General features: G+C 36.2%; 4 protein-coding genes across 9 annotated transcripts; 2 read left to right on the top strand and 2 right to left on the bottom strand.

Annotated features, from left to right (window-relative positions):
- Nucleotides 1-16,212: 16,212 nt before the first annotated feature.
- On the bottom strand, nucleotides 16,213-91,573 carry LOC133524279 (dual oxidase). 2 transcript variants are annotated; one of them, XM_061860186.1, is made up of 29 exons: nucleotides 91,381-91,573; nucleotides 85,490-85,592; nucleotides 46,897-46,968; nucleotides 38,616-38,777; nucleotides 37,816-38,003; nucleotides 33,404-33,487; nucleotides 32,804-32,918; nucleotides 32,354-32,520; nucleotides 31,707-31,943; nucleotides 31,173-31,369; nucleotides 30,674-30,807; nucleotides 30,291-30,405; nucleotides 29,671-29,872; nucleotides 28,656-28,809; nucleotides 28,293-28,462; nucleotides 27,757-27,912; nucleotides 27,136-27,282; nucleotides 26,921-27,052; nucleotides 26,337-26,540; nucleotides 24,455-24,642; nucleotides 24,094-24,361; nucleotides 23,558-23,786; nucleotides 22,896-23,113; nucleotides 22,622-22,736; nucleotides 20,899-21,082; nucleotides 19,392-19,551; nucleotides 18,614-18,769; nucleotides 18,161-18,289; nucleotides 16,213-17,296 (listed from the first exon to the last, which is right to left on the bottom strand). In XM_061860186.1, the coding sequence occupies exons 2-29, from the start codon at nucleotides 85,572-85,574 to the stop codon at nucleotides 17,168-17,170; spliced, it is 4,497 nt and encodes a 1,498-aa protein (XP_061716170.1). In that variant the 5' UTR covers nucleotides 85,575-85,592; nucleotides 91,381-91,573; the 3' UTR covers nucleotides 16,213-17,167. The 2 variants fall into 2 exon arrangements, with proteins under 2 accessions (XP_061716170.1, XP_061716171.1); XM_061860187.1 differs by lacking the exons at nucleotides 38,616-38,777; nucleotides 46,897-46,968; nucleotides 85,490-85,592; nucleotides 91,381-91,573 and having other exon boundaries at nucleotides 33,414-33,487; nucleotides 37,816-37,859.
- Nucleotides 38,949-99,010, top strand: LOC133524282 (transcription factor 15-like). 4 transcript variants are annotated; one of them, XM_061860197.1, is made up of 4 exons: nucleotides 38,949-39,700; nucleotides 96,112-96,245; nucleotides 98,212-98,303; nucleotides 98,392-99,010. In XM_061860197.1, exons 1-4 carry the CDS (start codon nucleotides 39,690-39,692, stop codon nucleotides 98,434-98,436), a joined length of 282 nt encoding a protein of 93 aa, XP_061716181.1. In that variant the 5' UTR covers nucleotides 38,949-39,689; the 3' UTR covers nucleotides 98,437-99,010. The 4 variants fall into 4 exon arrangements, with proteins under 4 accessions (XP_061716181.1, XP_061716180.1, XP_061716179.1 ...); XM_061860196.1 differs by lacking the exon at nucleotides 38,949-39,700 and adding an exon at nucleotides 73,337-73,800 and having other exon boundaries at nucleotides 96,115-96,245; XM_061860195.1 differs by lacking the exon at nucleotides 38,949-39,700 and adding an exon at nucleotides 91,737-94,522 and having other exon boundaries at nucleotides 96,115-96,245.
- LOC133524280 (integrin alpha-PS1) lies at nucleotides 98,997-218,715 on the bottom strand. Of its 2 annotated transcripts, XM_061860188.1 has the most exons (17): nucleotides 217,300-218,715; nucleotides 116,508-116,635; nucleotides 115,604-115,627; nucleotides 113,855-113,972; nucleotides 113,312-113,425; nucleotides 112,059-112,270; nucleotides 110,466-110,691; nucleotides 109,509-109,905; nucleotides 109,013-109,390; nucleotides 108,399-108,594; nucleotides 107,834-107,985; nucleotides 107,295-107,545; nucleotides 104,385-104,487; nucleotides 103,573-103,708; nucleotides 103,041-103,333; nucleotides 102,502-102,726; nucleotides 98,997-102,245 (listed from the first exon to the last, which is right to left on the bottom strand). In XM_061860188.1, the coding sequence occupies exons 1-17, from the start codon at nucleotides 217,473-217,475 to the stop codon at nucleotides 102,009-102,011; spliced, it is 3,366 nt and encodes a 1,121-aa protein (XP_061716172.1). In that variant the 5' UTR covers nucleotides 217,476-218,715; the 3' UTR covers nucleotides 98,997-102,008. The 2 variants fall into 2 exon arrangements, with proteins under 2 accessions (XP_061716172.1, XP_061716174.1); XM_061860190.1 differs by lacking the exon at nucleotides 115,604-115,627.
- LOC133524534 (KRAB-A domain-containing protein 2-like) lies at nucleotides 140,564-149,216 on the top strand. The gene is made up of 4 exons (XM_061860619.1): nucleotides 140,564-141,545; nucleotides 141,987-142,112; nucleotides 142,961-143,700; nucleotides 149,106-149,216. The coding sequence occupies exons 1-4, from the start codon at nucleotides 140,585-140,587 to the stop codon at nucleotides 149,214-149,216; spliced, it is 1,938 nt and encodes a 645-aa protein (XP_061716603.1). The 5' UTR covers nucleotides 140,564-140,584.
- Nucleotides 218,716-219,335: the final 620 nt, after the last annotated feature.

Here is a 219,335-nt window from a genome sequence, read left to right as displayed (position 1 = left end):
GACCATTCAAAATCACATTTTGATCTATAATTTCAGAAACTAGAAGAAAGTACTACGCTCATTTTTTATTCGTTAATAAGGGTTGATAACGATTTTTATTAAGTCAGTATACTAGTGATGAATAAACTGTGGTCGAGAAGGCCCAGCTTTCTTATCTACGTCCAATAGTTCACGGGCTGCGCGACCAGGGCCTTATTCCGGAACGCCTAAGCCGAAAATTAAGATTAGATTGAAATTCTTCAATTTTGATTGAAATTGATTGGTGCGAATTACCTACTAATTTCCAATTTCGTAAAGCATGAAATTATATCAGTAATGCATCTTAAATTAAACGCAAGTTTGTTGGCGACACCTGTCGGCGTGCCTGTGAAACTTTGCTCCGGCATCGAGCGCAGGTGCAAAGGCAGCGTTTCCGGCCTCAACCTGCTAGTACCTGCTGACTTCCTTCAAGCTACGAGGCAGCTACCTGGGCGGGGCGGTTTGGTGTATAAAAACCATTGAGCACGTGGCTGCGCGGGCAGTTCTGTTCCTGACGCCTCCGAGTGAAGTACTATTCACGGTTAAATTCGGTATCATTTTGGTTTGATTTATGGCTTGACGTACGTATCCCTGATTGTTTAAACAAATAGGTATCATATGTTTTTCATATTAAAATATGTAAATATCTTAGAATGTGTGTAAATTCCGTTTGTTAAATAATGTGTATATTCCCACCTAATGATTTCGTGTAATTACTCAATAAATATAATAAAGTTTATGTTCTGTGTTCTCATGTTTATTTTATTCTAGATAACAGTAGAAAAGATCACATCAGAAGTGCCGGCAGAATGAGGAAACATAAGAAAACTCGTTCGCCTTCGCCCTCATCGTCCTCATCATCATCAAGGACGCCGTCTCCGCCTCGCCGGAAAAAGAAGAAGGTACCGAAATCAGACGATGGCGAATTTGTGAGTACATCCAGTGCGATTTCACTCAATAGTATGATACCTGAATTTGACCCTATTAAGGACAATGTCGACGCGTGGTTAAATATAATCGAATCATATACTCATACGTTTGCATGGAGCGATAGAATGACGCGTTATCAGGCTCTTAATAAACTAAGAGGTTCGGCGAAAATTTGGTACGACTCGTTGTTGCGAACTAGTTTTGAGTGGACAAATTGGAATTGGCATACGTGGCGTAGTAAAATCTGGACAACATTTCAAATTAAACGAAACATGTTTGAATGTTTAAAAGAAATAATTGAGCGTAAACCTAACGAAGAGCAATCCCTTTATGAGTTTTTCTTCGAGCAAAAGGGCAAGATTGACAGGCTGTCGTTGAATTTTACGGAACACGATATTATATCAATAATTTTAGGCAATATGCGTGATAGCACTATAAGTAGTTCAATAGAGGCGGCTAATTTCAATACATGCGAGAGTCTAGCTAGTTTTTTGCACAGTCGTAAATATAGAAGCAAACCGGTCTCAAAACAAACGATACCCGGACATAATAAACAAATTGATATGCGAAATAAATCAGTTTCACCGCATTTGAGTATAGGGCAAACGGCTTCGTCTTCTGTAGACCAAACTTCCGATTCTGTGAAGACCGGACAGCCTCAAAATCGCATCAAATGTTTTTGTTGTGGTGGAGCGCATAAAAGAAATCAATGCGAGGTTAAATGTGAATTTTGTGGTAAAAAAGGTCACACGGAATCAGTTTGCTTTAGTAAAAAGAATCAGAAGGTTGCAAAGCAGGAGACAAAGTTTATTGGAAGTGCCGAATCAAATACTAAATTTTTCAAAAAGGTGACAATCAATAAGAAATTCGAGCATGAAGCTTTTATTGATCCTGGCAGTAGTTGTAGCCTGATTAGTCAAACATTGGTTAATAAATATGCATTGACGACCACCGTATTGGATCCACCAATAACATTGCACGGATTTTCAAAAGATATTAGTAAGACAGTGTACAAGTCTATGAAAGTCTCCTTAAAATTAGATAGCCTTGATTTAGAGAACATAAATATGTACGTTATGGACGATTTGTCTGACTGTGATATTTTAATAGGTCGCAATGTTACTGAACGTCCAGATATTATGTATTCACGTATTGGAAATGTATTGACATACAGTTATCAAAAATCTTTTGATAATTTTTGCAATGTGATAAGTGAGACCCAAATCGATTCTGATTCACATCATAATAAGTTAGTGCAATTATTCCATAAGTATAGTGAATGTGTCGCGAATAGTATCAAAGATTTAGGTCAAGTTGACAACCACGAGATGGTGATCGAATTGAATGACACCAAACCTATTCAATATAGGCCATATCGGAGTTCACATGGCAATAGAAAAATTATTCGCGAAATGGTTGACGAATTACTAGAAAGTGGCATAATTCGAGAAAGTAATTCCGCCTATGCTAGCCCCGTGTTATTAGTGGACAAGAAAAATGGCGAAAAAAGGTTATGTGTTGACTACAGGGCCCTGAATAAAATAACGGTTAAAAATAAATATCCTATGCCACGAATAGAAGACCTTATTGACCGGTTACAAGGTTGTAAATATTTTACTAGTCTAGATCTCAAAAGTGGTTACTATCAAATCAAAATGAGTGCAGATTCGATTCAAAAAAGTGCTTTTATAACCGAGGACGGCCATTATGAATTTTTAAAACTCCCATTCGGGCTCTGCAATGGGCCGTCGTGCTTCCAACAAATGATGAACAAAGTATTGGTGAATTTGCGTTTCGGTAAAATAATTATTTATTTGGATGATGTCTTGCTAATAAGTGAAACCCCAGAAGAGAATTTGGCTTTGCTAGAATCAGTCCTAAAAATATTTAAAGAGCATAATTTAAAATTAAATTTAAAAAAATGTCATTTCCTAAAAACTGAAATCGATTTTTTGGGATATAAAGTACAGTACAATACTATAAAACCTAGTGAAAAGAAAGCGGCGGCTGTTAAAGACTTCCCTCAACCAAAAACTGTTCATCAATTACGTCAATTTCTAGGGCTAATTAGTTATTTTCGCAAATTTATAAAAAATTGTGCCCTGTTATCTAGTCCTCTCACAAAATTGTTGAAAAAAGATAGTATTTGGTCCTGGGAAAGTAGTCAACAACAAGCTTTTAAAACGTTGAAAAGTGCACTATTGTCTCAAAATATACTGACTATTTATGATCCGAATAAAGAATGTATACTTTACACGGACGCTAGCAGAGACGGAATTGCAGGCATTTTAATGCAAGTAACTGAAGAAGGAGAGAAACCGGTGCATTATTATAGTCGTCAAACGTCTAGCGATGAAAAGAAGTATCATTCGTTCGAATTAGAATTATTGGCTATTATTGCGTCTTTACAAAAATTTCGACTTTATTTATTAGGCTCCCCTTTCAAAATTATCACCGATTGCAACGCTGTACGTTTTGCAATGACTAAGAAAGAGATTGTGCCACGGATTGCACGATGGGTACTTTCTACTCAAGAATTTAGTTTCGATATATTACATAGAGATGGTAACAGAATGCAACATGTAGATGCGCTCAGCCGCAACCCCGTGCAATCTGGGGAACAATCTGAGTCGGAACTAATTATGTCAATTACTGAAGCCGATTGGTTGTTAACTGTACAATTGCAAGATCCCGAAATAGTCAGAATAAAGAAAATTCTTGAATCAGGAGAGGCCGATATAAATAAAAATGTTTTCAGTAATTACGAGCTTTTGGGTGGTAAAGTGTACAAACGAACTGGTCAAGGTCGTCGTTGGGTCGTGCCTAAGCAGTGTATTTGGCAGATTATCAAATGTAACCACGACGACCTTGGTCATTTTGCCGTAGATAAAACTGTAGAACGCATTAAGGATAAATATTGGTTCCATAAAATTCGACGCACGGTAAAAAAATACATTAGCAATTGCCTAAATTGTATATACAATAAAAATAAAACGGGTCCAAAAGAAGGTCAACTGCATCCTTTACCAAAGTACGCTAGACCATATCACACATTGCATTTGGATCATGTAGGACCTTTCGTAAAAACTACAGAAAATAATAAATATTTATTAATTATGGTAGATTCGTTCACTAAGTTTGTCTTTATATTTGCTGTGCCTAACACTGACAGTGCTAATGCTATTAATGAATTGGATAATCTTTCGAAAATCTTTGGTTACCCAAAACGGCTAATCACAGATGCAGGGTCTTGTTTTACGTCATATAGTTTTAAACAATATTGTAGTAGCAAGAATATAAGATTACATACGATAGCCACTGGTATGCCACGTTCCAATGGCCAAGCGGAACGCTTTGTTAAGACAATTTTAGAATCAATGAGAGCCATGGGTGCCGATTTGTCCGATGATAATTGGGACAAATGTGTAAAACCTTTGCAACTAGGCTTAAATAGTACTGTACAAAAAACTACAAAAGCCGTGCCTAGCGAAATTTTTTTCGGTTACCGTTTACGTACGGATGCAGACACTTTAGCACCTAATAGCGATAACGAGTCTGACATAGATGTTACTAAATTACGCAAATTAGTGGACGAAAATATCAAATTGAGCTCCATGCAACAAAAAGAAAGATTCGATAAAACACGCAAAAAGGCACGACAATACCAAGAAGGTGATTTAGTCCTTACTAAAATACAAAGCCAATCTAATGATGGTCATAGTACGAAGTTGTTACCAATTTTTAAAGGACCATTCCAAGTGGTCAAGGTCTTAGGAAAAGACAGGTATCAGGTGGAGGATGTACGAGGCGCTGAACGTAGTAATAAGCGATACACTGGAACAGCGGCAGCAGAAAACATGAAACCCTGGATACACATTGATGACTGGGATACAGCAAATGAGTAGCAGTGTTGGCGAGGTAAATATTTTATTCTTTATGTAATTGCAGCTACACATGTCCTTTCCTTATTGCGAGCCCTGGTAAAATGCATTTGGTTAATATACAGTAACTTAGTATGCAGATAAATATATACTTTACCAATATTAAGTCTCAATAAGCGTTAATTTATCAGAATATGCTAATATATAAAATAAAAAAATGTTTTGTTCCTAGGGATATGACTAATTTAATATTAAGTTATGATAACTTACTATTAAATTGGTAAAGTTACACTAAAGGAAGTGTGCAAGGTTTGATAATATAATGAGCCGGTAAACACCTAAGTTGCGAGAGTGGACACGAGCACAAGTAGTTCATATAAAGGAACATGCTGCTAGAAAGACACTATAATGTGACTGGTGTGGTGATTATAAATTAAACCAGCGCCTTCCTATTGGTGTGATAAGCAGCGGTATTTGCTATCAAAACTATAGTTTTATTTTTTTTATAGCATTTTACCGGACTCGTGTAGTGCCCGAGGCGGGCACAACCGTCACATGGCCGTGTTGGCGACACCTGTCGGCGTGCCTGTGAAACTTTGCTCCGGCATCGAGCGCAGGTGCAAAGGCAGCGTTTCCGGCCTCAACCTGCTAGTACCTGCTGACTTCCTTCAAGCTACGAGGCAGCTACCTGGGCGGGGCGGTTTGGTGTATAAAAACCATTGAGCACGTGGCTGCGCGGGCAGTTCTGTTCCTGACGCCTCCGAGTGAAGTACTATTCACGGTTAAATTCGGTATCATTTTGGTTTGATTTATGGCTTGACGTACGTATCCCTGATTGTTTAAACAAATAGGTATCATATGTTTTTCATATTAAAATATGTAAATATCTTAGAATGTGTGTAAATTCCGTTTGTTAAATAATGTGTATATTCCCACCTAATGATTTCGTGTAATTACTCAATATATATAATAAAGTTTATGTTCTGTGTTCTCATGTTTATTTTATTCTAGATAACAGTAGAAAAGATCACAAGTTGATATTCTACCCAAAAAAACTGATTTCGATGTTCCATTCCCAATTGTGTCCTCCAAAGTTACATGTATATAATGTCATACTGACACCTGGCACTCTGAGTCATTTTGATGCTCCTTCGAAAAGACTCAAAGTCGCCCAGGCGGAGACCGAACTGCTGGAAGCTTCCTTGACCAATCGACCTATCAGCTTAACAATCCAGCGATAAATTTTATGATTTTATTTTCTGTTTTAGATTGGTGTACTTATATTTTAGTTTCGAGTAAGCTTAATATTTTTTGATTAAAACATCATGTGGGTAATTTCTGTTTGATTATATTAGATTGACATTATATTTTTTGCGCTGAATTCAGTCTTAGTATACTACTATTATGCGTCGCAAGTGTCAAGACGAACGCCTTGCAATTTTTCACAACGCACGCGCACGACTCGCAATGTTTGAGGGTTTCGTTTGTTACGTAATTGGGGAGTGATTTGACACTCTTGTGCGTTACTGATCTGTTAGTTTGCGCTATTTATCTAGTGGCTCGTTGTGTCAAAATTTAAATATCTTGATCATATTTTAAACGTATGTTAGAAAAAAGTGTTTCAAATACCTATTTAAAAGTATACTAGTATAGTATTCATTTAAAATACTTAAAGTGCTTCAGGTACTACCGGTACGTACAGTCAACATCAAAAGTAGGGAATGAAACAACGCACCAAAAGTATCTGATATTCCGGATAAATTTTCTAAATGTAGGAAAATCTCTAAAATTCACGTCCTAAAGTATATATTTTACAGTCTAAATTGTTCTGCATATAGAATCATCACTTTTTGTTACTTTTAGCTGTTACAGAATGGTAGATACTTTTGAAGCGGTGTTTGATCCGCTACTTTTGATGCTGACTGTACCTGTGTACCTTTATTCAGTTTTTGTCAGTAGTAGTAAACCATTATGTTGCTAATTTTTCGCAGGTACAAAGATTTTAACAGACATATTCAAAGACTGAAATGTCTTACTCGTATAAACATGTAAAGAAAATCGTGATACCTAACTATTTTCTTAATGTTAACCTGAACGCGTCTAGCTGTTTTAGCCATAGAGTTTACCAGCTGTCATGAATGTCAGTTATGGCATTGACATTCATGATTCAAAATATGAAAAGATTGTTCATTACTATAAAATAGATGTGATCGATTTCGTGTAAAAGAAATAACAAAACCCTGAAATAGAGGCTTTAAATGTTGTTTTTTTTTTGTCTTTACAGGTAAATTACTTTGTACTAACAAATATTGTAGTAAATTAGATGTTATAAGTTCAATTTAAAAATAAATCTTTTGTCTTTACAGAGAAACGCAATTTCGCCTTTGTTTTATTCACAACAGTGAATTATTATTATAAACATTTCTGAAATTCGCCTTGTTTCAGAGTTAATACCAATTAAAAAATACATCTTTTATTGTTGGGTCAATGTGACAATTAACACTATACTAGAATTTATAAAAAAAAAATTGTATTTTGTAAAATGTTTTATGTACACATTGTACATTTAAAAAAAAACAATATTTTTTTGCGAGATAGCCCTTCTTTTGCCCTCATAAATGCGGGTTTCTCGTGAGCACCGTGTATCCCTAGTTGTAACAAGGTGTTTGATGTGTGATGTCTACATATCAGCAATAAGCAGCATTTTTTTCTTTGCTACATGCGAAAGAAAAATTAACGGAGTATTTTCATTAGCACACCTTTTGTTCCCTACACGAGAAATTACGTTACGTTACTTGTTTTTTCTTGAATGATAAAGTCATCATTTTCTTAGCGATGCCCTTGATTTTTGTCACGACTAATGAGAGCCTGGGGTCCACTCAGCCTGAATTGGATGGCATTTTTTGATAGTAATTGACAGTCAGTGACAAAGAAAACACGTATAGTAAATATAGATAAAGATTGGTCCGGAAAAATAATATCAGCTAACATGTGTACAAGATTATTAAAACAACAGTTTGATGAATCTTTACTGCGACCATAAAAGATATTAAAATCATGACGTCACGTTAAGAATAAAATAATTGTTTCGATCTACACTAAAATCTTACAAATTGATCTTATTAACGAGTTTCTGCTAGAAGACGTGATACAATTTGCAATTCGGCAGTTTTAGATTTAATTACTAAATAAAAAATACCGAGGATATTTTGCAATGTTTTTGATCAGGTATATTTTTAATATTATTTAATGGTGATCAAGACTCGGTAATTTGATTTTACTCATGCACCTATTTTGCTATTTATGTATATCGAAAAGCTAGATAGTGATTATTATTTTAAATTGGTCGGATTGTGAATTCTTTTTTCCACAACACTTTTTATAAGGAAGTAGGAGCAGGTGTTACCAGTTGAAGTTAACTTCCCTGCGCGCGCGCAATGAGGAAGGAAATGGCCGCCCTCCCATAACACGTTCCGTGATAATGATAGCTATTATAATGGGAATTCACATTTTTAGTTATAACTTTTTTAAATGGGAATACTTTATTCACAATCATAAGTACCTTTTTTTTAGCTATCAAGGAAAATATTAATAAATATATAATATTATAAATCAAATTAAAATTATTAAATATTTATTATTCAGTCATCACTTAATTGTACTCGTAAACCCACATGAGGAAACAACTTGAAATTTGTATCAAATTACTTTTCCACTCTTGTGGATAAACCGCAACTTTCTCACCAGTTCTTGAAGACTAAAGAAGGATCTTATGACCTGATGTGGTGAAAATTAATTTTACAGTACATATGGGGCTACTTTATAGCACTAGTGCGAGAAGTAGCATATTACGTTACTGTGTCGAACATTTAAAGGGCCATATGTACTGTAAAACGTTGTACGATACATGTGCGAATAGGTAATTCGCAACTCGTGTCGATTTAAAACACTCCCTTCGGTCGTGTTTTAATTTATCGCCACTCGTTTCGAATTTCCTATTTTTCGCACTTGTGTCGTAATGTACTATAAAGTTAGTATGACTGCCTGACAACAGTTTAAATTCGAATAATACAACCATCCTGAAGACATATAGGTATTCCCTGTCGTTAATATCGACAATCCCCTAATTCTGAATAGAATGTATCCAATAATTTAAATTATAATAAATATTGCACCAGTCCAGCAGTAAGCTATAATTATGAGCCATCTGCAAGAGTATTATGAGCCATCTGAAAGAGTATTGATATAGCCGTTCGCAGCACGTAATTTGATTCTACTAACGAGAGCTTCGAAGAGTTTATGCCTATAACCGCGAAAATCGAAGTTCGTCAATTGCGGGCATTTTTTTTCTGTCACTCTTATTTCGTCTTACTGAGAGTAAAAGAGAAAGATCCCCGCAATTTGTGAATTTTGGTTTTCGCGATAGGCCCTAAAGTATCTAGAGGCCGAAACTAATTAAAAAAATTATTAAAGTTTTGAACTGGTTTTGATACGACGACGTTCTGGTGATTCGCATCTTACGCACGTTTTTCACATCATGTCGCATGCTCGAAAAGCGTGAGCAATTTTCAAGGTTTATAAGATCAAAACCGTAACAAATTGTTAAGTTTGAATCGGGTTCCTAGTGTTACCAAAAAGCGCCGAGTGTGATGTACATATATAATCAATCCTTTAGGTATTCACCCTTAACCCATTCGGCGCTAATCACGACACGTTGTCGTTTTACCTCGCTACGATTGTAGCTCAGCGGTGAATGTGTTAAACATTATAAAAAAGAAAAACTTTTCAGACAATTTTTACAAGAAAACTTTTTTGTAACTTTCCATCACATGAATGCACAAATGCTTACACTATCGTGACATAAGCCACTAAAAATTATGTGTGACAGAAAATTGTTTTCGTATATCTACGTAGCTAAATAATGAATAATGTGCAAACCTTATATAATGCGAGTGAAGGAAACAGAGCGGGGCTAAAACAAAGTCATGGATCGTTGATTTGCTCGCTCAAGACTGCTAATTGGCCAAATATCAACTATTAACTTCCTAAATATTCTTTGTACCTATAATATAGGAACTAAAATCAACCTTATGTTATCATAATAAGATTTATTTTTCATATTATTGAAAAAGTTCAATATGAGGTTAGCAAAGTAAATGCATATTATCACATCTTGTGTAAAAACTTGCGCTTGGGAATGAATTTTCACACGTTTATTCGCTTCAGGAAATTAATTCGTCATGCGGTTAAGAAATCTGACGGTGAAATATAATAGGATTTAGTTGATAACTTCAATGAATTAACTGATTTATTTGTAATGGCGTTGCGTGGAGTAGTAAATATCCACTTTTAACAAAAATATAATTAAAGCCCAGTAAGTGTTACTCTTATTGAGCGTAAGCGCGAGCGAGATGGATGTGCGTGCCAGCGAGCGCGCATATTATGTATATTGATTTTTTTTTACGTTTATATAAAAAAAAGTAATCGATAAGTTCCGTCAATCATGGTATTGCCGATTTTTAGAAGCAATTTTCATATTTTTACCTATGTTCGTGTTTTTTTTTATATCGAGCGAAAGTCAAAAAATCGATATAGTCCCTCGAGCAAGACCCCAAGATTGCTGATAAAAATGGCAGCCGTATTGTGATCTGAAAAAAAGCGCTACGATTTTATTCAAAAACTCCGCTCTGAACCTACTGCACCTTATGCAACTAAATATCAATTAATAGTGAACACAACGCGACTATATTTTACTTAACTCGTTAGAGGTATTAGCTCGCGGGATCAATTATTTATTTATTGCGTAGTTTTTTAATCATATACATTATTGCAATGACAATGAGTTATTTCTTACTTTAGATATGTATTTGTTGTATACATCATACGAGTATTTATACTTAGCTCGTACCATATCATTATGAGTAAGTATTAGGTACGTAATTAAACTATGGTGCGTAGATTCTCGTGTAATGAGTTGAAATTCTGCTTAGAATCTTAATAGTCATTGTTGGAAATTTAAGCTCGGCATTGCGTTGCATTGTTAATTATAAGTTAACAAGGAACGCTATTGGGCTCTTTTTACGATAGCTCGTTAAATTGCCATTTTCAGTTATGAAAGTGTGTCAAGTAAGTAGGTACGCTGAAAATAAAATTGCATTGCCTAACACCGAAATAGCAATATAACTAATGCTATAATAAGTAACAGCAGCTCTAATACTTTTTAACATTACACCTCAATCGATGGCGCCAAATATGGAGCTATAACTTTTCTATTGTGGATTTTGTAGAAACTGCGACTGCGACCTTAGGTTATGTAAAGTCTGACTTCACAAATGCCGCCGCGACAGCCATGATGCTCATGCTAGATGCACGTGCTTTTCCTCGAAATATAGAGGTGCAATAGTGCGTTGACTCGATGTGTCAAGAGACGCAGTAATGAGGGTCATTAGACAATCTTGTCATAATGTATGGGTACAGTGGGACGAAGAAATGATTTATTACGCTGGTTTTCTGTAACCGGTTTTGAGATATCCTTCATTGTGGTGCAATTTTTCATTAATTTGTGCATTATTAAATTATATCTATTTGGTTATTAAACTATATTAGGGTGCAAAACATTTCAAAGGAATAGATTAATAGATATAGAATAGATATACAAAAAATAAAACCCGGATATATGAATGAACAATTCGAAGGCGAACAGTTTGGGTTTGATAAAATAATTAAATATAAATGGATTCTAATTTTATGGCGATTAGTTAATTTTCTTAGTAATATATTTTAGGGAAACACAACAATGATATTGGAAATTTTGTGTTTAACACACTGTGTGTTTAGACAGTGTCCGAATTGGTTTGTTTTTAAAAACTCCTTAAGTAACACTTTGCTGGCAGTAGGTATTGAAAAATCTTAGTGTTTCTGTTTTGTAAGTTCAACTGTTATGTTTGTGCTAATATTATTTACATATATATGTATGTTTGTGTTTTAGTTATGATTGTAATGTGTTAGTACATGTACTTAACTGTATCCAATATAGTTCTATAATAACCACATGATTTTGCACCGCCTTCAACTTATCTGATTTGCTTAAAGGTTGTCTGGTACAAAATGCCTTATGACATTAAGTCCGCCTTTTGTAAAATGTGTTTTCTTTGTGCTATAAAGATTAAATAAATAAATAAATAAATAAATGTACTGATAAATAATAAATCTGAAATGTCATTGAATGGACGTGTAGAACATTAATTAATTTAAATGTACCTACTTGTAAATGATGCAATTGCAAGGTAGGTAATGGTTTAAATACTTGCCTAATAAAAATAAACATTAAGCATTATACCCGTATATTTATTTTTTGTTGCGAAGCCCCTATACGAATACATGCGACATTAAGCACGATAATGTGCAAAAATATTTACAATACGCATACGTGGCCTAGTTGCTCAGGCCATTAAATATTTCTATAGAAAGACGTTAAATCCGTACGAATATGCACAAACGAAGAACTTAAGTAAATGTTTGGTTGACAGTCATTAGTTTCGGCGTGTCAGCACCAACCTACACACAGACGCACACACTCAATGACCGATAATTTATTTTATTATTTATTTACATAACTGTTTTCTATTTAAGTATTGATTTAAAATACATGTAATGCATAAATAAGAAATCGGGCAAGAGCATGTCGGGCCATGTTCAGTGTAGAGTTCCGTAGTTACCATTCTGTCAGAGCTAAACGGGGGCTATTAGTAGGTATCGTGTATTACAAGCATAAGAACGCAGCGCTTTATACGTCTTTCCACTAAGAAGAGACGATTTTATGCAATAACTCAAAAATGGAACTATTTAAACTTTTACAAAAAAAAATCATTAAATGGAACCATGGTTTTTTTCTTTCGGGGAGATTTTTTACGAAAATATTCTTTTTAGTTATCAAAATGGTTGTTAAGACCCCTATTTGTTTTAAAAGACCTATCCAACGATACCCCAAACCATTGGGTTAAAGCAAAAAAATTCAATCGTAGGTACCCTAATTTTTTTTGTTTTTATTTTACCGTTCTGTCATCATGCATGATTTACGTATCCATGCTAAATTGCAGCTTTCTAGCACTAACGATCACGGCGCAAAGTCGCGGCGGACAGGCTGACAGACGGACATGGCGAAATGATAGTTGACTACGGAACCCTAAAAAGCTACAAAGTTCGCTATCGTTACACTATTCAAAGTGTTTGTATGTAATGCAGAGTCATAGTCAACAATATATCGGCAATTAATATTATGAAGTTTCAAATAGTATTATAAGTAAATTGGGTACATATAATGTATGTATGAATGCACGGATGATTTAAATTATCAAATAATGGGATCGTGCGTCCGCTTCTACAAACTAAAAAAAGAAAAACTAACGTTGATTGTTTAATGAACTAGAATGAAAAACCTCGAGACTAAAAGGAATTACAAACCTTAAAATTTATAAAGTAATGATTACTTAGAAAAGTTGAATTATTTCCATATTTTGATGGGCATCGAAAGGATGCGAATTACTGGCATGTTGCAACATCCCGTTTCAGTTAAAATGCGGGCAGCAATAGGTGCAATATAATGCATCTGGCTGGCGCTTTGGCCTTAATTGCAAGAAGTGATTTGACTTCCACACGGCCATGGAGACTGACGCGCTATTAACACATTATACGAATAATAGAGATTGTAAGACGTTAAGGACACGAGTTGTAGAAGTAGAAGGTGCCCGTCATTATTGTAAATGGGTGCAACGGACGATGGTAATGTGTTTTGAAAAGCTCTTACCCTTTATGCTCACGGTCTATACAGTACAGTCAGAATCAATAAGTAGTAGCGGATGAAACAACGCGCCAAAAGTATCTGATATTCCACATATAGATTAATCTCTAAAATGTATGTTCAAAAGTATATCTTTTGCCGTCTTAATAGTTCTACACATAGAACCATCACATTTTGTTAAGCTGTTACAGAACTGTTGACACCTTGTTTGAACCGCTACTTTTGATGCTGACTGTACCTACTTATTGTGAGTTCGATGAAATCTAAAGCATATTCAATAGGAATGAAGTTGATTTCAATTCAATTTCTAAAAAATGAAGTTGATTTCAATTCAATTTCTAAAAAATGAAGTTAACTGTAATAATCTATAATACATATAGTTTCATATTTTGGATTTTTCATTTATATTGTATTAGTACTTATCGCTGGGCTTTAGGATGTTGCCTGTATCGAAGGAACCGAATGCTTCTGGTGAGTTGTACTTGCGTTGCAGTCGTTGCAACATTGATGTTGTGATTAGAACGTTCGATCCGTCACTTATTTATCAAGGAGATTGACAGTGGCATAGCCCTCATCAACACTGCAGCTATAACGCCGCAATATTTTATGCAGTTGCCAACCGAATGTCACCTTAGTAGTAGGCTGTCGGTAAAATGAAACGTACCTAACATTTCATTTAACCGATAGCCATTTTACATTAGAAATTGAAAGGAACAGGATAGGTTTAAGGATCCCAAGCAAGCTCGGTTCTCCATACAAACGTAGTTACGCTCTGACTTGAAAACGACTGGCTAGAATTGCTCTGAAACTTTTTACTTACGATAGGATAAGGTATATTTAAGGCTGTAATTAGTTTATGTAACCTCAGATACCATAGTTAAAAAGCGGCCAAGTGCGAGTCAGACTCGCCCATGAAGGGTTCCGTACCATTTATGACGTATTAAAAAAAACTACTTACTACTCTTACTAGATCTCGTTCAAACCAATTTTCGGTGGAAGTTTGTGGAAGTCACATTTTACCACTTTGGAAGTGTCTCTCGCGCAAACTATTCAGTTTAGAAAAAAATGTTATTAGAAACCTCAATATCATTTTTAAAGACCTATCCATAGATACCCCACACGTATGGGTTTGATGAAAAAAGATTTCTTGAGTTTCAGTTCTAAGTATGGGGAACCCCCAAAATTTATTGTTTTTTTTTCTATTTTTGTGTAAAAATCCTAATGCGGTTCATAGAATACATAGTTTCGGAAAAAAGTGGCGGTGACATAATCGGACAGACAGACGAACATGACGAATCTATAAGGGTTCCGTTTTTTGCCATTTGGCTACGGAACCCTAAAAAGTACAGTGAATTTAAGATTTTCATATAAAACTTGTTATTGCTCTATTTCGTTTGTTTAGTCAGGTGGAGCAATATAAACTAATTGAGCCCTAGATACTCGTATACCTCATGTCTCTCATGACATTACAATCCAACACGTAGTTTTAAAATGAGAACGATACTCCATTTGTATGGGAAGCTGAACTTCGGCCGAGCTTGCCGGAGACTCATAAGTCAATTAGAAATATACATATTTTAATTACCCAGTAAGTTATGTGGAAAGGCTTCTTGTAGGTATTTGAAAGGTGAGAGTATAAATAATTAACTTCGGCCACGCTGCCCTTGCCCAATGCATTGTAAATTATTTGATAATTATGTCTTGTTTGTAAAACATAATGGCAGCGTGTCTTGTGCGGCAAGGCTGTTGTTTGCCTTTTACTTCGAATCAAGACTCAGCTCAAATGCAGACCATAAATAATTTTCAAGAGCATACGTCTAGCCACGAGATAATTGTCCTACTTTTTAACTGCTGGTACCTACTCACCTAATATATTAAAAGATAATCAGGTCAATTCGACCGTACACTAACATTAGAATGATATTTGAATGGTGACATTTAGGTATCGCGCGACTCGCTCGCGCCAATACATATACTTACATAAGTACGGATAAGTACGAGTGAAATGCACAATAGCTGAATAACATCATTTATGTAGATGTCATTCTGATGTCAGTGTGCGTTCGAATTGGCGTAAATGTTATTTTATTACGTCAAATGTTATGGACTAAGAACCGGAAAATGGTTCATGATCAATAAAGTAACGAATCTTGACATTCAGTTTGCTATACTATTCTTATTACTAGATACAGGCGTCTGGCAGCTGTTTATCGATGGAGATCAGAATTTAAGCCCAGCAAAGCTTTTCATTTGGGAAAAAGGAATGCTAAAGAAAAGGTCCGAGGTTATCTCATTTATCAACAATAAATAACCTTTCGCATCACCGGCCACCTATTTCCCCATACATAAACATGTGGCAATGTTATATGAGAAAAAATACACAATTTCCCTTAATACTACATCAAGCACAAAATCCTAAAACTTGCATCCATTAAGTGGCAGGGATCGAGACGATGTCGGATCCAGTAATAAAGACAGTACAACCAATTGTCAGGTTTCGTTGCTTTTTAATCTTCCTTTCCTGAATTTCTAGAACACCAATTCTTCAATCAATTAATGTCTGGATGATGATGATGATGATGATCTTTCCGGCCGATTTCGACCATGGCGACCACTTCGACTCCTAGTTAGCTCGGCGCTCATGCGCCCGAAGATGGCTGACATAGCCGATCTTTGAGGTGAACCCCCGCGCACATTGAGGGCACGTGAGGACACCAGCTAGGTAGTGGTAGTGAATGGACGCAGGCTGGCGCGTTTTCAGCTCGTCGCGTTTAGCGTCGAGGTCAGCTTTACGTTGCTCCTCGAAATCGCGCACATTGCCCTGCACCAGCCTGCGCCACTCAGGACGATGATGCAATGTCTGGATACTAATTAGGTAGAGGAATTATTTGAAGAACATCAGATTTCTTAGAAGGGACTCAACTGATAAAACACTTTTACGAGAAACAGTATTTTTATTAAATAATATTTACAATTTAACGAACATAACATAAAATTTAAAATATACTAGCCGATCATTTTATTTACTTATATTTTACATTATTTACATATCATAGCTTCTTTCTTCGAGTATTTATTTAAGGTCGTACATATTTAGATAGATAGCTGATAAATGAATGAATATATAATATATTATTTTATCTAAATTTTTAAGCTAGGGCTGGTTTTGTACATGTTATAATGCGGGATTTGTTGCTGTTTTTGTACTAAATCATTTGTTTACAAAATTCTAAAGTCAATGGTGAAATAAGTCGGAAAATGGTTTAAGCGTATAATGAAATAAATAAATTAATTTGTGAATTACCACTAGATAGTACATTAACACATAACGAGACATCAAAGGGATTTTATAACACGCATAACGAGTACAGTGGCAAATCTGGGCTCTTGGTAAGTGTGTAAAGTTGTCACAATAATGCTCCGCGTAAGAAGATAAACGGCTGAGATAGTTACCCGGTATCTGATTGCTTTACTATACTGAATACTGTCATGGCACTATACTCGTTAAGTGTATTGGTAGCTTATCGCGTCGGCTAGGCTAGCCGAAGTTCTCGAAGTGGTGTATGAAGTATGGCAGCCGACGCGTCCTGTTGACTTGCTCACAAGCAGACATCACAGATTTGGTGAGCGGCCGCGGCCCGCACGAAAACACTCCAATCTTTGACACCTGCGTGCAATAATCAATAATTAATAATTATGCATACTACTTAATTACGGTTGTTGATGCATAAAAATGCCATTGTATAGAAATATTTTAATTTTTGGTTGGCTGCTTTTATTAACTAAGGCGGCTAGAAGACTAATAAAAAAAAAAAACAGAATTAGGTGTAGGTGTAATCGCAATAGGTAATAAAGTCCGTTTGGAAAGAAAAGAGTCGTGGAATGTATTGGGCTCCATACATTCCACGACTTTTTTCTTTCCGCCCAGTCTCTAAACGTGTATCTAGTTTAATAATAAATATAGCAATCAATAGTAAATATAACAATAAAATATGTAAGATTACAGGTCTCAATTTATATGGATGGATGTTCTCAAAATCATTTGAATAAAATAATGTAACGTCAACATCATCTTCATAAATGACTTAATAATAATGTGGGGCTAGTCACCTACCTTCTCTATTTTACACCGCTCGTATATTTTATGATAGTCAAACATAGGTGAAAGTAGCAATGGGATTTTACCACGGTTATTATAATTTACGTCAGATGATACGTCAGCCTCCGTATAATTTGCGTTACAATTACAAGTCAATTTGTCGAAGAGCTGTGTTTGCGTAACAGCTACGGAGGCAGGGCAGTCTGTTCCATCTGATCTTACTTAGAGTCGGATTCGATGTTAACATTATAATATCACTTTGATTTTTAGTAGTGTGTATTCCGCTCGTGTTGACAAATTGAGGTGAGAGGGACACACCAAGTTTGAAATAAAATTGGTATGAAATTTGAAAATGTCAATATGTGTCATCTGTTCATTCTGTGTACTGCCAAGAGTATCCGACTAGAAGAGGTGTAGCGATGGGATACTCACGTAGCTGTGTTTTTTCTGGACGAACTTCAGGAAGGAGGACATGTCGGGCCGGCCGAAGTGATTTACTGCCTTCAACCCCGTAAACATGGAGGTGCGTGAAAGACGCTGGAAGTGGTTTTCGCAAATATACTGCAACAAAAAAGAACATAGTTTAGAAACATATCTGATTAAGTTTTCACAACGATATTAACCACATCATTATGCGATATATCTTCGCCTGTGCTGATAGTTTTAAGGTATCAACCATGCTTAACAATGGAAAAAATTGGTGGAGGTTTCCGGTTCAGAATATCTCCTCAAGTATTTTACGATGTATAGTTCGTGTCCTCCACGATGACGAGCAGATTTGTCAAATCTAACAGATTTGTCAAGTGAAGGCAAGCGTCTTCGTGAATGACATGATCTATACGGGACTATATGCATGTACTTATAAATGGTGATGTCAACACTCACCAGCATGGTAGTCCGAAGGTCGAACTTGTGGAAGAACTGCGTGATGAAGATGTGTATCTCGAGCACGTTGGTGACGTCCTTGCGCTCCACGTCGCGCAGCACGTCGATGAACCACTCGAAGTGTTTGTGCGACGGACAGATCCACAGGAAGTACACCTGGTATGGAATATTAGTTTATGATACCTGCCATTATGAAAGTGTAAAAAAAATCGCAAAATATATATCAATGACAATATTCTGTGCATGTTCTTTTTTCAAATAAAATATCGGTACCAAATATGTAAAATACCTATGATATCTGTAAAATAAAGAGCCGGTAGCAAAGAATCACCAAATATAATCAAAGCTATATTTGTCTACCGTTCTTCATCAACTCTCATCTACTCAAAGGTTAACTGGAAGAAATCCCTTATAGGGATAATTTCGCCATATTTATGTTTTATGTTTTGTACAATTAAGAGTTTATACATACATACATACATGATATAACTGGGATATAGTATAGAAGTAAAGGTTTTTTTTTTTCGATCGCGTTTAAGATGCGGTTCCATTTTTATCATTTGTCACTATGCTCGTCACTTTCGCACTTACGTACCTACTTGTTAGAACGTGACGGGCATGGTGACAAATGATAAAGAGCCGACCATCTTAGCCCTACTGATCACTACCGTTTTTAAAAATAAAATTCTATCGTGCAAATTGAATATTGTTATCAAAAATATAAGTACCACCAAATATTACTTACATCAGTCATTAATCAAACTTTTTTTAACCATACCTTTTTACACGCAACTCCGGAGTACCGATTGGTAGAGGTTCCAAAAACGAGATCGTTGAGGATGGATGCGTACGGCGTAACACCAATGCCGCCGCCCACCATTACCGCCACCTCGAACTTATACCAGTCCTGGTTTCCACCGCCGAATGGGCCTTGGATTCTATACAATTAAACAAAAAATACTTCGAGATTCGTTCAATGGTAATCAAAGAGCTTTAGTATCGGATTGGATACGTTTCGTATCAAACAGCATTTCAATACACTAGTAAGGCGCTTAGTACACTGGGTCCGACGTGCGAGCGGGATGTCGCTATAATACGCGCGTAGCGTTGTCTCGCTCAAATCAAACATCGGAGCGACGTGCGTACATACTCGTATTGCATCGCCTCCAGGGTCCCTGTGTCTATGTCTGTTTGTTTCACATCAGCTCTTCATGAACTTATTAAATTCTTACAGAAAACGCTTATTAACCTTTAATCGCTTAGAATTTTTGCATCAAGTGTGCCCGTACCGCCGCCGGTACGAAATTGCACGAAGTTTTATCTTATTTATGGATATTGTAATGTCTTACTATATGTATCAGACTATGGTGGTTTAAAGGTTAAATAGTTACTAGAGTCAGAAACACCGCCACGGCTAGAGACAGAAACAGATGGAGAAAGATCATAAGAAAGTGGTACAAAAGGGAGGTCACGACCCTCAGTGTTGAGGAATACGACGCAAGGAGGAATAGGTACTAGAGTACCCATAGCCTGCGAACCAGCTCCAGTACAAGAGCACACTTAGAGTGCCCAGTTTTCCTCCTGCCCCCTCGCGTGCGGCATACACTATCATGTTTCTTTAGTCCGAAATGACTTAACCATTGAACTAAAATTTCATCTACACTTCAAAGCAATGAAAACGGGTTACTTTGAATTGATATTGTTTACCTATAAAGTGACCCATATTAATTGCTCTTACGTGTGGTCCGTGACGGCGACATTAGATGCAAAGACACCCATACCCATAATCATGTACACTCACTTGGGCAATGTTTTGCCAACATATTTGTGAAATATTATCATATTTACGAGGTCGCTAGTTGGTGACCTCTAATGAGTTCCATTTTGTGCGTCACGAGTTTGTTGAGAAAGTTTCCAGTTACATAATATTCTAATTATAAGACCGGAACTTATGTTCTAAACAATTGTAGAAATAGATCAAGCCTTCATAGTCATATATGGTCAATGACAGAATATAAAAACATTCCATTAAATACTTTCATTATAAAATGAATATATTTATATATTTTGTACCTTGTCATACCTTTGTGTTTAAACCTGGGTTCGGATCCCGGTAAGGGTTTTTTTTGTGTATTCATCACAAGAGTAATGGAAGTCTTCTATGTATTTAAGTATGTATTTATCTATTTCAGTACAAGTTTTGCTTAATTTGGGGGTAGGTCCATCTGTGTAAGAATGTCTCCAAAATATATACCTATTTCTTAATAATGCATGAAATATGTTACCTTATCTGCGGATGATCTTCAGGGTTATAATTGCAAGGGTCGAAGTAGTTTCTCAACTTCCATGTCCACGGCCCCTGTGCTTTGATATGGCAGGAGAGGAAGTTCTCGTGCGGCGCCGACGTCAGCGTGAACGAGTGGAACTCTTCCTCTTTGAACGCTGTGCATGCTAGGCGGACCCATTGACCTATTATAAAGTAATCCATTTTATGCCTGTGCAATATATTTGACTACTATGGTCGCGCTTATCGAATAATGTCAGTGTCTGACGCTCTCAATCGTGCGGCATTAAATAGTAACAGTTGCTTTCTCACTTTCAACGGCGTACCTACATCATACGTTCATTGGACTCACAATGGGGAGATTAGTCTAAACGGTTCCATAAACACATACTTACGATGTCCATTTGAGCTATTTAAGTACGGAATATTTACATTTAAAAACATCTTTGACACATATCGCCATCGTATCGTAATTGCTAATGTTATGTACAAATACGGGAGCGTTGAACATCAAACCGCTATACTATTATTAGTTGTGTGGAGCGGTTTGATGTTTAACGCTCACAACACAACAACACACACACACACACGCACGCACGCACGCACGCAAGCACGCACGCAAGCACGCACGCACGCACGCACGCACGCACGCACGCACGCACGCACGCACGCACGCACGCACGCGTATTATACGCGCAAATAGGTCATATTTAACCAGTGACTAATAGATTGAACCTAACTTTTATCTAAGTACATAAAATTGCTAAGTACATACAGTTATTGGCGATAAATTATGTATAAGTATGTTGCTTTGTGCGCGGGGAGCACCTCCCACATACCGCACCGCAGCATTTAGGAGTTGCCATCATACAAAACTAAACTGGCCATATTTTTCGCCATTTCGGAGTTTTTCCATAGCTGCCATGCCAAATTTCGGGACCAATTAGGACCAACTTGAAGATCGGCCGTCATTTTGAATCCGCGATTTTGAACTTCCACCGTAAAGCCATAATTTTTTAAGCAGCTCCTTGAGTTATGCTACAGATTGGGATTACCTAACGGACACCAGTATCTCGTTCCTTAACGATGTGGATGTGGACAGTAAATGTCTCATAATGCGGTGTCTATTAAATATGACTTACATATATTCTTAACTTAACACTAATAAGTCTTAGCCATGTTTGGAAATGTTTACGAAGACTCTTTTTCATCATAACATTGCTCTTTGACATGTAGAATAGGTATTCATAACCAGATCAATTATTTTGCTTAATACTTTAACCGTCATTGCGTGTTTACCTATAGAACTGAATCTTGGGAACATCATGTATCACATCACAAATGTATAGTGGATCTGAGTAGTTTCACTCAGATATTCATCTAGTAGATTAGTGATATGATATGTGACTACCTATTGATTTTATTTTTATCTCTTCTCAAAATGAGCGCTTATCGAACAGTGTTACAAAACAAGTACGCAGGTAGATTGTGTATGAAAGCGCAAGCACAGCATGATTAAGATATGCACAAGTAGTTATAACTGTTTAGTGTCTAAGATCTTCTTTCTTTCTTTATTACTAATGTGGTGCTGTTTGTAGATGGTTTTGCAATAAACATTTTTCTATGCTATTCTAACAATCCGTGACAATTATTATACATTTTATTTAAAATGTATACATAAGTAACGTATAACTGTGATTACACACAATCATATTTTTTTTTACCTGATAGATACTTCAGATTAGGAGGTCGGTAAAATTTGATTTTGATGACATCTGAGGGCAGCATTTCTGTTTCTTGGACGTCTAATGCCAAATATTTTGTTCGAAGTGACACTACCTGGCAACGAAAAAAAAGCAGAGATGAAATGAAGTTCACTTGCAGTGATGTCATCAAACTTGGTTTATACGATAAAAGAAAACATATCGATACTAACGCGTAGTGTTACTTAACTTCTGAAACGGTTCATAAAGCTCAGATCCTTGTACCATAGCTTACCTTATCCAATGTATATATAACAGCGGGTCCAAGGAAGAATATCCAGAAACGCGGAGCTCCAGTGAGCCGCGCGAGACCATGGACCAGACACAGCGCGTACAGCGCGACATGCAGCGAATGCGCGCGCCAGAACCACGGGTATGCGCGCTTGCGGATCGTCGGGTGCGCGAACACGAAGATTATGCACATTATCACGAATAACAGCACTCCAGAAATGCCTGTTAATGAATTCATTCAATTACTAAAGCAACATGCAGTACCTACCTAGTAAAAATTTGAATATCTAAACTATCTTTAGTCACTTCAACTTCTGTACCTATCATAATCGTAATTAAATAAACTACATGGCTAAATTGCTTACTCGTAGCTTTCCCCTTAATTTCTACGAGTATCAATTTATTAGATTTTTTTCTTAGCCTTGCAAACTCATTTCACCGCATTCTGAGAAATAAGACAAAACTTCGTATAAGTTCGTGCCGGCGGCGACTCGAGCACGCTCGATGAAAAATTATAAGCGGTTAAAAGGTTAATCAATTACAGCCTAATTTTCAGAAAAAAAAGTCGGACCAAGTTAAGGGCATGATGGGAAGCGGTGGTCCATACTAAAGCAATCGGAAAGAAATAATCAAAAAAACACTTTTTTTTATTCTTCAGTTCTATACCTGTTACTGTTTGGAACACCCAGTAAGTGATCCCCGGTCTAAAGTCAGATGTGAAGTGAACCTCCTTGGTGAGGCAGCGCAGGTTCTCAACAGGCTGCGTGGACACGTGGTAGAAGTTCACCATGTGCCCCGCAGTGTGCAGCAGTGAGAAAAACAAGGCCGTGCACGCCACAATTTTGTGGAACTGGATGCTGGAGTCCAGAGGGATGTATTGTTGGATACTGAATTCCTAGGTGAATTAAAATGCCTAATTATATTTTATCGGATCAAAATAGATTTGATTAGTTATTGAGTTTAATTTAACTTTAGATTACATTAAATTAAATTCTGAAGATACTCCAAAAGAAGGAAATAAAAAGAGTTACGTAATAAAAACAAAGGAGCGTCAGCTTCGGCGGGACATGCTGACTTTTTGGTGGTGGTGTTTTTTCCGAAGTTATCTAATGCATTATTTGGTACATAGAGTGTATTTAACAAAAATATTTTCATAAATTTCGTGGTAAACTGAATATAGCTATCATAAACACACAAAATACCTTTAGTTTGGTTAACAAATTCCTGGACATTGTCAGTAGTAGCAAACTGTAGCAGAATGACAGGGAGGCAGCTGATCCTCTTGTTATTGCTATTCCGACGCCCATAATGTGCCTCAGATCCAGATGTTCTGACATGAAGGAATAGTGCGCGAAGCGTTCTACGAATAGTCCTATTGTTACGACGTAGAAGATAAATAGGTAAAAGATATTCTGTCGATTCTCTTCTAAGAATGTTGTTAGGTAATCCCATTTCAGAAGTAACCAGTGTCTAAAAAAAATCGCACATATGTAGAAAATAAATATATTATTAGAGAAGTTACTAAGTATAATACTCATCCTTATACTAGTATATTATTTTTACCTGGATTGTTCCATTGAGGGTTCAATATGGAAGCTAGTCATCCTAGCTACGTTTGTAGACGTATCCAAGAAATTTTGTTTAGCGCCTTTGCAATCTAACCCGATGGCTACAAACTCCCCCTTGTACTCTTTCATCAGCACTTTGAAGTCCGAATACGTAAGGTGGTCTTTATGTTGAAGGCCGGCATTCTATAACAAACGATGACATTATTAAACGGCTGTGGTTTACGAGAGCGTTCAATTCTATACAATTATATACCTAGTTTACTTAATTGAATGTGTTAAAACTACCTACCTACCTATTAAAACATTCGGTTTAAGCATGCATGTCAATTCAATGGATATGCAAAGTTTCTGACTGCAATTTTCCTTAAATTAAGTGCCTCATAACTTAAGGGCCATAGCCAATTTAACAATAGTACAATGTGCAACGAGGGGGGCAAGTGAAATTATGTAAAAATATTTTAAACGGCTTTTAAATTAATCAAATTAAATAATTTTAAACATAAACAAAAATATTAAATTATAAATCTCAGTATTTTAAAAATAAAACTCATTTATGCTACTTGGTTTGTATGTATAAGTGACATAATTTAAATAAAAAGCCCCTAGGGAGCCCCGCGGGAACAAAATAGCCCTTTGTACTTCAGTACACCTGCATAAAATAAGAGCATTTTCGAGCAAGTGTGATGAAAATGAGTTTTTCAAGTACCTACTTCGTGAAGTGAAGTTTATGAACTTACACATAAAGGATACCCAAATTGAACATTTAATAGCACTTTCAGTCCATTAGATGGTTGTTTGTCAATTAATTTGTATAAGTCAAGAATAACTTATTTTTTAACTATGACTGCGTACAGATCATTTCTTTTGATAACCACCAACATCCTTTGGTGCCTACTGGGATAGAAAACCGGTTTTACAATAAGGTTTCATTTAACTCGTGATGTAAGTATGTTTGTACGGGACAAATCTTGCAAGTTAAATTTGACCACCCACTTCCCGACTTTCAATGAAGCTGAATATTTGCATACATATGTAAGTCCGGTAACAATGCAATATTATGATACCATCGAGCTGATCTGATGATGGAGACAGGAGGTGGCCGTAGGAACTCTGTGATAAGTAACGCAACCTAATTGTGTTTGTGTAATATTACAGTTACAGTCAGCGATAAAAGCTTGTACCAAAAATGTTTTTTTTTGACAAAATCTTTTTGAAAATACCAAATAACTACCAAACTAGAAGTATTTTCTGGTTTAGCAACAATAAGCAATATGCCTCGTATTAGCGAAGTGTTGCTGTGTTGTTAAAGTATCAAGTGCTTCTGGTTTAAGCCTGTTTTCTAAGTGACTCAAATGAAGTTAATTGCAAATGAACAAGAAACAGTTGACTATTAAAATGTTTTGTGTTACTTTTTTTTGCCTTTTAAAGCGATTATTTTCAAAAGTATTCGCTTAATGATATTTTTTAGAAATATTAAAGTTGTTTTTAAATTTTTATCAAATAATGTGCCACGCAATGAATATTACCTCCTTTTTTAAAGCTTTTAGTTACATGTATGGATTAACCCCTTAAAAATGTATTTTGAAAACTTCTAACTAAGTAGCGGCTCACGAAATACCTACACCTAAATTCAAAATTTCAGTAAAATATAGATTATAGTTTTCCAGCAACATGGCTGTGATATACGGATAGACGGACGGATGGACGGAAGGAACGGACAAAACTATAAGGGTTCCTACTTTTGCTATTTTCGCTACAGAACCTTGAAACGGGCTTGTCATTCAGCAAACGTGAATTAAAAAACCTAAAATAAAATGGTGTTCGTATTTTTTGTAGCCTGCAGGCAAAATATTTTATTGCACATGCCAGATACTAACAGAGAACATGCCATCGATGAGCTCAGTGACGTGCTCGTCCCTCAAGGACGTGGTGCGCGCGATCTCGACGAGCGACCGCAACATTTCGCTGAGCTCTTCTTTGTCGATGACTCCGTTCCGGTCGTTGTCACACATGTCAAAGATGATCCGCAGCTTGTCGTCTGTCGCACCTCGTGAGAAAAGCACTACCGTGTCTAAAAATTCCTGTCAAAAAATACGACAATTGTAAAGGTGTTCTAAGTCAGTCAAGGTTTAACTCTTATATATAGTTAAGTCAAAGCTTGGTCTTTTACTATATTGATTGCTTTTTTATCGTCTACGTGCCATGCGTGACTCTCAAGGCGGGATTCCACCAGTGTGCGGCACCTGCTTGTGCCGTGCCGTCCAGTGCCGCACACTGGTGGAATCCCGCCTTCACACTAACATAATTTTTAGAAATTGATGATGGACTGTAGGGTCCGAATTTACGATCATGGAAAAGTTGAACGTATATTTAGGTATGTCCAACTGAGACAGTCTTTATAAGACTAAACAGGATACACATAAATATTACACAGAGGGGTATATACCTATAGCACAAGTACCTGGAATGATATTCGGCCATCGCCATCTTTGTCCACAATGTTAAACATTTTCTTGACAAAAACATCATCTGCTTTCATACCAAGCGCACTTGCAAATTCAGACTTCGATAGTGACGTCCTCATCACAATAGACTGAAAAGAAAATTGGTATTGTAAAGTTTTCCTATATGTTCTATTGTTTATTTATAACTTTGTTTAAACAATTAATTGAATACCTCAGGGTCAGCGTCTTCGTTTTTCCTTCGCTTTTCTCCGGGTGCAAGACCGAAGGTAATGGCGTATGCTTCTCTGAAGAAATGCTCCAGTTTGCGTTGTCTGCGTTCACGTGTTTCTGCTGTCGCTAATATTTGTTCACGGTGCCCCTATAAAATAGTATGAATGATAAACTTTGACTGTGTTTACTTTTAAAGAATAAACATAAAAAAGACTGAAGAGTGAAGGAAGCGAAAGAGGTATGTCAGGATCGTAGCAAGTGGAAATCCGTGGTCTCTGCCTACCCCTTCGGGAAATAGGCGTGATTATATGTATGTATGTATGTATGTATAAAAAAGACTTTCTTTTCATAAATAGTAGTGCGAGTCTGACGTGAATGACGATGTTGTACCTATTTCTCGTCCCTGTATGCGACGATATAAATGTGAGAAAAGCGCCGTAACGTCTTCTGCTACGCGAGGAAGGTGTACTACATATATTGCAGCTCGACAGGGCCGAGTCCAACTCTGATATTGGCGTCATGCCCACGCGGCATTCAAATCAGCACGAGCAGCAATTTATGGCTCACTGATCATAGTACGTGTAGTTAGTTTCAATTTTCTATAACTGGGAAGGGAGTGTACCTGGTTGAGGTTAAGTGCCTTCTTGTGCTGTGCAAGGAAGGTGTCGAGCTTGACGAGGAATTTGCGGCGTGCCGCGGCTGAGTCCATTTCCAACACAAGGTCGTGTTCCCGCGGTGCTCGTATCAGTACCAGTGGCCGCTTGCTGTTGCGCGTGTCCTGAAAAACAATTGTGGCACGAGTGAGCTTTGTCATCTTTCTTAATAAGAATTACAAAGATTTACGAACTTAGTAAGAAAGTAAGAATTTTTAACACCACCTTCATCCTCATAATCGATACCACATATGACCCGATGCGGAAAAGGGGACTTTAAACACAACTTTTAAGCTTCTCACTGATGCAGGTTTCATCACAACGTTTCCAAAAGGAAATCATACCTTGCGGTAAAAGAAAAGCCACTTGCTTTTCTTACAAACATCAACTTTTATGTTTTTTTTTTACATTAGCCCCGTTAATTGGTCATGCATGAGCCGGGGTTGGATCTCGTGACCTCCGATTTGGAACCCTCACGCATTATTATTCAGCTTGCAGCACAAACCTGACTTTCTAGCACCGTGAGTTGCTCGGTGTGGTGGAGTGGCACGGTGCGCAGCTTGTCACCCTTCCTGTCCGTGACGTGCAGCGCGGCCTCCGGCCCGAGTCGCAGTTTCACCACCCGCTTGTGTGACGCATGCACCCATTCGCGGCAAACCATCTTATCAACTGAACCTAAAAGTAAAATGATTGATTGAATTACAACTGTTCTTTAAATTGTTAAAAATGTCATCACTTCAAAGACCTTGTGAAAACGATGTGAATGAGATGAGCTGAGTATCCTTCTTTACCCAGTTTAAAAAAATAATTTTGATTACCAAGACTTTTTTAAAAACGGGGTGTATTATTTTACTTTTATTTTACGTACCTTTCTGCTGCGCATTCATGATTTGCTCCTGCCGTATTTTAAGCTTGCGCCGTCGGCTGTTCTGTAACTTCACCACGCCATATCCTGCGCCCGCGCACAATATCGGCACGAACACCAGCGCCAGGCACGTGTAGATGTACGCAAACTCGTTTCCCTGTGGATAACAAGAGTAAGGTTAGGGTTGAAACTATTAAAAATAACAAACATTCGCCCTAGAGTTGAATCTCGATAGCTCGAATCTCAATAAGGCGAAATCCTCGTTAACACGAAATAAAATGCTATTGACTTTCCTTCAAAACCCAAAATCTCTCTATAACTCGAAATATTAAACCTCATTAACACGAAGTAACTAAAGTTTCCCTTCACGACTATTCAGTACAATTATTACCTCTATAGCTCGAAATATGAAATTGGACCCCTACAACTTGAAAATATAGGCGTTTTATTTTACCACCTCTATACCAAGTTATTTACTAACGAACCTCTGTAATTCGAAAAAGACAATAAGACTGTAGGTACTTTATGCGTTTGTATAATTAGCTCTCTAACACGAATTTTTCATGCGTTTAAGTCTCTTTAAGAAGAACCTATAAGAACCTCCCTAAGTCGATGACCTCTATAAGGCAAAACCTCGTTAACGTGAAGTTTTGGGCTTTTCGCTTGAGATTCGTGCTTTAGAGGTTCCACTGTATATTCCGGAATCCGGACCCGAGTTCATTGGTATAATTGGTTAAATAAAAACAAATTTTACCAGTTACTCTACTATTATGTTTCTTTATACCACATCGGTGGTAGACAATCATACGGCTCGTTTGATGGTACGCGGTCACCGTAGTCTATTGATTAACGCCTGCAACTCTAGGGATGTGTTGATAGGGGCGCGTAATCTGTATGTTCCATGGAAGGAAACATGCACTCTGTAATTCTATAAAACCATGAAGGCGTAAATTTGAAAGTATAGTTTTACTGCAAATAAGTTAAGTTGGTGGTAAGTATTTTCGTAGTGAGTAAATACCTCGAAATAATCGTAGCCTCTGAGGTACTTGCAGGGCGCGAGTTTTGACGCATTGAGTTGGTAAGGCTGCGGGCACGGATCACCAGCGTTCCAGTGAAACACGTCTCGTTGGATGTCATGCGGCCCCACCGCGGTGCTGTTCACTATGATGTCCCATAGGGTGATATGTCGGAGCTCGTCTATCTCGTCTTGTGTGAATATTCTGGGACATAAGGTATAGTTAAAAAAAACGCACTGACTTATTCGATTGCACTTTAGATTAGATTCTTTTTCTTTGCGTAATTTATTACGTGTTACTTTTTCCGTGGTATATCCTAGTTTATACATAAACTAAATTTATTTTCTTTCATGTCATAATTTCAGTCAGAAAAAGTAAAATAACCTACTTATTGATTGACTAAAATCAGACGTACAGGCCAATTCCAACGTACACTGATAAGATCAGATCAGAATAATATTTGAATAATGTTATTTAGTTATCGTGCCTCTCGCCCGCGCCAATAAATGTACGCAGCAGTAGGAGCAAAATGCACGATAACTGAATTACATCAGTTAGAGTCATTCTAATATCAGTGTACGTCCGAATTTGCCTGTTAGTCAACTCTAAAATTGAAGCTTACCCATTTTGATCGTTTTCGAACCAGAATCTGTCGGCGTCTCGAATTCTTGTGAATTGATCGATGATTATTGCTCTGAATAATTCACCAGGATGTCCAGATGACTCTAACATTCCTCCTGTGAGAATAAGCATAATTGCATGGATTAGCGTATACTCTTTTTGAAGAGATCTCTTAAAGCAATAATATCTTCGTAGTTACTAATGATCTGCATTTTGCTAGTGTGTCACTTTCACGAATGAATAAGTCACTTTACACCACATACTAATTATACAGTAGGTCGTAAGCTCGTACGTACACACATTTTCCATCATTGTACGGTTTTTGTGCCTGTACGGGTTTTGTGGGTTGCGTCAAGAGATTTCTGCAACTGGATTGTACATTACCTATATAGACGTCAATGTTATCAAGGCGACCTTCGTAAACTTGAATCAGTCGCTGGAGGAGTTCAGGGTTTTGTTCAAATAACTCGGGGTTAATCTCATTGAACGTCTTCACTTTCTTCAAACCAAAGTATTCCCTGCAAACAGAAACAATAATACGTATAACAGGTACACTTGTTCTTTTTTTATTTTTATATTCATAAAAAAGTGGATATGCTTAAATAAGGAATAAGGATATGCTTAGGTTGCGAACTTAGAGACCTGTCGAAGTTTCCCCAAAGCTCTATGAGGGACATGGTTGACAATTCACATGTCATATTCCGTTAATTTCGGGCACTTCTTGGTAATGTTAGTTACGGGATATAATTAAACTGGCTGCTTGTTTTTTTTTCCATTGTGGCTTATAAAACAGACTAAGATATCTTTTAACAGCTTGTGACAAGTCAATGTAGTCCAAGAGAGTGTTGACCCTGATATCGTGATGATTTATTATTGACTGTACCTGGCGGTATTGTAGTCCGGAAGCCCGTTGTCCCGGCCTCGCATGATGTTGAGCGCGCCGAGATCACGTCGCGAGAACTCCATAGGCCCGAACAAGTTGTCGCGAACATCTGAGCAGAGCAGTGCATCTTCACGTTCCGACAACTGCGACGCCATGCCCATCAGCACTTCTTCTATTGGAACTTGCGACATTACGTCCTGAAAACATAACAAGTTATTTTTATAACAATAAGTCTATATCGGTACTAAAATTTATCTAGCAATAATTATTATGTTATATACCTACTTATTTTGCTAATGATTATATTTGAAAGTTTGTGACAAACGAACTGCCACTCATTCGTTTTCTGCTGTGTCCGTTTAAGAGTATAATTTTATCTAACGATGTCATCCCACCAAGTCGGGCGTCGCTCGAAAGCGTCATATTCTCCTGGAGGATGGCTTCTGCGGCAGTTCCTGATACGGAATAGGAAAGTCGGTAAGACCAGCACGTGATCATAATGGAATACCTACTTGCCAAATATTTTGGACTTACGTTGCCATCCCACCAAGTCTGGCACAGTCTGATAGCGTCATGGCCTCCTGGAGCTCGGCTATATCGGCAGTTTCTATCGCGAAGCAGGATGGCTGGCGGGACCAGTGTGTGACCAAAACGAAAGGCCGCCGTAGCGAACGCGTGTGACACGCCCGGAGCCACCTCGGCCCGGTATCCCTTGTATGGTGGAATTGGGACGCCGAGGAAAGCTGGCACGTATTCGTACAGGATAATGGTCTGAAAAATAATATTTTATTTATTAACTGAAACGTTACAATTACGGGGTTATTATATTAGGCAATTATAAATAAATAATTAGATTTAAGCGAATATGTATATACCAACGTTCATGTTATGACAAAATGTAGTCATTGCGATAAGGAATTATACGGCTTTACATACTCATCGATAGCCTGTGGCTGATAAAGCTCGGCAAAAACCAACTCAATCGGAGAAAGGCGAGAGATTTAGAGCAACACAAGAAGGGAGCAGTATATGTACACAATGCAGCGATGCCAATTCTCCTAGCCCGCTGGAAGAGCTGCTCGTCGTCGCTCCAGGCGGGGTGCTGGCGGTAGACGCGCGCTGCGCCCAAGTTGTGCCAACAAAGGAGCAGAATCCTGAATGTCGTCATGGTGATTATTTACCTGTAAACTGGCGATGACAATTCTTCTGGCCCGCTGGAAGAGCTGCTCGTCGCTCCAGTCAGGGTGCTGGCGGTGGACGCGCGCGGCGACCACGTTGTGCCAGCGTAGGAGTAGAATGCCAAACGTTACCATGGCTGGGTTTTGATTTGTTCGAGGATCTCCTAGTACTGGAATATTAAAACAACTCGTAGTAATCCTTTGAATTTAGATTTAGAAGGTAACAAAAGTAGATATCGTGATCTAATATTTAATGATTAATTTATGTTTTGATACCATGGACGCGTTGTTGCAGTTAAACGGCGAATGTAATTCTTGAAGTATTTTTTTTTTGCGCTAATAATTTGTATCCCAATGCGACCCTACAATTGGCCGAAATGCTGCCAACTTAATTCTTATTACCAATTTGGATTGTCACGAATGTTGACCGGTTTTTAATAATATTGGACTTACGAAATAGCCTTTCGGGGCTCAACATTCGCATGTAGTGTGGAACTGGATTGTTGAAGAGCGGCACTCTTTTTGTATTACGTAAAGGCATTCCTCCATCGCTGGCTAAGCTTCCATTCTGTAAATGAAAAAGTAGTTTAGCATAAACGTTTTTGTCCTTTTGCATTCGTAAGGTAAAAGTACTAGTGCTCGACGCTGCACTAGTCACCGACATGGGCACTTTATGTCATAGAAATATAGGTTAAATTTGAACAACGAAGATTTTTCTGTATTCGAACTTAATCTTTGTCACTTTGACATAAAGTGCCCATGTCGAGTACAAGTACAGCAGTACTTCTACCTTACTTGCCTTCCACTCAGAATGCACGATTTTCGCCTAAATGATTAAAATTTTAAAATAGCAATTTTGATGCAAAGGTATGTCGTAAAAAAGGGGAAATAAGTACTTGACCCAAGAAAAAATTATATTTCCAGAACAAAGATTAGGAAGCCGAATGTGACGAAGGCAAAGTAAGTAAACAATAACATAAACTAATAAAAAAACATGTGGTTTTAGGTATGTGTATGAGTACGTAAAGACGCAGGCGTGGCTGCTGGTGGCACCTGAAATGACCTCATTGCATTCACCCACGCCTCGCTCGTGCTGTACACGAAACTGCCGTCGATCCACGACGTTATTTGGTTTATCTGAAACAAAACCCATTGAATCAGTTACAAATGATCGTTAACAAATTAGTCAAAGCTTAGATGCCGGTCATGTATGTTTATATAAAAAGGGAAAAGGAAAACCTCAGCAACCTGAATGACAAATGTTCACAGGAAAATGAAAGAGCCGGTATCTCAAATACAGGGTGCAGTGAAATTAATATTGTCATGACATTATTGAGAAATCTGATTACTCGTCAGTGAAAACGTAATACGTGTTCATAATACAGCAAAAAATATCTAATCTTTGTAAAGTTTGTAAAATTCTATAGATAATTTAAAATGAATGTTAACAATATGTGCCGCTATAGATGAACTGCAGTGTGCAATCGAAACTGACCGTAGAATGTGAACCTCTGCAGTGGTTACATGGCAGACTTTAGTTACGCTTCGTCCGTCTTTCTAGCAGTCTTTGGAGTAACCTATTAAAATATATTTTCACCACACCAGCCGGTAAAGGCACTCTTGATTGTTCAAAAACGAATGAGAAAGTTGAATTGTATCCACATGTGTGGCAAAGAAATCACGTGCAAATTTTTTTTTAAATTTATTTAGAACACAAACAGTCACATATACAAATGGATTTGAAGTACAATGTAGACCACTTAACATACTTAAGAATCATAGACCTGGAGGTTCATTATTTTGAGTTGTTTCCTTTGTTGGCTGGTAAAATTGACTTTTAAATGGTGATTTTGAATAATAAATATTTAATAACGTTCATTTGGATTTGATATGGTTTGGTTTTGTTAGATATGGTTTCACAAAAATTTTGTGTTACACTCGGTGGCAAAATTTGTTTAGTCCTCGTGCCTTAAAACACTCGCAACGCTCAAGGTTCCACTTTTCGAACTCCGAGCTACGCTTGTGGTTCAATTTTGGAATCTTTCTTTTATATCAATATTAGCACAAGATTAGAACATGTACAAGTGTGAATTGAATGCTAACATATGAAAAAACATGTAAGAGATACAAATATCACCACGTAATCATCACAAGGTAAAGAGTGTTAAGATGCCATGAATAAATCATTCGCAATTTATTGCTATATCAAGCCTAGATCTTGCGCAAACTGTAATTACCACAGGTGTAAGGAGATGAGCGGATCTGGGTTAGACTTGATCATTATTGAAGACCTATAAAACAAACAAACAAAACTCACTAGCTAAATTGTTATTATTCCTAGAAACCTCGTATCTCAATACTGCTTCGATACTGGAATGCGAGTTCTGTTTATAGTAGGTATTTGTTACTCGTACTTACAACATTTTGTTGTTGTTGGAGCTATAGGACGATGATTTGACTCCTACGTGTTCACCAATCTAGTCGTTAATAGTTAATTTAATTGCCTAAAGGCTGCAATACGACTTATATCGAGCTTGTGGGTAGTATGAATGAGACCTGCGGTGGTAGCATGGTTGCATTTTTATCGCCTGTAACTATGTCTGTCACTTACGCACTTACATACTTGTTAGAACGTGACTGGCATGATAACAGGCGATAAAAACGCGACCGTACTACCCCTGCTGGATTTAAAAAGTATATCTACCATGATTAAACAGGTCAAAAAATAAATATATTGTAAAACAGTCTGTGTGAACGATCAGCAGATGAGTTGGTTGCTTTTATCTGCAGCTGATTAAGTAAAGATTAATCATCTTATTATTATTATAATGTTGTCATTATATACATATTTATATGCTTACAAGTTAGCACATAGCTATTCAAATAAATTGGTACCCATGACCAAATGTTACACATATTCTAAACTAACGACCCGCACCGGCTACGCACGGATTTACACAAAATCTTAAAAAATACTTACAAAAACCGCATGAAAATCCGTTACGTAGTTTTTGAGTTTATCGCGAACATATAGATACAGATAGACACGGCCAAAGTACCCCACTTTGTTTTATATCTTTTTTAGAGGAGGCAAACGAGCAGACGGATCACCTGATGGTAAGCGATTAAATATATAAATATCGTGTAGTGTAGCATCACTATAGGTATTTTCTGTAAATATTTATCGCCAAAGACCTTAGTAAGTGTGTATGATTGTTATCTGGTGCATTTGCAAGTTAAAGTGCTAATAACAATCCAATGTTTAAAAAACGAAGTGTATTCTAACAGCGTCTAATTTAGAAGATAACGGATTATGGCTTTACGGCACGCTCTAATAACCAGCTGGAAGGGCGAAGAGCTTCTACGCTACGCATATGTTTTAAGGTTATTTTTCTCTTTGCTAACTAAGGGCCTGTTTCACAATGTCCAAGTATAGTAATAGATGGAAATTAACGGCCAGATAAAACTACCTTAGGTTAAAAAGGAGTTTATCTACCAGTTAAGCTTATTTCAAGATTGTAAAACGCCAACGATGACTTTATTCGTCAGATAAGTGGCAAGTAGCTGAAGTAGCTTATTCGGGACTTTACTTGCACATTGTGAAACAGGCTCTAAAGCTTAAAAAAATAACAAAGGTACAGAAGTGAAACTAAATAGTATATAACAGAAGGTCATATCGTGAAAATTTATATAATAATGGAAACTGGTTTTTAAAAACAAGTGGTCTGGTGAAAAAAAAAATAATCAGAAAATTTACATTACAATTACTTTAAGGGCACATCACATACACATTATTTTTGTCGGTAAGCTGAAAAAATAACAGGCCAAGATTCCGCCGCCAGCCGCAAGCGTTGCGATGCGATACCGACAATGGACGGCGATTACCGCAGAATGCTAATTATCCGTGTCATGACTGGTTGCTGACACCTCCGCGGTGCTTCAACTAATTTACGGCGTGTTCGTATGATTTTTTATAAAGATAAGTGGCGTTGGGTTTACAATCCAGATAAAGTTTTTCAGAAAAATGTAGGCATTTCGATATTGTCCGTTAAACTTTGCATTTGACAGTGGCTTTTTTATCATTATTTTTTGTTCATTGTGGTAACGTATATGTTTAAACAGGTTTGAATAAAGGTGTGGAAGCGTGCTAGGCCCATAACCTGTAGGCGTTTGGGCGTAAAGGAAACTATGATAGAAGAGTAATGAAGATATGTATTGTCGGTGAAAATCACTGAATGCATTTTTTTGGTATTTACATAGATGGGAAGTCGAATTGAGTATCAGCATCAGAGCGAAAACAAAAGTTATTCATAGTATTCAAACCTTTCCTTCCACGCGCGTTTAATGCGGCAACCTATCAAATAAGATTCTTGCGTTTACGAAGTACCTATCTGTATTTTTTTTTATATTTTATGGTACATACAATACGGTTCCATGGCTATAACTTGTAGCTAATTAGGTATCAGCTCAACTTAGCCCTTTCTTAGCATCGTAAAGGAAATATTTTAGTAGCATCGATTACTTAGATTATTTTCACACGTAGTTACAGTGACGGTAAAGCTACAGTGTAGTGACGTAACATTTTAAATGTATAATGTTATCGTTTCGAACAAGTAATATCATATTGATAAAACACGAGTTTTGTGGAAGGATTGACATTTTACATTTAACAGATTTAATCGAAACGTATTTAGATATTTTCTAGTAAGACAAAAAGCGATTGCGTTTGATGGACGAATTCCAATAATAAACGTGGTTTATGCAAAAGGTTACGTTAACAATTAACCCCATGCACCCCGCGGGTTGGTCGCTTCAGAAACTCAGAAAGTAGTCTTGGCTTGAGAGATAACTCTTTTATGCAAGTTATTAGCTGTAACCTTTCTCTTCCGTGTTCTTTACCCATCATAATAATGACAATTAAATGTCAGTAAAATTGACTTCTCATACCGGATGACTAAATTAACTGCACGAAAGTTTTGAGTTCATCTTGTACACATGTTTATGCAAATACCAGTATGATGAAAATAAAAACACCATATATGTAATATTTAATTAAAGAAATGTTTAAGATAATGAGTTTATTCATTGACTATACAAACAGTATATTTTCTTTAAAAAGTTTCTTTTGTAATAATTTAACCTAATAATTATATTTATATTGGTAAGAACAAAAAGTTGTATATAGTAGGCATAAATCCATATTATTAGTACAGGACATTAATACACATATTGATAAATATTTATCAGAATTATTACTTTTGGGTTTAATTACGATTTCATCAAGGATGATTTAATAATGATGATTTTTAGTCAAATCGCCCTACAGATACAGCCTAACACAGCCGATCTTTGCCCTCTTTAAATTTCACAGAATGCTCATGAATCCGCCTGAAAGCCAAACATAAGAAGAACGATTCGAGAGAGGGATATCCTACCTACTCAAAGTTATTGTAAGCGAAACTTACTTGTTCTCTAGGACTATTAGGGCTCTGCCCCGTATTCCGGTCGTAAGCGGCACGCAAGAAGGGCATATGTTTGACGCCTTCACAGTCGGGGTCGTACATGTGGTCGCACTTGTCCACGGGGATACGGTGATGCTCGATGGGACATCCTGACTCCGATGCCATCACGATCTCTCCTGTCACGACCTGACCTGTACAATTTTTTTATTACTGTTAGAGCATTAAGTAGGAGGAATTGTAAGGGAGCACTGATATATTCCAATGCCCTGTGACCGTTTCACGGCACGGTGCATACCCTCCCACTTTCGTAGTTTTAAGTTCCCTTATTCTTCGTGTGCGATTGTATATTTATATAACAGCTGGTATGTATGCTCCGCAAATGGTACGAAATTTGCAATAAAAACCTTATTATAATTCTGGTTTAGATACATACATACCTAATATACATTCAAGTTTGCCACCTGCGGCGTTGAATTCTAAATTGAGCAGCAATCAATTAGAGCTCCCGCGATGAATTCCATACTGTCTAAAAACCTACTTGTAATGTATAAGTATCTCGTGACAAAATGTATCTTGACTTATATAACAATTAAAAGGCGGCTAAGAATCAACGCACATGAAATATTTTTACGAGGGAATACAAGTAGTCGCAATTCGAGCTTTGGCATCAATATAGACACAAAATCGTATATGTATATTGAATACAGCGCCTTATCTTATGCCGTCCTTTACGTACTGTAGATAAGATTCGTGGTACTTTAATTGTGGGCAAATAACTATACATATTCAAGAGGACTCTTTACCAAAAAATGCGAGTAATGCAGTTCGGTTGGCCGCTGAAGGTAGGCCATCCTGCCCGCGCATGAAGATCTTGGAGAGCGTGCGGGCGCCGGGCCGGTCGGCGCCCGCCATCATGTACACTCCATCAGCGTACGACGCTGGCGTCTTGCGGATGAGTCGGCTATCTGAGAACAAAACAAAGGAATTGAAAAAGGTATTTGAATTTACTTTAGGACTAGCAGGGGACCTAAACATTAGAGATTGTAACGGGTTAAAGTGACTGCATAGAATACATTTAGGTTCCCAACTTTTTCATGAAAATAGAACGTCTCATTGCGGCCGTGGTAAGGTTTCGAAGTTGCACTTATACGATTCGCATGAGTCGATGAACTTGGAAAATTATACAAATAACGCCCACGAGTTCTAATCCTGGGTAAAGAAATCAGCATTCTAATATTTAAAAAAATGTTATTGGTTCATGGGAGGTATTTATATGCACCGATAAGTGATATCAAAATGGGACCAAATTAACATGAGTGAATTAGAATCGACCTCCTAATAATAAATGGTTCTTTCGTTTTAGTTGAGTTCGAATTCAGTACGGAAAAATCAAATTCTTCGTATCAGTAATGAATGTACCTTATCGACTGCAAAATATCGTAATAGGAGGCATATTGTGTTACAACAGTCTGAAATAGTACATTACGGCTCGTGGCAAGATATCTCGGTACTCGTGAAGTAATGACATTTCCGCACGTGTATCTAACGACGTTTTTAATACAGTTGCGATACAATAAGAAAAATATCAAGTACTTTTTAATGCATGTTCTATCAGACAGAAACAATTGTAAATATAAAATATTATACTATTATTTTATTACCTAAGTATCGTTATTTACGATTATTTGTGTATCGTATATTTAAATTGTATGAAAACAATATCGTATGTTGCCTTTGAAAACTTAAAACATTCCTGCAGTAAGAAAAAAACGCCTCTGCTTTGACAGGCGTTTCGGCAGCTATTCCGTTCCATTCAGACAACTTATCTATTAAGAACGGTTTTTCAATATTCAATATAAAAAAATAAACGTGTTATAATGATGAAAAGGTAAGTAATAAAATATGCTTATATTTATTATTTTTACATTAACAATAGGTTTTTATGTTAATTACGACGTTTAAAGGAAACTAACATAAAACATTAACACTCATCAATAAGTAGTCATGAATTGGAACAAGTGGAAAAATAAAAAAACACTCGTTCGCGAAATCCGCACTTTTCGCACGCTAAACAGCTACGTAAAGTAACACTTTTTGAGCAACTGTATTAAAAAAAATCTCTGTTTGTAGTGCTTATTCCAAGGAAGGATGATTTAAAAATAATATATTATTAGCCAAATTGCCGCAATAACTTGCGTCCCATTCACGGGTATGGTGTAATAATCCACCAATGAAGATATCAGCAATTCTGAACGTCAAGAAGGTAAAAATTGAGCTGAATTATATTAATTATTGTGGTAAATCAAGTTTGAATAAATATGATGTGTATATAAATTGGTATAACTGTAATGATATTGAAGGACGACAAAATTACAAGTCCAAAAACCTGAATATACACTTCGTTGTAACTGGAGCAGAATTGCGAAAGAAGAGAAAATTCCAATCGCCAAACAAGGCAATAATCATTTTGTTATATTCGCTTAACATGTTCATGTCACGTCAAGATTTAAAGTAGTAATTATGAATAAGTCCATGCCAATCTATATTATTACACCTTGAAATGCCTTATGACTATTTATTTACTCGTTATTGCTCACATACGCACAATCATTCTACTGCCTTCTAGTTTTATATTCCTTTAAAATAGTCTCAACTAAGTATTAAGTCAATAGTAAATGCTATATTCTCGGATGAGATGCTATTCTTATAATCCAGGGAATATACCAGGTTCGGTAACAAAAAAACATTCATAGCAATTTACAAATGATTCCACTAACGGTATGTTTATGTTATCTCTTGTAACTCTGTTGTCTATATATCACTTACTGATTACTCGGTATTTTATGGAGGGTCTACCAAGGCACGGCGCGCCGCAAGCGAGTTATGCTTTGCCAATAATTCAGAACCCTCTCACCGGCCGCCTCGCCTGTTTCCCATTTGGCACGGTTATTAGTCACGAAAATACATATAATATTATGGATCCACATCATATTTCACGAAGTATTTGTAAAAAAGTAACAAAAATGCGTTTGTAACACTTACAAAACGCAATGTAGTAAAAATATTATATTAATATTATTCAAAAAAAAAGAAATTATAAAAAATGTGTTCGCTCTCCGATATAACCTGTCCAAACTGGGTCTCATTTCTGCTGACGAGCCTTGAAATACGAGAAGTGCAATAAAAATTCGTTCAGTTGGGATAACATAATATATATAAACGAAATAAATGAAATGAAATATAAAAGATTGATTGGACACGTCTTCCTACTTATATTTCTTGTTAAGACATGAAATAATTTGTATATGTTTCAATTACATTTTACTTACCTACAAGTAAATCACGTCAATCTGCGTTCGTCTTTCCTCACCGCTAACGAGTCGATATGTCTTTATATATTGCCCAGCAAAGATCGGAAAGAATTAAATACGACATGGTAAGTAATTAAATCTGTCTGGTTTAAAAAGAATGTAACTATGAGGGTTTTCCACGAGACACCAAAATGTACCTAAGAGTATTTTAGCACAATAATGTCGACCGACTGTGAATGATTTATAGTTATGGCTGTAGAGCTAATAATTCACAAACGCGTGATTCCATGTCGCAATTTCCAGCCACTAGCATGAGCATCGAATTAGAACCGAGGAGCCTTGCAAGTTTCGGCTCGCAGGTAATGTCTACCTTCATGGATCTCTTCCAAATTATCTGACGATTGAATAGCAGAAATTGCTCACGGCACGAGTAATCACACGGTTCATGTGTGTTTTTGTACGCTGTTAATATATCACACGGCTATTATATTAATGTTTGTCTAATGACGGATTCAATTTGAGGTCGTTGCATCAGTGTGAGGCAATTCGTGCCCTTCTGCGTGGTCATACGAAATGGCACGGGCCGTATATGCTTGTAGATCTCGCATGACCTTTGTTTGAAGCTGATTAGGTTTAGTGTGGCACGTGGCCTACATCGTTGTTAATATGTATAATTGTTACGAAATATTTTGGTGTGGGCGGTCATGGGTTATTTTCCGTCATGTAGCTTAAATACTATCTCTATCGTATGAAAATATCGATACGAAAAAAGCCAAAAATATGAATACACGACTTTCTGGCCCATTTATTAAGGTTGTGTATACATATCTTTGGCACATTTTTTTGTACCGATATTTTCAGACGTGACTGTACATAGAATGGAATAAGATTACGTTTTATCATGCGCCATAATCATATGCAGTTTATCTTTTATCATCCAATTTCATTAAGGTGTAGCGACTTCATGTCCTGCTCCGAACGCAGCTCGCTGAGCACTGAGCGGCTCGTGCGTCCATTGTTATTGGATTGTTATTTTTTATTGGACTAAAATAATGACAAGATAATGGGAACTTCCTTTTCCAAGTAAATGGGAAAAAGGTCAGTAAGGAAGAAGAAGAAGAAAGCGAACTAAAATAAATCTTCCTAAATAGTGAAAAGATTAGAGGTACGAGTAGAAATAATTAATATATTCAAATGGTCCCGGGGTCAAATCCTGGTAAGGGCATTTATTCGTGTGATGAACATGCATATTTGTTCCTGAGTCATGGGTGTTTTGTATGTATTTAAGTATTTATAAATATTTATATATTATATATATCGTTGTCTAAGTACCCTCAACACAAGCCTTATTGAGCTTACTGTAGGACTTAGTCAATTTGTGTAATAATGTCCTATAATATTTATTTATTTATTATTATGCTGATATATGTTGTGGCCGCATTCTCATGTTATGACACATGGTCAAGGCAGTATGTCAAATTATCTCTCAATTTATTGCAGTCACGATATACGAAAATAAAACAATATCAATTATTTAACAAAACTTCAAGCAAGTCGTGGCCCTATGATGATCTATAGCTATTAACAGTCTCGCGTTCGATTTTTCTTTAGTCGCCTGCGGCGCGGCGTGTTGAGTACCTGCACGGATAACTTAGGCACTCAGCACACGGAGTGTAAGCGTACGAGACGCGTAAGCGTATCGTAATACGCGCGTAGAACGAAAGCGCTACGAGCACGAAGAAGTTCAAACAAAACCGCACACGAAGCGTCGTTGTAGCGTAGCGCAATATGAGATTTTTGTCGTCATTACGACTACGACAGGCGTAGCGTAACACAGGCGTAAAAAACAAAACTTCTGACATAATCATAAAGAATCTTCTTCATCTGATGAGAAAGTAAGATAGTCGATACATCCGCCGAAGAAATCTGACGTGAGTGACGCTATGATTTCAAAAATTTCAACAAATGAGATTTCACTTATAAAACGGTTACGCTTGCGCGTCACTTGGTGCCCAGTGTAAATATATTCAATAGCGTGACGTGACGTGCGCGTTTGCGTCTCATTTTGTATGGGATTTTGAGTTTCCAAAACGTCCCGCTTGGCGCGCTGTTTCTAAATTCCAAACAAAATGAGAGTACTAGAGGTTCAGAACTCTACGCGTCTCGTACTTGTAACGTTTTTTACCATACGCTTATATGTTTCTGCTCCGTGTGCTGAGGGCCTTATCCTCCCAAATAAAGTGTGTACCTACATAAGACGAAACCGCTTATGACTTGCGTTGCCGCGCTCAAGTCGCTCAACTACATACTGAAAGTCGTGCTTAAGACATGGAGTCGCGCACGACAACGCAAGTCATGTGTGGTCATAAGTGGTCAGGGGACCTAGCCAAGATACCAATCGTTTGCGCTAATGTCTTTCTATCGCACTAATATGAACGAGTGATAGAGAGACATTAGCGTTTTGTTCGCTACGGCGCAAACGATTGGCATCTTTGCTACCCCTGGCCACACCGGATGTGTATGCAACACGTTTCCCTCTGCATATCCGTTTGTTGTGCACTGGCTTTTACCTCTCGCATACTATAAACTAGTGGTTCTGTGAGCTGTAGACCTCGCGAGTCGCGATATTATTGAGAAGTTTCAACAATGTAAAAACAAAAAAATACTTACTTCGTTGAGGCATTATCAATGCGTACTCAAAATGGTCTTAAGTGCCCAGACCCTAATCGCACTTAAGTCCTTTATGCTACTTTCTACCATTTTAAACATTATCCAAAAGCTAAATGGCAGAAAAAATATATATAACAACTGAACCTGATGCTCACGAGAATCGGTTAAGAATTCCGACTAGTAAAATATTCGGACATGCGAAAGCAGAGTCAAAACAGAGATTCCCGCTAACGCTTCAGTCAACTAAATAATTGAGTATGTCGTGTATTGAACTATTGACTTACTTACATTAAAATTACAAATATTACCAATCTAGGGGCACTACAATACTATTGCAATATAAAATGTACAGGAAGCAACCGAATGGCGGATTTTTGTTAAGGCTTTGCAATGCTTAATATCACGTGGGCGATATCACAAACATGGGTATCGAGATATCAAAAGATTAAGCCATGCAAACACTTGACAAATTAATAAGCGTTTATTTGAGCTTGTTATCTGATGTTAGATCGGCACGAGACCGGTGGAGCAATAGCGAGGGTAATTTGATACAAAAGGTTGCAATCAGGACTGCATTTGACTTTTGTAAAAAAAATAGTTGAATAATACAAGACTGTGTGCAAGGTCGTTCTTGTAAATTATAAAATTAAATACTTAGGTCGAGAAAAAGTAGGTCCAGTGAATATAAACGCGTTGAGATCTTTTCTATCGGAGTTTACATTGTGACCAAACCAATACTGTAACTATAATAGAATCAATCTTTGGTTATGAGTGTGTTCAAAAGTCGCATTCAGTAGGTATGCAACTATTTACGCATACGAGCATATAAGCAGTCAATTCTAGTTGTATTGGGTCATTGTATGTTTATTAATAAAGTAATGAACAGGCTTTTTCATCGGTTTTGTGTTAACTCGCTTTTTTATGGAGTTCTTAACGTGGTAGCTCTCGTCGAGGAATTCCAAAATTTCGATTTCAAGCCAATTGAGGACACGTGCACATAAGTTCGGTAAGCAGTGGAGATTCTATATCATCAAGGCTTCATTGGTGGTCGTTACGTGCGAAACGATGGTTCGTTTTTATATGATTCGTCTTTTTTAACATTATTTATTATCATGATTCATGAACATATGATATCATAAAACTTTATGGATTTAAATATTTTAAATGGCTCGATGAGAACAATGTACACTTTTTTAGCAAAGGTACGAATGCCATTTAATCCACCATTGTCTTTATGGTTGGCCCGTAAAAAACATTAAAAAAACGATATGTATATTCGTTTAAGATTCGATGAGGTTTATGTTGTTAATAGATTCATATTTTTGAGATTAATGAAAAAAAACAACATGACTAGTAATATGTTTAAAATAATAACTATCATCGTGAAATATAACTATTTAAAGGGATTCATTCAACCTGAACCAAACTCTATGGAAAACAAAAAAGTGACCATATGACGGAATTCGTGCAGACAACGGGAGTTGGGTTGTACATAAAAGTGAAACATTATCATCTTAAAATGGGTTTCAGAGGATAAACCTTTTACAGAATTATTTTATTAAAATGTTTAGGCGTTAGACCGGAAAAACGCTAGACTGAAGAATAATGTTTCTATTGCTAAAAATACTGTAAAAAGTCTTTTGAAAGTATTTCACAATACTTAACTACATGGTATAACTAAATGAGAATAATCAGCCGCGCCGGCGTCTTAAACGAGTTGGAAGGTATTGCTATATCGTTTAGCCACAATTCGGTGAAATTCCCATTCCAATAGCACATGATCGTTTTTGGTTTAATAAAATAATTTATCTTCGCTCTACTTTAAGATAATGCCTTAATAATTTATCGCAATACTTGTAGTATGATATTTAATACTATATTAAGGTTAGGTAAGTTTTGTTGAGACTCCCGATCTGTATTGATAACAAACAATATAATATCTGATATCGGGTAACGACTTCAGTAGGTATACAGAATAAACACTTGACTACATCTACGTATGCATATGATATCTTTGATCGTGTATTTCGGTATTAAAAGCACGAATTGTCTGTCTTATATTTGTAATATATCATATTTGAAACAATATCTGATAACCAAGCCTTAACTGTCATTAGCGTTACAAGTTCTATTGATGTATTAATGTTTAAGAGAGATTAAAGCAAGGTTATGTCGATAAATCAAGTCGGTAAGCCCAATCAGACTTGATTAGTTCAAATCAAACAATGACAGCTGACAGTTGAAGTTTGAGAGTCGATGTCGTAATATGATAGCTGTAACATTACGTCGTTTAATTTTTTACATATGAATAAAAACGTGTGAGTTTTTTTATTTAACAAAACTTTATTGATTATTGGTTTAGTAGTTTGCTACGCCTACCTGTAGTTGAGATATTTTGAACCTATTCGTTTCAATATCTATACTAGGTGTCTATTTTTCAATCTTTATTTGACCTGCTTACGCAGGTATAACAATGAATGACTTGACAATAATCCATTATGTATGAAAAAAAATAACTGATTTGAATTGAAACAATACAATTAGGTACTATATTCAAATGCAAACATTGTCAATGATTTGTGGTTTCTTGTCACGCGAAAAAAATGACTTGTTGTTCGCGTGCAATACAGTTTTATGTGAAGAGTTATTTCAACTATAAATATATCAATGTTGTCATGTGGAAGTACATCAAAATGAAACATCTCTTTATTAAATATTTATTAAATATTGGCGAAAAGATGAACTTAAAAGACATATTGAGCCTCCAAAGTAAATGGAACAAGGGCAAACGAATAATAATGATGGTTGGTTCACTCATATGATTAAATTATTTGGTTTTATAAAGTAATTAAGTAATTAATTAATTTTGTAAATACAGTAATAGCCAACCATATACACTGTAAACTTTTTTAAAGTGTTCCCGATATTTCAGCACTGTTCCAAGACTTAACTTAATTGACTTGCTACAAGTTTTAATTTTGGTCTACCCATACACCACAGGTATTTTCCCTCTGTCTCGTTCGCTTTTTGTATAGTATGATAGCTATGCCGTTCGCATATAAATAATAAAAGTGTGTATGTGATTTTCTACAGGTGCACTTACCGACTGAACCCCATTCAGGGTATGCTCTGTTGTTGTACCAGCCATCGTAGCGTTGTTTCTCAAAGTAAACCTCTGAAAAGAAAGATTTTTTTAAAATTAATAACAAATTGAAGTGGTAATGTAACATTTACAATTATGTAAACCAAATGTCTCAAATTAAAAAGGATTTTATTTCCAGAGGTTGCATAGTTGATATGCGGCCTGATTCGATCTTTAAGATACGGCAAATATTAGGGCTAGATACGATACGCCAAATGACGATTCTTCAAACAAAAACATCACTTTTGCCACTGACATACTGACCTAATATTTAACGCCTCTTAAAATTCGAATCAGGCCGATAGTATACTTATGTAAAACTTGCTATGATTAACACAATAATCATAAAGCAATGTCACTATTTGAGAACCTTAACGGTGACAGTGGTGACACTGCTAAATGGTCAAATGGAAATTTATTGCTTCGGCTATGAATCTCTAATATGCAAACAGTAAATGTATTACATTGTAAAGGTTTAAGATCAAAATAATCTTATATGTATATATTCATTTATTCACATAAGTAAGACGCAGCTAATTGGTATTTGAAATAAGCCAATTTCAGAGTAGTAATTAAATAGGTATGATACCTTTACTGCACAAGTTGTCAGTGCGTTTAATACATTTTGCCGCTGCTAATTGGCCAACGTACTTACAAGTTCCTTGATTATCATTGACCATAGCATTCAACTATGTATACATACGAGTATGATCTCTTAAATTGTAGCACTTAAGGGTAATCAGATGCCATACTTATACTGGTTGTTATGGTCGAATACTCGCCTACTATATAATACCAATGACAATCGCAGACAAGTCATGCAAGCGTCGTGGGTCGTGTTTTTGCGGATGGCTGTTCCAGATTTGTGCGATCCGATCGAGGCCTTGCTCTGTCCGCTCTAACCGAGATGCATCGCTAATAAGCCGCTTGTTACGCACTCGAGAATTCAGGTATGCATATGACTAACAATAAAAATGCTGTGGCATGTATGTGACTGAGAGGTGAAATCAAACACAAGTGCTTACTCGCGAGCGTCTGTATTGTAACTACCTCAATGTACATCGTCAACTTATGTATATCTATATCTTACACTACTACACACACCTCATCTGGGGGGTTGTTGAGAAAAAAAAATTGATGTAAATTAATTTTTTTTTATATAAAACTATGTATACACTATCAAACATTTTGTTTTATTTAAAGAAATCTAAACATATCGATAGTACAACAAAACACAATTATGAAATATGTTTACAAAAAGTCAAACTATTAATGTTAACACAACATGACAAAAAAAAAAGAGCAGTGACACATGAGTCACTGGTTAAAAATCTTAGTCCTATTTTTATGAACAAGATCGATCTTACCATCTATCTCTAACTTAACATTTACTCCATCGTCCTCAATCACTTTAAAAGGTCCTTTAAAAAGATTATCAATTTTTTTTCCAGTTTCTGACTTAATCAAAACTAGATCATCTTTTTTATAAGTCACTGAGTTAGATAACTTATCATAATATTGTTTTCGTAATTCCTTAGATTTTAACAAATTTTCCTTGGCATCCTTATGAGCTATTTGTAGTCTGTATTTTAATTCTAGAGCATAATTATTGGGATTATACATTGGTTGTACAGTTTTAATCAGATTACTAGGGATTTGACATTTCTTTCCGAAAACCAATTCAAATGGGGTATACTTTGTAATTGAATGTACTGTTGTATTGTATGCAAAGCACCAGAACGGTAGCCAATCGCTCCATGTGTCCGGGTGACCATCGCACTGAATTCTCATAAAAGCGGCTAAATGTTTGTGCATATTTTCCAAAGCACCTATCGATTGGTGGTGATAAGCGGTCGAATTAATCTTATTTATTTTTAGTAACTTACAAACTTCTTCCATAGTGGATGACATAAACTCGGTACCTCGGTCCGTTGATATCATACCTGGAATACCGTATCTTAATATAAAATTACTAACAAGAGTTTTTGCTACGCTAATCGCATCCTTGCGTTGCAATGGGTAAGCTTCAATGTATTTCGTTAGCTCGCATTGCAACGTTAGGATGTACTTATTACCTTCCGTATCGGTGTCTAGCGGTCCAAGCAAGTCGAGGTATATTTTCTCGAATGCTGACGACGCTGTTGTCGTGATAACCATAGGTTGTCGTATATTTTTAGAGTACTTTGTTACTTGACATTTACTGCATTTTTTCACGAAGTCTCTGACGTCACTCTCTAAAGTTGACCAATAATATTTAGACTTGATGTTACTAACCATTCGGCGAACGCCGGCATGTCCGCTGGTTGGTAGTAAATGATAGTCGTTAATGATAACTCGTCTCTCGTCTTTGTCATCTATTCGGATTATATTTCCTAGGATTTTTATTCGCGGTCCGGACCAGTCTTTCATCGTTTTTATTTCATTTAACAATGTTTTTATAAATAACGCGTTTTTATCATTTTTTATCATACATAACTCGTCTATATTTATATTTCTACAGAAATCACTCAACATATTCACAAATACGGCTCGCGTGAAATGAGACATATAGTTAAGGTTTATGTAGAGACGTTTTTTATCCCTTGCGTACGCGAAACAATCTTTTTCTCTAGTTATTAACTTATTTTTTCTTAATTTTCTTAACTCGTGTTCTGATTCAAACAACATTTCTATTGAGTCATTAGGTTTTCTTAATATTTCCGCAATTCTCGGCTGATCAGACCTTGAATTCTCGGGTATACTAAGATCTCCTACACTCTCGTCACACAACTCCTCCTCTTGCCTCAACTTTTTACTCTGTTTCCTTGTCAAAACTGTAACTTGTTCGCTCATACTTTTTAATTCGTCGGACGAAATTGAAATTCTACTTAACGCGTCTGCCACTACGTTCGAACTTCCTTTTATATATACTATTTTATAGTCATATTCCTCTAATTGCAATCTAAATTTAATTAATCTACTTGACGGATGCTGCATGCATGCTGAAAAGGTATAAGAGTGGTCTGTGGTCCGTCATTATTGTGAACTGTTTTCCAAATAAATAAGGTCTAAAATAGCGTACACTCCAGACGATTGCTTAAAGCTCCTTTTGAATGACAGGGTAATTTAACTCGGCTTTATTCAAGGGTCTACTAGCATAAGCTATAGGTCTCTGATCTTTGTTACATAGTACCGAACCGATTGACCTTGAGGATGCATCTGTTTTCAAAATGTACTCATTTTCTGATGAAAAATCTGGGTATTGTAAGATAGGGGGAGTAATGAGTTTCTCTTTTAATTTATTAAACGAATTTTGGCATTCCTCTGTCCATTGAAATGGTATATTTTTCCTACATAATTTGTTCAATGGTAATGTTATTTCTGCGAAATTTGGAATAAATTTCCTATAGTAGTTGCAAAAGGCTACGAATCTCCTAACTTCATCACTGTTTGTTGGTGTTGGGTAATTCTCTAAAACTTTAGTTTTTTGCGGATCTGGTAACACGCCTTCCGCTGATACTACATGCCCTAAATAAAGTAGTTGTTTTTTCAGAAAATCACATTTTTGTGGGTTTACTCTCAAGTTGACCTTACGTAATCTTTCTAATACGTCGATTAAGTTTCTATTGTGTTGGTCCATGTTTCTGCCGAAAACAACTAGATCGTCCATGTAAATAAAACACTTTTCATATGAAAGTCCTGACATTGCTATTGACATTACCCGGGAAAATGCACTGGCACTGATTTTGAGGCCGATTGGGAGCCTTTTCATACGGAATTGACCTTGACCTGATGAAAACGAAGTTATATTCCTACTGTCTTCGTCCAATGCTGTTTGATAATAAGACTGCTGTAAATCAAGATGGCTAAAATATATTGCACCTGACAGAGAATCTAAAATATCGGTAATATTTGGCAGTGGAAATTTATCGTCCTGGATAACATTGTTTACTTTTCGGTAGTCGATGACTAAACGCCATTTCTTTGTATTGTTGTCAGACTTTTTCGGTACTAATAGTATCGGACTATTCCAATCGCTTTTAGATTCTTCAATTATATCGTCTTTAATCATTTGATCGACTTGCCTATTAACCTCCGATTTCATTGACGCTGGCAACCTATACGGTTTCGTATATATGGGTTTCGTGTCCGGTTTCACAGTGATACTTTGGGTCGATACATTCGTAGTTCCTAATTTATCCCCGTCTAAATAAAAAACATCGGCGTATTTGGCACATATTGACTCTATAAGTTTTCTGTCTTCGTCATTTAAATGATTTAACTTCAAAGACGACAATAACCTTTTAACCCTTTCTACTCCGTTGTCGCATTTTTGAAAGTTGCAAATGTTATAATCACTCAAATTATCTAAAGTAGGTTCAAAAATAGGTAATTTTATGTTTTCGTCACTTGTATTTAAAATTCGCACTGGTATTCTACTTTGCTTAACTCTACTTATACTTCCCGCCAAAAATACATTTTCGGCCAATTTTTCGGAGTTTATAACGTAATCCTTTCCTAAATCGAATGATTTTACTTTAATTAAATGTATAGACTCACTTCTCGCTGGCAAAGATAAACAAGTTTCGTTTTCATTACTTCTTTGTATTCGTAACACACACCTTTGATTTCCATAATGCAAAGTAAGCTCGTCCTTTGTTAAGTCTATGATCGCATTATAAGTTCGCATGAAGTCTAAACCAAGTACTCCGTCCGCATGACACGGCATATCCTGATCTTGCAAAACGTGAAACCTATGCCTAATCTGTATCGTATTTCCGTCATGTAAAGTCACGTCCGCCACTTGTTTACTAGTAATACTGCCACCTACTCCTGATATAATAGTACCCTTCTCATATATCTGCGATTCTGTGGGAACGTTACTTTGTTGTAAAATTGATATACTTGCGCCATTGTCAATCATAAGAATAAGATTTTTTCCACCTACAGTAAAATTTACATAGTCTAATCCGTCACATATAGTTAAAACTTTATGCTCGAAAAAACTGAACTCTGTCTGTCTCGTTACTTGTCGAACTGTGGGGGGTCTGCGGCTCGTGTGTATATGTATACACGTTTCCGCGGTGTCCACGACTCCTGCGAGTACTGGGATGTCCCCTAAAATTCGTACGTTGTCCACGGCCCCTGTGAAAATTATTACTAGGTACAGTACCTCTATTAGTGGGATAGCGTGGTATCCATGGGCTGTGGTAGGCTCTGGCTCGATTGGGTTGGTAGCTGGTGGGCCCGCGCCCACGCCAGCCGTAGCGCTGTGGCTGCTGGAAACCTCTTCTGTAGCCGTAGTTCATGTTCATGACTACTGGCTCGGGCTGGGGTCGCGCCAGCTCCTCGTCTTGGGCAGCTCTGACAGCTTCTTTTAATTCTGTGTATTCTCGGGCTGCTAAAATGGTACTAAGACGGCGGTTCCTCAAACCGTCCGTGAATTTCTTTATAGCTAAGGACTCGTTGATTGGTCTAAGGACATCGCGCGCCTCGGGCTTCCCGTCGGCTTGCGCTATCGTTAGGCCAATGAACAACTCCTCGATCTTATCACCATATTGAGTAATAGACATATCGCGCTGTGTTATGTTATTTAATTGTTCAAGTAAAGAGACTGCGGATTTCTTCGGCAACAAATATTTTTGTAGATCAGTCACTAAATCGACAACAGTTTCATAACTCGATTTAAGTTTTAGTTGCGCAATTTTATTAATTCTCGTTTTAAGGACAAATGAAATTAGTATTTTTTTCTCGCAACTTTCGTTCAATATACTGTCTAGCATTTCAATACCGGAGATCATTTTTTCCACGGTCTCCTCCTTGCCGTCCAAAATAGGTATTAAGCTGTTCGCTTCTTTTATTTCGAATTTTTTCTCCATTTTAATTGGTTTTTCGGTTACACACTCTAAGACTTTATATTGTAAAATTTTACTATAAGCTTTATCTATTTTTTCACATAATAATTCTAAAATATATCACTCCTCGGGCTCAGACGGATCATCTAAATTAACAGAAGTGATTAAAGATCGGTAGTCCTCATATATCAACTGTGCATTGTCAATTTTTTCCTGACCTTGTTTTAGTTGCCTTCTAGCCTCGCCTAATTTTCGAAGGTATATGCGTATATTTTCTAACTTATTATATATAGTCTGTAATTCTAAATTCATACCCTTAACATTTCCGACGCTTTTCACTCCCGACACTTTCACTTCACACACACACTATACGTAGAACGCCGCGCTTTCATCCACCGCTTATGCGCCTTCCTCCTCGTCGTCCTTGGCCGGAACTGACTTCCTCATGGACAGCCTAGCTTGCAATCGTGCCCAAACTTCTCTCCTGACTTCTTTGTGTATGTATTTTTGCTGTGCCTTCTTGAAAAACTTGTACAGGACGCAGCAACCGATGAGGGCGAGTACGACGAAAAGAACGCTTATAAGGATGTTATTGACCTTTGTGTGATGCTCGCTCGTGCCCGTCGCATCATTCGATCCAACCGCATTCTGGGTGATCACAACCTCTTTCTCCTCCTGTTTGCTGTATCCTTGCCCCATCACGCCTGAGTTACTGTATTTTTTCTACACGAAAATTGTCCGTAATCGTATGAATAGTCTGCAGTACTGTCGCTTACGCAGCCCATATTGTAATAATCACGCTAACACTGAGGCGGCGAAAACGCTGACACTAACATCGTGCGGCCCGGCGGAGCCCGCGCTCGAGGTCACGGTCGCCATGTGGCATGTATGTGACTGAGAGGTGAAATCAAACACAAGTGCTTACTCGCGAGCGTCTGTATTGTAACTACCTCAATGTACATCGTCAACTTATGTATATCTATATCTTACACTACTACACACACCTCAATGCCATCGAGCTCCGTATAAAGGTTATACAGACTGTAACCTATGTTGCTCCGAGTAATCGGCGATAAAAAAATTGCGGGTGTGGAGTTGCGGCTTCTTCCACACTCATTCTGTTTAGACTATTTTTTTCTTAATTATTATGACATAACCAAAGATTTCTTCTATATAGGCATTTGTCGAACGAGTGAGCGGAGCGAAGCGAAGTTCTTAAATGCATCTTAGAACGCAACTTGCTAGGGGCACATCCCGGCATTTCGAAGTTTTTTTATAATAAATATTCGCTGTATTGGGTACGGTCTTGGTTGCTCAGATGGCAGAGCACTGTAGATACTAGCGATCCAGTGATCGTGGGTTTAAGTCCCACAATTACATACATACAATTTTCTTAACTATTAGATGTACAAGCTTAGAAATTGAAAAATTCACTGTCTTGAGCTTGTACACCTAATAGTTAAGAAAATTGTATCTTATCTTAACATCTAGTATTAAAACTCGACTTGTAACGTTCCTATTGTTTTTCCTTCCATATAATTTAAATATTTAATACATATTTTACTGTACTTAAGTACGCCATAAATCATTTTTATCGTGACAAATTTTCAATTATAGAATTGTGAATAAATGTATGTAATTACTTGAAAAACGATGTCCTATAGTTGTGCGCGGCTATCATTTACATCAGGATATTGCATTCCGGACACCGTTGTGTTATTCCTAGTATCAAATTTCTTATGAGCTTTAAGAAACAACCGGGTCTGAATGCCTTATAAAAAAATTATATATACCTATGTTTGTATTTACCTGCCATTTAAAAACCGAAACATAATATACAACGTTTATTTTAAAATAGTTGAAAAACTTCATTGTGTATGCCTTTTTGTGTTTTTAGATGAACTGAAGATCACAAGCATAACATTTATATGGTACCCATACTTGCGCGTTATAGTATCTGCGCAGGTTAGAACTGTCGTAACTTTTATACGGGTGCGTAACGGTCCATATAACAACTTTTGATATATTTTTAGTCGATATAACGATTAAGTGACATAATGCACTTTTGCTATAACAATACATGGTATATTCTTAGAGAGTCTAACTATCGTCAAGTATAATGAACTTGTAATATAACAACTTCTAATCTAACATTAACAGCGTATAACGTATGTAATATAATTATGTTCGACATAACGCCCAGTTGGCATAATGTAGTACTGGTATAATTTGTAATATTTACTACTATTATAACAACCTACGTATTCGAACTTAAGGCAGGTCTCAGTTAGGTACGACGCTGAGCGAAGCGAGGAGGAGTGTTAGGCAGAACTACGACCCCACAGCGCGCGAGCCGAGCGAGCGAAGCGAGCGTGCCGCGGTAGCGGCCGGCGAAGCGCCAGAACCGACTTTTTTATTACTTTACTTTTTTTAGGAACTCAACTTATTTTTATGCATTTGTATACATTATACCATAAATACTTATAACAAATTAGCAGAGAAAGTACATTGACCTCATTTTGCAATCTATCCAGGACCATAATCAACAGTTTAAAAAAGTTCAACAACACATAACAACTCATCTACACCATCCATCTTCATATCTTAACATTCATTACCACCATCACCTTTCATAACAACACAACATCATCCCAGTGTCACATAATTAATTCATTAGAGATATAAAACATCACACAGACCTTACGGATCCAGCCGCCCGTACACTTCGCGGGGACTGGACCCAAAATTTTAAACGCATAATAAAAAAAAAAAAAAAAAACTTATAACAAATATTCATTATATCCAGTAAACGTTATTTCGAATAGCTTTTATATCGATTAAACATTATACCCCATGAAAATAGTTATTTTGTTGTTATATCAAAAGTTCACTATACTGCTTAAGTGATTATACACAATTATATCAAAAATTGTTATACCTTTTGAAAATATATCAATAATTGTTATACGGATCAAATGATATTCCGTACATAAGTACCGAAAAACTCATTGGTACGAGCCAGGATTTGAACCCGCGACCTCCGGATTAAAAGTCGGACGTCAAACCTACTAGGCCACCACCGCTTTACACAACGGGTTGCTTTATTAAAAAAAAAAAACTAGTCGTAATTGCCATACGGTAACAAATTTATAGTAGTTACTGAGAATAACCCACGCGTTGGTATAAGTAGCAATTTAGTCAAATTTAATATAACGTCATGATTTTTTGCCTAAGGAAATTCCGAAAAAGTAATGTTACTCGTACTACAACAAATTAAGTGAGAAGGCTGTTGATGTAAACACCTACCTATGTTACTTAGTTAGTCCTTATAAGTCACTTATAATCGGTCATAATACTCATAATCGTCTACTGATTTATAAATTTAGATTGAGAAATAATGTACAATCTGGACAAATTAATCATCATCAAATAATTTCAAGAACTTTGTAAAATAAAGTTTTAATTGAAAAGTTTAATATGAACTATTTATGATATACCTTTGGTACTATTTATAATTGCAATACATTTTCAAATGTTAAAGATATCCATAATTTTATGTCTTTCATTAATGTATGTATGTATTCATGTCACTTTATTGCACATAAACAAGTTTACACAAAATAGACATAACAAAGTAAAATATGTAAGTATATGTACAAAAGCGAACTTATCCCTAATGGAGATCTCTTCCAACTAACCTTTGTAAAAATAAGTTAGGAACAAACACTAAAAGGTGAAAGACAAACTAAATATGAACTTATTACAAATTTTGGACACACAAAGTAGGGCAATAATTTAAAAAAAAACTGGTATTGAACCATAATTAATTCCATGAAGATTAAGATGTATTTACCGTATAATTGAATCGATAGTTTTTCCACGAGATCTGTCAGTAAGACCGCGGCAATAAAATATATTAGAGTTTTCTTGATGAAGTGTCTGTCATTATATATCAATCAATGCCAATTAAATTCTTGACCTAAATACTCTGATAAGTAACTTAATAAATAAGGGCAATGATACAATGACTTGAAGTAAATTGATTTAAACCAACACGATTTTCGTTCATAATTTTAAAACGAATACGGGACTTAATCGCGTAAACTTACGTTTATTATATTGCCTGACGTTTCGAAGGTGACATTACATTACGCTCGTGGTCACAGGCAGACTGGCGAGGAATTGTATCAACATCTTTTTGGGTTCTGCGAACTACCCGCACTTGATCTTGATTATTCACTAGTACGCTAGGGTTGTCACTTTACCTACACACACAACACTCACGACATCCGATGGTATGCGTTGGAAAGTTTTTTCAGCCTTACATTTGCTAATCACTGGATTCCACGAAGACGAAATTCCCTGTCCCTCATTTTGATTGAAATTTCTGTGTTTTATTTATAAAGTTGAAGCTTTAAGAGGAATTCCTAGTTGCGATTTTTCCATACAAACGCTCTCGACTGATTCCTCCCTGGATTTTTAACCTAGAGCAGTGATTTTTTCAAATAAGATCAATATCATCAATATCTGTGCCGCTATGTTTTGCTTTTTTGGATTATTTTATTTTGAAGAAAGATACAGCGCCTCGAAAATCGCAAAAACGGCTCAATTGAATTGGCTGTAAAAAAAGGCACAGTATACAAATATGACAAAAAATATCCAAAAAATCAAAACATAGCGGCATAGATTATTTCTTCCTCTTGCAATTTCCAAAATTTCATAATGATTAGTTGCGTTTTGGAGGAGGAAACAGTCGAGAGCGATACCTCGATTTTTGAGTTTTTTGCGAGTGTATTTCGGTCCGAGCTGCAGTTGTCCTTATCGCACGAATTGGAGGCGGAGACAGTTTCTAAATATACGTACACAGAAGGAATAGTGATGGGCATAACATCCTTATTAGGGATTGCAGAACCGGTACTGTTTTAAAGAACCGGGATTTCCCGGTACTTTCGGAACTGGTCTAATTATTTCATTATTTTAAATAAAACGACAGCATTTTGCGATTTGACCACCTTTCGTATTATAATTTAATAATCACATTTTCTTCTATTACGTAGTAGGCATTTTTTTTTAGAAATATAGTATTTTACATTGCTCACACTTGTGCGTCACAAGTAAAAGATAACTACTTTGATGTTTGCCACTAGATAGCAAATTTAATGAAATTACATTGACGAGGGGATTTATATATAAGTATCGCAGTCGTATTGTATAATCCGCCGTATTACATTACGGCTAGCCGATATCAAAATAAGGGACATTTTGAAATGCGGCGGTTCAACGATTAAGGTATGTTGGGTAAATACCGGATGCGGGTAAAGAACGTAGGACATTCATTTCCCCCTAATTTGGCTTTATTTTTTAATGTTGGCAACATTGTGTAAGACGCCATTTCATTGCGCCTCGACTGTCAGTGTCCCCGCGTCGCTCATGGAGTCGGGCTTGTGCTATGTGCAATCACAGAGAGCAAGGTAAATTTCGCGAATTCTTCCTTCTATCCGATGTTCGCTCTGTAATTTATTTTGCGTATTGTGATGAAACTGTGTTTGTTTTTGTAATTGTGTTAACAGACCTAGCACTGCTGTAGACCGATATCCGATCTTGACCCTTCCAGGTAAAGATCGGACCAGAAACAATCAGATCTTTACCTATTTAAAAAACAGGAGTGATTATCAAACTTTAAATTTTCTTCTATTTACCTACTGACCTTAATTATCACATTTATTGTTTTCTTGATCACACTTTTGTACCATTATTATTATCCAGTACCACTACCAGCGTGACGGTTACTGACAATGTAATTTTTTTAATTTCCGCAACCCAAAGGTTGCCTTTTAGCGATAAGACCGCATTTTGTTTACCTGTGCTTATATGTATGTTTTCTTTTGTATTGTTTTCATTTATTGAGCTGTGCAATAAAGAGTATTTATATTGTATAGGGATGATGATACATGTTGAAATTTATAACAAAATCGAGTAAAATAGATAGCAAATGAGCAATTTTTCGCAATAAAGTACCTACACATACGGATGCATATGTAGATGTGTACGCATACATACATTGCTAGTTTCGGATAAAAAATAGAGTTAGGGCTTCGAAATTAGTTTCCTTAAAATGCTTCAAGAGGGCTATTTTTTCCTATATATTTACTTTACTCTTTACATACGATCCTTACATTTTATCAAAAAAAAAAGATTGTATATCAATCAATATATACATAATTGCAAAATTAAACCAACAAAATCGCAATTTTAATTATTTTCCATACTTCAAGATGGGCTCTCAGTGACCTTGACCTCTTTAAAGAACTACTTAGTCTTTTTGATTTCTAAGTTTGATTCTTTTTTTTTTGGCGACCTTCATTAAAAATGACTGGGCACGATTATTTTTTATTTTGATTTTTGTCCCTCCTACTTAAGTACTTCATATCTTCCAGTACATTCCATTCAATAAACAATACATTTACACTTTCCCTAAACCGGTACAGTTCACGAAATCTTAAATTGTCAAAACTACGCAACGTATCTATTATTTTAGTGGTTTTTTTTATTACTTCGGGTAAACCTTACAATAAGAGGTTTCTTAGCACATTGTTTACTTATCAAATTGCCTTATGACATAGGTATCAAAGTTTGAGAGCCACAATTTTGCCAAGTTTTGTATCAGGGTTAAGATCGGATACAAAAGGGTAGACACCGGACCTATTTCTTTGTGATACCTTATTCTCTTTCCATTAGAAGCAAGTTTTTTTCACCATCCAATGTTCTCCCTTGATGGCAAAACACTCGTTAGCCTAATAAAAAGTATGTCTCATCTTTACACAGGTACAAAACTAAAACCGTTCTATATTGAAGATTACCAAAATTTAGGTCGAATCTACGGTTATTATTTAACGATTCGCTACGTACTTCAAGAATCTGTCACGTGTTCAGATCTCGAAAAAACATTTTTTCACGAGTTCTCTCAATTGGTCCCAAAATTGTCCGGCATTATCCCAACATACTTTACCCAGATTGTCATTGCGATACGTTCTTCAATAAGGCGGCCCAAGTTTAGCCCCATCGTACTACAAGTTAAATAGATTGTAGTTTAACCATAGGTATATTTATACCTACTTACAAAATTTCACAACACACCATGATCACTCCCAACTTACTGATACGGATAGGTACAGTCAAGTGTAAAAATATGGGTGTACACATCTTACTCAAAAATATGTCCCATAGCATCTTATTCCAGTGTAATAAGAGCGTAGTACCATATTTATGAGACGATTCTTTCGATACATATTTTTGCACTTGACTGTACGACGACAACCGAAGCTGAGACATCATTCTTTTTTGCAGTTTTTACCTATATGGTAATTAATATCAAGCAATCAATCAATCATTTATTATTTCGTCATCATAGGTGTAAAATACATTTAGTACAGGTGATAGGGTGTTTAGTATTAGGGTGTAATAGATACAGTATAATATAAAAATGAAAAACAATATTACGTGGTAACAACAAAAACAACTTGCGTCGGGCAGCGCAGAATAAATTCCGTCTGGCTCGCGGACGATGTCGACGGAACGGCGCGCAATGAGCGAGCGCATGAGTCTCGCGTCTGTGTGCGCGCACTCACACTTAGATAGCTCCGGCTCCCGCCCACCGCAGCGCGACAGAAACATAGCTTCAAAAATTCGAGATTTGAAAAGTTGCTCAGCTAGGAATTGCTCTTAAGGGAATATCGTCTTATTGGGAACCGATAATAAGTACCCGTTTGGTTGAAAATGCCACAAATTGTTTGTCTTGAATGTCATTGTCAACGTGTCATTTGATCGTGAAGTGGTCAGTTAAGTGTTAGGTAAAAGAGGTTCTAGAATTCGCATGAAAAAATCACGACAGATCACGTTGGGGAAGGGGACCCCCCCTAATAAGATAAGGAGACCTCACGTGTATTTTTCATAGTGAACGAAAGTAAGAAAATATATCAACCACATACTTTTTATCGGTTTCGTTAAACATTAATCTTCACTTGGCACTTCAAAATAGCGAGTATAAACAGGATTTACTCTATGAACTCTTTCTAAAAATGTTGCTCACTATCTTTGAATAACTTGAAATGCAACACAGTCTCTGAGCATCGATACTAATGTTGTTAATTTCAAGGTTGCATTCCTGAGCTTAAATTAATTTAATTTCTCAAAGACTATAGGTATTCTAATTAACTCAATTTTGAAGGTAATCAATAATATTTATCTGATAAGGGCCTTATAAGGGTGTGTACACTTGCCCTAGGACCTATTTGCATATTGATTATTATTTAGTACGACTTCATACATACATTTGCTACTAAACGCAAGTAAAACAGACTATGTTCGAAATGACAATGATATGTTATAGTTTTCAATTGTTTGGTTGAGTTAAATATAGTGACTGTGTTACAAAAACAATGTGCAGTATTTGACTATTTTGTATAAAAAAACCTTTTTTACGAAAGTTAATTATGTCATTGTGTTGCCTAAAATGTATTTAGCAATACGCCTAAGTTAACGGAATTCATAAAAATACGGTGTATATGTCGTTTAATGCAGTTGTAGGTAAATTTTGTAAGGTACTGAGGGTCTAATTATAAGGAATATATACCCTCATCTGTTATTTATTTGTGATAAGAGATAAATGATAGATAATAATCACTTTGACACATTACCTAGTTAAGTTGCGTATTAAGAGTTTTTTTTTTTTACTTTTTTTGTTCTTTAATCTCATAATAGCGTAGCTAGAGAAAGAACAAGACAAGTTGACAGTAATTTTGATAGTCCAGACAGTGCCAGTGTTATTTTAAACGTCAAACATCTATACCTAAAGGTATGCTACCTAAAGGTTGTCTGGAAGAGATCGCTTTTTAGCGATAAGACCGCCTGTTGTTACCTGGTTCTATTTTCCTTTAAAATTCATTTGTAGTTTTACATGTATGTAAAATGTATAATTGTTGGTGCAATAAAGAATATTTACTTACTTACTTACTACTATGCCGTTTACTTCACTCTTGCACAATCTGGGCTATGAAAATTGCGGCCAACTTAGCTTGGTCTAACTCTATTAAAACTTCTTAATTAATAATAGGTAGATAATATCATTGGTCTTACGTGATGCGTTAATCTTAGATAAATGATTTCTCTATTTGTAACTGCATGTCATATTGACAGACAGCCACAATCCCTTGCAGTTCTTTGTAAGTAATAGACTATTACTAGTATACAATATAGACTATAACAAAGAACTGCAACGTCTCGATATCGAGACGGTCGTTAAAAAACATTCAACCCTTGTGGAAAAGCAACGTCAGTACGACAAAATAACGGGGTTTACCTATAACATATATGTTTATAATTATAACAAACGTGTCAATGACGTGTGAACCAATTTCCATTCTAATGTAAACTTTACAGTGGGCAATAAAATAGTGCACATATTGCACATTTTTTGCACATTGTAACACGAGCGTAGTAGCAGCTGTGGCTAACATAGCGAGTGTGGGAAAACATGGACTAATAAATAAAGTTCTTAGTTTATTTGCTAAGTACAGATAAACAATTATAATCAGTACATTGACTTTATACAAAAGTAGTAGTAGTAAAACACTTTATTGTACAAAAAGAATCATAAAATAGGAAAAAACACATATCATTTGTACAAAGGCGAGCTTATCCCTTTCAGGGATCTCTTCCAGATAACCTTTGAGCAATTGAGGAAGAGTTGGAGAATGGTAGACAGCAAAACTGTACTAAACGGCATATAAAGAAAATATAAGTTACTGCGTTACTCAATCAATCAATCAGCGAAACCTCATCGATGAGAAAAGTTATTAAAGCATTACCGAAATCTAGCAACCACGAGTGACGTCAGTAAAATAAATGTATTTATTCAAATATCACAGCAAACTGATGAAACCACGTGAAAAATTAAATGATTCACTTACATTTTAAAAATTACTTACAAACTTATATCCGTATATTAAATATTAATATAATAAATTGTACACACGCTATACATATATACGCACTTTTACTTCGGAGTCTTATAAATGATACGGTTGGTGGTATTGGTACTGCATCAAGGTACATTTATTGTGCAGAAGTTTAGGTACGCTACAATGTCTGAGGCAAGTTATAAAAATTCATGACACACGTATTGAATTCAATAAAGATTATATCTTTTTGTATTGATACGATTTTTTGTAATTAAGTATGTATTGTAGAAGTCCATTGATTTAAAGCTCAGTAAATGGGGTTTATCATACAAACCACTGCATCCAGTTAATATTTCTTTTATTACATCGATACACCGTATTAACTAAGATCAAATCGTACATAATATCGGTCGACGGCATTCCGCCAAAATCTGACAGTTCTCTATATAAAACTAAAATGACCATAAACACAACAACCAAAAAGTATAAAGCCCGGTGCATACTACACGTTATTATCAGTATAAGGCCACATACAGGATATTAACTATTGTGATGCTTACAGCTTCGGCCATCCTTTTTTTTTAAAGTGAGCCCTCTCACTAAAAGTAATTATAAACATTAATAACAACAGCAATATATCGTAACACCTTTATCGATATCAAAGATAAACATTCACAACAACAGTATTTGTAAACTTCTACACAGTACACTTCTTATGCACAGTATGGGCTCACATGAATCAATCATAGCCAATAATAACCTTTAGCCTTATTGAGAAATAAATCTTAACGCTTAACATGCTTGAATCTGAGATCATGTAAACAGTCATTGAATACAACCAACACCTGGTAGCATTAACAGCCTTCTTTAGATAGTCTTTCAATATATGAACTAACTTACAATCATGGTCTGCTCTAGGCAGTCTGCCAAAGTATAAACCAACCTCAACGATCACAGTCTGCCCTCAAGGCCTGATCTAAACAATTTGGCAAAGTATAATACATGATCATAAACAATCACAGTCTGCACTCAAGGCCTGATCTAAACAATTTGGCAAAGTATAATACATGATCATAAACAATCACAGTCTGCACTCAAGGCCTGATCTAAACAATTTGGCAAAGTATAATACATGATCATAAACAATCACAGTCTGCACTCAAGGCCTGATCTAAACAATTTGGCAAAGTATAATACATGATCATAAACAATCACAGTCTGCACTCAAGGCCTGATCTAAACAATTTAGCAAAGTATAATACATGATCGTAAACAATCACAGTCTGCACTCAAGGCCTGCTCTAAACAGTTGGGCAAAGTATAATACATGATCATAAACAATCACAGTCTGCACTCAAGGCCTGCTCTAAACAGTTGGACAAAGTATAATACATGATCATAAACAATCACAGTCTGCACTCAAGGCCTGCTCTAAACAGTCTGGCAAAGTATAAATACATGATCATAAACAATCACAGTCTGCCTCAAGGCCTGCTCTAAACAGTTTGAAAAAGTATATAACATGATCAGAAGCAATCACAGTCTGCCCTTAAGGCCTGCTCTAAACAGTTTGGCAAAATATAATACATAACCACAAACAATCACAGTCTGCCCTCAAGGCCTGCTCTAAACAGTTTGGCAAAGTATAAATCAACATCAAAAATCACAGTCTGCCCTCAAGGCCTGCTCTAGGAATTTTAACAAAATATAACACATCATAAACAATCACAGTCTGCCTTCAAGGCCTGCTCTAGACATCATTCCAAAGTATAAATTGTTATAGCCTGCTCTAGACTTGACTGGTCTAGACAGTCTGCCATCACGGCCTGCTCTAAAAGACAAGCTGCTATCAAAGCCTGTTCTAGACAGTCTGCCAAAACTCACACCTAATCATTTTAATGATTTAATTTGTTAGGGCCTGCTCTAGACTAGATTAGTCTAGACAGTCTGCCACAACGGCCTGCTCTAGAAGACAGGCTGCTATCATAGCCTGTTCTAGACAGTCTGCCAAACCTCACACCTAATCATTGTAATGATTTAATTTGTTATGGCCTGCTCTAGACTAGATTCGTCTAGACAGTCTGCCATCACGGCCTGCTCTAGAAGACAGGCTGCTATCATAGCCTGTTCTAGACAGTCTGCCAAACCTCACACCTAATCATTGTACTGATTTAATTTGTTATGGCCTGCTTCAGACTAGATTAGTCTAGACAGTCTGCCATCACGGCCTGCTCTAGAAGACAGGCTGCTATCATAGCCTGTTCTAGACAGTCTGCCTTCAAAGCCTACTCTGGGCAGTTTGTCAAAGTATAAACGAATATAATGAATCAGGCAACAAGGCCAACTTCTTCAATTTCAACATTCATTCAGCAAATAGGCCACAAGGGCACTTTTACACGTCAACATGGAATTTGCATACAATTTAAAAAACACATCAACAATTATAAAATACAACTAACCGCAAATATCAATTCAAACAAATTACAAGTATCTCATATTACAAGTACCTTAACAGCATATATACCTACTTATGGCATCTAGACAGTCTGCCATCAGGGCCTGCTCTAGATAGTCAGCCAAAGTATAAACTAACATAATAAACAGTCATGGCCTGCTCTAGACAGTCTGCCATTACGGCCTGTACTAGACAGTCTGCCAAACTGACCAACCCAACCAACCCAACACTCAGAGACTCTCGCTGGTCAGATGCAGATTGCTATATCCTGGACACGGCGTGTATAGTACGCCGGTTTCTCACTCAGCGGCCCTGGCCATCGGCAGCTTGGACCCTGCCCCACTGATGACAGCACCATGTAATAGCTTAACCTTCTTTGCTTTAGTCAGCTCTTGCTGCGAGACCCTCGCTTATCATCAACTTCATTCGTCCAGCCAGGTTACCAGCGTTGAAACATAAAACAAATAAAAATGTTATAATTATTGGCAGTAGCAAAGATCGTTTTAGTCACAGTCATCATTAACAATGAACATTTTATAAGCCATAATTATCGACACAGTCGATCATTATCAACATCATCAGTCGTTACTATAATATACCTAATCATCATCTATATTCTATATCGTCATCAAAGTCGATCATCATCATTCAGTCATTATCATCTTCAACATCATCAATCGTTACTATAATATACCTAATCATCATCTATATTCTATATCGTCATCAAAATCGATCATCATCGTTCAGTCAAGCATTATCGCCGACATTGTCATCGAAATCACCCAGCTCCGTTATCATCATTGATTTGGTCAGTTATTGACCGTTATAGACATCGAGGCAAACACCGTCGCTGACACCGTCACTGTAGACGACATGTTCAGTCATATACATCATCATCGTTATCGGAACTCTGTTGCCTAAGATTTTCCTTAGGTACCTGATTTACTCATAGGTGCTGAAATCGTAATCAGATGTCACAACATTAATTAAATAAAATGACATAAATATTCAATCAATTCATCAACACCGAAAATAATTACATTTAAAACGTGTTTTTTTTTTTGTTCGTTGTTACATCCGGTTATTGCCTATACTAGTGATGACAACACACTTCATGGCGAAAATGCAATCACTAATTTTGTGTTTATTAAACACGGTTGTTTTGCCTAAATATTTTTAATATCACCCACTTATTTCTTGTCATCACTGTACCTTCTGTCACAAAATCATGTGTGTCTTTATCAAGCTAAATTTTTATGATAGCTAAATTTATGAATTACTTTATAAGGCTTCATTAAATTAAAATGTTATCTACTTTTAACTTCATTCATATAACTCACTCTGGTGTGTATATCCTTTGTTTAGGTCAATCACACAGTTCTTCACAAAACCATACTAAAATGTCTTAGTAAATAATTGGTGTTACCTGTTATATTCATCAATTTTACATTTTAAGTCAATTTTCAATGACAATCCTGTAAGTCTTGTCTTTTCAAAGGAACACTGATTTTGTTAGCATATTAATTTTATATAAATTGATTTTCTTAAACTTTACAATGTTTTTATATAACTAAGTAAACTGCTTTTACCTTTGTAAGACACTTTCTGGTCGTGTCCATTACTTACACTACACCTTTACCTACTTTTTAGTAACCTGAAATTTAATGATTGAATACCACTAACTGTTAAGTTTATTAACCTGAACCTGTCATACAATAATTATTTCAGATTCACCCTTAAAGCAAATGAAACTATAAGTCACTAATAAATTGTATTTCATAGCAACAATTCATGATTTCATTCGTGATTTGTTATTGGATTGTACAGCTGCATTATTTAAATTTTCATACCTAGTAAATTTAAGAAAAATAATACAATATTCATTGACTTATAAATTTCTTCATAAAGATGGGACTTAAGGGCACCCAGTATGGTGCCAGCACAGCGGTGTCAGTGAATGCGAGCCAAGCGTGCACTCCAAAGTAACTATGCGACTGATGCAAACTCATCAACCATCAATGTGCATTGTAGCAATCGAACTAGGCACACCAAATGAGAATGTTCGGTTATATGAATGGGCATATCTTTACTTTTGAAATCTTTGACAACACTAATATTTTCAACAATATGACCATGTGTGTTGACAGCACAGAAAAGTAATCTGTTCACTCAATCCTGTTAAACTAATGCTTTTATAGGCAGAATTTGCACTATGCTATTTGCACTTACTAAAATGCATAAAAAACACACAAACATAGATAAATACTGGTTCTCAACTATGTAAAGGTATTAAGTATTATATATAGTATTAATAGAGCTACAAGAATTCTAAATAAAAAGACTTGCATGATGTGAAATGTCAAAAACCAAAACGGGCCCGAGACATCAACATCATATTCCCTGAATGATAATAATGATGCTTTGAAATTGTAATTTATATTTTGGCACCGTAGAGGAACATGACAGCAGTAAATTGGTGCAAGTCTGTTTTACAATATAAAATGGTACTTAATATCATTAATGATATTAATTTAACTTCCTTGGTTTGTATGTGAGGTGTGAGGGTTAATACCTTCGCTGCAGCATTAAGTGTAACTCGTAATTAACCATACTTTGTATGAGGTCTTTCAACCACCTACCGCAGTGAAGATGTCAGGTCTGGAATAATATCCCTATAGTCCAATATGCAAAATTTCCATACATCAAATGATATCTAAAATTTCCAAAAATTCAGCACATTTATTTTCATCTTTAAATTGTATAAGTACCTATGTAAATATTTCTCATATACAAAATTAGATTATTGTAATGCTACATTTAAAACAATATTATGAAAAAGACATGAAACTATCAGTATCATTTCATATTTAAAAATCATATAGTGTGTGTGATTCCATTCATTCAGTTTTGTTTCTATTTGCCTCTCTTTAAATTTCCAGATAAATAATTTTCAATATACTTAGCAATACTAGGCAAGTCAATGCTTATACCTATATCATTCAATATCTTCAATTAACTTTTTTCTTTTGAATTTTCCCATATGAGTACCTAAAACCTAAATAACTTTTATAAATAAATAATTTGTTTGTTATCAAATCATAAACGAATTCATTTGTGTATTTTATCCAAAATGATTTAAATGATTTTTATTAAGATTCTATTGAGACCAAAGTAGATAGAAGTATATTTTAATGAGTGTGCTGCTTGCTAAAGGCCTCCTTTAGCTCTTTTTCTTTAAAACTATCATGGGCCACTGTCCTACAATTCTAGCCCGCTGACAGATTAAGTTCTTCCTCTCATCTTAATTATACCATCATTCCATCATAGCAAAAACCTCTAGGATACCAATCCAATACCTTATTTTTGTTTTTTTTTTTTCTCTTAACATATATAAGTATTATATACTCATGCATAATTAAAAAAACCTTTCATTGCCATTAGTCCATCCAAAAATAGTAATAGTCAACATTCAACTTACAGAATGTCATTATACAACTCAGTGTTAATAACTAGATTCACTGAGCACTTGCACTGCACAATGCCATCCTTACCGCGTTGCCTTCCTTCATAACCATGTCACAGGCTCTTAAGTATGGCTCTTGTCTCACCAGAAAGTTGATGGTTGATTGCTTGCGCTTGCATTTTCGAGATCTACTCTCATTGTATTCCGTCTCATCTCACAAAACCGAAAACAAACAATGACAAGAACACGGGTTAATAAATAGGTCAATACCATAGCAAATGTATGTAACTATGTACAGTACATTGAAAATTTAAAACAAAACTTTTGATTTATGCAAACGAAACGAACTGTCAATCGTTCTCTTTAGCGAGCAAAACAAACAAGCTAATGAAATCTTGTATCATTTATATACTATCAACTCAACTGTTTCGACTATGAAACAAACATTTAAAAGACCAAGCAACTTACATTTTTATGCACCTCTATACAAGTGAAAATAAATTAAGTGCATCCAATATCTATGTGGGCATTTGAATTCATAATCCCGCTTTCTGAGATGTAGAAGTCCATTGATTTAAAGCTCAGTAAATGGGGTTTATCATACAAACCACTGCATCCAGTTAATATTTCTTTTATTACATCGATACACCGTATTAACTAAGATCAAATCGTACATAATATCGGTCGACGGCATTCCGCCAAAATCTGACAGTTCTCTATATAAAACTAAAATGACCATAAACACAACAACCAAAAAGTATAAAGCCCGGTGCATACTACACGTTATTATCAGTATAAGGCCACATACAGGATATTAACTATTGTGATGCTTACAGTATTGAGAATATACTCGTAGTATGCATATTATATCTTACAATTCAATGAAGTCATACGGAATATATATATTTTAATCTAAATGTACTGTAACTATAGTTGCTATTAGAGAAAATAAGAAATCTTCTACCTACTCCTATTTCAAAATATAAAATTACTAGGTTTGGCAGCTTTTTCTGATGTTTTAGCTCTTTGGTGGAACATACAACGCAAACATAGATACAAATTATGACTTGACTACGTACAGATAAAGGTTAGACCATGATAAGTCTGCAACCAGCCAACAATCATTATCAATCGCTGTCTGCAACGGTTTTGATAGCACACGCAGTGCAAGTGTTATTTTAGACGGATTTTACTCAAGAATTAAGTCCTAGTAGCAATTTAGCTCGTGATTAACTATGTCGATATGCACTTAGGGATAAAACGTAATCAATTAAACTGGCGCATGATAATGATGCTTGTATTAAATGTAACTGATTAATATAAACGCTCTTGCTACTCGACGATGCTAGCATATAAATCAGGCTGTTGCTTACCTAAAGGCCAACGATTGGTCATCTATTAAAGGTTAATCTCGTTCTAAATTGATGAATAATGTTGCCTGCAACTAACATTCACACGATCTTCAATCTAAAAAGGACACGTCTTATCTGATGTGGCTACTATATGGCTACTATAAAGAAAGCATTAGGGAAGTGTGAAGTATGGGAGACATGTAAAGGAGCCCACTGATTACCAGTTCGCCGGACGATATCGGCCTGTCAGTTATTCGCAAAAGCTGACAATCGCGAATAACTGACAGGCCGATATCGTCCGGTGAACTGGTAATCAGTGGGCCCCTCTACGCCTAAGTCAATGAAGTCTGGATAGAATCCCTTAAACTTGGAGCATAGCCTACTAGAATATAAGTTACATAAAAAATTATATACATATATAGATAAAAATAACATCAGTGTACATTTTACAGTGTAATAAACATATGCCCAAAGAGTAAAACATTAATTTTTCTTCTTCAGTCGGATAACTTAGCGTTAAATCGATTAATCCCTTTTCAGGCGACCTAGTACGATTTATCGATCTCATATGTATAGAATTTCAACTTTAATTTCCGATTAAAATTAAATTAAATTAATTATTAATAGTAATTTCGGAAAATGTGACATCAACAAATGAATCACCTAAATTTATTAACCGGAATATGTGCAGATTTCTAGATCGGTGCGATCTGGAAAAGGGTTAATTTAACTGTTTTAGAGCACAGAACAGCACATAAGATTTCGAATTGTTGATTGCAGCCGATTCGATCAGTTGATTGACTCATAAAGAGACAATGTTTCCAGCTGATGCGTTATCTCTTAACTGTCAACGTTGCGCTGACAGCTGTAGGCGGATACCCGGGAGCGGCTGGGCTAACTACTTTCGCGTTTGAGATACTGCCATGTCACTGTCATCATTGTAAATGTCACTCTTGTCAAACCAGAACTTCGTCATATGTGAAAAATTTGGGCAAGTATTTGATTAATTTATGACATGCTCGGGCAAACCAGTGCAAGAGCGCTCTCCGATTAGGTTATATATATACGCATACCTACTTGCTTTAGATCTCGTGGTCATGTAACGGTTTTTTTTATATCTCATGCTCGCAAAGGTGATCAAAACGTTTCTGCTCTAGTGCAGAAAAGCAGTGTACTCCTCTGTGTATCCGTTCCAAGAGTAACTAGGTGGAAACAAATGGAAAAATATTCACTTCGGTTCATATTTTATCAAAAGTTATGTAAGTGTTCAGATAAATTACTTTTGATTACTTTTGTTGAATTGTATTTAAATTGATTTTATAAGGCGGGTATAAACATGTATAAATGAGTACAGGTAGAATCTTATAGAGAAAACGTTTTTGCAACATTAAATAGATTTTTCATACTGCGTTGGAGCGTCAAACAAATGGTTGCCGTTCATCCCTTCTTTAACAATCTACTATTGCAAGAAATTAAATTCTCTCGTCCAAGTCCATCCAATAAGAGGGCTATGGTAGATCCTAATAAAAAATTACATTGCAATATTGAAAGAGAATTTTATAAAACAAACTTTAACTTAAACAAATTGCCAATCAACAATGAGCCGCGGTGATAATTGCTTATAACTGGCCCTTTTCCTGTCATCCACACGATAAATAAAATAAGCATATTTATATGGCGAAAAATATTAAGATAATGTCTTGCCATTTGGCGTCAAAGGGTCTAGTCAGCCGTGAACAAAAACTGAATCCGGTATACTCAGGCAGGACAAATTATATCACGGATAGCTACGTTTTTGCACTAATAAAACTTTTTTGTTGCAAAATGATCTCATCTCATAATACACATCACGATCTCGCTTCAATAGCTAAATTGGATTGGATGTAATTATTTTTTATTCTTTCGTGTGAGCATCGGATGATGTAGGTACTGTTCCGGATTTTAAATTATAGACAACTTTATTTACTCATTTAATTATGTGGCAAATTGATAATAGTGATGTAATGCATGATAAAATCTTTAATAAAATGGATAAACCACATTGATAGTTTTAGTAACCTATTATGCATTATGCATATGCATGTTTGGACATTGTACGTCTAAATAATGTGTATAATACAATACAATACAATACAAATATACTTTATTGCACACCTCAATACAGAAACAGTACAAATAATACAACACATAAAGAAGAGGTAAACAACAGGCGGTCTTATCGCTAAAAAGCGATCTCTTCCAGACAACCTTTAGGTAGCGGAATTTAAAAAAAAAAAAAAAAATGTTAAGTTAAGTTATTAGTATGAAAAGGCTATTATCTCAATGATTAGGTAAACTACTGCCTTGTTAATACCACTCAGATAAGTTAAATATTACTTGTTCATTTAGTTTTCTTTCTTGTGTTTATCAGCTTAAAATATTAAGGTGCGTATCGACTGCGCGCGGCAAACTATAATGACTCTCGTGTCATTCGGTTGATTTATACCTCTACAAATGGCAAATCACCGAACTTTCCGAAAATTATAAATAATAAATGGCTGCCACGCCCCATTCAATTTAAACTCGATGATTTAAACGGTTAAATCCAATTTTAGTGAGAGAAGATATTTACTCGTACCGTGAATTATGGAAGCCTAAAAAGTCAGGCCGTGAGATTGCCAGTGGCACACTGCGTGCAGTGTATTACTTGTAGGTGCAGTGCAGTGCAGTGCAGTGTGTCACTCAACTATTATAATTGTTACTATTATAATTTGAACTTTTATACATTGATTTTATAATGAATAATTAATTAATTCAACACTGTGATTTTATAATGGTAATTACAAGGTATAAAGTACAGAAGGTACTCACTATCAAGAAAGGACTTGTAACTTTTTGTTATTAATAAATATTTGTATTTGTATTTGTATAGGTACGAATTATATTGATTATTCGTATAAATATTGGCTATAGAACCTTTAGTTTTGATTTCTTACAGTAGAATTTTGAAGAGAAATAGACCTCTGCATTGAAAGTTTTAGTAGTAAATGGGTTACCTAGGATTTGGCATTTTTTATTATTGCCTTTTCTGTGGATTTCCTCGATCCTAACGTTACAGCAGGGAGATATGATATGATGGAAAATGTATAATTTTTCATATTTTATGATTATAAAAAAAAGAAAATACATAAAATTATGATGAATGTATTTTAAAATAACAAGTAAATTAAATATAAAAACTAAAAGCCCGACTGTTACATATATTATTTCACTAGCTTTCAAAGAAAATAGATAAATAAATGCGTAATAATAATATGGTTATTATGTATGTATTTATATATTTACTCTTTATATTAACTTATTATTGTGCAATAAAGTGACATACATTATATACATATTGCTATGGTAAGAAAAAAAAAACAACTCCATGTTTTCATATGCGGGCGCCATTTTATTTATTATATATTAGCCTATGTCACTACCACAATTTTGATGAATTCAACCACACCTCATATGTCTAATACAGTCTAGCCGTTTGGGCTTTAGGGTGTGCTAAATAAATGGAGATACATACTCTCTATGACGCAGTCGGATAAAAAGACACTATCTAGGTTTGAAATACATAATAATAGATTGAGAAATATTATATAACAGCATAAAATTATCATCTTGCTATTTTTTGCAGGCATTCGGTGGAAATAATGAGAAATTAGACATATATCATGTAAACAATGATTGTGTCATCATCACAACCAAATATTTTATACCTACGTCATACTGCGGCAGCCACGTTAGCCCAATGGACTTCACACACACCATTAATGTATGTTATAAATATTGTCTTTTATTTATTTACTTGAAAATACTCAAAAGTGAATCTCTACTAACAATAAAACCTAGATATGGATCCATTTTTCGCCCTCGTAAGCTTTTTGTTTAAAAATTAAATCACATCATTACTTTACATTTGAATACCCACCGGACTACCGCGAAAAAACGTGTACACTAATTATTAAAAAAAAATAACCCTAATAGTCTACCTTTTGTACTGCATTTTTTTTGCAATAAAGGTTAAATAAATAAATATGTTATAGTCTATTTTACGCCTTAATTGTGTATTATAGTTCTATTCGATCCTCAAACTCGCATAAAGAAACTTTTGTTAGATTGAATAGGTACCAGAGTAATACCGTGGTTTTCGTTTAAACCAATCTAGTTGCTAATTAAATAAACAAATAAATCTTAAATGATGTAATACAAATGAAACAAGATGTCTAGCGGCGCCATTCTTTAAGCAGCTTAGATAAATATAGCATCAGTTTTATTGAAATAGTAATAAGGAAGTGATGAATGCCTGTTAGTAGGCAATAAACAAGTATTTACTTATTGTAATACATCACAGGTTGTTGAATTGTGCATTTCATATTTTTTTAATTACTTTTAAATCCGTCCTCAAGCTCATCAGCCTATATACAGTGTGTCAAATCGATACTGGCGAATATTTAAACTGTAGTTAGCTTATGACCTAAGAAATATATTGAGATGTTTTTTTCTTAGAAATGTAATGAAAATATTAACCATACCAATAATTTGGCCCGCAATGGAAAGCAAAGCAACATATAAGTTCGTAATACTCGTACGAGGTTTTTACATTCACTGTCTACGCTTGTTGGCAGTTACTATAAAAAGCTCATATCTCGTAATTGTCATGTCATTTTGATAAATTCTATATCTGGTTTAATTTATCGCCCGTATTGGATTTACACACTGTATACTAGTATGTTACACTGCTGGATATAAGCCTTGCCTCATTGTACGAGAGTAATTGTATTCTCATAGTCTTCCCACTATTCTAATTCGGGGGATAAAGAGTTCACATGCCTTTATTTTTTACCTGACACGTAAAACGCAACGACTATTTACTAAACAGCAAATTATATATGCTCGACGTTTGTAGTTTTCTAAGAATATATTAGTAGGTACAAAGATACAAGTACTAATTTCGAACCCACCAGTGTTTTTAGTCTTTTCAGTGCTGAAACTTAGTGGGTAAAAGTCATTAAACACAGTTTGTTTGCTAATTATTTACTTCTCTTACATGTTTTAAAGTTGAAGTCTATTATCATGTACCTTATTAATTTCAAGTCTAGAGTGGTCTAGAAGCTAAAATGTAGTGCCGATGAATGGACAATAAATATGTATAGCTATCAAGTTGATAAATTATCAATGATAATATTGATAATTGACAAAAATCCGGTTCAGCAGGAAGCAATTCACATTAATTTTGTATCTCATCTAGAACAAGTATATCCTACCGTACTTTATGTAAGTGCAGTGTAGTAACTAAATTTAAAACTAAGTGAATTGTGTACCTTCTGTCTCATATAATATAGTACTAAATTGAACGAGATTTCAAATGTACTTATTGATGCTCCGTGTAGAGATGCTAGTATTTCCGTATGCCCACGCATACGTCTACCCGAACTAGCATGAAGGCAATGTGAGGTATTGAACACGTCGGTTATAGAACATATTTATCATACGATGAATTGAGCGGACAGTTTGGTGTGTTGACATTTAACGATTTAAGTACTTGGAGTTCTATAACCAGGAAACCTTTATTTGATTGCTTTTTCGATTTCGGTATATATCAATGTACCTTTACACATGTAGGTATTATTTATTCATATAAATTATTAAAAAAGCGGCCAAGTGCGAGTCGGACTCGCGCATGAAGGGTTCCGTACAATTTAAGAAGAATTAAAAAAAATCTTCTTATTAGATCTTGTTCAACATTTTACCACTTTGGACACACATTTTACCACTTTGGAAGTGTCTCTCGCGCAAACTATTCAGTTGAGAAAAAAATGATATTAGAAACCTAAATATCATTTTTGAAGACCTATCCATAGATACCCCACACGTATATGTTTGATGAATTTTTTTTTTTAATTTTATGACGTATTAAAAAAAAAACTTTTCACTAGATCTCGTTCAAACCAATTTTCGGTGGAAGTTTGCATGGTAATGTATATCATATATTTTTTTAGATTTTTCATTCTGTTATTTTAGAAGTTACAGGGGGGGGGGGGACACACTTTTTTCACTTTGGAAGATTCTCTCGCGCAAACTATTCAGTTTAGAAAAAAATGATATTAGAAACCTTAATATCATTTTTGAAGACCTATCCATAGATACCCCACACGTATGGGTATGATGAAAAAAAAATTTTTTTTTTTAATTTCATGACGTATTAAAAAAAACTACTTACTAGATCTCGTTCAAACCAATTTTCGGTGGAAGTTTACATGGCAATGTATACATTATATTTTTTTTAGATTTTTCATTCTGTTATTTTAGAAGTTACGGGGGGGGGGGACACACATTTTACCACTTTGCAAGTGTCTCTCGCGCAAACTATTCATTTTAGAAAAAAAATATATTAGAAACCTCAATATCATTTTTGAAGACCTATCCATAGATACCCCACACGTATGGGTTTGATGAAAAAAGATTTTTTGAGTTTCAGTTCTAAGTATGGGGAACCCCCAAAATTTATTGTTTTTTTTCTATTTTTGTGTGAAAATCTTAATGCGGTTCATAGAATACATCCACTTACTAAGTTTGAACAGTACAGCTCTTATAGTTTCGGAAAAAAGTGGCTGTGACAGAATCGGACAGACAGACGGACATGACGAATCTATAAGGGTTCCGTTTTTTGCCATTTGGCTACGGAACCCTAAAAATGACAAATATTCTCCTCACGTTACAGTTCCAATTTACGAATGTTTATTCAATGGCGAATAAAAATAATATAAATGATACAACACACTTCAATTACCTATAGGTAAGGTTAGGTAGCCATCATTCATTTTCTATAAGTTAACTTTATAGATTCTGTTTAAAATTAAAGAACAGCAAAATGGTAAACATCAAAGTTAAGACGACGCTTTGTACATTTTGGTGCCAAAAATGATTGCTAACCTGGTCTGGTAAAAGACTTCATTTCTGTAGTTGCCGTTACAGATCGAGATTGAACAATTTTTATAAATTAAGAAAATGGTATCAAAGATGCCTCTTCTTTTCTTAAACATACATTTTAGCACAATCGGAATAGAACAAACCTCGAAATTTCTTGAACAGTCCTGAAATTTGGTATGTTTGTAAATTAAAGGCCCCTTTTTCATGTCCATACCATTTGACCTTGAGGAATGGCAGCCATCTTGGAAAATGTGTACCATCCTGGAGAAATTATCGATATTAAAGAAAAAATATGATTCGGCGTCCTCTCAAGGTGACTTTACTGATGTTTCTTTAATAAAACAAGTGTACACCGATTATAAAGAGCAAGAGGAATCTACCGATATGTAATTTTTTTAAATCCGGCTAATATCCTAAGCTACAGGCTGTACTGAATCATCAGTACTTAAACCCATAACCCTACTTTCTAGTTAAGTCACAGTAGAGTAAAATGTTGATATTGGGATAGATCATGTACAGACAAAATTGGAATTCATATTCTTCCGAGTTTCCTATTAATAGAAAGTCCCCTGGAAGTGTATAAGCGCTAAACCTAGATTCAGCAAATATTTTCTATAACAAGATGTAGTTTTTCCGCAAAGATATCTAGAACTTTTTAGTTTTTGTGTAGAATATAATAAGCTATAATGTTGTCTTACACCATATTTTCCTAGATAAGATATATTTGGAGTTAAACGCAAATTTCTCCAGGAAGGTACACATTTTCCAAGATGGCTGCGATTCCTTGAGGTCCCCAAATGCCAAATGGTGTGGACATGAAAAGGGAGCCTTTAATTTACATATATACCAAATTTCAGGACTGTTCCAGAGATTTCGAGGTTTGTTCTATTCCGATTGTGCTATTTACATTGTATAGGCAAATGGGACCGACCTCTACTTAAATTTTCCACGTAAATTAGTCTAAACACACACTTTCAATACTGTAGTTGTGATTTTTGATTATATCTTGTTTTTTTTTTAAATTTAAATGGTTAAACTCGTTTTGTCGAATACGACCTTATAGAATTATCTAGCACAAAGGCAAATTCACTACGCGCAAAGTGTCGGGAATATCGGGTTAAAGAGCGGGTTTTGAGAACCAAGCAAGCAGGCAAGCGCCATATTTTTAGATTTTATTGTTTAACGATGCGTCACCATAATTACGTATATGTATTACAGGGTGGCCCAAAAAAACGTTGACAAAGATTTTTTTAAGTTTTAATATTAAATACTTACATAACTTATTCAATACAACTTAAAATTAAAAATACAGCCTTTTTTATTTAAGAAAAATCAATTGTCTTCAAAATAGCCCCCTTTGGCTTTAATGCACAAACGCAAACGTTTGGTAAAATTTTCAACGATATGCCGCAGCTCCTCCATGGTTATTTTTGCCCACTCCTGGGTAAGTTTCGCTTTTAAAGCGTCTACACTCTTGTGTTTTGTAGCACAGGCCCTTGTTTCTAAGATAGACCACAAACTATAATCCATTGGATTTAGATCAGGTGAGTAGGGCGGCCACTCTTTCGAGCTTATGAACCCTGGAAAATTGTCTTTACACCACTGCTGCACACTTCGGGCCCTGTGAGATGGAGCAGAGTCCTGCTGGAATATCCACGGCTGGTTGCCGAAATGTTGTTGACTCCAAGGAAGAACTACAGCTTCCAGAATATCTCTCCTGTATATTTCTTGGTTTATTTTTACACCCTTTTCAATAAAAATGAGAGGAGTTTTGCCTGTAGAGCAAATACCACCCCAAACCATAACTGAATCCGGCTTTTGACGATGGGGAATGACTGCGACCTCTCCGGGGCGACTAGAAGAGTAAATTCTGTCATTTTGGTGATTGTGGGCCTGTTCTATACAAAAAAGTTTTTCATCAGTAAAAAGGATATTTTTCCATTTTTCAGTAGCGGTACGTCGCGTAATCAAACGGCATCTCTGTAGACGAACTTTTTTATCTTTATCTTCTAGAAGCTGAGCTTTACGTAGCTTATATGCCTTTAATTTTAGATCATTAGCGACAATACGTTGGACCGTTGATCGACTTACACCCAGTTCCCGAGCCATTTTTCGCACTTTGGTCCGTGGATTACGACTAAGCCGTTTTTTTATAACATTTCGAAGCCTCGGAGTCCTAACAGTCCTCTTTCTTCCTCTTCCTGGGCGGTCAGCAAGATGCCCGAGTTCATTATACCGCCCAATAGTCTTGGACACCAGTTGACGACTGACACCGAGCGATCTAACTATCTCACACTGTCGTTTTCCCGCTTCGTGCAAGGAAATTATTGCTTTACGCTGCGTAGACATCATAAAAACCAAAAATATTCATATAATTCAAACAAGCTATTATTCATAAAACGTTGCCAATATGTGTAAGAATGTAACAGAAAATGAACCGAATTCGTTTGGCGTACCAAATTCAAAAATTTTACTTTTTAATTTTGTCAACGTAATTTTGGGCCACGGTGTATTGCATAAAATGGTTATTTAAGTATTATTTTATTATTGTAATTATTACTGTACCTAAAATGTTAAAAGTAAAGATTATGTGACCAGTGACCACAAAAAGAAAGAAGAAACAAATATCTCCCACATGCTTTTATTCAAATAGACAAGCACGTGGAGCATCGCGGCGCGGCCTTCGGCTTTCACTATCGCGACAACACTCTACCAAATAAATAGATATGTAACTATGTGCAGAAAGTTTCCTCATAACAATATTCTCAGTAGCATTACTAGCATTCAATATGTGTCTTAGATACTATACTGATTTACTGGAAGTTTGAATCCCCACAAAAACAGTATTGTACAGTCAGCATCAATAGTAGCGGATGAAACAACGCGCCAAAAGTATCTGATATTCCGGATAACTTTTCCAAATATAGATAAATATCTAAAATTTACATTCAAAAGTATATATTTTAACGTCTTTATTGTTCTACATATAGAACCACCACATTTTGTTAAGTTGTAACAGATACTTTTGACAACCGGTTTGGCCTAGTGGGTAGTGACCCTGCCTACGAAGCTGATGGTCCCGGGTTCAAATCCTGGTAAGGGCATTTATTCGTGTGATGAGCATGAATATTTGTTCCTGAGTCATGGGTGTTTTCTATGTATTAAAGCATTTATAAATATTTATATATTATATATATCGTTGTCTAAGTACCTTCAATACAAGCCTTATTGAGCTTACTGTGGGACTTAGTCAATTTGTGTAATAATGTCCTATAATATTATTTATTTATTTTTAAACTTTGTTTGATCCGCTACTTTTGATACTGACTGTACTTATGTCTATAAAACACTAATACGCTGAATCTCGAGATATCTTGTATGTATTATGGCTGTAACAGCGACTGCTGTTGTTTAATCCGCTCTAAAAGAGAAAGAAAAAGTGGCTGTGAAAGAATCGGACAGACAGACGGACATGACGAATCTATAAGGGTTCCGTTTTTGCCATTTGGCTACGGAACCCTAAAAATGAACCCTTTGAACGCCACACGTATCGTGCGCTGTGCGACGTTTTGAACCTTGTCGGAATTCACGAAGGTTCATATTGGGCTGTATCCGCGCGCGTCAGTTGATATCTTTGGTAGTAAAAGGGTTAAATCTTTATTTCGTTTCGAGTTCGACTGTACTGAGACGAGCCAGTACAGGAACTATTCAATTAATATATTATTTACCATAACATATGGATATATGTTATGTTTCGACCGACTTTTATTGGTGCCTATTCTAAGTATTCTATACAGAATGTTATTTAGTCACCTGCAATAATTTACGGGGTGAATTTATAGATCATACTGTGCAACTTTTCTATGGGACCAACCCCGAAATCGCGAAAAAAAGCTATGCTGGTTCATACATTTTGGCTGTCTGTCTGACCTTAACATTTTCTATGGGAGAGTAAATTTTTTTTTCGCGATTTCGTGGTTGGTCCCCATAGTAAAAGTTGCTCAGTATGACCTACATATTCAGCCCGTAAATGATTGCAGGTGACTAAATAAACAGCCTGTATATTTGTATAAGATTCAGTGCGCGGGCGAAGAGGTGATTAACGCGTGCGTGACTAACCGCAGGTACGACTACATTATACTGTTACCCAGGACCCGACGGTTCTTAAGGAAATTTGACCTGGTTAACTTACACTGTGTTTTTCTATTTGATTTTACTTAATCGCACGTTCAGAGAGTAATAAATATTTATGAGTCGGGTTGCAGTAGAAGGATTAACTATTATGATAGTTACCTTGCAGTGGCACTAATATAGCTCCCATGTCCATGCTCCATGTCCCATAACCTGAATACGGTTTTTCCTACAAGTCTAGATTTTATTTTTGTTGATTGTTTTTTTTTGTTGATAAAATACATACAAAGGTGTTGCCGTTTAAGAAAATCTTTTGAAGAATAATATATATAATTTAAAGGACTTGAGCTTAGAGCATCTACCTATCTATAATGAGACGTGGATCAAACCAGCAGTTTTCAGGCTTTTCCTTTGTGTCATCAAAATATGTTGCAAACGTCATAACCGAATATTTTGGTTAACATAATGACCTAATAAACTAATAGCTAATAAACACCCTGTATAAAACATCAAAGTGCATCCGTTTTCTCATAGGTATCTCAAATAATAATTAAACATGATGGCACAATAGTCAGGCTAACTGCTATATGACAAGGTTATTAACTCTCCTGACTATTTCATAATTAATAAACATTGCAATTAGGCAACTACAAACAAAGAAGCGTTTTCACAAGAGGATTCAATTTGTTTGATAACATTGACCTTACATTGAAATTATGATTATCAAAGCAATTATTCAATTAGCTTTCCATAAGTTTTGAATTGCATATTAAGATTGTTTTAACTACATTAAGTACATAGACGTCTTAATAGTCGCAAAAAATTTAAATAAGAAATAAACTAATAAAAATAAAATATCATTTTTGCTGCCCGCCGTGTCCGAAATCGGAGCTACTGTGTAAAATAAAACTTAGTTATTTATAGTCATCAATGAGTTTCAGTTGTGGTAGTATAATCAATTTTCTTTCCTTTATCTAACGAATTAAGAGCCCATCAACGTGCTCACTAGCGCCACTGCTAAATAATTGTGATTGTTTAAATTTAACGATAGATATTTAAAAAAGGGGGCCGCTACGTACTGTATTTTGTATTTAAGTACCTTTTGAATACATCAAACTAGTTTTTATGTTGATGGATTTGTCGAACTATGAACTCAAAACTAAAACGGCCGTTTTAACTTTGGACGCCTAGATTGACGAATCCAGCAACGTAAAGACTATTATGATGTATTCAAAAGGTACTTAAATACAAAATACAGTACGTAGCGTCCCCCTTTTTTAAATATCTATCGTTGAATTTAAATAATCACAATTATTTAGCAGTGGCGCTAGTGAACACGTTGATGGGCTCTTAACAAGTAACATTCATCGATGTTCACTGGTTTGGTTCGTTCAGATGCCGAACGGAGACCTTCGAATGCAATTACAGTAATTTGTAATGAATAATGCATCTACAAAAGAATTGTATTCAACTATACTTAAAATAAAAACCATTAATTTGCTATTGTAGACCCAAAGTACTTCCTCTGAATAGGCTTAATCGCAACCAAAGAATAGACATAATGACGGTAATAAATAATATTTGACTTTTTTAATAATCTATTTAGTCATGACCCGAGGAATAGACATACGAGAATATGGTACTTATCATAATATGATGTGTTGCTGTTATTTTAATTGTGTTCGTTATTTTAATATAATATGGATCATTTGCTATCAGATATAAACTTAATCGAATTAACACATTTTTCGTATTATTCACATTTCTCGGACATAAATTAAAACTTACAAATTCTAGTTGATTTGTAACCAATATTAATTTGCTGCTGAGATGGCGTGCGACAATACTTCCCTGACATCGAGCCATCAATTGACAAATCGAATAAAAACGATTCCATAAATGAATACAATGGGTTACCTAAGAAAGTTATCCTATTACAGATAGAGGTCTCAGTGACCTTGGTACAAAAGCGGAAGCTCTCAAGGGTACGGGGAAATGTTCTGCATCGTGACTGTAGTGGCGCACGCGCGCAAATGTCAAGATTTTGACGTCACCAGCAGCTGGTAACGATCTACATTTCGACATTAAACACCGGAACTTCGGAAGGCATTACGAGTATACCAGGATAATGTTGACTATATTATATACTATTGTCAACTTTACTCATTGAGTCCTTCAAAGTGTTAATATTTGATGGCATTGTTATTCTTATTCTATTTCTCCCTTAACATTGAATAGGTACTAGTTATTCTTGTGTGTTTCAGTATATTATTTATTTATTTAGGAAACTCTTTCGCGCATTAGAGGGGGCCTGTGCCCAGCAGTGGGACGTATTATATTTATATTATATTTATATTATATTTATACTATATTTAGGAAACAAACAGTCCCGTACAAATGTGTTTTAAACTTATAGATAGGTATACAATTACACTTATAGTTCCATTAAATATTAAATACTTACTGATATTCATAACAATTAGAAACACGGCTTGTTTGGCACTGCCCATAAATAGGAAAAAAAATACACATAAAGTAATAATTAGATACACAACTAAGTAACTTTTAATATAATACTTTTAATAAAAGAGGTATCGAATTAAGCCGACATAAAAACTCAACTTGTAATACCTACTTATAATATTAATTGTAACAGATAATTTGATTCATCTCACATGTGTCAAGTTCAATTACCACAGGCGGCCGACGAACAAGAAATTTACGCGATTTAATGGTTCTGCGGAAAAATAATTCTTCCGACAAATTGATGTCACAGTGAAATCTTTGCAACAGACAACATGGGATCGTGGCTAAACTGATGTGATTGTAGATCCCTTTACATCTACAGCGATATTGTCTAGGGCTTCCCGGTATTCCGGGATCCTGCACCTTTTTTGATCCCGCTTGTTGCGGGATTGCGAGCACGGGTTCCCGCAGCATTTGCAGTCCTGCACTCAGAACGATGCAACAGAAATTAGTGCTACTATAATTCATCAGCCTCTCATCTTTTTTATTCATGACAATCTTGGACTAAAACACTTGGGTCCATGATAAAAAAAGAGATGAATGTTCATTATTGTGACAGGTCCATTGGCAAATATTTATGCTTTGAAAGTATTCCGCCAACTAGCGTGGAAGCTATATACAGTCCCGCAGGTACCGGGATTAAAGATAGGCTGCGAGATTGGAAGCCCTGATATTGTCGCGTAAAACAAGAACCGCATAGTAACAGTATAATAGCTGTGTCGGTAGCTCGTGACCGATCAACACGACGTTGCGCGCGACACAAAACACCGGCTCACATCCTTGTAGCATGTTGCGGACACATCCGCCTGCACGGCATGTTGATGTTGTGGAGATCCGGCCCATCGGTGCTCACATGCTGAATCATTCGATCGAGCCGGAATAATTAAGGAACAGATACTTACAATAATTACTTTGACGCGAATTATATTGGCAGATTTAGAGCAGAGTAAACGCTTCTACCTGTGTACGTTATGTTTTTACCTGTCCCAGCGCTTCACACTATATTATTTAGGATCTTAAGTATACTTATATAAATTGAGCTGTTCGTCACCACCTCTAATATTGGAAATATGACGTTAGTCGTTTATCGCCGTGAAAGTTGACAACAGATGACGGTGTCTAAATGTTTACCAACAAAAAAAAATTACCAACGACAGTTCTTAGATTAGTGGAGCCCGACTGGTGAATACTATTAACTGATATGATACTTATGAAAATGTTCACTTATACCCAAACACTCAATAATTAATTATTTACATATCCAAGGCCGAGCGTTGACACCTACCAAGACACTGACGGGTAAAAAGTTTTACAGCACCCGTTAATCATTTTGTAGACAATTAACCGGCAAAAATGCTGCCTTAATTAAAATTGTGACAAGATTATGGATGTCGGGAGCTTAACTATAATTGATGACAAGTCAAAACGTACAAGCTCTTTTTATTATCAAGGCATAAGTAAAGTATATATACGCCTCTGAAACAATTAGGTATGCATTAATATATGTGACGTTTTCAAGCACAATGTAGCACAACCACATTATCGGTTATTTGGGATTGCATCTAAATGATAGCAGCGCCTTTACTACTAACGATAATACACTTCTAACGGCCCAATTTGAAGAATGATTAAGACACGTTTAACATCTTGGAAAGATCTTTAAAAAATTGATAACTAAACGACATGTCAAAATTGACTTATCAACGATATTTCTAACGTCAAAGTGACATTGGATGCCCGAATCGAGCTGCTTCTGACAATTATACGACATATCCACAATATCTACATGAGAACTTATCTAAACCAGAACTAATCGACAGAAAACAATAAGGTTTTGGTATTCGTATGATTAAGTAAATATTAAATGAGTTTACCTGGATCAGACAAACATTGTGTCACTGCTAAAATCGTGGCCAGCGCTAATGTGAGCCGACGGCTCATATAGCTGCCAGCGGACATCGTGCAAAACTACACACTCTGAAACAAACAACGTTTATATCAAAATAATTATACATGAAAAGTGAGTTATCTATTACAACTAGGGTCTAATAATTAAGCATATAACTTAGGTTTACTATTTATTCGAGCTTAGATATACTACCCGACAAGGTATCTGATAGCCATGATTCTGTACCTGCCTGCCTACAAACTTATCTTCTTCTTAGTCAGTATTTTGGTAACCTATTACTAGCATAATTATGAATTTATAATAAAGCATAGGAGTAAGTATGAAATTTGGGATAAAGGTGCGTTAGATATTTATTCATATCAGGTTATTATTTACAAGCAATATGTGCCACGTATGAGATAATTTGTACACTAAATCGTGATTTGCGGAAGTTGACTAATATTTAACCTTGTTCGTTTTGCGGTATATTATTAAGTATCGATTAGCCTTCTACCATAGGTAGAATTAAGTTAATTGTCGAGAGGTCTTTTGATCTGTTTTCTAGTTTAAAATTACAAAGCCGTGTTCACTATAAAAATTAATTAATAAACATGAAACCATCTAGATCAATAAACACATAGGTAGGAATACTGCCTACATTATACAGGCCTGCACACATTATATTCAAGAAAGGATTATGTAATGCAACAGGTAAAAGGGCAGGACAGATAACTATTTTACCCATGTAGCTGAACACGGTCACCGGTATGCTTTAAATAGACGTGATTGTAGGTAGATAACCATATTTGCTGAACCGTCGAGAACCGAGATATATTCAAATCACTTAAAAATATCTGGGTGACCTAGCATTGCTTGCATCATTAAAATGAATTCAAAATAATTTTACTCTCGTAAATCTACTAAATTGTGTTTATTAATATTTTTGTTACTGTTTTGCCACATTCTACTTTCGGGCGATTATTTTATTTAAAAAAAGCTTTTTGGAAGCATTGGAATAATGTGCATCATTGATGTTTGCTGAGAACATAATTATATGTTTTAAACATAGACTTAGAAATAAAATAAACATTACAACTTTTTTTTAATTTACTTAACTCAAAATTACGTAACGTCTTTTATTTTATTTTTCGATTTTTTTGACTATGCACGCAATTTTAGGGTCCTGTTTTAACTAGGTTTAACTAGTTTCGCTGAACTGATTTGTACATTTGCATGGACACATTATCAATTAATTTATTCGCAAAGTGGCCATAAAACAATGCAGCTGAGTATATAATAAAGAAAATCTATCCATCCCATAACTACTTTTAGTACCTAAGTCTCTCCAAACACTAATCGTTAGCGCAGTTTTGATATCCCAATTTTTTTTTCAAAACTATACATATTCAAATACTATAAACCTGTAAAAATAGCCCTGTTAAGCTGACATGAAAAGATTTTAGTTAAGTATGTTTTTATATTGTAGGTGGGTATAAAATGTTATTTCATAACCAGTTCCTGATAAAAAATCGCCAATAACCTTCCTACATAATTAGAGCAATGAATAATTAATTACCTACCTATCAAGTTTATAGTCCGTGAGTTTGTATGACTGTTTTATAAGAGGACATTCACTCTAGAAAAAATATAAAATATAGCTACGCATCAACCTCGTGACCGATTGTTGAATAGATAATTTAAGATAAAGATATTTTCACGACTCTTGGACCTGGCTACTTGTTTAATGATTCTGATTTATCTTACTTGTTCGTATATAAATGTCCCTATCTAAAATGATATTAACAAAAAAATCGAAACGATGGTAAATTAAACACAAAAACGATAAAAAGATAACTATAATCTCAACACGATATACATTGTCGACTATGTATGATTTGCAAAGGTGAACGTATAATATAGAATAGAATAGTACAGTAGAATATTATTTATAACATCCTATGGCCAAACTTGTTTCATGTTGCTTAGATTTTATCAAAATAATTTCCTGAAATATAATTCAGATTTCAAAAAACATTTTCACAATTTTTCTCAAAAAGCATGCCACTTTTAACCACATTACATCAACTAATTATCATCAACAGCAGACAAAAATTTGATCATAATTATTTATTTGTATAATAGAAAAGCATACTAATTTAATAATTTTCATATCGTTGTCTATTATTTTTATGGTAGGTAAGCAGATTCTTCTTAGGATGGGTCTTTTATGTTATCCCACGTTAATTAATTAAGTAAGTAAGTAAGTAAATATTCTTTGTTGCACCAACAATTATATATTTACTTATAGAATAAAAAAAAAGTAAAACGAAGGGGCATAACTGTGGTTAATGTACAATAAATAGTGTAAAAATAGTATCCATAATGTCCATCCAGGAGGAAAACGGACTATATTTATGTGGAGAAGCGGTCGGCCAATATCTTCCTAAATGTTATTTCCTTTATCTAATAAAAAATGCATTCTTACTAGATTGCATCTTATTTTTTACTTACCTACCTGACTTAAGAATATCATTGATTTGATAAAAACTGCCCATAGTAGTGTCCACGTTAGGTGAGCCGCGCGAGAGTAAATCTCATGTTGCACAACAAGGATATGTGGGGCAAGCGCTCGAGGCAGCGTCTTCTCGGTGGCACGCGGCTGTGACTGTTCTCAAATATAATTCATTTCTTTAGAGAAATATTGTGTTTGCGAACTAGGTAAAATAGGTACTCTATAACTCTTTTATTTCGCTATAATATTTTCAGGTCGTCGTATGTGTGTGATAGTGCTTGTACGAGTTTCGATTAAAGTACTAGTTTAGTACCATAACAATACTTAATAGACACGCTGATCAATATGAAAATAATAACAATAGAGCTCAACGAGGGAGGGGGGGGTTTGGGGGTTTAGGATCGGCAACGCGCATTTAACTCCTCTGGAGTTGCAGGCGTACTTAGGCTACGGAGACTGCTTACCATCAGGTGGGCATTAAAAAAAAGTAAATGAAAAAAACACTAAAGCAGATACGAGTAAGGTGATCTTACTATTCGTGAACTCGTTATATGTATGTTATTATCATAACAATTGTAGGTAGGTATAAACTTTTTATCGTTAACAAATTTCTACACAAGTTCTAGGTACCTAGTTATTTATTTGTCATATTAATATGAAGATAATGATTGTGTTTTAAATATCCGCAGGGTCACGTGAAATGTGATACCGGTTCTGTATGTCGCTGTCTTGGTGTTTATTAAGCAGAATTTAAATAAAAATAAAATCAATATAATTAAGCGGGATTCTTGGAAATTTCATGTTTTTTTTTTGTTTGACTTTACTTATATTAAGTAGTTAATATGTATAAGAATATTTATTTTTACATTCTTCTCATCAAATGAACAAAAGTGAACAAATTAGCAATTGCTACCAATAAATGAATTGATAAAACAATTAATTTAAGAGCAAACCGCACACCACAAACTACCATCATTTGTAACGTTCAAACGACTAGAGACCTTAAAGTTTGAATGATCGAACCGAAACCGTTCTATAACTACCTGCAGCGATTATTTCTCATGATGGGCCGATAAGCGTCTGAATTACTAAATAAAATAATGGGCGGTCATGTATAATTGCGCTTAGGCAACGGCGTGAATTTGACCCATAATTGTTTACCGTCAAGGACGATTACAAAATGCTTGCATTATGCGCACGGAGATCTTCCATAGGTACCTACACTTTGAGCTTGGACGCCTGCTGCATGTTTAACAAACGGAAATTATTTAGGATCCTACATGTGTGAAGAAAAGTATAAAATAGCAATGTTTACGTAACGAAAGCAGCAAGATTGCATTGGTTTGATTACATAGTTGCCTAGACTAGAAGTAATTCGTATTTTACTTACACTATTATATATCATGACATACGAGTATAACACATGACTCTTGAACTGTAGACATTTAATCTATTGATATTCTTCCGTCATATAAAATTCTGGTGAAACGGTGTTTAAATTGGAAAACCCCGAATTGTGAAATTGAGGAACTCCAAAGAGTCTAGACATTCCCTACGTCCGTGCGAGTATTAGAGAGGATCATACGTTTTCTAAAATCACAATTATAGCGGGTTTGGGTAACATTTTGGCGATGTAAAAGAAATTTAGAAATGTAACTCTTTGGTTAATAAGGGCCATTCCATCTGATTTCGACAATTTTTAAATAAATAGTGTGCCGCATGAATTTTAATTTATTGAAAAAATTTAGGACAACCATATGTCCAGATCTCCAGATGTTCTCCTTTACCGCAATTCTCTACCGATTCTCGTGAAATTTTGTGCCCCGGTTCAGTGTTTGGATTTTTTCAAAATGGCGGAGTTATAATTAATCAGTTGTAAGACTTGTAAGCTGTGCTCGCGTGGTCTGCAGCTCACAGACTTTCTAGATTAAATATTTTGACAAAATTGTAAAGGTGAGTTATACTAGTAAAATCATGAATACATAGCTATGGAATATAGAACTGGCCTTCGTTTAATGTTAGCGAATCTGAAGTTTGATGATGACACATGCGATCATGGTTGCACAAATAAAATGAAATGATAAAAGCTCTTATTTCGATGTGCAAAAAGATGATCTTGATACGCACCTTGCCGTTGCTTGGTCGTTGTTTAAAGGTGTCCCAAGCGTTTTATTTTATTTGCCAAGTTTCATTTATTTCTGAGTAATAGAGACGAGTTTAATCTTCAAATGACCACAAAAGCTTTTTTTAATTAAGTATATAGGATTAAGATTCGGCACATAATATAAAAATTGATCCGTTTAATACTTATTTCTCAGATAAATAAATTCAAATGACCATGTCATTTAGTAGACATTTGTTCTTTAGGGCACAAACGCAGTTCTACGAATCAATGATTCTCAGAAATCAATAGGATTCCCATGGCTCGACGATTACTAAAGCAAAGGATTTAATTATCTTACTATGACGTCAGATAAGATTGAAGATGGTACCAAGTTAGCGGTATTTCCTATTTAAATGCAATGCGGTGTTTGCCCTCGCATGCATCATATCATATGCGATTGTAATAGGTAATTGGCAGGATGGCGAGGATCCTTAGTAATTCATGCGGAGTTCCATTGGTGGTGTCTAGGCAGTTGACACAAAAATCGCAATTTACTCGATTATGACTTTTATTGCCACTCATAAGAGATCAAAACTGAATACTCGATTCTGTGCCACATATTCGTTTCGGTATTTTGTGATAGATTAAGTTTCAAGAAGAGTATTCGAAATTATTTCATATGTCACATTAACATGAAAAATAGGTAGTTGGTAGATTAAGATTACGAGAGGGCTGTACCCGTATGTACAATGTACCTATTTACTAACTACCCACCCATGTTTTGGATAGCGAAAATTATTGCATGCTTAGCATTCCCACCATAACATAAGTAAAAGTCAATGTGTGCCTATCCAATTATGACTAGGTCTGCACTTATTAGGTAAATATTACTTACTTATGTGTAATTTATTCTAAATTACACATAAGTCTTTGTTTTCGGTTAGTTATAGGCCAAATTAGGATTAAAATATAGTAGAAAACCTTCTAATGTATTTGATAATTGTTCAACTTCAGATGCAAGTACCAAAACAAACACAATAAGTTTATTGGACATATACATAGTATATAGCAAGCCAAGAATTACTTAGATTTGATTTTTCGGTAGGTGCGGCCAGAGGTTCGGGAGATGCACAATTAATGCATCGGTCAGCAATATATGATTGCGTCCTTGCATTCACTGTGAGACGGAGCCTTATCATCGAATGTCATCGTCTAACTTAGGCTGGACTACGACTAGTAGAAAGGCAGACACCGAACTCACCTTTAATTATGATTAGGCATCATGCCAAACGTTTTGTAAATGCTCCTCTATTTGGGACACGCTTGATCACTTCGCTTAAACAATTGTGAGAATATTTTTTGAACACGTTTTTCGCACGAAAACTGTTTACTAAGCGAAAGCTCGCGGATTGCGGAATGTGCGGGCGCTGAGGCGATCGACTCGCGCGCGGCTGCGTGTGAGACTCCGGTAAGACCGTTTCCCCGGGCGAGGTGTCGCGAGGAGAAAGTCTCGGCCATGGTGCGCCGCGAGGTGGGGACGTGACGTCTGCAAAACCAACAGACACCTGACCTAATCGATTGAGCATCATAGCGGTGGCTCGCCGGCCATCCGCGGAGATGGTACCTAACATAGGTAACTCCTGGAAGAAGATTTCGATTTTATACCTAATCATTAAAAATCAGAATGATGTATTTTTTGGCCCACTAACTAATCATTTTTAATGGTTTGATGGATTTAACCATAATGAGGTATTTAGGATTTGTATAGATACGTTATTGAAGTGGCTTTATATTTGTATAATCAACCAGGATATAACAATATTCTTAAACTTCAATGTAAAAATTTCACAATTTTCTGCAGTAGGTACTTGAAATGGACAGTCAGTTGTGGAGAAATAGTAAATTGTTAACGAAGAGATAAAAGGCACTAATTTCTGCCGAGGTAGTTTGGCGCTCGAGCGCAGTGAGAGCGCCAATAGTCTGAGGCTGAAATGATGCCTTTCACCCGAGTCAAACACTCTACTTTTTATTTAGAATGCGAGGAAAGTAAAATCCATGTGTTTTTTTAAATATAGAAGTATAATTTTTTATAGCATCTCTTGAGGGTCCTTTAATTAAACATTTAGGTAAAATAATCGCTATCTCCAATGCAGGAACTTATCACTTTCTGCACACTTTAGAACAACAATTACCCTCTTTCAGATAATGAAAAATGCAAATGATTATTCTTTTTCCGATTAGGGTACTTTACCTACCACTCTTCTCTTTACTACCTGTACAGAACTATATAGCTGTTTGTTGGTACTATAGGTACTATAGGTGCTATAGGTGCTATCATGTGCCATTATTGGTTACGCTTCCGTGGTTCTTATAGGTCGCAATGTAGACAATTTATAATTTCTGTGTATCGGATTTAAAACAGTTTAAATTAGTAATTGAAAAGTGACCTGAAATAACTTTGTGATAGTTATTACAATATAAATTCATAGTTCATAACTACCGTTTTCAAAGTTACAGTAAGAATTCAACGGGAACAAACCTAACTAAAGTGAAAATAAAATTACGAATACGGCCCACTATATTTTGGCTTTCATACGTTTATTTTTTTAAGAAGTAGGTACTTACTTAAGACAGTAAAGCTTTTTAATGTTACAAATGAATACGAATGGGCCCGCCGTAGTCGTCGAGTCTGGCTATAACTCAGCCAATTAGTGGTGTTCTCACGGACGCGGCATCCCTAGAGAGTGAGATCGACTCGTGTGATCGTGTCACGCTATGAAATAATATTGTAAATTAAATAGGTGTAGCTGGTATTGATCGTAGGATGAGCCCATGCAATTAGAGCATCGTCTAAAATTAATTGCATAAATGATAATTGAAAATTTCACTACTATTAATAAAAATAAACAAAGTTAAAGATTTTAGAAATTTCTCATCTGTATATCCTATTGTTATGATTGTGAGGTTGTGACCCATAAGACTACGAGACTACAGACTATGAGACTGTAGACTATGAGAGTCCAGTCCAAGCTTTTACGGAAACTATTTTAAGTATACACTTAAATAAAATAAAAATATCAAAGTATGTAACATTGAGGAGTCGAGGACATAAAAACTTCTCCAAAACGTCTGTTTTTTCGATTATGGGGTGAGTCAGCGAGCTAGTTGACAAATCGCGCAGTTAGTCGTCGCTCGCATAAAACACATTTATGGCGGTAGTTAGCCGGAGCACGGGGTGCGCGTTTTACATGCTTGATGACAGCCACCCACCAGGGACGGATTGCATGCACACTTGCTAAGTGGGGCGAAAACTGTTAAGAAATATTTTCACACATGTTTTTGTTTGGAGTTAAGTAGGCAAGTATATCAAAATTATTAAGTAGAAAGAATTAATTTATTCCATTGCTAAGTTATTAGCAGTATTACTTTTTCAAATGTTTATAGTGTAAGTTATCATACAGGTACCTATATGATGTCATCATCATATCAGTCTTTTATCGCCCACTGCTGAGCATAGGCCTCTCTTCTAGTAGGTACGCCACTTATCCCGAAACTGAGCCAATCTCATCCAGAAGTGACACGCAGTCTTCCGAAAGACGTCCACCCAACGAGCCAACGGACGCCAGGCACTCCTTTCGTCTGAAACCGGCCACCATTCCGTTAGCATTTTGGCCCACCTGCCAACACTCATGCTTTATATGATGTTTATGTACTTTAATAAATAAAATAATAACAGAATACCACCAATTCATTAATTCATACGTAAACTCTTAGAAACTTACCTATCCTCTTTGAAAATTTATAAATGAAATTGTAGCCATTGCTAGTGAATTTGTTCCTCGCAAATACTAATCATATTTGTTCTGAGATCAATCGTGGTGTAAATTCTATTCTGTTGAATGTACACATTTCACAATATGTTTGAAAATTACTACATATTTTTATGTGACGTATCATGGTTCTAAACTTGATCTAAATTGAGCAATGTAATAGTGCATTTTCTAAATACGGCCCTGTGTCCTCAGTAGCCATCTGTTTATACAATTATCGGTTAAGCACCCGCCTCAGAGCGCACTGTTCTTCCTAAATGACTCCTTCATGACCGACACCCATCCCGATACTTATTAGGGGCCCGCCGAGCCCCCGGATTAGTCCGCATCCCGCATTCGACCAGCCAACATTAACTAGCATCAATTAATACAAATTACCGAAGCGTACACAAACCGCGCACATCCTATGTGACAATCATTCCAAGTATACAATATGGAGAATTTCCTGAGCTACCAGTGTTTGAGTGAGGATTGGGAGAAGCATGTGTACTCTGTGAGTTCGTATCAGAAAGAAGTGCCGGTGGTCAAGCAGAGGTGCCAAGCTAACGCGCGAGAGAGAGACAGGACACAAAAGTATGTACTTGATTTTTAAAATTTCCTATCAGAAGAGAGTGAGACAGATTATTGCAATGAATAGAAGAACATGTTTTCCCAGTTATCTTAGGTATCTGACGTACACGTGCCTATTTAATCACCCTGAGTAAATGCCTAAAATCAATAATTACTTATAGAAATAATAATTATTTATTTTTCCGATGGAATTATTTATGATGGGTATTTTTGGAGACACTTTTGATCACACGTGAATTATGACTGGTACATAGACAAATCACTCTCATCTCAGTGGATATCGAGGCTTTGTTGGAGTCGGCTGATCTCAAAGTTTTTATTCAGAGCAGAGATTAAAACTTAAGCTTAAACTTTGCAGTAAAATAAAGGATTGTAACATAAGAAAGCTAAAAAGAAGAGAAAGTTGTAATAATGGCTAATGCAGACCGTATTACAAAGCAAGGCGTACCATCTGATTCCACGTGGTAACTTACGAATATGTATTCGCCTACAGTTGCTTAATAAGTATAATGAGGTTTTCTGAAGTGTGCATTCAAGTAAAGCTTGATATTGTGGTTAACCTACATAATTATAGTTCTTTCCATTGTTGTTTGAGCTGAGATCTGATCCATGTTGAGCAATCAAGTGTTTTTCACTGCATAAGTTGTGTGACTGTTTTCATACTGTTTTGATTTTTATGTAATCAGTAGAAAAAATATATTTATACATACCGGTTTGTATAAATATATTTTACAGTTGGGGCACTTACGTTAGTAACTTTGGTACTTAAGTACCGACGTCGCCATACTAGCTGTATAGAAAAGTGTATCCCATCAAAAACATTTCATGTAAAATGTAGCCAAGACGAGACCATAAGGCTCGCACTGTCAAAAAGTTATCAGATCTCTTGTAGAGCCAAGCTTCTAACTCTACAAGCCCTAACTTCACAAATTCTACTCCTTAGTCAAAATATATGGCTTGGCCATTTCGCTACCGTCATATAGCCGTAAGTAAGTCTTGGCGGGGGCACTACCGTGCCCTCAGATAGGTACTTAAGTTAGGGCACCGTGTGCACACACTGCCATACTATAATAGTGTTACGATAAGTGTTTGGCAAAATTTCTTTATTGATTTATCGCTGACCGTACTTTTCTACAAGCAACTAATACTCATCGAGACAATTCTAACAGTATCAGCATCAAACACAATTAGATTGCGTTGTTTTATCACAGAGTTCCTATGGCCACCTCCTGTCTCCATCATCAGATCAGCTCGATGGTACCATGGTATGGTGGTGGTGTCACCCGACTTATGTATGCAATATTCAATTTCATTGAAAATCGGGAAGGGGGTCAAATTTAAATTACAAGATTTAGCCACATAGTCACATACATACAAAATAGAGTCATATCTCTTTTTGTAAAAATATTAGTGAATAGTAAATGCTTCTAACGCATCCATTACTGTTGATGCTGACAATACCTACATCAACACATTTAACTGACCAATAGTAGTCCATATCTCGTTGCAATAAGGTTTACGAATGTCCAATTAACTGTGTGGACGTCATTTGTTCTTTGTAATTGTTATCAAAATGCCGTGTTATGTTGAAGCAGCGTCAACATGGCGTTCAACACGCTGCGTCTTCTGATTCCAACTGAACCACCGGACAGAAAACTCAGCAAGATCGAGATCTTGCGGCTGGCCGGCAGCTACATAACGCACCTCGACAACCAGCTATATACAGGTGAGGCCCTAGCGTGCGATACGTGGCTTCTACTTAATCCAATCCTACAGGACTAAACTTGCAAGATCGAGATATTCGAACTAGCGGGGAGCAATACATATCTATAATAAACGTATGTCTACAACGAATTCTATTTAGGTAAATGACTTAAATCTCAGGTGTCTTGCTATACTACTAGGATCGAGAAATCCCCGGTGGTAAATACTCTCTACTAATTTTCCTAGGGCTATTAAAGCTTATTAAGATATCGAAATTCTTTAGCTAGCAGACAACTCTATTGCGCATCTCGTCCATTCAAATGAGGCTTAGGCATCCGCGTAGCTCCCTTAAATAGATCTTCTAAAAGTCTAGAAGTAACTATTACGTTTGTCAGGTGACTTTTTAAACCCTTTGTAAGCCCATTGCAGGTCTCGTTCACTCGCTAACATCTTCATGTGTTTTTGAAACCAAACGTTTTAAAGACAGTAAAACAAAAAGAGACTGTTGTCAGTTTCCTCAGTGCTCTGCAGCCCGCAACTGGCGTATCTTAGCAAGTAGTTTGCGTACTTATTTATTAAAGATAAAATTAATCTGATGCCATCACTAATCTTATTAATAAAATCTTAATCTAATAATCCCTGACGAAGCCATAAATATAACAGTGCCATCAAGTTGAGGTAAAACTTATCTATTTTTATTTTTTATACTACGTCAGTGGCAAACAAGCATACGGCCCGCCTGATGGTAAGCAGCCTCCGTAGCCTATGTACGCCTGCAACTCCAGAGGAGTTACATGCGCGTTGCCGACCCTAAACCCGCCCCCCCCCCCCTCATTGATCTCTGGCAACCTTACTCACCGGCAGGAACACAACACTATGAGTAGGGTCTAGTGTTATTTGGCTGCTGAAGATCCAAGCAAGAGCAAGAGGTGTTGTTTAAGATCCATTGTAGAATGTATTACAAATCGTATTGTATCTAAAATGGCATTCAAATAGGTTCATCTAAACCATGTTGAAATTTAACCCTACAACACAGACACAGGTTTGCGCGTTTACTGCAAAAACGCTTGCTTTTGTCGTGTCACCTTGTTTTTCGAAAGTACTCCCCTGACTGCCACAACTAGTTCGGAATCCTTGGCGTCCACGGCCATTTAGATGGTACAGGGGCACCCCAGTACCAGCTTCTCCCTCTGGACCGCATCCAACGGAGGGCGACTCGGATTGTCGGAGCTGAGTAGAGATGTAGCTTCGCTCTGCACTTTCTATCGATATATAACGGGGAGTGCTGTGAGGAATTGTTCGGATTGGATTAAGGTATAGTAGGTTCAGCCAGCAGAGTTTTTGACAAATGGGAGCGCTTTTTTAGATCACAATATGGGTGCCAACAATTTAATTAGCAATCTTAAGACCTTTCTCTAGTAGGTAACTGCATCTGATTTTTCGACTCTAAAACTTGTAACAATTTTTGCACAAATGCTAATAAAATTGCGCAATATTATTTTTGCTAAAACTAATCAATTAAGTACTTTTTTGCTAAAACTTAAAAACAAAAAAAAAAAACCAAAAACATGATATCCGCAATTCCGGGCACGCACATCCATCTCGCTCACGCTTACGCTCAGTGAGAGTGAGAGAATAACTTGAACACACGGGGTCTTAATCCCTGCCGCTTTTTTTCACCATCCAACACACGCGAAAACATTTCTATCTTCATCACTTGGATGGTTGGCGGTCCTCAACTGTGCGTTTCTCTAGAATCTTCCTGATGCCTCGCACGGCTAAACTGTGGAATGAACTGTCGCCTGCGATAACTAGAAACCGATACGAAATTCAAACCTTCAATAAAAGAGCGTACTCCAATCTTAAAGGCCGGCAAAGTTAACAATGCCTCTGGTGTTGCGGGTGTCCATGGGCGACGGTAATCACTTACCATCAGGGGATACGTCTGCTCGTTTGCCTCCCATATAATAAAAAAAATATGTTTTCAGGTATCATCGATCAACCATGTTTGCAGAAAACAGATGAAGATAATAAGAATGGATCTCTATGCACTTTTTGTTGGTCAGCTGTTAAGCAAGATGTAAGTATTAAGCAAGGAGCTGTTTTTTTATAATTTAATAAAGACGATAAATATTCAGGATTATTATATAAATATTTTTTGGTTTCAGAAGCATTCTACGGCAATGGAAAAATTTTACAAATCACCTTTCTGAACAGTATGACTAAGGATAACAATACGTTGTAGTAGCCGGTTCGTAGAGTTGGCCATTGCATGATCTGAGAGGCCATTCCAAAAGACAGGTATTCCGTTTATGAAATCATCGTAATATATTTGGGATGTGATTGGTAAAGTTTGGCCATTTCATGTAGTAGCCGTTTCATGACGTAGTCGGCTATTTTATGAACTGCCTCCGATTTATGAAAATGGCTGGTCAGATTATGAAATGCCTAATTGTACGATCTAGCTTCGACGCTAAAATGCTAGTTTATTTATTATTTTTTATGTTATGTTTGCTAAGTTTTCGAATATCGGCTTATCGGCGACTAAGAACTCTTATATTTTACGCGGTGTCGAAACATTTTTAAAAGTACAGCGACGATCAGTATTGTATTTTACTGATATATGTTGCGTAGGCGCTAAGACTTACATATTACCATTTACACAAGGCCCGGGGCCTTAAAACTACAAGTTATTATATAAGTCTAATCAGTTGAAAATAATTACTTGAACTTTTATAAAATGGGGACCAGAAAGTAAAATAAAACCAAAAAGTAGAAAATGGCACTTTTTATTAATTTGCATCCATGGTCAAATAAGTAGGTATGATTATTAGATTATTACTGACTCAACAAAACCAAAATGTAAATAAATTAAGAAAATATTACAATAATATCAATAAATAATCTAGGGACGCGTTTTGTAAAAACAAAAATGCTGCAAGCGCCTATCTGTCTAATTAGAAAGACATGGAAACATTGCTTACAGCAAACAAGATTTTTATAAAATTCGACCTAGGTAGAAATGTTAAAATCGTTGTACAACTTGAACTTTGAATACAAAATGTTTTTGAATTTATTCACAATTATAATAATTTTAAAGAGTTTATTACTTACAATAAAAATCTATCTTATTATTATTGACCTAATTACGCATTTATGAGTGAGACCGTCTGTTTTGCTACGTAAGTACCTCTTATGTGACTATCATTTAATTTTTTTTTCATCTGTTTGTTAAGTAAAATAACAGAACTTAATTTGACGAAAACCTGCGCCAAAGAAGTCTTATGCTTATTTTTATTATTCTTATGTATATATATGAACATACTGGCGAACATGGGCGCAAAATTTGAACGCTTTCACGTTGATAAAATTATGACATTATGAAAGTAGGCAAGCTTAAGGCGCAGGGTAGGGCAAGGCATTCTTCATACAAACCTTGTGCAAGTTTTATTCGTTAGTTTTGGCACTATAGCATTTAATTAAATTTTTTGCTTGTACATATTGGATATACGCAGTACTTGATGTAGAAATTTTTCTTTATTAAAAAAAAAAAATACAAAAAAAATTAAAAAACTACATCAAGCCCTAGCTAACAGAAAAATAAGCATATTTGCCAAAAATAGTAACTGTAGCGCAAACACAAACGAAGAAAAACGCGCACAAAGTTTCTATGGAAAGAGCTTGCCCTACCCTTCGCCTTAAGAGGAAAGGGCACAATCGATTCTCCATACAAACGTAGTCCTCATTTTCTTCCCTGGCAATTTACTGACATATTTATTGACATTATGGAAAATATTTTTACAGAATTTTACGTATTTAGTCATAGTTCTGCCCGACCGTTTGATTATTTTCGTTTTTTTAATTATTATAAAAGGTAGGGACGAAAAACTGGTTTCATACAATTTTTAAATGCTCCTCTTGTAATATTGAAAAAATCTAAAAAAAATCAAACGGTTCGACATCACACACAAAAACACATCAAATTGAGTAAAAATATTTTAAATAATGTTAATATCCAGAGAGGAATATGGGCACTACGTTTGTATGAAAAGGCGGTTTCAGGGCGGTCGTCCACTTTCATCTTAACAACCAACATCTTAATAACGAAAATTATGTGAAACATATTTTATATAAAAATAAGTTTAATTTGGATCAGTCCTTTTTTTACTGTTTCATTCAAATACTTATCTGAGTAACACTAAATCAACACTAATTATCTTCTAAGCTTTTATGTGGGTAGGAATTTAGAGACCTACCGTAGTCAAACTGCCGTTGACGTCATCTCAGGGAAGTACTCAATTCCTTAATTAACCCATAGTCGACAACTAAATATAGCAAAAAAGACGGTCTATCCCTTAAACTGACATTGACTGGGTTTAATCAATTTATGTAAAAAATATCTAACTATGTACACCAAAAAAGCCGACATGTACCAATAATTTATACATACATCAGGTTACAAGCAAAACTCATTAATTACTAAAAAAATAATTGAACAAAATCGACCTCATTTTAGTAGTAATATGGTTCATTACGGCTATGAACTTGTGGTGGTAATTAGTGAGTTTTACTTGTCACCTGACAAATAACATCAAGATGTAAAGTACGAGTCTCCATTCCTTAAAACTAGTACACTACGAGAAAAATGCTGAAATGTTCGATAACAACGTATAGGGTATGTTTGCTTTTAATTCGCACAAATAAACATAAATATAGAATTTGCCCATTTTTGTATGTACTTTATGTGTGTATACTGTAACGTATTAGGTTGATAAGTGATAACAAATTGTAAATAAATAATTACTCATAAATCATCTTATTGTTTAAGTACGACATTATGAAGTTGATTAATTGCTACCTATACTTACTTGCGCGAGTACATTATTAAATCATTTTTAGTTACAGTACGTAATATAGGAAACTCATACCCTTAGTACAAAAACGTACTTTCACTAGTCAAATCTAAAAATATTTTAAGTACAATAATTTCAACATACTTATTGAAAAAACAAATTATGTACAATTATTACAGTAACCAAATTCTTGGGGCCGTATTCAGACACATTAAATATGATACCAATTTAACATCAATATCACTGCTTCATTGCATCGCGCTCGCTTAATTTGATGTAAATGGTCTCCAACGCAAGTGCAAGGGACGTACAACGTAAAAATAATTTGATACTATCCATTTTAGAATACAACTCCTGGAAATTAATGAGTTAATTTAAGTAGATTGTTACTAAATAAGTGACCAGTTTCACTTTCACATACTCCTACTATAATACAGTTGTTTGCCTTATCAATTGTTTTGTGACTAGTAAAAGTCTAGTCATAGAAGTTAAGTTTAAGTAAATACCTACCTTAATAACTTTTTATAAATATTATCTAAGTAAGGCAAGTATGTATTTACAGAAAGTACCCACAGGTATCCATTTGCATAGAATAAACAAGCATCTAACAAAAATCATTTATTATTTCAACACTCCCATTGAAAAATGCATCATTCCACACAAAAACATAAGCATTTAGAAACAATAAAAAATATCATATCGAGGATCGTGAAAAACATCAACAAAATATAAAACCATGTTTCTCTTCAAAAAATCACATTCACGCATTTTTCCTCTAAGAAGACATCACAGTCAAAATATAAATTATTATATTATAAATCACTAGACGGCGCCACACGCGCACCAAACAGGATTCTTGTGCTCTACACAATTTATCAAGTCCCATTTTTTAAATGTACTGTTCTATTAGATGTGGAAAAGTAAAACTTCAGCTATCGTTTGTTATTCCTGTCCCGTCCGATGAACGGGCTGGACTCGTGATTGTTCTTTTCTAAGTTGCCCGACAACGTTGGGTCGGGTCTGCTCCTCTTGAAGAAGCCAAGCTTCCACAATGCGATTATGAGCAAAATTAACACTATTAGTCCTACTATTACTGACACTATTATCACCCACAATGGCACCTCTGTCGGTTCACTGATCTTTAAGTCTGGATACGCCACGGTTTCCACCTGTAATAAAAGAGAAGAAAATGAAGACTTATTTCAATTTACATTAGAATACCTAACAACGGTTCAAATTATGAAATATACTATGAGTTTTATTGGTCACAGACGTCACAGTTAAAGATTCAATTCAAACACTGCCGACTTGACCGGTATCAAAATCACAGGAAAGTCAATGTTAATGTGGTTGATACACTGGTGAACCAGCGGGGCAGACACAACACACAACACATCCACAAGGCAGAGTTCAAAAGCTGCTTACCATCGTCATATCATCGTCCTCCTTATTCTGATGAATATTGTAATGAGCCGGAATGAGAATGTAAGCATTTGAGGCGATGTTGACGTGACTGACGCGCGGGTAGTCCTCGACTAGCGTAGCGTTCCACAGGCGCGCCTTGATGGTGATGGTGGTCGCCTGAGCGCGCCCGAGACGGTATATTACGCACTGGAACTGGATGCACTTTGCAGTCTTCTTCAGACAGTTCTGTAAAAAATAAACATCCATTTAGTTATTTTCTAGTATTAATATTACATATAAGTATTGCTATAAGTATAATACTCTAGAAGTTTCATTGAGAGTTAAATTCGTTACAGACAATAGCAAATAAATACTACCTACTAGTTGACCTTCCAAAGTTACTGAAATGGTATACCTGTTTGGGTGTAAAATGTACATATACATTTTATTTATTTTTTAATATTGTATTTAAACATAGATACGAGTATGGGCTACGGAAAAAAAAAACATAAATTAAGTAACAAGTATATTAGTTTTTCAAAAGTCAAAATGTCCCTTACCATGTTCACTACATTTTTCCGATGTCCATCTTTGTCCGTATATGGTTCAGCTTTAATTATATTATCCTCTCGCTTTCTTCTAACTTTGTTCTCTGAAGCGCTCGAGTACTGAATGACGTTCTTGTAACTAGATTCATTGTGCTTCTCACTGGAACTGACGCTCAGTTTTCCGCTTGTTCGAAACGGGTCTTCTTCCAAATTCTCTAAAATTGGTTCTGGAGTTCCAGGTCTCTTACTTAATTTTAGGGGATTAACTTCCGTTTCCGCAATGAAGCATTCTCCGTTACTTTGATCTGTGAAAAGTTTATTAAAATTAAAATGTTTTCTATGTTTCGTGAATCAGTACTGACCGCCCAGCTTAGGGGCTTTATAGGTAATAAATCAGGCACTTGCATGCCAGATAACCCATATCAGATTTAGGTACTAACTATTTAGACAATTAGGTATACAGAAATTTAGGTGCAGCTCCTTTTCACGCAAAAACGATATAAACAATGAATAGATACATAAGTTATTAGGATAGTTTACTCACCGGCTTCTCCGTCGACAGTAGGCACATCTTCCGGGTACAAAAGCCATTTGCCCTGAGTATTCTCAGAAGCCACTTGGTGCGGCCAGGAGATCACGACTTGCAGCGAGGATACGCGCCACGGGCCTTCATTGTAAACCTTTAACACAACATTTATACTTTTTATGAAACTAGCTTTTGCCCGCGACTTCATCTGCGTGGAATTAGTAATTTGGGTACCCTATTTTTTAACAAATCTGCTTTTTATTGATTCCCTAATTTCCCTATGCCAACTTCCTTATTTGAGAAACAACTATAACGCCTAGATAAAGTGTAAAGGCAATAATTCAATTTGAGCTTATGCTACATTACATTATCAGGCGATGCATCAATTATTTTACTTCCGGGGCGGAAGTGAGATCATTTTCACTCATTTATAATATTAGTATAGTATGGATACAAATCTTTGAGTACTTTACCCCACCACACCATTTAAAGTACGAGAGCAGGCACACGAATTCACAAAATCTTAGTTTTCGGATACCTACCTTCAAATATTTCAGAGCGGCTTGTGCCTATAATATTTTAAGAGTTCCCTCAATATCTCATGGATCCTATCTCCAAAACTCCAAAAAATTATGAAAATCCAAATAAGTTGCAATGGAAAATGAAACCGAACATTTTTTTATTTGTTTGGAAAGCAGTACAACAACAATAACAGAACAGCACAACAGCAGAACAGCAGTATAACAATAATGTAAAATAAAAATATTCTGACATCAGAATTCGGCAAAGATGAATCCTGCAAGTTCAGTCGACTTTTGAAGTAAATTTACCTGATACGTGTGGACCACTCGTGTGCCAATGTCATCGAAGTGCTTCATAGCGGATTCACCTTTAACTTCTCCTCCGTAGAAAACTTGTTCGGGTCTTGCAGCACTACCAAAAACGAAATTATTATTATTCTTTAATACTTGTTAACGTATTCCTTATGATCTTGTGTCAGTAAACAATCTAAAAACATCTTTGATTCAAGTTTAGAATGTTGGCTGTTATTTTATGACAATGATGACTCGGTAGGCAATTATTGTATTAACTTGAATTGCATTTTTGGATCCAAGGTTCAAAAGTTAGAGGGTGGGGGGCGCCTTTCTTTTCTTTGGAAGGGATTATTTCCGAAGATATTAACTTTATGAAAAAATGGTTACTGAATACCCCTATTAATTTTGAAAGACCTATATCCAACGATATCTCACACGATAGGATTGAAGCCAAAAATAAAATTTAGGGTAACGGCGGCTATTAACGCGGGTATCAAAATCGACGTCTAACACCGCGGTGTTTACAAATACGCATTTTGCAAGCAAACAGATCTATCCCCTAAGAAATAAAGCATACACAAAACAAGCTCATTCATTGGTCTATCGTGCCCATTAGTGTGCATTTGTGTGAGTGTAACAAAAAACTCACGATTCGTCAGTTTGTGCGACGGCGGCGCAAGAACCGGTTGTTCCATACAGACGCGTGACACCACAGGTAAGTGCACTCCAATCTTACTTAGTGTTTTACGTAATAGTTATGGCAAATAAACTAGTGCAATGCCTTTTAAGAGGTTGTGTATTGTTTTCTACACGATTTTGAATTACTTTTAACTTAGTTTTTGACCCGGAAATACGTTTAAAATTGAAAATAAAATACAGCGGTGACAGGCGCCAATTACTTCTGTGGTAAGTAATTCCGTGGTATGCCACGGTAATAGAAAAAGTGGTACTTTTGTTATTTACTCTTTAGTTTTGGTACAAATTATCAAGTTTATAATTTCTTTTATTTATTCCAATCTTGATCTATTCACGCTATTAAAGAGCTATTTCCGTGGTATGGAAAGTATTTAACTAACCCTTAATTTTTAACAATAACTTCAGCAACGATTTCCTTGTTTCTATGGGAACCCTTAATCTGTCAACTTTTTTTTATTTTGAGTTAAAACCTAAAATTTACTTGCCAGTTATGTGATTTTGTCTTTACAAGAAGCTTGTAATATACGTGTTTGATTTGATTTGAAAAACCATCTGTGTTTTATTATTTTTATGGGTCGGAATTAGGTTTAATTAAACTCCAAATTAAGCCTATTACCGATCGTATGATCAGATTACCCTCGGTAATAGAATGTATAGAAATCTATTACCGACCCAGAGAAATATCGAATGGGTCGGTAATAGGCTCTTAAAGAGTTATCTATTACCGAGTGACTATTTGGTATTGTATTGAAATATCGCATTTAGGGTACCGCAAGTACAGATTTCGTTGATAAAATTTAGACTTCAGTTATCATTATCAGATTTAAATTCTTCTGTTTTCTGATTCAGTTATTACTCTGACAAGGAAGGGTACCCAACTGCCGGACAATTCCGATTAGATTTTTTTTATATAATTTTATTTATACAGTAGTCCAAAATCTCAGACATGATTTTTTTAGCTATAAGAATCAGCAATAAGAAAAATACTGTGATTTGTTAATTATAAACGGGTAAATTATAACACATAATATGTGAGAGACTTTATTTAACTTAATTACCTTATCAAAAATATTAGAATTAAAAATTTTCATGTTTTTATATATATAGTCGAAATTTTATAAGGTGGACGTTTACCATTTCACTGTCGTAAACTTTCACTCAGGTGGTAAACGTCCAGCTTATAAAATTTCGACTATAATTTACGCTGTGCCTTATGAGTAAATGTTACTTACTTGTTTTTTTTGTGCAGCCAATTATGTCAGTAAGACAAATTCTTATCAATCTTTATAGCATTTAAAAATTACTTTATTTAATAACAGGCAGGCCTATTTGTCATATACGTCCTTAGTAAAACTTTACTAATAGTAATTTTTGTTGTTTTACATGTAAAACATTCAACTTATAACTTGTTATACAGGTACTGGTGGGTACTTGGTAAGTTAACTATTTAATAGTATTTGATTGTGCCAAAGTGTAATTATAATCTCTTCGAATATATCTCTTATTTTTAAACATACTCCTATAGTTTTATTTTTTATTTTTGTGTCATTATTAAACTTAATGACACAAAAATAATATACAGAACCCACGTCGTTATTATTGTTTTAACCCTCGGTATTAGGTTTCGAATTTTGAGTTTGATTTCTATTAACGAGTGCAGAAAAATCATGCCAATTGTACCCTCGGTAATGAAAACTCAATTCGCGATAATAGAATCACAGCCTGTCCCTTGCCACGGTAATAGAAGATTTGGTCATTTTGGCTTCAAAAAATATTTTAATACATATAATAACCCAAAATGAATCCAAAAACGTGTGAAACGGAAAGTTCATTAAATGCTCTGATGAAAAAAAAAATATTCCTGGCTGTTAGACAGCATTGATACCCTTAATTTTTGGATCTCTTTTGAAAAGTTCCTTAACTACCACGGTAATAGGTGCCTTTACCCTATATTCTACGATTTTGTCGGCGTGATTGATTTGTATATCCATGCCAAATTGCAGCTTTCTAGCTCTAACGACCACCGAGCAAAGTTGCGGACGAACAGATGGATAGACAGACAAACAGAGAGACGTACATGGCGAAACTATAAGGGCTCCTAGTTGACTACGGAACCCTAAAAACGTCAGCAGATCAAAGCCTAAAAACTATGTTATCGGGTTACAACGATAGAGAGCAGTTTTTACCATAAGTATAACCGTTTTAAGTGTTATAACCGATCTTACTTACCCTTTTATTAACAATTCAGCATTCTTCACAACCAACGCCTCGACCACTGCCGGTTTCTTATTAGGATACAGTTCCTTTGATGTAGAGTTCGTCCACACAGCGAACACCACCGACGGTTCGTTGTCCTCCAGGGCCCTAGCATCGAATCGCATGGTTATGGGAGTGGCGGCATTGCCCTGGTTCTTGAAAGGGTTCTCCAGCATGCAGGATACCACTGTCTTGTTAACGCTGGTGCAGATAATGTGTTTATCCTGGAATTTTAATACATACACCTAGTATATATTTATACCGTTAATAACATGTAAAATTTTCTAACTAACACTGCAGACGAAATGACAAGGAGCTGAGGCTGCAACTACTTTTATTATTGTTACTTATTTCCTTAATTGATGAACTAATGACATAGGTACATTAAGGTTGGTAGGGAGAAGTACTCCTTTCGGATAAGTCCGCACGATTCTTGACGTTTTATAAATGAACTTACCTTAACTGGCCATACTTCTTAACTTACTTTTAAAATATGAAATGACAGGACTTACGCTAATATTGGCAGCGATATAATGTAGACTTGAGTGATGCTGCACAAACAAGTGACTTTCGTAAGCAGACTCTCCGTAGTTATCGACAGTAATAGACAGTTTAATTTCATCTTCCTGACCCAATGTTAATGTGTATGATTTTCCATCATCAGCTGCAAACAATAAAATGATTACTCATCATTCTCAATATCTCTTTTATGGTACGATCAAGCTGAGGATTTGTTGTAATCGAAAATGGCTTTTGCTAACACGCAAGACACTCAAGACTTTACATAGGTACTCGTACATTTTTAACTATACTAACAATTATTTCCAAAAACTATTGATAGTTATTAGGTAATCAGCTATTTCGAATTCCGAGAAAGTTACTGGTGTAAGGGATTTTAAAATTAGTTATTTAATGGCTATAGATTTATGTTAAAAATACCATTTAAATAACGTTCTAATTACTTATTCAGAATATTTGTTGGGAACCAGATTTTTCGTCTATAGTCAAAGAATTTTGTATAGGGAACTTGATAACCAAATCTCCATAGAATTAGGGGATGTTTATCATCGCTCTTACCCTTCGGGAGTTGCAACACTGGGTCCACAACAAGGTCGCTGATGCACACTCCATCCGATCCACAGTCGTTCAAGAAGTTTGCGGTGAATGTAGATGTGGCTGTCGCATTCAGCACTGGATAGTCGTCGATGTTGGGCAACACACGTGTCGTCGAGTATTTTGGGACTTCGTGAACTATTTTGTACGTGACTTGAAACTGAAATTAAGTAATGCATTTTTTATTTTATTTTCAAGAAAAGAAAGTTCTCTTAACTCAACATCGATACGAGTTAATACGAGTCCATAAAGATGGATTGTTTTATTCAACATTCATCTTCATCGCCTCATCGGAAGATCAGCCCTGCTGTAAGTCGCCAGCAACATGCTGAGATGAGGCCTTTTTGTGGCACTTTATTCTTTCTATGTTTTTATTATACGAGCTTAAAAGTATTTATGCTTCAATATTCTATTCTATCATTAATATAATGAGGTTTAACTTAAAATAATAATTATTAAAAAACTATGTTATTTGGTAAGTGAAATACTACGTTTAGTAAAAAAAAACATTTTCTTATGCTATCCAGTTTTTAATGTCTGAATCGGGCTACGATTTGGAAAGGTAAGTAAGTACTTACTTTGATAGGTGTTTGAATGTCCCTTGTATTATTTTTCAGATACACCCAATGTTCTCTGCAAACCTCAGTATCCTTCTCCAATTGTATTGTCTTATCGATAACATTACTTTTATCTGAATCGAAGAACACCCTAGAGAATTTCTTTCCACCAGGAAAAGTTTCAGCCTCTATGACATAATTAACATTATGCAGTAAATTTTGAAGTGTGTTGACTAGAGACTTAATAATGCAGCACGCTTGGAATTTAAAACAGGTATAGTTTACTCCATTCATTTCACAAGCTTGTATTGTTGGATCGATGTTGATGATAGTTTTCGATGGTTTTATGGAGGTTTTAATGTCGATGATTGGCCTTGTTCGGAGAAGGGCTACTCCACTCTGTAATATTAAATAAATGCAATTGAAAACCTTATATAATAAAGCCACCAATCTTTGTGTAGTTCTAAAGCAAAATATCCATCATATTGTTAAAATAAAGTTTTTCAAAACGACTTACTTCTTCATAAGCTCCAACAAGTAAGTCTGGATACCCATTCGCATCTAAATCCACACCACCAGACAGCGAGTAACCAAATGTCTTCATTACACTAGGCAACGACTCTGCAGTAATCTTTTGATCTGGCTTAGTATGCAATCCTTTCTTTCTGTCACCAAGGTGAATGTATACCACTCCGTTGCCTTCGTATGGACTTCCAATGGCCACGTCTTCGCAACCATCCTTATTCAAATCTCCAGCATTTGCTATCGCTATGCCAAATTGAGATTCTTGTTTACCCGTAAGTCTTAGGTTATATTTTTGGGAAAAATGATATTTATCGTTGATGTATAAATAAACAGCACCACCGGTACCTTTTGAGAAGTAGAATGGAGCGCCAATAAGGAGATCAGGTAATCTAAAATCATAACAACAATTATTGTATTCCGAATCTATGTGCTATGTAGCGTACAAATAAATAAGGTATTCTGATCGGTTTTTTATGTTGTTTATCTGTATGTTTTGCACACCTTAGCAATAAATATTATATTGCTCTACGATAAATTTGGATTTTCATACATTTACTTACATAATTCAATACATGATTCCACTCGTTCTAAAGTGCCAATATAAGTAAATAAACTATCTCTCCGATATAAATAAAATAGGTAGTCATTTGTTATGTTTTGGGTTCATAAAATGTATCCTTATTCTGCTTTGTTGGATTTTTTGTAACTGTTCTGTATATATATAATTTTTCTTTTTATTTGGGATAAAAAACAGTAACACACAGGTTTAGACACAAAAATAAAATACAAAGAATAATAAAATGTGAGACCAACAACATCGTCCACAGATTACTAAATTACCTACTGATAAATCTACAATTAATTGGGTACAAGAGCAAGCTTCAACACATATGCATGCTGAAAATCAATTCACAATGATAACATTTATAAAGAAGGGATATTTATTTACCCATCTCCGTTAACATCGGCCGACGACACCTCATATCCGAAGTTGGACCCGAACTGTTCTCCATCAAGTATGAGGTTTCTTTCTAGGATGTCTATGTCCGACGACCCCCAATCCTGGATAATACGCTTGCTAAAGATGACCACCTGGCCGGTGCCGCGGGATCGGGGCGCGCCTGCCGCATACGACGAGGTGTTGCCGAAGAAACTTGCCCCCGCTACTGACATGCCTGGAATGTACATAAACCATGGTCAAGGCTTGTTGAAGTTTCCTGATGTTCTGATGTCGATCGTGCGTTATATAATAAGTTTTGTGTAAGTCTGCCGTGAGATAATGTCGCAATAGTAGATCCCTTGGTTAGGGTGGAAAGGCACCCATTTCTGTCGAGGTCGCCAATAGTATAATAAGTAAATAGTAAGTAATTTTACCCGAGTTAAACACTCTACTTTTCATTTCAAAGACGAGGAAAGTAAAATACATGTTCATTAAATGTAATACTTCAGCAGTTTTTCTTGAGGGTACTTTCAATCAACGATTTAGGTTAAAATATCGTTATTTATTTATGGAATGGGGAGTTGATTATCAGAATGGAACATGTACAACAAATCTATTTAAAATCAAAATTATATTGGTTATCATAAAAAAGCGGCCAAGTGCGAGTCGGACTCGCCCATTAAGGGTTCCATACCATTTATGCCGTATTAAAAAAAACTACTTACTAGATCTCGTTCAAACCAATTTTCGGTGGAAGTTTGCATGGTAATGTATGTCATATATTTTTTTTAGTTTTATCATTATGTTATTTTAGAAGTTACAGGGGGGACACACATTTTACCACTTTGTAAGTGTCTCGCGCGCAAACTGTTCAGTTCAGAAAGAAATGATATTAGAAACCTCAATATCATTTTTGAAGACCTATCCATAGATACCCCACACGTATGGGTTTGATGACAAAAGATTTTTCGAGTTTCAGTTCTAAGTATGGGGAACCCCCAAAATTTATTGTTTTTTTTTTCTATTTTTGTACGAAAATCTTAATGCGGTTCATAGAATACATCTACTTACCAAGTTTGAACAGTATAGCTCTTATAGTTTTGGAAAAAGTAGCTGTGACATAAACGGACAGACAGACGGACATGACGAATCTATAAGGGTTCCGTTTTTTGCCATTTGGCTACGAAACCCTAAAAAGAAGAAAAACATGTACTTAGAAAGTACAGTGCAGTAGAGCAGAAACGTATCATTTTCTGCACACGTTTTAGAACAACAACGACCCACTTTTAGAGCATGAGAAATGAAAAATAATATAATCGTCAAATGTCGTATACAGATATGACGTTTATGGCAGTTTTGAGACATTGTGTTGCTTTTGCTTTAAACTTTGGATGAAATTAGCATTATTAGTTTATTCTATTCCATTAGGTCCTTAACTCAGGGTTAATATTTGTATACTACTTTATTTTATTATTCTCCCACGCCAACTGTCGTTTTGATATTTGTTTTAAAAATTGTCATTGAAGTTATCAATTCCGTTTTAATAAACTGCAAATCGATTCAAATCATTTATACAAAACTGATTTTTAAACAATTCCCTACCTAGATAACTGTATTTCTCAACCGGACTCTTCCCGTCAACAACCGGTGCCATATACGAGAAGCTGTCGCGTTTGAACAGATCATCGTTCACATCCAGAGTGAAAATGGTTCCTCGCCACGCGTAGGGCCCGGGGCTGCCCAGTAGCAGCGTGTCGTCCTTCAGGAGGGAGCTGCTCACTCCCACTTGGCAGAGACCGTATTCTTCGTGTTCCCTGGAAACACATTGATGAACAAGTTAAACGTGGTAACCAAAAAAAGATTTCGTCAGACAAATGAAGATCATATTTTAGACAATATGGTGCATATCTGATAAATGGTGGCCCGAGTTTGATAGCCAAACTAAATGGCGCTACAAAGCCTACTAGTAACTGAATATCAAACGTTAACAATTGACAATTCAAATCAAATCTTCTCAAATTCAGTTCCAAACCTTGAAACTTGGAACGTAGCCAAAGCACGGTACTTTTTGTTAATATAAGTTTTTGACCAGACTCGTGTCTGGTCAAAAACTTGTCCTGCATTATGTTTACTAGTAACTTTTTTTGGTAACCCTAAATTGGTGCTAACCAATAGGTAATGCATAAAAAAACTTACTAGTAAAACTGGACATATTAAATTAACTTCTCAACTAGGATACAAAAAAACCGGCCAAGTGCGAGTCGGACTCGCACAGGAAGGGTTCCGTACCATTATCTATAAAACACCGGACAAGTGCGAGTCAGACTCGCCCACCGAGGGTTCCGTCCTTTTAGTATTTGTTGTTATACCGGCAACAGAAATACATCATCTGTGAAAATTTCAACTGTCTAGCTATCACGGTTCATGTGATACAGCCTGGTGACAGACGGACGGACGGACAGCGGAGTCTTAGTAATAGGGCCCCGTTTTACCCTTTGGGTACGGAACCCTAAAAAACCTTTTATGTGTGAAAGTAACTGATATGTTTGAAGTCGGTGCCGGTTAATTTAGTGTATTGAAGTTTAGTTGATTATGATATCATAAAACTAAAACTCAGGATACATTTTAATTTACGTTTTTTTAATATACTTGCTTTATTTTCTACCACCTAAGCGACTCATAGGTATTATTTGTACATACGCCTAAAAAGAAGGGCCCTTTGACATTTTATTCAATATTTTGAATACGTCTATAAGTTTCGGTTTCGGCCGAAACTAGAGCCAAAACCGAACCTTCGGTTTCGGTTTCCGCAAAAAAAAAATATGTTCCGGTCGGTCACTAAATATAAATTATACCTGGCGGTTGGCTTCCCTAAGCACGGCTCCCACATATCAGCAACCTCGAGATTGTTAGTCAGCGTGTAGCACAGCCCCTGTCCGAACTGCGACTCGCCGGACTTTCGAATATACCTGTAATAGTAATTAGTACATGTCAGTACTTTACATATACACAGGATTAAAATGTCTGATTTGCGGCATATCTTGGATATGACTGTGAAATATAGATATTTGTTTTATTCCTAGACATCAATCTGCTAGCCATTGTTACTAAGCGTTTGTAGCCTAGCAATAAAGCTGGCCATACACACTAGGGTATGCCTGCGCAGTTTTATCAACTGCACATGTAAAACGGAACATGTATGGTATTCAACTGTGCAGATTCCTATACAGCTTTACCTGTGCAGTTGAACTAAGGCGTAAGATTTGCAAAACTGAGGTCGCGCATTCGAACTCCAGATTGTATTGAAGAGTTTTTCGGAAGATATGTACCTACGAAATGTCATTCATGTAATATCCCTTAGCAAGCGATAGTCAAAAATAGAAATAGGTAATATTTACCTATGCGCACAGACGACTGCCTTCATGCCGGGCCCCTGACTCGCTACGGAGACGCCGAGCCACTGCCCGTTCTTGATCTCCTCCGACAGCGGCGGCAACAAGTGTGCTGAGTCCACGTCTAAACATCAACAGATCGCTGTCAGAATAACACAGGGGCATTTACCACTAAAATAGCAGAAGCAACAAGTAGGTATAATGTTGCCACAAAATCGTTATAGCAGCAACTCAAATCAGAATCATTATAACATGTTATTGATTGCGTCACTTTACAAAATTTTGAAAAGCTTTATCGATTAGGACTCATGATGATTATTATTAATGATGATCAAAACTATAAAATCAAGCATGTTATTAAAATTAACCCAAAACTATTATTCACACTGGTAGAAACTGTTTTCATGTACAAGGACAAGCGCAACTGTATTCGCTTTGGTTAATTAATATAACCGAAATAAAATTGATCTTGATCCCAATTGCAAACCGATTTCAAAATATTGGTAAATGCAAAGCATTGCAACCAGGCGTGTATGATGCAGAGACAGTGACAGCAAAGTAATAAGAATCGTTGCAAATGAGCCAGAAAATCAAAATCCATTGTGCTTCGCACAGAGTATAATACAATTTGCATGGAACTGTAAACTAAACATGCATAAACTCAAAAACAGATAGGCCTAAGATACGAGTAAATGGGAAAACGGTGACAGGCGTAGGCTGTACGGCGGTGACGATAATCTCCTGCAAACCTGCAATCAACTCATGTGAAGATACTACTCAACATGTGGTCTCGGGTTAATGGACTTAATCGGAAACTACTATGTTAATTTTGAGCTGGTACTGATATCGTTAATTATGGCGATACGTTAATTTACCAGAAGGACACCAATTAAATTGTAATATTAAATGAGTAACTACCTGTTAATCTAAGATGTTATATAGCCCAGCGTTATAGATACTTTATTTAGTTCTAGCCATCGTGTTAAACGATAGTGTCCATGATACCAGATATATAGTGGTGTTGGTGTTTAATCATTTCATTTATTAATTTCAAAGCGCCGTGGGCTGTTAATTTATGTTTTGTAATATGTTATTTGTATGAGTAGTTGGTTAAATTTTGATACATTTCCGCCAATAACCAGTCACCTTTTTAAAAATGCTTATATTAAATACTTTCCGTAACGTATGATGTTTTTATTGTATTCTATATCATTATAGATAATTTCTCAACTATTAGAAATTACTCGCTACGATCTACAATGTCTAAAGTGCTTAAAAACATTATGTCTAAGTAACAATATAGCTAAATATATTAAGAAACACATTGATGAATTGTATACTCGTACTCGTTTACTTTATTGGCAAACTGAAAATAAATATAAATACATCAGGTGCTTTTGCTTAAGCATGTGGGTGGGTGTTTGCAAGCGGGTCGGTGCATTTTAACGATTAATTACGTTCTGTATTGGAGATTAATTTTGCAAATTGACTTGATATTTAATTAATGTCAGCATACTGAATCCCAAATACAGAGAGGTGTAAATAAATGATTATGTACAAAATATAGTAAATTAATGCAAATAAAGTCCAGACAACCAGTCATTTGGATGCGCATGCGTTGCGAGTTATATGATTAATGGGTTTGTTCTGGAATCGTAGCAGACAATTAGTAGAATCAAAAGTATGGTTAGTCGAGATTAGTTCAAGAGCATAATTAATGATTAATAAAGGAGGTTGAGACCACAGCTCACTTACTCTTGTTTACTTTGGCGTGAGCCGCTGTTTGGGGCGCCACCGACAACAGACAACAATTTTATTAGCAGTTCATAATTAAGTAGGTACGTTTCGAGCCGAATAATACCAGCTTCGTTTATCCCATGTGGACCGCAAGAGGTATCTTTTTCATGAATTTTATTTTATTACTATTGGGGAGATAAGCTAGTGACCTATCACAGGAATGTCATATCAAATCAATTACCTAAATCCTTATTTTTGTGGTAGGCTATATGCATTTACTAATTTCAATATGCCACGTCTGTAACAAACAAGTATATGGTCCGCCGGATGGTAATTTGTTATCGTATCCTATAGACGCCAGCAACTCCAGGGGCGTTACATGCGCGTTGCTGCATATCTTATATCTTGTTTTATCTTGGCTTTAGATGCTTGTGCCAGTTTGCAGTTGAATCTAACACACATTTACGAGTTGGTGTATTGCATTTACTACAACGACGGTGTTCTAAATCTATTTGGTGTTTCAACTATTCTAAGAAACAAACCCTATAATACAACTAACGTGCTTCACTCTACATTTTCACTAATTGTTACAGGACCACATATTATCTTACGTCATTCATTGATCAAACATATTTAGAAATGTGACATAATTATATAAATTGGACGATCATTTAGGATGCTTTTATGGCTTCTCTTTGTGGTTTCTGCATGATGTGCGTGATGATAGTTTGTCGTGGAAAATTAAGTTACTAAAGTACCAAAGAATGTCCGCACGAATAAATTGAGAAGAGTAGAAATGAAAAATTTCGTAATATGGGTGAGATACAGTGACAAGTCCAACGCTTGTAAATGACTTATGGAATCTGTGATCAAATGCATTATACTTATAATTATATATAGGCGTATTATGGTCTGTACTCACTTCGTTTTCCATCTGTAGGGACTTGTTCGCAGTCGCTGGTCCCCGCTGTGAGAGGACATTTCCAGAGGGCTCCGGACCTGCTGGTGTTCGGCTGGAGATTCTGTCCTAATGGAGCGCCAACCAGTAACCTGAAAAGAAGGAAGGTATAATCATATTAAGATAGGTAATGCAGTGTACGCAATTGCAAAATTCAGAGACAAACGATAAAGTTGAATATCTTAAGGTGTAGTAGGTTTAGCCAGGAGAGTTTTTGATAAATTTAGCGTTATAATTACAATACGGTTTTTACAATTAATATTTTAATTAATAAATAAATATTATAGGACATTATTACACAAATTGACTAAGTCCCACAGTAAGCTCAATAAGGCTTGTATTGAGTATATATCAAGACAACGATATATATAATATATAAATATTTATAGTTACTTAAATACATAGAAAACACCCATGACTCAGGAATAAATATCCATGCTCTTCACATGAATACATGCCCTTACCAGGATTTGAACCCGGGACCATCAGCTTCGTAGGCAGGGTCACTAGTCACTACCCACTACGCCAAACCGGTCGTCAAATTAATAAAATAATAATATTAATAAAAATAATACATTTAAATTAATAATAATATTAATAATCTTGAGGCATTTCTCTAGTAACTTTCTAGATTTCTTGAATTTGGAATCCGATACGTCTAAAACGCACCTTAAAAATTTGTAACAATTTTCACGCTGAAGCTAAAAATATGAAAATTGTTTCTAAAAATGCATAGTTTTATTTTTGATGGAACTCATCGATTACTTTTTTGTTAAAACTTGCAAAAAAAAATCAAATTAAATTAACCAAATCGCTCACGCTTACGCTCAGTGAGAGTGAGAGAAGAACCTGAAACCCACGGGGCCTTAAATAACTCTAACCCCAACCCCAATAAACCAACACTTAGAGAAAATACAAATTTTCTTATAACCGCACAAGTATGTGAGTGCACACGTCTGTAGAGTATATACTCTATCTAGGTACACCTAATAAGCTTCCTCGCTCAAAGAATTAGTTTTGCAATACAGCGAGGAAATGCTGCCAGTATCTACGGCACCATGCCGCAGGGTGATATTTTTTAGTATTTTATTTTAAGTTTAGTATTATTTATTTTTAGATTTAGGTTTTAAGTTTTATAGTGTATTCTACAAATTGTATAGTCATGTTACTCGAAATAAATATAAGGGGGTAATATTACATAAAAATATTCCGTAGATAGCCCCTATTAAAAGATACCAAGTAACATTCTGAAGTTAGATGCTTAATTAAGAAGTTAGACCTACATATTACAAAAAAAAGCTGACAGAATTACTAATTCAAAAAGGTTATTACTTATTCAATTATTGATTTCCTGAACGACATGGACTTCTTCAAACTATTTATCACATTTCTACTACGAGTATAAGAGCATTTTTTTAAGTTTTAGATTAATTTTGTGTTCAATCGTTTGATTGCCATATTTTAAGAATATTCTAATATCGATGTATGCATGCAGTATGTTATTTTTAGGCATGAGCTTAAGTTTGGACACCCGCATTTGAGTATAAAACATAGTAATCGAAATCTAAACTGTACCACCTAAAATGTACTTATTTACTTATTATGTCTTATTCTGGGACCAGTTCTAAAAAAGGTAACATGTTTTTACTCTCATATTTCAAACACCATAATATAAATTATTCGTAAACGTTGTCGTAATAAATTATGCAACATAACTCAATGTCCTTATTATAGGATGTACCTAAACCTGAGTATAATAGTATAGGTACCTCTTAAAACTGAAAATGTTAATCATCGCGACCTTCAAAATAAAATACGAATTCTAATTACGAACCTACAAGGGCGTGAGGGCATGTTGGCGAGCCTTATCGGGAAAACAATGGGCAGTCGACTCCCGATGCAAATGCCGACCGGGACTAATTAAGCTATGAGCATGGGGGACAGGACCTATAATCATTTACGCTAAGTCTACTAAACAACCAGGAAATAATAGTTTGATTAAAAAGTTACAGGGGATGAAAGCGTGGCTATTTTGTTAATAGATTACAATCGTCTGTTTTTATGGCACCCATTTGCATAAGAGCACCTATATGTTAGTTAGATCATTACGCATTTGAATGAGTAGATAGATTAATACGTAACCGAAAATATTTTGATTACGCCTTACGCCTGCGTATTCTAATTTTAGTCATAGGATATGAATTCCATCTGGATTAGATGTGGATCAGATCTGTTAGTGTCAAGTGTCGTTGTTGGTTGAAGAAATGCATCCAATTCAAATCTAATCCAGATTAAATTCATATCCTATAATTAAAATAAGTGAACACCGTGAGGCTGCAAAATAATCTTAGAAAAGAAGAGACGCTTTTCATATAGATTATCGAACATTGACCCGCCTGTTGACATATCTATTGCACTCGCATTACGAGTATAATATTGTTGTCAAGTTCGAATGGGGACTTTGACAACCGGCATCATGGGCGAGACCGAGACAGCAATATAATTATGCGAGTGCAATAGAGATGTCTACAAGCGGGTCATAGTACGAAAAACTATATGATAAGCGTCTCTGCTTTAGTAAATTTTATGAAATTTAACGTACAGCTCGCACGATAAAAGGGAATAGGTAAACAAAACATTAATGACTATTTCACACAATAAATACTAATTTTACAGAGACACTTCGCCTTTATCTCTTACAATCAGTAACTAGACCTTTTACATCGTTATCTAAAATCTCTTAAAATAATAGCGTAAACAATGTAACAGTTGGTGTCCAACGCAGCCGGCAGTGCATTACCGTCATAATGATGTAATGACCCGCTGCAATCATGTCCTCCTCGTTAGTTCATATTGTGAATGGAACGTACATCATTACGAGTTCAGCCCCTAACTGATATATCATTCCGGGTAATAAATTTGATTGCCAGTATTATGGTCATTTGACGTCATTATTTCGTAGACGATGAAAATCCTTTGATCTTATCAAAGCGGTTGTCCAGTCCAGGCCGCGTAGCCAACGTGCCAATCGTTAACGCTCAGTAACGTATCGTAGTCATCTCTCTCTATCACTCTTTGATATTAGTGCGACGGTGACAGTTGCGTTTCATTCGCTCCGGAGTGTTGACGACACGAAGGCTACGCGGGCAGGGATGTTTCATAGAAAAGGCAACAGGCGTGGCGGAGGAAAAGGGGTAGTTACACTAGTTACTGATTATCATACACAGTTAAATTATGGCTAGTACGTATAAGTTACAATGCTACGAACCGCTAGCTTATAACGCTATTATTCAGACCCAGCGATGTGTTTTTTATTAATTAGTTAACAGAAAAGACATAAACACATAGTGGTAAAAATAATACTCAGATATACCGAAAAGAAAGTTCAAGAGATACAATGTCGCTTTTAGATGCGGATAAATTCAGTTAGTTAATAACAGACCGTCTGTTTAAATGCACAATAAACGAAGTTATTATTTTAAAATCTAAAACTTGTATAGTTTTATTGACCAAATATATTGTCCCTCGTGCCGCTAAGACATCGTTCATCTCGCAACGAATCGATTATGATACACCTGCTATATTTATTTGATAGAAAATACCAAATACGCCTACGCAGTTTTGTCTGTACAGTTCAACTGCACGGTCGAAGCTGATTAGAAAACTGCACAGTCGAAGGCCACATGCCACATACGCTAAGTTTTGCCCGTGCAGTTTTGGGATGGGAGTAGTGTGCAAAATACTCTACCTAAATAAACAGAGACCAGCAGCATGCTTTGAGATTTGAACGTTAACAGTACTAAACAACTGGAGATAGATTAGGTACTGATATTGTCTCTATACTGTGATACCACCGCATTCGATTAAACATTGGACACGGCGGCCCTACGCCTGCATTACTTACCCTTACGCGATTATATTAACATAAATCATTACATACATAACTGTCGTTCCAGTTCAGCCGTTTAATAGTCTAAAGCAGTCAGATAACAGTTTCATTCGCTATACTAACCAACTAAGATGCTGGTTTTAGAGCGAGTTGCAGCTACAGGTAATCGTCAAACAACATTTTAGTAAACGTAGGTAGGGACGACCTTATTTGCGATCGGTCCTTTGTCTTGTAAATTTAATAAGTCAGCGTACAGATTGGATCTCTAGCCAATCTTTGATTGTATTTAGCGATTATTCTTCTATTGTTTCACAATTTCAGTGAGGCAACGCAGACGAGGTACTACTCTCGTGCAATGCGCTAATAAACACCCACACAGTTCAACCACCTCACTATAACCGTAAAGAAAGTAACAAAATACAATTAAGCCTTCATTGTTTTGCTTGCCGTTGCGACATTTCCTTATCTAAACATTTTGTTACCAGCGGGCCGACCATGAGCCCGAGTCCCGAGAAAGCCATGTGCCCTAAATTTGAGTTAAGCAAACATGCCGACTGACACGCTTGCTTTAAAAGCTTTCAAATAGTTCCCTTTCTTCCGCGTGAGCTGAAAAAGGCGTTTAAATTCCGTAACTGCAATCGTTCAAGCCCTCATAACCAATTTACAGCACAAAAGGTTCATTTATGCGCGGTGTTGCGCCCACACGGACATCGATCGGACCCTCATTGGGGTTACCATGCGCCTACGCTCTCAAGTATTATATCGGTTACAAAAGTCACTAGAAAAATATTACAAACGTTTACACCGCTAACACCACCTATTGTAGACAAAATTCGATCCTTCCATTAACCGGTAAAAAGCAAACATCATCTATCGTCTATAAAAGACCGCTCCTAGTCGCAGTCTCGTATATCGTATCCTTGGGCACACCCAGGAGGTAAATTCAGATTTAATGGATAGGATACCAATATCATGGCAAATTCAATATATCCCTTCCGCTCCCATACATGGGTGTGAGCGGAACACTTTGACATTGACAGTGTATTTTTTTAATCAGAATACACCCACAGGCCCGCAAAGAGCGATAAATTCCCATCAAAACATTATCTATCCTTGACATCGACCGATAGCGGTCCCATATTGCACTACCATTTAGATATCCGTTACAGTAAAAATGCATTTTGTGGGTGGTCATTTGTCTTGCACTAAGCTTCTATGCATCTATTAGTCTGTTTAAGAGCGATATCTAAAGTAAACAAATCATTGTTTGTGGTCCGCCACAGACCATGACTAATTTTTCAAAGTAAGTATTGTAGGTAGGTAGATGCAACCTTCTCATGCTCAAACTTATTTAAATGCGTTATGGAAATAACATTTGTATTTATAGGTATCTAAATGTATGAACGAGTTTAAATACCAATAATGTATTATATTGAGAAGCAAAAACAAAAATATTTTTGAAATAGCAGCTACATGTTCTTTGTTAAACATTCTGGCCAGAAACGCATTTAGGTGCTAACGAGCCGATACACGCGTATACACATAACATGTGATAAAATACATCTTTTTCGTACAGAGTATGATTTTCTTAGTTGCAAATAACTAGCCAAGATGACAAACGTTGATATAAAACCTAATCAAATCACAAATAATGTATGGCAATTGGCACGTGCCTTTTCATAGCATCCGGCATCCAGATACATTTATACATTTAGTTTAGCGTTTTGCGATTGTACGATTGTCATCTTGGCTAGGCTTCTGTTGAATCTATCATACAATGTAGGTATTGCTGTTCCATAAGCCTCCTACCTATTTCTTAATAATATATTTCAGTTTTTCCCGAACTGTCCCATGATACCCATTCCACCTATTACTGTTTGTAAAAAAAAATTAAAAGCGCCATCTCATGCACAAATTCTTACTAGCTTTGACCATGCCATAAATAAAATACCGATACAGTAAATGGACTATTCGATTAAGTCAATTGTATAGATCAAAGTGCAGCGGCCGGCCTTTGCGAGCACGAGCTGATAATAGATTATGACAGATTGAATGAAATACCTCCACGCGTACTACGTGCGTGAATTCAAGAATGACGCTCAATGACGCTTATACGTACATAAGTATGCTAACAGACATTAATATGTACTATGTATTCAAGTTGAAGTACCTAACTATTATAAAATGTTACTTACAACAATAGCCGACTAGCTGAGTCACTGGTCATAATTCGTAAACTTTGATTTTTTATGATTAAGAAATTAGCACAATAAACTCGTCACTCTCAAAAGTGAGTATGAGTCGAGGAACATCAGTGTAGAGAGAAATACCGTTGTATATTTTTAAAATTGTAATAAATCAAGTAGTGGTAGAGGCAGAGGCAGACCAAGAAAGAGATGGCGGGACGACTTGGATCCGTTTCAGCGAAATTGGCGGGATCTTGTTCTCAGCACAGGGAGGATTGAGAAGAGAGAGAGGAGGCCTTTGCCCAGCAGTGGGACACACAAATAGGCTAATAAAAAGAATAAAAATAAAATATCAAGTACGTATAATCGGTGTACCTGTGTACTTAATATATTTCAACCAGTCCAAGTGAAATTAAAACATATGGACTTACAAAAAGATGCATTGAGTTCAAAGCAGACATCCGAAACTTACAGCATGTTATTTTTTTTAAACATACCTAGGCATCGCATTTTTATTTAAATAATTACTAAAATTGAAAATACTAATGACACATATACCACTTCATTTATAGTAGCGTGATGAATTGTGTTCGATATATCTTTTGTCTTCTCTTTTATGTTTTTAAACACCGTGTTAATGAGGTGTTGAGAGAATCTATATAAGTGCTACACCCGGTTATGCGGTGTATGTAACCGGATACAAATATGGATAATTCATGAGCACAGGGGATTATACGGACGTATCCTGTATCACTTAAAATCCAGTATCTAAGTTAAAGATGGTTAACTCATTTTTCTGTTATTCGTTGTTAAGAGTTTTTCGTTGTTGTCACGAATGTAAAATTGAAGAGGTCATCAAAGAAATATGATAAGTACACATAATCAAAAGAGCATAGATAAGCAAGTTGAATCTTCGAGTGTATACCGGTGCCTTCATATCTGGAGAACATAGCGCCGCCGGTGGTCTGCGGTCGGTAAACACGGGCGCGACCATTGTCCAAACTTTATTGTCCAGTTCCATAGCCCATAAGTCCATAGGGCTCTTTGTATATTATTCCCATTGCTTTTAAGAGCATAACCTCGGGTCCAAGTCTAGTGTATAAATGTGACTGTGAGATCTTCAATAACTATGCGTTATCGGAGATCACATACTGCTCCGCAGTCGGTAAGTGATCCAGAAGACTATTTAGATTAAGTTAGACCAATGATATGCATAGACTCGCAATTGTGCAGTTTTAACCCTTGAGCAATTTATATACTTTTCATTTCTCATGCTCTGAAAGTGGCTCGTTGTTCTCCTAAAAAGTGTGCAGAAAATGATACGTTTTTGCATTAGAGCATTTTACTTTCCTTGGACATTTATTTCTTTTATATCAAGATAAGCACCTTTGGGTACGCAGATGACAGCACAGTTACGGAGAGATACCTCTCTGACGCGAGGGCCAGTGAAGGTGACACCAAGATCCTCAGGGAGACCATGGTGGAACGTTTGAATCTGTCCTTGAACGCCGTGGCCGAATGGGGCGAGGCCAACTTGGTCGGATTCAACGCCACCAAAACACAGGCGTGTCTTTTCACCGCAAAACGGAGCCAGTTCACCTTGGCTCCCACTTTCCGAAATGTGTCCCTTCCCGTGACTAACACTTTAGAGCTTCTTGGTCTAAGTTTAAAATCGAACTTAAACTTCGGGTTGACTATTGAGTCCAGGGCTAAAACTGCTGCCAAAAAACTTGGTGTCCTATTTAAGGTGAGGCGGTATTTCACGCCGAAACAGCTTCTCTCCCTATACCAAGCACAGGTCCGCTCGAGCATGGAATACTGCTGCCACCTATGGGACGGTTCCGCCAAATATCAGCTGGCGGCCCTGGACTCGATAGAGCGCCGGGCTCATAGACTTTTTGGCGATGACCCATCTATCAAGTCAAAATTACAGAGCCTTGAGCATCGCCGTCGAGTCGCTAGCCTATCGGTGTTCTATCGGATACATTTCGGGGAGTGTGCACAGGAACTGCACGATCTGATCCCACCTTCCCCTTTCCATCATCGGACGTCCAGGCGTGGGGAGCGAATGCACCCGTTCGTGGTACACATTCCATTTGTTCGCACTAAACGGTTTGCCTCCTCTTTTTTGTTACGGACGGCTAAAGAATGGAATGCGCTCCCGCCCTCTGTATTCCCTGATAAATATGACCTCGGTCTCTTTAAAGCAAGAGTGAATAGGCTACTACTGAATCGGTGAGCTCCATCTTAGGCCCTGTCTTCACTTTCCATCAGGTGTGACTAGAGCCAATCGCCGATCAGTTTTTAATAAAAAAAAAAAAAAAAAAAAAAAAGCAATGAAATTTTGATATTAAATGGATTTATTCCATTCTAATATTTAACTATCCATTCCATGAATCACGATACTTTTACCTAAATTGTTAATTCAAAGTAGCCGCAAGAAATAGTATAAAAGTTTATACTTAGATAGTCATATATTAAATACACATGTATTTTACTTCGTCGTTTTCAAAATGAAAAGTAGACTATTTAAATCGGGTGAAAGGTATCATTTCAGTCTCGGACTACTGGCGCTCTCACTGCGTTCAAACGCCAAACTACCTCGACTGACAAAAGTGCCTTTCCTTGGTCATAATCTACAATAGTCAAACTGACCACTTGCATTGCTAAGTCAGAAATAGCGCCTTAACTAATGCTATACAAGGTGTTTTTTAGTCAACTGCAATAATTTACGGGGTGAATATATCGGCCATACTGAGCAACTGTGGGGCGAACCCCGAAGTCACGAAAAAAATTACTCTCCCATTCAAAATCTCAAAATCAGACCAGTCACACACACAGTCAGTGTTTGTTTGAAACAATAAATTTTTTTCGCGATCGTGGTTGGCCCCATAGTAAAAGTTGTTCACCTGTGACCTATATATTCACCCTGTAAATTACTGCAGCTGATTAAAAAACCAACCTGTATACCGTATATAAGTTGTTTTTACTATACTATTTTAAAATAATCCATATCAAAAATTCCAATTAACAGTCGTTTTCCCAACAGCTCTATACGCCAGCGCTTCCACAATCAGAAACTGTCACCAAGAAGAAATCATGTGAAGCTGTCTCCATAAAATAAATTCGCCAAGAATCTGCCCCTACAAAGTATAAACCATTAACGAATTCATTTGGATAATAAATTTACTCATAGATGTACATCGGAATTTATAAAAAGAATAAGTGCATCAATAAAAACGTTGAACATTAAAAGGAAGACGTCTAAAATGAAAGCGCAATTTCATCCGAGATATTCCCAGAAGCATGGCACGCGCCGTCGTGTGTGGCGCAAATTGTATGGAAATAAGTCCAACCAGTGCCAGTGCATACAAATTTGCCGACTGCAAACTGAATTTCTTAAGATTTTTACTAAAATATTTTATTTGAAAGTAAAGAGAACGTAGACTGAGAACCGACTCGTTCAACCAAGAAGAGATTTCATTTATTTATTTATTTATTTATTTTATTGGTATTCAGGATAACAACAGCCGTAAATATAACTAAACATATAAATGCTTACATAAAAGAAGGCCAATGACAGTCATCCATTAAATTGCAATACATAACAAAGTAAAATAACAAAAAAATTAAAAACGACGAAAATGTACAATATACACACAAATGCTCGAAACCTTAAAAATACGTACCGGTCGTAAAATATGTACTTAATGAATAATCGAGTTTAATTTACTTTTGGCAAAAGACCATAAAATTTGCATTAGTAACATATCCAAATAACCATAACATTCAATACAATTACCATACAATTGTTGTATACCATACAATTTTGAATGTCGGATGGAATCCAGATTTAACATTTTCCTTGATCCGCACTACGTAAAGATCTGCTTAATTTAAAAGGTTAGAGAATAATAGAAGAAACCTAATATGAATAAAAGCGACCCTGAAATTTCTGTGCAAATTACTCTTTGCATATTTTGTTTTATGATGTCAGCAGAAGAACTAAAGAGAACGCGTTACCCCAAATAAAATAAAAACTTAAATCCATCCACTTCCGCCATAAATTTTCAAAGAGTTTATCGATATATATATATATATATACGTAGATGGTGTACAATGTACTGAATTGAAAGAACAAGTATCTGTCCAAGCACAAACCACCACGTTTGTACCACCTTCACGTAGTTGCTTCCCTTCGCCATTTTAAATTACGACAGCTCATATTTACCTACCCCTAGAACTCGATTTATGTTGATATTTTTAACTTGATGCAACTGAAAGAAGCGATTGCGCTCACTGCGCTCTCATGCTTAATCAAGGGAGGGAGTTTCCTTGATATGATCCATCTAGTATGTGTAAAAGATCTGTGCTCCGATAATAGGATTAATAAGGCTTAAAAACCCTCAAGGGCTAGCCAAAAATGAATTTAAACCAGAACGTGTAAAGTTTGTTATCTCATGACGCGTGTTGAGATGACACCTCGAGGCAATGAATCCATTATACATCATCGTCTGTGACATTTAGAATTTATTACTGGTGTCTGAATGATGGAGTAGGTGTAGTAACATGAGCGCGGATCTGTGACGAAATGTTAAGAAAATATGAAAGTTCTCGGTTCGAGCTGATAGACATGAAGTCTATTCATTGATGTCTCTGTGATAATCCACGAAATTTGTTTTGAGAAATAGGACCGATAAGATAAGATAAGTGAAGCGATAAGTCATTTATAATTATTCATTAATAAGTATTCTTGCTCGTATTTTCTATTTAAGGTAATTTATATAAGTAAGTAATGTGAGATGACGGAAAACAGAAGGCATTAAAACATATGTATATCGAAAAATATAACACTAGCTTATGAGAGAAATTGTACACTTCATGAATTAGCCTAACGCCAGTACCACAAGTCGATACTGCATACCAATGATGTAAAATGTATTGAAATAAAGTTTAGGTACTCTTGCGCGCTTAGGGACAAGATATTGTCAATACCTTCGAATAGTATATAAAGCTTTGTTTGTCCGGTTCAGTCGCGAGTCACAAGTCGCAATCGTGTCGCGCGATCTCTCATTAGCGGCCGAAGATTACAGCCGCCGGTCGTGACCGGCCCGTGTCCCGACGCTGTAGCTACACCGAGGGAGTAAAACGTGACAGATTAACATTTTATACAACGTATAGGAGTTGGATTTTTTAAAGATGTCTGAATATTCACTTAACAGGCTCGATCGCTTGCTCAATAATGGCATACGTTTTATCTTTGGTCTGCGCAAGTACGACCACATATCTCATTACCGTCGCCAGCTTAACTGGCTCCGTATTCGTTAGCGTAGGACTTTCAGAATTCTTTGTTTGCTTTTTTCAATACTGTTCGAGCCTTCTGCTCCGTTACCTAAAATGTAGATTTGGCTTTGTAACCCCTCGCCCGGGTTGTGAACTACGTTGCTCCCGCTCTCTTAAACTTTCGGTATTCCCTCACCATAGTGGTATTCTCTCTTCTTCCTCCACCGTACAAGCAATCCGTCTCTGGAATTCGCTCCCTCTGACGATCAGACAGGCTCCAAGCAAGTTAACTTTTAAACGTTTGCTTTATAACCACCTGCTAAGGCAGGCGTAGTGGGAATTAGTCGGTAGGTAACCCATAACGCACGTGAAATTGTATGTATATATGTCTATCCTTGTTTATCCACATGTATTATATATGTATATATTAGTGTACTCATATTCATAAGGTATAAATAAACATACTATAGTATTTATTTAGAAATTTTATTTCCCTGAAAAGTTACAGTTTTTTGTTTAATTCTCACTGCACCCTTGCAAGGTGGGTACCTTGAAGTTTTTTCTGTTTGCCTTACGGTTGACTGGTAGAGAATGCCTATTGGCATTAAGTCCGCCTGTTGTACTCTTTTTTATGTGCAATAAAGTTTAAAATATATAAATAAAATATTACTTCAGCCCGCGTAGCCAACGTGCCAATCGTTAACGCTCCGTAGCGAACGAAACGCAACTATCACTGTCGCACTAATGTGGAAGATTGATAGAGAAAGATGACTACGCTACGCAACGGAGCGTTAACGATTGGCATGTTGCTACGCGGGCAGGGCTCTTCCTTAAATTCGCATATTTGCATTATCAAATAATATTCCGTGCCAGGTCACTCCGATACATAATGTCCTACTGCGATACCTATCTAAATTGCCAGTGATGTGATTTGTGTATATCTAAATTAATTCGTCAACTCACTTGTACATAGGAAGGTGCCTAAATTATTACAACATACAAATGACAATTTCATGCATAACTTAGGTTTTTGAGTACATAAATGCCAGCGGAAAAACTTTCCTTCATCTGTTTAAACTGTCTATAAAGTAAACATAAACACAGCACAACCAGCGGTGGCAGCATGGTTGCATTTTAATCGCATGTCACTATGCCTGTCACTTTCGTACTTACATGCTTGTTAGAACGTGACAGGATATATACCTGATTATTTTAATGCGTTCTTGTAATAGTTTATTCTCGCAAAACGGGTAATCCAGTAACTTTGTTTTTCGCGAATTATTCGATGTTGTACAAAGTTGCGTTCGGCGCTCGAAGTCACAAAGTTGGATTATTCATCATAAACAAGTCTGCAAAAATTCAGAATTACCGGATTTGATGCAAACGCGAATGTATATACTCTAGTAGGTTTTATGAAATTACTCTGTTACGTTTCTTTACTCCTGTGGCTACACGCTGCGTTCACGATCAGACAGCCTTAAAAGTGCCGTCGATTTTCTTGTACTTTCACAACATATTCATAAACGAAGCTACATCGCTCGTTAATAATTGCTCGTGGCAAGACGGCCAAGTGGTCAGTTTTGTAAAAATTAACGTAGAGTCGAATTTTCCGATTTTATTTCAAAATTATGCATTTTGTTGACGATGGATGATACAGATATGACAAATTTCGTGAAATGAGCCCATGACGATTAATGAAATTTTCAAATCAAGTAATATGTGCTAAATAATGACTGAGTCTTAAACCAGAAGAACACGTATTATAGTGTGATCTAAAACGATGCATATATATACGATGCACCTATGACGTATTACGAGGACTAGATATACTATAGAAAAGTTTACGTAGAGATAGTTTAGCGAATTAAGCTGCCGGACAGTGATTCTCGATCTAGGCAATTACTGACGACGGCGATTTATCTCAACCACGTGTTCACAATCGCCGTCTTGTAATTCAATGACTTCTGTCACCATTACTTTCGGAGTGTACGCATCTAAATAGCTACCTACCATCCTAGAGGTGGAGTTGTATATCTCTATATACTATGCTATGAGATAGAGAGAGAGAAAAATCATAAATAGTAAGTCAATTGACCAAACAATTAATAGCTACGACAAAATTTAGCCCTTATTTAGTCTTAGTTTCAATTGAGCTAATCTGTTTTAGATATATTCAAGATTATACAAAATTCAATCCAATCCAACAAACTTCCATTTAGTACTTTGGCTTGTTCAGAACCTCAATAATTAACCAACCTCATCAGCTCGGGCATACCTCGCTTTCAATGTACCTTCTAGAATGGAATAACCATCATATCTTTATGAAGTCATGTATGGCAAAGGTCTGCATTTCAACACTATAATGTTTTATAATAAATTAGATTTCCAATCGTCGTAATAAGCGTCGTCTAAGCATACTCATCACACAATTTTCACTTTTAGCACTTTCCCACTCTAAACAAAGTAAAAATCAAGTGTTCGCGGGATGCACTGTAAGTGCCGTGTAGGTGCAAAATAAAGAAAATAAACAAAGACGGCGATGGCCAGTGGCAGTGTCTAGCTTTCACACGCGACCGTTTGCTAACTTGTCTTATGTTTGATGTTTTTCTTTTGTAGCGACGACAGATCTAAAACTGTCTGGGATGTTTTGAGATACACGGAGGCGAGGTATCCTTGCATTAACGTCATATTTCATGTACTTTATTATTTTAAGTCAGCAGAAATAGTAGCGGATGAAACTAAGAGTGAAAATTATCTACCAGTTTCTAATATGTTTACAAATACAGATTTATTGTCTTTATATTTAAAACAAATAAAGTGTGGCAAATACTTTTAAAAGCAAGCTGCAATTATATATGCATAGTATATTTGTGTTAACGTCCACTTTATAAAACAGTCCCCACCCCAGCCGCATCTGTCTGTGTGTATGTATGTTCGCGATAAACTCAAAAACTTCGGAACGGATTTTCATGCCGTTTTCATTCATCAATAGAGTAATTCTTGAGGATGATTTAGGTATATAATTTGTTAAGGTTTTGTGTAACCCGTGCGAAGCCGGGGCGGGTCGCTAGTGTAACATAATAATTTACGAAGTTTGGTAAAATATTTACTTTCATGAGTGTAGATTGTTGCGTCAAAGCTTCGTATTGTGCTTTCAAGTTTCGTAAAATCTTCCATCAAGAGTTAAATGTTTTGACAGGACAGGACCCATTTCTAGTTATGTAGGTAGACTAGGTAGTACGTAAGACTATATACTGAAATAAATGTCATATACTAGACATATAGTAGTGTTTCTAATTGGAATAAAAATCAATAAAAATATTATCCGAAAATAATATAATTTGCTCTAATACTTCTAATAGTATGAAAGACTTCCAAATATTCTATTGCAAATTATGGTGCCTAGGCAGTAGTAAGAGTTATATTGTGTCCAGCGCGCAGCCGGTAATATAATACCCGTGACACGAGTTCACAAAACGAATCGCTAACTCGAACAAGGATATAAATCAAAACTAGGTGCAACAAAGCAGCGCAACAGCAGAAAAGCATCGCAGATTATCGCAAACCTGTTCTGTCTGCGAGTAAATAATAGCTTGTGGTGGGCATTAGTCAGATATCGACCCCCGTGTGGGCGGCAAGCCCCGAGCTACCTTGGTAATGGAACCGGATTATAGCTCAGGGCTGATTAGGTACATGGAGTTTTAATATAACTACCTCAGATGTAACCCCCAGATATGAGGCCATATTCTGCCGAAGCTCCTACCCGTTTTGGTCGAGCATTCATGCATTCTTTAGTCAAACATTTATCATTTACACCAGATTAAAGTGTATATATGTGATGCAATCAGGGAACCCTATTTGTCGCATTATGTCAACTTTTCTAATAAGTTTACGATATCTTCGTCATGTGGCCCATATACACTATACGCCACTCTGTTGAGTTGAGTGTTGACTAAAGTAAGGCCCGCAATTTCATCTCAGCTATCTTTGACATTCACATAGCAGCAGCATTTGTTGCTTAAATTAGGCCTGGCCTAGCTTTAATGAAATTCCAGTTAAGTACATAAAATTCCCTAGTCATTGCAATGACATTCCAACAGTATATGTAAGTCGTTACAATACTTTAGTTAACTAACCCGTCCAAACGGTCAAACGGCGATAAATAATTTGATATACTTTACTTACTTCAAGCCTGGAAAAACCCCAACTATTACTTAGAATCCGCATATTATTGTTAATGACCAGGGTCCGTATATTTCATGCCGCTAACGGAAAAATGACGTCACGCTACAAAGAGTATGATTCCAATTAGTTTTTCGCAATAATTAATTATTTGTCAACCTCTTTAGTTACCTGATATAGATACTAGACAATCAGTACAGAAACGTCTAACTTTCATCTTACTGTCACGTAACAAAATAATAGATTGTTAGTTTATTAAATGATACATATTTTTTATTTTTAACAGTGTAGGTTTTTTTACGCGTCAATATGTTAGCTATCAAAATTTGAAGTGTTATAAAAAACTGCCTGTATTGAAATTACGTCATTTTTACGTCAACGGCATGAAATGTAAGGGCCCTGTTAATGACGTTTATTATTTTACTGTATAAGTATACAGTCACACTGACCATATCTGGGTAACTTTGAATGCTCGGGGAGCATTTAACAGCCCTATAAAATAGTCCTTTAAAATTAAGTTTTAGTAAAATATAATCATGTATTTTATTAGTCTTATATTTTTAGGTTTTTCCATCAATGTGTTATAGTTAAACATTAGCTAATTGTGTGCCTTTTTAATACATATTATCGGAAGATTCGAAGTTAGTCGGACTTACAGTATCGTACTACTATTACGCGTTTGTATGTCGTTATCTAGCCACGCAGACCTATTAGCGGCGACCTTATGTTCTGCTGGACAAGCCCTGACCCCATCTGGCCATATCCTGCCCGCCTCCACAAATTTGCTAGGCCTTTTAAAGTTGTACGAGTATCTCTAAAACGTATTACGTACCTATAAGTTATATGGATTAGTAGCATTCGAAAATATAAACTATCTTAGGTATATTTGACAGTCTCTTTGTTATCACAACCCTCACTACCTTTTTAAATAAAGATGAAGAATATATTTCACTTGATTACTGGCCATTCGGGATGAAAACATTCATCTATAGATATGGTAAATGTAAACCACGATTATTCGTTCGGTCTGTCTTACTAAATATGTAATGGGATTAATCTGCAGTAAATATCGTTAAGATATGGAATAGGCGTGGTTGCAGCCTACGTGCCCGTATCTTAACATTGTGTGGGATATCTTCAGGTCTTGGAGCGTATTCCCGACTTGCTGAATGCTGACGAGCTAACGTAAATTTGATCTCTGAATCTGAACCAAATATGCATAATTTGAAATCGTTCTTACCCCGGCTCGAGCTCGCATTACAAGTGGAACAACATTCCAGGACACAGGAAACGTATCTACTCGTAGCTACAACCATAAAATGTGCTCTTTAGATCTTACCAAGATCAGATAATATTACCTTTATCAGCGATTCAAATATAATAGAAGGGCAATAATCGTTATTATATCGTAGAATCTCTGAGCAGAGATATCGACTATTTTACGATGTTATTCGTATCTCCAATATGCTACATTGTTAGATACCCGATGAAGCTAGTGACATGCGATTGACTTGATCGTGGAAGTGACGCTAAAAAATTATCTTCGAGTAAATAATAAGATACCCAATTGAGAATCAAAATATTATCACAGTGTGGCAAATTTGACTGTTAAGGTTTTATCAAAAGTCATACAAAATAAAGGTAAGTAGACACTAAGCCATGTGACAACAATAAAGTTACCAAGAACAAAGTTGAATACCGCCCCAAAAGAGGCAGGCGTTTGAAGCGCTGAGTTTAGTAGCCACAGGAAACAGTATCCGTCATAACGATATTTACCGGTGAACCGCCACTGGGAGCCGTCGGTATGTCGGTAATATTTAGTGATGTGCCGCTTTATAAAACGAAACATTCACGGGAATCGGAACGGACTGGCATTGATGGAAAGTAAAATTTAAAAACAAGATGGAAACAAAGCCTAAGTTACATTTCCTCTTTTTCCTTTTTTGGTATTTTCTATTTGACTAATATTGTTCCGGTTGATTGAATATCAGTTTTTATTTTTTAATGATTTTGTGTAGTTCCATGAAAACTTTAAAGATAAATACGAAATAGTAGGAAATCCCAGCTCACCCCGTAGTAGGGGTGAGGAGGGATTTCCTACTAAGGTGAGTTTTGAAAATTGTTGGATCGACACTTTGGGATTATGAACATTATAATAGCTTGATTTGATATAAGAATATATAATTTACGTAGCAGTAGCCTATCCAACTCACCCCTCTGTCCTCTCTTCACCCCATTCATAACCCAACTGCCCTCGTAATCCCTAGTTTTAGGGTACCTAGAGAAATAAGTTAGGTACATTTAGCAATATTTTAAGTATGTCACGGTAAGCTAAATCTGTGGAAGATAGCACTCTTAAATGTGATACATTTATCTTCCATTATTATAAAAAATTATATCGCTAGATGATTCCCAGCATTCCTATGAACGGAACATCACTATCGGCGGCTAATATTCCATATTTACGCAGGGCGAGCCTTTCTCACGCGGTACTCACAAGTCTCACAACGATAATGCGAGTCAATACAAGGCAATGTTTATTGTAGCAGTTTTACTAGTAAGCGTGTGATGATGACCTGGGAATGTTAAGTGTGAGCGTGTTTTTTCCATACAAAAACTTTGCCTGTAGTACCGAACTCCACTTTATTCCCTCCAAAATTACATCATCTCTACAGTTAACTAGAAGTTTTTTCGTTTTGTTTTTATTGACAAATTATAAAGTTAATGAATGGCACGTTTACAAAATGCTATAGACTTAGCCTCTCATACTGTAAACTAATATCATCCAGTATTAAAATGGAAACAGTCTAACATATTAAAACTTCTTGATAGTATTAAATTAGTTCCACCAGTTATCGAGGAGGTTACAACCAAGAACAAGTCCACGATTTCTTTTGTACAGACAAAACCGTAGCTCGGATGTCAAATTTGAAGACAATGTTAATCTGTTTCCCGGACCGACAGAAATATGCACTCAAGTTGCCATCGTCATGTTTAAAATTAGAATTAGAACAGTCTCGGGTTGAACTCGCGATTCGGGTCAGCGAATGCGTTGCGTACGAGACGATATTTATTTACGTTCAGTGCAATTGTGGATGTTAACGAAGAGAGCAAAGAACTTTTGATATGATTTTTGCTCTGCGTTTGCTGGTTCAAGTTTACATTATCAGTAGTTTGTGTTAGGTTTAATTTAAAGTTTGATTCAATGAAAAGTGATATGCTTATTTACGAAGCTAATTGAGCGTTACCTACTTAATATTACAACTGCATACGTTATTTAATAATTCTTAATACCATGAATAAAATGAAATATATATATTTATATATATATAAATATATATTTTTTTATACTTACGTAGATCCCTTTTTTAGGTTGTAATTCTTAACAGAAATAGAACCATTTTGGGTATTTGAACCTTTATAAACAAAACGATAACATTGAAAACTCTATATAACAAAAAAAGGTAAAGTTGAATCAAGAACTTAATTCTTTTTTTTTAAGAACGAAGAGGAAAGATTAGTGGCCTTTTTCCATACAAACGTTCTGGACAATTTCCTCTCTGGATTTTGGCCCTAGATGTATAATTTATTTATATGAGTTCAATATTACCAGTACCGGTATCTTGCTTTTTTTGGTATTCTTGTTTTTATAAGAATAGCGCTAAAAACGGTCAAATAAAAGCGCCGTAAACAGACGCCTAGCATACAAAATCGGCAAAAATAAACGCAATAATCAAAACAGTCAGACACAGAAAATTTTCTCTCATTCCTCTCCCAAAATTTTGTTACGATTAGTTAAGTTTTGGAGGAGGAAAATGTCGAGAACGAAACCTCGAATTCTGCCATTTTTATGTCGGATTTTTGTACAGAGCTGCAGTTGTCCTTATCGCACATTTTTGAGGCTTCGCCCACGTTTGCGAGACTGCAACATTGATTTAAATTTCTTAAATGTGAAAAGGGGCTCAACTAATACGTATTTCCTATTAATAAGGCCGCTATGTTACAGAAATAACCATGTCTAATTTAAAATAGGTTGCCCTTGAGCTAGCAACACTGTGACAAGCAGGAAGGAGTAATTGAGCGAATGGGTCTGCGGATCTGAATCGTTGAATGGACGAGTGGCCATGTGAGAACTGGGTCGGTTCTCTATGCCAAGTCAACGACCGTCATGCGAGTTGACATTACACTCGTATAGGATCCGATTGACCACATTGCGAGATGACGTAGTGTCTAGCCTGTTTGTGTAGAAGTCTCGACGATATTAATAAAATGGAAGTGAGGTACCGTACGCTCTCAGGCTTTAAGTATAAGATAGTTGTTACGTAGTCGTAAATCTCTATCACCTGCATGATAACCAAATTTAATATAAAATATAATTTGAGTAAGGCCACTGTTTAACAAATATCCAGTTAGTTGCAAATATCAAGCCGTCATTAAAACATTAGAATAATGATCCTGTCAAATGCTGCAGTGAAAGAATTGGATGAACCGAACATATATTTAAGAGTAAGACTCTTGTCGGTGGAGCAATTTCCATGTTTGGCGATCTTTTGCCTTCTCTTTGACAGCCTGATACGACACGACGTTGAGTTTTTCCTTTATTTGATTATGTACGCTCTCCTTGGTCTTCCCTGTTTCCCCTTTGCTTCAATTCTCCCTGCTGTGATGTTTTTGATAAATTCGTCGTGTCGTAACAGGTGCCCAAGCATGTTTCCTCTTCTATTATCTATAGTTCTTATTAAAGTTCTTCTCTCTCCTACTATACGTAGAACTTCTTCGTTGGTTTTCTTTTCAGTCCAACTGATCTTTGCCATTCGACGCCAGCACCACATCTCAAAAGCCTCCAGCCTCTTTCTATCACGTAGCCTCATTGTCCACGTTTCGCTCCCATACAGTGCTATACTCCAGATGTACACTTTTATGAGCCTTTGGCGTATATTTCCTGATATCCGGGCTGAATTAAATAGGCACCTTTTTTGCGTTAAAAGTATTACAGCAATACCGTAAGATTTACTATACGATTCAGATAGCAACTCTTCTAGCAGTCTTCTACAATTGTTATTGTAGAGTAAATCGTTAAATATGTACATTAAAGACTAACCCCCTTATTCATAAACGTTTACGTAGTCTACGGGTTTTCCATCAATTATACGCAGGGCACGTTTTGCATCCTGAACACTATCGCGCTCCGCAGCTGTGCCCCAAAAATCCATACCCTTCAATAGAATCGAGCGGAAACACCCGTAGTTTGGCGTTTTTAGGTTTTCAACGGACAGACTGGATGGTATTCTGGACAATGCGCAATCACTCCCGGACAGGCACTCCCTTCCAGTAACCTCGACACTCTGCTTACCAGCAGTAGTTTCAGGTTCGCGGCTGCGCTTGGGGGCGGCATGCGTGGCCCCTCACCGTTGCCATTGCGGTACTGACGTGTCGAAGTTTGGCACCCAAGGCCTCTCTTGCACCAAGAGCGCCGGCCGCCAGGCACGCCACGCCAGTCTTAATGATATACTGCGCGGGGCCCTCGTCACCGCCGGAGCGCCATCGGTTCTAGAACCGACGGGTCTAGCGCGTGACGATGGGAAGAGGCCAGATGGCATGACACTGGTTCCCTCGAGGCTAGGTCGACCCCTCGTCTGGGACGCCACGTGCGTGGATACCCTCGCGCCGTCCCATCTTCCAGGGACCGCTGCTGAGGCTGGCGCTGCTGCCAATGCGGCCGAGCTTCTCAAACGGCGCAAATATGCACCGGCTGCATGTTTGAGCCGTTTGGAGTGGAGACGCTTAGGCCGTGGGGTCAAGGCGCAATAAAGAGTTGGCCAAGCACTTAATAGACGCAACGGGTGACTAGAAGGCTGGAGCATATCTCGCCCAACGCATTGGCGTTGCCGTTCAGCGCGGCAACGCCGTCAGCCTTCTGGGCACCCTACCGAACGGCACAGACCTGGGGCCAATTTTCTATTCGTAAGCTTTTTATTTTATTTTTTAGGTTGTTTTAGTTTAATTTGTTTAGTTCTTATTGTTAAATTAATTTATTTTAACCTGTTTTCCTAAGTAAAATTAATTTACTAAATACACTTTTTTTCTTTAATGTAATAATTAAAGCTGGTCAGTTTGAACTTTTTCGCGTTACAGATCTCCCATTTTCAACCATTAAGCCCATGGCCATAAAACTATATGAGCAGCCACACAACTCGCCCCTGTTAGGGATGATATTTACGATTACCAACTCACCTTTAACAATGGTTAGACAATGGGGGACACGATATTCGACCCATCTACTTAATTTTAAGTAGACACCTTTGTCGTGTGTTTTTGTTCGCGGTCATTTACATAAATTATATAGGATGGCAGCGATGTTCGGTACCTGCCATTGTTATGTTAAAGAGGACGTGCCGGAGTCGCCACGCGGGAGATTCGGCCACCTCACCGATATGGGTTTTTAATGTGGGTTTCGTATATTATCTCGGCAAGCTACTTTCAATCCAGAGGTTGCATGTCCAAACCCCGGCTCGTTCCAATAAGTTTCTCGGAAATAAATGGACTAAATATTTGATATTTACCAGTTTCAGTTTCGTTGAAGGAAAACATCGTGAGGAAACCGTATTAATCCCAATAAGTTTACCCTCTGGGTTGGAAGGTCAGATGGCAGTCGCTTTCGTAAAAACTAGTGTCTACGCCAATTCTGGGAATTAGTTATCAAGCGGACCCCGGGCTCTCATAAGCCATCGCAAATTGTCGGGACAACGCGAGGAAAATTATTATAATGTTTACTCTGTCGGCAATTCGATAAACAAAATCGACTTTGTAACTATTCTGTATTCGTTGTTATTATACATTCTAAGAACTGGAAAAATAACTTAAAGGTATCATGAATTAGGCACATACTAATGAATCCAACTATGTAATACTACTTATTTAACATACGCAGGGACGTTACATGTACAGTAGTACTTACACGTATGTAGTTATTTTATTACTATCGAAATCACAAAAATACTTGCCAATTATTTCTGAAACGAGTACGGCGTGTGCTTTCCAAAAGCCGCCTCTATGAATATTCTCCTTAATGAACACTTCGCAATCTACGTGGATATCGACTCAATTCTTATCCACGTTAGGTATCAATTAAGAACAAAAACGTTAATCCTCACTGCTTCCGGGTTAGGACCTGAGACTTCGACTCGTTTTATCCAAGAGAATTGTGACTTTAATTTCCGTAAGAATTATGCTCATTGGAGATCAAACTTATATTGGTTTCTCTGGTGCTGGTGCGCAATGGCAATAACGGGTCTGTATTGTTCAGTCACGTTTGCTGCCAATTAGCTTAAATTCCGACGAATATGGGAGACTCTTATTAAGGTCCGTTAGGTATATTATTAAGCACGACTCGGGCCGTAATACAGGCACTAATTGACAGGAACGTCGCGTAATGTAAATGATTGATAACAAGCCTTTCGCTGCGACTGTATTTGCATGTTAAGTGCAAGATACCTTATTTATGATGGGACAGCCGTTGATAACACTGGGGATAGTCCTGTTTTGCGGTATTAAACATAGTTTTTATCATAGCTACAAAGAGTAAACGTCTGAATTACTACTAATTACGTCTTAGTTTGTTCAGGAAACACAAAATACATAAAAAGTAAAGTATGTATATATATATATGTAAAAAAATAAACGATATCGTTTACTTTTTTAAATATGGCCATACTTTGCTTTGACTTGTCAGTGTCATATCATACGTCAAAATTGGGAAGCTAGGTTATGTAGATTGCAGTGCCGCTTTGAATAATCGCCGTTATATTTTATTGATAAAAGAGTGCCTAAAGCAAGAATAAACTTTAAATGTCGTTTCTTTGTTTACAGGTCGGTATTGTTAATAATAATTACATACGAGTACAATGTTGATTCAAATAAAACCTTGTAGTATTAAAAATAAATCTTTGTTTACAGAGCAACACATGAAGTTATTCTTTGTTTCAATTCATACCAACAAAAGTGAAATCATCTTATAAAACGACATTTAAAGTTTATTCTTGCTTTAGGCACTCTTTTATCAATAAAATATAACGGCGATTATTCAAAGCGGCACTGCAATCTCAATTCATACCAACAAAAGTGAAATCATCTTATATATATATATATATATGTTATAGTCAAAGTCCGATACACAGTCTCTTCGCGGAAGGACTGGTTTATCCTAGGTTTGGCCAAAGCCATCAGGCAATCCCCGAAATACATTTCAATTTCGCCCTTTGCCTGAAGTATTTTTAGTCAAACCCAGGAGCTCCTAACTTTTCAGTCAAACGTCGAAAGTAAATTATTCTGTTTCGGTTTTGGCCTAGTCAATCCTAGAAGCGACTGCAAAACTCGGTCAAACGTTGATCTGAACATGTTTAAACAGGTTCATAATGTCTCTCGCGGTGTTCCGACCGATTGTTTTGTCATTTCATGTTCGTTCATTGAGCGTGCGGGCGTGTAATTGTGTAAAATTGAAGATGAGTGAATCAAACGGTGTTGTTGTTACTAAAAACGTGGATAAAGAAGCTTTAAAAGTAAAGTTTAAAGAGAAAATTTCTAATTTGAATAAAAATAAGTGTTCATTTCACATAAAAAACAAACAGTTGTATGAGCAGATTATCAGTGAGGTAGAATCCGCTAAAGTAGCTGAAAAGAAAACGTCTTTGCAGTATCGCCGTCTCAAACGCTACGACGTTGTTTGTTTTGGGGACGAAAAAAAATTGATTAAGCCATTGTCAGATACAAAAAATATACAATACTACGTTACGGATGACGAGTTATTCGATGTGATTGAATGTGCTCATCAGGAATGTGGTCATGGTGGTAGAGATCTCACATTGAAAGCTTTAAATAAAAAGTATGCAAATGTCACAAAAGAGTGCGTAAACTATTACTTGGATTTATGTGAAACGTGTCACAAGAAAAAGAGTCAGCCTAAAAAGGGACTCGTCGTTAAACCGTTATTATTTAAAGAGACTCACGCACGGGGACAAGTGGATCTTGTAGACATGCAGACGTGTCCTGACCGTGATTACAAGTATATTTTAAACTACCAAGATCATTTGACAAAATTTGTGATTCTTCGTCCCCTACACACAAAAACAGCACAGGAAGTAGCGCACAATCTCCTTGATATATTTTGTACTATAGGTGCGCCTTCTGTGCTTCAATCAGACAACGGACGAGAATTCGCCAACCGTGTCGTAGAAGAGTTAAAAGTAATGTGGCCCGAATTGTCCATAGTGCATGGCAAACCACGTCATTCTCAAAGTCAGGGAAGCGTGGAGCGTGCAAATCAGCATGTACAGCAAATATTGTTCGCATGGATGGAAGATAATAAAACTAATCGTTGGAGTGAGGGCCTCCGATTCTGTCAACTGAAGAAAAATTGCGCATACCATCATGGCATAAAACAATCGCCATTTGAAGTGATGTTTGGTGAGTATATTAGGGCGCGTTCTGATGACCCGCGCCCGCTTCGCGCTCGCCCAGCGTATCAGCACCCGCGTTTAAGCCGCGTCTAAGCCCCTTTGTGTTGTATGTAATTTGAGTCTTATGACACTTCAATTAGATCTCAAATTGAATTTATCGAAGTCCACCCGCGCCCGCCCCGCGCTTGACCCGCGCCTGTGCGCGGGTTGTGCGCGGGCTGCCGCGGGGCGAGCGCGCGTACAGTACAACGCGTGTGCGGGTTCTGCGCGGGTACGATACGACGCGGGTCAAGAATCTGAACATGCCCTTACAGGGTGTAACGGGTAGCTAGCCGAAACTTACTATGAGAAAGTCCTTTCATTCATCCTTTCAACATGACCAAACCATCTAATAGTTTAACTGCGAAAATAGAATAAACTTAACATTTTATGAATTCTTTTTTTTTAGGACGAAAAGCTCATGTTGGAATTGAAACACTACCAGATTCAATAAAAAAGGTTCTTCAGACCGAGGAAGAGTTAGAAAACGCTATTAACTCGTCTGGTGAGAAGCAGAATAATACTGATGACACTAGTAAGTAGCAACAAAAACCGTTTCAAATTACTATATTTTTAAATGTCAGCTGAGAGTAGGCGTTCCTCGAACATAAATTACGCGACGCGAGCGCTGCGCAAACGGTACGCTTGCGTCGCGTTCTATGAGCGGCCGGCCGGCCCATAGTGCGTCAGTCAGGCAGCTGCAATGCAACGCGAAGTTTTTTTTAAATTATAAAATAGGCCCGCACTTGTCTGCCATCTCACCGTGGTAAGTGCACGCCAGTACAATTACTGCATGCTCATAAAACGCGACGTAATCGCCGGGTTGTCGCGGCGCTTACGCGGCGTTCGCGTCAAGAACACGTACGCCCGGCGAATGCTATGTGGGGACACCCTCACTTATAATTGCTATTTACATGTGTAATCTGATTTAGCTAAATAGGTACTTAAGTATATGAATTTTAATATAAGATAGAAAAATATTTAGCTACTTCCACACGAGAAATGGCAAGTTATGCAGTTGTTAAGTGCCCCGCCCGCCCGCCCCCAATTTAATGCAATGCAAGCGATACAATGCACTTGTACCACCACCGTTAACTTTTCTACACGTGTTTCGCCCCTAATAACGGTCTAACTGCTGCTGAGGATGCCCCGTGTAGGGGCGAAACACGTGTAGAGAAGTTAACGGTGGTGGTGGTGCAGGTGCATTGTATCGCTTTGTATTGTATTAAATTGCGGGCGGGCGGGCGGTGCACTTAACAAATGCATAACTAACTTGTCATTTTTCGTGTGGAAGTAGCTAAATATTTTTCTATTTTATATTATGATCGACTTCTGCAAAATAACGCCTGATTCCATTAATTACTTATATAAATTTTATTTTAGTACAAAGAAATGAGATGGAAATACCTGGACCGTCGTCGTCAACTGTGAAAGAAGATACTTCTGTCACAGAAAAAAATAAGGATCACCATATTGACAAAGTTCCTGGATTGTTGCCACTAAGAAAGGAAATAAACTCTCCAACAGTTGAGATAACTTCTTCAGACATCGTTTGTTGTATTTGCCAAAAAGAGAGCTCCGGCGCACATACGTGCATTATTTGTAATCAGGTCGTGCATGTTATTTGCACTGACAGCACACTTGGCGCAGACTATGAAGGCTTCGGAAGTAAAGTTACATGCATACGTTGTGCGCAGACAGAAAATATAAAAAAAAATAAAGAAAAGGCGATAGAAGGTCTTCAAGCTCAGGCTGATATTATGAAACAATTATCTGATCAAAAATTTCCGCCAATCGCGATTGGAAAAACTGTAACCTTACCTATTCCCAGCTTTGACAGAGCCAAAGGAGATGCTCGAAATGTTTTGGGTATCATACAAGATAAAACAGATGATGGTTTATACAGAGTAGGCACGAAACACGGGACAATAAACACACTTTTTTCGAGGAATCAAATAAAAGAATGCAAAGAAAAATTTCTTAAGATCGAAGATGTGCCTGACGTTCGGCTGTCTCTTAGAGAAATCAGTGCAAAGGATTCAAAATTTGGAGGCCAAGGCTTTATAAAATGCCACTGCAATAAAAAATGCTCTTCAAAATTATGCAAATGTAAAAGATCTAATGTATTGTGCAATTCTAAATGTCATAATGCCTCACCATGCCAGAATAAAGATTAATTTTTCATTTTAATTACCTAAGAAATTATTAAAACAATTAACATTAACATTAATGCCTCACCATGTCAGAAAAATGATTAATTTGCCACTTTAATTACCTAAGAAATTATTAAAACAATTAACATTAAAGTTAATGCCTCACCATGTCAGAAAAATGATTAATTTTCCATTTTAATTACTTAAGAAATTATTAAAACAATAAACATCAAAATTTTAAAAATGTTATTTTTTTATACCTAATCTTACAAACTAACCTCCGTATATTCCAAAGCATTTATTTATTTATTTTATACTTTATTGCACATCGTACAAAAGGCGGGCCTAATGCCACACAAAGCATCTCAAATATAAAAGTGAAAATCACGTAAGCTGACCAATCAGGTGTCAGAACTGGCAGAGTTAAGCGGTTCTTAAGACTTGAAAGCTGCTTAAATGATAAAATGCTTCCAAATATACGAAGATAAGACACTTCATACCTATATCGGAGTTTGACTCGTCAAACCCCGATTTAATAAAATTGTGTTTTGACGTTTGCCTGACCAAATTAGTCTCTCCCAGGTTTGACGAAAATTGTTTAGTCAAAGGCCGAAAATTTACATTTGTTTGGGCTTTGACTAAGTCATTCAGTCTGACCTGAGGATTGACCAGTCCAACCTAGGAGCGCCAGAGCTTCGGAGTTTGCCTATAACATATATATACTCACGCCATGCATGTACTTATGTAAGAACGATCATAAACCTAGCACCCAAGCCTGTGAGTCTCAAACGCGCAGGCGACCCAGGCTACTCGCACGCTGACTCGCCAAATCAAGACGGTCAGTCGGTATCATCGGGCGAAATATATATAATGCAGTACCAAATGAGATACAAGACTCAAAAACAGATTCAATATTTAAAAATAAACTAAAACTGTTACTTTTAGATAAAGCTAGTTACAGAATTGATGAGTTTACAAATATGCGTGTTTAATCTTAGTCTAGTTTTAAGATTACTTTGCATGCTATTGTATAGCAAAATATGTTTTTGTACTGGAATTTTTACTTACCACCACCATTGTACCATATTTTATGCGAATAAAGGACTAAAAGGTATGTAATAAAAAGTTATACTAATAGGTATGTAACTATTTAAATGTCTCTTTCAAGATATTTGAAGTTAATTACAAATTTGTATGCAAAGAACCGAGTTGATGAGTCAAATTACTACTATTTGATATGAAGATTAAGTGAAAATAACCGTTAATATAGCGCGTAAAGGCAGTTAAGTTTGTAAATTTCCCGAGAAGCTAATTCCTGTTAAATAAACATATCTGTTTTTAATCTCAGTGTAGGTATCTCACTGTGATGGTGAGCGACGAAGGTAAGTATTCATCAACATATGATCTTTCGTTGTAGTTAGGCAAAATAATGGTTTCGTGGTCGCCAGTAGTTCCGCGCGAGTCGCCCGCGCCGCTTCATAGCCGATAACGCCCTGGCTCGCTAATTGGACAAAATTTATTGCACATGCGTATCAGAAGCCCACTAGCCGCTCCCTATATAACCTGCTCGTTTATGGACATTGAATTTCAACAAAAGTATATACAAATACATATATAGATACGAATAGTTGGGTTACTCGTAGTTTAGGTTAAGGTTGTTGCGGAAAAGTACTTCGGCGTTCCTGGGACCTCGGAGGCGGCAACAGAGGGGTTTTAGTGGGTAAACCATGGGTCTCATCAGCCTATGGAGGCCCGCCCCAGCGCCTGGGTGGTACGCGGAACGCATTTTCCCTCTTTAAAAAAAGGTTAGGTTAGGTTAGTAATATGTTAGAGCTATTCCGTGAACTTTTCGACTAAAAATACATATTCACCTGATCTCGAACTTTGGAGTGCTCACTACTGACACCGTCCCACACAATAACTACGCGAAGACAGCAATACGGCACCTCATTGTCCAATAAATTGTAAATAAAACGCAACCTCCTAGATCAGAGATATCGAATGCCGTTTTACTTTGTTCACTTTCGTCCCAATATTTACATAGAAAAAGAGTTAAGGAAAGTTTTATTATAAATATTAGGCTATAAATTTAAACCATTTTATCTGACACGCTGATCAAGTCAATAAAAATATCATAAGTCAGATTAATGTTATTAGAAAAATCTCTCAGATAAAATATTTTTGTATATTTTGCAACATTAGGTAAGCTTCTCGCAACTTGGTCTGCATATAATAATGATTTCCGTAATAAAAACTATCCTATGCAAGGGAAAAGTCCCAGGACTCAAAATATCTTCATACAATTTTTATTTATTTAATTTGATTCGGCAGTTTAAGCGTGAAGAGAATCACTTTCGCATTTATAATATTGGTAGGGATTCGAAAAATATAGCCAAATCTTACATATTAACAATAGTGATTTCTTACTTGTACTAAGACTATTTTATTGCTATGACAAAATTCGAGCTAATTCTAAACAAAAGTAGAGCAACGAATGTCATGGTCTTAATATTTACCATAGATAGGTATTTTTCTGTGACTCCATGCCAATAAATAATAGATGTTTCTGCGTGCTGGGTATATTCTAGTCAACACGAATATTCCTCATTCGACCCAGAAAAAGGCGGGAAAGCGGCCCTTCTTTAATCGATGACTTTCTATTTTTCTACGGCGAAGTCAATTCGAAATCCGGACGTGGGCGAACGCGTTCGGATATTTCGTAACGGACTATCCCTAGCCGTGATATCCATTAGTTCGCTAATGACACTCGCGCGCGTGCGCTTCAACGATACCTGTACATCAAAGAAACCCAATCTTGGCATTTACGAGGTACAAGCACTAAACTAACATGCTCAGTCTCGATAACCAACACTACTTGAGCATGACTTTTCAAATGTATTCGTTACCACAAGGTAGGATAAATAGCACAGGTATGTAGGTATAGGTATACACTTTCTCGTTTGCCCTGAAGATTATTTTATTTTATTTTCAAAATGCATGCAGCCATTTTATATCTGCACTCACACACAAGTTTATGTTGGCAAACTGGTTAGTCCGGCAAAATCTAGTTCTTAATAAGGTGATGTTTCGAAGGGAAAACTTAATTAAATGCAAAACTGATAAGTAATCTCTCTCTTTGCTTCAGATATGAATCAACATGACATTCCTGTTTTTCTCCACAACAATAAATCTTTACTTGGCCTAGAATCCAACTTAACAATTTATTGATGTCCCCGAGCGTGATAAATATAGCACTGTCACACAATCTTATGAACTACTTTCTGGAATATTATTATGCAGATATACATAAAGTGTGTCATTTCTCTGAATAGAAGAACAAATTGAACCATCCTTTTCATTTGCTATCAAAATTACAGTCACACACAACCTTACATGGCAAAATATTAACATACAATCGTTGCCTTATGGGGAAGAAATTTAGACCAAATTATGTATGACATCATGCGCAATTATTTTATTTGGTATTGCGCAATATCGATGCAGTTTTGACAATCCCTTACATACCTGTCTTTAGTGAAAAAAAATACCTCGTAGTATTTCAAGTAAAGGGGCTATCGCTACGACTCCGAATTTTTCGAATAACCTTTAGGAGTAAATGTCGAGCTGCTATTTTGGTGAATACAATGGGATGGGCCCACTAATATCGTTTGTACGCTTTACATATCCGTTAAATATCGGTTGATAACTATTTAATGTTCGTTCCTTCTTACTGGCTGATATTATTGATACCTAATTAGGAAGGCACTATAATTTTTTAATCACACTTGCTCGAAAAAGATCTTATTTCATGCCGGTGTACTGAAGAACAAAGGCCTATATTGTTCCCGCGGGAGTTACGGATTGTGAAAAAAAGGTATAACTCCCTAGGGAGCTATATGTTTTTTTTTTGTAATTATGTCACCTATTCATACAAACCGAGTATGAATGACTTTTACTTTTAAAATACTGACTTTTATATTTTTTTATGTTTAATATTATTTAATTTGATTAATTTAACAGCCGTTTAAAATATTTTTACATAGTTTTCACTCGTGGCTGAATGCCGAATAGGTATGTGCCCTCGATGCCTAATCTGTCTTGAAATTACAAAATGGCGAACGAATGTTTGATATGTCACCGTCGTTAAGAATTATTTGGCTTAAAATTTAGTTTTTTCTTCGCTTCGTGTGATGAAAAATATTGTGTGTAACTCCGGGGGTAAGAATATTGCAAACTCGGGTCTTTAATTCCCTTCAGCCTGCGGTTTTCAGTTTCACTTACCCCCCTCGTTGCACAATGTATTATTACCTAAGTAACTATAGGTATAGGTACATACATTAGAAAATCTTATTATGTGTGTAAAATATTATTTGATTACTTTAGCTATGCCTGAATATTTCCATATTTTCAGGCATGAGGTTTAAAACGTTTAATTTATTTTGAATTGATACTATTATTTAATTAACTATGATAGGTTATGAACAGTTTTAAATTACGCTGTTCATGGCATATATTCCTTTAAAAAACTTTTATGGTCAATCGTCAAGCAAGGCTTTATTACTTTTTCCGGCCCGGTAATAGATTGAAGCTCTCTATTTATTATTTCATCAAGCCCACAAACAGTTATCTCCTCGTTGTTTCTCAGCTGCGATCGGAATTAGATGAACGAACTGTAATAATCACGTCAACACCTCCGCGGCTAAAGCTCCGGATCGATTGGTTGCATCTGAATGGTTGAATTAGTCGAACGTTGATAGTAAAATCTATTATGATACAGTGGGCGATGCATATTATGAAGAATCTTAATATATTAATGTAAATTACGGACATTAAACCCTTAAAACCAAACTACAATAAGATTGAAAAGTAAAATGATCGTTCTATTTATCAAGAATATTTTTGAGAAAGTCAAGAGAAAGGTGACATTGCTGAATGGAAGGTACTAGTATCGAAGACAGAGAAGTCAAGAGGCTAAAATAAAGCTAGCCCCATTACGGAGTTAAATACTTATCCACTATTTTTGATTAAGAGAAAGTTTCATATTAAAAGTATTCTAAACACAATTAATTTTAAGTTAAAATATTACACAATTTTTATAAATAACTAACTATAAAACTTAAAACCTAAATCTAAAATAAATAATACTAATCATAAAATAGAAAACAAAAAACTATCTCCCTTCGGCATCGTGCCGTAGATGCTGGATGCATTTCCTCGCAGTATTGCAATACAAATTCTTTGAGCGAGGAAGCTGCCAGCTGCTGTAATCGTTTTGGATAGTTCGTTAAACAGGTTAAGGGCGCTCGGACCCCGCTAAACTTGAAAACTGCAACATAAAATGTTTTCTTCCATTATATTATTATTTATCCTTGAAGATAATAGTAAACGTGCTACTGGTGGATCAGTGTCTCGAAGCCGACCTCCGACCCGCGCCGCGCCGACCGCGGCAGATTACGGCGTTGCTGCATCTGCCGTACAGATGTTAATCGCGGTCCTTTCTTCTTTTACGGCTGCTAATACTGCCTTGTATTCACGACGTAGAAATAACACTAAACGATGTCTATTACACGTTTTATATACAGAAAATGTATAAAGTTTGTGGCAGTTCCGTATTATTACAAATATTTTCATTTCATTGCGTTCATAACGATCGTCGGGTGTATTCTGTGTATGTTATTGAATAACTGAGTCTACTGCTTTATTTCACAATTTTATAGTTTTTATAATCTTTAACCTGAAGTAATAAAATGTCCTAAACCGTGTGGTGCTGTCAAAAGAACGTTTCTTTACTCCCGGATCGATTAAAAAGATGAAAACAAATGTTAAGTGCCGCGTTGCATCTCGTTTCATGTAGGTAATGAATCACGATGTGAGAAAAGGCGATTGCTCTCATTATTATGTGTATGTGAGTCACGGAGAGGAAGCGATATTTCATATGGGGATGCACTTGTTCTCATTTCAGGAACTATGGAATGTTTCATGATAGAGTCCTAAGTATAGGTACATGAAGATTCTTTAGGATAGTAGACTTGCTGTTGGTATGCAAATATAGGTATATGTGTAGCCCAAGAGAAAGTAAACGGTAAAGGAAACTAGTCCGTTTGTATTGTATACACGCGATGTTATTGCTGTTGCGTGTATTTTTTTATATGGTAAGTAACAAAAAAATGGTAAATACGAAGCTCAGAAAATATTCAATTTATTAAGTGAGTAAAAACAATGGCTGTACTGTGTATAGGGTAAGTACTTCAAGGTATTTATTTTAAAAGATTGTAGTTAGAACCGCCCTACCGGATTAACCGAATCGTCAGAGCATTTAGAACGGATATGTATAGCGTTGGACAAACATACGGCACTAATCACAACAGCACACAATGCTATTGTTTATTTCATTATCCGGGCACGGAAACTGTACCGCGTGGCCCGGACTGGGTGGTCGGAAAGAAAACCTGAGAATCTTATACATACATCGTTTGCATAGAAGATACATCAAGCCAAAAACGATGCACGCGAAAACAATAACGTTCGGATGATTGTACTTGTACCTACAATACAATACAATATGTATTGTATTATATGTAATGCAACATAACGATATTGTAATTAAGAAAGCAGAGAGAAACATCGTACAAAACTTGTCTATAGCTTGACACTACGTATACGTACGTATTTTTAGCATTATAAAAAACCGGTCAATTGCTAGTTCGTTTTATTCGCGCACCGAGAGTTTCGTACAAACTTAGTATTATCTCGTATAGCTATAAAGGCGAAAGAGTTTTGATCAGAAGTATGTATACTAAGTATAATTGTGTAGAACGCCATCTATATGCAAATTGGCTAACTAATTTTCGTATTAAAAAAAAAAAAATTTTTTAAGAAGAGATGTCTTAATTGTAATCTCTTAGAAATTTCAAGTGTAATAAACACACGTAAAGTTGGTTCAATTGCAAACTGAATTCGGACATGTTTATTGTTAGTAAAAAAAAGTTACCAAGATAGAGGTCTGATTATTTTTTCCTGTAAAATTTATAATATTGTTAATATTACATTTTATTTTTTTCTATTAAGTTCGGAGATAGGGGGGTGGTATTTTTTTTTCACATTTTCCTCCATAAATCATTTTTTATCCACGAAAAAAAAGAAAAATTAATTTGGAATGTACAATTTGAGCCCTTTCAAATGATCCCCCACTTGACCTAGTCACTAGACTTTGAAATTTTTCCCTCTCTTCATATTGGGCATTTTCCATACTTAATAATAAAAAATAAATAATTCTTTCAATACGAGTATATCTGGGTTAGCATTGTTCATATCTATTCTAAATTTCTAATCGATAGCTTAAGTGGTGTGATATTTAGCGTTGTGATAGACAGACGGACGGACGGACAGAGTCGCACCATAAGGGTTTCTTTTTGGTACCGAACCCTAAAAAGGTAAACAATCTTGACTTGTATTTTTATTGAAAAATGCTATTTAAAAATCAGTAACTATTACTTATGCAAACAAAAGAATGCTGTAAATGAACGTATATGATTGATAATTGTTACATACAGGGAGACCTTCGCCATTGGACAAACCCTAAAATCCCACATAGGGTTACTTCTCAGGACGTCTTTGACGTTAATATTTTTTTAATTAGAACATAAGATAAAAAAATGTTTTTTTAGGAACAAAAGTTATTTGCAATAATCGACAACAAAAAGAAACACACTGTGTTAATCTTTGGCAGTGTTTTTGACAATTTGTTCGAAATATTTGATAATTATGACATTTTTCAAAAGTCAGAAGCTTATTAGTGTCATATAAATAAAAAAGATAATCAAAAAGGTCGAAGAAGGTTCCATACTATTCTTTGAGGATATTACCTTAGGAGCTACTAACACATACAGGCTGCTCCAAAGTAAAAATGGTAATTTGTTAATTTCTTCGCTACACCGGTTGTTATGATACTCGTACTTTGTACACTGGTTCTAAATACCCTAATGCATATGTACATTTCGGCTTTGTCCAATGGCTAGGGACACACTGTATAGGTATGCTATGACTTATATTTCAAGTGTTTTACAATAATGAAACACATTAAAATTAAATCACTTATCTTTTTTCTAATGCTAAAAAACCTACTTATAACTAGTATAAAGATTTCTGTGACTATATTAGTCAAGTTTTATACCCAGAACAAAAAAAATAGGTACGTTCCTAATGACTCAAACAGACCAAACATAACACCGGAGTAATTTCAGAAGGCATGCGTTTTAGTTAAATGCTACTTTATCTACTACCACCCACAATTTAAAAGTTCCTAAGCACAAGTACTTGACAGGAAGCACTTGAACCCAGGCCAGCCACACTTCAGCCACTCGAGACTGTAACACCTTAAATAGATTTTAATCTGCCCCTAGTTACTTGATCTGACCACTTGAATGATACAATTTATGCTTTGAACTTACGCTACTTTGATAAACAGTTCTAATGTTAATAATGTTAGGTTACTACCCATATTGAAAATTAAGTTGAATAAAAATTGTTGATATTACTTGGACTCTATTGTCGGGATGGTTTGATTCGGATTTAATTAATTTTTATCACTAGTGGCTCTGGGAGCTGTTCTTATACATCGCTAATTTTGCCATTTTGAAATATTTACTTAAAATGAATAGACAAAAAAACTATATAATTAGTACCACGAGAATCGGTTGGAAAATGCGACCTGTTGACGAGAACATCCGCACATATGAAAAAAAAAATTACCCAAGCTGAAACGGAGTCCTTCGCTTCGAAAGTGACATGAAATGTATGATGCTTTTTCGAAATATTATTTAATTTAAATTATCTACTTTGATGACCCGGGTACTTCCTTAAACTACGTCCACAAGAGATAGGTATGGGCATTGTGAATGTCATCTCGCTTTGTGTGGTAGGGCACAGCACAGCGGATGTCATTCCAGATCCAGAACCTTACAGAAAACCGCAGCCAAATAACACTAGACTTCTCATAGTGTTGTGTTCCTGCCGGTGAGTAAGGTTGCCAGAGCTCAACGAGGGGAGGGAGGGTTGTTAAGGTCGGCAACGGGCATGTAACTCCTCTGGAGTTGCAGGCGTACATAGGCTACGGAGACTGTTTACCATCAGGCGGGCCGTACGCTTGTTTGGCACCGACGTAGTATATAAAAAAAAGACATTAATTAGGAAGACTAAAATATACATAAAAATTTACAAAATATTTTTACTTCAGAACTAACGGGGTAAATGATGCGGCCGAAGGTAATTTTCAAATTTACCTTGTATGCGATAAGTTCTGTATAGTTCTTAGAAATTTTGTAATTATTGCAATTAATTTGCAAACAAAATAAGGTTTAAACATAATTTAGCTTTGCCTTCAACCTCTAAACTCAAACTCCATAGTACAAGTCCAAACGTCATGGCAGTTAAAATATATAACCAGCTTAAAAATGATATCAAGGCTCAAAAAAATTACAAACAATTTAATAAAATGTTGAAAAGACTTTCTGATAAATAAATGTTACTACAACTTACAGGACTTTTTTGATGATGATGTAACAGACACCTTCTAAGCAATTATAATTAACTATAATGAAGAAAAAAAAAAAGATTAAATCAATAAATTAAATAGCTTAATTAAAATAAAAGGCCATCCCGTACCTCGCAGCGCGTCTATGATGGTCATTGGTCACGCTTATCATGTGATAACGATAACATAGAGCATATGTCATTATCTGACACCGCTCGATGGTGGGAGGGTACTTTGGAAGGTACCTAGACGATAAGTAGATTTTAAATGTTATAGTTTACATAAATAATTATCTGCTATCAGACCAATTCGAACATACACTGACGTCAGAATGATATCTGTTTGATGCCATATATTTATTGTGCATTTCGCTCGTACTTGTCCATATATGTATTGGTGCGATCGAGAGGCTCGATAACTAAATAACATCAAGCGGCCCGATTCAAACTTTAAGATACATCAAATATTATTATACCATATGGGTCGAATATATCAGTGTCAAAAGTAACGTTTCTTCAAACGAATACGTCATTTTGACACTGACATAGCCGATCCATATCATATCTAGGCCTAATAGGTATTTGACACATGTTAAAGTTCGGATCGGGTCGATCGAGGCCATTTGGCAAGCAGGTACACTGACATCGTAATTATATCTGAATGATGTTAGTTAGCTATCGAGCGTCTCGCTCGCGCCAGTACATATATGGACAAGTACGAGCGAAATGCACGATAGCTAAATGATAACAAATAGATATCATTCTGACGTCAGTTAGTATTGTCTAATTACGTATAACGTAAGGACGCAAACATATTCATAAAGAGCAATTGTTTTATGTTTGTATTTCTAGACTCGCGTCTACATTAGGTACCTATAGGCATCACAAACGTAAACTTAGAACTGCTTTAAGGGGCGCAATTGGACGTAAATGTTTAGCGGCAGGCGGCCCTGTATAACAAGAAGTCATAAAGAACACGCCGCGACGTTTATGGGTACGTTCCCACACCGATCCAGTGTCTGGCTAATTTTGCACAGGATTGTAATAAGATCCAGTGCAAGAGCTGCGTTTGGTCAACCACCCAACTGTGCTTCTGACGCAGTTTTAGCTTTGTACTAAAATACCTCGCATAAACTGATTTTTGCAGCGATAAACAGAACACACCGGGAGCCTAAACAAGATAACAATCGTTGTTAGTTAGTTAGAACTTCTGGGCATTTCGCAAATCGACCACCATTGTGTCTATTTTTCGTGAAACGAGGTACGCTTCTCTAACCAATCCAGCTCCTCCACGAAGCCTAGCAAAGTTTTCAGGTTGCTAACTGCCGCTCCGAGGTCCCTAGGTATTTGGTCCTGTATACTTCAACCTGTTTGCAGTCTAGGAGAATTTGTTTTGTTGTTTCCTCTTCTTTCATGCACGCTCTGCACATGGGGATTTCTGTTTGATTTCTATTTTTTCTTTTCGTTTGTTTGTCCATGTACGATTGCCATTTTGGCTAGACCCCATGAAATGATATTTGCAAGCGATTATTTTGGGTGACAAACGAGATTCTGGGTTCGATAACACAGCGAGTGTACACGACTGTATCGGTATTAAAGCTCTACTTTATAGCTGCTGTATTTACTCAAAAATAGCTGCAATATTAATAAATATCGCCTAGTATTACTATTACCTAACATTTGAGGCGTAGTTTATGTGTCAATAAATATTATTCCCTTTTGTATTCGGATCGATAAACTTCCAATGGTTTTTACAACCATTTGTTGCCACGCTTAAGTGTTCAATCAATCGTACTCACATATCTGTACATTCGGCAGATGCATCGGATAGTTGTAATATGACATTGTTCGCAGCAGGAACTCATCTACATACGTATCTCATTACTCTCGGAGTCTGATATCAACCGTCTAGAATGGCGGCGCCATAAAAGTAATGATGTAGCACCATTGTAAGAACTAGGTCGCATTGCAACCAAAATAATATTCTTTGAATCGTTATAACTAAGCAAACTGATGGTTTATACTCATACCTATCATTTTAGGCAGTAAATTATCAACTTTAAATCAAATTAAGTGACCGTGGCAATGTCTGAACCTGAATTGCGCCTGACCAACGCATTCTACTACTATGGTGTACCACTCCTACGCACATTCCACACAGTGCTAGCCGTGATAGGGTACTTGTCATTTTGTCTTATAAGTGCATATATAATTACAATGGGAGGGAGACGTTGTTACGTAGGCGACATACTCTGATCAGTTTGAGTAGACTCGGACTTTTAAATGATTTTTGGAATATGCACTACAAATATTACATAGCAAGATAGTTATAACTTGATACAACCTGATCCATATGCATGTCAAAGGACTTCCTCCCATCTAAAAAAACCGCAACTTACCTGAAAAAGAAACAAAATATATAAGTCATGAACTCATTCTATTATTTATGTCTCAACTATTGACACACTGAACATGGCCTCTTTCAATCTAAGTTTAAGTCTTTCTAACGAATCTCGAAGTTGTGATACAAATTATCACGTTCAAAGGGCAGTGGCATCTAACGCAAGCATCATCGAAAATTACAACCAATTCTCTCATACAATCAGATAGCTAATGAAATTCGTCGAGTATTGTCTAAACTGATTGACCTCGTGGCAAATAGGGCGGCTACCTAATTAATTAGGTACGTAAGTACACTCTCTACTTATTCGGCACATCGTGAGACTTTACAGGTTTTAGTTGAGCGTGAAATACGGCGATGCATGAATAAAAGATTTCCTTTGGCAGGATTGGTCCTTAGGACCCAAGGATGGATTTAAGCAATGGAACCACCAAGATTTTTGTTGTTTTTTGGGGTTTCAACTTTATCTTCTAGGTCTTTATCATTTAAGCTACTAGGACAAGTTTAGTATCGTTTTCGTATAAATTGAGGATGCTAAATTCATTTATGATATCATATTGACACTATTCCCAAGTAAAAACATTAAAAATATGAAAAAATATAACTTTTTTTTTATTACTCCTGGCGCTTAAGCTGCTGAACCTATTTAGATGAAATTTTGTATAGAGATAGCTTGAGTCCCGAGAAAAAACATAGGATAGATTTTATTCCAAAATAATACCTTAAAAGTGAAAAGGAAGGTGTAGGGGTAAGGGTAATCAATAACAGCTGAACTGATTTAGGATGAAAACTACACCTATATCCCGCCACCACCACCTATAGATACCTATATCTATATCGGAAGAGATCCCTTGAAGGGATATTTTCCTAATTTGTTAGTTCCTTTTATTATGTGTTTTTGTACAATAAAGAGTTCTTTGATTTAGTTGATATTAAACTTGAATTAGAAACTAATTAACCTAAATTAAAAAAAATATTAACATCAGACGTCTCTGACGCTGAACCCCCCTCCCACCTGCATAAAAAATGAGGGTGTCTCTACTTCTTAAATAAATCTTAGGGACATAAAGATTAATTCTGCCAAAGGAAACTTTTATTCAGAGAACGCAGTATTTGAACTTTTTATCGCTTGTGCAAATTATTAGGAACAGCCATGAAGAACCTAAAAATGTATGATTGTGGATTGTTAAGCCAAATAGAAATAAATGGAAAATACTTATAATCCTTGGATATTCGAGTATTTACTGATTACAATATATACAAACAAATATGAACTGTAACTTATTTAAGCTTTTTTAACAAGGCCCGCACAGTACATTATTTGCAGTTCATTAGACCACTTTAGCTTATTGATCTCGTAAAGGCATTTTGAGTGCCCCGAAATATTAAAGTAACGTTATTTAAAACAGGTCACACTTTGTATGACGCCGGCGTGGGTGAAATTACAGTTTCATCCAAGAACTGGCAGTTGATTGACTAACGTTCTGTAAAGAAGAGTAATGCTTGTTGATATAATAAGCCCTTATACTTTAATCTAAAGTGTTTTACCGCTTATCATAGGGCCATTAATTATAGTTGTTTCGGATGTACGCCTACATGTAAGCGTACTCGCATTTGATAGTTCCACATACATAATTATTGTAATTGATTTAAATTTAATAATGGTAGGGTAGAGATTGTATCGCGCACTCGTCGTGTGTAAACATTACAAATTGTATGTTAACCTCTGTGGAGCCACGATAGTTGATCTGATAGCGCGGAGATTCGGCGGCTGGCTTTGTTTGGACGTTTATCTTACAGCTTCAATCGTTGTTATATTAGTATTGTTTAGATTTAGATGCATCAAGAGTCCTTCCTCTGAAACTCTACATTTATAAAGAAAAATATATTACCTACCATGAGGGCAGTATAACGTTACAAATTTATAACAAATATGTACATGTTTTCTATAACAGCCATCAAAATGGAATCAAAGTGAATATCATATTACGGTAGCTTATAAACGGGTGTCCCACAAACCGAATCCCATCCACACATCCGCTGGGATTAAGCTCTTTTAGTTATTTTTTCATGGTACACCCATAGCATTATGGTAGCCGTAATAAGCCTGGCGGGATGAAAGACGCCATTTATGGCCGACGCGGTGTAGAGTTACAAACGACTACCAAACATATTTAAGGGAAACAGCTGGTGCTTAATATGGACATTTGTTTATAGTAAACCTAATTTAAATATATGCCTGTAACTATTAACGACGCGTTAGTGAATAAACACGGGCGTGAGAATTGTCGTTCCGCGGACGCATACCAAGGAAGCTGCCTTCATCTGTCATTATTTAAATAACTAGAAACTGCGCCTACCTCGCCTACTAACCTAGCTTACCTTTCAATAACATCGTACAATTTTTTTCTTTATTATTACCTACTTTTGTAGTTTTCCTTTGAATCGAAATCCCAATTTTAACAAACTGCACCTACCTCGCCTTCTCGTACCTTTGAAGAACATCGTGCAAAATCGCTCTTTATACCTACTCTTGTAGTTTTCCTTTGAATATAAATAATCAAAGGAAGCGTAAGAAAGTTTATATAACCTGATAAAACCCAATTTAAACCTAGTTGCAAGATCACCTGAAATAAAATATTTCGAGTAGAGAACACCAGCATTGTTTATTACGTCACGAGGACGACGACCCTCCCTCGGCTCGTAAAACTTACGATCAAGGAAATTCGCAGTCAAAACAAACTATACCCCTATACGTACGCGGAACACCGAATAGCTGAACAAATACCATCTCTATTGCTTTGGTTTTATATCTTACTTGAATATCGGTAAAGTAGGTTCCTGAAAAAGTTTCAGGAAAAGTTTTCCTCTTGTGACGCTGCAGTTTTTATGTAATTTATGGATGATACCACTTCAGATGGTTGAAAATACTTATTATAAGTATACATCTCTTCTTTACAAGACTAAAAGATAAATGGTTAACTTAGGTACATTAAAATATTGTCTGAGATTCAAATAGAATGGAGTGTAATGGAGTTATCCATCTTAGAAATTAAATCGCCCACACGTTTCTCTCTCATATATTAACTGTCAGGTACACTAGGCCCAGCCTACCGAGATAATCATGTTTGAGTTTGACTCTCTAATACGCTAAGATATATATAATATGTATGTGGATATTGGATATAGTTGCAATATGAGTTAAATTCCGGTACCAAACAGGAGTAAAAAAGGTGTATAACCTTCGTACAGGCGATTGAAGCTTATTTGTCGAGATTCTTAAGTTCACACTACTACTTATTATACTTAAAAAGTCTGATAATTACGCAAACCTACTAAATAGGCTTGTCTTACGTTTAAAAGTACAACGATATTGCATGATGAACACGACTTTCTGCACGAAGAGCGACAGGAAAATAATTATACGAGTAAATAGGTATAACAAATATAAGACCAGCCCGCGTAGCCAACAAGCCAATCGTTAACGTTCGGTAGCATAGCGTATAGTAATATCTCTCTATCACTTCCATATTAGTGCGACAGGGACAGTTGCGTTTCGTTCGCTATGTAGGTAAAATCATATGGTAGTATAATGTGTATAACTGTTAAATAAAATAATGATTTTGCAACTTGACAATATTATATTTTTAAGTCCAACATTTCTGACTAATCCGATCGAAATCACCGACTCACAAATCGAATACAAATGAATTATTTTCATTCAAATGATAAATAATCAAAACGTGCTATCAATATATTATTTAATAGCCTTCATATTGTGTCTTTTAACTTAATGGTTTGAATGAAATTTTGAATGAAGAATAAGCTCAAACCAAACTAAATCGCAAGTCAAAAAATAGAACTAGCATTTCATATGAGTACCGTGATTAGAATGCATAAGTTACCATTTAACATGATTACGTAAGTGCAGAATATACCTGCTTCCTTTTAAATATAAGGTGGATATATAGTTTTAGGCGTTCCTATGTAACAATGAGAGCCAATAACTATAGAAGTTTTAAAGTACGTTGGTTATGTCTGGCTCTGAATAGCGAAATCGTATTTTCTCTGTGGAAGTCACGTCATTAAATTGAAGCACGCCTAAAATTCTAAGTAGCTGTTTCCAATATTCGTTATTGAGTTACTGAGGATATATTTTATAGCAGGAAACTATTAAAACTTCGTAAATATATGAGTCAATACATACATTTATTTCTAGACAAGTAGGCAGAGTAAGCACATTTTATTTAATGGTATCGTTTAGTTCATAAACATATATTTTGATTCGATGTCACTTCCACTTTTGAAACAAAATTTGTGTCGAAGTCTAGTCACAGGTTCCACTTTGTCGCTTACCATAAGGACGAGATTGGCTTGTATTTTTATACGAATAACCTGTCAAAGCGTCCTTATGGCAAGTGAAAAAGTGGGGGTTTTCGCTTGGAAACGACACAAATATGTCTTGACTACATACTTCATGATCAAAATCAATGAAGCTGTTGATGCTGGAAGAGCACTTCAACCTTTTAAGAATAAAATCCAACCCTCTTTTTACAGATTGCAGTTAATATACCTACATAAGTGAGGATCATTTTCAATACCTTAGAGTAGCTAGGTACTTGATGTCACAAAGTACCTTTAAAAGCTGCACTCTTAAATTGATGTATGGTACGTAGGTATGTACCAACTTCCGATGGGTATGTTACTAGTAGAGTGGGGTTTAAACGGTTTAAAGGCAGTATAATGTTATGTTACTAACTGATATGTACCTAAAATAGAAAATTAGCTTATAAATACTATAATAACTTGTTCATTTTAGAGGTCGGTAAACACTTTACTTAGGAACGTATATCCTAAAAATATAGAATAAAGTTGAAAGCTCAGTAGGGCTAAGATGGTCAGCTCTTTATCATTTGTCACCATGCCTGTCACGTTCTAACAAGTATGTAAGCGCGAAAGTGACGGGCATAGTGATAAGTGATAAAAATGGAACCATGCTGCCACCGGCTGCTGCGTTGGTACGCCGGGTAACAAGTGGTAGTTACAGCTACCCTAATAAGTATAGGTAGGTAATATAGGCCTACTTATTTAATATGTCATCTTAATTTGTTGCCTATTTTTGTTTGATTACCGGTGAATTTCGATTGCACAAGTGCCAGCCAGACGCATGTCCACCTTAGCTACCGTAATCAGTTTACCTTGACTAGTTTTTTCCTTTACGCATTTTCCGATAAAGATCTTAAGCTCCGTTATTTAAATATGTTAATTCCTGTTGAATCTAGTAATTATGTACCAGCGAGTACTCGTAATTGCGTCGGCCACACAGGTTGATAATCGCTCGCGATGTCTTTGGGCGTGCTCTCCCGCCCCGAGCGCTCCGCACCGCCCATCGAATCTATTTTATTAATAAAATACCATTATTGATTAAAGTTAAATTGCATTTGTGTTTTTGTGTATTATTCTGTATAGTGTTGATCGAAAATAGTTGAAGCCAAGAAAATGGTATGTACGCTAAAGATCAGTTTTTTTTTTGGAAACTTCATCAACATCGATTTTTTCTAGCTAGCGGTATATGTGGTTATTCGCTACAAAACGAAAGACAATTCAGATAAAAAAGTAATATCATTTTCGTAAAATAACTTATTTTTTTGTTCTATTGTTAATCAGATATAAATAAATAAATATCAAAGGACATTATTACACAAATTGACTAAGTCCTACGGTAAGCCCAATAAGGCTTGTGTTGCAGGTACTTAGAGTACTTATTACTAGATTAGAGGTACTTAGACAAAGATATATAATATAATATATACATATGTATAAATACTTAAATACATAGAAAACATCCATGCTCATCACACTAATAAATGCCCTTACCAGGATTTGAACCCAGGACCATCGGCTTCATAGGCATAGACAGGTCGTCAGGCATAAAATTCATTAAGGATTGTAATAAAGAAAACCTACACATTTGTGATGCATTGTGGAATATTTCCTCTCTTTACTCGTATCCAAACTATTCAAAACGCAATATGTACTTACTTATGTAACACCGACATGTGGACTGATCAGCTGCTCGGAAACCGTTCAGCGTATTACGCGGACCACTGCACCCAGTAATTGAACGGGCCCAACAATTTCGTACACCTCTATTGTCGACAATTGTGGCTCGATTAACTTTGAGAACCTGTTGATTTAAAGCGTCAACCATGATGTGATATAATATAGACGACAACAATTGAATCGTTTAACTTTTTCAGAAATACCCGCGCTGACAGGGGTCATTGACGTCATTGATGATAACATCGACAGTGTTGAAATCCTCGAGATGCCTTTTATATTTAATCATTTAAAAAATTCATCAGGCGGGCCGTATGCTTGTTAGCCACCGTCGTGGTATTAAAAAAATTCACCATACAAAGTGAATTAGATTTTTATAAGAAAAGTATAAAACCAAATTCGTAATGCTTGTAAGTACTGTCGATGCTATAAAATTACCTTTGTTACAAATTAGCGCGGTTTTAATAAAGATGCAATGCCAATCCGTAACATACTGGATCGAGCATAAATATCTACACTCGCCGGTAACAAGCGATACAACAAGAGAAATTCAGTCCAACAGGATTATCATGCACGGGACTAACCTGAGGTTGCAGCAATGGTGGAATCCTCTCGATGTGACTGGTTCTTCTTACGTTTATCACCTTTTCTTCTTTCACACGCCGGCCGGCGGTACGGTTAATAGTCTTAGGCCTTTTGTCACGCGCGATAGAACACTAAAACACTTAGGTTTCGTTGCTTAAACCATAAAAAACGATTTAAATCGGTAGCGGTCGATCCGCACGCCTTGTGCGTTTCGTTAGTTCTCCTTTTCGCCACCAGAGGCGCTCTGCCGATGGCTGTCCTTAGCATGTCGTCCGATCATTTTCGGGCGATCCTATTGGCTTAAATTTCAATATTGCATCGCTGTGAAGTGCGTCTTGACATTGCATCGATAAACGGTTTGAAGCGCGCGGAATATGATTAATTATTTAAAAACTAAACGTTAAGAACGGAACATTCCGCCCACCAAAATACCAATGGGATTTTCCCGATGAAAAAGAAAACGTTATTTAACTATTGATAAGACTACGATTTACGAAACTAATCTTAAAACTAGGTAATAGTATTTTGGAGTGATTATTCGGATGGAAGAGGACATAGTTTGACCAGGGGCCTTTTGACTAAGTTATCCTTCGCGGTTCTCACGGTAGCCACCCGAACTACTCCATCAGGTCCGTTATGGAGAGAAACGATTCGTCCTAACGGCCAATGAAGAGGAGGTCGGTTCTCGTCTTTAATAAGCACGAGTGAATTTACGGTTAACGGTGTCGAGTCTTTGGTCCATTTTGCCCGCTGAGTTAAAGCATGTAGGTACTCATTTTGCCAGCGTTTCCAGAACTGCTGTTGGAACGCTTGTATGAGTTGCCACCGGTTTAGTCGATTAAGTTTAACGTCCGTGTAGTCAGAGTCTGGAACTGCGGTCAGTGGCTCTAATGTCAAAAAGTGACCGGGTGTGAGGACGTTCAGATCATTAGGGTCGGAACTTAATGGACACAAAGGCCTTGAGTTCAAAATCGATTCTATTTGAGCGAAGTATGTCGATAATTGTTCGAAAGTTATGATCTGGTCGCCAACGATGCGATATAAATGTGTCTTGGCGGCCTTAATCTGGATCTCCCATATCCCTCCAAAGTGTGGAGCGGACGGGGGGTTGCGTTTGAAAGCGATACGCTCTGCGTGCGAGGCTCGCTCGATACACGCCGCTAGTTGTGAGCTCGCCCCGACAAAGTTAGTACCACAATCCGAGTGTATGACGTTACAACGGCCACGACGGGAAACGAAACGACGTAGAGCTGCGATGAAGCCATCGGTCGATAGCGTTGACACTACCTCCAAGTGCACGGCTTTTGTGCTTAAACATACAAACAGGCATAGGTAGGCCTTATCAATTTTCGCACCGCGATGGGATCCGAGTTTGATGCGAAACGGGCCACCGAAATCAACGCCGACCACGGAAAACGGTTTAGCCTGATTGACTCGGAAGGCAGGAAGGTCGCTCATAAATGGTTGCAGAGGCTGCGGATGCAGACGGTAGCATCGGATACATTTTGAAAGTTGGTGTCGTATCGCTCGCCTAGCCGAGATTATCCAGAATTGCTGCAGGACTAAATAATGAGTCGTATTTATACCAGGATGAAGGTTTTTCCGATGGACGGATTCAATAACGCGTGTCGTAAGTACACACTTTCTGGGCAATAGCGCAGGGTGCTTATGTTCGAATTCCAAACCGGAGCGCGCGAGTCGTCCGCCCACCCTGAGAATACCTTGGTCGTCAAGGAAAGGATTTAGTTTGCGAAAACTGCGAGGTAACTGTTTTTGCAACTTAAGTTTCGATATGACATCGGAAAAATGACGATTTTGGAAATGCTTGACGATTGCCAGTAGCGCGCGATGGCACTCGATGTCCGTTATGAAAAGACTTTCAGAGCGTGAAGCGGTGCCACGCACGCTGGTACAAAACCTACGAACGTAAGCTAGAATGCGACAGACTTTGTCCAACGACGAATATCTCTCTAACAGCTGATCGATTATTGACGTTTGCTTGATAGGTTCGGTCTGATTTGTTACGAGAGTTACACGACGCTGTTCGGAAAGTACGACGTTATCGTTGTTGCGATCCTTCGATAGGTCTGATGGCCATTCAGACGGCGATTGGGAAAGCCACTCTGGGCCCGCCCACCATAGCGAATTGGTTAATAGTTGCCGAGGCAACTGCCCACGTGAGCAGATATCTGCGGGATTCGTTCCAGAGGGAACGTGTCTCCAGCACGCGGTAGGAACGATGTCCTGCACGTGGCTAACACGGTTTGCGACAAATGTCACCCAACGAGAGAACGGAGCGCGCAACCAAGCCAATGTAACAGTTGAGTCGCACCAAAGGTAGGTTTCGTGAACAGGAAGCCGTAGCGTGTCCTTGACAAATTTGATGAGATCAGCAAGTAGAACTGCGGCGCACAGTTCCGTTCTGGGCAAAGATTGTTTCCGGAGTGGACAAACTCTCGCCCTTGCGCAAACGAGATGGACGCGAACGGAGCCGTCAGACTCGGTGACACGTAGATATACGACGGCGCCATATGCTACCTCAGAACTGTCACAAAAACCATGCAACTGATACGATTGAACACCTTCGATGGTGAATTTGCGAGGAATTTTCAGATCTCTAATTTGAGGAAGCTGCTGAGAGAAAGTGTTCCATTGCGATACAATTTCCGGAGGAGGAGTTTCATCCCATGAAGAGCCAAGAATCCAAAGTTTTTGAATCAAGGCTTTGGCTTGAATTGTCAAAGGAGACAAGAAACCCAAAGGGTCAAAGATTCTGGCAACCTCACTTAGAATCGTTCGTTTGGTACACGGTTGATTAGACGGTTGGACGTTAAAAACGAACGAGTCTGAAGCGGGCTCCCATTTAAGGCCAAGGACCTTAACAGTTGTGTCTTCTGCCTCGGTGAATGCGATGGCATCCGAAAGACATATGTCAGAGGGCAAATCCCTTAGAAGTTCGGGTCGATTGCTTACCCATTTTCGTAGCTCAAAGGCGCCGAGCTTGAAAAGAGCGATAACTTGTGATTTTATGTCACGAGCATCATCCAGCGAAGAACTTCCGGTAACGATGTCATCGACGTAAATATCGGAAGTTAGAACGGTTTTAGCCCTCGGGTACTTATGACCTTCGTCGTTGGCCAATTGCTGGATCGTTCGGCAAGCAAGAAACGGAGCCGAGGAGACCCCGTACGTTACGGTATTTAGTACGTATTCCTGAAGAGGCTCATCTGGGTGAGCTCGCCAGAGTATACGCTGGTAATCCCGGTGATGCGGAGCAACGTTAATTTGACGGTACATTTGGCGCACGTCGGCCATAAAGACCACTTCGTGCTCCCGGTAGTGAAGAAGAATCTCCGCAATGTTGGATTGTAGCTTTGGACCTGTTAATAGCGAGTCGTTAAGCGATTTAGAATGCGCATCTCTAGCTGAAGCGTCGAAAACAACGCGCAGCTTCGTTGTGGCGCTTTCAGGGCGCAAAATGCAGTGATGCGGCACATAAAACTTGCCTTGACCCATTTGCTTAGCAGGCACCAAAGACATGTGACCACTTTCGATGTAGTCGGTCATGAAATCAACATATTGTTGTTTCAAGTCTGGATCACGAGAAAGGCGCTTTTCGATAGCATGGAAGCGTCGTACCGCTATCTCCCGAGAGCCTTCAAACACAGGCTCAGCGTTATCTTTGAAGGGAAGACAGACGACGTACCTACCAGTCTCGTCACGGTAATGCTCGTTTGTGAAACTATTTTCACAGCGTTGTTCATCTGGGGTTAATCGGGAAGAATGTGGAACGGTATCGATCTCCCAGAAACGTTGAACGATATTGTTTAAGCTATCATCCTTATTAGGTGATGGTACACTTAATAAAGACGACGACGCTAGTCGGATTTTTCCGACTATCAGCCATCCGAAGACAGAGTTGAGAGCACGCGGTTGATTGACGCAGCGTTTCAAACGTTGGTCGAGAAGTGACTCAGCAAAGACGTCGGCAGCGAGCAAGACATCAATTGGACCAGGAATATCAAAACCAGGATCTGCTAACGGTAATGTTTTGAGGTCATCCCATCCACTCATATTGAGTCTGCCTATAGGCTGATCTGCACATATGTGCGGTGAAACAAACATTTCCAGACGGAAATGTACGGTGTCCTTGGCACCTATATCACAGGTGACCTGGCCAGTCACTGATGCAGGTGCACCCCCTAGGACGCACGGCCCATCACTAGTCGCGGTAGGCTTCAACTTGAGCCGTTGAGCCGCGTGTGTGGTTAGGAAATTATTTTGACTTCCGGTGTCTAATAACGCGCGGAATGTCTGAAACTCGCCCGAAGCATCACGAATTTGGACGAGCGCGGTTGCCAGTAGCACGGTCGTATTCGAAGGTGAATTGGACGGAGTTACCGGTTCTTTAGCCAGCAAGACGACTGAGCTTGATTTTTCACCAGAAGGTTCAGGGTTGCTAGCAGCTTGCTCTCGGTGTAACAGAGTATGGTGCTTCCGCTTGCATTTCTGACAAGAGAATATCGATGTGCACTGTCGCACTGAATGAGACGCGTTAAGACAATTATAGCACCATTTCCTCTCCGTAGTCACAGCCATTCGTTCATCCACCGATTTCGCTAGAAAGGCCTTACAGGCTGAAATGTGGTGCTCTTCACCACAGAAGGAACATTTTCGAATAACTTTCGGAGTTCCCGAAACTTTCGGTTTCACCTCTTGTTTGTCACCACCTTTTGGAAGGGGGTTCACGGTAGGAGAAAGGAATGTATGCGTGACGTTATGTCGCTTCGGTTTCTGTAAGGTTCCCGTTGCCTCTTTAGAAGTGTTCGCGTTTCTAGAAGTAACAGCGGTAAAGTGCGTATCGCGCAACAAAGCTTCGCTTTTCTCGTGTAGAAATGCCCTTATTTGCTTGTATTGAGGCATTTCCACGTCGGCGTATTTTTCTTCAAATTCGCGTCGTAGCTTGGTATCTAACTTCGCAAGAATATTATAACAAAGGACAAAGTCCCAATGTTCGGTCGGTAATTTCAACTGTTTTAAGATAGTTAGATTTTCATCGATTGTATCTAGCGCATGTCGAAAATCTTGAGCGTTAGCCGTATTAAAACTGACATCTAAAATGTCACGCCAACACGTAAAAGCTAAGTCGCGTTTGTCCTCGTAGCGGGACTTGAGAGCATCGTATGCACTTAAGTAATGTTCACTTGCAACAGGAAACGTTCTAATTAACGATAAAGCGTCACCGCGTAAAACGGACACTAAATAATGAAATTTCTCAATTTCCCTCAAAAGGGTAGATTCGTGAATAAGCGCATTATAAGTCGCGATGAACTCGGGCCACTCTTTAACAGCACCCGAAAAGGTCGGTAGTGAAATTTTTGGAAGCCGCATATTACTACTGTGAGTACTATGAGAACCCGTTGGAATTTCCTGTCTCGAAATATCCGGTTGTTGAGACGGACACGGTAAAAATTTACGCTGAATGGCAACTACGTTAAAATACGCTTCGTCGAATCTTTCCTGAATTTCATTTTCACTGTCGTCGACATCATCCCCTAATAGATCCGAAATGATAAGGTGAGACTCTTGAAAACTATCAGCGATATTTTTTATCTCCTCACAATATGACAGAAATAATTCGACTTGTGAATCATCGGTATTGGCTAAAGTCCCTATTTCCAAAGCCTTCGCTATACGGTTATACGCTATAGTTCGTTTACGTCGTAAACTCGGTAAGTTGTTGACGGTATAAGTTTTATCGGTACATTTTTTACCTACAGATTTACGCCTTGTTAGGTAAGACATTGTTTAAGTTTAGAAAACAATGTTTACTAATACGCAAATAATATACGCTAAAACAACAAGCTCGTATTTAAAAACACTATACGTTATCAGTGATAGCACAAATAAAAACAGCTTCGATGTTTGTATAACGCGACCACTATTGAAACCGGCACCCTGAGTTCGCTGAATTAATGAAGTAAAATATATCAACTCGGTCAATTTATATGAAAAAGAACTCAAGTAGCACTCGGAACGGTTGGCGATGTTCGAAAAAGTCGATAGAAAATAAAATGAAAGAAAGTCCAGTATAATTTTCTTATTTTAATTCAACGAAAATAATTCGGGCAATATGAAACTACGAAATAAGTAATTAAAAAGTTTGAATATCTTCCTTCAAAGTTATTATATGATAACGTTCGATTTCCAAATTTTAAATATAATGACAATTTTTAATACGATAAGTCGAGCGGTCAAAATAAGGAAATGAGTTATACGAATTTCGAACACCTGGGTGGAGTCGTTTTGAACAAAGGAAACGGACCAACGTAACGCGTGACTACACTACGTACAAAACTCCGTAAGACGGGTGCCTCGTTACACTGGGAGGTTGATTTCTCGAATACCCGTCGGTAGGGAATATTGTAAGTTGCAGTTTTATTTAGAAAAATGATACGATTTCTTAGTAATTCGGTTATTTATGATAAAATTCTAAATGATTTTGTAGACTAGATTTAAACGATTAGGTATATTTCGATAAAGTTTTAGTGAAAAGATTATGCAATTGTAAATTCGTTAAACGGTAGGGTAGCGAGACAAAATGCACCAAAGACTTTGATTTTAACTTCGTAATTACGCGATAGATTGACGTTGCAATTCGTTTACACGGTAAATAAGGAAGAATATTAAACGAGTATTAACGACAATGGTAGAAAGGTTACGAAGTAAAATTGGTAGTTGGTAGGCCGAGTGTAAATGAAGGTCAAAAGGTGATTCCCGGGTTTCGGCACCAAAAAGAATGTTACAAATTAGCGCGGTTTTAATAAAGATGCAATGCCAATCCGTAACATACTGGATCGAGCATAAATATCTACACTCGCCGGTAACAAGCGATACAACAAGAGAAATTCAGTCCAACAGGATTATCATGCACGGGACTAACCTGAGGTTGCAGCAATGGTGGAATCCTCTCGATGTGACTGGTTCTTCTTACGTTTATCACCTTTTCTTCTTTCACACGCCGGCCGGCGGTACGGTTAATAGTCTTAGGCCTTTTGTCACGCGCGATAGAACACTAAAACACTTAGGTTTCGTTGCTTAAACCATAAAAAACGATTTAAATCGGTAGCGGTCGATCCGCACGCCTTGTGCGTTTCGTTAGTTCTCCTTTTCGCCACCAGAGGCGCTCTGCCGATGGCTGTCCTTAGCATGTCGTCCGATCATTTTCGGGCGATCCTATTGGCTTAAATTTCAATATTGCATCGCTGTGAAGTGCGTCTTGACATTGCATCGATAAACGGTTTGAAGCGCGCGGAATATGATTAATTATTTAAAAACTAAACGTTAAGAACGGAACAACCTTAATGGTGTCTAACTTTAAAAAGCATGGTTCGAACCTGTTCGACCAAACAAAATGTATAATAAGATAGACAAAATGTATAATACAATCAGTTTAATACATTATTAGTACACGTGTGAAGGTACATGTTATGGGAAATATCGACTTAATGAATATAAATATACGTTGGAATGCCTGTGCGTGGATGTTTTCATCGCTGGGCTATACATTAGAAATGTATACTGAAGGTGAAAATTTGCTTTTGCCAAATGAGTCACCTGAAAGAGTTCAGATTTTTGGATATCCTTTAACGGTTAAAAGTTGATTCATAATAATTGAAAAGCAAATATATTACGTCTCATTGCCAGATTTCCAGTAATTATTCAGACAGTGCCACTGAACGTATACACTTTGCAAAATCTATTAAGTAAACATTAGTACATTACGATACAAGTAGGGATTGCAAACCGGATTGGTTTTCAATCCGGCCGGATCCGGCCGGATTTTGACCATAGTCCGGCCGGATCCGGCCGGACCGGATCCGGTTTGGTATAGGGATATAAAAGTTAATTAAATGACATATTTTTCTACTTTTTTGCGTAATACGTATTCCTAAATCTATAATTTGGAGTTAATAAATAACTTCCTAACAATAAAATAGATCTTGGTAGTAAAAAGTGTCACAATGTCAATATAACATGAAAAACAAAATTTGAAATCGGTAATTTATTATATTTAACCATTCAAAAGTGCTCAAATTTTCGTTTACAAATATAAATTTGATTAGTTTCCAAAGCCTGATGATGGGATGTGGGGTGGGAATTGGAGCTCCTTGAAAAGACAAGTTTTCGTAATTGTTCTTTGATTGAATTCTTTAGAGAGTCTGTTCGGAAAGAGAAGAGTCGTGGAATGTATTGGGCCCCATACATTCCACGACTCTTCTCTTTCCTCACTAACTCTAACGTTGACATCCATTCTAGCATAGAGAAATAAGAAGTACATAGAACGCTCATTCCATACATCAGTTTTGGTACCAAAACGCTTATTATTTTCGTAGTCGACATCTAGCATCGAGTAGCGGAACTCTCAGTACTGCCACTCGACAATAGATATCGCGGCAAACAAGAGTAACCGGAACTCTATTTTAAACTCCTACGCTTACTATTATTTATTAATTTTAACGAAGATATTTTACTTTTAACCAATTTTGATATTAAATGCGCTCTAGTATTATCTTGCTCAAATCCGAAAAAGTAGTAGACTGGATGTCTTAAAAAAATTGTACTTTTTTTAATTTATGGAAAAGTATAGTGGTCAAATTATAGGGAACAACACACGACACAACGATCTCTTGCGAAAAATAATAGAATGTAGGATTGAAAACCATTGCGGAAAGGACTCCCTAAGAAAAGTTACATAGATCAAATAAATAATTGGCTAGACGTAGAGTAGCATGTACCAGGAGATGAAGGAAATTGCATAAGATTGGATGAAATTGTAAATACAATTCAATTCAATTGTATTCTCTCTTAAATTTGAATAGAAAAGAATCTATATTTTATCATATATATATACATATATCGGAGAAAACTAAAGATTATCAATATTATCATATATTCTTCATTCACACATATTGATGAGCCCAACTGTAGTCGGTTGAGCACGGCCGACTTAATCCTGCTCATTTGTTTACTTTTAATCTCCTATCACATCATTATGACACGACTTTAACCTTCTCTTTAGCATAAATTACAAATGCCTTCCATGGCATCTCCATCCTTTCATTTTTCCTTCTATTACAGTATTTATGTAATCGTCATATCGTGCCACCAACATGAAAGAAGAAGAAATCCTCTTCTGTTCCCTGTCATCGTCATAATAAATATATTTTAATCTTACTAAATTTAAACTTTTTGATTCGTTTTTTGTTCTGGTCAACTTCATACCTCGTATCCGTTGCCTTTTCCTCATCTGAAACGAACAGCGCGTGCTGTGTTTAGGCGTTTTTTTTATTTTACCGGATCCGGTCCGGATCCGGTGATTTTTACCGGATCCGGTAGCTCCTGAAAAGTGCCGGATCCGGCCGGATTACCGGATCCGCCGGACCGGATTGCAATCCCTAGATACAAGTGCGAAAAATAGGAAATTCGAAACGAGTGGCGATAAATTAAAACACGACCGAAGGGAGTGTTTTAAATCGACACGAGTTGCGAATTACCTATTCGCACATGTATCGTACAACGTTTTACAGTACATATGGCCCTTTAAATGTTCGACACAGTAACGAAATATGCTACTTCTCGCACTAGTGCTATAAAGTAGCCCCATATGTACTGTAAAAGATATTTTTATCATTTTGCGTGCCCAAGAATTTTGACCTTCCTCAGTGTTATTATGATTACACCAGATAAATGGAACCAAGATTAAACACAAACTAACAACAGACAAAGCATGTACAAAGTCGATCTTAATAACTAAGATTACGAGTCTGTATACAGTTAGACAACGATGTAATGCTAATATTCGTAGGTACAGCTTGTTTGCGTTAGCACAGCCGCGGGGATCTGCCCGGTAATTATTGTGTAGGTTCATTGTACTCGTCTAATCCACAGCACATGTTCATTAATATTAATCTAGCATCTACGTCTACATTTCATTTTGTTTGCAGGAAACTGTCTATGAAAATAGTGCGATCACGAATCATTATTTCAGCGCATGTGACTTTTTTTCTATTTATGAGTTAGTGTTTAAATAGACTGAAGAGCAATTAAGAAGGAGGCAGAGATCGTGACTATAGAGTGAAGTTAGATGTTATTTTAAAATCCATGCAGTCTAACTATTGATTCTCTGCATCCTTGCGTTTACTTAGATGCTCTCGTTGCAAAAGCCCGCATTATTTTAGATTAGAAGCCTATTTACGGAACTGTGTCTTATTCTATGCTACAGACCATGTGGCAGTCAATGAGTAATACTTATGGCTTCAGCATTCAATTAAAATATAATGTCTATAAATATCTGCTCAAGACTTGTTTCTGTACTCAAGACCATTCATAAAACGTTCATCGTTCATAACGGCGCGGCGCGGTTCTTCGAACGACCACGGCAATTTAAAAGTTTAATTTGTTGCAAAGCTGCGGTGTATTAAAATGTTTATTTATTGCGATCCTCTCGGCCCGATGACAGCTGTATCCTGTTCGGAACGTTATTGAATAAGTGTAGTGCGGTCAAGTTTGCCGAGATTTTGTTATCTACCTTGAACCTCGGAAAGCTACACACCTAACTGTATATAAAATACCTGTATTGTATATACTGTAAAAATATAGTGGTAAAAACTGCAGTGCTATTATACAAGCAGCAATAGCCGTGATGATCAATGTTAAGTGTTAAATAGGACAAAGTACGGTTACGCAAGTCATATTCTAACCTACTACTCAATTATTCATACCTGCAATTAGTCGAGGTTAATCGTCGTTGGTCAAGGAACCGAGGACAACTTTTGACACGGTATTATTCATTGGGGTCCCCAATAACTCGCCAGCCTCAATCCACTCAATATAAAGAAAATTGATAAATAATATAAAGGTTTTATCACCGGTAGCCTATTTTACCCAATGGTTAGTCAATACTAAGCCTGAGTGTGTATGCATAAATAAACGGGGAAAAGGTTTCCGTATGGAACAATAATTAAGATGTTGCCTGTATTTAAAATAAATTATTTCGCATGTACGAAATAATCAACAAAAAATAACAATAACAAAATAATTGACAACAGTTGTTTTCTGAGACAATTTCTATTTAATAAATCGGATAGAACTACTGATTTGACTAGTCAGATAAGAAAAGTAGCGTAATATTTTCTATTTTACGAGTATACAAACAGTTATATTAAAAATTCGCATCTCCTTATCCCTTAGCTTTGTTAAATTTGTCATTTCACATTACACCTTAGCTGATACGGTTTTTAAGCTTTATCTTATCTCGCCGGAAGAAAAAGCAGTTATTCACACAGTAAACCTTATTTATATTAATGTGAGCCGGATGTCACAATTGAGTGCCAAAGAAACCAAACAGTGCCTTATCACAAATAACATTTAAGTTGTGCGGGTATTTTGTGATAGTTTTAAAACTGAACTATTTAGATCAAGGAGGACCGACAGTTATAAAAACATTATACAGACTTAGGATACGAAACCAATTACAGGAACACACAGATAGAAATTAAATAAAAAAAATGAATCAAAATTTTACGCGCACTTTCACTATCCGGAATGTATACATATACCTACAAAAATTACAAAAATAATGATTTAATAAACTCACAGCCCATTATTATTAGAATAATATTAAAATGCTGTGAAGTGTCTACGAAATATCATTTAATATTTTTCAGTTACTTTTCGGCGGAAGAAAACGTGATGGAACCGGACTACTCCTGAATAGTGCTTAGTTTCTTCTCGGGATTAAATAGAAGGTCAGATAGGAATGTAATCGCTTTCGCAAAAACTATTATCAATTGTTGGTTGATTGCCGTGTGAAATTGCAAACCCGATAGTTTAAAAAAAGTCAGAAATCATTTATCATTGCATTTAAAATCATACAATATCATCGACGCTGGTGTGTTCGCCAAGGAATCCATTTCATAAAAGCGTCGTTTAACTTCTAATACAAGTGGGAAATCCTTTTTCAAAAATGATTCCATTATTCGCCGCAGGTCATAGGTACCTATCATGACAATTCAGCCATTTGAAAACCTGCACCATAAATCAGGACCACCATTACAGCGCACTCTTCGCGTGCAGGACCCGGCCAAGCCTGCTGTCGCGCCCATCCAGAGTCGGGATAGGAGGGGTGGACATGCGAAATTGTTACACCTATTTCACCGCTGAATCACGGAACATGTGGAAGGTGTAATTATGTGTCAACCTTGCCAACCCTACAGTGCGTCAAATATGAAAATGGATTTGTTTTTTTACCTTCACAAAATGTAAATGGGTTCCGTTTTCCATGAACAGAAATTGATTTACAGCTTTCTATTTTTCAATCTTTAAAATCATTGAAAATAAGCAATGGCACTGTGTTAAGTAGGGCACTGTTTTTTAATACATCCATATTATTTGTCATTATAATATCCAAAAACCAATAGCTACTGTCATTATTTTTATGTTTTCGAAAATAAATACAAATTATTACGCAAACTACTTTTTTATTTTATTTATTGCTAATAAACAAAAAACACATAACTATTATAAAACTTAGGCAAACTGCGAAACAGTTTGTTGGCGAATGAAATACACCCAATTTATACTTTTATACTTACTATCTAACCTAATTAATATACCCAAGCACCATGAAAACGGGTCACCTGGTGTGGATATTTCCTTACCAAGAGACCCATCTTAACTGTTCCTGAGTTAATAATACCTTATCCTCTTTTTTGACTAACTTACAAGGATATAGTAGATACATAGATATTTATATTACGTGTACTATATTACAGGTTATGCAAATAAAATACCTATAAGGTACAAACTACACATTTATCAGTAATCTGTATAAAAATTCATAGTATGCACATAAACGGTCTATTTGCCCGTTTAAATTAGCTGAGTGTTAGCCGGTAAAATTAGTGCTCTTCATAATTACTGCGTGACCTAGATAGCTGCACTTTACACAGGATGGAGAGTTATTCAAAACCTGTTTTTAGCTATAGGTATTTAGCTATGACCAATTATTTGTGCTAGTTTTCTTAAAAGATAAGATAACCGTCAAAAAACATAAGTCCCAAAATATCCCAGTTTCAATTGAGGTAGGTATAAATATACATTACAAAATATGTATATATAATAGCTTTGCTCGGAAGACATAAACAACTGATAAATGCGCGTTTTCCCAAAGATAAAACTTTGATCGATTTTTCGCCCTCAATGTAAGTACCTATACACCGTGTTTTTATTGAATTTCGTTAACTTCGGGGTATCTGTAAGTATAAAGTTATACGTTTAAGGAAACTAAATGGCATAGTTAATTAAAAAAAAAAAAAAAAAATTGTGTTTTTTTTACTATTTTTATTTTTATAAAAAGTAACTAAATGTTGCATATAGCGTTGTTGTAACACGGGCATTACATTTAACTCAACCAAACAATTGAAAACTGTGACATATCAATGTCATTTCGAACGTCGATCGTCCGAGATAGTACTTACGTTTAGTAGCAAATGTATGAACTCGCACTAAACACTAATCAATAAGTAAACAGGCCCTAAGGCAAGTGTACACGCTCGTAAGGGCCTTATAAGATAAAAATTAATAATTGATTATCTCCGAAATGGAGTTAATTAGAATATCGATGTCTTTGAGAAAGTTACTTAATTTAAGCTCAGGAATGCACCCTCGAAATTAACGCAAATAAAAAAAAACACGGTGTATAGCAAATTTCATCGAAATAGAGCATAACATTAACAGTTCAGTTTTTAAGCATTATATATTTTTTACAATGCCATTTATCTGTTTCGGAAATCCAGGTTAGATTGTTTTTCTATTTCAAATCTATCTAATATATAAATAGCACTGTTTTAGTGCTGTTCATAAAAAAAAAATTAAACATCAGTACCCCTATTGTAAATAAATTCGATTTCAAAACGTGACGTACGCGTTTGCGTTTAGTCTCATTTTGTATTGGATTTAGAAAGAGCGCGCCAAGCGTAAGCGGGACGTTTTGGAAACTCAAAATCCTATACAAAATGAGATTTAACGCAAACGCATTCGTCACGTTATGATGTCGATTAAATTTACACTACGGGTACAGAACTGTAATATTTAATCATGAAACAATTCCAAAAACGTAATCGCACACGTTGGGATTAACATTTTTTTGTAAGTACATATATACCTACAGTAAGAAATGAAAACATTATGCATTTAAGAGACCGACCCTGTAGATTTAGCCAGCCAAACGAGTGGCGCGACCTATTGCAGCCGAGCTGACAACGTGTTAACCGCCATATATGGTCAGTAAGTAAGTAAAGATTTAGAATAGGGTCTGAAAATGATACGGTGTAGATACTCCCTAAGCTATAGAGATAAAATGAACAGATATATGTATAACGAAAACTTGTGACATGTCGTAAAAAGAGGGACAAAGGAACAAAGGGGTGGTGTTTTCACTATTGTTATATTTAACGACGTGAGCGCCACGGCCGGTCCGATTCGACCTTTAAGAAGCATCAAATATTAGGTCTAGGTACGATATGGATCGAGTATGTCAGTGTCAAAAGTGACGTTTCTTCAAACAAAAACGTCACTATGGCCGTCATTTTCACGCCCTTCTTCTAAGGCAAGTAAATATATAAAAAATATAACGCGTAAATTTGATTTTAGCGATTTCAAATCGTATTCTGTACCCCTAGTGTAAATTTAATCGACATCATAACGTGACGAACGCGTTTGCGTTAAGTCTCATTTCGTATAGGATTTTGAGTTTCCAAAACGTCCCGCTTGGCGCGCTCTTTCTAAATCACATACAAAATGAGACTAAACGCAAACGCGTACGTCACGTTTGGAAATCGAATTTATTTACACTAGGGGTACTGAATACCACCTTAGGTAAACGATACGATGAAAAATCACACGTTAATCTCTTATAACCCTGACTTACTTACCAAAAGTGATAAGCTTGTTTAACTTCTGTAAAAGTAATCTGGAATAAGTGCTTTTACTAAGCCTAGCCAGTGAGCCTGAGCCTGACCTATTGACCCACCAACATAAACGTTCGCATATGTAGAGGAACAGTGTTAATTTGTTGACACAGTTGATATTCGAGCGAGGCGTTGCCAACTGCTCCGTGCCTATTTATTTTATTAGTCATATAACATCGGCATAATATACAATAGGTTCGACAAATATAGAACACGCAAATATTACATGATATCAATCATGTTCTGCACAGTATAATATAGTAGATTGTTACTCTACTTTCCATTTCGAATACGAGGAAAGTAAAGTACCTACATGTGTTTTTAAAACATTACTAAGTATAATTTTTATGGCGAAATGCAAGAAATTTGAGGGTACTTTCAATTAACCATTTAAAAGTAAGTAAGGTAAAAGTACTGTTATTTATGGAATGGGGACTTAATATCAAAATGAAATTGTAAAACAAATCCATTTAATACCAAATTTCAATCATTACCAAAAAATTTAAAGTAAAATGCTCTAGTGCAGAAACGAATCACTTTCTGCACACTTTTAGAACAACAATGACCATCTTTCAGAGCATGAGAAATGAAAAAAAAACTGTGGTCATAGCTGAATTACCTCAGGTACGTAACTTATTCATGACGTTTATTTTGCATCAACTTTTCAAGATATGTTATAGGCACATATTGTTGAACCTGCAATTGAACGTTATTCAAAATAAAAACGTGATATATTAAGCTATGTATCTGTGACATGGACAGTCATCCGGTCACGTCGCCAGAAATATCGGCAGTGATTATCGCGAATACCAATCAGTGGTTAAGTTGCCTAGCCAACGTGCCACTCGTTTACGCTCCGTAGCGAACGAACCGCAACGGTCTCTGTCGCACTAATATGGAAGTGATAGATAGAGATGACTACGCTTCGCTACGGAGCCTAAACGATTGGCACATTGACTAGCCACCCTGTTGTCGGCTTAGTCGCACGCACCGTAAACATTAACGTGCGTTGCCGAAATGTTAACACTTAAAGTGGCGCCATGTTCTTTGTCTCAATGTAACGAATGAATTTACAATTTACCTATTAAGCATCATTAAGCCACATTAAATGTATTTACTACCCCGGAACTCCCCGCTGCTAAGCAAAGGCCTCCCTATTCTTCCACGTGCCCAGGTTTTGAGCTATTTCCGACCAGTCGTGAAACCATCGTGAAACCTACCTCAGAGATTAAGTGGCAACAGGAGTGGTCATTTCTCCATACAAGCGTACTCGACTGTTTCCTCCGTGGTTTTAAAGCTAAAGCAATGATTTTTTCACCACAAATTATTACTATTAATATCTATGTCGGATTGTTTTGCTTTTTTATATTTTTGTTTCTTATGGCGCTAGTGCACTTCAAATATTTATTCGCAAAAACGGCCTAAAATACTGGGCCGGAAAAAGTTTCATGGTATTCAAAACTGAAATCAATTTATTAATTCATCAATCAGCTTAAAAACCAAAAAGTCCGACACAGATAATTTTATTACCATTTGGATCTCAAAATTTCGTTACATTTGGTTAAGTTTTGGAGGAGAAAACAATCGAGTACGAACCATCGTTTTTTGAGAATTTTACACAGGATTTTTCGCCAAACCTAGCGTTGTCCTTTTCGCACTAGTTTTAGGAGCCGCTTCCGTTAGCGAGACGGATATATTCACCTAAAATATTTAAATCTCAGCTCCCGTATCCTCTTAATTCACATAGGCGATGACGATGATATGTTTGACTACGCTTAAGCTAGTCTTAAGTTATAATTAGTTTGTTATTTTTTGTATTGACATGCTTAATTTACATAGATACAATTTATAATAAGAATTTATGTATCATACAATAACAAGTATTCCTGGTCTGAAGATTAAAAAAATAAATTGTGATATTTAGTTTTTTACGATGATATTAAGGTTGTTTTTGATTAGATAAATATAATAATTTTATTATGACAAAAAGTTTTGAGTTTTATAAACCCAGTGAAATCAAATTCAATTGCATGATTCAGCTTCAGTCCAACCTGAAAACGCATAATCCTCTACAATTCCTGTAGTAAATGGGTCCTGTAATTAATGTACTATTATATAACCCAAATAACCTATATGGCCGGAAAAGCATGTCAGTAAAGTGGAACATTACAACGGCTGCAACCCCAAATATGAACTAGGAAGAGAAATATAATGGCCAGTCGGTCGTAAAATTGCATCAAAGCAATATCCGCTCCTGCATCTTTAGTCATACGTAACTGCCTTTGTGCCAAAACATCGCAGGTTAATGAACTGTTAGTTATTATTAACATGCATTTATAGAAAGTTTCTATAACAGCTAGGTACTCGATGACCACAATAGGTTGTGCCTAAAGATACAAAACTGCATCTCATCGTAATATAAAACGTGACTGTTTTTTTTTCTAGTTCACAATGGGACAATCTATCACCGTACTAAGCTGAAAACTATTTTCGTCTATCATTAAAAACGTCGAGTCAGCAATACAAATTAGAATGTAGGGCCACAACAAAAGCTTGTAAGACAATAAAGGGACATGCAATCAAAATTGTAAATTGAAGCGCACAATTAGAGCGCATTCACGCCCCAGCGCTTGTATTCAAATTTCGAACACGTTCAGGGACTACAAATCTTTTTTTTAATCTCCTGCTTTGTTTCCTGTGACTTCATTTGTTGACGCCAGCACGGACAGGGAATGAATAGGACCATTTACAACCGCTTAAACTTGAACGGGAGTGACCTCTTGTGCACAAAGCCCTATTTAGTACACCACTCCAAACAGCAATAGCGTCCTTGAAAGGACTACTGTATGGTTTTTGGTAGTCGTCAAATATCAGAAGTTTTTCCGCTGAACGTTTTCAACATTGTTACAAAGAAGTGGTAGATTGAGTATCTTTAGGTCTTTTTGTATTGAATTGCGTATGAAACAGTCTGTCTTGCCTTGTCTCGTGTGTATACAAAAGGCCGTAAATGCACAATATGGCGTTTGAAAAGTTTATTTTCTATAATATTTTCATTGAAATGTCACTTTGCGGTTATGCGCATCAAACGCTGTTCAAATGCATTGGGAAAGCAAGGTAAGACATCGGACTTGACGGAGATAAGCTAGTAAGGGCAGGCATACATGGCGGTTGACTCAGACCTTGTCTAAGTCTTGCTTGCCCGTCAGCGTCATTCACTAAAGTACTTAGTTGATGACAGTAGCCGGCAAAGATAGTAAAACATGGGGCTGGCTGAAGATAGATAGCCTAGTAGGGGCGGATACATCTGTTTTGTGAGTCAAGCGCGGATAACTCAGTCATATGCGCCAGCTGCGAGTCACTATTTTGAACAAAGCATATATAATCATAATATTTCTTAGAAGAACTGCTTAAATATTAAACTCAGTAGGTGAGAGTAGGTACATCTTATCTTAGAAGCAATTTGTCATTTTGCAAGTCTAACCCTGAAAAGGCGTTTCAAAGCTAACCTACCATGCAAATTATTTTCAGATATGTAAAATATTACTGTTCAATTTGTTAGTATATTAGACAAGATTGCCAGCCAAACCGATTAAATCTAATCAACAAAATAATAAATTGCCATTGCAATTGCAGAACGGACTCATAAATACATGTCAAGACAAAACTGATATGCCGTGCTTTGACTACATTACGACTAATTTTGCTACAAAATATGTAAATCAAGCTGATGCAGATGCGCTGTGTTTCTTCGAGTATACCAACATGTTTACACTCGTCACTCACTGTAGCACACATAAGACTCTTCGGTTTTGAACAGAAATGCATGCAAAGCAAAGAGCAAGATGCAAAGAGTTCTTTGGGGTATGAGTCACTTGCCAATTATAAGTATGATTTCATAATTTAATTGTAAGTATGATTATTTGCAACGAGAATATAAATGTCATCTAAAGTGTTTAACCAAACAGTTTTAGGTTCCTACATTGAAAAAGGAACATGAGTCACCGGTAAAGGTTTTAAGAATCTTACAACAGGATACATGCCTTCCGTGACTCCTGTTTTTTAATTCTTTTTGCGTCATGCCTTATTTTAGATCGTTCAACTCTTCAAATCGGTTGACTGGGCTGTTCAACAAATGAAAAAAATTAAAAAGTAACTTCAAGATTTGCTACAGTGTATTTCTCAGAACTCTTAATTACTGCGTTTAATAATAATGCGTTTAATGGTAGTACCTATCTACTCAATGCATTGTTTAGTCTTAATCAAGATTATCTCAGAGCAAGTTATCTCAAGTTGTACATATTATATTATTAGTTATATATTGGATCAAAATAGGTATGCATTAATAAGCTTAGCTAACATAATGTAAATTAACGTAATTCTTTTATTTACCTCTGCTCATTTGTAACACATTTACATCGTGCCGTTCAATTATGACCAAAATTAGGCCGAATTGATCTTTGTAGGAACCTACGTACATTACTCAAAAATATATACTCAATAACGGCAAGTTTCACAAGTTTACGGGTAGGTACCTAATTCAAAGAAAATTCCTGTCATGGCGGAGTAGATAATGGGCAGGGCCGCTTTCCACCGTATCTAGGCCGCCATAACAAGAGGCGATGGCTAAGTGAAATTAAACATGCCGGTGACGCGGAAATGCACCTCGTGCTGGCCGGGATCCGACAATAACAACACAGGAAACCATTAGTTCTAAACAGCTTCTGTTGATTTTACGGCCACTACTGGGTCTAGTGCTGCCGCATATAACTGTTTTGCAACATCCATAGACACACTAGGCTAATTTTGGTACCAAAACTGATGTATGGAGTGAGCACTATATTACTTCTTATTTCTCTATGGCATTACAGAAAGATCCCTAAGGATAACTCACGCTAGACCGGCCCAGGGCCGGGCCGGAGCTTCTGGCGCTTGGTTTTCTGTAGAAAGTATCACGTGATCGCCGATTAACCGTCATACAAAATGACGAGTCGGACGCATCGGCCCGGGCCCGGCCCGGTCTAGCGTGAGTCATCCTTTGAGTGCATCAAGGACCTTTAATTGATATTCTAGCAGAAATTCTGATAGCATGGTCCTTATTGCACATGAAGCATAAGGACCCTATTCTGACATAACGCAACAAATAATATCAAATATATGTATTTACGTAATTAGCCTAATTCATAACAAATTATGTAGTTACCTTCATAGTATATGCTAAACTCAATAAAGGGTTAAATAATGATAATTATGTAATGGGGTATTTGACCTAAAACTAGAATATTAGGGAAATCCTCCAAATTTGAATGTAAGCCAACGAAACAGTTTACAAACAAAACATTTAGCTATTTACGAGACTTAAGCAACGTAGCGCCAATCAATTTACGCTCGCAACATACGTAAACACGATGAATGAGCCAAGAAAAACGTTACACAGCTATCAAATATTCTTGCAAAACATCTCTTGGGTCATCACTTCTATTCCTTCGAGATAGGGTTCAAAAGATTCGTCTTAATAGAGAACGATGACCAGGTCACGGATATTTACCTACATCGCCGAGTATACTCGGTTCTCATATCAATAGATCTAACTATAATCAAAACAGAAATGGCTTAGCACACCCATAGAGATCCGATTAGCAACATTCCCAGAAATAGACACCAACACGTTCGTGAAACCGTGCGTGTGTTGTGCGAATTAATAATACCTTACTATTTATTATATTACCAACGGTTATTTATTTTAATTCCGGCAAAAGCGTCCGTGTCAAATGATACTGGCATGATAAATGTTTTAAGGTCACTATTTTGTCTAAACTTAGTAAACCAGTGACATCGCTTATATTTACGTTCCTCGACTCAATAGAAAACCGAATAGCCTATCTTAGCTATTATTATAAAAACGTATGCCTAATCAAACGTATCTACGACGTGTACCTGCAAGCATCAATCAATTGTAACCATTAAATCAAGTACTAAGTAAATTAATTTCATCATCAGAAAAAAAATACAATTCTGATAGGTACCAGATTAAAAATATTGTTATCTACCAGAGACAAGTTCCTAATATGTACTAGGCCCCAATAGGAATAGCCCAAGTTAATAGTAATGGACCGAGATAATAAAATACTTATTGTAAACCTTTTGTCGATTCCTAATTGAATGTTTTCATTAGTAGCTGCCTATTAACTACCATTAAACCTTTCTCATAGAAACAGCATAAATGTTGCTGATGTTGATATGTACATTCCGCTAGAGTCAACTCCTGCGCCGGCACGCGTCCAAATAAAACGAGCACGTGGTCGGGGATGAGCGCTGACGCGGAAAGTGGGGCAGCGGGAGACACGCCACGATCAGAATATTCACCAGTAATATAACTTACACAATAAAATACCTTATTGCACAATGAATACCTCCCTCAAATAACAACAAAATCTATACAGTCAATTGAGTTTTTTTTTAGTCTTTTGGAGTCTCTCATGGCAAGGGTTCATTTCCAGTCATCTTTGGCTATAAAAATATTTGAGCTGTTTAATTTCCAAATAAATAGACTGTACTAAAATAGTAAAGTAGTAGGTTGCAACCTAAACATTAATTACCATGAGGGAGAATCATTAAGTACATACTCGCACCATGCCTATGAAGAACGTAGTCCCCATATTACTGCCTGGATATTAACTTTATGGAAAACGTGACTTCATCCCCTTAGAATACTGAAAATGTGATAATTCTTAAAATGTACTACTATCTAAAACTATCATACTCGTTGTATTTTTGTTGAACAATTTGCTAATGATGTTAATTCCTTAAAGAGTTGTCACTTGAATGTCACAATCAGGCTGAAACATGTTCTATAGATACAGCCTTGATACAGCAGATAAAAAACCAGCAATGTCAAGAATGAAAATACTGCTACCATTACTTTAGCCACGCCGAACGGCAAACCGACGAATGTTAATGTGACAAGAACTAGTGAGGCGTACCAATATAAGTCTCGCGTATTAAAATAAAAAAACCGGTCAAGTGCGAGACGAACTCGCACAGGAAGGGTTCCGTACCATCATCTATAAAAACGGTCACCCATCCAAGTATTGACCCCGCCCGACGTTGCTTAAGTTCGGTGATTGGATGAGAACCTTGAGATTGGAAATAAATATTTATTTTATTCTGTTTTTAGTATTTGTTGTTATAGCGGCAACAGAAATACATAATCTGTAGAAATTTCAACTTGTCTACTATCACGGTTCATGAGATACAGCCTGGTGACAGACGGACAGACGGACGGACAGACGGACGGACAGCGGAGTCTCAATAATAGGGTCCCGTTTGATCCTTTGGGTACGGAACCATAAAAAATGTCAGTGGTGTTTCCACCAGTCAGTATTTTAGAAACTAGTCGACCTGATTTACAATATTTGGGAGCTTTATAGACTTATAAGCGGCTTGTTTGATAACATTGCAAGATTGTGTTACTGTTGGAACAATAACGCGATTTTATCAGCAGTTTGCAGTGAATTGGCCCCGTGATTGTAAACACTGTTTTATGCGGTACCGAAACAAACGATCACAATTGTCAATTTACGTGATCGACCGTTTACCTCAAATAACGCGATTTACATACATTTTATTTGACGTCATCGATTGATGAAATGGTATATCTTTAAAAAAATCTTACACGGTGTTTGTTTTTAAACCCCGTTAACTTCAGGGCTAAGTATATTTAAGGAAATTGAATGGCACAGATAATTATTTTTTTTTGTAAAAAGTAATTAAGAGCGTTGTTTTAAGAAGCACTTATCTAAATCCACCAAACAATTGAAAACTATGACATACCTATCAATGAAATTTCGAATATCGATCGTCCTAGATAGTACTCGCTTTTAGTAGCAATTGTATAAACTCATACTTGACGCTAATCAATATGTAAAGAGGCCCTAGGGCAAGTGTACACGCTCGTAGGGGCCTTAACAGACTAAAATATATGTGTGATTATATCCAAAATTGAGTTATTTAGAATACCGGTTTCTTTGAGAAGAATGCGTAATTTAAGCACAGGAATGCACCCTTGAAATAAACGGACTTACCACCGTGTAGATATTGTTTTGTTTTGTCTAACCTGTTAGCAACATTAACAATAAACTAAAAGTTCTTTATTTAAAAACTATGACATTATTGATTTTTGTTACTATAGAAACACTCTTCATAATACCTTCGAAGAAATGTAACGTGCTCCCATTTCTGCTGGAATAAATCTTTATTTTCCTAGCACATCTTTTAACTATAAATACCTACAGTCCACTCAGCTCCACCTGACCATGGCTCCGCCATACCCTATAATAAACCCAAAACTATTGATGCATCCATCGAAATTGCATCAATCATAATTCTATTAGGAATTTCAGAGGCCTAAAAATATAATATATTGTCATGAATAGGAGGTAAAATAATAAAATTAGGAATTTGTTTTTGCAGCTGAATGTGCCTGTGAAGGTACTAACTGAACACATAAAAATCATGAGCCGTATATCACTTTTACCAAAATGGATGTCAGAAAAAAATCTTTTGAGCCACAAAATTAAATTGTGCGAGCATAATATTATTATTCAAAACTGTTGTAGAAGAACTGAAGAGATGGCCTCTTCACGGCCAAATAGCCCAGCTATTATTTTTCTCACAATGCGAACAAATGACACTCGAACATCGTCTTACAAAACACCTTTTATTTGCGAATGGTCTGTAAAGCCCTAATAATTTTACGATAATATCTCTTTTTTGTTTTCTTCTTATGTGATATTTAGAAATAGGTAAAATATCAACATAGAGGTAAGGTTAAAAAATCGAAAAACAAAATACCTACATCGAAGGTAAAGAATAAGAGGAACTACTTTTGTGTAGAGAACTAACGTAGGGGTGTGTATATTGTTTTTATATTTTATATAAGGACCTAAATGTGAAAATATAAATGTAAATTTGCTAAAACAAGATATCTAGTTAATCGGCAACTGTAAGCTTCAGACTAACCAAAATATAAGTGGAACACCAGTGTCAGGTTTTGCTTCGTTTTCTACCTACTTATACACTGGTTGCGGTATTTTAATTGAAGTAAACAATATTAAACACTAATTATTAATTAAGCATTAATAAATTTATTTGATTAAGGCGGTCTGACAACAATATTTATACTAAGGTCTGTTATTATTATTATCATCAATATATAAATGGGAAATACATATAACAATTGTTTTGTACTTGTCTGACGTAAATTGGTGCACTAACATTATGAATACATATTCAACAATGTTATTTGTTAAATGCGTATTATATTTCACTAAATAATCATAAACTATGGCTGTTTTAATACCAAAACTTCCGTGAGATACAGATATTAAATTTACAACGGGTCGCTAACGTATTTTAAGTCGAAAACGCTCGACATGTTTCGCTCCGTTCTGAGGAGTGAAACATGTCGAGCGTTACGTGAGTGACCCGTTGTAACATATGTCTTGCTCCAGGCGAAGAAATTATCATTTAGCATTAATCTGACATTGGTACATTATTTTGGGCAGCAATTTTTTATACAGAATATTTTTTTAGTCACCTGCAATAATATTTTTTTAAATAAATAAGTCTTTACCTACACTTGTCCGCCCGTAAAGTAATGAGCGCTATATGTGAAGCCGAGTAAAGAGTGTTTTTAATACCTAAGCCAGGTGGCACAGTCTTTACAAAAGTGAACATAGCTAGCTCTGTATCGCGAAGCACGCTCCGCCGAAGCTTACAAAGCTGACTTGTGCCCATTAACAAAAGCCTACATGCGGTTTACGCCTGGCCAACCACCTATTTATGAATACTGGATTCATTATGTATTTTAACCATAACATTTCAAGAAGTAATCCGCGGAATGTAAAAATCATTTCGCATGTATACTCAACTTACCCACTTTTGTAAGTATCCATTTCATCTCATAGTCACATTTCTCGAAACTTAATTAAGGTCTCTTAATACTTACCTGAAACAAAAAGAGCAATATAATATGTTTAACAAACAGAACAGAGTAACGAAAATAGACATGCGTAATGCTTATTGTTATATCATTGAACTTAAATGTATTTCCAAATGTTTATTGTAGCTTTAAGCTTTTCTTAGCAAAACGTTTGTTGGTGTTAGGGTGCATTCAATGCAATTAAAAGGTATTCGTTTACCAATTGATATTCTAGCGACCATTTATTTGATGGATGCACCCTAAAATGCTATTGTATTACTCTTCACGTCAGTCAATTCGGACACTGGGGAGAATACAATGCATCGTCAGTTTTAATTTCAGAATGGCTTTGTTCTGGTCTTGACAGAAACTCCCCAAATAGAACGCGGTCGTACAAATTTGCTTTCTGTAATTGAATACGCTTGTCTGGCGCACACTGCACTTGACCATTAGTTTAAATGAACTCTAAATTTAAACACCGTTAAATAAATCATGTTATCTAAATTAATACCCATAAAGTGCTACTATACGATAGCCTTTAAATTGCTTTATTATACCTTCAAACTAATTAAAGATCTCTAAGCGCCACGTATGTAGTTCAGAGATTGTTCGGTGTCTGGAAACCAGAAATAGTCCGGTCCTGGGACGTAACCGTCGTAAATTAGAGAAGCATTCTCGAGTCCATGGCCCGAACAAAGAAATCATGTTCAACACGAACTCGAGGCAGAAATAACGTACAGACAGACTCACAAATAAAACAACACGCAAGTAAGGGGACTGTTTTGAACGATTCTGTGAAAAAGGGTTAAAATTGTTTTGTTGTATATTACCGCGCCGGTACTTAACAAGTCCGGCTTGTGATTTCCAAATACACCACCAGCCGCAGTTCAACAATGAATTACGTAAATAAAATCATAATAACCATAAGGCAAGCAGCTAAAACATTTTATGTAGACGCCGGGCAGGTCAGAATCTCGACGATTCAAATATAAAGCTTCGATTTGTAGTGAAGTATTATAATTTTCCAAAAGGTTTACAAGGGATTATTGACAAACGATTAAGTGCAGAAGGTGGTGTTGATTGTATGGAGGATTATGAAAAAGTGATTTGCAAGATTTTATTCATTACAAAGGGTTTTGAATTTAGGTAAAACGTACTGCAGCACAAACGGCAGTGCTCCACATACGAGTAGGTACCTACTCGTATGTGGAGCACAGCCGTTGGTGCTTTAAAAAAAGCCTCCGAATTCTAGCCGAGCCCGACGGCTGCGTCTAACTACTGCATGATTATTTTCATATTGATATATTTTATACAAATAAAAGGTTGCGTTCGCAACATTTTACGATAAGCCAAACTTAGTTATCGAATTAAGGAGGACATCGTAAAAATCAGCAATAAAATTCTAATAAATTGCACTCACAGTGGAATTACGACATCAAATGCTTCGTGGTCCGAGGCCAGACGAAATACTATGAAATAATAAAACCACCTACACATGCGGTATTCGCAATAAAAATATACCATCAAACGGCATTATACTCATGGCGGCATAAACATTACATAAACAAAAATTAATTGAGAATGATCTTTAGCTACAGCTTCGAAGAAACTCAATACAATTAGGTTTTATCAAAATTAATCTCGATGCAGCGTTACTTGATATCTCTGATCATGAAATTATTCAAGTGCAACGAGGAAGCTGTCATCATCAATGAAGGAACCTCGTACCGTGGGCGAGGATGTTATATCAATCGCTATTCAACACATTTGAGCCTTTTACTCAGAAAACCAGCATATGTTAACTTCAAAATCATGAACAACTATCTAATATATAACGGATCTCGCATACATACTGGTTCTCCTGACGATCTCGATACGCAGTAGAATTACTTGCCAGTTTCAGGACTCTCATTCACAGGGAGCAGCTCAAATAAAATTTATTCTGCTGCCGTTACAATTGAATTTATTTAAATACTGGCGGTGTTTGTCTACGACAAGTTTTAAACGCATTTATGAGGTATAAAACGGTTATAAGTTCTGCAAGTTTTTACATTACAGTTAACTACCAAAATTGTTCCTTTTTAACTTGCAACACATATTTATAACGTAATCAATTAACTTTACATTTGAATAGTATCCAGTTTCACAAAGTTAAAAAAACATCAACACTGAAACTTTAATTTGTTATTTTGTATACCATAAACTAGAAACAAACATCCTCACACTAAATTTAAGGTATTTTTCAGTGGTGGGTGGCTATTGAATTTGATTGTCGAGCGCTTAACCCTACCGAGTTTAGACTAGACCAAACTAGCTTGGACGAAAAAGTATGGCGTCTAGCAACTGGTATATTTATTGCAAATTAGAATCACTACCTTACTTGCGTTTTAAGTGCATTTAAATAGATATCCTACTCTAAGTAATGTCTATATATGTATAGGAAAATGTTATATTTAATATACCTAGTAAGTAAATGTAATTACATATTTGCAATATCAATCTATCTCGTGTTAACCGACTTTAAAGGTCATGTGTGTGTATAGGTACGCAATTTATCATAATATACCGAATTAGGTACAGTTTTCCGTCGTTTTTATATATTTTTTAAGTAACGTAAGTAATAATAAACTATCGGCGAACACAATGACTGTTTGACAGCATGATCATAAAGTAAAAATTGCAGTCGCTGGGCAACAATTAAAAAAAGCGTCGGACACTTTACAACATGCCTTGATGCATCACGTACTGTTCAGCGATAAATCTTCAGTCTGCACTCTTCAGGGTTATTAACCCAAAATCTGTGTGAGTGTGATCTCTCATCTCTCATAGTTACCATGGATTTCGTGGTTCTACTTATACTGGTTAATTGGTTACCCTGTGGCAAATGCTCGCGTGCATTTAAAGGATAGAAATATACGTCATACTCCGCGATAAATCGCAGTCTTCAGCTTATTACTGATGGCAATTTCGTATGCTGTGCCTTATAAGGACGTGATTAATTATTCGATATTGCACCGTCCGCGCTTCTTCAACAATCGATTATGCTACCTGTGTGTGCCAGTGGCCATAAAGGGGCGTCTTAATGGGGAGCCGGGACAGAATGTCACTTTTTGTCTCAACTGTACACATCAATCATAATTAAGGTTGGAAGTAAAGATGTTACTATGTTAATATCAGTTTTTTATGTCTGGATCTACATAGATAACGTAGAAATGATAGGTACCTGGACAATAACATAAGATATTTTTTATTCGTAAAATATTTATTTTGATGTCGATACTTAAGCAGGCACTATACTAACCAAAACATTTTTTAACTATATGCCACTTTTATTACGACAAAAATAGGCAAAAATATCTGTAACGTTAGTAAGTTTCTTTATTATAAGAGTGAAAATTCTAAATTCAGCGAAGTCATTCAGTCAAAATAAATTCTTCAATGACGCACACTCCAAATGCTTCTGGGAATCATACTGAAAGATCCTTCAACGTAATAAGTGGTAAGTAGGTACTATAAATTGTTCTTCAGTGGAATTCCCATCCTAATTAATCAAAGTGACTCATTCTAACTACGATAAATAGTATCTTTAGGTACTCGTCTGATTTTCCACGAATCTCCCAAAGGCATAAACAGAGATACTTAAGTACAAAACCGCGGAGAAAGCCGCAGAACTAAAATCCAGTGGGTCGTCTCGTCTTTCTACCCGTGGGATGAACTTGTGCATAATGAGCCAAATTGCATCGCTTCTCAAACACTTAGGTTCTGATATGGTCGATTTATGACACGTAATTATGGACTCCCCACACCATAACATGACGTGGGCAGCAATAATATCTACATATAATTTGCGAAGGCCAATTTCAGTGGTGAGCAGTCCGGTTCTACAATCCCATCTCGTACGCTCACTTCCGAGAGTTAATCGGGCTAAAAGAGTAAGAAAATGATATGCTCTTTCAAACATTATTTCTTCCAGTTAATGGATAAAAGTAATAATAGATTTTTTGACGAATGCACATTTTAAAGCTCTTCTATCAAGAAAATTTGATCTTAATTTACATCATATAATTTGATCTTGATTTTTTGTTCTGCACCGTCTTGTTTACCAGGCCAGTGCAGACAAGTAAATAATAAAGACTGGTTATCTCCAAATACATTATTCCCTCTAAATGGCGTCACTTTTTAGGCATAGAAATATAAGCTCATGGTCATGTTTTGAAACACTTTCAGAGTGCTCACTGGATGGCATTGCGCTTTTATTGGAATTCCTAAGTGTCAACATGCAACTGCGAGTATGTATGAGATTAAAAAGTTATTACAACTTATTAGTCTCTGGCTCTAGTTTATTGGGCCGGTGCGACAAGACTTCATCTTGGCAGCGCCGATGCTGCCCTGCGCGGAATTTGCGTGGGAGACGCAAGTCTTGATTGTGAACTGGCTTTTTGTTCCACTATTTTCTGCAGCACTGCATTTTAATGCTCTCGATGCAGGCAACGACGTTTTTATCAAGCAATTTCAGTCATAAATGTAGGTATCTTTGCGAGCTCACACGGACAAACGCAATATTGGAAAACGAAGAGTAGCATCTATTCCACGCGTATGTTTTTCACCGCCATCGTAGTATAAAATATGAACATACAGAATCTAAAGAAAGTAATAAAATATTAGTTAACCCGAGGATTCTAAAAAAAAATACCTTTTGATACTAATGAGTTCATATTCTTTAAACTCTGTTTCAAGTTATATAAAAGATATCTTAGTCAAACTCTACATTTATACATAAATTAGCTACACAAACGCAGAAGACAGGCAAGGGGATGAAGAGCTTTATATAAAGAGATATATACAATAGTAGGTTATAATAGAAATCTTGGCCTTGGTGCCTAATTTAAAACTAAATAAATTGCGAAGTTTGCGGTCCTATGGAAGATGTGCAACATATTTTAACGGAATGTGCACGGAATGAAAGCGATAGACAAACGTAAATAGATTGAATATAGGTGCTTTTCAGAGCATCTTAGCTGTACCGACATCAGAAGAGGCTAAAAAGATATTTTTATATGTTCTAGATTATTTTAAAAGGTACTAGTACCATAAGTAGACATGTAAGAATACTAGAATAAAGTACGATTGGACTGGCATAATCATGTAACTGATTTAAGTCCCTAAATAATAAATAGAAAAAAAAAGTTTAAATGGAAAATATATTTTTGTCGTAAATCAAGTTTTTTTTCTATCCTCGGAACATTCGGTCGGTACTTGACAAAGAAAATTTCCAAGTTTGATTCAAGGGAAGTGCCCGTCGTGAGTTCGATATTTAAATGTGGTTGGTGCAACTTGACGCGCAACTTAATTGAAATGTATTATGCGAAAATACATTCATGTGCATAAATACGGCGGTGTCAACGCCCCGCATCGCAAACATGAGATTAGGTATACAGCCGAACTTGATATCTGAATGGGATCGGATGTTATGATTTTGAATGTCTAAACTATTGTGTAAAAATGTAAAATAAAACCACTATCAAAAGAAGAGACCTAGTTTTGAAGAAGCACATTTAGTTCATGAATGCTGAAATAGGTACATGATGTGACGGAAAACCTATTTAATTAAAGTAGGATACTAAAAAAAATACTTAATTAAATTATATGGTTAAGAAGAATGAGCAATTCCTCAATTAATATGAACTCTATGAGTAAATAAATATGTTACTCATCTTAAGCCCGGTATCATCTCACGCTTGTGACCTCATCATCATTGCAACTAATTTCCTATAAACACAAATTAACTGTACAAACGAAGGTATTATTTTAATCATCCTGCAGCCAATTAGGTAAAACAATACCGCAAACAATTACAACCAAGGAAATCAATTAAATGTGAATCAAGAAAATGAATCACCGCTCTATTTTTGCTGTTCCTTGAAGCACAAAATTATCTTCAAAACAAGGATAAACTTTAAGAATCTGAATGTCGTTTTTTTTATACTACGTCGGTGACAAACAAGCATACGGCCCGCCTGCTGGTAAGCAACATGCGCGTTGCCGACCCTAACACTCCGCACCCTCGTTGAGCTCTTATGAATTCCTTATACTCTTTATCTAAGAAACATTAACTAAAATTTCGTCGTGTCGCGCTAAAATGATAAGCCGCAGAAGGTCAAGATTTACGATTAAAGCACGACTAGATAACCTTCACTCTCTTTTATGTTAGCATAAGATAAATGTTGCCATTGAAAAAAGTTTTTAAGGCATTTTTCAAAGCATTAACGTTTTTACGTGAAATTCTTTCAATCGTCGTAACCGGAGTTACTCCTAAATGTTTCATTCCATAACATTTAGAAAACATGTAGTACATTTTCTGGCTCTAATCTAATCTTTTTTTCCTGTATCTCGTTTTAAAAGATTTTGTAGACATGGCAATAAGCTCAAATAAAATAGCAGCAAAATAGACATGCGATTCTCATATCTTTTATCAAATGTTATTCTAAATTTAATTTTGAATATTATGCATGATTTAGGCTAAGTTTATTTTATTGTATAAATTTTTGCATGATATTTGTATCTTATAAAAGCAAATAAAGAAACATAACATAACATAACATAACATATAAAAGGTCGTGGGTTCAAATCATATTTTAACTTGTGTACAAAAATTGTAATTTTAATTTATGTACAGAAGTTTAAGATAGTCTGTTGAATGATTTTTATTAAAATAAGGAAATACCATATACAGGTTATATATAAAGAATATCTTAATTATGGGATATTAGTCACAAATCGGTACTTTACTGACGAAAGTAGCAAATTTCTAAGAAGGTTTATGCTGATGGACATGGAAAAAAAATATTTCAGAAAGGAAAGAATGATAAATTATATTCCATTAGATACGACGCAACGTTATACATATTTCAAAGAATATATCTTATTTATATGCGTCCCAATTCCTAGTCCCAACACATCTTACTTTCAATGAAGCAGTGACGCAAACGAATGTATTTATGTCAGCTACGTGTTGAAGTCTAGACTAGAAAAACAAAAGACATCTGCTTCTGCTTGGAACTTATGCGTTATATATATATATATATGTATATACGATGCGAGTCTGGTTTAATGATATCATCTTGGTAATAAAACTCTGTAAATTGCATTATTATTTTTAATAGTAAAAAATCGTCTTTTTTATTGTTAAATTGTGATCATTCCTTGTTTATAATATGGTAAGTTCAATTTCGTAGAATAGGTACAAGACAAAACAATGTTATACCAAAAATAGTTATCTGCCAATGATGTAATACTATAAACACAGAAAGTTGCTATCTCATATGGTATTATCTCATTGACCACATGGCCCCTAGGTTTTATACGTAAACCAAAAGCTGTACATAAATAAATATGAGGATAATAATCACGAATAAGTACAACTTTAGCTACTGAAATGTTTCACAACTATGCAAAGTAATGGAATTAAATTCCAGCCGCAAATAATTTAAGAGCATGGTGCGCAAGGCCTCTTAACGCCTTTAATGGTTATCATGAGGGCAATAGTACTCTGCGTACCCTTGATGTCACTGATGATTTATCATTTATTGTGGAGCTGCGTCAACATTCCAGCTAACTTAACCACATGTTGTAGTATAACAATTTTATTTGGCTTAAGATTTAAAAACCTAACGGCGGTGGCCGAGTGGATATGACGTACGACTTTCAATCCGGAGGTCGCGGGTTCAAATCCTGGCTCGTACTAATGAGTTTTTTCGGAACTTTTGTACGAGTACGAAATATTATTTGATATTTACTACTAGCTTTTCGGTGAAGGAAAACATCGTGAGGAAACCTGCATACATCTGCGAAGAAATTCAAAGGTGTATGTGAAGTCCCCTCAGATCATAGAAAGTACTAGATGGCTGACGGAGGCGTGGCGCGTGTCGCCGCGACATGGCCACATCGTGGCCATACCGGCCCGCCGTAAGACAGTAGCAAATTAGCTGTCATTGAACAATGTGCGCGTCAATTTTATTGAAATGCCGAATTATAGCGTTATTTTGTGTCGAAATAGGAGTGCATCCAAAAACTATAAGGATCATGGAGTTACATACCACATTTTTTTTCACGTATTAGTCAATAAAACCACACATTTTAACAAATAAATCCAGTGACATATGATTTTTCTGAGTCAGACCATGTTGTCATACAAACGCGTGCCAATTTATCTATGCATCCTACATTGACGCTTTGGCATGGAAAACTATTTGTAGTGTCCATAGCAACGGCGCAATGCATTAAACCGCTAACGATATTCACAGGGGCATTATTGTTTCTTGGTACGACCGCCAACCGCTCCCTTCATTGACGCCGCGAAGTAGAGTGGTGCTCGTGCATATAATTGATCTTTGAGCGTTATCGATAAAAATGTTTGGATATAGTGTGAATGAAAGTAATTATTTTTCAAGTAAAATTTTACAATTATTTTATATGCACCTAATGTTTAATTTAATACTTATTAATTTGGATTAAAAATCGAATAGGTAAGCCAAAAAATAAACTGATTTAATTAAGTACAATTTATTTATAACCTATAAGTATATTTTATTCAGGTTCTTAGCAACGATTCGAATAACTGCACTAGGTATAATCAAATATGTTCATGATTGCAATTTTTTTCAGTTTCCCGAAAAATTCCAGTATTTAAAAAAATGGATAGATGCTACAGGTAGAGGGCCCTAACTGGTTTACGAGCGAGAAAAGTGTTATTTGTTTGGATCATTTTCAAGGAAAGATTTTTACTGATAATTATGATTACTCTTTCCTTATTATTCGTACATATGATTTAAAAGCTTATTTAATGGTGCATTATACAGGGTGGCCAAATAAGAAGTATACATTTTGTTTTTAAATTTTAACTGTATTAAGTTCAAAAATTATTAGGTATTGTTTTAAAAATATATTCTTCAGGGTTGGCAAATTCATGCGAAACATAATGTCTGACATATGTCTACCTCTAACAGCAGGCAAATGTAAGCCCTTATCATCCCAATGTTCAGCATCTATTCGCACATTTTTGGCATTATCTTAGTACATTTGTGTCGAATAGTCGGTTTTAACTGTTTAAATTTCATCAGCTCGTTAGCATAGACACGTTATTTTAGATAGCCCCACAGAAATAAGTCAAGAGCTACAAAATTTGGAGAATTTGGGTGCCAATCACTGTCACTTTTTTTCAAAATTAATCGAGCAAACAACGTGTTTTAAACAACAGAAACATTTGAGATAAAATTGCTTGCTGCTAGTGGTATACATTTGGCAGAAATTATCTTCCGTATACAATTGCCAACCCTGAATAATATATTTATGAAAAAATATTTAATAAAATTTCCACTTAATGTAATTAAAATTTAAAAACAAAGTGTATCATTCTTATTTGTCCACCCTGTACTTACAATATAATTTACTATAACTTGCTTTCGCAGTTCTTTATGTAACATGCTGGAATTGCTTTCAATTGGTGACGAAATATGCTATAATAAACTGAAACTATTTTTTTAATGAAGCGCTCACGTCTAACGACAATCCCAAAGTAAACAATTTAAACAAACATTACATCAAATAATGACTAAAATTTAAACCAATTTGATTAGTTAAGCATAAACAAGCTTTCGCATCATGGTACATGTTTTTTTTTTTAAATTAAAAGCTGTGTATTACATTTTATCATTAAAAACCTTTGTGAGAGAATTTATGGATCAACTAATATACCTTACACGTACCTTAAAATTCTTAGCTCGTAAATAAGGTCAAAAATTTAAAGGAATATAAATTAGGTCTATGGCAATTATTACTTAAAACAAAAATGTCAAAACTCTAAGGTCATGTTACTCATGTTCAGAACATGTAAAATATCGATAGCTCTATCGAATTGTCCTCACTCTAGTGCCGCCGCTCTAGGCTCCTACACCGCGCGGTTTGGCCAATCACAGCGCGTGAGTTGGTTGTCTGGCCACGCCTTTAATGATGTGGTGGGGGACAGTTGGAGACAGCGAGACTCGTTGAAATTATGCTTCGTTATAAATCTCCTTACTTCTTATATCTATGGAAGTCCCCAATCCGCATTGGGCTAGCGTGGGGACTATAGCCCGAGCCCTCTCACGTATGAGAGAAAGCTTGTGTCCAGCAGTGGGACGTATATAGGCTGAATTATTATTATTAAGATTTAATAAAAAAAAAACTAAAATCTACATATCGTCTTAAACGTACTCGAAGTGACTCTCCCAGTGATCAAATTTATTTTTTTAAATAAATATGTCAATAAAATCATAGAGTTCCGCGCCAGATATGCTCATCCATTTGATTTTTTATCTGAACATTATTATATTATATTTTTTTTTACTCTTTCTAGTGAATTACGGTAAACAAGTGACAGATGGTTTGAAACCATCCTTACTCGGTCTCTCACTTCATCCGCTTATTAGACACATTGTACCTATTGAATACTTTTATCACATACTGATAAATAAACCTTGTGTCAATGTCATGAAGACAGAAATGTGAAAGCTTTTCCCTCTCTCACTGTACAGTTACATCGACGCGACATCTCCATTGCGTCGCAATCAACTTATTATAGACCAGTGCTCTCGATAGCAAAGGAAAAACTTAGAGCCATTAGAAGCACAGTTACGTAAAACGCACACCAGTACAAATGTGGTAAAAAGTTACAAACTGGTCAGTTCTGCGCAGAGACGAGTAACGGACCCAACACAACGAACTTTAAAAAGGCCTAACTACTGCTATTTTAAACAAAAATAAGCCCTTACTTTCTACCATCGAACCAGTCTACAGTCAATGGATTTGAAAAACTGGTCGAGCCTCTTAGTCCGCATTTAATGGCCGGTGACATTGATTATAAAGCATTTAAGCTACGAGCGAATCGGTATTTTGATGATATGAAATAAAATTTAATAAATAAAGTTATTTTTTGCTTTGCCATTGAATTATTGGCTTTGATTTCGTATACCATATTATAATCGCATACTTTGCACTATGGGCTCGGGATTCAACTATAATGACTTCATTACTGAACGTTATATTGGACAATAATGAATATGACCAACCACATGTCGCCACGATCAAGAGGACAAAACCAAACCATAGAACAAAAGACATCAACGAGCTTCTTTTTGCTGAGAAAGAAGCTCGTTGAACTCTTTTGTTCTATGTTTTTATCTACTTAGATATTTCCCTACTTTTGTTTATTTAGGTTGTATACCTAGTAGGAAAAGTATAATTTTAGTTGACTTATAGAAAAAACTATTCTATACAATAGTGATATAATCAATCTTTTCAATCTCGTACCATAGCAAGCTCCGTGGCCTTAAACACAATACTCGACTGAAAAGCTCTTCATTATATCACGTTTGTATATAATACTATTAGTCACCAAATATTTATAACTTTCCATGCCATCGTTCAAGGGTCACAAACTAAAAGCAACACACCATAGAACAAAGAAAAAACGTCGAAATCATAACTTGTTTGTATGGAAATCTTTAATTTTATTATTTGTTATTAATAATGGGCAAAGATCTTAGTCAAGAAGCGGTCACCAGCTACAGTATTATATTAATAATTGCACAATTTATTAGAAAGGTATGTTTGCTATAGGCCGCAAACCATTTACAATTACCTACATATTTTGGCTGCCCAAAAATGTGCAAAACTGACCGATTAAATAAGACATGTTCATCGTTATCCTAAAAATGTTATTCCCGTATACTAGTTTTCACATTATAAAATGTATGACAGACTTAATTTAGAATAAAAATATTGCAAATAAACAACGTACATACGTACTTAATCGCTAAACCCTCCGAAGTTAAACTAATTTCACAATACATACTGTTTATCTTTACTTACCGAGATAACTCTGATAATGGCTTGTAATATCAGTTAACAGTAGTTAGGCATTAGCTATACCAGTTCCTAGACCGTTAGCGTATAGCGCCACTATAAACCGGGACCAGCACTGGAATAACCTCATAATCGATCGGCGAAAGATGGGTCTTGTGACCAAATCCAGACCAAATTCATAACCTGTTATTACAATCAAATTACGCCTCCGGTATAATTTGCACTGATTCAAATAACGTCGATAAATGCTTTATATTTTTCTGACTTGTTTTTTGAGGGCATACACTTCGTGTCCGTAGATGGATAAATTTTATGAAAGTCATTAAACATCTTTTTACGTTGTAACCAATGGAATAACTTTACTTATAATACTTTTACTGAATAATTTCCGGCTACGAGCTCTACTTATTTGGCGAAACTAATTTTGTATCCATGCCTTATATCGATGCTCATGTTAAGGACGTTATGGTTCACGGTTAAGGTATTTTTCACCTGACGCATCTCTACTTATAGTTTACGGTACTTTGTCCAAACATACTGGAACGTTTTATATCATGATTATCTCACAAAGTAAAATACATTAAATACTTTATCGTAATTTTATAAGTAATAGGACAAGGAATTCGAAAATCTTAGTTAACTTAACTTAAATATACCTATTGGCTTAACTATAATAGGGGCTAATGACACCGTATATTATTAATGACACCGACTGTTATCTAACTGTATCGGAAAAACAGTGTTTGTTCTATTCGCATATTAGAAGTCATAGATAAAGAGCTCAAATAACAATATAGCTGTACACAAAGCTCAAACACGCGACCATAATGAAGTTATCTTCAAAGCTTTCGCATTGTGTTAATAAATTCTCAGCGAATAGTCTCTAAAAGGCTAAACCGACTTGTAATTCATAAAGTAGCGGCTTCTAACACACACTGACCAGTTTCGCAGCTACTCAAGTGATATTTACTCAGTACACCCAGTATTTTAAAGCGATAGGCAGCACAACGGCGGGGGTCTGACGCGCCGTTGCTATGATTACACGCACTTACGTGTTCTATGGAGAACTTAACCCATTTATATGTGACTCCAGGTTTCGTCGTAAGCATAATTAATTATGGCTTTAAGGTCATAAATAAACATTAGTTGACTGGCTTTAATGTAATTGTACGGTGACTCTACGATGACGAGCTTGTTTACAGTACCAGCTAATAATATAATCACGTCTGTGTGTTTTTGTATGTGTTTAAAGTAAACAATATAGGTTAGTTTAAAGATTGCATATTTTACTAGTCATTTTATACAAATATATGATGATACTGCAATGAAATACTGTAAATTACAATAGGAGACTCAATATATTACAAAAAAAAGCTCTTATAAAAGAAATTAAGTTGACATATATTAAAACAAAAAACCTCTATGAAACCATTACCTAAGACCAATTTTTGTCAGAGCTCGCACAAAGGACTAACTACTAGACTACAAAAGTAGTAAGTAAGGTGGAAGTCACTCACAAATATAAGAAAAAAAGTTATACCGTAAAAATAAAAACATGGAGGTGATATATTATTGGCCAGTACGTATATGTGGAAACAGGTAATAAGTAGATAAGTACTTACTTGATTTGTATTTGTATGTGTTGCGTTATTCCATCTAAAATAACGTTGCATTGTGCAGAGCCGAGCCTTTGAGTGAATCATTGCACAGTGGAATCAGATAAGCGGCCTTGATGTCTTCACATTATTTGATTTTAATGTTTGCTCAGATGCAAGTCGGCGTCGGGCATTGCACTTTCGTACCATGCACATACCATGCAGGATGCACTTCTACACGAATATTATAGCTTACATCATGTCCCAAGATATTTAAAAAAAGGAAACTTAAGATAATATTAAATTTTAAGCAAAAGAATACGCTCTTCAAGTAAGAAACAGTAATGGTCATAATGTGTTGCTCTAGCTAATTTGTGTATATGTATATCTATTTTTCTTTTCATGCTATTTTTTCGTCATGTCTGCCCTAAACATTAGTGATTGTAATTTGAACACCCAGTAAACTTATTGTAGATACCTAAAATAGTCATGGGGGTGTACTAAAAACCAGCGCTGTGGCTGCTAGGCTACACAGCACAGCAGCACAGCAAATGCTGAGCTCATCCCTTTTGTCACACTGCATGCTATTTTCTTGCTCAGTTTTTAGGAAACCCTGTTTATTAATTTTTAACAAGCAGAAACGTGTGCGAACGGTGTTTTTAAGCTTAGAATAAATTTAAAAGTGGAAAAATTACTGTCTTGGGTGAGACTTGAACTCAATCCAGAATTCAGAGGCCGTGAGTTCAAGTCTCACGCAAGACAGTAATTTTTCCACTTTTAAATTTAACCCTGTTTATGTTTAATTATCATTTTCTGTTTTATTCTCTTGTATGTGTTGTACGATTATGTTAGTGGCAACAAATCATTATTCTATTCTATAATATACCAACATAGCGCATTTACATTGATATATTTTGTCTATGGTACGTCTAATGACTGGACAAGGATAGGTGTGATTATAAAAATTACTTTGATCTTTTCAGTGGGTTGTTTTTTTTGAAGGCGGTTCCCTTTTTTTTAAAGACATGATATTAAGTTATTTCGGTTTGTTTTTAACGTATTTATCACAAACTGAACTAATCTGCAATCAAAATGTCACCATAAACCTATTCACATAACTGTAAAGACTACAAGCAGTCCTAACTGTTAAATTACCGGCTTGTCTCTCCACGGATTCGTGTTACACAACTTGTTATAGGTAATTGGACGTAAACTCATCTGTTACTTGATCGAGTGACCTTTTATGGTTCGTCCATATCGCAGCCGCGATCCAAACAAGTCAGCTGTCAAACGATCCCATTGACCTTCTGTACATCACGATGAAGAACCTCGGGTTATCAAGGCCTATTATTAAATTGTATGACCTGTATAAGTGAGGGCAGATATTTTATAGTAGTATAAAAGAGTGCATTTTGCTCAATAGCTAAGGAACTAACGGCCCGATTCGAAGAATGATTAAGAGACGTATAAGTTCTTAAAAAGATCGATAACTAAACGACATGTCAAAATTGTCGCTTATTTAGATTCCGCCGTGATCCCATTAAATAAAATAAGATCTATCTACGATATATATTTCTAACGTCAAAGTGACATTCGTTGCCCGAATCGAGCTGCTTCTGTCAATTATACGACATACAGATGATATCTAAATGAGAACTAATCTAAACCAGAACTTATCGTAATCGTATTTCATTCTTCGAATGGGGCCGTTAGTATTGGTACGTACCCTATCCCTTTTCATCAAAACATTTATTTTGTTAAAGTCTGCCACTTCCTTTTGGGCTTAGCACATGTTTTAATGAACCTTATATGTACAATCCTAATATAAACTTTTTATATAATACGTCTGTTAACTAGTTAACTACAGTTAACTTTGTGTACAAATTTTAGTCTGATTGACTTTCCCCTTTTATGCTCTTAACTACCATCAGTGTTGCAGAGCTTAAAATATATTACTGGAAAGAAGATGTCGATGGATAAGTCTAATAATCCACAAGTATTTTATAACTCCTGACGAGTCTCACGACGCATCCCACTTAAAATGTTTTGTGTCTTTTTCTACTGGTGTCAGTATGTTATTAAAAACAAACACAAACTTTGTGCATGGTACCACTAAGAATTTTGTCTGTTATTTTTTATACATAAATGAGCATGAGTAACTTCACGTGAGTTACTTCAGTTACTTGACTATTTTAATTTTGTGTAATAATCAGATTTTTCTGTATTTTCCTGACATACATTTATATGTATTTATTTTTTGCTGTTTTGTTGTTTAAATGACATTGAATTATGTATGTATATTTTATTATTGTTTCTTAATGTTATATAAATTTCTTGTATGCTAAAAAAACAACGGCACCTAAATTATATATACCATATTCTATGAAATAAAAGTTGCCTATTTGGAGGCAGAACCAAAAAATGCGATGCAGCCTCACTAAAGTGCGGGGTTTACCTGTCCACTATTGTGTCTGGCCGTCGCCCAACCTATTGTAATGGTTTCCGAGAACTCACGTTCTAACCTCGATTCGTTTTAATCTACTAATACAAAATTAGAATACCCAGCCACTATTAAAGGCACGTACAAAATGTGTAACACCGGTCTACCAATAAGTGCTTGAATGATTATACTTACTATAGGCACAGTAATCAGCCTCAATGCCTTCTTATTTATTAATAGAACGTAATCTAAGCGATTTCTAAAGTTCAGAAAAAATAATCATTTTTATTTGTCATAGTAAATATTTATTTTGTAGGTAGCCGCAACTTCAAAGCAAATACCAAGTTCAAAATAAAAAGTTTGACATATGTATACATTGTGGCAAAGCTACTTTCGATTTGTCGGTTTAATCAGGAAACTTATGTAATTAGCATTAGTTACTAATAACATCATATTAAAAAAATGGCGCCAATCGGGGGATAATCATTTGTCATCGTCATAATTATCATAAAGCATTTAGTCTCGTCTCCTCCATCCTACCTAACGCTAATATTTTTTTTTTTAAATAATGCAATAAGGTACTTAAACCATTACATATATGTAAGTGTATAATATTATCCAATAACGCTAACAAGGAGCCCATAATGGTTTGCGTTGGAACATGTGAGCGGCAATCCGTAACCCGAGGGCAGGTATTTACCATAACAAGGGGAACAATGGCTCGGAAGGAGAAGCGGGCCTAACTAGGTGTAAAACGAGCCCTTTGTACGGCCTGAACTAGAAATCTTCGTAAGGGATTATGTTGCTAATGCCCTTTGGACGCTATCTGTACCACGTCGGAACAATGTTTTGTAAGTAAAGCATTGTTTACTAACATTTACATGGCTAAAGCGTATACCTACTACCTAATCTGCCTTAAACTCTACCTTATTCAATCCAAGGTGAAAATGTACTACTTATTCCATTGAAGTTATAAGTTATAAATTATAATTCTCCATTACTTTTGGATCAGAGTATAAAAAATCAATAAGCTAAAGAGATACAGTAAAACTGTTCATTATTAAACACAGAAACCAAGTAAACAGAAACTGGAAATCTATTTTTCTACATACAGAATGCGAGATCACGTTTTCCCTACGTTTTCAATGAGGTGGTATGTAAGCACTTATGCAGCTTAGCGAAAGTGGCCAGTGTCTGACAGAGGTCCGAGCCATAGCGGGCAGTGCGGCCAATTAGAGGGAATGTGCCCGTCGGGAATCCGCCATTCTTCACAGGGAGTTACAATTTATATTTCACCGCGCTCACTTTACTACCACTCGCGCCAATAACTCTAACATCCAGCAAACACACCGTACTCACCCGCAATTTTCTGATTGCACGATACCACTTACGACCACGAATATCGGTGATTTCACATTCACTGTTGAACCGAAATTACGAGACTCATCATCAGATATCGCTTCTTAATATAAGCGAATATTCAAGATTATACGCACGGATGCCGGTTTGGAATCCGCCTGTAGAGACAAGGCGCTCCTTAAAAGGCGGCTTGTCGACAATGGCCTGGGAACTCAGCTCATTTGAGGAGAAAATATCATCTCGGACTCAACGGGCTCGGACTGCTAAATCGGTTTTTAAATGCGACTTTACAACCGACGTGTCATTGCAAATATGAAGAAGACGGGAGGGATACCGAGAATTACTTGAAACATTTGTATGGAGATTTTCTTTTGCAGAACTTGCATTATCAGTGATAAAACGTTGCAGTAATAATACGGTTTCATTCCTTGTTTATGATTGTGAGTAAATTTTATTGGCGTCATAAATAAATCATTTTTGAATAACTCAAAGCGAAGTATAATAAATTTTCATGGGGCAAACACTCAGAATTCTCAGGTACCACAGCATTTATGCCCGTGAAGTTGACCACCCCAAATCGTTTGCCCGCAAATGGCATATCTATATCGTTTGTTCATCGTTAGTTCATGTTTGTTCAGTAGGTAAAATCGTAAGGACCCGATTTTAACATGCATTTTTTTTAAAAACAAAATGGGGTGGCTGTCTTCACGCTAGCCACCCCAAACCACTTTTTGTAATTTTTTTTTGTCTAAATAGCAAGATTTTCGTTAGTTCATCATTATTCAGGCATTAAAATCGTAAGGACCCGATTCCTTCATTTTTTTTTCATTTTTTTTGTGGGGTGGCTGTCTTCACGCTAGCCACCCCAAACCACTTTTTGTAATTTTTTTTGGTCTAGATAGCAAGATATTCGTTAGTTCATGTTTGTTCAGGCATTAAAATCGTAAGGACCCGATTCCTTCAATTTTTTTTTCATTTTTTTTGTGGGGTGGCTGTCTTCACGCTAGCCACCCCAAACCACTTTTTGTAATTTTTTTTGGTCTAGATAGCAAGATATTCGTTAGTTCATGTTTGTTCAGGCATTAAAATCGTAAGGACCCGATTCCTTCATTTTTTATTTTAATTTTTAAAGTGGTTTGGGGTGGCTAGCGTGAAGACAGCCACCCCAAACCACTTTTTGTAAGTTTTTTTGGTCTAAATCGCAAGATATTCGTTAGTTCACGTTTGTTCAGGCATTTAAATCGTTCGGATCTCATAAAATTTGCCATAAAAAAATAAAATCGAAAAATTCATACGGAGAAAAGATCATATTTGCTACTTTTACGTGTAATCGACCGAGCGTTAGCAAAGGCCTCCGTTTCACCTTGGGCAAAAATGCTTTCGTATGCTCTCTACAGGTTTCTCAACATTTCTCGTATTTCTCAACCGATTATTGTGAATAAATACGGTCTGCTTAAGTACGGCCGATAATTGTATCTATGTAGATTTTTTGTCGATTCAGTTTTTGAAAATATTTCAAGATGTCATGAGAGTTCACGAGGTCTTCAGCTCCCAAAGCCACTAGTAATAAGCTGCTGTAATGATGGCAAATAAGCGTAATATGGCCCGTAATGAATGATCAAGTGGATTATATAGGTACCAATAGCACTTGCAGCACTCCAGAGGTGTCACATATGCGTCTAATAAGTCGAACCAAATCAAGTCTAGAGACCACTGGCTAGTTGATCTTAATCAGACATTTGGCGTACATTGTAAAAATCGTAAAAGTGTAGGATAAAAATAAAGCTGAATCGAGCGTAGAATGTAGCTTAAGAATAAAACCTGTTATGTGGATCTAGGTGCATCTGGTGTGGGTTAAATAGGTACATGTGTAAATAACATTAAAATCAAATCCGGCAAATACGTTTGTCAAATTGTCACGCAATCAAGTAAGATTCGCAAAGCCTGTGGTTAGAATGCAGAATGTTAGTAATAAACTTTAAAGGGCCGTCGGAATAGATCACTGATTGGTCGAAGTGGTACTTAAAGGCCCGCAACACCCCAATACAGATATAGTCCCGGTTCCAAGGTCAGAAAATAGTAAATGTTCGCGACATAATCATCACGCTTTCACTGTCACTATGTCGGAGAATGAGTGGTTTGCGTCATGCCTTAATATGTGCGTCACCACAAGCCCCATGTAAACAAGGGGACGTTGCGGCCATGTGATATCACCAGGATTATCATTATCACGTATTTGATGTGATAACAGCTTAGTATGATATGGTTTAATGCGGGCGCCTGCGTTTTATATTTACAACTGATAAGTGCGCAGGTATATGATGACTGCCAATAGGTAAAGTCTAGATTCAGGTAATAACAATACCACTCGTCTCGTCAATATCATCATAGTCATCATACCTTTCGATTACGCGTTCATGTCTAACTAAAATAAACATTTTTTCTTAGAAAATTAGTAATAACTATTTTTCTGCCATTCATACGTGACTAATCAACAGCATTAGTTATACTGCGGAAAGGAATTAAAATTAAAAAAACATATGTACTTCCCTGTGCCTATTTTGTTTTCGTTACTATATTTGCAAGGGGTTTACTTGCAAAACTAACTTTAACTCCAACTTTAGCAGAGATAAGGACTTTATGCCTGCTATTGGGAATAATCATCAAGCTCCCAACAAAGCATATAACCACTTACGTTCCTTTACAATCGCTTTTTTATTCTTATTTGTATCTAGTCTAGCCTTTAATCGAGTACTAAGCAGCTATTATTGCTCACAAACGTCATCATTAAAGACCTGTCGGCGTGTCGTTCTAGGGTTCCGTAACTGAAAATCAAAATATAGTACCGGTTTTGGTGTTCGAAGTATAGTAGATGTATTTAAAAACACTACAAATCTTCTGTCACTCTACAATGAAAAGTGAATGTTTATTTCACCCCGTTCTTTTTCTTTTTTATAGGGACTGTGTTCTCTTAAAGTAACCCTCAAGCTACGAGCTCAATACCAGCTTGATGCGTTTTTGTCTGTAGGCTGCGTAGCCACAACAAAAAGATCTGAGGGGATTTGAAGCGGAGAACAAACTGCGATGACCTTGCACACGCTAACGAAGGCTGCACTCCATACAAGGCTGGTACAACAAAAAGAAACGAAATCCGGCCGCGTAAAGACCTGCCACAAAAAATAAAGAAAAAGAGGCGGTGCCATCGTGCGCGGCGGGACGAAACTGGGTAGAATATTATTTATTACAGGAATACTTAGCTTGAATACCTACATTTACTGGAATAATATGTAAGTAAATAATGCCTACAACTGTTAAAATTCTTGGTATATCATACCGTATAAAATCTATCTTGTGTAAACTTGCACCAAACAAACAGATATGATTCACTGGAAAAATTCACCGATTTTTTTAATGTGATACCAAGCTGTCAATATTATGCTCAATATTTTGAGTGTTAATCAATACTGGTTTGTAGATAAGTAAAGTATCAACGAACACGACTATTGGAGTGTTGAGAACGATAATTTACAAAATTTACTGACCATTTTGCCTTAGATGGTCCGTTTTAAGTCAACCCTCGAATTAGGCTTAGATGCTATGAACCTTGGAGTCAAGTTATATTAGTTACGGGCCCAGAGTTGACTACAAAATGGTTTGTGAATAAAATAGCAGATGTGATGCGAACTAGGTTACATTGATAAATGATAACGTATCGCGCGTAACACACGATCCGCGCGCGAACACACTGCTCTATGTATCCAATGTTGTGATTTCTTAGTGTTTATCTTTAGAACTATTTTTTACTTACATCATTATATCGTGCAACGTCTTATATAAGTACTGCAGAATTCAAGCCGGTGACCGCTACCAATTGACCGCTACCGCTGTTATAAGGCATGGTATTGGGATCCCAAAACTGCCAGAAAGCAGTGGCGCAGGTTATCTGATTCAGTGCAATAACGTCATTACAATGGCCAGTTCTATGGCAAAACTATGCACATAGACATGCGGGATATCAAATATAAGCAGATTAAATATACTACATTTATTACATACATTGTGTAACAAAATATATCTAGTTACTACAATTTAAGAATTGTTTACAAAGAAATCAAAATGACGTAAAAAAACACGGTTATTAGGGTTATATAATCAAAGGATATAGAGGACTTAAAAGCAATGTATGTTTTATGAAATAAGACTTTTCAAGCTATTAATTGATACAAAAAAAAACAGTCAACAACAAGCCTTAGAAAAAAAAAAACAAATTAATATTTTTCCGGAGAATCCTCATTTATTACCTAAGTATGTTTTCTAGCATATTAATAACGATATAACCTGGATCCTAGAAATGTCAGGAGTTCATCTCTATAGTGTCTGAGTACCTAATACCTAATGACGTCATACGGGTGTCTCCCACCGACATCTGGTAAATGAAAATTATTTACCTATATCAAGATTATCAAGAGTCACACATAAGCGTGTGTTACAACAAACGAAAGTTTATTTACTAAAATGTACTCTAATTCAATACATTATTTACTAAAATTAACAAAAATCAAAAAATTGTGTATCGTTTACGAGTTATGTATACAAAGATATAGCACTTTTTTTTAAATATTACAAAAATAACTCATTGTTTTTTAACAGCTCGTAATATCGTAAATCTTATATCCCAAAACACGGACATAGTTTGACTTTACCATGTTTAAAAAAAAAACATTAAAATTAAAATTATTTATTTGGTCGCATACAATGTTCATAAAGTGACAAATAAAATGTTGACAATAATACAAATATATACTGACTTCAATACAAATTACAAAAACTGACGGTCCAAAATGTCACGGGATGTCGTAGCAACAAGTCAGATTTAACTCTACCACTGCACTAGTTACGGCACTCGAGGGCAATAAATCGTCAAGTCGGTTTAAGCCAGGTTTTGAGTTAGCTACATTGATCATTGCTCCACTTCGCGCTACTGTCTGCGCTAATAGGAATAAACGACTAGTTTTGAGTACTGGCTGATACCTCATTGTATTGCCTGCCTATTCAAATCTGACCAGTTTGATCTGATAGATCCGAAAATAGAGGAGATTTCAACCAAGATGGCGTGACCTCAAAATCTAAGTATTTGCTCCTGTATACTTCTACCTTTTTGCAGTCTAGGAGAATGTGTTTTGTTGTTTCCTCTTCTTCCATGCACGCTCTGCACATGGGGCTGTTTGTTTTACCCATATTGTGTAGGTGTTTGTTTAGTGTGTTGTATCCTACAGGAGGAGTGATAGATTAAACTACACTACTAAGCTAAATTAAATAGCTTATTTTTTTAACTAATTAATACATTAAGAAATAATAAAGCTCTTAAACAATCTTTATGAACCAAATAAAATATAATATTACAAAATTAAAACTAAAGTTAAACCTAGAAATGAAATAAAATACAAACTATAAAGGAGGTATTTCCTACTAATTAATTTAATTAACTAAATACTTATGAACCGTCGACCGATATTCGACGACCAGTTTGGCCTAGTGGGTAGTGACCCCGCCTACGAAGCCGATGGTCCCGGGTTCAAATCCTGGTAAGGGCATTTATTCGTGTGATGAGCATGGATATTTGTTCCTGGGTCATGGATGTTTTCTATGTATTTAAGTATTTATAAATATTTATATAATATACTATATATATCGTTGTCTAAGTACCCTCAACACAAGCCTTATTGAGCTTACTGTGGGACTTACAATTAGTCAATTTGTGTAATAATGTCCTATAATATTTATTTATTATTTATTTTATGAACACCTATGTTGGACTGAAGCTATTTACACTACAGTATTTTCGCGTATTTTTATATTATGAACTACGTTAGGTATCTTAAGTACTTTTTTTTCTATGATAGAGGAAGCAAACGAGCAGACAGATCACCTGATGGTAAGCGATTACCGCCGCCCATGGACACCTGCAACACCAGAGGGGTTGTAAGTGGGTTGCCGGCCTTTAAGATGGGAGTACTTTATATATTTAACATCGATTTTACGTCCAACATAATCTTTAACTATATAATGTATAAGTCAATGATTTAATAGCTAACTCAGAAATATACATAACGAAACCGTCTGTTGGTGTAAGGTCTGTGCCGGCAAGAAGCACCTACGCTGAGGCGGTGGGCGGCGCGCCTTCACTAAGACTCGACTTGTTCTTGTTCAGTTGGTTCCGTTTTGTATAACTGATTTCGAAGCTCGGTTCGATATTCTTATTGAAAATGAGGCAAGTTTGTTTTAAGAGGACGCCCGCTTCACCATACAATCGTAGTCCCCATTTTCCTCTCTGGATATTGATATTATGAAAAATATTTTTACATAATTTGATGTATATTAACTATAGCTATTCCCCTACGTTTCACTTTTTTCGATTTATTGATTATTGTAAAAATTAGGTGCGAAAAACATATTTCATACAAATTGTTAAATGATCCTATAACTCATAATAATTAAAAATTAGAAAAAATCAAACGTAACGGCATAACTGTGATTGATGTACAACAAATTGTGTCAAAATATTTCCAATAATGTTAATATCCAGAGAGGAAAATGAGGTCTACGTTTGTATGAAAAGGCGATTTTGATCGCTAAACTATAGGTATAAGTAGTCCAGATACTGCAGAGTTCTACATTTAGAAGTTGTTCTTTATCTCAGTGTTCGCAGGATTTTTCAATTGACTATACCATATTAGTAACGGCAAAGATTATTTCTACAGAAGAAATTTAATTGCAAATTACATTGCAATTATCTCAAAGTTTTCGATTAAATTCTTAATTTTGCACGGCTGTCTAGTTTTATGAGAGAACGTGCCTATTTAATTTTATTATATCTACAAAAGTACAGTAAAATGTAAATTTAAGTAAAGACGACAATTTAAAGACCGGTCTTACATTTAACGATAACCGTTGACGGCAAGGGCTTATCTCAATCTAAATTTGTATTAGTACTTATTGCTTGAAACTATCAACGTCGCCAAGTAATAACTTCGGAGAGTATTACTTGTGTTATTTACTTGATTATTCGAACAATAACTTGGCTGTCAACTGAAAATACTCAAGATTTATAAATATCAGCAATAAATAAGTGTGTTAGCGTGAGCTACCGAGATGTTCGGTAATTGGAACAGTTTCACATGTCAGGGGAGAAAATACGGGAGCTATTATGGAGGCGTCAGGCTGTGATTACTTACTACGACGACACCATATACAAACATTATCTTTTTACATCAATGGACTAATAAATCAACAACCTTGAATGTTTAATGGTAGCATTTATCAAAGTTCAAGAAGCTTTTTATTGGATAATTTTGGTTTATGGTCAAATTAAAGTAAACTATTTCAAAATGGGAGGACTATCTATCAGAGCGTAAAAAACAAACTATTTTAATTTGATGTTTTCCCAGCTTGAGCTCAGGTAAATAAAATAAAATTAAATAAATAAACGATTGAATAGGTACTTAAATGCTAAAATAGGCGGCGTTACTACCTGGTTTTAATTTAAATTTAAATAAATATTTAGCCGAAAAAAACGATAAATCCTTATTGTCTATTAAAAGCGTAGGTATATCAGTTTCTAGTACCGAGTGCCGAAGCACCCCGCAGAGCATGACGTGTGAACATTTTAATTGGGAAGAATCGCTCATTGGGGGACAACCCCACTTTACCAGAAATAGGATTATTGAAACGAACTGCGGCTTCTCAAATTATGTTCACACGTACTTCGGAATTTGGACACTTACTTAACAAAATAGAAACTTCTTAAAATAAAGTTACACAAGCTTTTAGAAGTCACAGGTAAACTTTATTTACGGTCTTAGACAGTCATAAAAAGCACCAACAAAATGTATCTAAAACACGTAAAAGTATTGAATCATTCTCATAGTAAATCGTCATGGACAAAACAGAGACACGCAAACAACGGAATGGTTACAAAACCGTGTCAAACTGTGAGAAATATCTTTATTTGTGGATAAAACTCGTAACTTCGGGTCGCGCCCACATGTTTGACGAAATATGGACATTTATCTATTTTAGTAGAGATGCGTGTAAAAATGTAAAACATTGAATGTTAACTTTAATCGCTTCAACACAGAAGCTTTCATTACTTGTTCAGCCCTTATTAACATACGTGTAAATGATTTGGTACCTACCTATATTTTTAATTAATTGGGCTACATCCGTTTTTTAGGGTTCCGTAGCAAAATGGCAAAAAACGGAACCCTTATAGATTCGTCATGTCCGTCTGTCTGTCCGATTCTGTCACAGCCACTTTTTTCCGAAACTATAAAAGCTATACTGTTCAAACTTGGTAAGTAGATGTATTCTATGAACCGCATTATGATGTTTACACAAAAATAGAAAAAAAACAATAAATTTTGGGGGTTCCCCATACTTAGAACTGAAACTCAAAAAATCTTTTTTCATCAAACCCATACGTGTGGGGTATCTATGGATAGGTCTTTAAAAATGATATTGAGGTTTCTAATATCATTTTTTTCTTAACTGAATAGTTTGCGCGAGAGACACTTCCAAAGTGGTAAAAAGTGTGTCCCCCCCCCCGTAACTTCTAAAATAACAGAATGAAAAATCTAAAAAAAATATATGATATACATTGCCATGCAAACTTCCACCGAAAATTGGTTTGAACCAGATCTAGTAAGTAGTTTTTTTTAATACGACATAAATGGTACGGAACCCTTCATGGGCGAGTCCGACTCGCACTTGGCAGCTTTTTTATTCTTATTGTATGTCTTGGGTATCTATCCAGGAATCTAAAATCCAGGTCTTTATATGTATTAGTCTATCTTTTATGTATTATACAAGGCGTAGTATTTAACTATGTATATATTTTTATATTATTTGTTATTAATTTCTCTTGCACGTCATGCACAAATGTCTCTATTTGACCCAATGGTTGACTGGTAGAAAACCAAAAAATGCCTTTTGGCATTAAGTTCGCTATTTGTACATTTTTCTTTATTTGGGCAATAAAGTTCAAAAATAAATAAAATTAATTCATTTTAAAATTTGATCGTATATAATTAAGTGCTGTGAGTTTATGTATGTATGTATGTATATACTTTATTGTACATAGAAATAAAAACACGAGAAACACAGTTACAGAGTAAATTAAATACTACAAATGTGAACTTATTTCTGTATAGGATCCCTTCCACTTAACCTTTGAGGATATGAGTAGAACAGAAGTAACGATGAATGTACAACCACTAAAATTAATGAAATGCAAGTTTTGAATACAAATACTCGTATGCTTCAATACTACTATTACTGAAATACTACTTATACTGTACTGTAGTTGTACTGTTTTATATTACTTTTATTTTAGTTGTAATTATACTAATTTTTATTTTATTTAATTAATTTATGTATTTCAACATGTATATTTTACTTTGCCACTACCCCTTAAATGGTGAAATGTTATTTTAAGTCCTAAAAAACTTTGGAATTTGGATATTTTCCTTGTTAAATCATATTAGGTTCATAGTTAAAATTTTAATAATATATTAGCAAATATACCAATAGCACTGTAAGTTATTTTCGACCTCACTTTAATTATTATTCATGAAGAACCTCGACTATCCGACGTGGCATATAGTTTACGTGGTTAAGTAAAATTACTCCAAGTACTTATATGGAGGAATATTGATGAGATAGCAACCAGTACAACTACAAACGCGTGTCAGGTTACTCGAAGCTACTGGTACATAACTTGAGTAGTCAACTAGGATAAACAAAAAAGGATCTTATATCATTGCCGTTAAGTTCTTTTGAATATGTTACATAAATCGGTGGATTAATAGTTCAGGTATTCAATATTTGCTTAGAGCCCTGTCAAATTATGTTTACATTTTATGCCCAGGGGTTATGGAGGATAACGTAAGATAACGGTTTGATATCATATCCATCACGACACGCCGTTTGCTGTTTAACGAAACCGTTTACAGTTAAAGATTAAAACTGTATAAACAAGTTAGGTAAACAATTATTACCTACGTCTGAAAGGAAATGCATTTGTAATATAATAGCGTGTGTAAATAATTTCCAACACCGACAATGGAGGTGCATTCGGGACAACAACCTCCCAGGGGTGTTGGAACGTTTCCAAACGCGATGTTCAAATTTTCATGAGTCACAAGTCGGGGTCTTCTGAGAAATCGTCACAGATAAATTAATTGATTATCTTAAAATGATGATTCATGAATGTATGGAAGTAATATGAAATTGTAACTAGCTTTATGTTATGGTATCCACGTGTGTGGAAACGCTCATAAACATGTGCATAATGCTCCCTATAATCATGTATGACTAAGGACCTAATGTCTCATACATCAGCTACGAGTAAGAAACTGCATAAAAGAAAAAATCTATAAAACAACTCATCCACATCTTACACAAATAGGTTTAACACATTTTAGAAAATGGTCACTACTGTGATAATATAATAAAAGTTAACGACTCTGGTACACAGATATCCCGTTTTTCTTATTTGAGTCTCAAGTACTGAAAAAATATATCCCTCCTGTAAAAGTGCCGCGTAAAAGTTAGCTTTAGATTCCCTTCAATTTTACGATGTCTACAGGAAAAACGCGAACGAGTTTGCTATAAAATGTGTATGACCCAAAATCCAAATGCTTCTTAAATGCAAGCAATACTTAGTGGATGTACATTTTGTGAAAGTGTCAATTTTAAATATTCTAATTAAGAAAGACTTTAGTTAAAAAAAATGATTACTGTAGGAAAAGTTTTATTTTAACTAACTGTAAGCGCCTACTAGTAAAGCGCAATAAATATTACTTTTTAATTTAATTCTACTTGTTAATCTACCAACTCCTATAATATAGGTGCACCCCAGGCTGCGAGTAGGCACTTAGAAAACCAGACATGTTTTTAATTTTATTATACCTACCTCACCCACGAGTAGTTAATAACACTTCTTTGATCTTTTTGAATAATATAAGGAAAACTAGGTGCAGGCGCTGATAATCTAACAATCATCGCTCGCACAGTAAAAGGGCTCTACAGACCTTGAAACAAATCGCATGCGATTTTTTATACTTGTCGGCTTTTCATCGATGAATTGAATTCGTTGAACCTACTGCCTATATCCTGCCTGCCTACTGCTTACAGTATATCAAAAATCATCGATGCAATAACAGATAATCAACCGCAAACATTGAAATTTGTTGACCGTCTATCTGCTTTCCTATCGCTCGAATATTGCAAGAGCGGTAAAGACGAAAATATGTAGATGTTCTTCGAACTACGCACGAGGCTCGCGGTAGCTGGCTAGTTCCTCGAGACGGTGCACTGCCGGCAGTAGGTCGCGTTTGCAGTCTCCTGGCGCCGGGACGACCCCGCCGAGGGAACGACCGCGAAAATCGCGATGTTGTATCGATTGCCCTAATATACCCCTTGCAAAGAACAAGCACTTCTCGAAGTTTTCAGGAATCTGCTGTACACGAAATGTAGTTTTGTGGGGTTATACCATTGTACTAGATAAGTAAACTGAACATCACTTGCTTTACTGGTTACCGTTATTGGACTTTTCTGATATAGGTATCATGGCATATGTACATAAAACGTTATTTTACAATCTCAATTTTATGACAGTTTTTATATTTAACCGACCAGCCGAGTCGTTGGGATAATCGTCCAGGTCTGGTGGCCAGAGATTGCTAAAATAAGAGATGAATGGAAATCGAGGTATGGCTTTGCCCAGCAGTGGGACACCATATAGGTTATTAATATTAATATAATTTATATTTAACAAGTACGTAGTTTAACACAACTATTCAGGCAACAATACAGCGCGAGTCATGAAACAAATTAAATTTCTAAAGATCAAAGTTTAGTTTACTTATTACGATCAAAAGGGTAACGAAATGCCGGGGCACCGAGGAGAGTCGAAATGTGCAACCTGTATTGTGCGATTTCAGTTACCTTATCAATATCATGCATTTGTATAAATACCTAATAAAATACCTACGTTTGTGAAGTTTACATTGAGTAATTCTGCACTCCCGAAGGCTAGCAAGTCAAGTATTAATTTATTATTAAAGTACCGTCTACATAGAGAGGCTATAGCGTCTCGTAGAGGCTACAGAGCTCAGCTGACGAAGAATGTTTTAATTACTTCGCTTTTTATTGACACCTTTAAACGCGGCATGTCGGACGTTACCCCGACAGGTAAAAACGAACAACTTGACGTCCCAAATGTTGGTCCTTTTTTATTTCGGCCGGACCGGATTGTATTTTACACAAGTGAATTTATTACTTCAAACAAAGAAAAAAGTCTTCAATATTATACAGTTTAGTTCACTGATCCTTTTGACCAATTCTTAGTAAAGCTATGGTGAACGCTATTTCATTCATATTACTATTATTTCTGCGAAAGTTTTTAGTATATACGAATATGAAACATAGTTCCATAATGATGACACTATCGCCTTTCTTGATAAGCGACTCGCTTCTGATAACTCCGATATCAGAATTCCACATAATTCTTATTGTAAACTTGGTAACCTTTAACAGAATGATAGAACACATGGAACAGCGACCTTCGCACGTGACATCATACCAAGTTACGTTAACACTTACAATAACACTAAACTATTACTTACCAGCTTGTACTTCCGCCTGCTTCATTCAAAGTCAGATGTTCTGCGACAGAAAATCCAAAGTACGAGCCCTTTTCACCAAACTTTATCACAGGAATCCTGGGTTCCAGATTAAAGCTGGAGACACTGTACAAAATGCACAAAAATACAACACTTTCACACTTCATTTTATCAACCATCGTGGATAGTTCGTTGATACGTCGTGGTATGTTTGACTTATTCACCGTCTCGAAGTTAATTCGCGCATTGCGATTTTCGTAATAGTTTCCGTTTACACGGTCGACGAGGGGACCAACTCGCACGCCGTTCGCCGGCCGAGTATTCTCGCTTACTACTTTAGCCTCTCGGCTCTACGCGCAAACAACACAACTTACTTATTTTACACGCGGCCAGCCTCTCTAGAGGCAACTGAACTCATAAAAACAGGGATTAATAAAGCTGCCACCTAGCGTCGCCTTTCTCAAATATATCAAGTTACACTGTGCCGACATCTATTGGATGAGTTAAACTCTTTTTGGTCCTCCGAACCGGACTGTTTTATGTTAGAGCTTAGTATACGGTAGTAGAATTTTGTTTCACTTGATCGAACGAGATGTCCTTGTTTTAATCCCGGAATGACTCTTTTTTCCGCTTAATTATATTTATAACTTTTCATCACACCAACTGGTAAAGGCCCACTTGATTGTTCAAAAACGAATAAGAAAGTTACATTTTATTCACATGTGTGGCAAAGTTTTCAGATGCAAATTTTTAGTTGTTTCTCAATGTTAGCTGGTAGAATTGACTTTTAAATGATGATTTAGTACTTTCCTCGCATTAATGCGGTGAAAATTTTTGTGTTCTACTCGGAGGCAAAGTTTGTTTAAACCTCGGCCCTGGAAACCCCTTGCAACGCTCAATATTCCACTTCTCGCTTGCTCGGGTATCAATATTAGCACGAGAGGTTAAACAACAACTTTGCCCACTTGTAAAACAATTAACTATTACAAAAGTTTGCATTTTGACCCTTAAACTAACTTTAAAACAATGTTTGAGGTGAAGATTTCAGGCAACAAGGTAAAAATTACTTATTTTCTCTATTAGACACGCGTTAAACTACATGCGGTTACCTAGAAGAAGGTTAATGAGTTTAATGACACTAGTGCCTTTCTTTAAATAATAATTTATTTTGTTTTATAACTACCTAGAATGCCTTTGTTAGCTTAATTTCTATACTTGCAATGAAAATGCAAAAAAGAGCAATGAGCGACTCTTGTTACCCGTGCATATTACTTATATATTTCCTTATTTTTTGTCGTATGCTCATGAACGAGGGACGTGACAACTGTGATCACTCTCACCAGAGATCTCCACTCCAAGCTGTTCTATCTTGGGCCCGGTGCTAGAGTCACTGTCACAAGCTTCAATTACTTCAATTCTTCCATGCCATGCGTCCAGTGATCTTGAGCATCTCCAGACTATCTGGCCCTGTTCTGCTCAGATGGCTAAAGAAACTATGCAAACATTTGTTACAATAACAGTCGACTGTAGTCGAGAGCCTGTTTTCTTAGTTTTGATGTTGAGTTCCGGTGTAGAGCAAGATCCCAGAGCCGCCAGAGCTTACTTATTTTCTTATGAATAAAATGTATGGGATAATATAGTTTTAGTATGTACTTTTAATGTACAGTCAAGTGCAAAAATATGTATCAAAAGAATCGTCTCATAAATATGGTACTACGCTCTTATTACACTGGAATAAGATGCTATGGGTCATATTTTTGAGTAAGATGTGTACACCCATATTTTTAAGCTTGACTGTACATACTTCATACTTGCGATACCGGCCCGACGGCCATTTGTCCGGTACAAGGTGCTAAAGGTGAGTAAAAATAATACTAACTTTTCTTAAATTCTCATGGCTGCTTTCATGTATGTATTAGAAAATATTGTTAAAAATTGGTAATCAACATTGCCAGACCATTTCCGCCGGCAGTAACTTTTACCAGACGCTTTAAAAGTGTTAATAAATATTGTAACTTTACTCATATTTCGTCACTTCA

The sequence above is a fragment of the Cydia pomonella genome, chromosome 13 (genome assembly GCF_033807575.1).
Source record: "Cydia pomonella isolate Wapato2018A chromosome 13, ilCydPomo1, whole genome shotgun sequence".
Classification (NCBI taxonomy): Eukaryota; Metazoa; Arthropoda; class Insecta; order Lepidoptera; family Tortricidae; genus Cydia; species Cydia pomonella.
The sequence above is the reverse complement of the archived record's forward strand: the minus strand, read 5'-3'. Positions and strand labels throughout refer to the sequence as shown.

What these genes read in the sequence shown, in the direction of transcription:
- LOC133524279 (XM_061860186.1), bottom strand. Translation starts at nt 85,574, where the DNA reads ATGTCCGCTGGCAGCTATATGAGCCGTCGGCTCACATTAGCGCTGGCC. An exon ending in ATGGCCGAATATCATTCCAG is followed by an intron (nt 26,541 to 26,920) that starts GTACTTGTGCTA and finishes ATTTTTTGACAG; the next exon opens with GAATTTTTAGACACGGTAGT. An exon ending in CCCTCAATGGAACAATCCAG is followed by an intron (nt 24,362 to 24,454) that starts GTAAAAATAATA and finishes GATTTTTTTTAG; the next exon opens with ACACTGGTTACTTCTGAAAT.
- LOC133524282 (XM_061860194.1), top strand. Translation starts at nt 94,383, where the DNA reads ATGGAGAATTTCCTGAGCTACCAGTGTTTGAGTGAGGATTGGGAGAAG. An exon ending in GAGAGAGACAGGACACAAAA is followed by an intron (nt 94,523 to 96,111) that starts GTATGTACTTGA and finishes GTTATGTTGAAG; the next exon opens with CAGCGTCAACATGGCGTTCA. An exon ending in GGTCAGCTGTTAAGCAAGAT is followed by an intron (nt 98,304 to 98,391) that starts GTAAGTATTAAG and finishes TTTTGGTTTCAG; the next exon opens with AAGCATTCTACGGCAATGGA.
- LOC133524534 (XM_061860619.1), top strand. Translation starts at nt 140,585, where the DNA reads ATGAGTGAATCAAACGGTGTTGTTGTTACTAAAAACGTGGATAAAGAA. An exon ending in GCCATTTGAAGTGATGTTTG is followed by an intron (nt 141,546 to 141,986) that starts GTGAGTATATTA and finishes CTTTTTTTTTAG; the next exon opens with GACGAAAAGCTCATGTTGGA. An exon ending in GAATAATACTGATGACACTA is followed by an intron (nt 142,113 to 142,960) that starts GTAAGTAGCAAC and finishes ATTTTATTTTAG; the next exon opens with TACAAAGAAATGAGATGGAA.
- LOC133524280 (XM_061860188.1), bottom strand. Translation starts at nt 217,475, where the DNA reads ATGGTTGATAAAATGAAGTGTGAAAGTGTTGTATTTTTGTGCATTTTG. An exon ending in TGAGAAATACAGTTATCTAG is followed by an intron (nt 110,692 to 112,058) that starts GTAGGGAATTGT and finishes TGTACATTCCAG; the next exon opens with GCATGTCAGTAGCGGGGGCA. An exon ending in AGGACGATGATATGACGATG is followed by an intron (nt 102,246 to 102,501) that starts GTAAGCAGCTTT and finishes CTTTTATTACAG; the next exon opens with GTGGAAACCGTGGCGTATCC.